The sequence below is a fragment of the Kogia breviceps genome, chromosome X (genome assembly GCF_026419965.1).
Source record: "Kogia breviceps isolate mKogBre1 chromosome X, mKogBre1 haplotype 1, whole genome shotgun sequence".
Classification (NCBI taxonomy): Eukaryota; Metazoa; Chordata; class Mammalia; order Artiodactyla; family Physeteridae; genus Kogia; species Kogia breviceps.
Genome location: NC_081330.1, coordinates 44,500,217 through 44,788,574, shown reverse-complemented (window position 1 = coordinate 44,788,574; position 288,358 = coordinate 44,500,217). Strand labels below are relative to the sequence as shown.

Genomic DNA, 288,358 nt, shown 5'->3' with positions numbered 1-288,358 from the left:
TTAGAGTCTTTTTAAAAATATATATCCACTCACAACAACTTTGAGTCAGAGTCATTTGCCTACAAATGAGATGATTATGTATTTTAGATAGTTTGTCTGATCTAAAGGACAACAGATAAAAGACAAGAAAAAAGAGAAAGAAAGGAATATGAGAAACAGACCAAAACAATGCCCCCTCTTAGAAAAGAAGAAAATAACCTTTAAGTATAGCTGGCTACAGAGAAACCTCTAGAATAGACAGTCCATTCCAGCATTCTCTACACACTTCTCAGCATCACAACTATACAGCTTTGTTAATTGTCCAAGACATGATTTTTCCAATAGCTTGATCCTGCCAGTGCCTAAATCCACAGCTTGATGTAAAATCCATAGTGAGTTCTGGAAATGGAAAATTTTTCCTTGACAGCATAGGGAAATGTTAATAAATTCAACAAAGGAAGGAATATGATACTTTTGAAGGTGTTAAATAGATAGATACAAGAGAGACAACACTATTTTATGTACATCAAATATAAATGCTTATCATCTAAACATCTAAATTCACAGTATCCTTGGGTATAAATAAGTAAAAAGTAAATACAAATAGTAAGTCACTTTTGTTCTAATGATCAAAATCACTGATGATGCAAACATCTCAAAGTGCTGAAGTAGAAGTAATGGAAAAAGGCCCAGGTAACAGTCCTATAGAGTTGACCAGTGGCTGCCCTTAGCAAAGAAACAAGGTTATTCAAGTTATCATTTATCACTTCTGTGCAGCCTGGATTCCTGGAAATTCTCTTGGGAGTTTTAAGGGGCCTGTACATCATCAGCCAATTAGCAAGTGATAGCCAATTAAAGGGAGTTCAGTCAATAACTTTGTTTTAAATCTGACCACAAAATTATTGTCTACTCCCTCCTTTGTAAATGGGAATGATTGAACTCCCTTATCCCACAGGACCAGCATGAGGAACCATTGAAAATCATTCTACTCTTACATTCTACATCAATAGTTGCAAGGATAATGATTGCATTGGTTTATAGTGTGAACATTGAACCTAGTGTTTTCCAAGGAGACTCTCACAAACCACCAAATCTTTTCCCTACCTCACTCTCGCTTAATTTAGAAGTTTCTGTTCTGGGCATTAGAGTAGCCAAAATATTTTAACAATTAATTACCCTAACCTCACAGTGCTGCCTTCCACTCTCTTACAGAAGACACTTCTCTCTCAGGGATCAGGATATATGTTTTTCTCTCTTTCTTCATCACTGTCTTCTCTTACCCCCTACACCACCCACCCACATTCTCCATGGTCTTTGGTACCACAGTCTCAGTGGGTCTTTCTACCTCAACTCTAGCCATTAACCTATGTATCTTAATCACACTGCAAGCCCAACACTGCTGCCCACAGTTCTTTGACCTCTTTTACTACAAGGACTTTCTCCTGCATCCCATTTCAGAAACATACTCCCAGGGCCACATGCTGGACTTCATCTCTCACCAGAACTGCTCCACTTCAGAACACTTAAATGCCAACAGCTCTTTCTTTGAGTACTACCTTTTATTTGATAAATTCACTCAATGACTCCCACTCCTCCTGTTCTTCATTTTCACTGAGTTCCCCAGTCCTGTGAGACTTCTATTTTCATCAGCTTATTGGTCCATTTTGGCTTCACTTTCTTCCCTCCCCAGCCTCAAGTTGTGATTCAATCTTTAAACACTCTTTTGCCAATACCTTTAAATCCATTGCCCCCATAGGCAATTCTACCAAAATTGTCCTGCAAATCTTTACCCTTTAATCAATCCAATCACCTATGTTCTCTATTCCTACATTTGGGCCACTGACCATAACTAGATTTTTAAAAATCGAACAATTGTTCTTGGTGCTCTGAAATATCAGTCTCCAAACTAAGTTAGATCCTAATAAATACCCCCCCACAGGTACACAACAATCCTTCCAAGTGTCTCTGATCAACAACTCCACTCTACTTTTCCCCCTCCTAATTAACCCTTCATCCTGTTACAATCTGACTTTGTCCCCAGAAACAGCTTTTGTCTGTCTCGCTCATCATACTTAAAGAACCAAGGTTTCTTTGTCCCTCAGAGTATAACATAGTAATATCAGTGGGCATCACCGCCATTTTACTAAGTAGTGTATGGAGACCAAGAGAAGAGAGATGACTTTAGCAGAGTATGTGAACCTTCCGTGAGCTTCCGCACACATACCAAGGATTCAGAACAACATACTACAGTAAAGATGGCAAAGTGATGAGAACAAAACACCGAAAAGGGCCTTACACTTCTTAGTTTGTGCTTCAAAAACCTAGTGGGAGTAACCAGACCCTGGATAAAAGAATACAAACATGGCATGGGTACTGAACCCTAGTGAATCAGAGATATATAGGTCTTATCTACTGGAAATAAATTTTGCTTCACTTACTCATGTTACCAAGATCTCAGTAAGGTAACATGACCTTCAGGCTTCCCTTGATTATTTTGTTACAATAGAATTATCTCACTCCATCCATTCACTGATCAAGAATCATGGGAAAGTATCCTGGAACAGCTTACATGAAAGTTCACTTGCCTTCTGCCGAGTCAGTGTAGAGCACTCTGAAGTTATAGCAGTACCTGTTCCATATGTAATTGATAACAACCCCCATAGTCAGGAAATCATACCTGGTAGTGACATGGCATAAGTTTTCTCTCTAAATCTATGTCAAACCAGCTCCTAACTGCGTCTCGGAGGTACAGGGAGGCACTTTGTTTGCAAAGCTAGCTCAGAACTTTCCTCTTTTGCTCTTGGGAAATTTTTCATTCAGAGTCTCATTGCTTCAGCTCAGCACACCATCCATTTAACAGTCAAATGGCACAGGTACACTTTCTTTACACGGGGTAAATTAAGTCCATTGATAAGCTCTTGAGCCAATGAATTTCCCCGTAGGTTGCCACAGAGACATTGAGCTCAAGTCTGTGTAATTGTGATACATTGAGACAATTCTCTACTGAAACACTGGGGTTCAGTACAAAGTGCATGCTGGTGCAGGTGCTGATGTGAGACTTGAAAGACTGGACGGAGCCCAAGTGAAATTCCTACACAGGAAAATGTTTCTCTAAAACTCTGAGTCATCCAAAGTTGGGAAAGTTTCAAAGGAAGCCCAGAGCACCTGAGGAATAAAGAATAACAGAGTTAATTAGGAGGGCTATTACCACTAGAAGCTTCAGGCAGGCAGAAATCCCAGTTAAACAGACTCCCAGACATAAATCACCAGCACTTACCAGCTACATAGGCAAACTGACAGGCTTTAAAAAAGACATGGTTGGCTTCCCAAGTCACACCACTCAGGAATGGAGGAAAATGAGGAGGCACAGTAGCAGCTGAGACAGCCAAACTACTAAAGCAATGGCTCCCAGGAGACTCAGCTATGCAGAGCGGGAAACAAGCGACAGTTAAATCGTTCTCCAGTGGGGGGTTGTGCCTCACGATGTAATGGACTTATAATTGTACATATTTTTATAAATTTTCAATTAAGCAATTAGATTCTTTTCTCCCTAATTTGGTGCTCCCAGTGCTAGTTTCTCCTCTGGAAATTCCTCTGCCCTATGATCATCTGCAGGGGTCATGCTCATAGGCGCTACCTGGAGGCAGACAGGGCTGCAGCAAACTCAAGTTTAGAATTCCAGGCATACCCTTCTAGGCGATTACTTTCAGATTAATTTACAGCTTTCCTCTGATTGATTCCTCTTGGGAAGGTGAGGGTTGCCTCCTGCCCTCAGGGCCTTCCTTGTGACTCAGCTGTAGGAGAGGCTCCCTTGAGAGGGTCTGCATTTGCTCTTATGTCACTAATGGCAGGATTGGATTTCCTCATGCTCAAGAGTCTTCTGGAAAGAAAGATGTTTGGTCTTCCCTCCTCCTCCCCTCAATACACACTATCCTTCCTCCTTAATCCAAGCTTCCTACACAGATTCTATTTCTCATTATCCTTTTCTAACCTCAAGTCCCACATCCTCAATGAAGCCTTCAGCTCACTTACACTTCTCCCTCTCTTGAGCAGTTATGGCACTTAAGAAGTATTGTGGCACAGAGAGAAAAAAATAAAACAAAGTTTTGGGGTTATACAAGCTTGGATATGAATTCCAGCTCCAGAATTTACTACAAGGTAACTTTGAAAAAGTTATTTCATCTCTCCAAGGCTCAGCTGCCTCATCTGTATAGTGAACATCACCATAGTCTCTATTTCATAGAGATTTATAAGAATTAAATAATAAAAATAATAACCATAACTTATATTCGACTTAAAATGTGCCAAACTCTTTTTTAACTATGTTGCATATATTAATTCATTTACTTTTGAGTCACAGAGAGGTTAAGTAACTTGCCCAAAGTCACAGAGCTGGTGGGTGGAGAAAGGAGTTGAACCTAAGCAGTCTATGACCTTAACCTCTATACTACAATGATATGCTATATATAAAAGATTTTTTTTTATCTAAAAGATTTAACAGAGATATAGAAAATAATAAGTGATCAAGAGGGATGAAGAGGTCTCTCTCTGTTTGTCCACAGGAAAGAGCATAGTACATTCTATAGAACAAATACAGATGGTCCCCAACTTAAGATAGTTCGACTTATCAATTTTTGACTTTAAAACGGCATGAAAGCTAGATATGCAATCAGTAGAAACCATACTTCACATTTTGAATTTTTATCTTTCCCTAAGCTAGCAATATGTTGTACAATACTCTCTCATGATGAGGGGCAGTGGCAGTGAGCCACAGCCCCCACTCAGCTATGCGATCACAGGCTAAACAACCAATACGCTTACAACCATTCTGTATCCATGTATTCTGTTTTTCACTTTCTGTACAATATTCAATAAATTACTTGAGAAATTCAATACTCTACTGTAAGATAGGCTTTGTGTTAGAAGATTTTGTCCAACTGTAAGCTAATGTAAGTATTCTGACCACTTTTAAGGTAGGTTGGCTAAGCTATCATGTTCAGTAGAATAGCTGTATTAAATGCATTTTTGATTTACAATATTTTCAACTTACAGTAAGTTTATTGGGACATAACCCCATGGTAAGTCGAGGAAGATCGGTATAGAAATGAGAGCAGGGATCAAAATCTCAGATATGTCACTTATTACCTGTGTGACCAAGACAAAATCACTCTACTACTCTAAAATTTAATTTACTCATCTGTAAAATGGAAATAATCATAGCACCAACCTCTTATGATTGTTGTGAGGAATCAATGGCATGTAGTTGATACTCAGCAAATGCTAACTTACTTCCTAATTTTTTGCATCCATCATTTGACACTTACCTACACTGCCTCATATTGCTGTTTCTCTCTTCATTTGTGGGTCCTGTCTTGCTCCGTTTATAAGCTCTGGGGACTAAGACAATACCCTAAGCCTCTTGATAACCCTTTAGCATAATGCTGTGCTCACACAAAGTCCTTATTAATTGGATTCTTAACCTTTGTTGAGCATGTGCTTGGCCAAGAACTGTGCTAGGTGCTCAAATGCATTACCCCCTTGAAATCTCATAACTATTTTGTTTCTTGATAGATTTTATGCTTCCTGGCATAAAACCTCCACTGAGAAATGGGACATGTCCTTTTCTTTGGGACTAATTTCAAAGGGTGAGGGTAATTTCAGAACCTTCCAAGCCCTTTTGTTGACTGATATAAATAAACCTTCTGTCATTCTTCTTTCTAAATACCCTCGACTTGGTGACATTTTCCAAACAATTGTCAGTGTTTGTGCAGGTGGGAGCCAGGTTCTTCCTCTAGGGCTCAGCTATGTGAATCACCTTGAGATTATTTTTCCTGGGACCTTTACCCTCAACTTCTTTTTCTCTCTCTTTTGTTTTATTCATCATATTCAAACCTCAGAGGACACAGAAGGCAGGGCTGTGTAACAATACTGATTCTTAGCATATGTAGGACCAAAGAGGAAAAATCAAAAATTGTGTGTAAAGAAATTAACCCTGGAGCTTTATTTGAATAGGTCAAAGAGTCATAATGCAGACATGATGGACCATGTATCTGTACTCATTATTTTCATGATTGCGGCTTTATACTTGCTTCTGGTGAAAAGCAGGGGGATGAAAATCCAACATCGAAACATAAATAACCAACAAACTCTGACTATGTGGGAAATGCACTATACAAAAGGATTTACTTTCCCAGACAAAAGAGTGAAAGTAAGTGGGTTTGCTGCTATTGAATTTAAAGCAATTGAACTCAGCTTCTTTCTGTAGTTCAAGTTTCCAACAAATAATTTATAGTGTAAATGTAGCAGAGGATTTTACTGAACAAATGGTTGTGTAGTGTGAATGGGATATAAATTAAGGATACTCTGTTTTTTCTGAACCGACAAGTAACTTCTCATTATGTCTCCCTCTGCACTGCAGTTTGCTTTCCATGTGTGGAATGTGTTGCTTTGAAACAAAGCCAAGGAAACTGGCATCTAGTCAAGCGGTGTGCAATCACAAATGGGTGGAGGAGTGCAGTAATGGAATATGGCGCTTTAATTGAGTTTAGGTTAATACCACAACTTAGGAATATCAATTTCTATTACCTACATTAAGAGTAATCTATTGGATGTAGCAGTTAGAAGTAGGAGAGGTTGGAAGCCACACATTAGTTAGACATGCTTAAAGAGCTACCTGCTGTTGCTGTTTTTATCCCCTCGTCTATGGATAAAGATGTTAAGTGCCCATCACCAGAACATCTGACAACTCAATAATCTAACTGGACCATTTATAATTACTGAGACAGCCGCCATTACTGGGGACCTGTGATTCACCAGGGTCTGTGTTGTTAGACATTTTGCTTATCTTGTTGCATTTAATCCTTACAGCAACCATGCAAAGTAGACATCAGGATCTTTATATTATAGATTTGGCAGCTGACAATTAGAGAGGTTAAATCACTTACCCACATTCACACATTAAGTTATACAGCAAAGCTTGGACCAGGTCTGTTTGAATTCAAAGCCTATGCCCTTTCCAATGTGAAGTGCTTCCTCTCAGCTATGTGAGAGGCAGAGGAAAGAACTGATGACTTTCAGCAGTACTATTGACCTATTGACAACAAGAATGTTCTACACCATCTCAAGATCACCTCTCTCTGGGATTTGGTGATGAGAGGACAACATAACGATTACCAACATGAGTTTTAGCATAGGAAAGACCTGGAAAGACCCCCAATTCAACCACTTACTAGTAGTGGGATCTTGGATAATGTACTTATCTCTAGGCCCTTGTTTTCTCACCTGTAAAATGAGGGTAATAATGCTATGGTAAATACCTCATAGAACTGTAGAATGGATTAAATGAGTTCATATATGTAAAGTATCTGGCATAGTGCCAGGCATATATTAAGCACTTGATAAACCTTCACTATCATTGTTAGTATATTATTTAATACTTTCATGTATAAAGTAAAGGAATTCTCTCTCTTCTTCTTGGAGATATGCCTGACTTAGCATTCTAGCACAAACACAACTGTGACATCTACCCCGTAGTGTCCCACAAGATATGTTCCAGCTATAAGACTTACCAGCTAATATGGCCTCAGATTCTAAAAGACCTTCAAAAGTGCCATGGCAGGGGCAAAGAATCCTCAGAGAAATGAGTCTCAGATTTTTTTAACTGAACATAAGATTTTTCTCCCAAAATCCCAAATACACTTAATCAGTCTTTCAATTTAACTGCCTTAAGCATCTACCCAAATTTCAGAATCATTTCTTATAGCCGTGCTCTCTGAGAACCTCTTCACTGAGTCACATCTCAAACTTTTAAGTCTCCTTCACAGTAGCCTTTAAAAAAGAAAGATCTGTTCCCTTTCAAACACTTTGCAAAGAATCAAATTGTTAGGTTAACTTACCTCATGCCGTATGAAAACCTGAGTTCCTAGCCCTCCCACTGAAATATTTAGTGTGCATGTACTGCAAGTCATACCTATCATTTATTTTTAATTGCAATAAACTTATGTTTGCCATAAAGCAATTGCAAAGTTTTTATTTCAATAAGGTAAGCAGAAGCAGTGCTTATAAAGAATGAGCTTCATCCCCAGGGTCAAACAGCTTAGCAAGATTGAGTCAAATGGCCAATTTATAAAACTATGTTTAAAAAATATCCCATCTGTTAAAGGAAACATTTGAAGAAAAGTATAAAGTACTTGGTACTTGGAAATGCAAGGGAGTTCCTTAATTTTATTACAGCTGCAACCATAGACAGTAAGCCTTTAGGAAAATGGAAGTCATTTTGATGACACCCCTCAAAGCTTTAGCACCGTGCACAAGTAGCAATCTGTCTTTTATAGAAGCTCTCTGGAAATATAAAGGGTCTGTCAAATGACAAGTTAGTACCCCAAACAGTAGGAAGACCAAATCGACATAACAAGCAATCCCCAGCCCCTCACTCTCTGCTCCAGCCTGAGGAACATCTTCGAGTTGTCCCAATGTCCTGTACTCTTTCATTCCTCCAAGCCTTAACCTCAGCTATTCTATCTGCCTAGTTTATTCTTACCTGCTACTTCACTTGTTTTACTCATCTTTCTGGTCTAGTCTAAAAATGTCATTTTTTCAAAAAGTTTTCCTTGACCACTCACTCTCCACAAGTCTGGGTGAGTTGATACTGCTACATGTGATCACAACACCATACACTATTCCTGTCAGAGAACATATCACATCAGAGTGCATTATAATTGCTTATTGCTTACCTAATCATCTGTACTAAATGTAAGCTCAGTAAAGCAGAGACAATGTGTTTCTTTTTCACCATTATATCTTAGTACCTAGCACACTGCCTAGTAAATAAATATTTGTTGAGTTGAATTAAATTGAATATTACTATATTAGAACTTCCATAGATATGAAAGATACCAAAAGAGTAAATTTATGATTTGGAAGTTTAACCTTCTCTGGCAATATAGTGTAGTAGTTATGAGCTGGATTTTACAGTCATCCAACCAAACCGTAGGTTCTTAAGTGCAATTACTATGTCGGTCATGCTCACTACTTTATCCTCAGTACATTGAACAGTGTTGAGGATATGATGGGAGATCAACAAATATTCAATTAATGAATGAATAAATGAATGAGTGAATGAACAAATAGCTCTCATATCAGACTTTCAATCGGGAAAAGTTCATGTCCTTGGAGAGTAAGGGAATTCCCACCAGGACCCTAACCCAAATCTACCTCTTCCATGAAGCATTCTCTAATCCCCACTATCCCTCCCTAAACAGAAAGCTTTATACCACCTGAATGAATACAGAAGGCAAACCTAAATAAATGTGAGCATTACATAAAGCTTAGAAGGAATAGTCAATAGGATGGATAACCAAATCAGGATTCAAAATGATCTCAATAAAGCAGAATAAAATGCCTACACCCAAAAGATTCAATTTAACTCAAATATGCTCTAAGTCCAGCATTCAGGTTCAAAATATCAATTTCCCAAGTACAGGATAGGATGAGACCAGTCTAGACAGCTGTGAAATAGACCTGGGGATTTTAGTTGGCCTCAAGATCAATATGAGCCAGCCGTGAGATGTAACTGCTAAAGATGCAAGTGCAACCTAAAAACTACACTAGGAGAAGTATTTTGTCCAGTTCACTAAACGCAGTGGTCCCACAGTACACTGTTCCAGTCCAACCACATCTGTGGTATTGTTTTCAATATTTTAAGAGAATCATTTACAAACTAGATTAAGTTCAGAATAGATAAACCAGAATGATGAAAGTGTACAATATATGATAGATAGCTGAAGGACCATGGGACATGTGTACTGAGAACAGAAAATCTGGGGTCAGGGAATATAGCAGCTTCTCTGGGCAGGGGGAAAGAAACAAGAGGTAAGGAGTGGTACGGGGCATATATAATTTGAAGAAGTCCCACCAATGAGTCTAATACACACGTAATCCACCATGTCCACCCGCCATAATTGTTGAGAACCACTGTTCTTGAAAAAATAAATTAAACCATCCAGCAGAATATTACATGAGGACAATTCTAGAAATGATATTATAACGTTATTATAGTTGAGGCAGTGGAACAATGCAACAGACTGCCTTATGAGTCAAAGAGCACCCCCCGCATTACTGGAAAAGTTTATACAGAAACTGAACATTCACTGTCGGGGATGTGACAGGGAAAATTAATTTTGGAGTCAGTTGTTGGAGGAGATGGTCTGAATAATGCCTCCATGTTGTAAATATGCTATGATTCTATATCCTTCCATTTCTCTGAATTCCTAAATCATCTAGCTTATCCCGTTCCTCTCGCAATTACTACTCATTTTTTCAGACAGTATTTATATAAGACTTTTGTGAGGGTGCATTCTATGCACAGAATTTTACGCAGAGTAGGTTGTCAAATGTTTAGTGAATAAATGAATCCTTGAATTGTAAAAAGTATTAAGAAGTTTCAGAAAACTGAATGTCCGCAATGTTTACTAGAAAAACACTGGGTTTGGATTTAGAATACCTGGATTCTAGACGCAGTTTGTCTTTTGACCTTAGTCATCTGAAATTAATTAACCTCGGCTTTCTCATCTATAAGAATAATAATGCCTGCCTTAGCTATCACATAAAGTAATAATTAAATTAGATAGTGTATCATAAACTCTAAGGTGTAAAAGTATTTCTCAAACTATTGATATAAAACACCAGCCATCATCCAACCACTGGCTTATGAATAAGAGGTTAACTACTTCTTTGGCAGATTTCTATTGCTATCAATATCAACACTACTCCTCACACCACCCACCTTCACTCTCACTACAAGATCACATAACCCTTCCTATGGCTCAAGACATTTGGTCATTCTGATTAAGTCCTATTCCTCTCCCTGCTTGTAAATATGAGTGAGTACAAGGAACTTCCAGTGTTGAGATAATGGAAACCATTTAGTTAAGATGGATGGTGCCCATAAAGCATTTGTAGCCTCTTTTAAGAACTCTCTCCTTTACCCTCATAACCCCCAGTCAGGGTCCCAATTTCTTCTTCCTATACATATGCTGATGAAGACAGCTATCACAGCATCCTATAGTGTTCCCCTTTCAGGCAATCCCCCCTTGGGCCTCCCTCTCCTTCCTCTACTTTGGTAACTTCTTTGCTACTTTTCCTTGGAAAAGCTATGAAAAAAATCTTCCAGACTGAAGTGCTAAGAGCTGATGCTGTGTCTTTTTCCCTCCCTTCTGGGAGAGAGATCCACTGATAGGGAACAAATACCTTCTTATCCCAAAGGAATGAGCCACTCAGGGACAGAATTACCATAATTTGAGAACATACAACTCTTTCTAGAATCTTTCATATACTATCATATAGGCAACAGACTACTCTGAAAAGAAATGCCTCCCCAAGTCCATCTCTACTCTCTGATCCCAGTCACCTTTTAATCTGTATCTAGGTGTACATGGTTGGCCACATAATCTAGTCTTGGGTTTGAAAATTTTGGATAGCTGAGACCCCAGTGATCTGTAGGTTGTGGTGTGAATACTGATAATAAAGTGAGGGCATGTGCCCCTTCAATTTCTCCTCTTCGTGATTTTCTGAGATAAAGGTGGCACACATAGAGTAACTTGTTATACAATGTAAATATGTGTATTTGAGGCTCCACATAGCAATTGGATTCACTGACTGACTCTAAAGCAACACAAATATTTGAAGCAATGTGAAGAGGCAGCCTGGCCAACAACTGTAGATTTTTAAAAATTGTGCTAAAGTGCCTGGCAAGGTTTCATATTTAGACACTAATACAATTTAAACAATTTTCACAACCTTTCGACTTAATAAGTCATTCTTTGTATTTAACTTCTCCCTCTGCTTACTCTTGTAAAGTCAACTGGATAATGGAAGAATAAATCAAATCAGTGCAACCCGCTATGTATCTCAAATCACCTTCATCTCTTTAAATAGACAGACACAGCCCTAAACTTATGTAAGTTGCTCCAGACAAATTTCTTAAGGTAGAGTTTGCAGTAGCATCTGCTTTAAGAAAATAAAAATGTGTGTTTTTTAATTTTGTCATAATATATGGAGTCTCATAAGGAAAAAAATTCTCCTCACTTCATGTTCTATGCCAGGACTGCAGAGAATAATTGACCAAACTCATAAGATCCATATTCTAACCTCACTCTGTCACTAACCAGCTGTGGGTCCCTAAGCAAATCACTTTCCCTCTCTGGGTCTCACTTTATTCAACTGTGAAATGAATGTAGTTGGACTAAATCACTTGTTCCCAAATGGTAGTCCATAGACAGGTACCAGTCAGTGACAAAATATTTATCAGTCCTGAGCAAAATGTTTATCTCATTCCTGAGTAAAAATGAGATAAAGACAATGTAGTAAGTTTTGCATTAAGCTAATATTTTTAATTTTTGAAACTATGGACTTATTGGTATTAGACAAAAAGGTCATTGTTTTCTGATATGGTGATAATAGAAATGGTAATATTTTTCTTTAACAATATCTCTACTTGACAAAATCTGGTTAGCAAGCCTCTATCAGTTCTCATGTTTTGATTTTTTTAATATTAATGGTAGATTACAATCAAAAGTCAATTACATGGTTTCTAAGATCCCTTCTAGCTCTAAAACTCCTAGGATTATGCATCCTGTAACCCTTTTTTTTGTCCAGGCTTTGCCATGTATCATTAGAACTACATTCAAAGTTTTGTCTTAAGAAACAAGGTATTGAGCAGTCATTTCAGAAGCATCTCCAAGAGATGTTGAAGGAATCTGTTAAAACGTGGGGGGTCTCTTTACCCCCTCATCCAAACTCCAATAAGCTTCAACCTACAATGTCCAAATGTTGGCCACCTCCAAAACTGGAGGATTCAACTATGGCTGATATTTTAAACACACACACACACACACACACACACACACACACACACACACACACACCCCAAGAGGGAGAGAGAGAGAGAGAGCGCAGAGGGAGCAGAACTTCCTTCTACCCAAGGGATTCCTTTGGGAATTCTACCCATTCCTCCTCCCCAAAGCATTTTGGGATCCTAGGATTGTCTGCCTTAAACATCACTACCCTCAACATGAAATCTTGCCTTTCTCAGTACCACACTGAAGAGTTTACCCAGCTTGCCCTTACTGTGGTAGCCACAGATCCCTGTTAATCCACAGTGATAACCACTACCTCACGTAGGTGCAAAGGTTTATGTTTTTAAGAAATCTTTTCTATACTTTGGAGCTACCCTGTATAAGCTGAGTTTACCAACTGAGGAAGATAGGTCATTGGCATGAAATTTATTGCATAAAATTAAAAAAAAAAGTTACCACTAACACAAGAAGGATCTATATTTGCGTGATTTAAAGGAGTCTTCAAAAAATTGCCCCAGTTTACTCTTGGAGGCCCAAAAGAGAAATAAGCTTTTATTGTTTGTTTGGGTTTTGTGTGTCTGCATGCATGTGGGGGGGTGTGAGTGTGACATAGCATATTTTTAACACCTTTATGGGAGTATAATTGCTTTACAATGGTGTGTTAGTTTCTGCTTTATAACAAAGTGAATCAGCTATACGTATACATATATCCTCATATCTGCACCCTCTTGCATCTCCCTCTCACCCTCGCTATCCCACCCCTCTAGGTGGTCACAAAGCACCAAGTTAATCTCCCTGTGCTATGTGGCTGCTTCCCACTAGCTATCTATTTTACATTTGGTAGTGTATATATGTCCATGCCACTCTCTCACTTCGTCCCAGCTTACCCTTCCCCCTCCCTGTGTCCTCAAGTCCATTCTCTACGTTTGCATCTTTATTCCTGTCCTGCCCCTAGGTTCTTCAGAACCTTTTTTTGTTTTTAGATTCCATATATATGTGTTAGCATATGGTATTTGTTTTTCTCTTTCTGACTTACTTCACTCTGTGTGACAGACTCTAGGTCCATCCACCTCACTACAAATAACTAATTTCGTTTCTTTTTATGGCTGAGTAATATTCCATTGTATATATGTGCCACATCTTCTTTATCCATTCATCTGCCAATGGACACTTAGGCTGCTTCCATGTTCTGGGTATTGTAAATAGAGCTGCAATGAACATTGTGGTACATGACTCTTTTTGAATTATGGTTTTCTCAGGGTATATGCCCAGTAGTGGGATTGCTGGGTCATATGGTAGTTCTAGTTTTTAGTTTTTTAAGGAACCTCCATACTGTTCTCCATAGTGGCTGTATCATTTTACATTCCCACCAACAGTGCAAAAGGGTTCCCTTTTCTCCACACGCTCTCCAGCATTTATTGTTTCTAGATTTTTTGATGATGGCCATTCTGACTAGTGTGAGGTGATACCTCATTGTAGTTTTGATTTGCATTTCTCTAATGATTAGTGATGTTGAGCATCCATCCATGTGTTTGTTGGCAATCTATCTTATTTGGAGAAATGTCAGTTTAAGTCTTCTGCCCATTTTTGAATTGGGTTGTTTGTTTTTTTGATATTGAGCTGCATGACCTGCTTGTAAATTTTGGAGATTAATCCTTGTCAGTTACTTCATTTGCAAATATTTTTCCCATTCTGAGGGTTGACTTTTTGTCTTGTTTATGATTTCCTTTGCTGTGCAAAATATTTTAAGTTTCACTAGGTTCCATGTGTTTATTTTTGTTTTCATTTCCATTTCTCTAGGAGGTGGGTCAAAAAGGGTCTTGCTGTGATGTATGTCATAGAGTGTTCTGCCTATGTTTTCCTCTAAGTGTTTGATAGTGTCTGGCCTTACATTTAGGTCTTTAATCCATTCTGAGTTTATTTTTGTGTATGGTGTTAGGGAGTGTTCTAACTTCATTTTTTTACATGTAGCTGTCCAGTTTTCCCAGCACCTCTTATTGAAGAGGCTGTCATTGCTCCATTGTATATTCTTGTCTCCTTTATCAAAAATAAGGTGACCATATGTGTGTGTGTTTATCTCTGGGCTTTCTATCCTGTTCCATTGATCTATATTTCTGCTTTATTGCCAATGCCATACTTTTTTGATTACTGTAGCTTTGTAGTATAGTCTGAAGCCCACAAGCCTGATTCCTCCAGCTGTGTTTTTCTTTCTTAAGATTGCTTTGGCTATTCAGGGTCTTTTATATTTCCATAATAATTGTGAAAATTTTTGTTCTAGTTCTGAGAAAAACATAGCATATTTTTTAAAACAGAGCTTCAAGTCAAGTTTTCCCTGGCTGTATTGGTGACAAATCAAGCCTAGTTTTGCTGTTGTTGAGAATGTTTCTCCTAAAGAGAATCTCTAAAAGGTTGTAGGACATTAGCCTCATGGCTTGTCCAAGGAGTTTTCCAAATGAAAAAAGAACATCAGAAACCTGGAGTGAGGAAGTACTGGGAGTGAAATAGGCAGAAAAGTGGTTCTCTAATGTCATGTTTCAAAGATATATGAGATGATCAGGAGACTCCTTCTCAATGCAGAGCCTCGGAAACCAAAGTTGTACTTCAGGATGTAAGCAATATTAGAACAAATAAAAAGAGATTCCATGAATTACCCTGTTCCAAGGCAGTGAAAATTATCTATAAAGCTAGTGTGTAGTAAAGTTTCTTGCCAGTGACTCTACAACTTGTCAACTTGTCATTCTTTGCTCCTCTCTGCCATGCATTGAAGGAAAGGGTGACCAGAATCAACAGAGTGTTTTGTTATAAAGTGGCCCCATAGAACTGCAGCCAGCTCAGTACTTGACATATGGGGGATATTCAAAATTTGGTTACTTGGTCATGGTCAAAGGATAACCATATAGTTTTTATCATTCAAACTGAGACATTTTAGGGTAAGTGTGGCAGCTATTAATAATTACACTAGAACAGCAGGTAAAACAGTCCTCAGGCAAACCAGCATGTCTGATCACCCTAATCATGAAGAATAGAATTCAGATGGTGGATTTAGTTCCAGACATAGCTGAATAAATAGAGGCTGTGACAGTCTAATTGCTGACAGAGGAGAATCAAGTTGGGCTACTGCTTAACTCAGGAGAAGTCAGGTGATGGTTCAAAGATAGCCAGATGTTCTCCAAAGAGAACACAAGTCTGTCTTAACTTATCTCTAATTTTAGGTTTATGATGTTTTTAATTATGTAAAACTACTGATTAAGAAAGACAACTGTCACTGCACAGAATAAAAAGTATGTAAACATTTGGACTGCATTATCATATTGCCAAGAGTATATATAACAGGCAAAAACTTTCCATTGAAGATCCAGTGATCTCCAGAGGAAAAGGAAATTGTCTCTCCCCCAGGAAGTTTCCCAAACAGCTCACTCCATGGCCAATAAGCTAACTTACACCAAGATGAAAATCATTCCTACTGAATGTCCATGAACCAAGTTTTCAGTCCCAACATGATTGCTAGAGTTGGAGGACAGGCCATCCAACCTTTCTTACAAGAAACTGAAAAGTTCTGTGGATCCATAATGCAGCCTGCATTACATCTGACCCTCTCTCAGCATATATCCAATAGAAATCTTTCTGAATCAAGAGACAACATACCACCCAGTCATGCAGTAGGCATTTTCCTGGTAATCTTTTCAGCATCTTCAGAAAAGAAACTTGCCAGGTTGATCAAAGTACCTACTATTCCAGTAAAGGCCACATGATCAACCAGCAGCCACTTGGCAACAATTCAAGGCTGGCTCCAGAATAGTTGGAAGCAATGCAATTGTCCCAACAGTTCTGACAAAATTGGAGTGGTTATTCTGATCCTTAAGGAAGAAGAAATTACCCCTGTTTGTTAACATTAAGAAATCATGTTGCTCAAAGTCAACGTAACTTTCAGGATATAGAAAAATGCACCTAGATATGTACGACCAGTAAACATCCTCAGTTCTGTGCTGCAAAGAGGATTATTGGCAAAGACGATCTTTAAATTACCCATAGCATGTGTCTCCTTGGAAAAGCACTAAATAGCGCTTTCTTCAATGGCCATGCTAATGGAGAAAATATACCTCCACAGATGGCAACAAGACATGTACTGAGCCAATTATTATAATTTCTCCCACCAATGCTTTTACCATACATCAAGCAGCTATCAAAGTTTCAGTAAGATACCCAGAAGTTAGGCAGCAGAAAGAAGTTGTGGTGTGGCTTGTCAGAAGTCTGGAGAGTTATTCCTGAGTAATTAAGATCTGGCTTAAACATTCTTAGTTCATAACCTTACATGTAATGCAAGCTTCTGACTAACGAAGCAGCTTTCTAATTCTCCCCTTCTAGTCAACCCCTTACCAAGTCACCTGATGCTATACCAAAGATGATAAAAACTTGGTGATTTCTATTAAATGAAATGCTAATATGTTACTTACCTGCTTATTCATATTTTGAAAGAGAATTTAAGCTGACAACTTGCCTTCAAAGATAAACATACCTAGGGGCTTCCCTGGTGGCGCAGTGGTTGAGAGTCCACCTGCCGATGCAGAGGACATGGGTTCGTGCCCCGGTCCAGGAAGATCCCACGTGCCGTGGAGCGACTGGGCCCGTGAGCCACGGCCGCTGAGCTCCACAACCGGAGAGGCCACAACAGTGAGAGGCCCGCGTACCGCAAAAAAAAAAGAAAGAAAGAAAAAAGATAAACATACCTAGAGTGAGGTAGAAGACAGTCTCATCTAAAGCAAATGTCACTGAAATGGAAGCCAAAATTCTAGCTTTTTCAGCAATCCTCTGGTTAATCTTGACAAGATTACTTTATCCTTATATTTTCTCTTCTATGCAATGGAAGCTTTGAACTAGATGACCTGTAACTGCACTTCCAGTATTGACAGTCTACATTAACTTTGGTCAGAAGAAACTTCATCTACAGAGAAGGCTGACCCTGTTCACAAATTTTATTTGTATGGATATCAGGACCACTTTGCCCCATACACACTCAAATCCATATACTTGGGTGACAGTCTCAGACATACCACTGGATCATCTTGGGTAAATCACTTAATTTCTCTGGGTCTTTCTCTTGCTCTGTAAAAATAAATGAATGAAAAGGACCAGTAATTTTCAAATGATGCTCCATGGAGACCTTTGATTTCACATACCTATAAAGCAATGAGTACCTCAAGAACTGCCATGAGAGAAGGCAAGAGGGAAGACCAAGGAGAAAGCCAGTCATGTGAGATGCTTGGACACCTCTCCCTATTACAGACCAATCAGAGCAGCTCCATTTTTATCTATATTAACTTGAGGGATAGGTAATATTTCACTTGAAGAGGGTGTTCAACAAATGAAAGGAAACTTGAAAACCATAGGACTAAGGTGTTTCCTGAGTTCTGCTTCAGGAAGCACCTTAGCATTTATTATTTGTTAAATGACTGATTCTGTGGTTTTAAACCAAGTGTCAGCAAACTTTTTTCTTAGAAAGGCCAGATAGTAAATAGTTTAGGCTTTGTGTGCCATTCAATCTGCGACTACCACTCAAATCTGCCATTGTAGTGTGAAGGCAGCCTCATTAGACAATACATAAATGAATGATGATGGTGGCTCTGTTCCAATAAAAGTTTATTTATGGACCCTACAATTTGAATTTTATGAAGTTTTCATGTGCCACAATATATTCTTCTGAGTTTTTTTTTCAACCATTTTAAAATGTAAAAACCATTTTTAATTTACAGGTCAAATAAAAACAGGTAGTAGGCCAAATTTGGACCATGGACCATAGTTTGCTGATTTCTTTTCTGAACCACATGGTACTAAAGAGAAAAAGCAGATGGAAACAACTATGTTATTAAAGATATCTACTCCCTCTCTCCCAGGCTGTGATTTGGAAGTTCCTATCAGGTGACCCTCTCATAATGAATCTCCTTTTCAGTTTTCAGTAGCACGATTTGTCCCATCAAGTGAAAACTGGTAATCACTTCCTACAGTTGTTAGTCTCAGGGCAATTCACTGTCCCTTGTTAGTTCCCTTAACCCTGTTCACACCTTTGCAAATACTCCCTTCATCAATCTCTCTACAGTTGCCCTTTGAGTGTGCCATTTCTTATTAGAATGCTGACTCACACAAAGATGTTAAGTAAATATTCATTACCCCATCGTTCTGAATACACATTTCTCAATACTCTGCTTTTCTTTTCTTGTTTTAAATCCAGGAATAACCATCCCAAAATGTAATACAGGTCCAACTCAATTTTCTAAACAGAAAGTTCTTTCTCTGCCCAAACCTGAATTATCCTTCATTAAACAACTGCTAAATACAACAAACCTCATAAATTCCTACCTTCGTATTTACAAATGTCTTACAACTCGCCGAAATAAGGACAGAAGAGGTGGGAAACATGTCTAGTAGATTTAACAAGAAGATCTTCGGTGTGAATTGGTTGACTCCTCTAAGGCTAAAAATCGGCTCCCCTTCATCTCTGGGAGTTGCAGCTTTGCTTTCATGAATCTATGGATCAGGCCAATAGAAACCTGTAGTTACATAACGTCTGAGCAAACTTCTAAAAGCAGCTGTTGATAACAGAAAGACTGGTAATATCACACACAAAACGGACAGAGATTTTTGTTTGTTTATAAATCGTGTAATGTGTTGGTAAAAGTATGAGGAAATGGATATACTCATTCTAATTGGTGAGAGCCCACATTGATAAATCCTTTCAGGAAAGTGATTTGAAAATTAGCTTTAGTGTTCAAAATGAGTAAAACAGGGCTTCCCTGGTGGTGCAGTGGTTGAGAGTCCGCCTGCCGATGCAGGGGACACGGGTTCATGCCCCGGTCCGGGAAGATCCCACATGCCGCGGAGCGGCTGGGCCCATGAGCCGTGGCCACTGAGCCTGCGCGTCCGGAGCCTGTGCTCCGCAACGGGAGAGGCTGAGACGGCGAGAGGCTCGTGTACCACAAAAAAAAAAAAGAGTAAAACATTTGACACATTTGATCAAGTAATTCCTGAAGAAATAATGAGAGACTCATATATATAAAAAGATATCCTTGCAGATTTTTTTATTAAAATAATATTAATGTTAAAATAAGGGAATTAATAGAATAGTATATTATAATCCATATAATTGGGCACAATGTAGTCATTAGAAAGTATATTTTCAAATAATATTCAATGTTATAAAAAGTGTTCATTATCAGTTGTTAAATGTAAAAAAATGTATATATACATATAAAGCTGTATGTATATCTATATGTATGTGTGTGGATAGATCTAGATATAGATATGATATAGATATAGATACAGATATAGATATAGATATAAATATATAGTGGTAGGCAGAATAATGGCCTCCCAAAGATGTCCATTTCCTAATTCCTAGAACCTGTAAATATGTTACCTTACATGGTAAAAAACAAACTTTGTAGATGTGATTAAAGCACATGTGATTAAGCAATTTTACATGGAGAGATTATCCTGGATTAACTGGGTGAGTCCAGTTGAATCACATGAGTCCTTGTATAGATGTGACTACAGAAGAATTGTCAGAGAGATGCAACCTTGCTGTCTTAGAAGATGGAGAAAAGGGGTCATGAGCCAAGGAATGCAGGCACCCTCTAAAAGCTGGAAAAACCAAGGAAATGGATTCTTCCCTAGAGCCTCTAAATAGGAACACAGTACTGCTGACACTTTGGTCATAGCCCAATAAGACCCATCTAAGACTTCTGACCTACAGAATTGTAAGATAATAAAATTGTATTAAGTCACTACATTTATGGTAATTTTGTTATTGCAGCTTCACACACACACACACACACACACACACACACACTCCGTCAAGTTTGATTCAAACTGTATTGGAGTTTAGAATGATTTGGGAGGAATTGCCATCTCCTCAATGCAATGCTGTTCCCAATTGATTTTTTGAGTAGTATTATGCTTAGTGAAATAAGTCAGACAGAGAAAGACAAATACTGTATGTTATCACTTATATTTGGAATCTAAAAAATAAAACAAACAAATGTTCCCAGTTGATCTTTGTAACCTTGCTGAACCCTTTAAATCCAATTACCTTGCTCCCATCTTATATGTTACTAATGTCAGTATTTTTAATTCTTACTTCTACATCTCCCAAATTAGTCATGATAAGTATTGATGCTTTATAGAGTAAATGTTTGTTAGATTTACTCATGCTTACTAATTTCTTATTTGCCAGCTCTTCTTACATCTCACTCCCTTTTTCTGAATTCAGTACTGTTCATTATTTTAACCCTCACTTTGAGGACATTATTCTACTTTCTTCTGACTTCTATTGTTGTTATTGAGAATTCTGTTGTCAGACTAATTGTCATTCCTTGCAGATAAATTGTCCTTTCTTTCTGCTGCCTTTTAAGCTCTTCTCTTTGTCCTTGGTGTTCTGTAGTTTCATTGTGATAAAAGTAAGTGTAGATTTATTTCTATTTTTCCTGCAAAGGATACATTGCACTTCCAGAATGTGGATTCAAGTCTTTCATCAATGCTGAAAAATTCATAACCACCATTTCCTTGAATTTGCCTCTCTCTCAGTCTCTCTATTTTCTCTTTGGAAATGCCATTTATTATTTATAATCTGCCTGTTTGCATAGTTTCTTATTACTCTTTGTTTGTTTTGTTTTGTTGTTTTTTTGTGTGTGGTACACGGGCCTCTCACCGTTGTGGCCTCTCCAGTTGCGGAGCACAGGCTCCAGACGCACAGGCTCGGGCTTCCCTGGTGGCGCAGTGGTTGAGAATCTGCCTGCCAATGCAGGGGATACGGGTTCGTGCCCCGGTCCGGGAAGATCCCACATGCCGCGGAGCGGCTGGGCCCGTGAGCCATGGCCGCTGAGCCTGTGCGTCCGGAGCCTGTGCTCCGCAATGGGAGAGGCCACAACAGTGAGAGGCCCACATACCACAAAAAAAAAAAAAAAAAAAAAATGCAGACGCATAGGCTCAGCGGCCATGGCTCACGGGCCCAGCCGCTCCGCGGCATGTGGGATCCTCCCAGACCGGGGCACAAACCCGTGTCCCCTGCATCGGCAGGCGGATTCTCAACCACTGCACCACCAGGGAAGCCCTCTTATTACTCTTTAATGTTTTCAACTCTTTCTCTTATTTCTGTAATGATTTTAAACACTCTAATTTCATGGACTCTATCATATTGTGCTATTTTGTGATGTTTTGGGGATTCTAATCCTGATTTTTGTTGTATTTTCAGTTATTCACGATGATATTTTTTTTCATGTAATTTTGGGTTGTGAGCTCTTCTGCAGCAGGACTTTATATGTGAAAATCTTTTGCAACCTGTTTTTATCACTAGAATCAATTTTACCTGGAACCAATTTTAGGTTAGATCCTTGGCTTGTGAGTTCCTAAACCCTGCAGGTAGTGTAAATAAAATATGAAGGACATCATCCATTGTTACAAATTTTCAGGACAGAACTTTTCCTCACCCAGATCCTGGACAATGATAGGTTTCCTTGTTATTTCTATGTATTATTGCATACAATTTTTTCTACTCCACACTTTCATTGAGGTTGTAGCCCTTCAGATTCCTGGTTTTCTGTGAGAAGCACTTTGCACTGACTCAAGGTTTTATCTCTTTTCCCCATATAGGTGTTATAACACAAGCCTTTAGACTACTGAGTGTGATACTCCCTCCACCTCTCTCTAAGGCATCCATATCATAAAGTATATGCTTACCCTCTGAGTTTCCCTCTTTGTTTCTGAATCCTACCAATATTCTTTACTTTCTTGATAGCTAAGTTATGTACTTAATAGAACACTGTTATAATTTATCTAATATTTCCAGAACCCTCCTAGAGGGTTCTCATGGTATCTAGGTCACATTAAGTCCCTCAATATTACTTTTTAAATAACATTAAAAAAAGTTTTAGAAAAAGGGGTAGATGGAATCATGAAGGAAATTTTGAAATAATGATGAATGAGAAAGACTTTGCAAATAAAAATATAAAACCTGGAATCTGTAAAGAAAATATTTGATAAAGCTACATAAAAATTAAAACCTTCCCTGGTGGCACAGTGGTTGAGAGTCTGCCTGCTGATGCAGGGGACACGGGTTCGTGTCCCAGTCCAGGAAGATCCCACATGCCCCGGAGTGGCAAGGCCCGTGAGCCATGGCCGCTGAGCCTGTGCGTCCGGAGCCTGTGCTCCACAATGGGAGAGGCCACAACAGTGAGAGGCCTGTGTACTGCAAAAAAAAAAAAAAAAAAAAGATTAAAACCTTCTGTATGACAAAAAAATTACCATTAAAAAAACAGAAGACAGGACGGCTTAAAGATGGCGGAAGAGTAAGACGTGGAGATCTCCTTCCTCCTCACAGAGACATCAGAAATACACCTACACGTGGAGCTTCTCCTGTAGAGCACCCACCGAATGCTGGCAGAGGACCTCGGACCTCCAAAAAGGCTAGAAACTCCCCACATATCTGGGTAGGGCAAAAGAAAAAAGAATAAACAGGGACAAAAGAATAGGGACGGGACCTAAGCCAGTGGGAGGGAGCGGTGAAGGAGGAAAGACTCCCACACACTAGAGGCCCCTTCGCGGGCAGAGACTGCGGGCGCCGGAGGGGGAAGCTCCGGAGCCACGGAGGACAGCTCAGCCACAGGGGTGCGGAGGGCAAAGCGGAGATATTCCCGCAGAGGATCGGTGCCGACCGGCACTCACCAGCCCGAGAGGCTTGTCTGCTCACCCGCCGGGGCGGGCGGGACCGGGAACTGAGGCTCGGGCTTCAGTCGGATCCCGGGGAAAGGTCTGGAGTTGGCAGAGTGAAGACAGCTTGAAGGGGGCTAGTGCGCCACGGCTGGCCGGGAGGGAGTTCGGGAGAAGTCTGGAGCTGCCGAAGAGGCAAGAGACCTTTTCCTCCCTCTTTGCTGCCTGGGCGCGAGGAGAGGGGATTAAGTGCGCCGCTTAAAGGAGCCCTAGAAGCGGGCGCGGAGCTGCCGAAGAGACAAGAGACTTTTTCTTGCCTCTTTGCTTCCTCGGGTGTGAGGTGAGGGGACTAAGAGCACCGCGTAGAGGAGCTCCAGAAACGGGTGCGAGCCGCGGCTGTCGGCACGGACAGTAGAGACGGGTGTCGGACGCTAAGGTTGCTGCTGCCACCACCAAGAGGCCTGTGTGTGTGCACAGGTCACTCACCACACCGGCCCTCCCGGGAGCCCGTGCAGTCCGCCACTGCCGGGGTCCCGGGATCCAGGGACAGCTCGCCCGGGAGAACGCACGGCGCGCCTTGGGTCTGTGCAGCGTCACGTCGGCCTCTGATGTCGCGGACTCGCCCCGCCCCCGTGCCACTCCCTCCCCACAGCCTGAGTGAGCTGGAGCCCCCGAATCAACTGCTCCTTTAACATCGTCCTGTCTGAGCGAAGGGCAGTCACCCTCGGACAACCTACATGCAGAGGCGGGACCAAGTCCAAAGCTGAACCCCAGGAGCTGTGCGAACAGAGAGGAGAGGGGGAGGTCTCTCCCAGCAGCCTCAGAAGCGGCGGATTAAAGCTCCACAATCAACTTGAAGTGCCCTGCATCTGTTGAAAACCTGAATAGACAACGAATCATCCCAAGTTGAGGAGGTGGACTTTGGGAGCAAGATATACTATTATTTTCCCCTTTTTTTTCTTTTTATGGGTGTGTATGTGTGTGCTGCTGTGTGAGATTTTGTCTGTATAGCTTTGCTTGCACCATTTGTCCTAGGGTTAGACCGACCCATTTTTCTGTTTTTTTGTTTGTTTGTTTGTTTGTTTTTTGTTTTGTTTTTTGTTTTTTGTTTTTTTTAAGGAAATTTTTCTTTTTAATAATTATTTTTTATTTTAATAACTATACTTTATACTACTCTGTATTCTCCCTTTCTTTCTTCCTTTCTTCTTTCCTTTCTTCCCTCCTTCCCTCCTTTCTTCCTTCCTTCCCCCCTTCTTTCCTCCCTTCCTCTCTTCCTTCCTCCCTTTCTTCCTCTGCACCTTCCTTCCTTCCTTTCTTCCTTCCTTCCCTCCCTCCCTCCTTCCTTCCTTTTCTTTCCTCTCTATTTATTCTACCTTTTATTTTGAGCCGTGTGGATTAAAGGTTCTTGGCGCCCCGGCCAGGCACCAGGGCGGTGTCCCTGAGGTGGGAGAACCAACCTCAAGACACTAGTCCACAAGAGACCTCCGAGCTCCACGTAATATCAGACGGCGAAAATCTCCCAGAGACCTCCATCTCAACACCAAGACCCAGCTTCACTCAAGGACCAGCAAAGAACAGTGCTGGATACCCTATCCCCAACAAAGAGTAAGACAGGTCTACAGCCCCATCCATTAGCAGAGAGGCTGCCTAAAATCATAATAAGGTTACCAACATCCCCAAACACACCACCAGACGAGGACCTGCCCACCAGAAAGACAAGATCCAGCTTCATCCACCAGAACAGAGGCACTAGTCCCCCCAACCAGGGAATCTACCCAACCCACTGAACCAACCTTAGCCACTGGGGACAGCCACCAAAAACAACAGGAACTACGAACCTGCAGCGTGCAAAAGGGAGACCCCAAACACAGTAAGATAAGTGAAATGAGAAGACAGAAAAACACACAACAGATGAAGGAGCAAGATAAAAACACACCAGACCTAACAGATGAAGAGGTAATAGCCAATCTACCTGAAAGAGAATTTAGAATAATGATGGTGAAGATGATGCAAAATCTTGGAAATAGAATAGACAATTTGCAAGAAACAGTTAACAGGGACCTAGAAGAAATAAAGAGGAAGCAAGCAACAATGAGCAACACAATAAATGAAATGAAAAATACTCTAGATGGGATCAATAGCAGAATAACTGAGGCAGAAGGACGGATAAGTGACCTGGAAGATAAAATAGTGGAAATAACTACTGCAGAGCAGAAGAAAGAAAAAAGAATGAAAAGAACTGAAGACAGTCTCAGAGACCTCTGGGACAACATTAAACGCACCAACATTCGAATTATAGGGGTCCCAGAAGAAGAAGAGAAAAAGAAAGGGACTGAGAAAATATTTGAAGAGATTATAGTTGAAAACTTCCCTAATATAGGAAAGGAAATTGTCAATCAAGTCCAGGAAGCACAGAGAGTTCCATACAGGATAAACCCAAAGAGAAACACGCCAAGACACATAATAATCAAACTGTCAAAAATTAAATACAAAGAAAACATATTAAGAGCAGCAAGGGAAAAACAACAAATAACACACAAGGGAATCCCCATAAGATTAACATCTGATCTTTCAGCAGAAACTCTACAAGCCAGAAGGGAGTGGCAGGACATATTTAAAGTGATGAAGGAAAAAAACCTACAACCAAGATTACTCTACCCAGCAAGGATCTCATTCAGATTTGATGGAGAAATTAAAACCTTTACAGACAAGCAAAAGCTGAGAGAGTTCAGCACCACCAAACCAGCTCTACAACAAATCCTAAAGGAACTTCTCTAGGCAAGAAACACAAGAGAAGGAAAAGACCTACAAGAACAACCCAAAACAATTAAGTAAATGGTAATAGGAACATACATATTGATAATTACCTTAAATGTAAATGGATTAAATGCTCCCACCAAAAGACACAGACTGGCTGAATGGATACAAAAACAAGACCCATATATATGCTGTCTACAAGAGACCCACTTCAGACCTAGGGACACATACAGACTGAAAGTAAGGGGATGGAAAAAGATATTCCATGCAAATGGAAATCAGAAGAAAGCTGGAGTAGCAATTCTCATATCAGACAAAATAGACTTTAAAATAAAGACTATTACAAGAGACAAAGAAGGACACTACATAATGATCAAGGGATCGATCCATGAAGAAGATATAACAATTGTAAATATTTATGCACCCAACATAGGAGCACCTCAATACATAAGGCAAATACTAACAGCCTTAAAAGGGGAAATCAACAGTAACACAATTATAATGGGGGACTTTAACACCCCACTTTCACCAATGGACAGATCATCCAAAATGAAAATAAATAAGGAAACACAAGCTTTAAATGGTACATTACACAAGATGGACTTAATTGATATTTATAGGACATTCCATCCAAAAACAACAGAATACACAATTTTCTCAAGTGCTCATGGAACATTCTCCAGGATTGATCATATATTGGGTCACAAATCTAGCCTTGGCAAATTTAAGAAAATTGAAATCGTATCAAGTATCTTTTCCGACCACAACGCTATGAGACTAGATATCAATTATAGGAAAAGATCTGTAAAAAATACAAACACATGGAGGCTAAACAATACACTACTTAATAACGAAGTGATCACTGAAGAAATCAAAGAGGAAATCAAAAAATACGTAGAAACAAATGACAATGGAGACACAACGACCCAAAACCTATGGGATACAGCAAAAGCAGTTCTAAGAGGCAAGTTTATAGCAATACAATCATACCTTAAGGAACAGGAAACATCTCGAATAAACAACCTAACTTTGCACTTAAAGCAATTAGAGAAAGAAGAACAAAAAACCCCGAAATTTAGCAGAAGGAAAGAAATCATAAAGATCAGATCAGAAATAAATCAAAAAGAAGTGAAGGAAACAATAGCAAAGATCAATAAAACTAAAAGCCGGTTCTTTGAGAAGATAAATAAAATTGATAAACCATTAGCCAGACTCATCAAGAATAAAAGGGAGAAGACTCAAATCAATAGAATTAGAAATGAAAAAGGAGATATAACAACTGACACTGCAGAAATACAAGAGATTATTAGAGATTACTACAAGCAACTGTATGTCAATAAAATGGACAACCTGGAAGAAATGGACAAATTCTTAGAAATGCACAACCTGCCGAGACTGAACCAGGAAGAAATAGAAAATATGAACAGACCAATCACAAGCACTGAAATTGAAACTGTGATTAAAAATCTTCCAGCAAACAAAAGCCCAGGACCAGATGGCTTCACAGGCGAATTCTATCAAACATTTAGAGAAGAGCTAACACCTATCCTTCTCAAACTCTTCCAACAGATAGCAGAGGGAGGAACACTCCCAAACTCATTCTATGAGGCCAACATCACCCTGACACCAAAACCAGACAAAGACGTCACAAAGAAAGAAAACTACAGGCCAATATCACTGATGAACATAGATGCAAAAATCCTCAACAAAATATTAGCAAACAGAATCCAACAGCACATTAAAAGGATCATACACCATGATCAAGTGGGGTTTTTCCCAGGAATGCAAGGATTCTTCAATATACGCAAATCAATCAATGTGATACACCATATCAACAAACTGAAGGAGAAAAACCATATGATCATCTCAATAGATGCAGAGAAAGCTTTTGACAATATTCAACACTATTTATGATAAAAACCTTGCAGAAAGTAGGCATACAGGGAACTTTCCTCAACATAATAAAGGCCATATATGACAAACCCACAGCTAGCATCGTTCTCAATGGTGATAAACTGAAACCATTTCCACTAAGATCAGGAACAAGACAAGGTTGCCCACTCTCACCACTCTTATTCAACATAGTTTTGGAAGTTCTAGCCACAGCAATCAGAGAAGAAAAAGAAATAAAAGGAATCCAAATAGGAAAAGAAGAAGTAAAGCTGTCACTGTTTGCAGATGACATGATACTATACATAGAGAATCCTGAAGACTCTACCAGAAAACTACTAGAGCTAATCAATGAATTTGGTAAATTTGCAGGATACAAAATTAATGCACAGAAATCTCTGGCATTCTTATACACTAATGATGAAAAATCTGAGAGTGAAATTAAGAAAACACTCCCATTTACCATTGCAACAAAAAGAATAAAATATCTAGGAATAAACCTACCTAAGGAGACAAAAGACTTGTATGCAGAAAACTATAAGACACTGATGAAAGAAATTAAAGATGATACAAATAGGTGGCGAAATATACCATGTTCTTGGATTGGAAGAATCAACATTGTGAAAATGACTATACTACCCAAAGCAATCTACCGATTCAATGCAATCCCTATCAAATTACCACTGGCATTTTTTACAGAACTAGAACAAAAAATTTCACAATTTGTATGGAAACACAAAAGACCCCGAATAGCCAAAGCAATCTTGAGAATGAGAAATGGAGCTGGAGGAATTAGGCTCCCTGACTTCAGACTCTACTACAAGGCTACAGTAATCAAGACAATATGGTACTGGCACAAAAACAGAAATATAGATCAATGGAACAGGATAGAGAGCCCAGAGATAAACCCACACACATATGGTCACCTTATCTTTGATAAAGGAGGGAAGGATATACAGTGGACAAAAGACAGCCTCTTCAATAAGTGGTGCTGGGAAAACTGGACAGCTACATGTAAAAGTATGAAATTAGAACAATCCCTAACACCACACACAAAAATAAACTCAAAATGGGTTAAAGACCTAAATGTAAGGCCAGACACTATCAAACTCTTAGAGGAAAACATAGGCCGAACACTATACGACATAAATCACAGCAAGATCCTTTTTGACCCATCTCCTAGAGAAATGGAAATAAAAACACAAATAAACAAATGGGACCTAATGAAACTTAAAAGCTTTTGCACAGCAAAGGATACCATAAACAAGACCAAAAGACAACCCTCAGAATGGGAGAAAATATTTGCAAATGAAGCAACTGACAAAGGATTAATTTCCAAAATTTATAAGCAACTCATGCAGCTCAATGACAAAAAAACAAACAACCCAATCGAAAAATGGGCAGAAGAACTAAATAGACATTTCTCCAAAGAAGATATACAGATTGCTAACAAACACATGAAAGAATGCTCAACCTCATTAATCATTAGAGAAATGCAAATCAAAACTACAATGAGATATCATCTCACACCGGTCAGATTGGCCATCATCAAAAACTCTAGAAACAATAAATGCTGGAGAGGGTGTGGAGAAAAGGGAACCCTCTTGCACTGCTGGTGGGAATGTAAATTGATACAGCCGCTATGGAGAACAGTATGGAGGTTCCTTAAAAAACTACAAATAGAACTACCATACGACCCAGCAATCCCACTACTGGGAATATACCCTGAGAAAACCATAATTCAGAAAGACTCATGTACCAAAATGTTCATTGCAGCTCTATTTACAATAGCCAGGACATGGAAGCAACCTAAGTGTCCATCAACAGATGAATGGATAAAGAAGATGTGGCACATATATACAATGGAATATTACTCAGCCATAAAAAGAAATGAAACTGAGTTATTTATAATGAGATGGATGGACCTGGAGTCTGTCAGACAGAGTGAAGTAAGTCAGAAGGATAAAAACAAATACCGTATGCTAACACATATATATGGACTCTAAGGGAAAAAAATGTCATGAAGAGATTAGTGGTAGGACGGGAATAAAACACAGACTTACTCGAGCATGGACTTGAGGATATGGGGAGGGGGAGGGGTGAGCTGTGACGAAGTGGGGGAGTGGCAGGGACATATATACACTATCAAATGTAAATTAGATAGCTGGTGGGAAGCTGCTGCATAGCACAGGGAGATCAGCTCTGTGCTTTGTGACCGCCTGGGGGGGTGGGATAGGGAGGGTGGGAGAGAGGGTGATGCAAGAGGGAGGAGATGTGGGAGCATGTGTGTATGTATAACTGATTCAGTTTGTTGTAGAGGGAAAACTAACACACTATTGTAAAACAATTATACTCCAATAAAGATGTTTAAAAAAAAAAAAAAGAAAAAGAAAGTGAAAGGGCAACCCACAGAAGTGGAGAAAATATTTTCAAATCTTATATCTGATAAGGGATTAATATCCAAATTATATAAATAATGCCTACAACTCAACAAGAAAAATCAAATAACCTATTTTAAAATGGATACATGTATTTGTATGGCTGAGTCACTTTGCTGTGCACATGAAACTATCACAACATTGTTAATCGGCTATACTCCAATATAAAATAAAAAGTTAAAATAAATGAATAAATAAATAAATAAATAAATAAATAAAAGGAAAGGAACTTGGACTTCCCTGGTGGAGCAGTGGTTAAGAATCCTTCTGCCAATGCAGGGGACAGGAGTTTGAGCCCTGGTCCAGGAAGATCCCAGATGCCTCAGGGCAACAAAGCCTGTGCGCCACAACTACTGAGTCCGCGTGCCACAACTACTGAAGCCCGTGCGCCTAGAGCCTGTGCTCCACAACAGAGAAGCCACTGCAATGAGAAGCCTGCACACTGCAACGAGAGTAGCCCCCGCTCCCTGTAACTAGAGAAAGAAGACCCAACACAGCCAAAAATATATAAATAAATAAATAAATTTTTTTTAAAAGGGAAAAAAAAAAAAAAAACAGAAGACAAATGACAAACTAAGAACAAGTATTTGCTATATATGACAGGAAAAAAAAGCTAATTTCTCTCATATTCAAAGAGCTATTAAAATTCAATAAGAAAAAGATAGAAAATGAACGGTTCAGAAAATAAAAAATGCAAATCACAATAAACATACAAATACATATTCAACCTCACTTATAATTAAAGAAATGCAAAACAAAACTAAGATACCATGTTTTCTAGCCATCAAATTGACAAAGGCTATGCTAATATCAACATTTTTAAAAGCTACACATGAGTTTATATATGTGCCTAAATATTATATCTGCATAGAAAGTTTCTGGAAAGATATATGAAAAACTCAAGTGACTACTGACTGCTACAGAGTGTGTAGAGGTGGGGAAGGAAGAGGATTTTATTTTTCGCCTTTTGTTCTTTCTTTACAGTTTGAATTTTTACATGAACAGGAATCATTTTTTCAACAACAACAACAAAAAGTTAGATAATAAGAATGATAGCAACAATAATAAATGCCAAAAGGAATAGGGCTCCATGGCATAAGTACAGGGAAGTGAAGAGGAGAGGAGTGGGGAAGGCTGAGATTCAAGCAAGCACTGAGCTACTGTGTTTTCTGGCTGCTTCTAGAGGTACTGCCCATATAGAGATGAGGGACAAAGTGGCTGCGAGGCTACAGCTTCTTCAATGGGGACCAGTGATGCTTATTTCTATGCTGAATGCATTGCCACATTACATTCTGCACTGTAATACTCTGTGTTAATTGACAATTCTCATTTTCGCGCACATTAATTGTAATTGCATTCTAACTTTCAGTCCTTTTTTGAGGAATACAGGTGGTAGCCATTATCATTAGCTATTTACCAAGTGCACAGACATATGTAAAAGATTTATTAATATAAAAAGGAAGAAAAGATAACAGACATATGTTAGCAAGAATTATGCTTTGAGAAACTCAAACGTACTTAAATCTCTTTCTCTTCCAACTTAACCTGTAAACCCTTAATACAAGATCCAAATGTTCAAGCTCCCCTAAGATATTGCCCTTCTGTTTTCATAAAGCATATAATGCACAGAGGTGAAAGGTCTTTCATTAGACTGGATCCAAATCCTGACCCTACCTCTTCCTAGCTGTGTGCACTTGAGCAAGTTGCTTAAGCTCTGAGTTCGAGCCAGTTTCCTCATTTGTAAAATGGAGACCCTAAAAGTACCTACAGGGGTCGTTAGGAGAATTAAACAAGATGATTAGCATGTAAAACACTTAGTAAAGTGGCTGGCACATGGCAAATAATCCATACATGTTAGCTATGATTATAGTGAAAAATCAATCTATTGTATATTGAGGGCCCAGAACCATACTAAGATGATGTGAGGGATATTCTAACCTCTTATAATGTTGCTGAGTGGAAGAGCATGTAAATTCCAAGATAAAGCTATTGAAACCCTCTATTGCCCACTGCTGGTACCCAATCAGCCTTACTCTTGAAATGAAAAGGTTCCACACTTAAGCCCTAAAGCACAAAGCTTCTCTTGTCAATAGTGGGTCCAACTAAAGCAACATTTTCAAAAGTAGTGGGAGGTAGCACCATGGTCACGGAGAGGAAAGGAAATTCAGTGAGTTGGAAAAACCAGACCTTCAGTGGGGCTGAATAGTCCAAATCCACAACACTGATTATTCTCAAGGTATATGATCTAAAACAAGTCACTAATTGTACCTTAACGTACCTTTATAAAGCCCACCTTAGAACTCTTTGATTTTGTTGATTTTGTGTGGACTAGCCAGCCAGCCCGTCAGCCAGGAAGTATCAGCAGAGGAGGACAGGCCACCCTTTCCACAGGTGTTCCCCAGAAAGAACAATACATCAATCAAGTGGCTTACAAATGAAAGATAACTGTACCTGATGGTGCTGGAGATGGTTGTGGAGTTGATGATAATGACTACACTGACTGCTAATGAATCCCAGAAGTGCTCTTATGCATTATAAATAACAAAATTGGGACTAGTTAAAATCTCATAGAAGCACAAAGTGTTAGAGCTGTAAAGGACATTAAGTCCTTCAAAGCATGGTGCATGGCCTGTGGACATCAAAATTACTTGCAGCTATGTACTTGTTAAAATGCAAGTTCCTGGGCTCATTTGAATTCTTACATCTTCACTTTTATCAACATTCCTATGTGATTCTTTTTTTTTCTTGAATTTATACTTCTTTTCAGATTTTTATTTCTGATGGCTTTTTTGTTTTTAACATCTTTATTGGAGTATAATTGCTTTACAATGGTGTGTTAGTTTCTGCTTTACAACAAAGTGAATCAGTTATACATATACATATGTTCCCATATCTCTTCCCTCTTGTGTCTCCCTCCCTCCCACCCTATGTGATTCTTAATGCAGCCTGAAGTATGAGGGTCATGTCTTTAGAGACCGTAATTTCATTTTACAAAAGATGATCTTCAGTTGTGTTGAGAGTTACCTGCCATAGAATAACCAAGAAATATTATGCTTCTTGGAAGCAGCGTAATGAAAGAGCATGAGTATGAAATCAGACAGACCTATATTCAAATTATACTTGTGCTACTTATAGTTTGGTCTTAGATAAAATACTTAACCTTGTGACCCTCTGTTTTTCTGACAAGAATGTAGATGAGAAGATTTACTTCTTGGGGTTGTTTCAAGAATTGAATAAGATCACAGAACATAGTAGGTATTCAATAAATCTGACTTCTTTAATACCATACTAACTGAGGAGATTTGAAAAGAAAGGAAGTTAATATAGATTGAGTGTTACCTATGTGCTGGTACTTTACATACATGTAAACTCCACAAGGGCAGGGATCTTTTTCTATTTTGTTCACTGATGTATTTTGTTCATTGATGCCTAAGACAGGATCTGGAACAAGGTTAGTGCAAAGTAATAATGTGTGAAATAGATATCCTTGTCCTTTCTCTGGATCTCACTCCACCATTAATTGCCAAATGGATGGGGGTGGGGAGTAAGGTTATGGTAAAATTCAGGAATGGGCTAAAAGTTAGAGAAGGCTGTTGTACATATCATCTGTAAGAAATATGGAGTGTGTGTGTGTGTGTGTGTGTGTGTGTGTGTGTGTGTGTGTGTGTTCTATATATCTGGGGACAGCTGTTTTGATACCTGGACTAACAACGTAAGTCCATAAATTGTTGCCGTCAAGTGTGGAGAAGAGATGAGTGCTGTATAAGGCCTTGTGCAGAAAATGAGAATAGGCCTTGGTCTAAAAACATGGGTCAAATTCGATAGATAGGCAGTAGAATTCATAGATAAGCAGAACTCGGAAAGGGATCTTTGATGTTATCCAACCTCCCACCAACCAATGTAGGAATTCTCTCTACCATATCCCTAACAGTTTACCATCTGACCCTTATTTCAACACTTTCAGGGAAATGAAGGTCATTACCTGGCTAGTCAGCCCATCCTTTCTAAGCAGCTCTGATTTTGACAGAGTACCCATGCTAAACCAAAGTCTGCCTCTTAATAACTTCTGCCCATTAGTCCTAGATTTGTCCCCTGGAGCTCCAAAGAATGTCTACTCACTTTCCCACATAACAACTCTTCACATTTTAGAAGGTAGCTCTTCAGCCCTCCTAAGTCAGGCTGAAGTGAGGAAGACATTCCTTCCTTGTACTCATATACAACATGCCCAGGCCCAGTAGTCTCAGGAACATCCTCAGTCCCAGTGGACCCCACCCAAAAGGGAAAGCATTTCTGAAAAAATGAAATAGATATGTAAATAAGTCTGGTGAAATAATCACTGCTAAAAGCAGCAACTTGCTAGGTGGCCTCCAATTCATAAAAGCAAGCAGCCAGCACAAATGTGTTCAAGTGGGAAACTGGGAAAATGGATCAATTTTCTCTTCAGCAATTGTTCTTCCTGAAATTGAACAATTTCTCACACTGTTCTACATTACCCACTAATTATTCCCTGGTGCTGAGGCCAGTAGAGGCTCCTTGACTGAAAAATCCCCAAAAGAATAAGCCCCTCCCTCTTGACAAGTCATTTCCACTGTCTTTAGGTCAGGCTTTATTTGTCCTTGGAATCTAGGGGAGAACTGGAGTGCCCACAGAACCGATGAGCCTGAAACATGCGTTTTCATGAGATGACAAGGGGATTGATTGCACTTGCAGAATTTCACAGCAAATCCAAGAGAATATTGAAGATATGAAGAATTTTACAAGAAATATGAACATTGTCAAAAGGAGCATATTTCTGTGAAATTCTCTAAAACTCAGCCACAGTTATCTCACAAGGAAATTGGTCATAACCTAATGGAACAGATTTCAATTTCTTACTCTGTCTATGCAGCTTTCATTTGTAGTTTAACAGTTTTAGTGAAGAGCTCGTATTGCACTCTTTTACTGTGCAGATTCATGTTTCCTAGATGATTTTAAGCAGTTTCTCTCCACAGACCAGCCGTTGCCTACATTTCCAATGGTAGCCTCCATTCTATCCCTTCACAGGTCAGTCTATTGGCCATGTTCCCAAAATACTCAGTGCTGCTCTACCTCTACATTTCTTAGTGACTTCCTCCACCAGAAATATCTCATTCTCTTGCCTCCATTCCTCTACATATTGAAACCCTGTTTCTTTCAAGGCCCATCACAAATTATTCTTTCTCCATGAACCTTCCATAATACTCCCATCCTAGCCCCCTCCTCTGAATTCCCAAAGTAATCTATCTATATTGCCCTAAGACGAAAGCATGTTTTAGTCTTAGCGAGAAAAGGGCAACATGATGGTAGAATTCAAGGGGAAAAAAATCAAAGGTTCAAATCCAAATAAACTGCTGCAGCAGGTTGAAAAGGATAGAACTGGGGTTTATAAATATACTTGTTCAGCAAATGTCTATTGAGTACCCACTATGTGTCTGGTACCCTGAGAGATCCAGTAGTTAGTTACATTACATAAATAAAGGAGAGAGATGATACTTAAGAGAGGCAGACATTTACCAACCTACCACACAAATATATTGATAGATCACACAAGGATTTTTTGCTCGAGCAACTGGATGGATGGTGGTGCCATTCACTGAGATGAGGAAAACTGGGAGAGGTACAGGTTGGGGTGGAACACTGGGGACTCATGGATTCAATTTTGGTCCCTGTAAAGTTGGAGTAACCTGTGCAACATCCAAGTGGAGATGTCAAGTCAGGGACTCAGAAGAGAGGCCAGGACTAAAAATGAGAGGAAGTGTTGAAAGTCAACAACCAGGAAGTCAAGAGACAGCTGAAAGCAACTGAAAAGTGGCCAGCCTGCAACCATTTCTGTAAATGTTGAGCGTCTCAAAAGGTACTCCTTTTCTATATTGGTAACAGGCTTTGAAGGGTGAAGAGAAGAATCTTAAAGGCGCCAAGTCACACTTATGGTACTTATCACATTCACCCTTTCTTATAATTATATATGGTCTTGTCTCACAACTCTTATTAGACCTTGGTGGGGGTGGGGAGAGGAGGCCAAATAAATAGCACTCCTTCGAATTCTGAGTCAATCGCCTGCTAGACAATGAATTCAGACTGACGAAAATCAAAATATCACCTTTTTTTTACTGCTGAAGTCTAGAGTTAAGGACATAGCTTGGGTGAATTTCCTAATATCTGAACCCCAGAACCTGATAGAGTTAACCCCATCACAAGTGGCACCGGAAGTCAGCAGTCCTCCGGTGAGGACCTGCACCTATGCGACTTCAGGCATGCAGGAGCAGACCAGAATATGTCTCAAATAAAGACACAAGCTACAGGGCTCTCAAACAAAGCTGGAGGGCTCAGCTGAGCTACACTTGACCAGCAGTTTCTCTCAAACACACCAATCAGAGCAGTCACATCTTCTCCTCAGGAGAGGAGGAGATGAGGGGGCAGAGAGAGGCCAGAATGTTCTCCTAATGGGATGTCACTCCATATGGAAGGAAACATCAGGACTGGGGAAGAAGTGAACCCCCTTAACAGATTTGAAGCTCCTGGGGGAAGGCAGAGCTGGAGCTTTGTACCTCTGTGTATCCCCCAAAGCACCCTACATAGTGCTGTGCTACAACAGATGCCAAATAAATACTGCATAAAGGAATGGCGCCAGGAGCATTCTGTGTGTGTGGTATGGGTTTCCTTCATTCAAAACTCAGTTTAAAATTCTCCTCCTCAGGGAAGATTTTTCTTTTTTCTTTTTTAAAATTGAAGTATAGTTCATTTATAATGTTATGTTAGTTTCAAGTATACAGCAAAGTGATTCAGTTATACATATATATATATATTATTTTACATATTCCTTTCCATTATAGGTTATTACAAGATATTGAGTATAGTTCCCTGTGTTATACAGTAGGTCCTTGTTGTTTAACTGTTTTATATATACTAGTGTGTATATGTTAATCCAAAACTCCTAATTTATCTCTCCTCTCTGCCCCCCAACTATCCCCTTTGGTAACCATAAGTTTGTTTTCTATGAAGCCTTTTCTTTTTAACCCTCCTTCACTGTGATCACCTCTCCATCCTGGGCTTCCACAGCCCATTCCTATTCTAGTTGGGTCATATGAATTTGCATTCATTTGTATGATAATTTGCAAATGTAACTATGAGTCATTTGCTATCAAAAAAAATCTTCCTTTCTTCAGCTGGGTAGCAAGCCCCTTGTAATCATGTGTTCTATCCTTCCCTATCAGCTGTGCCTAGAAGGGGACTGGCATTGCTAATTGTTGAGGCTGTCAATCTCCCATGAGAACCAAGGTGCAGTAACCACTGAGACACAAGAATCTCCACGGCAGCTCTGACTTCTTTACTGGATGCATTTCTCACTGCCTTCTATCCTATGCTCTCAGAACAAGATTCCTTGCCTACTGCCTTTTTCTGTCTATCACAAAGGAGTGCATAAAGAATGACAGGCTCCAAACAAATGGAGTTTCTTCCAGCCCTTTTGCACTAAAGGAACACTCCACAGTGACAGGTTTTTGAAGGAGATGACAAAGAGAAGCCCTAAAATGAAGGCTGATGACATGGAGATTTCTCTGCATGAGGTCGGTCTCACCGTAATTCCTCTGTGAGATGAGTTATGGAGCCATCACGGGTCACACAAATTGATAATGCATTTGATAGGGCATTCAAAATAGCAGATAGGAAAAATTCTAGAAATAAGCTTTCACCCTAATGGAATTCATAGAAGAAGGAGCTAACCCAGCAGATGTTAACTGAAATGCCAGTTCTAAAACTGAGGGTCTTTCAGTTACTAGTCCCATCTTGACCTAATTCACTGCAGAATGATTTGACATATATGGGGGGTAAACTACAAATTAAATCCACAAGGGAGGCAGAGCATCAAGATGAGTTTGAAATGAAAATATTTAGTGGGATCAAAGTTCATGTCTTAGCATGTCTATGCATCATCCTGCCAGCATGTGATATGTATATGTGCTAAGTAGGAGAAGTGGGCATGATCAGGAGTACACTCTGGATATGATTGGGGTTTATTATCCTCATCTAGAAATATATAAAATATCAGACCTGATAAGCCCTAATTCAAAGCCCTCATTCTATAGATGAGGAAATTGAATCAAGAGAGGGAGTAAATTAGGTCTCAAATTGGGCCTCTGATTCCTAGTATGTATCTTTCTGCTCACCGTAGGATGGGGATTACTATAGTGTAGGCTATTTAATGGCAGTTCTCAACTGATTTGCCCTTTTAATTGTATAAACTATAGTAATAATATATTTTGGCCATTTTACGTCCATGTAACTCCAGAACCACTATTCATATTATTATGTGCCATGACTCTGCAAATTAAACACCCAGTTTCATCTTGCATATGGCACCACTAAGGGACAATGACTAAAGGACTTTTCCAAATTCACAGAGGTCATTATAAACCCCAGTATTCCATCTTTACTCCCTGGGCTATTTAAAAGACTGGACTTTAGGATAAAAATGAACTCATCTCTACTGCTCCCTGAATATGCCATGTGTTTTCTTCAGAGTATACCTTGACTCATGCTCTTCCTTTTCCTGGAGCATCTTCTTACCAGCTTAGCCATCCTCATCACAGTCTGTCAAAATTCTATGTTTCATGGCACATATAAAGTATTACCTCCTTTATGAAGCTTTCTCTAAACCCAAGCTCTCAAGCAAAATGTCTTCTTTTCTTTGAAGCTACAGAGTCCTCTGTTTATACTGCCCCAAAATACATGTCACATTCTTCCTTTACGATGGTCATTTTTTAATGGCAAACACTGTTGCCTTCTCAACAAATATTTCCTCTACTTTCTTGCCAAAAGAAACCCGGGTCGGTGGAGCAATGTGCCTAGCCCCAGGGAATGAATTCTAATTTACCTAAGCCAAATATGATTATTCCACTTTCCTTTGCCATATAATCTCTAGCTTTGCTTCTCTCACAGCTAGGAGTGCCCATATGAAAAAAAAATCTGACCAATGAGACTGTCAAGAACAGGGAAGGATCTGAGATTTTACCCTATTTACAAGCTAACAAGTTAAGCTGCCAGTGTTATGGATGCTGGCAGAAGACACACAACTCCTGAGCCAGAGACAAAGACTGCATAACTCACAACAGCATTAGTGATCAGAGTCCCCATTTTACACAGGATGATAAAAAGAGAGCTGCACAATGACTGCAGACTCAGTGGGTTAGGTTACAGGAGAAGAACCCTGAGTTCAGGAAGCACAGATCATTTATAATGGTCAGTACGCAGGCCTGCCCTTTGCCCTGAAAAAAGACATTATCTCTATCTTCCAAGCTATTTACTACACAAACGTCCTTGAAAGAAATAATCCAGAACAAAGGTAGTTATTGTCTTTGCACACAAGACATGCTGAAATGCAAATGACCGCTGGAGAATTATCTTCCAACAGAGAGGTACGTAGAAATTTGATGTAGAGGTTTTGTGAAAGATTTCTCCATAATAGAAAGAAAACTCTGCAAAAAGTTAGAGCCCCTTCCATTTCTCCCTGCCTAGAATACCTGCATGTGAGGACATGATCTTTAATACTTCTGTAGCCATCTTCAAACTCTGAGAAGATGCCAGAAGAATTCCAGGGATGGTTACCCAGTGTCCATGGATCCTCTTGTTCAGAAACACCCCTGAAATCACCTACTTCCATGCTTTGATGGTAAGTAACCATATAGTGACTTTACGGCTTAAACCAGTGTCAGTAGAGCTTTCTGTATCTTCAGGCAAAAGTGTCCAACCTGAAACATTTTTCATAGTTCTTATTATTCACCCACTTTCTGAAACTAAGAACTGTGTCATATATAATAATTAAGACAGATATGGGTTTGAATTCTTAGTCTTCTGTTGACTAGCTGTATGTTTTAGATTGTTACCTAAGCTCTCTAAGCCTTCATGTCTGTAAAATGAGTATAATAATAACATAAACTACCTTAGAGAGTTTTTGTGAAGATTAAATGAAATTATAAATGTCAAGAGCTCAGCCTAATGTCCAGTATATAATAAGCATCCAATAAAGGACAGCTATCAGTATTTTTTTCTCCCATATAAAGCCTAAGACAAAGCCACTTACAGAGTCAGAAGAATGTGTAAAATGAACTGTACAGGGTCACATAGCCTGAGACTTAAATATAACTACTCCTCAACTCTCTGAGCTAAACAGAAATAGGGAGAACACGGCTAAATAGTACCCTTGGATAATCTCTCAAATTCATTTTTGTTAGTATTTTCAATTCCCACCCCAACCTCCACTGAATATTTTTTGAACAAAAATTTCCCAATATAACAGTAGAGCATATATGTATAGCTGATTCACTTTGTTATAAAGCAGAAACTAACACATCATTGTAAAGCAATTATACTCCAATAAAGATGTTAAAAAAAAACAGTAGAGCATGTTCAGTGTACAAAATTTGAAAAAATGCAAAAAATAAAATAAAATAAAATCAGGAAAAAAATCATTTATAGCACCACCATCCAAACTCAACCATTCTTACTGTTCAGTTGCATTTCCTTCCATCGTTTTTACTGTGCATTTACATGCATATTTTAAAATATAGTTGTGTTCACTCTCTAAATAAAGTCTTGTGTTTTTTTCTCCAGTTAACTTTACAACATAAGTATTTCCCCATGTTATTAAAAGCTCCTTGTAAGCACATCTTTAAATGACTGCCTAATAGCACATCGTGTGGATATGCCATAATGTACTTAAATATATTCCCACATTCTCATACATTTTGGTTGTATCCTATATTTGGCCAAAAAGAAATAAGCCACAATGAGCATATCTGTGCTTAAAACTTCACCTACTTAATATCATTTACTTAGGTTATAGAGATTCCCAGAAGTTAAATTATTGCATCAAAAATATAAACTCTGTCAAATCGTTTTCCAAAAGAGTTGTATCAATTTCTATTCCCACTAGTACCATTTGAATGTGCCTATTTCATTATACCTTCCTTGGCTCTAGTATTTTCATTTCTCTTCCTTTCCTATTTTGATGGGGGGAAAGTCTTAGTGTTCTAATTTGCATTTCTTTGATTATCAGTGAAGCCAAACATTTTTTTTTCCATATGTTCCCACTAAACCTTTTGATCAATGATGCTGACATATTACAGATCTTACTGATTCACACTTCCCTTATTCCTACCCTGGAAGCAATCCCCAGAAGACAGGAAGAGGCAAAAAACAATAAACTAGAAAATCCTCAAAAGTCTAAAATGGCTCCTAAATAATCTGATATGATTGTAGAAATAGTTGACTAGAAGTTCTCCTTCCCATGGTATTTCCTGCCTCTGGGTCTGTACCCCACAACATTCCAATCACTGAGCTACATCTGAGGTGGGCAAGAAGTGAGGTACTTTCCCACTGCCTCTGGGTTTCATAAACATAAGATGTAAGAGGCTTATTAAAGAACAAGCAAGAGATGCCTGCTTTGGAAACCTCAGCTTAGAAGATCTTGCTTAATAGACCATTAAATCAGTCATCATGCCTGCTTTTAACTTTCCTTACTACTAAGGTGCCTCTCAATTTACAAAGAGTGTAGTACATGCTATAAATCTTTGTGCATCAAGATCTGACATATTTCTCACACTTGCCTCTCACCCCACCTCCCTCACATCCACGCAGTTGTCAGTGGCATGTCCCAAAGTGTGATTTAGGCTGACCTCACTGGCTCACCACTCTATGTCAGAAGAGTTTGCCAGGAGGGAAAGATGTGCAGCTCTGCCATGAGTGCTTCTCTCAGGTGACCACCTGTGTTTTGAGGACCAGGAAAGTGTCCTGGAAACCCCCTCCACTAGTTCTGCCCGCATACTGTGAGAAATACTTTGCAGGTCCCTATGAAATTTTAGTTGCCTACTTGCCAGTATTGTCACAGTGGCTATCCATCCGGGCCTAGCTACATGACTTTCCTGCCTGAAGGAGATGACTTTGCCTCAAGTCTCTGTACTTGAGGGTATTTGACTTCTGAGAACCAGTCCGAGAAAAAATTTAAAGCTGTTAGGTATGTGATGTAGAAGTTCACTTCTGCTTGATCTGAATTCCTTTATCAGCTTCCAAAGTTTAACTGGATCCAAGAACTAGCTCGCATCATTTTCCAAAGCAAGGCCACTGTTGTGTTATCCAGGCAACACAATAGATCAACCTGACAGGAGGAGTCACTGAAGGTGTTTTAAGATTCAAACCCATTTGCATTTACCCAGCTTGACATAAAGTCGGCACAAGCTTGCATCTCTTTTAAAACATAATGGGCATTCTGTGATGCAGCTCAGTGAAATCAAGAGTGTGAGGCTTGTAATGGAGGCATCAACCTACAAGCATTTTCAGGAATAAATCCCAATAATAGATGTTTTCTCTGGGGCTGAATGTACCATTATCATACTATCTTGGTCTGACTATCATGTCCCAGCCCACTTCTCTCAGCAGCCCTCTGATCCACTGCTAACATGTCAGACAAGGCAAAGCCAAGAAATTATGGACTCATCCTCCAGGGAGCATGTTGCAGTTTGACTCAAGGAGATGTGAGTTCCATTCAGAAATATCTCTGTCATCCTCAGTTGATAACCTAGCTGCCTTTTGTCTTTTTTTTTTTAAAGATGACTTTCTGTCCTGGTGAGAGTGGAGTGACCGACTTGGGTGTCAGTACCATGTCACAGAAATGATTCTGTATTGGCTTAAGCCACACATTCAGCACCAGAGCTCAATGCCTGGCATTTGCTTGGCATGCAATAAATGTTGAATTGAATCTAATTGAACTGAACCACATATAATCAAATTGAATTAAACAGAATTCAATTGGTTGGGTGTATTAAATGGGGTCTTTCCTTTCACATATATGGCAGCCTTCCAAGTGTCCTATTTCAAACTTCCTCAAACAAAACTGAGAATAGCCAAATCATCACTAGAACATACAGCATAGAAAGAACAAAGACAGAGCTAGGTTTTTGTTTTGCTTTTGCTTTTGTTTTCTGTGGGTTTTTTTTTTTTTTTGGTAATATCATAACTTATTTACTTATTTATTTTCTTCCAGTTTTATTGAGATATATTTGACATAGGGCACTGTATAGGTTTAAGGTATACAGCATAATGATTTGATTCATATACATCATAAAAATGATTAGCACAATAAGTTTAGTCAAAAGCTATCATCTCTGAGGCTTCCCTGGTGGCGCAGTGGTTGAGAGTCCGCCTGCCGATGCAGGTGACGCGGGTTCGTGCCCCGGTCCGGGAAGATCCCACGTGCCGCGGAGTGGCTGGGCCCGTGAGCCATGGCCGCTGAGCCTGTGCATCCGGAGCCTGCGCTCCGCAACGGGAGAGGCCACAACTGTGAGAGGCCCGCGTACATCTATCATCTCTTATACATACAAAATTAAAGAAACAGAAAAAAATATTTTTTCTTGTGATGAGAACTCTTAGGATTTACTCTCAACAACTTCCATATATAGCATACAGCAGTGTTCATTATATTTATCATGTTGTACATTACATCCCTAGTATTTATCTTATAACTGGAAGTTTCTGCCTTTTGACTTGTTTTTGTTTTGTTTTTATAATGATAATCATCTAACTAAAGGAGGAGGATAATTGTGCAGTTGGCTCAGAAAGCTGAGAGGCTAAGGAGAAGTCAGCTTTAGAAAGCACTATAATCAGAGCCAAGTTTGTCCTCAGAAACCTTGACCTCTCCATTCTGGGCCTTTTTCTGGCTCTCTCAAGTTTCTAGTGCCCAGCACATTCATAAGCTTTCCCCCATAAAAATCCATCCTTGAGAAATGGTGAAATGTACAGACTCATACTAAGATGTAAAGTATCAAAAAGTTGAAAGCATCAGCCCTCCTGAAGATGCCTGCATGTTATAGGGACTTAAAAGCTTATGCTAAAGGGATGAAGTGGTGTATCAGTAGTCATCTACTGGGGAGAAACATTAGAGGCTGGGGACACCTAGGTGCACTCAAATCATACCACTTCACCAGGAAGTAATTTTTCCTTGAACTGTCACTTGACCCAATTAGAAAGTTAGAAGGTTTTTTGTTTTGTTTTGTTTTGCTCTGCTTTGTTTTTTAATTAGGCTAATGGTTTAACCCCTGTGGTCTTCAGCTTCCCCATAATAGAAAAAACAAACAAACAAAAAAACACAGAGGCAGTAATCAGACAACTCTTCTTGGTGATGCCTGTGGGCTGAGATGTTTGGGAGTACGTTTCTAAAGAGTTAGTAGTAAAGCAAACCAAATATATACTTCAATTGCCTCATTCTCTTCCCCAAGGAAAACCTAAGTTGTGCACCTGGCAATCCCCCAGTGTAAACTGCTTCCTCTGTCCATTCCCAGAAGGTACTAGCTCCATTCAGACTAGCCAATCTGGGGTTAGGAAAAGTTGCTGATGAGTACACTTTTGAATGGAATGAGAATGACATAAGAAAAAGGATGGACAAAATAAAGAGAGGACTTTTTTTTCTTAAAAAACAGTGAAGGAGAAATCACTCTTCCTGCTGTTAAGGCCTACTACATAGCTACAACAATCAAGACAGCTACATATGTGATGAAATTGCATAAAACTATACACACACACACACACACACACACACGAACACACACAAATGAGTACAACTGATGAAATCTGAAAGAGTTCTGTGGATTGTACCAATGTCAATTTCATGGTTTAGCAAGATTATAACATTGGGGAAGGAGGAGTGAACACTTCATGGGACCTCCCTGTATATTTTTTGCAGCTTCTTGAGAATCTATACATATTTCAAAATTTTTAATGTAAGGTGAAACCCCAATTTCAATACAGGGTGGTGCTGCCTTCCACTGTAGTATCCTGACTTCTAAGCTCCAAGAAGTATAAGGCTGGCTACAGCAAGCATTAAGAAGACAAGTCCCTTTGCAGAGACCTGACCCTGGCCTCTCCCTAGGGGCTAGATGCTAACAGCAGGAGCTAGTCCTGGCCTTGGACTTTTTTCATGCCTCTGCTAATGTTTTAGATCAGGGCCTAAAGCAATTGGATATAGGGGATTGAGCCTGATTTCCTTGGAGTCCTTGAAACAGGGAACCTGGCAGTGAGAGGAAAAATAGCAGATCTCCCAGAATACTGTGAGTGCTAAGAGAGCAGAGTGAAAATGGATCTTGGGGGCAGGCAACAGGATGCCTCCCTGAAGAGAATCATAGCGTTTGGCCATTGCCCTTTTCAAAGACCAAATTAAGAAAGGGGACAGAAGGAGCCTATCTTACTAAGTTGCTTTTAGACTGCAAAATTTTATGCCTGGTTGTTCTACTTGCTAGTTTCCTCTCCTGTGATGTGAAGAAGGAATGAGTTTTTGCTTCACTGAAGATTCTACTTCTAAGTTGTGTCCTTACGGTATTACATGTTAACAAAATGTTGACAGATCAGACAGCATTTTTAAATGCTTCTTTTTTTTAACTAAGATTTTTTTCTTAAGCAGAAGTACTGCTAGCAGCACCTTCAGTGTTCATTTCATCAAATGACTCTCTAAACATATCGTATATTTATTGCATCTTTGGGAGTAATAATTTTCTTTCCAGCTTTCAAATTACTACATATTTGTTACTGCACTGCTGAGGGAGGAGATCATTTGTTATTAGCTCCTTGTCTGATGTGAAACATTTAATTTGAACTGAAACTACCACACAAGAAAATAAACAGTGCATTTCATACGCAAAGTGTCTGCTTCCCTCACTAGGAAGCATTTTGACCATATGGTGGGTATTTATCATCTGATGGCTCATGAGCAGCTCTGCTGTCTGCCTCCCTTTTTCCCTCAGACCTGGGTGCTGGCTCTTTTTCAAGAGCAAATGAGGTCAACTTGCTCTTAGACAGAGATTCTAAACCCTGGAAGCTCATCAGAATCCTCAGGGGAGATTTATTTTTAAATACCGATGACCAGGCCACATCGCTCTCAGGTGTGTTGCAAGGGTGGGAGAGGTTAGTGAAGTGGTTACTCTCTCGGATTCTAAAGCCAGATTGCTTAAGTACGACACCTTTGCCACTTAAGACTGTGAGTTGGTAGGCAAGTTATTTAGTCTCTCTGGGCCTCAGTTGCCTCAAATGAAAATGGAGGTAATAATATTACCTCCGTCACAGAGTTACAGTGAGAGAATTCATGTAAAGAGATTAAAACAAAGCCTGGTTCACAGGAAGTACCTGATAATGTTGGCTATGTCCTTTACTGATGAGCATCATGATTCTTTTTTTTTAATTGAAGTATAGTTGATTTACAATGTTGTGTTTAATTTCTGCTGTACAGCAAAGGGAGTCAGTTATACATATATATATATTCTTTTTCATATTCTTTTCTATTATGGTTCATCACAGGATATTGAATATAGTTTCCTGTGCTATACAGTAGGACCTTGTTGTTTATCTATCTTGTATATACTAGTTTGCATCTGCTAATCCCAAACCCCCAGTCCTTCCCTCCCCCACCAACCTCCCCCTTGGCAACCACCAGTCTGTTATCTATGTCCGTGATTCCATTTCTGTTTCATAGATAGGTTCATTTGTGTCATATTTTAGATTCCACATATAAGTGATATCATATGGTATTTGTCTTTCTGACTTACTTCACTTAGTATGATAATATCTAGGTCCATCCATGTTGCTGCAAATGGCATTATTTCATTCTTTTTTATGGCTGAGTAGTATTCCATTGTGTATATGTACCACATCTTCTTTATCCATTCATCTGTCGATGGACATTTAGGTTGCTTCCATGTCCTAGCTATTGTAAATAGTGCTTCAGTGAACATTGGGATGCATATATCTTTTCGGTTTAGAGTTTTGTCTGGGTATATGCCCAGGAGTGGAATTGCTGGATCATATGGCAACCCTATTTTTAGTTTGTTGAGGAACCTTCATACAGTTTTCCATAGTGGTTGCACCAAATTACATGCCCACCAACAGTGTAAGAGAGTTCCCTCTCCAGCATTTACTATTTGTAGACTTTTTAATGACGGCAATTCTAACTGAACACCACCATTCTTAACCTATAATAAGAAAGTTAGGATTTATCCTCCTAGAGTTGTTCTTACACACTGAGTTTCTCCCCATCCTTTATTAATTGATCCCCAGATGCTTCACACACAAACATGCATGCGCACGTATGTGGACGCACACACACACACACACACACACACACATTCTACACAAGTAAAGGAAAAGCCCAGAGCCAGTTTCAAAGTAGGCCCAGTGCAAGGCAGATTGGATCCTTTGCTTTGCTTACAATCAGAAATGTCAAAAATGAGTGAAAAGAATCCCTTGAAGAAACCTGATGCTTTCTATTCAAAAAAATTTAATACACACACATACACACACACGCACAATGCCAAAAAGCTTTGATATTCCAAACTTTATGTCTAAATATCTTTTACCATCTACACATTACTAAAATATCATGTACCAAGTGGGATAAAAAAGACTCTATCACACAAACGATTAGAGCATTAAGTTATGAGACCACAGACACCTGACAGAATACAGCAAACACCATAGCATCCCTTTTTATACTCAAACTCAGATCTGATAACTCTGGTTATTACACATCTGGAAACTCACACACATTGCATTTTTGATGTCTTCTAGTGTTAGCCCTACAGGATGAGTCAGTCATAGGAGTGCTATTGCCTTGAAACATGTCCTTTGGGCTTCATAATTACATGCAGAGTTATGTGGCTCTTTAGGTTAAAATGTTTCTGTAAAGCAGTCTCTTTAGTCTTCCTTGATATTGCAGACTGCCACATGTTAATGAATTGTCAAAAATATAAAATATAAAGAGGATGTGAAGAAGAAGCATATTGGACATGACTCTAAAGGCTGTCATTTTACGTGTAAGTTAATTATAAACATATTTTTTCTTCCCATAGCACCTAGCAGTGCCTTCCACAGAGTAGGTGGTCAATCAAGATTTTGTGACTTTTGAGTAATATAAAATTTTTTGTACCTCCGGGAGGGCTTACACATATTTAAGGTACAATTGTAGTATTATTTTCCATCCCCTTGTTTTAATTTTTATTGCTTAAAAAATAAAAGAGTTAAAAATGTCTTCTTTCCAGAGACACGAAATGGGGAGTGATGAAATATCTTTTACTTACAGTAAGTTTGGATCTCTTCTGGTTATTGCTTATTTTTTTTCACCACTCATATTCATCTTCTTTTATTGATGCTCAGCCTACAAATCATAGCACTGTATTTATCATGGCTTATTCATAACTCTGAATGAACCAGCATTTGATAAGCGGGCATGAATCACTAGCCTCTCTTATCTAAGCCTATCCCTCTACATATTTCTAGTGTCCATTAGCCCATCAGCCATAGGTACAAAGCTAAATATATTAAATATATTACCCTTTCCTGTTACAGATAAGAATGACACTTTGGCACAAAGTTTAAGAACCCCCAAATCACATTTTGACTGTCATTTTCAGAATATGAATATATTGTATTAAATTTAACCCTCAGAATACATGTCTTCGAGTGAAGCTGTTAAAGAAACTAGTTGTATTGTTAAAAGGCTCTGCTTTTTCCACTTCTGGGCACAATAGGAAGTTAACATAATGGAAAGTTACTAACACACAATATTCTTTTAGCACCACCCTCATATTATAATAAGGTTTTACTTTTAGGTCTTTAAGCAATTTAACACATTATGGATCTTATTATCTTAAGAGAACTATTGACCAAAAAAAAGGTGGGGAGAGGAAAGAAAAAAAAGCATATTACAATCAGGAGGCTAATGGCCTTATGTGAAAGGGAATTTTGCAAATGCTTTTCCTTTAAAGTGAAATTGGACAAAGGCCAGAATGATTGTTGAAGGAACAGTGCTACCATGGTTAGGAGGAAGTGAGCTAATTGACCTGATAGTTTCTTTCCATATGTGATAGCCATGATTCTATCATTCAATTCTTATGAATGCATCCACATACAAATGAACTGTGGTCTTTCCATGTGTACAGTACAAGGAAACATGTAACTATCTGAGCCTTGGGTCTTTCAACGAAAGAATCATGCTGAAGTTGCTGAAATTGACATATAGGAAGGTTTGGGTTTTTTTTTTTTTTTTTTTTTTTTTTTTTTTTTGGTGTGTGTGTGTGGTACACGGGCCTCTCACTGCTGTGGCCTCTCCCGTTGCGGAGCACTGGCTCCGGACGCGCAGGCTCAGCGGCCATGGCTCACGGGCCTAGCCGCTCCGCGGCATGTGGGATCTTCCTGGACCGGGGCACGAACACGTGTCCCCTTCATCGGCAGGAGGACTCTCAACCACTGCACCACCAGGGAAGCCCTGTTACACTTTTTGTGCCAACAGATTGTGAGGCACCAAACATTTTAAGCAAAACTCTGTAAAATTGCTAATATCTAGCAATAAATATTAATGCCTAACTGATACATGATAACTAGAGGTGGATATAAAGTTGGCTAACATTTGACAATAGTGGCAAATCATTATTTGATATTCACTTTAACAAATGTGATCAAGAGTGAACTCATTACTAGGATGGGCATGAAATACAGTTTTATGAGTGATTCTATTATACTTTCTAAAGGGAAAATTATAAAAGATGGCTGAATGAATGGCAAAGATACTTTATTATATAGTAGTTAGTTGGGCTGGAGAGATTGGGAACAGGGAGACTGAGTCTATACTTTCACACTCACAGGCACACACAAACACATAGGGCCCTGAAAAAATAAGTATTTCTCCTAATCCTTCAATATAGACTTTTCCCTCCTCTTACAGCCTCTAGAAGAATTTGCTTTCAGTGCCAGGAAACTAAGGTACAGAAAGATTAAGTAACTTGCCAAGCCTGAAAGAGGCAGTAGACTGGATTTAAACTCTAGGCTGCATGAATCTAAAGATGACAGATTTAGCCACTATACCATGCTGTTTCTTCCACTAGAACAGAGTACCAGTTTTGAAAGGCCCTACAAAATGCTACTATGAAATTAGCCTGCAGCACCAGCCCAAACTTAGCAGACCTTCTAGAGACATCAGGACAGCAATATCTAAGAAATTGAGCAGCTAACTTAGGTGGCTTTCAGAGACCCTCAAAGAGAAGCATATAGGTCCTACAGTATGAACAAGCTACCAAAGATCATAAAATGATATTAGCTGCTTGAAAGTAGCAAAACAAAGGCTGTGAGAGGGAAGGTTACAACTTTGTTATTCTGTAAGATGGACTGTGTTCGTGTACTTGGGTAATGTACTTTAAATACTTATTTGGAGAGCACTACATTACTGTAGCTAAGGACATGGAATGTGGAATCCTACAGTTGTTTCATCTGTAAGATGGGGTTCATAATGTAATCTATCCTTTAGGGTTGTTAGAAAGGTGAAATGAAAGAAAATAAGTCAAACTCTTAACACAAAGACTGGAACAGAGTAAGCACTCAATAACTGTCAGCTCCTGCTGTTTTTGTTGTCTTACAGTTGATAATTTTCCTGCCTGTGCCTCCAGATAGTCCATGAGTCCCTTGAATACAAAGACTCTTATTCCTCTTTGAAAGATAGTAGAATGCAATAATTGAAAGCAGTCTTAGGAACCATACTACCTGGGTGTAAACCTGTCTCTGCACTTCCTGCCAATGAAATCTTGAACAGGTTATTAATCTCTCTGTGTCTTGGCTTCCTTATCTATAAAATGGGCTTAAAGATAGAATTAACCTCATAAATGTGTCAGAAGGATAGAGTATAAGTTCCATGAGGACATTAATCTTTGTCTGTTTTCTTCAACCATGTAAGCCCAGTGCCCAGAACATACCTGCCACACAGTAAGTGCTCAGTACAAATATGCTGAAAGGTTAGATAAAAATCACCTCGAACAGATCCTGTACAGATATATAAAGGTTAGCTATTATTTACATCTCTACCATTGGAGCCTAGTATAGTGCTTTGCACAGGTTAAGCCTTCAAGATGTATTAGCAGAGTGAATGAATGAATGATGTCCTTCTAGTCTAGGCCAGCCCTCTCTCATTAGAAACTGTGAAGTTATTGAAGTTTGACCTTTCATACCCCTGGCCTCCTTCACCTATGTCATATACATACATGTGTAAATACCTATAGTAATTAAGAAAAGTTTCTGTGGAGCAAATGAAATAGAACGTTAGACATGTAAGAGAACTCAGATCTATAATTCAAGCCTTCCCTTTTGCTGATTTATTCTATATTCAGTCAATATTATTTTATTGAGTGCCTACAATTGTAAGCAAACTTAAGATCCCTGCCCTCGTAGAGCTATGGATCGTATAGCTTCATCATTTCCCTTCTCTGCAGTTCATTTTCCTCATCTGTAAAATTAGGGAGTTGAATGATCACTAAGGTACCTTTCAGCTAGGAAATAAAATGTAACATGCTGGTTAAAATCACAGGTTTTCAGATAAGGTTACTGGTATTTGAATCTCACTTCTGGTACTTGATAGCTGTTTGAACATGAATCAAGTAAATGCTCTCCAAGCCTCGGTTTCCTCATCTGCAAAATGGGATTGATGATAATAGGAACTATCTTGCTATCATGTAAGATGGACTAAATGAGAATAAATATATTTCATTTTGATGGTGCCCAGCACATACTAAATACTCAACAAATGGTGGTTAATATTATTCTATAATGTGCAATCTCTGAGGCCTCATGTGGGAAGCTGCTCCCTGTAAGGCCAGCTGTGTCTATAGAGGTCAGATAGGGCCAATTTGCATATAAAGACTCTTTTTCTGAGACCTCTTTGGATTTCACCTCCTTTTGATTATCAGATAAAACAATGAAAGCCCTCAGCCCCTGCAATGCTTTCTTACTTGTGTCACATTACTAGGCATCATCTGTATAATGTGTCAGATTGTGATAAATTATAAGAAAAATCAGGCAGGGAACGGGGATAGTAAATGTCTAGGATGTTACTGAAATTTTAGTTAGGGCAGCCAGGGAATGCCTCACTGGGAAGTGCCACCACCACAACTAAGTGGCAACCCAAGAATGTGTGTTTATTTCCTTGAGGTTTCCAAATGTGGGATTCTCATTCTTAAAGTGTCCCGGATAGGAAGGTCTTCTGGTGCTCACTGCCTTCTGACTGATGCTGCTTTTCTAATCACGTTACTCTTTGGTTTATCAAAGCCAGATGCAGCTCCCTGACAAAGTGTTGGGAGAGATTTAAAACATCTTCAGCTGCCTTTGGAAACTTCAGAAGGGATTGATCCAGGCCAAATATTTGACCTGTCATCTAAAAACAGTAAGTGAAAAACTACCATATGCTCAAATCAAGCAGCACCCAGGTGCCGTTTCTGGAGCCCAGCCCAGTCCTCAACATCACTCCCCACAGGGCCAGACTGTGGCCAATGAGCATGACCCTCCCATATAGAACCACACTAGTGAGTACTTTGTGTCAAACTGGCTATTTTTTTTTCTATTTAAAATAACTTTTTTGTAACCATATTTATTGGAATATAAATGCTTTACAACAAAGTGAATCACTACACATATATGTAAATCTTGATATCTCCTCCCTCTTGCATCTCCCTCCCACCCTCCCTATCCCACCCCACTAGGTGGTCACAAAGCACTGAGCTGATCTCCCTGTGCTATGCAGCTGCTTCCCACTAGCTACCTATTTTACATTTGGTAGTGTATATAAGTCCATGCAACTCTCTCACTTCATCCCAGCTTACCCTTCCCCCTCCCATGTCCTCAAGTCCATTCTCTACGTCTACATCTTTATTCCTGTCCTGCCCCTAGGTTCTTCAGAAACATTTTTTTTAGATTCCATATATATGTGTCAGCATACGGTATTTGTTTTTCTCTTTCTGACGTACTTCACTCTGTATGACAGACTATAGGTCCATCTGCCTCAATACAAATAACTCACTCTCATTTCTTTTTATGGCTGAGTAATACTCCATCGTATATATGTACCACATGTTCTTAATCCATTCATCTGCCGATGGACAATTAGGTTGCTTCAATGTACTGGCTATTGTAAATAGAGCTGCAATGAACATTGGAGTACACGACTCTTTTTGAATTATGGTTTTCTCAGGTTATATGCCCAGTAGTGGGAATGCTGGGTTGTATGGTAGTTCTCTTTTTAGTTTTTAAAGGAAACTCCAGGGGGGAGCGAGAAGATGGCGGAAGAGTAAGACGCGGGGATCACCTTCCTCCTCACAGATACATCAGAAATACATCTAGAACTTCTCCTATAGAACACCCACCGAACGCTGGCAGAAGACCTGAGACCTCCCAAAAGCCAGGTGTCAAGGCTGTGTCTCTGAGGTGGGAGAACTAACCTCAGGACACTGGTCCACAAGAGAGCTCTCAGCTCCACGTAATATCAAATGGCGAAAATCTCCAGAGACCTCCATCTCCACACCAAGACCCAGCTTCACTCAAGGACCAGCAACGAACAGTGCTGGACACCCTATACCCAACAAAGAGCGAGACAGGTCTACAGACCCATCCATTAGCAGAGAGGCTGCCTAGAATCACAGTAAGGCTACCGACATCCCCATACATGCCCCCAGACATGGACCTGCCCACCAGGGAGACGGGATCCAGCCTCATCCACCAGAACAGGGGCACTGGTCCCCCCAACCAGGAAACCTGCTCAACCCACTAAACCAACCTCAGCCACTGGGGACAGCCACCAAGAATAGATAGAACTACGAACCTGCAGCCTACAAAAGGGAGACCGCAAACACAGTAAGATAAGCAAAATGAGAAGACAGAAAAACACAGCAGATGAAGGAGCAAGATAAAAACACACCAGACCTAACAAATGAGGAGGTAATAGCCACTCTACCTGAAAGAGAATTCAGAATAACAATGGTGAAGATGATTCAAAATCTTGGAAATAGAATGGACAAATTGCAAGAAACAGTTAACGAGGACCTAGAAGAAATAAAGAGGAAGCAAGTAACGATGAGCAACACAATAAATGAAATGAAAAATACTCTAGACGGGATCAGTAGCAGAATAACTGAGGCAGAAGGACGGATAAGTGACCTGGAAGATAAAATAGTGGAAATAACTACTACAGAGCAGAAGAAAGAAAAAAGAATGAAAAGAACTGAGGACAGTCTCAGCGATCTCTCGGACAACATTATACACACCAACATTTGAATCATAGGCGTCCCAGAAGAAGAGAAAAAGAAAGGGACTGAGAAAATATTTCAAGAGATTATAGTTGAAAACTTCCCTAATATAGGAAAGGAAATAGTCAACCAAGTCCAGGAAGCACAGAGAGTCCCATACAGGATAAACCCAAGGATAAACACGCCGAGACACATAATAATCAAACTGTCAAAAATTAAATACAAAGAAAACATATTAAAAGCAGCAAGGGAAAAACAACAAATAACACACAAGGGAATCCCCATAAGGCTAACATCTGATCTTTCAGCAGAAACTCTACAAACCAGAAGGGAGTGGCAGGACATATTTAAAGTGATGAAGGAAAAAAATCTACAAGCAAGATTACTCTACCCAGCAAGGATCTCATTCAGATTTGATGGAGAAATTAAAACCTTTACAGATAAGCAAAAGCTGAGAGAGTTCAGCACCACCAAACCAGCTTTACAACAAATGCTAAAGGAACTTCTCTAAGCAAGAAACATAAGAGAAGGAAAAGACCTACAAGAACAACCCGAAACAATTAGGTAAATGTTAATAGGAACGCACATATCGATAATTACCTTAAATATAAATGGATTAAATGCTCCCACCAAAAGACAAAGACTGGCTGAATGGATACAAAAACAGGACCCATATATATGCTGTGTACAAGAGACCCACTTCAGACCTAGGGACACTTACAGGCTGAAAATGAGGGGATGGAAAAAGATATTCCATGCAAATGGAAATCAGAAGAAAACTGGAGTAGCAATTCTCATATCAGACAAAATAGACTTTAAAATAAAAACTATTACAAGAGACAATGAAGGACACTACATAATGATCAAGGGATCGACCCTTGAAGAAGATATAACAATTGTAAATATTTATGCACCCAACATAGGCGCACCTCAATACATAAGGCAAATACTAACAGCCATAAAAGGGGAAATCGACAGTAACACAATCATAGTAGGGGACTTTAACACCCCACTGTCACCAATGGACAGATCATCCAAAATAAAAATAAATAAGGAAACACAAGCTTTAAATGATACATTGTACAAGATGGATTTACTTGATATTTATAGGACATTCCATCCAAAAACAACAGAATACATATTTTTCTCAAGTTCTCATGGAACATTCTCCAGGATAGATCATATCTTGGGTCACAAATCTAGCCTTGGCAAATTTAAGAAAATTGAAATCATATCAAGTATCTTTTCTGACCACAACACTATGAGACTAGATATCAACTACAGGAAAAGATCTGTAAAAAATACAAACACATGGAGGCTAAACAATACACTACTTAATAACGAAGTGATCACTGAAGAAATCAAAGAGGAAATCAAAAAGTACTTAGAAAGAAATGACAATGGAGACACGACGACCCAAAACCTATGGGATACAGCAAAAGCAGTTCTAAGAGGGAAGTTTATAGCAATACAATCATACCTTAAGAAACAGGAAGCATCTCGAATAAACAACTTAACTTTGCACCTAAAGCAATTAGAGAAGGAAGAACAAAAAAACCCCAAATTTAGCAGAAGAAAAGAAATCATAAATATCACATCAGAAATAAATGAAAAAGAAATGAAGGAAACAATAGCAAAGATCAATAAAAGTAAAAGCTGGTTCTTTGAGAAGATAAATAAAATTGATAAACCATTAGCCAGACTCATCAAGAAAAAAAGGGAGAAGACTCAAATCAATAGAATTAGAAATGAAAAAGGAGATGTAACAACTGACTCTGCAGAAATACAAAAGATTATTAGAGATTACTACAAGCAACTCTATGCCAATAAAATGGACAACCTGGAAGAAATGGACAAATTCTTAGAAATGCACAATTGCCAAGACTGAACCAGGAAGAAACAGAAAATATGAACAGACCAATCACAAGCACTGAAATTGAAACTGTGATTAAAAATCTTCCAACAAACAAAAGCCCAGGACCAGATGGCTTCACAGGCGAATTCTATCAAACATGTAGAGAAGAGCTAAGACCTATCCTTCTCAAACTCTTCCAAAAAATAGCCGAGGGAGGAACACTCACAAACTCATTCTATGAGGCCACCATCACCCTGATACCAAAACCAGACAAAGACGTCACAAAGAAAGAAAACTATAGGCCAATATCACTGATGAACATAGATGCAAAAATCCTCAACAAAATACTAGCAAACAGAATCCAACAGCACATTAAAAGGATCATACACCATGATCAAGTGGGGTTTTTCCAGGAATTCAAGGATTCTTCAATATACGCAAATCAATCAACGTGATACACCATATCAACCAACTGAAGGAGAAAAACCATATGATCATCTCAATAGATGCAGAGAAAGCTCTTGACAAAATTCAACACCCATTTATGATAAAAACCCTGCAGAAAGTAGGCATAGAGGGAACTTTCCTCAATACAATAAAGGCAATATATGACAAACCCACAGCCAGCATTGTTCTCAATGGTGAAAAACTGAAACCATTTCCACTAAGATCAGGAACAAGACAAGGTTGCTCACTCTCACCACTCTTATTCAACATAGTTTTGGAAGTTCTAGCCACAGCAATCAGAGAAAATAAAGAAATAAAAGGAATCCAAATAGGAAAAGAAGAAGTAAAGCTGTCACGGTTTGCAGATGACATGATACTATACATAGAGAATACTAAGGATGCTACCAGAAAACTACTAGAACTAATCAATGAATTTGGTAAAGTAGCAGGATACAAAATTAATGCACAGAAATCTCTCGCATTCTTATACACTAATGATGAAAAATGTGAGAATGAAATTAAGAAAACACTCCCATTTACCATTGCAAGAAAAAGAATAAAATATCTAGGAATAAACCTACCTAAGGAGACAAAAGACTTGTATGCAGAAAACTATAAGACACTGATGAAAGAAATTAAAGATGATACAAATAGGTGGAGAAATATACCATGTTCTTGGATTAGAAGAATCAACATAGTGAAAATGACTCTATTACCCAAAGCAATCTACAGATTCAATGCAATCCCTATCAAATGACCACTGGCATTTTTTACAGAACTAGAACAAAGAATTTCACAATTTGTATGGAAACACAAAAGACCCCGAATAGCCAAAGCAATCTTGAGAACGAAAAGTGGAGCTGGAGGAATCAGGCTCCCTGACTTCAGACTATACTACAAGGCCACAGTAATCAAGACAGTATGGTACTGGCACAAAAAAAGAAATATAGATCAATGGAACAGGATAGAAAGCCCAGAGGTAAACCCACACACATATGGTCACCTTATCTTTGATAAAGGAGGGAAGGAAGCACAGTGGAGAAAAGACAGCCTCTTCAATAAGTGGTGCTGGGAAAACTGGACAGCTACCTGTAGAAGTATGAAATTGGAACACTCCCTAACACCATACACAAAAATAAGCTCAAAATGGGTTAAAGACCTAAATGTAAGGCCAGACACTATCAAACTCTTATTGGAAAACATAGGCAGAACATTCTATGACATAAATCACAGCAAGATCCTTTTTGACCCATCTCCTAGAGAATTGGAAATAAAAACAAAAATAAACAAATGGGATCTAATGAAACTTAAAAGCTTTTGCACAGCAAAGGATACCATAAACAAGACCAAAAGGCAACCCTCAGAATGGGAGAAAATATTTGCAAATGAAGCAACTGACAAAGGATTAATATCCAAAATTTATAAGCAACTCATGCAGCTCAATAACAAAAAAACAAACAACCCAATCGAAAAATGGGCAGAAGATCTAAATAGACATTTTTCCAAAGAAGATATACAGATAGCCAACAAACACATGAAAGAATGCTCAACATCATTAATCATTAGAGAAATGCAAATCAAATCTACAATGAGATATCCTCTCACACCGGCCAGATTGGCCATCATCAAAAACTCTAGAAACAATAAATGCTGGAGAGGGTGTGGAGAAAAGGGAATCCTCTTTCACTGTTGGTGGGAATGTAAAATGATACAGCCACTATGGAGAACAGTATGGAGGTTCCTTAAAAAACTACAAATAGAACTACCATATGACCCAGCAATCCCACTACTGGACATATACACTGAGAAAACCACAATTCAAAAAGAGTCATGTACCACAATGTTTATTGCAGCTCTATTTACAATTGGCAGGATATGGAATCAGCCTAAGTGTCCATCATCGGATGAATGGATAAAGAAGATGTGGCACATATATACAATGGAATATTACTCAGCCATAAAAAGAAACGAAATTGAGTTATTTGTAGTGAGGTGGATGGACCTAGAGTCTGTCATACTGAGTGAAGTAAGTCAGAAAGAGAAAGATAAATACCGTATGCTAACACATATATATGGAATCTAAGAAAAAAATATCATGAGGAACCTAAGGGTAAGACGGGAATAAAGACACAGACCTAGTAGAGAATAGACTTGAGGATATGCAGAGGGGGAAGGGTAAGCTGTGAATAAGTGAGAGAGTGACATGGACATATATACACTACCAAACATAAAATAGATAGCTAGTGGGAAGCAGCTACATAGCACAGGGAGTTCACCTTTGTGCTTTGTGACCACCTAGAGGGGTGGGATAGGGAGGGTGGGAGGGAGGGTGACACAAGAGGGAAGAGTTATGGGAACATATGTATATGTATAACTGATTCACTTTGTTGTAAAGGAGAAACTAACACACTATTGTAAAACAGTTATACTCAAATAAAGATGTTAAAAATAAAATAAAATAAAATAAAATAAAGGAAACTCCATACTGTTCTGAATAGTGGCTGTATCAATTTACATTCCCACCAGCAGTGCAAGAGGGTTCCCTTTTCTCCACATCCTCTTCAGCATTTATCATTTGCAGATTTTTTGATGATGGCCATTCTGACTGGAGTGAGGTGATACCTCATTGTAGATTTCATTTGCACTTCTCTAATGATTAGTGATGTGGAGTATCCTTTCATGTGTTTGTTGGAACTCTGTATATCTTCTTTGGAGAAAAGTCTATTTAGGTCTTCTGCCCATTTTTGGATGGGGTTGTCTAATTTTTGATATTGAGCTGCATGAGCTGCTTGTAAATTTTGGAAATAATCCTTTATCAGTTGCTTCATTTGCAAATATATTCTCCCATTATGACGGTGGCCTTTTCATCTTGTTTATGGTGTCCTTTGCTCTGCAAAAGCTTTTAAGTTTCATTAGGTCCCATTTGTTTATATTTGTTTTCATTTCCCTTTCTCTAGGAGGAGTGTCAAGAAGGATCTTGCTGTGATTTATATCATAGAGTGTTCTGCCCATATTTTCCTCTACGAGTTTATAGGGTCTGGTATTATATTTAGGTCTTTAATCCATTTGAAGTTTATTTTTGTGTATGGTGTTACGAAGTGTTCTAATTTCATTCTTGTACATGTAGCTCTCCAATTTTCCCAGCACTGCTGATTCAAGAGGCTATTCTCCTTTGTGTATTCTTGCCTCCCTTATCAAAAATAAGGTGACCAGATGTGCATGGGTTTATCCCTGGTCTTTCTATCCTTTTCCACTGATCTATATTTCTGTTTTTGTGCCAGTACCATACTGTCTTGATTACTGTAGCTTTGTAGTATAGTCTGAAGTCAGGGAGCCTGATTCCTCCAGCTCCATTTTTCATTCTCAAGATTGCTTTGGCTATTCGGGGTCTTTTGTGTTTCCATACAAATTGTGAAATTCTTTGTTCTAGTTCTGTAAAAAATGCCAGTGGTCATTTGATAGGGATTGCATTGAATCTGTAGATTGCTTTGGATAATAGAGTCATTTTCACAATGTTGATTCTTCCAATCCAAGAACATGGTATATTTCTCCACCTATTTGTATCATCTTTAATTTCTTTCATCAGTGTCTTATAGTTTTCTGCATAGAAGTCTTTTGTCTCCTTAGGTAGGTTTATTCCTAGATATTTTATTCTTTTTGTTGCAATGGTAAATGGGAGTGTTTTCTTAATTTCCCTCTCAGATTTTTCATCATTAGTGTATAAGAATGACAGAGATTTCTGTGCATTAATTTTGTATCCTGCTACTTTACCAAATTCATTGATTAGTTCCAGTAGTTTTCTGCTAGCATCCTTAGTATTCTCTATGTAGAGTATCATGTCATCTGCAAAGAGTGACAGCTTTACTTCTTTTTTGATTTGGATTAATTTTATTTACTTTTCTTCTTTGATTGCTGTCGCTAAAACTTCCAAAACTATGTTGAATAATAGTGGTGAGAGTGGGCAACCTTGTCTTGCTCCTGATCTTAGTAGAGATGGTTTCAGTTTTTCACCATTGAGGACGATGTTGGCTGTGGGTTTGTCATATATTGCCTTTATTGTATTGAGGAAAGTTCCCTCTATGCCTACTTTCTGCAGAGTTTTTAATATAAATGGTGCTGAATTTTTGTCAAAAGCTTTTTCTGCATCTACTGAGATGATCATATTGTTTTTCTCCTTCAATTTCTTAATACAGTTTATCACATTGATTGATTTGCGTATATTAAAGAATCCTTGAATTCCTGGGATAAACACATGGTCAGGGTGTATGATCCTTTTAATGTGTTGTTGGATTCTGTTTGCTAATATTTTGTTGAGGATTTTTGCATCTATGTTCATCAGTGATATTGGTCTGTAGTTTTCTTTCTTTGTGACATCCTTGTCTGGGTTTTGTATCAGGGTGATGGTGGTCCCGTAGAATGAGTTTGGGAGTGTTCCTCCCTCTGCTATATTTTGGAAGAGTTTGAGAAGGATAGGTGTTAGGTCTTCTCTAAATGTTTGATGGAATTCTCCTGGGTAGCCATCTGGTCTTGGGCTCTTGTTTGTAGGAAGATTTTTAATCACACTCTCAATTTCAGTGCTTGTGATTGGTCGGTTCATATTTTCCATTTCTTCCTGGTTCAGTCACGGTAGGCTGTGCTTTTCTAAGAATGTGTCCATTTCTTCCAGGTTGTCCATTTTATTGGCATAGAGTTGCTTGTAGTAATCTCTCATAATCCTTTGTATTTCTGCAGAGTCAGTTGTTACTTCTCCTTTTTCATTTCTAATTCTATTGATTTGAGTCTTCTCCCTTTTTTTCTTGATGAGTCTAGCTAATGGCTTATCAATTTTATCTCCTCAAAGAATCAACTTTTAGCTTACTGATCTTTAGCTTATTGATCTTTGCTATCATTTCCTTCATTTCTTTTTCATTTATTTCTGATCTGATGTTTATGATTTCTTTCCTTCTGCTAACTTTGGGGTTTTTTGTTCTTCTTTCTCCAATTGCTTTAAATGTAAGGTTAGGTTTTTTACTTGAGATGTTTCTTCTTTCTTGAGGTAGTATTGTATTGCTATAAAATTCCCTCTTAGAACTGCTTTTGGTGCATCCCATAGGTTTTGGGTCATCGTGTTTTAATTGTCATTTGTTTCTAGGTAATTTTTGATTTCCTCTTTGATTTCTTCAGTGATCTCTTGGTTATTTAGCAGTGTATTGTTTAGTCTTCATGTGTTTGTATTTTTTACAGATGTTTTCTTGTAATTGATACCTTGTCTCATAGCATTGTGGTCAGAAAAGATACTTGATACAATTTCAATTTTCTTAAATTTACCAAGGCTTTATTTGTGATCCAAGATATGATCTATCCTAGAGAGTATTCCATGAGCACTTGAGAAGAAAGTTTATTTTGTTGTTTTGAGATGGAATATCCTATAAATATCAATTAGGTCCATCTTGTTTAATGTAACATTTAAAGCCCATGTTTCCTTATTTATTTTGATTTTTGATGATCTGTCCATTGGTGAAAGTGGGATGTTAAAGTCCCCTACTATGATTGTATTACTGTAGATTTCCCATTTATGGCTGTTAGCATTTGCCTTATGTATTGAGGTACTCCTAAGTTGGGTGCATAAATATTTACAATTGTTATATCTTCTTCTTGGATTGATCCCTTGATCATTTTGTCTTGTCTTCTTTGTCACTTGTAATAGTCTTTATTTAAAAGTTTATTTTGTCTGATATGAGAACTGTTACGTCAGCTTTCTTTTCATTTCCATTTGCATGGAATGTCTTTTTCCATTCCCTCACTTTCAGTCTGCATTCATCCCTAGTTCTGAAGTGGGTCTTTTGTAGAGAGCATATATATGGGTCTTGTTTTTGTATCCATTCAGCCTTTCTATGTCTTTTGTTAGGAGCATTTAATCCATTTACATTTAAGGTAGTTATGATATATATGTTCCTATTACCATTTTCTTAATGGTTTGGGGTTTGTTATTGTAGGTCTTTTCCTTCTCTTGTGTTTCCTGCCTAGAGTAATTCCTTTAGCATTTGTTGTAAAGCTGGTTTGATGGTGCTGAATTCTCTTAGCTTTTGATTGTCTGTAATGGTTTCAATTTCTCCATCGAATCTGAATGAGATCCTCGCTGGGTAGAGTAATCTTGGTTGTAGGTTTTTCTCTTTCGTCACTTAAATATGTCCTGCCACTCCCTTCTGGCTTGCAGAGTTTCTGCTGAAAAATCAGCGGTTATCCTTATGGGGATTCCCTTGTATATTATTTGCTGTTTTTCCCTTGCTGCTTTTTATATTTTTCCTTTGTATTTAATTTTTTATAGTTTGATTAATATGTGTCTTGCTGTGTTTCTCCTTGTATTTATCCTCTGTGGGACTCTCTGTGCTTCTGGGACTTGACTGACTCTTTCCTTTCCCATATTAAAGACGTTTTCAACTATAATCTCTTCAAATACTTTCTCAGTCCCTTTGTTTTTCTCTTCTTCTTCTGAGATGCCCATAATTCCAATGTTGGTGAGTTTAATGTTGTCCCAGAGGTCTAGGAGACTGTCCTCAGTTCTTTTCATTCTTTTTTCTTTCTTCTGCTCTGCAGTAGTTATTTCCACTATTTTATCTTCAGGTCACTTATCTGTTCTTCTGCCTCAGTTATTCTGCTATTGATTCCTTCTAGAGAATTTTAAATTTCATTTATTGTGTTGTTCATCATTGCTTTTTACTCTTTAGTTCTTCTATGTCCTTGTTAAATGTTTCTTGTATTTTCTGCATTCTATTTCCAAGATTTTGGATCATCTTTACTATCATTACTCTGAATTCTTTTTCAGGTAGACTGCCTATTTCCTCTTCATTTGTTTGGTCTGGTGGGTTTTTACCTTTCTCCTTCATCTGCTGTGTATTTCTCTTTCTTCTCATTTTTCTTAACTTAACTGTGTTTGGGGTCTCCTTTTCCCAGGCTTCAGGTTCATAGTTCCTGTTGCTTTTGATGTCTGCCCTCAGTGGATAAACTTGGTTCAGTGGGTTGTGTAGGCTTCCTGGTGGAGGGGACTGGTGCTTGTGTTCTGGTGGATGAGGCTGGATCTTGTCTTTCTGGTGGGCAGGACCCCATCCCCTGGTTTGTTTTGGGTGTATGTTACCTTATTATGATTTTAGGCAGCTTTTCTGCTAATGGGTGAGGTTGTGTTCCTGTCTTGCTAGTTGCTTGGCATAGGTTGTTCAGCACTGTAGCTTGCTGGTCATTGAGCAGAGCTGGGTCTTAGTGTTGACATGGAGATCTCTGGGAGAGATTTTGCCTTTTGATACTATGTGGAGACGGGAGGCCTCTGGTGAATCAATATCCTGAGCTCAGCTCTCCCACCTCAGAGGTACAGGCCTGCAACCCAGCCAGAGCACCAAGACCCTGTCAGCCACACAGCTCAGCAGAAAAGGGAGAAAAAAAGAAAGAATGAATGAAAAGAGAAAGAAAGAAGGAAAAGAAAAGAAAGTTATTAAAATAAAATATTTTTAAAATTATTAAAAATAAAAAATCAACAGGTAATAAAAAAAAGCAAGAAAGAAGGGAGCAACAAAACCCAAAAACAAATCCACCAATGATAACAAGCACTACAAAATATACAAAAAAAGAAACGGGCAGACAGAGCCCAGGACAAATGGTAAAAGCAGAGCTATCCAGACAAAATCACACAAAGAAGCATACACATACACACTCATAAAAAGAGAAAAAGGAAATATATATATGTGTGTATATAAAAACAAAAGGAAGAGACCAATGAAATCAATAAAGAAGTCTACCAATGGTAATAAGCTATAAATACTAAACTAAGATAAACATAAAACCAGGAACAAATTAGATGCAGAAAGCAAACTCCAAGTCTACAATTGCTCCCAAAGTTCACCACCTCAATTTTGGGATGATTCCTTGCCTATTCAGGTATTCAAGAGATGCAGGGTACATCAAGTTCATTGTGAAGATTTAATCCGCTGCTCCTGAGGCTGCTGGGAGAGATTTCCCTTTCTCTTCTTTGTTCTCACAGCTCCTGGGGTTGAGCTTTGGATTTGGCCCCACCTCTGCGTGTAAGTCACCTGAGGGCATCTGTTCTTCACTCAGACAGGACGGGGTTAAAGGAGCAGCTGATTAATGGGCTCTGTCTCACTCAAGCCAGGGGGAGGGAGGGGTACAGAATGTGGGGCGAGCCTGTGGTGGCAGAGGCTGGTGTGATGTTGCATGCCGCGTATTCTCCCGGGGAAGTTGTCCCTGGATCACGGGACCCTGGCAGTGGCAGGCTGCACAGGCTCCTGAGAGGGGAGGTGTGGACAGTGACCTTTGCTTTCACACAGGTTTCTTGGTGGCTGCAGCTGCATTCTTAGCATTTCATTCCTACCTCTGGTGTCCACACTGATAGCTGTGGCTCGCACCCGTCTCTGGAGCTCATTTAGGCGGTTCTCTGAATCCCCTCTCCTTGCACTTCCCAAAACAATGGTCTCTTGCCTCTTCGGCAGGTCCAGACTTTTTCTCGGACTCCCTCCCGGCTAGCCGTGGCACGCTAGCCCGCTTCAGGCTGGGTTCATGCAGCCAACCCCTGTCCTCTCCCTGAGATCTGACTGAAGCCCGAGCCTCAGCTCTCAGCCCCCGCCCATCCCAGCGGGTGAGCAGGCAAGCCTCTCGGCCTGGTGAATGCTGGTTGGCACCGATCCTCTGTGCAGGAATCTTTCTGTTTGCCCTCTGCACCCCTGTTGCTGCGCTCTCCTCCACGGCTCTGAAGGTTTCCCCTCTGCCACCCGCAGTCTCCGTCCACGAAGGGCCTTCCTAGTGTGTGGAAATCTTTCCTCCTTCACAGCTCCCTCCCACTGGTGCAGGTCCCATCCCTATTCTTTTGTCTCTGTTTTTTCTTTTGCCCTACCCAGGTGTGTGGGGAGTTTCTTGCTTTTTGGGAAGTCTGAGGTCTTCTGCCAGCATTCAGTAGGTGTTCTGTATGAGTTGTTCCACATGTAGATGTATTTCTGATGTATTTGTGGGATGGAAGGTCCTCTCCACATCTTACTCCTCCTCCATCTTGAAGGTCTCTAAACTGGCTATTTTGTAAGCCAAAGTATAACAGTGTTATCAGTTGGATCACTTATTGGCAACAATTACTGGTCAAAAGAAAGTAAACTTTTATAGGTACCCCCCCCCACTTACCCCATCCTAGAACCATCTAAGCACCCTTCTCCAAACACACACACTCACATAACTACACTCACACCCAAACACACAAATACACATACACACAGCTTTTTTGTCTCCAATGCAATCAAGTTTCAGGGATGAGAAAACTGAAGATGGTGCAAAGTTAAGTGTGACATTTTTTCCTATGAGAAAACACTACAGTAAACTGTAAAGACCTTACATCTTTCAACAAAAAAAGAGCTTGAACTTTTAAAAGTCAACATGCTGCAAAAAAAAAATGTGGTGAGTGAAAAACAACTACTTGCAAAGTAAATTACTTTTCCTGTGGATTTTTAATGCTGAAATATAACAATGAGCTCATGCTTTGTCAAAAGAAAAGGAGGAAACACCCCAAGTAGAATGAGTAAACTGAGCTGAAAACTTTGGGGAGAGAAAAGTTAACCATTAGATGCCAACCTCATAACCTCTAGAGGGTTGCACTCCACCAGCAGCTCAGGGCATTGTACTTTTCCTTAGTAGATTTTTCCTAATTCTAAAAGTTATCATTTTCCTTCTATCTGCCCCTGGATGTCCTTCAGTCTGCAAAACTTGGAGATGTCTCCTATTTCTGGACCAGACTATACTCTGAATCTTCTGATTGCAGGGAAATAAAAATGTCAGCATTCCAAAAGACACAGTCTACCCAGGGTTCCAATTCTCCTTTATTCTCTGTGAAATATAAAGCCCAAGTGTACTGACAATTATTAAAGCTGTATGATGTGGATATCAAATTAATTATACTATTCTCTCAACCACTATGTATGTTTGAAGTTTTTCATAATAGAATTAAAAAATTCAAGGCCCAAATAATTTTCAGGTATTTCTTACTCTGCTTCCAGGCTTCTACCAACAGGAAGGAATTCTAAGTTGTCTAGATGGTCCTGAACTCCAGAAGTAGCATCATACATTTGATGATTGGAGAGCAGAGAAGAGAGGGGATTTTGCCTATATCCATTCATGCAGGGAATACTGGTCAAATAAAAACAAATGGATGGGACTGTTCTGACCCATTAATTACTTTTCCCAGGGCCAATTAGAATTTTCTTTTACCTCATTTATCTTAGAGAAGAACAAGCATCTCCCTAATCTATACATATAAAAAAAGAAGTTTCATTATTTCAAAATGCTGCAAATCACGTTACCTTAGAAGGTGATAGACACTGCAAAAGGCCTGGTTACTGTGCAGTCTGTATAATCAGAAACATCTGATATTGAAAACTGATTTTAAACACATTCTAACTGCCTGCTTTTTCTCTCCCACATGGCCCTAATTTTATTTCTCACAATTATCTTTCCTCCACTCCCCGTTGCCTATTCTGTCTCACCTACCAGGACCTCTTACCTCCCCAGCATTTTACAATTGTTCTTGCCTCTCTCCAGCCGTTATTATTTATTTATATTGATATCCTCATTTTTGGCTACAAAGAGTCAGTGAAGAATGTATCCAGGTTGGATCACTTCTCACCCTCTCCATGGCCATCACCTTGATTCAAGCTACCATTTTATCAGGCCTGGATTATTGTAGTAGCCCCCTAATTGGTCCCTCTGCCTCTGACTTTGACCCTCTGCAGTCCATCAGTCAGAGTGATATTGTTACATTTCTGAGCCAGATTACTTCTCTGCTCAAACCTGAATATGCTGCCTATCTCTGGACCAGATACACATGTGGCTACTAATTAAGTTTCTTTAGGTCTTTATTCAAAAATTACTTTCTCAGTGAGGCCTTCTCTGGCTGCCCTAACTAAAGTTTCAGTAACACCCAAGAGTATCTTATTTCCCTGATTGATTGTTTTCCTCTCCTTAGCATTTATCGCAATCTGACATAACATATATTGCACTCATTTATCTTATTTATTGTCTGTATTCCTCACAGTATGTAAACTCCATAAGGGCAAAGATTTTTGTTTATGTTATTCATTAGTATATCCCTAGCACCTAACAGACTACCTATCATATAGTAAGTGCTCGATTAGTATTTGTCGGCTAAATGAATGAATCAGAAACCACAGTAGGTACATATATATCTCTGTGGGTGTGTGTTGGTGTTGGTGGGACTGTAGGTTGAAGGATAGGGTAGGAAGTAGTATTATATCATCATTTTCCTATAATCAGACCATTATAAATTCTCCCGTTTAACAACTCTTTTTTTTCTCATTCTTGCCCTTTAACCACCAATCACATAATAAGATCTGCCAAGTTTTCTTTCTAGTATCACTGCCACTGTCCTAATTCAGGTCCTCATACCTCATGCCTAAATTGTAGCAAGAGTCTTCCACTTATTCTCCCCAATGTCCATCCCACTGTCAAACCACTCTTCAAGAAGTCTGGTACTCAGCTAGCACTCAGAGGTAACGCTTTCTGAGGCCCCTCAAAGCTTGTGCTATGTGCAATGGGCCTAGGGTTGCAGAAGTAGAGTTATGGTACATGAGGCTCAGAGAGAAGGAGGGTAGACACAGCTAGATTTCTTATGAAGTTCAGAGATGGATTAATCCTTGAAGAAAGAAGAAAGACAGAGACAGGCTGAAGAGGAAAACAGCTAGCTCAATTTCTCAGACACATGATAAGCACTAAAATGAGAGAAAAAAATGTAGGAAAAAACTATACAGCTAACTATAAGATTCAAGCTTCAATATTCTCCTCAAAACTTGTGAAGTGTGTAGGTAACATCATCTGAAAATTCAAGCTAATGTGCAATGAAACAAGAGTGTCTCTTTCTTCCTCTGAGTTGTATTCTTTGAAAAGATTCATTTTGTGAAGTTGGCTTAGAGATTGAATTTATGTTAAACTGTGCTTTACTTGTCATGTATATGTATGTACTTATTTGCATACATAGATGTGACCATTGTATATATTGAGAAAGAAAAAGAGAAAAGAGATAGAATTTGTTTTGATTGGGGTTTTTTTCTCTCTTTAGTGATCATGAAAATTATTTTCTAACTCATTGCCTGCTAATTGAGGTTAGATAAACACTTCATTTGTACTACGAGGGGAGGAAATATAGAAAATAAGAAATATGACATATAAAGGGGACACAGGTATGGAGCTTCTCAAGATCTGGGCCTATGAGTAAGGCACTGTATGATACTGAAATATCTCTAGTTAGAGCACTTACTACTCGGGATTGGGTGTGAGTTGCTCTGCATGTGAAAACTGGGGGATCTTTGGGGAATGCACAAAGTCCTGGGAATTGTAAACAAAAGTACTTGTACACACCACTACAACAGTAAAGTTTAGTAGTTGCAACAGAGATCATCCAGCCTACAAAGGCTAAAATATATACCATATGATCCTTTACGGAAGTTTGCTGATCATTGGCATACAGAGTTGAATAGAAAATATCTGAGTGTATTGCAGGTAACAAGCATAATTGTTTGTGAAATGCTTGTTTTAGTTATGTGTGCATGTGATACTGAGTCATCATGCAAAATGCATTTTTTACTATGGGGTGCAATCCCCCCAAATTGAAAAGCACTCTTGTCCATATTAAGCAGTTTGGACTTCATCCTAAGAAAACCATTGACAGGTTTTATGCAGAGTTGTGATTTAACCAGCATTTTGTTTTAGCACTATCTTTCTGGCTACAGTGTGAAGAATGTGATAAATAGAGGCAGGGTGGATGAGAGGAGGCAAATTAGGAGACTATTTCAGTCATTCAGATGAGGGATGCTGTGGCCTGGATCACAGAGGTGGTAGAGGAAAGCTTATCCGATATTTGGGGAAAAGCTCCCCTGTATTAATTTGGGGACAGAAAATGCCTCTGTCTTGGTCTCTGACACTCCATATTTTTCTGCTAAAAGGAAAAAAAAATGAATGCTAGAACAGTGTTGGTAAAACATCTCAATGCATAGCATTCCCTGTAACTCAATTCTGACATACAAAATCCTAAAGAACTATATCCCAGACTAAGTTCTGGACCACTGAGGCGAACTGGACAAGATCATTTCAATAACAGGAATTTTAAAATGGGTTTGTCTTTAAATTCTTTACATCAAGGCCTCCTTTTGGGGAACCTGGTATATTCATTACCAAAAACTTCATGCATGTAATTGGGATCATTCCTCTCCTCCCTTCCCATTTTTCTTTGTCTGACTTCACTTCCTAGTTTAGCTCCGTGTTAAGGCCCTTGCTGACTAAGAGGGACCAGATAAAGGGCCTTTGGGGGCCTATCAACACCTCTTCAACCCCACTTGAACAATGAGGCAGGCATAGGAACAAATTCCTAGGCCTCTGGTATCCAAGTGTCCACAACTGATGCAGCCACTTTTCTCAGCTAATTTTTTTGACTCCTTGATATCTTTCTTTGCAATAGCCTGGGTTTCAATTTCTTTTCAAGTATGCCACCCATCCCCACCCTCACTACCACCCGGTTTTAGCCTTCAACCTACCTCACTTTCAACCAACTTTTTAGACCTAAAAAAGTCACCAAGGCCTGTTGTGAACATATATTGGGATCAACTCCAGCTGTGCTGACCTGTAACACACATGAATACATCCTTGACAGATTGCTTGAAATCCAGAGGGACAGATGAACATAGGGTTACCAGACCTTCATTTCAAGGGCTATTGACTAGCTAGTGCGCACAGACTCTTAAAGGAGCCATAGTTGTGTCGTGCATGACTAATGCGACTTGAAAGGCAGGTACTGGATATAGAAGGAGTAGGGAGTTGCCTGTGAGGCTGATCAAAAGCCCCCTGGGTTAAAAATCCCACTGCTGCAATCACTTCTTTGGACCGTAACACTGAGTTCACAAAAATCTCAGTTAAAATGTCAATATTTCAGATGGATAAATACCTTAAGATATTAGCATCCATTGTTAATACTCTTGTAAGGAAGAACTTACCAAGTTGATTATTTGTCCCTTAAGAGTAGTTGAGGTCTTCCCTGGTGGCGCAATGGTTAAGAATCCGCCTGCCAATTCAGAGGACACAGGTTCGAGCCCGGGTCCTGGAAGATCCCACACACTGAGAGCAGCTAAGCCTGTGTGCTACAACTACTGAGCCCACATGCCACAACTACTGAAGCCTGTGTGCCTAGGGCCTGTGCTCCGCAAGAAGAAAAGCCACCGCAATGAGAAGCCCATGCACCACAACGAAGAGTAGCCCCTGCTCATCGCAACTAGAGAAAGCCCGTGTGCAGCAACAAAGGCACAATGCAGCCAAAATTAAATAAATTAATTTTTTTTAAAAATAGTAGTTGAGAAGAGTAATAATTTCTAAGTAGATAGACATGGTTTTGAATTGTAGCTCTGCTACTTAGTAGTTGTGTGACCTTGGGCAAGTCTCCTAAGCTCTCTAAGCCTCAATTTACTTGTGTATAAAATGGAGATAGCATCATCTACTACATAAAGTCACTGTGAGGATAAAATGAGATGATGTTTGCAAAACATCTAGTACATAATAGGTGCTCAATAAATGTTTGACTCCCTTAAACCCTAGCAGAGAAAAAACATAGAAGAGATGGGATTCAGCTAAATTTAAGAGATAAAGTGGAAAGGGAAGTAGGGAAACCCTTACAAGAGAGATGAGACCTCTGGTTGGGGAGATGGGGTATACTGGAAAACCTAGACAGCTAAAAGAAATTCAGGCTTTGGGCACCTGAGGAAAGTCAAGACACAAAAACACACAGAAAAGGAAAGTAGGGAAGTGTTGAGACCATTAGCCCAGCTCCCGCCTCACTTCCAGGCAGAAACAGTAGGTGTTCCTAACAGGGCCCAATGGACTCCCTGCAGTGCACTGATCCTTGAGGGAGTGGGATGGGGTTACAGCCAGTGAGCCAGGAATTGCATGTAATGGAGAGAATCTTGTATCACTTTCTGCCTATCCTCCTTCTCCACCTCAAAAGCAGTACAAGAATGCAATGTCAGACATGTGCAACTAGGTCATTTGCCAACATGAAGGAAGGTTAAGGACCCAAAACTCTAAGAGGACACCTCTCTGCTTCCATCCTGGAGAATTTTGTTTTGGGGGTTAAGGGTCTCATCCCCTTACAAGCCATGGCAGTGCATCCAAGATGCTCCTCTCTCAGGCATATCTCTACCCCCAAACCAAAACAGTAAAAATGGTTAGTGCTATCTTTGTTCCTGGAGCAGCTGTCACCTCCTATCAGAAAACACCCTCTTAGGCATCAATTCCCAACATGGTTTCTTGACTCCCAGCACAGCAAACCAGTGACACATTTGAGGTAAGTCAAAAACACTCTGTTAACCAAACTGAAGAGGGGATTATTTTAATGATTTGTTTTATTGTGTTTTATACATTTGAATAGTTTTGAAGTTATGCCTCTAATCTGGTCACTCTCCCATGTTAGGTAGAGGTACACAGTACTGGTCCATGACCTTGGATATACCTATGTTGCATATGTGAATGCCCTTCATTACATGAGAATTTATTTATTTATTTATTTATTGCTCATTCTTTGAAGGATCTAATTTTAAAGGAGGAGTTTCCATTTCTTTGGGGACCAAAAAACAAAAGGTAGATGGAAGAGAGTCAAAAAACTTTTCTTTGCCCTCTTAGTGTGGACTAACCCGGAAGCACTCATAATGGCCTTCTAAGACATAATGCCCTCCAAGCAAGTGACAGACCAGCCTCCCTCCAATACACCTTTATGAACATCTGTGAGTCTGTGTGAACATCTGCACCTATACCAGTGTATGTGACTTGTGTGTCCCCCCATGTCTATGTTTGCTTTCTGATGTAACACCTGCTAAACTGCAGCACCAAATAGCTGGCTATTGCGGCTTTAGGGCTAATTCTGGGAAATAAGATGCAATCTCAATTTAATACATGTTGGTAGCAATAACAGGAAGATGGAGGTCCAGGGAAGCAGTGGATTTCCTTGAGATCATTTTTTTTTAATTGTCCAGAGAGAGTAGGTCATGCTGAAGCAACTTAGCCTTTAACCACTAAAGGCAGTATTTGGAAATGGTCTGCCATGCTCCCTTTTTTCCCTCTACTCTGATTTTTTTTTTTTTTCCTGCCAGTTGCAGCCAGAATGAATACTTACAGCGCAAGTGCTAAGTCTCAGAGAATAATAGTTTGGATAAAGAAAGCTTGTCAGGGCTTTCACTGCAGCCTTGTTATGTGCAAAGTCAGAGCCTCTTCTGTTGCTTCTTTCAAACCTGAAGGCATCAAAGGGACAGCCAGGTCATCTTTGTTTTAAACTCTCTTTTCCCCTGCTGTCAGCCTCTACTATTTCTCACCTTTTTAAAAATTAATTCTTCAGAGAAGACCCACTGTGAAGTTGGCCTGCAATGGTTTATTTTAAAGAACGGTTTTAGTGCTCTTGTGTAAAGTACCACCCAGGAAAGTCGTTTACCACTCCGGATATGAATGGGTCTCCCTCCTCAGAAAACGGTATTGACTGGGGTGGGAAGGACAGAGGTACTGAGGAAATGACTGGAGCCTGGCTGAAGGAAGAATCCCCTCTTAGTTGGAGAGTTGGTGATTGTGTGAAATGAAAAAGGTGAAAGAAATCCTTTGGGTCTGAACATCAGTGAGCCCACCAAGGGCTGGCTCCCTCCTGAGCCTTACAGTCACCCTCACTCCCCAGCCAACCAACACGCTCCGAGACACATTTCACCAAACAATCATTTTTCCATAATAGCCTTTAATACTAAAATGCATTAAATTTTTGAAGCAGAGAAAACACATTAAGGGGAAAACAGAGAACCACCAGATAAAAGGAAACAATGTGGCAGATAACACCGTCTAAAACATAACTGTAATAATTTAATAAAGCTGCTTTATCATCTTCATAAAATAGAGTGGTGATTCTTTTTTGTCTTTTTATTTTTACAATGATTCAATCACTGTGAAAATGTACATAACATACAGATCAGCATATACAACAATTTCATCTTCATATAGTCAGCAACAGAGACTGCTTAATGAGACATACTGTACTTGCATCCCTCTAAATTTCCACCCTGGTTTGACACGTAAACAGTAATAGTGTCATCAGGCTCATTCCCCTCACTAGAGGAGCGAAGGCGTAAGCCTTTTGCAACTAATACCTTAGCATTCAAATAGCACAAGGAGGTATTTGTTGCTGAATTTCTAGCTCGAGCTAGTCTGGCTCTTGGTCATTAAAGTCTGTATCCTAGCCTTCCTCAGCTGAACGCCAGCCAGTGCCAGTAAAAATACTTAACCAGTGCTGTAATGGTGTTAGCTGGTTTGTTTGCTAAGGTTGACAGCAACTTTCAGTTAGTAACAAGGTCATCTTTAATTGCCAACACAGCTGGAGCAACAATCAGCATCATCAGTTTTCCCTAATGACCTACGGTGCTTTCCAATCAAGATCAAGTTTTTGTGGGTTGTTCTTTACCAAGAGCGCCTTACGATATATATTTCAGACAAGGTGGTTGATTTTCTTTGTTTTACAAAAGCAATATGAGTTCTATTGGAAATTAATTCACTTTGCACAACATGTGACCCACAGGCCAATTCCAGCCTCACAAGAAAACAAAGAGAGCTGCAATAACTTCATTAGGACAATGTGTTTTGCTCTGGAATATTCCATATCAATATAAAGCCACCCAGTCCCAGCCCCACCCCCACACATCCCCTTTGAATATTACTTTGTTACATACTTAAACTAAAGAACAACATCTCAATACACTTCAGTGTCAGCAGATACAATTTGACTCATGAAATGACATCCTTAAATGTAATTTTACCAAGAAGGCAAACACTAGGACTGTATACAATGGACTTCTTAAGCTCATTTATGCCAGTTTTTCAAAGGCAGGGTCTTATTACCCTGGGTAAAGAGCCAAGTGGACCAGACTTGTCAGGATGCTTTGGGGGAACATTCAACATCAAAATGATCCCCATAAAGTGAATTGGAATCCCAGCCAGAACTTCTGTTATGTACAATAATAATCCTTTTCCCACCCTGAATGCACAGTCAAGCTATCGCTACACCCTTGCCTCTCCCAGAACTGCCCTTTATCCTTGCTGCTTCAAGTGAACTGCTTTTGTTTTGCTTGTTAATACGATAGAGATATACGAAAAGTTCAACTGAATTCCCTTCAGACAATCAGTTGTATGCTGAAGTAACACTTTTGGGATGACACTCTGGGTGGTTCCAATTTTCAGAGTTCTAAGTTGTATTCCTTTAATATTTTTGATTAGTTGTCAGCGGGTCACCAACTAATCAGTTTACATGGGCCCCTTAGGTGCAATTAGCTCTATTAGGCAGGTTTACACTGGAGCAGTGATACTCAAAGTGTGGTCCCTGGACCAGCTGCATCAGCATCACCTGGGAATTTTGAAATCAGCAAAGACTCAGGCCCCATTCCAGACCTACTGAACCAGAAACTCTAAGTGCATGGCCCATCAACCCGTGCTTTAACTAGTCCTCAACCTTTAATGGGCATCTGATCCATATGGATTGCTAGGTCCCACCTCCAGAGGTTCTGCTTCAGTTGTTCTGCATGAGGATGGAGAGTTACCATTTCTAACAAGTTCCCATGTTATGTTGCTGTTGCTGGTCCAGGGACTACACTTTGAAAATCAGGAACTGCAGGGTCCCTTGGCCCATTACCTATTTGGGCAATAAGGTGGGCCATAATTTACTCTACTGGCTTTGAGAGAATCAAAGGGATGGTAAGTTTCCTTCTGAACAGGTTCATAGATTAGTCAGTATAGAGAAAAGAAAAAAGAGACTCCACACAGCATGGCTCCCTTCTTCCTATTCCTTGTATGTAGTGTATTCCCATATTGGGGGAAAAGCAATCAATCAATGCAAACTAAAACCTTTATATTGCATGAAAACATTCAACTGCTCAGGGACGTGCCCAAAACAGTTATTAGTAAAGCAAGTCACGTCTCAACACCAACTCCTCCCCAAAAGGGACATCAGAATAAATGGAATAGAACTCCCTACAATTTAGGAACTGAAATTGCTGCCTCATATTTAAATGTGTAACATGTTTAGAGAGGAAAAGAAGAGAATATTTGGCCCTCTGGCCTTTGTGGCTTTTCATCAGACATGCTCAAAAGAAGGGGAGAAAAACATGAGCCAAAAGAGAAATTTAGGATCCTTGCACAAAATTCCTATTTGCAGCCACAGCCTGCCTATAAAACCAGCTTACAAAGCCCTCCTAGGATGCACTTGTGCTTCTGGGAGGATGTACACATCAAACAACTGTAGAAGGAAAAAAAAGATATTTTCTTAATGAAGGGAATTCTCTGAACATGCTCAATAAAGGATTTGGAAGCCAAAAAAAATGTCTGGCTGCCCATTGCGAACAAAAGTATTTTGAGAAGGAAAAAGGATTGGTCTATCACTTACAACTGAATTCTGGAAAAAAATTGGACGAAAAAAACACAAGAGAAAAGCATAATCAATGTCACTGCTATACTAACCATTTTAAACTTGACTGGTTTAAAATGGTTAGTGTAGAGACATGGCAGCCAGTGGCCCCTCTGGCTCAATAGCCACATAACACTGAATGTTCCCACTTGCCACAATCTTTTCAGCTCCCTCATTCTGACTGAGCATAATAAGAAATACACCCATACAAAAACTGTCAAATCTGACTTGAAAGCGACCTTGAGGTGGTAGCTAACAACATGGTATCAGGATGGATCAGGTGAGGAAGAGTCTAAATTCTACAGGCAGCCATCATAACTTAAATGGAAAAAAATTAATTTTTAATGTGTTAATCAAATAGTCTATTCATTTGCAAACAGAAATAAATACCTAATTCAAAATCTACTACTAAAATGAAATGAATCAAAGGGGAAAAAAGCAATAGAATAAAATGAGCCAAAATGAAGATGCTATGGTAATTTATTTCTAATTGTGTCAGTTTCAGAGGGAAATTTGCAGCCACACCAATATTTTGCATGAGGTAGTATTCAGCACTGAATAAGAAATAAGGATGAATTTGTAGCTTCATTATAACTTCTTTTTCAGAAATATTCTCCCGTACGTAACCCCATCCCCACTGCCTTACCCACCCTCCCCAAAACCCTCCCTCCTGCAAAAGAAAATATTCTTAGTAATGTATAAAGCCAGGAACTCAGGCAAAAATAACTAAAACATTTAAAAGAGCAGACTTATCTACCTAAATTTAAGAAAATAAATCCTCTTTTGCATTCTTAGTGCTCTAACCTCTAAGCCTTTTTTTGCTGGATATTCTTGAATTTCAAAAAATGAAACAAATGAGAACATAAGCACAAAACTTGTTTCTCTAGAAACAACTCTTTTAAGACCAAGGCAGAGCAAAGGTGACATATTTGTTTATTTTTAAATAATGAACTCTTAGGCTGCAAGAATACTATGTTGGCTAGTGAATATTAATAGACAGTTAATAAACAGGGGAGTTCAAGGAATGTTAAACAAACAAAAAAAGAATGTGTGTAACAAACTTGTTAATAAAAAGGTGTATTCCTAGCCTACAGCAAAGAGTTAGCTAAACGTAAAGCATTTTTAATAGTTTCCTGTTCACATTTTTAATTTAAAAAAAAGTGTTAGTCATAAAAAGACGAGTTCAAGTGTCCAAGTGTCTCCATTTAGAAGGCACAGTAATTGAATTAATGATGCTGTTACCTGTCTTTTCCTAAATGTACACTTTGTACTGCTTACTCTACCCCTATTTATAATCCTACAATACAGAGCAACATGGAGTTCTCAATTCTAGCCCATGACATGCTTCGCAGTCTAATTCTAATTGTGACAGGGAAACACTGAATCAGGAAGTGTGTGTCTGAAAAGATGCTTATTTAGAAGTCAAAATAGATTCAGTCTTTTTGAGTTTTAGATGATTGGAGATAAGGAATTTTAAGCCTGGAAACTGATAACTTCAGGAGCAACTTTCCTGTTCAGGGCCTGAAAATTAGAAAAATTGATCTCATAAAACTTTCAGCACAGTATTTCTGACAGCTGCAAATTAGATAGCAGAATATCCAAAAATGTCTTTCTGCAATGATCTATCATGGATCTGGGCAGAAGACTGAAAGTCAGGAAAAATACCCTGCAACGTGGTGAGCAACCACTCCGTGGGTAGACTCTGTGAGTGAGTATCCTCCAAGTACTCAATCTATATGTGTGGTGTTACTCATTCACTTGTTGTCTCAGTTGTTTGCACTTTGTTTTTATCTGTAGTTTTATTTTAGTTTTTTAAGAAGAAAATACCAACTTCTAAAAGCCTTTTGCCATCACCACACACATAGCAATTTGCAACATCAAATATGACAATAGCACAGCTAGCAAAAGGGTTCTTAAAGCAGGGATGTCCACAGCAAAGTAGCGGCATCGGAAAGTACTCGAGCTTCAGAAACAACCATTTGGGGGCTTGATTTCACATCACTGAATCAATGAATAGTACACAGTAAATGACCATTAACTTGTCTACACTACAAAACAGTTGCGAGCCTATTAAAGGTGTCCAGAGCTTTTTTTTTTTTTTTTGCTTTTTTTAAATGTAATCCTCCACAAACAATGGTAATTTTTATCATAATTTTGACATACAAAAATATATAAATCCAAACACTTAATACATAATACTTTTCACAACTGAATTTGTCTCTGTTTCCCCAACATCAAGGCCCCATGAACAACTCAAGCCAAAGCTAACTTGCTTCAATGGAACACCCCTGCTGCCTGTTGAAACTAGAAGGATTGTCACAAAATGATAGTCACTTATAAACAATACATTTAGGGAAAGCTCTGAAATACAGCCACTCAAGAACCAACCATTGGTGAGCAATTAAAACGATCAGCTCCTGCTTCTTTGCTAGCCAGCATGGTTTCTCTCTCTTCTTCCCCAAGACTGATTTAGAGAACGATATCCTTCAGACGCTTCACGCCAGGAGACTCTTTGTCTCGACCTTCCTTCAGAATAGGGTTGACCTCATGCACGACTTTCTCGCCATCAGCTCCACGGGGTTCAGCTTCAGAGGGACGAGAAGGGCCATTGTTGACATACTGCTCCAGATCGCGGGCCGGAGGCGCCAGGGCAACGGTGTAAGACACAGAAGGCTTAGTAGGCAGAGGGCTCTTGAGGTGCAGAGGGGAGGTGACAGGGCTAATAGCCTCACAGCCATTGCCTGCCTCCCGGATAGCGCCGTTGACTTTGGGGCTGCAGATGGTCACATCAACAGTCCTCCTGCCTTTCAGCGTGGGCCTCTCCTCAACTGGGTGATCGCTGACATCCTTTCCAAAGGTTGCAAAAGTCCGCTTGGTGGGGCCGCAGTCATCATAAGCTTCAACATCGGCAGCAGTAGCTTCAATGGACAGTGCAATGATGTTCCTCACATGCTCAGGGGACTTGGAGCGGGTGGGCATGGGGTTCCGGGGCATCCAGCACCTGTCAGAGTGGCCAAGAATCCGGCATTCTTCCCTGCAATGAAATCCTTCATTCTGATCTGTTTGGAGAAAATAAAATGTCAATTTCATCAGCTTTTCCCAGCAATCATTGTTAGTCCCCAGTGTTCTGGTTTCTTAGGTACCCACAGGCCCTTTTGGGAAAAGATACTTTTAGATAGTCCTTTATTGCCTTTTGGGACAAGTGTGAAGAATTGGATTTTTTTAAAGCTGCAGATCTCCCCCTCAATACTCTCCCCTCCTTTTTTATTTGTATTTTTGTTGCTGTTTCCACTGCTGACAAAACTAAAAACCTAAAGGGAAACACACTGTGATGAAAAAATATATTTTTAAGAAGTTTATCCTGACTGTAAAGGTGCTGAGAGTCAGCATTTTTATCAACAACTCTTGTTAAAAATCAACTGTGTTTGAAACTGGTTCCAGCAGAAGAGGGAGTAGAGGCAGAGCAGGGAATCCAACAGTCATTATATCTGAGAAGTCTTGGCCATGTTTTTCAGCAATTGCACTGTCAACCACATTCCCACCCTACCTGTTAATGATATGCAATGCTTAATTTTAGATTAGTAACATGCTTTCTTTGAAAACCCAATCACGTCACTTCTTTTTGACCACCAGTCCCACCAGCCAATCTCCTCACTAAACCATCTACATAATTTCATTTCCCATCAGAAGGAATATATTGAGATCTCTTCCTTATATGTGACCCAGAAGGTTCAATTGGCCTTATGCACACATCACTCATAGATTGAACATCATTTAATTGTACTCAACTAGCCATCCCTCCTTATCTTTCTTATCTGCAGTTTCATTAGGGTCATATTTCTTAAAATAATTCTTTCATGGATTACTTTAACCCTATCACAGAAGATCTCAGCAAATAGAATTCATAATTATTGTCAAGACATGCTTTGCTCTTTTCATATCGGTTCATTTAGAGTTACGGTTTTGTTTTTTTTTTTTTCTTTTTTGTTTATTTTTTGCGGTATGCGGGCCTCCCACTGTTGTGGCCTCTCCCATTGCGGAGCACAGGCTCCGGACGCGCAGGCTCAGCGGCCATGGCTCACAGGCCCAGCCGCTCCGCGGCATGTGGGATCTTCCCGGACCGGGGCACGAACCAGTGTCTCCTGCATCGGCAGGCGGACTCTCAACCACTGCGCCACCAGGGAAGCCCAGAGTTAAGGTTTTAATTTGGCTCTCAGAAAGGCTTTCTACAGGGGCTTCACTAAAGCATGGACCCAGGGTTAACGTCTACCTGTCCACTGTGAAACTGTTAATGTCTGGTTTACAGATCTAGTTTTCCAGATCAATTTATATTTGTTACATTCTTGCATGAGGATGACCTAATGAAAATTTTCATCACATTGCACAATACATCAAAATATTAGCAGCTTAACATTTATAGTAATCCTTGGGGCAGGACTGGAGGAGGTGTGGAGACCACAAGAGATCACAAGGACAAAAAAGTACATGTCAAAAAAAGTTATAAATATGCGCTATGACTGCTTTTTTTTTGCAAGAAGAAGTCTGCAATTCAGGGTCTTGCCTGATATTAGTCTATATATAACACACTTCCTTATACAATTGTATTTCTGTGTTTTAGTCTATTTCTTGATTTTTTTAAAGAGTAAATGACGGAGCAAAGAGGCACTGCTTTGCCTCAATCATCGAAAGTTATTTTGGTAAAGGGGCACTTGGGAGGGGGCTCAAGAAATAATGGTTGAATTGGGTGTATACTTCATCATTTGGAGAAAAAGTGTTAGAAGCAGCTAAACGTTAGGGCCTAATCCAGGCTGAGTCCGGATTTCAACACAACTCTGGAAATGGCCTTTAACCTAGTCTAAAGTATGGAAAGGCCAACCAAAGGTAAGACCTCCTTCAATGTACCTGGACACAATTTGCCAACTTATCTTTAAGATGGCCAGTTTAAGCCCCCTTTCAGTACTGAAGAATGAAACTTTCAGAATTTTGCAGAGGTACAACCAAATAGCAAATGAGCATTATCACCAAGAAGATAAGTGCCTTCCCCATACACAGGACAATGCTTCTGCAATCTCCAGCAGTTCCATGTCAGGGTTGCCTGGCCACCTCTGCAAAATGAGGGTTTGTCAAAAGCCCTTTCTCTGCCTCTTCCCTGAAAACTCTCAGTGTTGCCATCTGATAACTTATCATTATTCAAAACACATATGTTCTTAGAGAGTGAAGTAAGTCAGAAAGAGAAAAACAAGTATTGTATATTAACGCATATATGTGGAATCTGAAAAAATTGGTATAGATGATCTTATTTACAAAGCAGAAATAGAGACACAGAGGTAGAGAACACACATATGGATACCAAGGGTGAAAGGGTGGGGTGGGACAAATTGGGAGATTTGGACTGACATGTAAACATTATTGATACTATGTATAAAATAGATAACCTAATGAGAACCTACTGTATAGCACAGGGAACTCTACTCAATGCTCTGTGGTGACCTAAATGGGAAGGAAATCCAAAAACGAGGGGATATATGTATACATATAGCTGATTCACTTTGCTGTACAGAAGAAACTAACACAACATTGTAAAGCAACTATACTCCAACAAATTTTTTTTTTAAAAAAAAATACACATATGTTCCTGGAAGGCAGAAAGTATGAAAGTATGGGAAACATGTTGGGATATACTTGGGAAACACTTTGTGTAGACCCAAACATTATGAGTGGAAGAGTCTATAGCTGATCCACCCACATTCAATTTCATCCAAATCTAGTGCTTTCCCCAGGAGACCCCGATATCCCTCCAGTAGGACAGAATTCACACCTTCAGAGTTTCCCCAAAAGATGCGACTTCCTCAACATTTCCTCTGAGGCTTATCTCATAACTATCCAAGTAATAGCTCTAAAGAATTAGTTTGAGTGTTTGTTTGGAGGTGGGGAGTAAGGAGGTGCAAGTGGGGGAACAGTTCAATAACTAACTTCCATTTCTATAACTCTGAGTGAGCTCCCTGGAAGTCAGAAAAAAAAGAAAAGAAAAAAATGTCTGGAAGGCTGTGGGATCCCTGTCCTTTTTGTCCACAATTTAGGGCACAGAGGCCTAGAGGCCTTAACCTTTGAGCCATGGAACCACAGCCATGTGACCAGCTATGCAGAGGAAATCCCAGCTGACCTTCAGACTGATATTACAGGTCACTTGCTCATACTCCCAGAGCAAAACAGTGATGAATGACAATCTAGTAGAATCTTCTCAATAGGCTCAACATAAAGTTCTCTTAAGTTTCTTTTAAGTTTTTAGTTTCAAGTAGCTCTCTTAAAATTTGAAGAGGCAGTTCTTTTCTTAACACAATTCATTAAGAGAATGGCCATTCATGTGTCACCCCAAATCCACATACAGTGCTCCTTCCCTATGGTAGGCTGCTTCAAATGAACAACATAAGGAGACCTGGATCCCCAGCATACACAGAGGGCAGAGACCCCAGAGGTAGATACCTCTAAGATCTTATGAATTGAGAAAGACCAGATCAGGGAACTCAGTCATCTCAGAAGCTTCTCTGCAAAGACAGTGCTTGCTTTCAGGTTACCCACTGCCTAAATGAATAGATCACTCTCTGGGAAGAGAAAAAGGTAAACTCACTCAGCACCCCCAAGAACGCAATCGGTCTAAGCCTACACACCAATCTCACTAAGCCCACCTCAGCCCTTTGGGAGCTAGAATAATATGCAATTTTCTTTGGTTAATTATGTGTACATATTAGGTACACTGCTCTTACCCAATGCAAGTGAAGACTTGAATCTGAAAGACTCATTTACTCACAATGTCTCACTCCTGGTTTAGATCTGGATCTCTTTATTTACTTAAATCCTTACCAACGGCAGTGACTTGCTGCTTATCATTTTAGTATCAAACAACACTCAGTGACATTTGTGTCCATATTATTGATCAAGTGGGGTGTATCCCAGGAACGCAAGGATTCTTCAATATATGAAAATCAATGTCATACACCATATCAACAAATTGAAGGAGAAAAAAACATACGATCATCTCAAAAATGCACAGAGAACTTTCGACAAAATTCAACACCCACTTATGATTAAAAAAAACCTCCAGAAAGTAGGCATAGAGGGAACTTTCCTCAACATAATAAAGGCCATATATGACAAACCCACAGCCAACATCGTGCTCAATGGTGAAAAACTGAAACCATTTCCACTAAGATCAGGAACAAGACAAGGTTGCCCACTCTCACCACTATTATTCAACATTGTTTTGGAAGTTTTAGCCACAGTAATCAGAGAAGAAAAAGAAAGAAAAGAATCCAAATCAGAAAAGAAGTAAAGCTGTCACTGTTTGCAGATGACATGATACTGTACATAGAATCCTAAAGATGCTACCAGAAAACTACTAGAGCTAATCAATGAATTTCGTAAAGTAGCAGGATACAAAATTAATGCACAATAATCTCTTGCATTCTTAGACACTAATGATAAGAAATCTGAAAGTGAAGTTAAGAAAACACTCCCATTTACTACTGCAAGAAAAAAGAATCAGATATCTAGGAAAAAACCTATCTAAGGAGACAAAAGACCTGTATACAGAAAATTATGAGACACTGAAGAAAGAAATTAAAGATGATACAAATAGATGGAGAGATACACCATCTTCTTGGATTGGAAGAATCAACATTGTGAAAATGACTAGACAAACCAATCTAGAGATTCAATGCAATCCCTATCAAACTACCACTGGAACTTTTCACAGAACTAGAGCAAAAATTCTCACAATTTGTATGGAAACACAAAAGACTCCGAATAACCAAAGCAATCTTGAGAAAGAAAAATGGAGCTGGAGATATCAGGCTCCCCGACTTCAGACTAGGCTACAAAGCTACAGTACTCAAAACAGTATTGTACTGGCACAAAACAGAAATATAGATCAATGGAACAGGATAGAAAGCCCAGAGATAAACCCACACACATATGGTCACCTTATCTTTGATAAAGGAGGCAAGAATATACAGTGGAGAAAAGAAAGCCTCTTCAATAAGTGGTGCTGGGACAACTGGACAGCTACATGTAAAATAATGAAATTAGAGCACTCCCTAACACCACACACAAAGATAAACTCAAAATGGATTAAAGACCTAAATGTAAGCCCAGACACTATCAAACCCTTAGAGTAAAACATAGGCAGAACACTCTATGACATCAATCACAGCAAGATCCTTTTTGACCCACCTCCTAGAGAAATGGAAATAAAAATGAAAATAACAAATGGGACCTAATGAAACCAAAAAGCTTTTGCACAGCAAAGGAAACCATAAACAAGAACAAAAGACAACCCTCAGAATGGGAGAAAATATTTGCAAATGAAGCAATTGACAAAGGATTAATCTCCAAAATTTACAAGCAGCTCATGCAGTTCAATATCAAAAAATCCAATCCAAACATGGGCAGAAGACCTAAATAGACATTTCTCCAAAGAAGATAGACAGATTGCCAACAAACACATGAAAGAGTGCTCAACATCATTAATCATTAGAGAAATGCAAATCAAAATGACAATGAGATACCATCTCACACCGGTCAGAATGGCCATCATCAAAAAATCTACAAACAATAAATGCTGGAGAGGATGTGGAAAAGGGAACCCTCTTGCACTGTTGGTAGGAATGTAAATTGATATAGCCACTATAGGGAACAATATGGAGGTTCTTTAAAAAACTAAAAGTAGAACTACCATACAACACAGCAATCACACTAATGGGCATATACCCTGAGAAAACCATATTTCAAAAAGAGTCATGTACCACAATGTTCATTGCAGCTCTATTTACAATAGCCAGGACACGGAAGCAACCTAAGTATCCATCAAGAGATGAATGGATAAGGAAGATGGGGCACATATATACACTGGAATATTACTCAGCCATAAGAAGAAATGAAATTGAGTTATTTGTAGTGAGGTGGATAGACCTAGAGTCTGTCATACACAGTGAAGTAAGTCTGAAAGAGAAAAATAAAAACTGTGTGCTTACACATATATATGGAATCTAAAAACAAAAAAAGGTCATGAAGAACCTAGGGGTAAGAAGGGAATAAAGACGCAGACCTACTAGAGAGTGGACTTGAGGATATGGGGAGGCAGAAGGGTAAGCTGGCACAAAGTGACAGAGGGGCATGGACATATATACACTATCAAACATAAATAGAGAGCTAGTGGGAAGCAGCCGCATAAGACAGGGAGATCAGTTTGGTGGTTTGTGACCCCACCTAGAGGGGTGGGATAGGGAGGGTGGGAGGGAGGGAGACACAAGAGGGAAGAGATATGGGGACATATGTATATGTATAACTGATTCACTTTGTTATAAAGCAGAAAATAACACACCATTGTAAAGCAATTATACTCTAATAAAGATGTTTTAAAAAAAAGACACTGATGAAAGAAATTAAAGATGATGCAAACAGATGGAGAGATACACCATGTTCTTGGATTGGAAGAATCAACATTGTGAAAATGACTCTACTACCCAAAGCAATCTACAGATTCAATGCAATCGCTACCAAACTACCAATGGCATTTTTCACAGAGCTAGAACAAAAAATTTCACAATTGTATGGAAATGCGAAAGACCCTGAATAGTGAAAGCAATCTTGAGAATAAAAAACAGAGCTGGAGGAATCAGGCTCCCTGACTTCAGACTATACTGCAAAGCTACAGTAATCAAGGCAGTATGGTACTGGCACAAAAAAACAGAAATATAGATCAATGGAACAGGATAGAAAGCCCAGAGATAAACCCATACACATATGGTCACCTTATCTTTGATAAAGGAGGCAAGAATATACAATGGAGAAAAGAAAGCCTCTTCAATAAGTGGTGCTGGGAAAACTGGACAGCTACATGTAAAAGAATAAAATTAGAACAATCCCTAACACCACACACAAAAATAAACTCAAAATGGATTAAAGTCCTAAATGTAAGGCCAGACACTATAAATTTCTTAGAGGAAAACATAGGCAGAACACTCTATGACATAAATCAAAGCAAGATACTTCTTGACCCACCTCCTAGAGAAAGGGAAATAAAAACAAATATAAACAAATGGGACCTAATGAAACTTAAAGCTTTTGTACAGCAAAGGAAACCATAAACAAGAACAAAAGACAACCCTCAGAATGGGAGAAAATATTTGCAAACGAAGCAACTGACAAAGGATTAATCTCCAAAATATACAAGCAGTTCATGCAGCTCAATATAATAAAAACAAACAACCCAATCCAAAATGGGCAGAAGAACTAAATAGACATTTCTCCAAAGAAGACAGACAGATTGCCAACAAACACATGAAAGAATGCTCAACATCACTAATCATTAGAGAAATGCAAATCAAAACTACAATGAGATATCATCTCACACCAGTCAGATTGGCCATCATCAAAAACTCTAGAAATAATAAATGCTGGAGAGGATGTGGAGAAAAGGGAACACTCTTGCACTGCTGGTGGGAATGTAAATTGATACAGCCACTATGGAGAACAGTATGGAGGTTCCTTAAAAAACTACAAATAGAACTACCATATGACACAACAATCCCACTCCTGGGCATATACCCTGAGAAAACCATAATTCAAAAAGAGTCATGTACCAAGATGTTTATTGCAGCTCTATTTACGATAGCCAGGACATGGAAGCAACCTAAGTGTCCATCAACAGATGAATGGACAAAGAAGATGTGGCACATATATACAATGGAATATTACTCAGCCATAAAAAGAAATGAAACTGAGTTATTTGTAATGAGGTGGATAGACCTGGAGTCTGTCATACAGAGTGAAGTAAGTCAGAAGGAGAAAAACAAATACCGTATGCTAACACATATATATGAATCTTTTAAAAAAAGGTTCTGAAGAACCTAGGGGCAGGACGGGAATAAAGATGCAGATGTAGAGAATGGACTTGAGGACATGGGGAGTGGGAAGGGTAAGCTGGGACAAAGTGAGAGAGTGGCATGGACCTATATACACTACCAAATGTAAAATAGATAGCTAGTGGGAAGCAGCTGCATAGCACAGGAAGATCAGCTCAGTGCTTTGTGACCACCTAGAGAGGTGGGATAGGGAGGGTGGGAGGGAGGTTCAAGAGGGAGGGTATATTGGGATATATGTGTACATAAAACTGATTCACTTTGTTATACAGTAGAAACTAACACAACACTGTAAAGCAATTATACTTCAATAAAGATGTTAAAAAAAACAAAAGTTAGAAAGTCACAACACAAAGTCCCTTAAGAATAGCAATGATGACAAACCAGATGTAAAAAAGCAAATAGATGACTTCTGGAATTGCCTAGAACTGTTAGAGATTATGTGCCTGCCATCATGTAGTACTGCGGCTGGGAATGCAGCTATGCGACTAGACAGGAAACATTTTGTACTGTCACAAATTCACTGTCAAGATGCTGGCTCCAGCTGAAATAGAGGTAAGCTAACAATTCACTAATTCCCGGCTAGGATTCCTCTTATGAGCCTATTTGTGACTCTATACCTTGCTACCTCTTTCTCTGAAAGTTTTACCCTGAGCCTAGGCAAAGCAAAATGTTAAGACTAAATCCACACAGAGTTGTGGAAATTTAAACACACTAACATGTACAGATGAATAAAAGCAGGTGTCTTTAATTCATATACACACATGATTAGGGGTGAATGATGAATTTGCAAATTGGTTTTCCCTGCTTCTGAACTTGTTCCTAGGATTTGCAAATAAATGAATAAATAAATGAAGAGAGTGCATATGTTTGGAAGAGGACACTAATCTTGAGTCCATGGAACTCCTTAGTTCAAAACAGATCAGATTATTTTAGGCAAAAAAATAAATAAACAATATATAGAGAAAAAATAAAGCTTCTTCAATCTAGGTAGTAATAAATATATTTTTGGTCACAATCTGTCATTAGAGACTTTGGTAAGAGACTCCCAAAACCTCTGGCCAAAAGAAAAAGTAAATAAATCTTAAAGCATCAGTCTTATGAGAACATGGGAGGCATAAGAGGCCACAACGCCTAAGTCATGATGGATAAGGAAGTAATTCAAATAGAAAAAGAACAGAATATGTTACTTTGTGCAGATAATAGCAAAACTTTTTGCAGCAATTACTACCCTCCTCAGGACGTGAAACTGCTATCTCTTCAGATGTGGGCAAACAATATGCTTCCACACACTAGAAACAGCCTACCCAAGGTCCCAACCAAAGTAAAAAAAGAAAATGATGAAAACACCATCTCAGACTTTGCTAAAACTTTCAAAGTCTTGGTGGAATAGAAGGGTTGAGAGGCTCTGTTGGGTTTTTATAGATGGATGTTCAGCCACAATGGATGTGTTCAATAATGCTGGCAGCTCTTTACCATGATTCAGAGTTTGGTGTATTAACTCAAAGATCCCAATGATCAGAGACAAAACTCCAACCCAAAAGTAGTTCAAGGTAAGAATTACAGGAGCAATGTGTTACCTCCTCAGAAGTGATCTGCAATCAATGAGGCAGAAATGGAAAGTTAAAATGAGTTCCAGTTCCTGAGAGCTCAAGTAGTTAGCTACTTCTAAGTAGCAGCAGTAACATAACTAGGAAGCAAGTGATGTGTAAATCAGAAAAGCTTCCTGGATTGTACTCATATATATCCACTTAGCTTACCCTGCATCACCCCATAAACAAAATAATCTAAGACCAAAGTGGGGCCATTTTTTGTAAGATACAATAGAAGGGATCGTGGCAAAGATTATGAAGAGGTTAAATGCTGTTAAAATTGATCACATGCACCTAATCAATAAAACATAACTGTTGAGAAGTGTCCCCTCTTGACTTAGCTAACTCCTACTCATCTGAAGCAGACATAACAAACTGCCTACCAAACATCCATATCTACTTTTATAACATCTTTATTGGAGCATAAGTGCTTTACAATGGTGTATTAGTTTCTGCTTTATAATAAAGTGAATCATTTAGAAACAGAACCCCACTTCTGTTAGGACTGGCAATGTGCCAGCTAAAAAACTACATTTTCTAGTCTTCTTTATAGATAGGAGTGGCCATGTAACTAAGAGTGGGTCAATGTTATGGAGGCAGGATGTCAAGAAATCTCCTTAAAAGAGGTGAGCTGACTTAACTGGGGGACGTTTGTCCTTATTTCTCCCTGCTTTGTCCTGTCTGGAATGGAGACATAATAGATGGAGCCACAGCATCCATCTTATTACCATGAGGCAACTCTAAGGATGGAAGCCATGTGCCTATGAATAGTAGAGTAAAAACATATAAGGACTTTGGGATACTGAAGATATTGTAAACCTACCTCACTAGACATGAACTTTTTTTAAATAAGAGGAAAACTAAGCCTCTCTCTTATTTCATTCACTGATTTCTTTCCCTTAGTGAGGGAAGGGGATGTTTATTACCAGCAGTTGAACACTATTCATATCTGATACATTACCCCTAAAGTTTCAACTTAAATGTAACTTCCTCAGGGAATCCTTGCCTGATTCCTTAGATTAAGGTAGGTCCCATACCACCTCCTATATAGCACTCATCATACTTGTAGTTACTTGTTTAATATCTCTATTCAATGCCAGCTTGTAAACTCTAAATGAGCAAATATTATATCTGTTTTGTTCCCTCCCATGCCCACAGAACCTAGCAAAGGGCCCAGCAGAAAGCAGGTACTCAATAACAGTTTAATTTAACTGAATGAAAAAGATACCCAAAAAAGTGATGGCAACAGAACAAAGAATCTTGGTCAACACACCAGATACTGTGCCACTAATACAACTCCTAAAAGTGGAAATAACCAGTATATTCTATTTAGTAGAAACACTAAGGAAACCTGCAAAGAAAACTATGTAGCTTTGCTGAAGGCAATAAAGTAAATGAACACTTGAGAAACATTGAAGTCAAACGTCATCTTGGCCTCTGAGTGGTTTCCTGCACACTATATACAGATCTTAAAGAGATCTATTATGCTCTAATGTCCAGTTGAAAATACATTTGCCATGTACCTTGGAGTTTTTAATTCTAACAATAGTTAATGGGGCCTGTACTCATAAGTTAACAACACAATAAGCAGAAGCTTCTATTTTATGAAATTAATCTGTTGTCCAAATACCCACCGCAGATGCTGACTCTTCCTGGCAAAACTAATTTAAATACCCATCGAGAGACTACTGCTCAAGTCAAATATGCCTGGGAATTACCAAAGGAAAGACTTATCCTGGAAATAATTCTTAAAAGCATTTTAAGGTCTGCAAAGAGTCAGGAGAAAGAACATCCATCCGTTATCTGTAACTTAACAATGCAAATGAGTAGCAACGGGCTCAGTGGAAAAGGGAGGGAGGGAAGGAAGAGGGAAGAAAGGAAAGAGAGCAGGAAGCACTATCTAGGCTTCAGATATTCCATCTTAGTTTTGATATGATTGACATATTAAGGGCTAAGCTTCTTTTGGGTATTTAGATACCATTTGAGCATCTAGCAAAAATTCAATAAGGGCTCTGGACTTTGCAAAATCACAACTTTCCAAAGCCTTCCCCTCTTCCAGCTGTAATTCCGGGAGGAGTTTACACTCACTTCCTAAAGGACCCAAAGTTTCAGCAAGTAAAGATGGAGCTCCATTTGTAAAATATTCAAGGGCACACCAGTAAAGGCTGGGGCAGTTCTAGAGACTTGTGAACCAATGACACCAAGCTATCCTGCAGCCATTCCAGTGTGACAAGAAGTAAATCACAAATTATGTACACTATAAACAGCTCCTTGTCTCTCACTCTCTTCTCTTTCTTTCAGCATCTTCTGCCATTTTGGTTTCTCCCTAATGCCTTCTTTCTGTTCTCCTGTTCCCTAGCCTCCTGCTAGTTAGCAGCCCTACCTACAGCACTATGGCCAGGCAGATAACATGCAGAAGGGGTAGGATGCCAAAATTGTGATTGGCATTCAAAATGCTTATGTGGTATTATTTGACAGATGCCAAAGAAGTATACAAAAACCAGCCCTTGTAACATGGAGAGAAATTCCCACATTTTTCATTCATCTGGATACAGGTATTAAAAGTCTCTGTTAAAATAAGAGGATCCACTATCAAACTGATATCATCAGATTTCCTTTGGTCATAGAGCAAAGCCCTGGGTAAAGGGTACCAGGAGAGGAGAGTTTGATGGGGGTAAGAAAGACTAGAAATGTCTGGAGGCAGAGATACCTCAGGAAAGGCAAGGTGGGGGATAGCATATAGGAACAGCATTCCTGAGACTGGCAAAGGTATGTTGCCAAAAGAGAGGAGACAGAGAGAAAAGTCAGCCCTGATCAGCATAGGTTGGCATTTTCAGGATGGCTAATTAGTTAAACGGCAAGAATTCTGTGAAGTTTAGTTGTAGCTTGCAATAAAGAGGATGGCTGAAAAGACTGATGAATCCCAACCTTGTCCTAGACCACACCATTTGACAGATCAGCATCAGTTAGCAAGTACCACCCGATATTTGGCCTCTGTGATGCCAAATGGCACAAAGGTCTCTCCCCTCATTCACGGTCTATGCACCTGAAATTCACTTACTCCTGGTGCAACATGCAAATAGATTAAAAAGATGCCCCTTCCAGAATGCAAAGCAATTGAATTATCTTCAATGGAATCTTCAGAGCTGAGCTGGTCGAAGAGACAAAGTTAAAACATATTAAAGTATAAGTGGTTGAGAATTTAGTTTTTATGATAGATGAGAGTATAGCATGTACAGTCATACAATCTAAGTTGCAATTTGGGCAATCACAATAGTTCCTGGAGTTTTCATTTTTGTACTGGGGCTCAATTCAATTCAATCCATAAAGAAGAAATTTCAAGATGTGTATAAGTATAAATCATTTGTGTTGATGCATGGGGAGTAAAGAAATGAAGCTGGGGCTGCCTGGAAAATTGAGACTGAGAAATAAGAGGGGCTGACAGTGACTGAGATAAGCAAAGATTGGCTATACTAGAATCTTTGTATTTTGGCTTCTATGGTGGAGCAAATTATCTGACAAAGTTCTGGACTTCACAGAGGTGCTTCGAAACCATTTGAAAAAGCTTTACAAGTAAATTATGAGGTGTCACAGAAGGCCACTGAACTATTCCCCCAAAGGAGGAACATTGAGATACTGCAACTCTGAGAAAAGAGAGTTTCATTTTACAATGTCCACGGAATTAAGTCCTTTAGCCTACATCCATTGGACACCTACAACACCTCATCACTTCTGTGAAGAGTTCAAACCAGCCATTTAATTTTGTGTAGATGAAAAACAGACAGACCGTTTCACACATTCTACAGGTAGTTAAGCCACCGTGAAGACAGAGCCTTTAGATGATGCTTGTAAGTAGCACTGAACTTAATGTTATGGCCAACTTAGTTTCACTCTTTCCTTGAAACTAAGGAAATTGCTGACACATCATTAGCATGAGAGAAAAAGCCACTTTTATGCTGGTCGTAAGTTTCTGGGTATTGGACATAATACGTAGTGAGGATGTCACAAATAAGGCTGGTACGGAAAGCAGGAGGGGCAGGCCATGTTAGCCAAGAAAAAAACCTTCCCTTTTTGAGTGAAAATTTAATGTTGGTGGGGAAAAAATGGCCCCCAGCAGCTGGTGTTCTTCTTAACAGGAACTGACACTTCCTTCAGTCAAGTCCCAGGACATTCAGTTTTGTGGAACAGGCAATGCTAGACATGAGTCAATGAAAACTTTTGCAGCTGTAACTTCTAAATTCTTTAAAGATTCTCAACTGCCAAAATGTTCTTGTTACTGGGTGGGGAAGCTAAGAAACAACATTAGTAATTCTCCAATCACTTCCTTCCCATTTGAAAAATAAAGTGTTCAGTAAACCAATCACTGTTTCTTGCAATGATTCAAAAAGATAGTGCGTGTCATGTCATCAGATAGGTAAGAATCACTAGAAATAGTCACTGGAAGCAAATAAGTGTCAGAGGGATTAATATCTATTAACTACCCAGGTTGGACTATTCATTGCCAACAAAAGCCTCATAGAAAAGTCTAGCCTTATCTTGATATTTCAGCATAACTTCAGCAACCATCTGGAATACTGTAATTGCAGTGATACTGCTTCTGGGTACAGCAAACAGCACAATCATTAAAAAATATTCATTTCAAATATCTTCCTGGAAGCTAATAAATTTTACAGCAGTTTCAATCCTTCCACATAGCAACAAAGAAAAGCTTCATTCCAGACAAATTAAAAGTAAATTGATTGCCTTAGGGGAATCTATTCAAATGTCACTTTTCCATGTTAGAAATTTTTTTTTTTCCTAAAACATTAGAGAGAGAGAGAGAGAGGCAGAGAGAGAGAATGAATCTTGGACGGGGGAGTGAGATGGAGGATGGAGATAGTGTGAAAGGGATAGAAGCCAGTATGTGAAAAAGACAAAATAGCAGCAGAGGGAGAGTGAGAAATAACCAAAATCATGAAATCCTTGTTTGCAAAACCAGGTAGAAATCAACTTAAAATAAATGCAAATATGTCACAGAGGTGCATGCCTAACATTTGTGCTGGAATTTATGAATTATAACTAAGAATAATGAATACCAAAATTGAAGGGATCAAACGCCACCTTCTATGTTTACTTGTCATTATCCAGCTTTCACGGACAATGCTCATTTTTATTCTTTTGCTCTTTTCCTTAGAATTACTTAGAATTATTCTTTTTCCAGTTGTCCACTTAATCATACTAGTATGAAAAAACAAGCTGTATTTTTCAGGGTGCTGCCTCAAAAGCAATTAGACAAATTCAGAAGCAAGGCCAATTAATATATTCTTTGAGGAAGCTTGATCATTTGAAAGCATGAGACGCTAGTCCTGCTGCTCATTTTAGGAAGAAAAACTCCTTTACACCTTTAGCACATGGTGGTTCCAGCATGACTCCTTGACCTTCAGCTTGTCTAACTCTCCTTGGAAAGAAAGAATGGCTGCTCCATCTGAAGCATTGAGGAAGTCTTAGAAACTCTTTGGGCCACAGCTGTGAGGGCTTTTTCTGAGTTGGCTTGAACTCTGAATACAGAAGTAGCAGAAGCTTTTCGGTTGAGATGACCTGAGTTCAGACATTCTGACATGGCTCTAGAAAAATCTGTGTAAGAGCTGATGCATAGTAATCCTAAATTATGGCCATAAAAATTCTATCATGGACACACACACACTTACCAGCACCCCTACCAGTCCTCATCATCCTGAATACTCATCTCCATTCACAAGTTAAAACAATGCAGCATTATATATCAATCATATCTCAATAAAGCTGGAAAAAATCAAATGGAACAAATCAAAAGATTACTAAAAACCAGTCTGGTAAATTTAAATGCTCTGTCCATTTAGTACAGATCATGTATCTTTACACCCTTGGAATAATCTGTTTTTCCAAAACATTGACTCTTCTGAACTCCAATTTTATTTCATTTGCCCCTTGTTGGTTAAAATACCCATCTTTCATGACTGGGTCTGTGAAACATGGGGCTAATGAAGGAATGTCATGCTGTGGCTTAAGAAGCCCTGAGGAGTCTAATTCTATGTTCAGAAAACAAGACAGCACTGGGAGTAGAGAATTTGATGCTTCATTCAAGCCTGCATGATTTATATTCTCTGAGATTCCAATTTGGCAGTTATAGAGAAGGAGGGTGTAGACTTGTTTAATATAAGATGTTGGACTCTAGCATAAAAATATTCTAAGAGTAAATTGAAATAATGAAAGAAAAAGACTTCTTTGGCCCTAGAGCTTTCTTATCCCCTTAATTCCACTTTGCAATCTTTTTTTCTTCGCTTCCCTCAGTTAGTGAAAAGCAAATAATCTAGCTGTTATTAAAACTTCAGATAAAATAATCAGCTTTGGCAAAATGCAAATGGTGACTAGCTGAAGAGCTAAGGATCATCATCTGCTCACATATGAAGACGTGACACAATTCTTTTAACTATCCTAATGCTCCTGGATTGGGGGCAGGGTTTAGAAAAGGGTTGGAAAGGAGTAAAGAACGGGGCAGATGCAGAATTATATTTTAAAACCTCCTGCTGGCAATCAATGAGCTCTCTGCTGTTACTAATCACACACACAACACAGAATTGTAATGCTGACATTAGCTTCCTGGATGAGATACTTATAGGACAGTAACAAAGACATTGACGCATGGTTTTGTTCTCCTGAGGAATCTTTGTCCCCCTTCTTCCAGAGTTTATGCAAACTGAAAGGTTTATATGTTTAACACCCTGTTATCCATTCCAATATGGGAGGTCAGCGGTATTTCAACAAAGAAACCACTCATGAGTAATGATTTTACGGAGACAAGAGTGGGAAAACGAACGGTTTGAAATGAGTCTAATTCCTTGTGTGATGGCTAATAAAAAGAAACATGTGAACACGGTGCTTGAGAAGCATTTTTGTACTGTTCAACAGACTGAAAATAATAGCCATTTTTCTGGTCTGCATTACCATTAATAACAGCCTTCCCTTCTGGTCATCTGTGTTTACAGAGGGAATAAAGATTGATACAAGAGCTCGCCTTTCTTCTGCACCACCCAACTAGACACAGACTGTCCAGATGATTTTTTTAAAACACAAACCAAGTTTTATTTTCAAAAGTAAAACTAATCAGGGTACCTAAGTGTTTCAGAAATTACTTAGGAACTGTGCGGAAGCCAGAGAATTGCCAAGATGGTTCTCAGAAAGGTTGTTTGGAGAGTAAAAGGGGATGTTGACATCTCGCCTTTGTTTAAGGAAGCTCTGGAACTGTCCTGAGAGGAAATCTTTCATCTGTTCTATTTACTTTCTTCTGACCACACCCCAAAGACTGTCCAAGGCAGGGAAAGAGTAGATTGATTATGCACCAGATAGAATATTCCAAGGTAGGTTGTCGGTTCCCCCATTGCATTTAAGATGGAATTGCCTTCACAAAATGTTTAACATATTCACAGGCATTGCATAAAGGAAGGTTCCCCTGGAGTTCAATGGACTTTTTATTCCCACCTATAAATAATAAGTGCTCTCATGAATTAATTCTCATTCCTCTTTTCTCATCTCATTTCCCTTGTCTCCATTCCATAGTATTCAACACATCTCTGCCCTGCCCAAAATATCTTCTTGTCTTACCATTCTGCTCAGACTTCATTTCTCTTCCTTTAGCTTTGTAGCCTTTCCTCATCACATCAAATCTTTCTGCCTAGAAACTCACACCTCCAGGGAAGCTACAGGGAGGCAATCAGAAATAACAGCAGTGGTCAAATCTCTGACAGAAAATCCACCAATATGAAAAAGGCCTGTTCCCTGGGACATTACCCACTTCCCACCAAGGAATCTTCAGAGTAAGCCTGATGGTTCTGTGGGGGCCCCTCCGAATATTAGAAACAACTGTGTCTGGAAATTCCTTAGCCAGATATGTTACCAGAACCCCTTACAAGAAAAACTTGAGGAGAGGAATATTATCTGTACAACTACATAGTCTGCACACCCTATAAAAGAGCCCACATTTCCCTATTAGGAGAGTGAATGGTTAACATTTATTGTAAAGTAAAATGTTAAGACTTACAATTCCCTCAAATTCTAAAAAAGTTGCTGTGAATTTTATGTCTGCCAAAAAAAATCAGAAAGGTATTCAGTGAACCACTCCAGTGAGCAAATGCTCACTGGAAACGCAGTCTAATTTAACACTGGCCCTCTCCTGTCCTTCACGTTGGTATCATTGGGCCATCAGCCAAGGCCTAGAGAAGTGGTAAGCTTCATCTTGGTGAGTTGGAACCTCTAATGTCAGATATAGTCAGCCTGACTAAGGGGAACTACAGTTTGCCAAAATCTACAGTCTCCCTGTCTGTTCCACCCATCAAATATGCTTAGAAGCCCCAAGGTACAAGCCCAGCAGTCTACAGATCCCAATCAACTATCAATAACTTAAGTGTAAGTGACTATAGGTGAAGTACAAGCCAAATGTGTTTCCTTTTTAGCTTCAGGAATTCCAGTGCTATTATAGCACCCATAATTCTCATACCTAATGATTCAGACAAGTATCCAGGAGCTAAGTTTTATGGGATGCTCTGCCCATGCTACAATTACAGCATTCAGCATAACACTAATAGGCATCCCTGTCTCGAGTTCCAAGGGCACCACATGCACAGTATTGACAGGATTACCCCTCCCATCCCTGGTTAAATATGATGGAAGATGTAGGGGTTCTCATATGCCCTGCTGCTAGTCTGGAGGCCTGTTTCTGCCTCTTCAGACTCCCACAGCTAGTGAACAAAGGAATGCATGTGTATACGTTATAGCCTAGAACTCTCTAGTGGGTCTCTTATTTCCCTAACATCCTAATATTGCATCAAATGTTAATTTATTGAATTTTCCTTCCCTTTCTATTCTTGAACACTTCCCATATGATTCAAACTCAGTGCTCTATCAAATTATCTTTTCTTCTCAAACCAGAGGCTTCCCATCCTATAAAAGAATATTCCATCTCAGAGATACTACTTTGAAGTGAGCTGCTCAGGAAAACAGTTTTTCAATAGCTAGTTGTATCAGGAATGAATCTAACTGAGTTATCCCTAAATGCAACAGCATCCCAGTGCATTTAAAGGGTAGTGAACATAGGAACATATCCTGACATTCATATCCAGAGGAAAGCCAACTGCCTTGTGTTAACTATCATTGACCCTCCTCCAAGAATAACCTGGAAAATCCAAGGCATGGAAACCTGGCATCTCTTCAGAAAGCCCATACCTTGGGGCTCAGGAATATGCATGTACATGTGCCTCTTTAGAGGGATAGAACAATTACTAGATCCCAGACTCTATTGAACTGAGCAGAGCCAACTTTGTACATAATTGTGGGTGGAGGGTGGGGATGGAAAAATTGGATAATCCATAATATTTGTATTTGCGATGGGGAAACCACAGCTCCTTTCTCAATAATAGTGATCATATATTAAAAGCCTTTAGCATTATTGAGCTAGTCATTATTTAAACAAATCTCAGGAGTAAAACTGAGTCCAGATATCAGAACAAATCAGTTCTTTCCAAAGGCAATATTCTTCTGCCTTTGCTTCCAGTGAACATGGAGAGAATCAAACTGAATATAAATGCAGCTACAATTTCACTAGACATTTTCTTTTCACTGTCATATTTAATCTTTGAGCGTTCCTTATTTTGTCCAACATCTTCCATTTCTTTGTTTCCTAGCACCATAACTGGAACATATTTGAGGATGTGTCTTTAGATTTTCCTAACCTTTGCCTAGTTTTCATCCCCTACTGATAAGAAGCTATAAGACAATATAATTAACACCAGCTGCCCCATCTTCACTTCTGACTCTAGGAGCTGAGCAAGCCAACCTCACAGGGTGTGGACTAGAGTGGGTAGAAGAATGTCTGGCTCCAGCCCAGCCATGGTGGGCCTCTCCCAAATTGCAATCCTCCTCTATTAGATAATACCTAAGTTCTTCAATCATGTTTACACAGCTGGAACTGTGCAGACCCTGAAAATCATACAAAATGCAGACTGCTTAAGATTGCTCTCTGCTTCATTCTAGATTTAATCCTGTTTATCTAAAGAAGAATAAATGCATGTATTAAATTCCCAGCACTGGGGTAATGTCTACCAGGAAAGAAAACTCCCCTTCCTGCCGCATCCCACAGGTGTGAGGCTTTATGTCTGCTAGTAAGTAAGCAGCAGCCAATACAAGTTCAGCCCAGTAGGAAAAGCAGTAATAACAGGAAACACAACCATTCATGTCAGAAAACAATTCACTGTGTGACTACACTGAAAAACTACTTCTAGTGGAGAGACTGGCATTACCTTAGTGAGGCACAGTTTCTAGCCATTCCGGCCCTTGAGAGTATGAGTGAGTCTGCTCTCCCCTTCACAGAGCCTCCACCCTGAGTTTGTCATGTTCCTGCTGGCCAACACCAAGGAAAACCCTCCACACAGCTCCATCAGCTCCAAAAGTAGAGAACAGATAGAGTGTAAGTTTGGTCCTGGGCATTTGACAACCATTCCTGTTGAGGACCTAAAGTCATAGGGACTGGTGAAGAAAATGTTTAGCATTGCTAATTTTGGGGATACAGAAAAGCAAAGGCAAACCATTCTGATGCAGCACTGTGTCCAAAGGCAAGCTTCTCTCCAGATAGAATGAGGTGTATGTAAGTCAGATCTACTGGAGCAACTCAAGACTTAATCTGCTCCTTGCCAAAGGGAAGCTTACCACCCTGCAGCACACCTGAAGCCAGCTTCTCTCAGTGAAGTGTGCATTTGAAAAAGGCACCATCCCTCTCTCCCAGAGGCAGTGTAGCATAGAGTGTAGACTGTAGACTCTGGAGCAAGACTGCCTGGTTCAAGTCCCAGCTCTACCACTTAATAGCCCTATCGGGAAATTACTTAAAATTATTCTCTGTGCCTTAGGTTTTTTTCTTCTATCTGTAAAATAGGAATAACCCCCACTGACCTCCTGGGGTTGTTGGGATGGTTAAAAGTAAAAATGCACGTAAACCAAGCTAAAGAGTACCTGGCACAAAGGAAGAACTCCATACATGTTTAGGTCAAGAAGCTCTAAATCTTTGGGATAGATGGAATCCAAGCGGGCCTTATCCTTAGACCATGTAGCCAACTACTGGTGGGATATAAAGGAAGGGATGCTGGGAAAGATCCCATGTTAAAGAGATCACCCTCATCAGGCTGCCTTGGTGGCCCAAATGCCACCATTAATTATTCCCTTGTATTATCATCACATTAAGATATCAAATGCTATTTGGAAAGAGAGACCAATAAGTTTAGCAGATCCCTTGGAATAATTAGGACCTTGGGGAAATGGAACGTGAAACAGATAAGTTCATATGTGGGAAGTAGGAAACAAAGCCTGAGAATGCAGGGCCCTGAGTGGTGACAGAAACTAAGAAAACCCAAGGGGAGTATTAGATGCCAGTGTTCCCAAATGGAGGGGAAGGAGAAGACAGATATAGTGGCACAATAGACACAGTTTTGCCAAGGGCTCGCCCTTGCATACTCCTTCTGAGAATGTGAGCAATGCTCTTTCCCTCTGTGCTTTTTTTCCTCCTAGGCACAGAGCTAATTCTGACTCTCTGCTGCAGTAGAGCTCATCACTTAAGGGGGAAAAAAAAAAAAACCACACACGCAGAATGCATTCAAATTTTAAAAAATAGACCTCAGAAAGGAAATATTGACAAGATGCCTAATATGCTAAGTATGAGGAATTAAATTGAATGAGGCACTTGGGGCGGGAAAGCAAAAACAGGCTGCACCACACACATTTGGAACGACAGTACTAAACTGACAATACAAAACGCTTTCAGTTGATTAACAGGGAACATAATGTGAGAGGTAAGATGGAGTGGAGTGGAGAAACTGACTTGATATCTTAGATGTAAGGGCAAGCTATGATAAGTGCAATTCCCAACAGTTAACAGTGGAAGTGAGTCATCATAAAATTAAAGGCCAGAGGGGCAGATAACATCAAAGCACCTAGGGAAAAACAGCAATCTCTTTCTAAAATACAGGCGTACATAAAAGTAAAACAAACAAAAAAAAAACCAATGGGCAAGAAGGTTTCTTAGGAATTGAAGTGGAGAATCTGTGAAATGGACAAATGAGAGCCATTTAATTCAGGGACAAAGTATATTTAGGATCTTTCTTATCCTCTGTTTCTCCATCAAAACCACATTAGAGACATTGGCCTAGGTTCTCCTCATAGATGAATCAGCGTCTCAAAAGGCTGAACAACAGAATCACTGGAGATAATGAGGCAAGTGGAGCTCTGAAAGATTGCTAAAATCCCCATTTCATGTGAATTAAGACCCCCAAAGATTGAAAGGCACCAAAGGGGACAACTCTGGTCATCAGATTTGGGAGTTCCATCACCAGGAGATGGGCTAGTAGTCCTGAACTAATGAACAGCTAAGAAATTGAAAGAAAGAGCTAATCATTCCATTTTGGGAAAGGCAGAGGCAGCTTCCAAAACATCAGAGAGGGAACAGCTGTGTTCTTCACTTAGGGGAAAGACCTAATTAAGTTGAAAATTGCAAACTATTCAGAAATCGATGATTCAGTAAGGGAGAAGGAAGATGAGAACATGAATCGGTTGTAAAAGGAAAGGAGGACCATTTTCACAAAAATGCACGCACTTGAAAGCAGAGTTAAGCTAAACACATGCAAACAAAAGTCAAAGACAAGGAAGAAACTCAGAATGTTTAATACAAGCTATCTTCACCAATGTTTCACCCTAATTTCACTTGCCACGATGGAAGGATTTTTACAACCCAAAGTCCCATGACTGAGTCATATTTCCCATTCTGGCTTGGTCTTTAGAAATACAAAGGAAAATCCAGCCAACATGCCTTCTACTTCCCCAATAATCCTTTCATACTAAATGAAAATTGAAGAGTCATAAAGTGTCAGCAATAATGAGCCCTACAAATCATTCCAGTCCAAACTCTTCATTTACAGATGAGGAAACTGGGGCTCAAAATGAGGAAGTCAGTCGCTTAAGATCACAAATGGAGTTAGTAACAGATCCAGGACTTGAATCCAGATGCCTGAATCAGGGCTTTTCCCCAAACAACAAAAACCACAATAAAAAGGAAAAAAATAGAAAACACCTTAATAAATACTGGGAAGTCCTCAAGTCCATTCTCTACTGTCTGCATCTTTATTCCTGTCCTGCCCCTAGGTTCATCAGAACCTTTTTTTTTTTTAAGATTCCATATATATGTGTTAGCATATGGTATTTGCTTTTCTCTTTCTGACTTACTTCACTCTGTATGACAGACTCTAGTGAAGAATGATCACAGGGTGTTTTAACAATGTGGAAAATATTTTTTAGGTCATCTTTGAGAAAAGACTATCACCAAAATGCCCATACAGTACCACAAAGAACAAGCCAATCTAGAATGATTGGGTCTCAGCAAGCTTGCAGTCCAATAAGTGAAAAAGAATGAAACCATATGATAAAACTTAGGACATTTATCTTAATGAAAACATTTGACCCAAAATAGCCCAAATCAGAGGAAATGATGAGGGGAACAGAAGCTAAAGATTTGAATTTTATCAGGCATTTTCTCAAGCCCCAACATGAGCAAGAAATCATCAAGGTTAGAGGGAAGGAAACTTCAAGAAGACTCAAGCTGTGATTCAACTGAAGTGTTGTGATCAATGGAATTGCCAGTGACACAGATTACACAGCAGACCAACTCAAAGAGCAAAATGTAAGAAACAAAGTGAAAGGCCAATATCTATACAGATATACTGTAGACACACCCAGGTACTATCAAACATGCCCCCTGGGCTAGTTAGGCACAACATTTCTTTCCTTCAACCTCATAGTAATGCTTCTGACTCCCTGATCTTTCTGGTTTCACTGCCATATTCTGCTGCAATTTCCCTAAGCAACATCTCTTCTAAACTGGAGGAGGTAGCCCTTTCATAACAGGAATGAAAACTTCCTGCCAGCCCAATAGCCTTTGAGATTTCAAATGGAAAAACAGAACAATGCCCTGGAGTCACATAACAAATCCAGGAAACACAAACTCTCTTCTGATCCTTGCCCTGTCTTAGAGTAAATCATTTCACCTCTGGCATCTGTAGAATGGGGTGGATGAGAACTGCCCCGGGGATCAAACATTGGTGGCTGGCATCTGTTGTTTGGTAGTGTTCAGAACAATGAACTAAGCAACATTTGTTCCTACAGGTCTTCTCTAGTCATAGGAGTGTGCTATGAGCTGTGTGGGAGGAGGGGAAAAGTAATTAAGAAGGCAACTCTACTAAATGAACAGAAGCCATAAAAATCTCCCACAAAGGAACACTGAACCACTACAACCAAAACAATTCTTACTCGATGTCATTGAAAATATCTCTGTTTTTCATAAAAATATAATGGTGAAAGAGAAGCTGTGCCTAGAAGAAAAGAGGATGGAATTAGGCTGAGTTTAAAAGGGGGAGGGTTGGAGAAAGAACTAAATAAGAAACATCAAGGGAAAAAGGTGGGGGAGGGAAGAGGAGGAGGGGGAGGGAAAGGCTATAGTAAAGTGAGCAGTTTACAACTGATCCCATAGAAGAAAGGACACTGGATTTGGCTTAGAGTATTATATTTTAAGAAGAACAGATTGACTGTGAGAGGTGTGACATGGTAGCCAAGGAGGAGGAGTCTTAAACATTGTTTAAGGAAAATGAAGACAGTTATCAACTAGGTATAGCCAACTTGCTTAGGAAAAGAGGAATGAACAGACATTCTAAGTTCATTGTGTCCTTAGACTTATTTGGCCTTTAATACTAGGGTGAAAAGCCCCTCCCTTGGTAGAGCTAAACTGATCCTTACTTTTTAACTGTAATTTTTCCTGAAATAGACAAGTGACCTGCTACTTCAGTTTGATTTTCACCCCATGCTTCATGACATTGCCATTGAGCAGTTTCCTAGAAAGGAACGCCAAAGGGAGAAAATTAAGATGAAAGAGCAATTACCCCTCAAAGCAAGCACACCATACCGTCTGTTAACTTGAGTATGGCACTCATTACAGATCCATTGGCAAATGGCTGTGTGCTCAGGAATCTAAAAAGATTGTGCCCAGAACCCAAAATGCAGAATAAAAAGAGCTTGGAAGTTGAAAGGTCCTAACAATTACCAACCCTCTCATTTTACATTAAAAAAAAATAGGTAAAATGCAAATTAATGTGATAATAAACTGTGTATATAGTTGTTGAAGAGGTACCAAATAAAGGAGAGATCAGTCAAGAATGGCTTCTTATAGGACTTAAATTTTGCCCAAGAGGATTTTAAAGTAAGAAAGAGACATGGATAAGTGAAGAGGGGAAGTAAGCCAAGAAGGAGAATGATTTCATTAGCTTCATCTTACCACAATGATTCTTTGTGTGTCTACTATAAAAAAGGTACTTATCTAAGTGTTTTACGTGCATTATCTCATTTAATCCTTACAATCACCCTATAAGGTAGGTACTACCAATAGCCTCTGTTCTACAGATGAGAAACCCAAAGACTGGACAGGACAAGTAACTTGCATACAGTTGCACAGCTATGAATTTGTGGAATATAATGAGAACCCAAATCCCCTGACTCTCAGGTCAGTGTTTATCTGCTAAACTAGATTGTGTTGATAGTAAAGTGCTCAGGTCAAAAGGTCAAACAGGAAAAGGGCAGAGAAAAAAAATAGCTGACTCACAATTATATTGTACCAAGAAAAAGTATTATACACATATAAATAGCACTTTGGTTATTGATCCTAGCAATATTATTGCAACATTGCTCATCAGCCTCTCTATAAATATATGAATTAAGATTTTGAGAGGTTAGTGACTTACCCAGGGCTCTGTGATGAATAAATAATAGAGTGAAAACTATAATTCTCTTTCCCCTGGGCAACATGGTATTAAATCATTTTAGGGCTATAATCATCTTTTTAGCATTTTGCAATATCATGTGGATTTGGATTTTTAGAAAGGCAAAAATTATGCCCTTCCAGTTACACTGATCATAGAATGTTATGTTCAAGCTAGGGAAGTTTGGTTTTGTTTTTCAGAATCTGCCTTTTTTAAACACAGTGTGTGTTCCTGTGTTATAAATCTTTTTTGCATATCCCTAATTCCACACTAGTCTCTGTACGTGTTCTCACTCTCTCCCTCTCTCATTCTTTCTTTCTCTCTCTCTCCATCTCCATTTATTGGCAAACACAAACATAAGGTCCCTTACAAGCCAAAGCATTTTATGCCACAAAACCACAGCCTGCTAGCTAAATTCAACACACTATAACCAGTGAAGATGAGCTACCTGACTTACCTTAATATAAGACAAACAGCTCTAAGCAAGGCATGAGTAAAAAGAAAAAGAAAAAGAAAATTCATTTATCAACTGTGTATTTGAACGGCTCTCTCCTGGCATTTATATAGAGAGGATTTTATAAGGGGCTTTGGCTGAGTTTTTTTCTATCATTAACAAATTCACTTTTTTCATTATGAAAAAGAGGCAGAAATCCAAAGGCACATAAATTCCCATCATTGCTCAGATGACATTGTCCCCATGAACCTGCTGTGAGCTCATTCATATGACAAGGAGATATGACCTTTCAGGTAGGAGCTGGGCATTTTTCAGTCCATTGGCAGAAAAAAAGAACAGAAATGATCCTTTGCAGGGTGACTTCTAGAGGAGAACTAGAAATGAAAAATGTATCTCCTCATTTATTTTTTAATGAAAGTCTGGGCATGAGGTAGAAACAAACAAACAAACAAACAAAAAGAATCAAAATGATGTCCAATTAGCTATTTAAGAGCAGTGAGGCAAGAGAAGGAGAGCAGGGAAGGATAGAGCCCCTGGGGGTTGGAACATGCACATTTTTGCAGAGGGAAAGCAAAGCAGAGTCAATGCCAACAGAAAAGAACTAGAACTTTGCTTGCCTCACCACAGGTGTTCAAGAATATGTGCATTTTGTAATGTAGATTAACATGGACCTCTCTTTCAAATTCCACAATGAAACCAAGCAGGACACTGTGGGGCTCCTGGGCACAGAAGCCTTTCCATGTCCCCCATTTCTTGTTTGTAGGGAATAGACTCCAGCCTCCATGACCTTCCCTGAGTTCCAAAGGGCAGATTCAAACAGTTGCTAATCAGGGAAGGGAGGGGATGCAGAGACAAAGGAGGAGCAGCCAAGAAACAATAGTGCAGCCTTACAGCAGGGTCCTGGTTCCGCCTCAAGGATACACATAACAATATCTTTGAGCTCTGCAAAGAACTAAAACCCCCAACGAATAGAAGATTATAGCATTCTTCATTCCAGAGAAGATCACAGTGTGAATAATCTAGAGAAACTCATCAGGAGACCACCTGAAACCAGATTAAAGGAGTGCAGGCCCTGCACGCACCCTGATCCTCATCAGCAACCCCATTGTTGAACCATTGCTATAAAACTCCTCACCAAATCCTCCCGGGTTGGGACACACAGTTTTTGAGGCATGAGCCTGCTGTGTCCCCCTTTGCCTGGCAAAGCAACAAAGCTATTCTTTTCTACTTCACCCAAAACTCTGTCTCGAAGATTCTATTTGGCACCTGTGCACAGAGGCCAAGTTTTCAGCATTGATAAGAACCTTTAGTGGACATCTTTTAATTTCTCAAACCAAAGTCTGGGCTAATTCAGAAACATGATGTAATAGTGAAGGCAGCCTTTCAGCATTCAGATATTTCACAGCAAGTAAATCAAATAATTATCCAGCATTCATTTGGACATTGATAGATCTGGGTGAACTCATGAGGTTGTCATCTTTGGCACTCGTTTTCTGTGCTTCCCCCCACCTGCTGAGACTCAGTCTTCAATATTCTAGAAACCACCCACACACACACACCAAATTCCAAACTTAGAAACAATCTAATAGCAGTCATTTACAACTTAGTGTGAATTTGAATAAATGCATTCCCTCTTCCCATGGGCTGCTTGAAATTTGAGCTATAATTGTAAAATGAAATGCCTGACCCTCTGTTAAAGGTATCATAGATAGCAGCAAGCAGATGAGAGGCTCTGGACAGTGGTATCCCTGAAATCATGGAAAGTAGATATTTCACTGATTGAATCTCTGTAGTAATAATAGCAAGTTTTATTTTTGAGCACTTACTATGTTCCAGGAAGTAACACTAAGTGCTTTACCTGGATCATCTCACAACCACCCTGATAAGTAATTTCTATGTTTACTCCTATTTCATAGATGAGAATATTGAGGGTTCCAAAGAATAAGTAATTTGAGTAAGGTTAATAGCTATTAAGAAGCAAAGATAAGCATGGAACTTAGATCTGTCTTATTCCAAAATCTGTAGTCACTATGATGCTATGCTTGCCTTCAAATTTACAGGCAGACTGGTGGTGTCGATCTTGAGGAAAATGGAACAGGGTAGAAGCTGGACTTGCTTATATTAGTTGGAGCTTGAATTGATAGGGCACTGTCTGTCTGGAAAACTCTAATGACAATTAGAATTCTCCAGTTTACCTATGAGGATTAGCTAGATAGTCTGTCTGGATTATGCCTCTCCTGTCCCTGCCAACCTTACTTTCAACCACAGATATTTGTATCTTATTTCATTTCTCTCAACTCTTCATTCTAACCTTGTCTACCTTTCTTAATCAGCTAGGGTTTTTTTTTTGAGTCTCATTTTAAATGGCTGTCACTCATCTGTTAACTTTTTAAAATTCTACACTTGTCTCCCTCTCAGGGTTGCTGTAATAGATAAATGATATAACATGAACTCCCTTTCATGATGATTTGGGGGACTTTTCAGGACTTCAAACATTCTATGTTAAGTGGAATATTAAGATACCAAAGGGGGCTCTAAGTAATGCTGCAGGTAGAATATTAGGTTCTGTGTCTGCATTTCTGGTATAGGTATTTTAATCTCTAAAGGATTCTACATAATTAACATTAGGCTTCTAGAAAAAGTATCACTTTTCTAAATTAAATAAAACAATGTCTAACTTTGCAAATCTCACTTATTTCATAGACAGCCAATTCCTCATCTAAAGGTTCTGTTCCCTAGGATCATGTAAGTTGTTCATTTTAGATAATTTTTCTTTACAACAATAAGAGAGAAATGAGGCAGTTAAAGGTGCTGTAGATGGATAAACAAAAGCACAGGATGAAGACATGAGTCCAACAGGTTTTGAACACTTATCTCACAATGCTCTTTCCTCAGTGACACTTATTTCTGGGTGTGGAAACTATCAACGAGGGAGTGGGATAGGGGACAATAGCAGAAAGGAATGCTGCTCCTTCATCTTCATCATGCAAATGTAATCATTTGAATGTTGGGTAGGCCCAGTTGATAACCTATCATTTTGACTTAAACAGCTCTTTAAATATAGAAGACTCCCCCCCCCCCCCGCAACACTACAATGCTCATTCCTTGGCTCATCATCCTACAGAAAAGAAGCAAAACACACCTCTAATGCCCTTAGTCAATCAAGAGGAATTTAGCTCAACACAGAAGGCAGACAGGGAGTCTGGCAGACAGGGCTACAGCCTGGGAATGGGTACCTTCAGACCATCAACCTATAATGTTGGTAGAAACATCTGCCACCCACTTCAATACCACAGGAATCTGGAGAGCATTATAAATTATACCAACTACAGAAGCAACTTTTTCTGGCATTTTAATTGCTGGAACATTAGAGATTAATTAAGCAAACCTTACTTAAACGGGCAAGTCAGTCATTTTCCTCCATGAGGGGCACCATACTAATGGAAGCCTTAAAGTAGACTGTGTTTCTTTGAAAACTGGATTTTAAACCAAAGATCCAAAGCAGATGGTTTTATGAGTCTCTAATTAGCATCACACAGGAAACACCAAAAGGTTAATAAGAGATGGTTAGTTTGGAATGGTGGTTTCCTGGTGCCAGCTCCAGCAGCTCAGTCTGCTTGCAAACTCATTAGCTGCCTAGATTGATTATCAGCTGAATTCACGAAGTGCTCACTTGCTGTGTTAGCAGAAGGCTAGTGTGATTCGATACACCTACCCTACAGCTAACTAGAGCCCAACAGTAAGGTAACATTTTCTGCAGTCAAATAAGGCAGGTTTTCTTTGCCTTCAACTTCAGTTGACATCAATTATAAACCTGAAAGTGTTTGGTGAAGCTCTGAAAGGCATAATGAAACCTTCTAAGTTGACAGTTGGCACAAACAAAGGCCTGGCTCCAGGTCTTTAAGATCCAATTTGTGCATAGACACCATATTTCTGAATTCTCATTTTGCCGCTAAGCAAAATCACCCAGTGTAAGAAAACCCAAACTTAATAGAGTACTCACAGATAATCACTCAACTTCTAAAATGTACAGTCTGATGGGCAGTGAGTCAAGCAAAATAATTTGCACTTTGGGTTTCACTCTGGACTTTGCCATTGATTTGTGTTCTGACGTGAATAAAGTTTTCAAATTCTTGGTGCATCAGTTTTTCTTCCAGAAAAAAAAAAATGGAACAGATATTTATATGAAGCATGTCTCTGAAATAAAATGGGTCCTTGAATTAAAAGGACCAAATTTTCTAGCCAGTGATGATAATAATAATAGTTCCCCAAATTTAAAATAGTTCACATTTGCATATGAATCATGGTTCTGCTTCTGCATCTGACTTACTTTAGTTTATCAACAGTGGGCAACCTGACTCTTACAAACTGGAGGCATTTTTTTTCCAATAAGCTGATTTTTAAATTAAATTAAAATCAAAACCATTCTTTTGGTTCACCTCCCAGATTAGAGCAACTGACAGCCGCATTAATGATTAAAAACAGCAGGTGGTGATGTGTTAGAACAGTTTGACCAGTCTGAGTATCTTGGAACCTCTACCATTCCTCTTTTCCCCCTTTTACACCTATTAAAAAGGAAAGATTCTATTGTTCACACAGGTTGGAAATTCCACAGGGTGAAAGAGGAGGGAAGAAAGTAAGTGGCCAAACATCTATTATTATGCAACCTAAGGACAGAAAGGAGAGACTATATGAGCTTAGAAGTGGCGAAAGCATCCACACATTGGAAAAATGTATCTCTGACACTGGATTTAAATTTGCAAACTCATGGCTGGGAAGCTGTCTTGCTGTAATCAACTAAGGTTACCAAGTTTCTCCAGGTGATTATAGTAGTGTTTATTTACAGATATCTATTAAAAGGGAAGCAGTATAATAGGTTATGCTTTTATTTTAAAGTAGATTACAGTTGCACTCCTGCATGACTTAGAGTCTAGTTACTAAACCACAAATTAGAAAGAATCTAAGGTTTAGCTAGCTGAGGTAGGGGGAGATGAATGTGTTTTTAAGGTTTTAACTTCTTCCGAACTGAATATCTCCCTGTTCAACTAAGACAGGAACATAAAGAGTCTCATTTGCCATGAAAATGGATATTATTAAGATTTAAAAGAACTAACAATAAGATGGTGTTGTCTATTATTTCAGATTTAACAGTTTACAAGTTTGTTGTCTACACCATTGTGAAGAATAATGGAGTAAAATTATTATTTCTGATAACAAGGAACCCACAAAAGACAAAGTGTCTTTCATGAGGCCACCTCAATGAGACAAAACTTTGAATTCACCCAGAGTTCATTTTATGACAAACTCCTTTGGCCCCTTCTGAATTCAGTGCCTTTCAAATCACCTCTGCTACCTACCATCTCACCTATTCCTCTAACTACAAGAGTAGATCTTTGGGGTGCACATTTTGGGGTGAAGTCCAGTGTTCGCCATAAAACCTAAAATCCCACAACACCCTTCTGACTTTGTCACTTGCACACAAATGTCTAGTCCCAAAGGATTTGCTCCAAAACAACTCTAGAGACTGGTATCTCACTGATAATCTCTTTATGAGAAGCCGTGGGGAACTGCTTAGTATTATCTCTTCATGGCAGAATAACTAGTTGGCAGGGAGGGGTTTCCATTCTGCCCAATTGCAAAAGCATCTGTTTTGTCTACCCACTTTAAGCTATGTGTAAGTGTCTAAAAAGTAACTTTTCTGATGGCTCTAAAGGCCAGTTCAAACCTTTTCCAATTTGGTGCCTGGTGATTTTTCCATGGCTGAAGTTTTGTTGGCGGTAAGCCTTGGGGTAGGAATAGAAATTGAAAAGACTTTCTTGTCAAGACACATTTCAAAAGTGGATGTGTCAAATTAGCTTTCCTTGGCCCAAAATGAACAAACAGGCAATGAGCCATCTGGTGAAGACAGAGACCAAAAATACCTGGGGCAAAGACCTGATCCTGGATGACAAAAAGCATCTACAGTAAGAAAGGAAAGCCATCTCACAAGTATTTTGCCTACAATGCAATACAAGAATAATACATGATTTTGGTATTCCTGAAATTGCTTTTTAAATTATGACTCAATTCTTCATATTTATTTCATAATAAAAGGGTTAAAGGGAAGATGACAGAAAAAATACTTCATAAATATTTAAACAGAAAGTTCAGATTCATGTTTTCCCATCCTGATGGAGTTTATTTATGGTCCTTAACCATCTTATGACAGGAGAGAAATAATGTCAAATAGATTGAGAGACCCGAAGAAAATAATGATCTTGATATTTCAATGGACTTTTTGAGTATGTGAATCAACCATATGATCTAGCCCTTTACAACAATTTGATTTGCTTCTCATCTGTTGTCCTATTGGCAGTGTCCCTACTTATCATGGCCTACAGAACTTGCTTCATCATGAAGCAATTGGAAAAAAATTCACCTAGCAAATCACCCACGTAGAGCATAATTTTATCTTGCATACTATGTCGGGGCCTGGCTTCCACTATTCCTACAAAGGGATCCCATTACACCAAACTGTCTTTTGAAATGCACTTTGCTTTCCAGCTCAAATAATCTTAATTAATTTCCACTGATCCTATGCAGTCTATTCCATACTGGACCATTTGTGCTATTGGGTCATAAACTCCTAGAGAATGAAACTCCTAATTGTTCAGTGTGCTCCCTTTATATAGCCCCCATCCTCCAATGCTTTCCGAGTGCTCAGAAATATAGAAATTCTTAGTGTCAACCAGTAGAGAAAGCCCTTGGCATTTATTCTCGTGATGAGTAATGAATCTCCTACTACAGGTAATTATTAATAGTAATAATTTTTAAAATAGACAATGACTATGAGACAACTAAAAGTTCCAAGTGGATCAGGAAAACATTATTATATTAAGAAAAGGAATAGTGCTTTTATTTCAAAGCAGATGAACAGAGCTGTCCTAAAAGAATTCTCTGACCAAAAGGCCCAGGCCAAAATAATGCTAGTAAACAACTGCTAAGAGCATGGATGTTTCCATTAGTTAAAGACAACGTTTTATTCTAGCAGCTACCTTGCCAATAAAATGTAAATAATGCTTTGGAAGGAGTTCAATTATCTGGTGCAGCAATGTAGTTGAAATAAACAAAAGCATCCACCTGTCACTTCTCTTCCCACCTACCCAGGCATTGCTGAGACTGAGAATGGATAAAGGTCCTGGATGTCAGAATGAAAGGGAGACTGGGTATTGAGTATCACTGAGTACCTCTTAACCAGCAAGGTAACTGGGCATGTCAGAGATTAAACCAACCATCTTACAATGACAGTAACTAAATGTAAGCAGGAAGTTCAATCTCAGAGTAGATGGATTTAAAAAGAAAATGTTTAACATTGTGACACTGTTCAAATTAGAACGTCAAGGAAGAATCTTTCGTGATACTCTTACTAAAAATAAGATCTTGAGTGTAACAGTCTTCTTTTATTGTTTCTTTTACTTTATTGGCACAATATTAATAAGGTTTTTATTAGTTCCAGGCTCTATTCTTATTTCTAAAATCAGAAAGAATTATTCATTTCATCATTGAACTGACCTTGGTCACCCCAGTAAAACCCAGATAAGCAAAGCTAAAAAGATAACTTTCACAGTCAATAACAGAAGTAGTTGACACATTCCCAGAGCCAGACATATAGTAGGCACTCAAAAATATTGCTGAATGAATGAATAATATATATCTATGCATGGATTGTTCCTGTCTGGTTAGAATGCTGTATACCTGAGGCAAGATGAAAAATACCTGCAAGTCATATATATAGAAACACTGTATACATATACATTACTGTGTTCAAGTAATTAAACATTTTACCTGGTATATTTTCAAGAGGCTAAAGACACCTTTAAAAGATTCTATATGGCAAAACCAGGAGAGAAACAACCCCATGAATTGCAAAACAGTATATCTAGCCTGAAAGATGCTAATTCGGGTCCAGGGGGAGCTAATCAACCTCTTTGTTGAAGTAAAGATAAAACTTTTTGACAGCAAATGCTATTCTGATAAAATGGAATTTTCAATTACTCTATGAACATCTGGTTCATGCTACCATTTCTGGAGCCCAGTAGCACACTGCTTTGCAATGTCACAAAATATTCTCCATTGAGAACTCACTATTTTGCTAAGAGATTAATTGAAATGAGTGTTTGGAAATTTAGTGAGGTGAGAGGTGAGTCGGGGGATAGGTAAGAGGATAAGGAAAGGATGCTCAGTCAATGAATCATAATTTCGTTAAAAGCCTAGAGGAAATTAAATTACACATTGTTGGTAGAGTGTTGAAATTGTAAACGTCTTAATACACCTGTGGTTCAAACTAGAATATGCATAGTATGCAGTCTACAGAACATTTTCAATGCTAATTTGCAACAGTGGTTACATTAGACACAGATCAAGTTCTTCAAATCCATGTTTTACACAACAAACATGTTAAATGATATTCAGGAGATGAAACTAGCAAATAAACAAGTTTAGGAACATGCAGAAGAACCTACACTCCCAGAAATAAAGCAATCATTATATTGCATTTTGGTGATTTTAGATGTCAAAATCAGCTAGATGTTATCACAAATTCCTGTATGTTGCTTCCATTTGGTATCAATTAGCATGGGAGGGGAAACCAATTCAGTGTTGTAGTGAACTCCAAATTAGGTGCATATTAGAGCAATTAGAGTCATCTTTTCAGCTGATGAATTTATAATCAATAATTAAAATCATAAGGTAAGAGATTGAGTGTGATTTGAAACAAATTAGTTGGGCTTGGGACTAGTATGTACGGTTCTAAGACATGAACCTATAAACTCTAATTTCATATCAGGACTACACATTTGAGTATACATAATGGGATATCCAAGTCATCACAAATGGGCATGCAAAGAAGTAAGGAGACAAAAGCCTCTTAACCCAGCACTATTCAATCCAAAAATAACCCTGACAGGAAGCGATTCAAGCCCAGTGAAACCCCCAAATGTGCAACAAACCCATGAGCCTCTGGCATCTCTGACCACCCTACTTTTTGGCTATTCTTCTTAGAGATTGTCTGCAGAAATTGCATAGGGAGAAATTTTTGTCCCTGCCAGAAGGTGGTAATTTTACCAAATAACTCAAATTCAGGGAGGGAAAACAATGGTTAAAAGATTTGAGTGCGACTCCCCAGCTCAGCACCAAATCACATCAGGAACCAGATCAGGTGGTAAAATCTGCTGAGTGATAACACTTACTTGTTCTCAAGGCACTCTGAGAGCTATAGAGAGATAGCATTGCAAAAAAGTGCCATATACCAGTAGAAGTACAGGATAAAGAATGTTCCATCACCTTCTTTTCTGGGAAGCCATGACAAGAGCTACAGCATGGGGGACAAGCTGAGACATATTAATTCAAAGGCACTGCGGATGATAAATGTAATTCAGTCACCTGGCAACCAGGAAATTCATCTCAGCCAGTTCATCAACCCACTGACCTGGTTTTAGGCTTGTCGAGAGTGATACCAGGATTGATAATAATCCAGACAGAAGAGATTTCTGCCATTCCATAATAGCTCCCCCCGACCCAGCTCACAGATGTGTTTGGTTGGGGCAATCAAAATGCAATCAGTCAGTGATTGTCTTTCAACCACTGTGCCTTAGGATAAAATGAAAAACATTTATTATATGAATCCAAGTTTGAGAAAATGCTAGAAAACGTTAATTTTTGAATCATTGCTATTGTTTGAGGTAGCAATATTCAACCCAAGTAAACTGGTGACACCACCTATGTGGTTAGCCTAGAGTTGATTGGGGATACAATTAAGTACCATTATGGAAAGCTCAGTAGTACTGGGATATCATAAGGTAGAGCCAGAGATGTAAACAAGGCCTGAATTCCCTTTGTAACTAAACTTTAATGACTCAACCAAATTGAAAAGAACAAACCCGAGGGTTGGTTCAAGGTTTAGCCACTGCTAGAATAATGGAAAAATGAAGATACATAGATAAGAATAGAATATTGGGAAACAAAATGTAAAAGTGTTGCCAAAACAGAAGAGCAAAAAATTGTGTGTGTGTGCGTGTGTGTTTGTGTGTGTGTGTGTGTGTGTAATCCCCATCTTAAACATAGGAGAGTCTTGGGATAATGCCACACATTCGCTTTAGAATCTCATTATTACAAATCTACAGTATCTATACACAATATATCCCTTTTGTAAGAAACACTCCCTCAGAAAAATTAGCTGCAGTCCACTGGTACTATTGTCCTAGAGACATGTGACAAAAAACTAAAACAGATGTTGTTCTAGCCGGGCACAAAGTGAGAATCAATTATGACTATTTCTTTTCCTGGGGTCATTTCATTTTTAGAGAGCATCTAACTAAAACCCTTTCTGATACAAATGAAAAAGCATTTCTTTGAGACACAAGACTAGTAAATGATACATATCAGTCTGTATCCTGTGACACGTTGCTAATCCTCTGAGAATCAAATAGCCTCTGTTTCAGTTATATAAATGTTTAATTTTTTCATCTTTAGTCTTAGTAAGGTTACCCAGAAAGTATATTATCTCTGAGGATGGCACCACTCACCAATGAGAGAAGGCAGCAGTGCACAATCGGTAGTGACTTATATATATTATAGACTTTGACACTTGGATCTGCTGGGGAGGGGATGTATTAAACAATTTAATAGAATCTACACTAACTTTTTCTCCATAGAAAACATTTTATTTTGTGGATCATACATTTTTCTTTTCCTTTGGATTCATTTACAAGACCAAAACAAAAGCATTTAATGATGTTTACAGTGAAATGAAACAGCTGAAGACCAGCACACAATCACCATATTTTGTTTTCTCATCTTTAAGACTTTTAGCAGTGGGGCTTCCAGCTGAGCTTGCGTCTAGCTTCTCTCAAGACATAGCCAAGCATTCTGAACCTTCACTGAGCCTAAACACCAAGCTGAATTCATAGTTCTTAATTGAAAAAGACAGGCTGTTTGCCTAGCATGTTTGCATCAGTAGAACATTGAAAATGACATTTGTGCCCAAGTCCATCTGAACACTCTGCCTTAGCTGAACTCTGCTAATGTTTTTATACCCTGGTTTATGCTTGGCTCCTCTTGCTAAAGCATGTGTGGCTGAGTTCCCCAAAAGATTCTTCTTCATACATGAGGATGCCATTCCTGACATGTGCTTTGAAGCATTTTTGACATGCACAGAATGTTACATTAAGTCAGCCATGTTTTCTTACCCTGGTCTCTCCTATGGACAATGGCACACATTTACATGGTAGCTAGAGGGATTTGGCATCACAGCCCCATATACAAAATGGGAAGTTTTGTACTCTTTTCTCAGTAAAGAGTATGCAATCCGTGTTCAGAGAATGGAGTCTCTTTCTGGGTAAAGTTAACCAACTTGATATGGAAATAAAACTCACTCCTTTGGTGTCATAAGTGCTGTGTTCTCTGCAACTCAACTGATCAGTCCAATTCATGTACTAAAGCAAAAAGAGGCATTTATTCCTAGTGAGAAGGCATCTGCTAATTTCCTATGTGTGCAGTGCAGTTATGATTGATGAGTATGTATGCAATATGTATAGGTAGTTGGCTTTTTAAATGCCTGAATATTATATGATCATAGGGGATCCACTCAGGGAGGGTGAAGAAGAGTCTGGACAGGTGTCAGGACATCTCAAAACCCTGTAGGAAAATACACTCATTACAGTAAAGTAATGCAGTGAGCCTCCAAACATCCTGGGCTCTTTGGAATCTATGGTTGCAACTTACAGCCGATCAGCCCTTACCATGGTCAGGCATCTGAGATCCCATGGAGGTCACACTGGTGTTCAGCACATCATTGACAGCAGTGTCACAATACAGGCTTCGCTGGACATCATGCTCACTGTCGGTCTGGTCACTCTCCTCATGGCCACTATCCTTCAGGCTGTTGCCCTCTAAGTCCTTGAAGGTGGAGCTGCTGGGTTAAAGAAAGAATAATAATTTATAACTGTGATAGATCTGATTTTTAAAAATCTTTCAGAGCCAGGATGATGTCAGTTCTGTGGTGAGGCCAACAGCAACTGGATTGTCCAACAGGGCAGGAGGAAGAGAAATTTCTGTTTAAAGATCATGGAACTTAACATTGTAGAGAGATTCCCACTACTGGATGCTGATGCAGCTAATACTTTCATTCACTTATCTTCATTGCATCGCTATGGGCCAGGTGGAAGAAGCTACAACTCTGAAACAACCACCTGCAAAAAATATCATCATTTCAGAAGGTTTTTTTCTCTTCTTATATAATCAAATTAAAATAATAACAGCTAATGTTTACTGAGGGATTACTGTGCATGAGGCACTGTTCTAAGTGCTTGACATGCGTTAACTATTTTAATAATCACAACTCTATGAGACAGGTGCTATTAATATTCACATTTACAGGTGAAAAAAAGAGAGGCACACGGAAGTTAAATAACTTGTCCAAGGTCACACAGCTGGTTAAAATGTAGCGGATCTAAGACCAAACCCAGGCAGTCTAGCTGCAGAGCCTGGACCCTTAAACACTATGTATACTACCTCTCCAAAGATATCTACTAACCAACTGTGAAAATGAAAGTGGCAGAAATTGAGGTAATGTAATTCAAATAGAAAGGGTTATCAGGATCAGAGAACTCAGGTCAGTTTTAACTAAGAAAGGTTGAGGGACAGAGTCAAAGAAAAAGAGGAGAGGTAGGAGCTGAGAAGAAGAGAGCCTTCGTGCATGGAAAGTAAGACAAAAGTGAGAATCAGAGAGTGAACTCTAAGGAAACTGTGAGTGTAGCTATGCTAAGAACATGGCAACTTGCAGCTCAAGACTTTGTGTGTAAATTTTTCTTGCACCTATTAAATCAATCCACCATTCAATGCACTAAGCATACTACCCAAAAACCCCACACCATTTCTCACGAAATAGAGAACAATACATTAGGTACATCCATAGAGGCCCCATCTGCTATTTCTAATACTTTGTATGTCCTGACAGAATCTGCAGCTATGCTCCACCATGGACCATAAATTATGCATCTGAAATACCTAGTGAATGGGGAATCCATTCCCTAGTCAGTGAGGAAGCTGCAAAGGCATACTCAAGAAAATGTGTTGTCTCAACAAGGGAGAGTGGCACACTTGTGAATTAGGACAAGTCCCAACAGACCTACTCTACCTCTGAAAAGGGAGCCCTGTGGAGATGACACTGCAAACTCGCTTGATCTGCTCAACCCTGAACATCCACAGGCCTGGCTCTCTGAAGCTTTGATAAGAACATTCAGTACCTATGATGAAGAGCTATGCCATGGACACAATGGCTACATTGTCATTCTCCACACTTGGTCAAAAGGAAATCACAGCAGATTTTTAACATATGACCAACCTAGATGTAGAATACTTGCTGCCCTGAATATGAAAAGGAAAAGATCAAAAGGGCAGTAACTGGAAAGCCATAATTGTCAGAAAATGAAGGGCAGAAGGGGGTGAAGCATTGACCTGTTTGCTAATTATTTTCAGAAAGAATAACTGAGTATCAACTGTATTAAAACTAAAATCACTCAATAAGCCAACTCACTCAGCTCCTCCAAATTATGTCATGCAGCTACTCAGCCCTGTGGACCCACCAGGATGCAGTTCTATTCAAAAATCAATCATCTTATGAGTCTTTTATGGTCATTAAGACCAAATGGAAACACATGCTTTAAAGTGTGTCACCACCTCTAGTTTTATGGCACAGATTTGGAGGCTTCCTGTAAATACTAATCGCACAGCATGAACAGATTCAAAGTTTGTTTTTTAGAAAAAAATCTGGTCCTGCCCACATGCACCCCTGCACCTCAGGAGAAAGGAAACCTGCCTGGATGGTATTACTGGTTCCTACATTTTTATAACAAATAATTTTTTGACCTGCATTTCTGCTATCTGAAGCATGTGAAAATTTCTTTAATCCACAATGCAAAATTATTACCTTAAACCACAGAATTCAACCCTGAACTGACTGCATTTCAGCAGTTGCTAAAATTTGCTTGAGATATACGATGGTGAGGGGTGAAGAATAAGGACAACACAATTAACCATTCCTTAGAGCAAGGTTCTCAACCTTGGCACCATTGATATTTTGGGCTGCATAATTCTTTGTTGTGGGTTGCGGAGGGGGGGTGTCCTGTGCATTGTAGGATATTTAGCAGCACCCCTGGCCTCTACCCACTAGATGCCAGTAGTGCCCCTCTCAGAAGTTACAACCAAAAATGTCTCCAGACATTGCCAAATCACTCCCGGGTGAGAACCACTGCTGTAGGTTCTTTAAACTCTATTCCTATAGCATATTAGATTTCCTGACTGTTGTGGAAAGAGCACTGAACTTGGAATCATTAGAACAAGTGATAATCCATAATCTGCCACTTCATCTATGAGAACCTGGGCCTTTAGCTAATGACTTTGTGCCTAGACTTCCTTGTCTATAAAATGCATTTGCTGGGAATTCCCTGGCAGTCCAGTGGTTAGGATTCTATGCTTTCACTGCCAAGGACCCAGGTTCAATTCCTTGTCAGGGAACTAAGTACATGATTGTTAATCAACTATACTCCAATAAAGAAAAAAAAGAAAGAAAAAGAAAAAAACCTAAACAAATAAAATAATAAAATACATTTGCTAAAACCTCTTTCAAGAGGCCATTCTGAGGACTCAATGAGATAGTTCACATGAAGTACCAGGTATACACAAATGCTCAGTAAATGGTTATTGTTTAATATGATCATTACTCCCATATATGGTAATGCTTTCATTGAGTTACAATTAAATATTATGTCCATAGTCTTTTTATAGGATTGATATAGGAAATGTATATATAAAGAATGTTTCTATATCTTCTATAAACTATAGTCAGACATTGTCCACTATGTTAATTTCTTCTAAAATTCAGGGACAGGAAAAACATTCTCCTGTTAAATGTGTATCCTTCCTTTATTAAAAAATGAGAATGACATGCTCTGGTATACTTACCTTTCTGTCTTGGCTTCTCAAAAGCTTCAAAGAAAATATAATGTTTAACTGCAGTGAGTTACATGCCAGGGATCTCTATTTAGCTTCTTGTAATTGGTTTTGGATCTGTCTTTTAAATTTTTGATCATCATGGCTTCCCTGGTGGTGCAGTGGTTGGGAGCCCGCCTGCCGATGCAGAGGACATGGGTTCGTGCCCCAGTCCGGGAAGATCCCACATACCGCGGAGCGGCTGGGTCCGTGAGCCATGGCTGCTGAGCCTGTGCGTCCGGAGCCTGTGCTCCGCAACGGGAGAGGCCACAACAGTGAGAGGCCCGCGCACCGCAAAAAAAAAAATAATAATAAATAAATTTTAAAAATAAATTTTTGATCATCGTTTTTATATGCATCTAAATATTATAAACCACCTCGGAGCTTTTGGGGTTTTAGGTAGAAAGAGAGAAATAATAAAATAGTGAAGAATTGGCTACTAGGACTTAAGGGACTGGTAAGGTGAGAATAAGTCATATATTCTCTAAAGAAAAAGCAAGGAGTATTAACCCCCTCCCACAAACCTTAGAATAGTTAACTTGTTTAAAGCTCAGTTTGCCCATCTGACAAACTAAGTATCACTTACTCTCTAAGTACCACTTTCTCTCTCTCATCCTGTAAAGACATTTAGTGGCTTAATGAATGGATTTCTGTAAGGCAGTTTAAGACAGTAAGCAAGATGCTGCAAATTGTAAAACAGCCTGGTAAATGGCCAGTCACCCAAAACAAATAACAATTTATGCCAGGCATAAAAAATGCTGATTCCACTTGCTTTATTACCTGTGTACTTCTTGGGAGATGAACGACTTATAAACCAACTTTTGTGGGACAATAAATTAGGGTTCTTTTTGCAATGGTATTGTAAATAGAAATGTTTCTATTACTTGCTCTGGTGGCCAACAGAGGGACAAGTTTGTCTGAGAAAACTTAGAACAAGATTCTGCACACAATAATTACTCAGAAAATTCTTGATGAATGAATGTTAATAACATTCTGACCCATATTTACCCTTTAAAATATTAGAAATCTTTCCAAAAGACAGAAAAATCTGAAAGGAAACAGGTCTTATCTTCCTAGTAGGTCACACCACATACCCAGGAAATATCTTCTGAGAATGAGAAAAGAGTGAAAGTCAAAAGAGAAGGGAAACTATATTTAAGAAACATAAGGAAGATCTCAGAGTGGTTCCTGGACCACCTGTATCACAATCACCTTGGGAACCTCTGAAAACTGGAGATTCTCCAGGGATGGAGCTAGAGACTCTGCATTTAACAAGCCTCCCAGGAGATTCTAATGCACATAAAAGGCCAGAAATTGCAGGTTTAAAGGAACATTTAATGCTAGTTTTCAATGGAAAAATGCTGAGGCGTTTTTTTCAACTTTTTTCCTCCATTCCTTCAATAAACATGTACCAGCATTTGTTATAGACAAGGCACCATACCAGGTGCTGCAAAACCCCAGGACAATTTAAGTGGAAAAGGAAAGCGCTATGCATGGTTTAGGAGCCAATGCTCATTTTTTTTCCCCACACTGCTTCAGTACCATGTTCATTTCCTGTTTTATTTTCTTTGCGCTATAGCCACATGCACTGCTTGATATTGCTCAAAAAGCACTGCAGAAGTGCATATCAGACAGCAGCACAGAAAACTGGCATGAGGAAAAAGTGTTGCAGCAGGGGCAAAGTAGCACTGCTGGCTTTCCTTGCTCTGAGACGACAGTAAGGAAACATAGCAGGAAGGAAATCCATCCAGAAAAAATCCTAACTGTCTTGGCTTGTTAATCTGGACTCTGACATAAGCCTTGGGTATACCTGCAGGTTACAGGTGACATTCTGGAAAAAAGAAAAAAAAACTACAGAAATATATTGCTAGATTACTCAGTGCAGAAGATTATGGGCGAATGTGCCATATATCTTCCGTTACCCTTCCAGATCTACTCTTCACCCTTCTCAAATTTGATTTGTGCTAGGAGAACCCCCTTGCCCCCTGGCTTTCCTTTGGTTTACCCTAGGTAGACAGATGAGAGAGAGAAAAAGAAGTCTGAGTGTAGGACAGTTAACATCTGCTGGAGAATGTCAAAAAGAAGGGTCCAAGAAGCATCCTTGGATGGGTAGAAAGTGAATAGAGGAAGAAAAAATGGATAGAAAAAAAGTTCTCAAAGTTGGCCTGAAATTAGATTGGCATTTAAAGAAACAAGGACTTGATAATAAAATTAAAACTGATAATCATATTCAGAATGTCCTGGCCAGGATCTTTTTCCACGCATGTAAATGGATCCTCAAGAAACCACATACAGCAAAACGCCTTTCAAACATCACTGTGAGCTATTTGAACATGGTTTGTGTGGTTTTATCACCTAGTCACTACTCTCTTAACATTTTCCACACATTTTACATTTAAAATCGTTAGTCCCCCCAAAAAGCATAGCACACAAGATTCCCTGTGTCTTTCCAGGTATTGTGCTTTGTCTAAATTCAACTGATCCTATAAATTCCAAGGACTTTGTGGTTTTCTAAAGCCCTCAGGGTTCCAAAAACAGAACCTGGCAAAAATGCATGTGTCCCTGAGCTTTCAGATGTTTCCTCTTAATCAAGGTTGTCCCTGGTAAAAAGCCACTATCTTTGATTTCAGGCAACATCAGGAGATTTTTCCACCGAGATCCTATTGAGTCCAGGTTGTGCCTTTTGTGTGTCTGTGTGTGCAAACAAAAACATATAAAATAATTAATCTAAATCAGAAGTTCGAGTGAGTCCCAAAACTACTGTGGAAATACGTGTGTCCCAAAAGCTAAATGTTCGAACATAAGTTTTCATCTCATCAGTTTGCCTTGTTCATTGGATATTCAGGTCTGACCTAAGATGGTGAGGGTCCCCGGGAGTCTTAGCTTTCTGCCATGCTATGAAAATCTGGCTTATGCTATGAGTTTAACCTGGTTGTAGAATTCCCAAGTACCCAGAGCTAGCCCAAGGGATCTATGATGATAAGGTAAGTTACTGTTTTTACCAGAAGTTTAAAAAAGGAGCTATGAAATAACAGTTCTGAAGCAGAGAGAAAGCAAATTTCTGCTGTGGTTACTCTAATAAGTGCACAAAAATGAGGGCTTTTGCCCTCCTAATAAATCAGTCAGATAATTTTGAATTCCTTCCCTTTTGTTTGTATTCTGTGGGCCAAGAAAATATTCAAAATGGATTCCTCCCAACCCCTCAAAAATTTCCAAACAATTCTATGACTGTTAATACTGGACTATCCATTTTCAGATAATTAACGATCGACACTTAAGGTCACAAGCGATTCCAGACCGATACAGATAAACCTAGCATGTTTTCAGGGGTTACTGCAGCATTGTGAATTAAATTAGATCTGAATTAAAGTTGTTTGTACAACAAACTAGTTTATTCCTCAAATCCTACACTTCTGGTGATGTAAATTTATGGAATTAGAGCCAGCAAATAATAGAATTTTCAGATCTTCTCTACTGCAGCTCTAATATACCCTGCTTGCTTCTCTATTTCATTTCTATTATTTTAACAATCACACACGGAGTTCAATTTTAGCTGCAGAATAACCACTGGACCATTCAAGAGGATATTTGCATCAAACAGTAATAAAGGCATCATCTGAATGGTCAGTACCAAATTTTCTGCACAAGTTCTCTCCATAGAGGACTCCCTGAACCCCTTGTCTTGCCTGCCTTGGGCACCTCGGTGCCCACGGCACCAGATAGAAATCTTCCTTGGCAGTATTCAGCTCTGTATTCACATACATCGTGGCTCCATGGATAACTGAGTTATGACCAACCATTCACAGAAATCTCAACTTTGAACGCTTCATCTGAATTACTTCTATTTCAAGATTTATTGAATTAGGCAAATATCTTTTCTTTCCCTCTCTCATCTATAAAGTTTTTTAAAGATAAGGAATTAGTTTATCTGTCATTAAAATAGCCTTAAAATGATTTCAAAGTTGTCAAAATAATAGCCATGCTGAAATTCACTAGAAGTTCCACAGGAGAAAATTTTAATATTAGATTTCTTAATCATCACATAAAACTGTATTTTAATATGACCCCAATTTTATTTTGTTAATTATTTCTGTATACAGTTATGTAAAGAAACATGATAAAATGCCAACAGTGAGTCTGGGTGGCAGAATTACCAATGATTTTTACTTAGTTTTTTTTAATGCTTTTCTGAATTTTCCTAATTTTCTACAATAAACAGATAGACATTTTCATTTCAAAATCTGAAAACAGCACCATTAAAAATATTTAATCTTTTTGCTTTTTATATTAAATCAAGCTTAGTTGTAGAAATAGGCAAGCAAACCAACATACCTTTTGATTAAATGGGCTCGGCTGTTCACGTAGTTGGAGTCAAAAGAATAGTTTTCAGTCTGCAGTGGGGGAAAAAAAAGATTTAAAAGGTTACAGAGATGATTCATGAAAAGAGCTAAACTCTCCTACTTAGGAGGAATTTTTCTACTGGGCAAGAGGCAATGAATGAGTCAAAAACCAAGGCCATAGTGGTGCAACAGCCTAATGAATGCCTGCCACCTCCTTGGGGCCCTGGGGGCTCTGTGGAGGCAGCTCTCCCAGGCAGATGAAGATGAACTTGACACAAACATCCCCTAGAATATGCCTGGCTACCGACCTTGCAACCACTTAGGGAAGTTACAGCATGACCCAAAATCTTTACAGAAACTAATTGCTTCCCATTCCTCAGTGGACACAATTCTGTGCCCATCAAATTGATTGGAAGTTCAAAGGTATTTTTATTAGTAGTAGATAATTAACATGTTAAAATATGTATTCCATAGATATGGAAATGCAAGCAAGGTAATCACTGTGGATTTAAACTGCACTTCCCTTTGTTTTAAGACATTTTGCCCAGCACTGGTTATACAGGAAGGCCTTCGTTTTATCACAGACATAAAGGCAAACAAGTATTATGCCTAAAACAGAATGAAGGGCAGTCCACAGGGGGTGCCAAAGCCTTTCATGTGAAACATGAAGTTTGCAAGCAAACCTATCATAGCAAGTTCCTATCATTAAAATACTACTGTCTAATCTGGTTACAGCAGACTGCCTGAGCAATGGTTTTACAAAAGCAAATGCAGAATACCTGCCAGATGAAAGAGATGGGCTAACAGCTGATGAGCATCCAGAAGTTGGGGGGTGGATTGAAGGGGGGCAGCCTTAGAAGGGGGAACACAGGGAAAAGTCAATACTGAAGTAACTGAAAGTCCAGTAAAGTGGTTCTTACCTCCAACACTGAAGTACTACTCTCCTTGAACCATTGTATAAACTGAAAAATGCCTAAACACATCTCCTCCACTCTCCTGCCAATCTACCAGAAATTCTCACCATTCTCACCATTCCTTAGGGCCTTCTGAAATCACTTCAACTGAAAGTGCCTGAGAAAGGAAACACAATAGCTGTCGAGCTAACAAAATAGTACATTCCTTTCTGATGACTAGGTGTCGCACTTTAGCTGCGCTAGGCTCTTAGATGCAGCTTTATGTTTCAAGGAGCTCAGAATTTGGTAGAGGGGAAAACAGGACAAGTGATAGCAGATCTAACTACCACATGAGCACCAAACAGCCAATAGTCAGGATAGGGACCCTAAGTATCTAGAGTAAATGGGGATGGGGGTGGCGAGTAGGTGAGAGAAAGAAGGAAGAATGTATGGAGAAGAAAACTAAATCCCATCATTGCCTTGTACTTACTGAGTCATGCCCATGCCCTCCACATGCCCCTTATTTGAAGATGAGCTGTATAATATCCACCCACACTGCTTTTATCTAGAGGATAAAATCCCCTTTAATGAAAACCACAAGTAAGTTTTTGCGCTGTTGGAAGGAATGGATTGGGAGAGTGAAAATCAAAAGGGTCAGTTCATTTCTAATTTGGTCGTAAGAAAATGGAGGCTGAAATTGTTGGAAACATAATTACAGAAGGAGGAAGCAAACTTGAAGGTGCGTGGGGAATACAATGCTGGAAGAGGTTGTCCATCAGTCAGTCAACCAACAAGCACTTCTTGAACTGATTTTTATACCAACGTAAAATGCAAAAATGGTGTTGGGTAAATGTGCTCTTCTATGATATTCAGTACAATATATAATTTAATAAGTGGAAATCTCCTAACCGCCCCCCCCCAAAAGCGTTCTATCCAAATAAAACAGGGAATTGATTAAGCACTCAGGAGTTTAATTATTAGTTTGTACAACCCGGGACAAATTACTTAATTTCTACATGTCTCATTTTCCTCCTCTATAAAATAGACATAATAGAACACAAATCCAAAGGGGAATTTCAAGTGCATTTATCATGACTCATGGTGGGAATGATGGAAACCCTTATCCTCTGCTTTCTACAGAACCTGGATCCCTGAGTAGGATCGGGGATTTGACCACATTCGGCAATAAAAGAGTAACATGCATACATTCCATCTCAGCCTCCAAACTTCCTAAATCATTTTTTCAAGAAAGTTAATAAACAGATATAAAAGAAAAGAGGATACTGGCTTTGCAGGGAAAGCATGAGCAACATCCCAAGATACTGTCACGTTAAAGAAGCCAGTTTTCAAGTAGAATATTTTACATAGACTTGCATATGAGGGTGTCCAATCTGTGTGCACTGTGCATCAAATATGGAGCCCTGTGGAGATGTGACCTCCAGGCATGGTGCCAGAACTCTGGGCAAATAAGCAAAACCATACAAATTTATCCCTGGTGACTGTACTACTTCTTGGTCCTAATGGAATAATATATCTCACCTTGAGGATTCCCACTCACAGGCACTGAGTTAAAAGAGGACACAGGTCTAAAAGCCTTGCTTATGGAAACCTTAACAATTCTCTTTCCCTGGCTGTGATATACAGATGGGTTAACCTGGGCAGAAAAGCCAGCCATGATCTGTCACTGTAGGTACAAGAGTATCATTGAAGCTTATCACCTTCCTATCTTTCTCCTTTTTCGTAGTCTAAAAGAGTAAACCCCCCTCCCATTCTCATGGGTCCTGGCCTTCAGATGTAAATATTCCATTCCCCAAACCAGCACCAACCATAATGGACAGATGGCCCATGCTGCACCCTCATGCAATTAGAAGTACTGTTCATGAGGCAGGTTACTAGAACTGATTTTCCCATAATGGATGGAACTATGCTGAGTCATCCATTGTCTTTTGCCTCTTTAATCAGTCTCAGGTTTCTTTGTGAGGCAGCTTGGTTAGCGTTAGGGAAACAACGTATGCAACAGAATTATTCTAATTGGGTAGGATACACTATTCTGGCCTCATTAGAACTATAATCCAAACAACTGAGCTAACTGGCCATAGATGGCCTTTTATGGGTCAGGGTATACTAACATCAAGTGTTCTTGCTCGTACTGATTCAAGGCGTATGCTCAAACCCAACTCCTGTTCATTGAAAGAGTAAATCTTTTTCACACTTCAGGTAGAGCAGACAATGAGACTCAGACCACCCTGAAGAAGGAAATAATCTTTTCTTAATGAATAGTTTGCATGCCTTAATCCGGTGATTCTCAGCCCTAACTGCACATTAGAATCAACCAGGGAATTTTTTTTTTTAAATACTGTTGTGAAGGTCCTACTCCAAGAGATTCTGAGGTAATTGGCATGGAATGGGACCCAGGCATTGGTATTTTTTTAAAAAGCTTCCCAGGTAATTCTAAAAGACATCCAGAGGGGAGAACTCTCCTGAGCAAAAGACGGGCCACAGGCTTTGACCTGATGTGCTGTGTTTTCTAAGGCAAGCCCAGCTGTTTAGAAGATGGATCTCTTTTGTCAGATTATCTGTCAAGGTGATCTCAATAGAAGATAAAGAATGACAACAGAAATACACTTTTTAAGAAATAATAGAAGAGCTTTTCTTTTTTGCATGAATGTATTGGCTCCTGGTTAGCCTTATTTAATCAAAATTTGCTTGACATTATTCCAATCCCCTCTCTAAGTATTCTAAATGGCAAATAACATGAAACATTTGAGAGGGGAAATTTTCTCTAAATGTCACATTAATTTCACTAGGAAATGTCCCCATCTCTAATGAGACAGCCAAGTTAACACAAGAACACAACAAAGAGACAAGAATATTTGTTTCTGAAAAACCTAAATTTTGACATTAGAAAAAAAAATGGGTCTAGAGCAAACTTTTATTTTCTGTCTCAGTGGTAAATAAGAGTCACTTTCCTATCATTTAATATATTTCTCCCAAATCCCTTCTCTAATTAGAATTCCTTATCCAAGGATTCACTGAGAGCAGACTCCTCACTTTGTTTAGGTTTAATAAAATCTTAATTTTCTGAAAACCTAAAGAATAAACACTTCTGGATAGCAAGAGTTTTTTAGATAGCTTAGTGCTTTCTCCTCTAAGAACTAAAACTTTGATTTAAAATCCTACCCATTCTGCCTTCTTTTTGAAAGTTATCACACAGTTCCTTACTGGTTCCTTAGAAGAACCTTTCTAAACATAAATCACTGTACCATGCAGGTTTTGCCTGTACACTCACTGACCCCAAAGCACTGTGTTTTTTGAGTTCTTGCCTTTAATTTTTAACACATGTCTCCCACCAACTTGCTATAGAACACTCAATATTGTTACTTCTCAGTACTATTAGTATATCAAAAGCAGCTCCTCTTCTGTTTCAAGTTTGATATTTCCACTCTGCTGTCTTGGAAACTATATAATTATATTTGTTAGAACAGTCTAGAAAATGAGAGTTAAGTTCTGGGTAGAGAGCTGAGATTTTTTTTCTGAGAGGGAAATGACGTGATCTTTACTATAGGGACTTCTGTGTAATGTTTTGGGTTTTGTTGTTGTTTGTTTTTTTTACCTGCTTAGGAGCCCTCTTTGCTAACTACTTTCTACTCGCAGCTCCTTTCTGGATATGGGAGGTTTCTAGAGAGACTTTGTGGTGGGTAGTATGTTATTATGTTAATGAGTCTGGCACATCTGAAGTCAAATACTTCCACTTTGTCAGGCCCCCAAGGTACCAGAATGCCCTACTTTAATTGTCATTTTGCATTACTTTCACAGTTCACTGAGTTGTGCCCTAGTCTCTGGAAGAGTGACTGCAACTATCTCAGCACCACATTTATCACCAGGAGAGACTTCAGCCCTAAGGAAAAACAAGCCCAATAAATGCAGATATCCAGGACTAGAATATTTGCCCAGTGGCACAAATCCCCAGGTCATGCTACAAAGTTAAAAAAGGTTACAGATGCTGAGATGAAAACAAAGATTCATCAAACCTTAAGGTTTTCATTTGAAAATGAACAGCCATTTTAAATTACACTTTAAAAATCCCATCAAACTGAAAATCATTATAACTGCGATCTGCCAACTAATTTTTTTAAATTTTTCACTCAGTCATCTTATCAATACAAATAGGAAAACTGGAATCCTAAATCAGATGCACAGCAAAATGATTTTTAAATGCTGGTTCTTGATCAATAATGATAAGATGCATAACCTTTTTCTAAAAGCGATTGCTGCTTTAGATGTTCAAATGTCATCTCACAAAGGCGTTTTTAGAAAATGAATTGACAAATTTTTTTTCCTCACTATCCTCAACACATAAAAATTAAAATGTAAATTCTATATAAAAATAAAGCCAACATGCCTCCAGTTAGAATGTATATTCAAAGACATCAATCCAGACAACAAAAGCTGGAGGAGGAATTAGTAAAGATGGAATAAAAGGCACCATCTCCAGAGCTGCCATCACTAGAAAGCTCATATTTACCCTGAACTGGAAAACAAGCTAAATAAACTTCCACTAGCCATGTCTATGAACACACCAACACTAATTCTCATGCACACACATGCACACACACGTGAGCACACACACACGCAGTTTGACTATAGTAAGCAAGGTGGTGTAGTGGGGTGACCTGAATTCCCTCCTCATGTTTGTCACTGACTCATTGATGGCCTTGAATAAATCACTTGATCCCTCTTGAAGCCTTAATTTATCTATCTAGGAAATGAAGAGAATAACCCAAATGATGCCAATGTTCCCGTCGAGCCCCCTCAAATTGTAGGATTCTAAAACAAAATGGGTCTTGTTCATGCACTGATTCATTTATTCATTCATCCATTCAAAACACATGCACCAAACCCTTAGGATGAAAAAAGAGATATAGGCTGTACCGGTAAGGAGGTCACAAGTTGATAGACCACTTGCTGGGGATGGTTAAAACATCAGCCATTCAGAAAAACATGAAACACACACACACAGAGGCACACACACATGCAGACACATGCATATACTTGTATACAGGTTATGGAGTGCAACTTTGAGAATTACACTGCAACTCTATGGAACTAAGTAGCATCCTAATGGCTTGATGGTAGTAGGTGATGTACATAGGAGGATTTGGCCTTTATATTTGTTACATGTACAAACCCATATCACAAATACAAACCACATCCCTCTCCTATCAAATGAGTTATAAAACTTATGAAGTTCTTAGAAATAGCATGTGTATATGACCTTTTGGCTCTACTTCAACAGCTTTCATCACCTTGTGTCACTACTTCTTCAATTCCATTTGCCTTTTCCTCTAGCCCATTTTGCAAAATGTTATGTGGATAATCTTCCTCGCCCACTATTTTCATCACAGCATTTCTCTTTTCAAGGCCTCAAAGAACCCTTTCAGTCGTTCCCTGTTACATTTAGCACTAAATCTAAATTAAATCTTTAGCTAAGCAGTTATCCAACACAAGTCCTCTACTTTCCTCATATCTCATTTCCTTCATTTCTAATATGTCTACATTCCTGATCATCCCACATAGCTTAGCATGTTCTCAGCATTTAGTGTACAGACTGTGTGATGTAGTTATGCATTTCCTCAGGTTCTATGATTACTTCAGTGTGTAGCATGTCAGTTCATCCTCCAACTGGATTGGAAGCTTTCATTTGAAGTGTCACTGCCACAATGCTGGACACTTAGCAAGTACTCATGTAATGAATCCATCAATGAAAGACCAGAGAAGAAACGGAAGAGGTTTAGAATGAAGCTTCTTATTGCAGTTAAAGCAGGTGACCAATTCTTTTAGGTCAAGGTGGTCTTGTTTCTTCAGAAAGTATCCATTCTGCCCACTGTCTTCTGTAGTTACAGTTTGTTCTCTGTCCTCACTCTCAACTATGACCTTATAAAAACACAGTAGTCTGGATATAACTGCCAAGGATAAGATGCCACAGTTAGGTGCTTCCTGCCCATCATCCATCAGTCCTGCCATATCTCTGGGAATGGCAGTAGTGACACATGATACTGTTTCCAAACCAGGGGTAGATAAAATTTCTGTAATAAGGTAAGGCTTTGCCTTATCTGTAGACTTCTGAGCCACAGACTTGACAGCGTGGCAGCTACTTTTCTGCATGTGGAAGGGAACTCTAGGATTCCAATGGCTTTCAGGACAGGACTATCAGTGGGAAACACAGCCCATTTAGTTAACATCTAAGTCAAGTTGAAAGAGTTCCCCTCTTGGTGGCCTTTTGTCATCACTGCTAAAATTCCACTGGCACCATTGATGTGGTCAGACTACCTAGAGGTGACAAAGGCAGCTTAGGGAAATCACTTTTCTCCACCCTCATCTTTTATTGGGTCAAAGTTGTGACTTTAGAAGAGCAACCCAGTGCAAATTTTACTACAAAGGCCTCCTTGAGAAACCTAGCAGCTTTCTTCGGGAATCCACGCAATTCAGAGGCAAAGAGCCTACTGAATGACCAGGCTAAGCACCATCCCATTATAGATAAGAACAGGCTTCTGAATAAGGCTCTGGGACCCTTTTCTAAGTCCTCTGTGGGGCACAGTGCACTTTAAAATAATATCTGCTTGGGCTTCCCTGGTGGCACAGTGGTTGAGAATCCGCCTGCTGATGCAGGGGTCACGGGTTCGTGCCCCGGTCCGGGAAGATCCCACATGCCGCAGAGTGGCTGGGCCCGTGAGCCATGGCCGCTGAGGCTGCGCGTCCGGAGCCTGTGCTCCACAACGGGAGAGGCCACGACAGTGAGAGGCCCGCGTACCACAAAAAAAAAAAAAAAAAAAAAAAAAAAAAATTAAAATAATATCTGCTTATAAAAAGCTCTGAGGAACCAGTTAATGCATATTCTACACAGGAATGCAAAATCAACAAGACTTCGGTGTGGATACAAGTAGTTTAAATAAAATGACTAACCCAATCACATGAGTCATACTATCTCATCCCACATAAACAAAATTCAACCTGAGAAGTAAATAGCCATCAACCACATTCACCAATGGAACAAACCCTGAAGTCCAATCACCATCCCCAAATATGTAACTACAACACATTAAAGCTATTTTGCAGGCTCAGAGTGCCTTTCATCTCCAAATATTAGAGTACTTTACAAGCAGGTGCCAATTGTTACTCCCCCCCATTAAACAGCCAAGAAAACAAACACACAGGTTAAGTGCTGCAGCAACATTAAATACTGACTCAGCTAGAACAAGTCACAAAAACAAGAAAAATCCCCAGGAACACTGTTCTTGGCATTACCTACTACTGAGATGGAAAGCAAACACAAGATGGAAACATCAGGGAAGTGATTAGCCTGCTTTATACTTATTTTTCTCTGAATGACTTTCTTGGCTACTTTCAGTGAGTGGGTCAGGAGAGTATAGTGTAGCAGATAGACAAAAGAAAAATTTGCCACACACTAACTGGAGATAGTTCTCCAGACCTAGATGGAGGACCCAGTCACGTAGCCTGAAGGATCCAGGGATGAGCCACTTTCTTCCCTACAACCTTGGTAACCATTTCAATTGTCCTTTAGAGGCATTTACAACCATCTTTACAAGGTGACCTAAGATGACTCGTGATGACTTAAGGGGTAGCTTCAACTTCAGAAGCTATGATTTGGTAAAGCTGGTCTAACTGACAGTAAGAAACCAATATAAGATGTCCCACAAGCAATGGCCCATGGATCCACAGTATGAGCTCTCCTGAATCCAGCCTATCTTTGAGCCCTCCTGGCTTAGAGAAGTTCCAGCACTCTGAGCTGGTCCATTTCTGCTAAATTCTATTTCATTGGTCTCAATTCTCTACTACTTAGCAGCTACAGAGCCTTGACTGCCTGCAGAGTACAATTTCTATTGAGCAAGCCTTGCCAGCTGAAAAACTTTCAGAATATTTGGAGGGAAAGCAGTGGGTGGCCCTGTGCCTGTGGGCCAAAACAACACCCCCAAATCCAGTTCCAGCCCCAATCTCATTATTTATATTATACATCACTTAAAACCCAGTTGTCTCCACAAGCTTATTTAAGAGTGAAGGAGTAACAGCCTTTGGCATACCATTCTAAATTCATTTCCCTTGTACCGTCTTGTTGCTCAAGCAATGTGTGATCATGCTGACAAAAAACAACCGAGTTATATACCATCTTAGAAATAGTGAATGTGTTAGCTTCCAATATTAATGTTTTCTAATTAGATGCAACTCAATAGATCATTTTCTTGTTTGTCGTCAATGAAATCCTCCATAGTTCTCTTTTGGTGTAGCTATTTTGATTACCACCATGGCAAACACAGGGGTGTCTCAGTTCACTGGGATGCATAGAGGAAAGGGTGTGCACACAGAGCATCCACTACCAAAATGTAAACAGATTATTTACTTCTGATCTTAAATACTAATTTCAAATTTAATGAGGCACAATAAACATTTCTCAAAATCAGACTCCATCGGTTGCTTAACATTGGCAACCCTCTAATTATGACTGGAGTTTAAATAAAGGGCATTTGGTTTTGTTGAAATTATTAGGCACTGAAGGAAATCCACAGTAACCTCCAATTTCTAGTGACTTAAACAAGCATTGCAGCAAATCAGTGTTGGAGACAAGACAAAGCTTACACTTCGGCATCACCTTATGAAGCATCAATGAGAAGCAATAGGAAGAGGAATGATTGAAGGAAGTAACGGAAATGTTTACTCATTCTTTCAAAATGCCTACCCGTCCTCCCAAATCCTTACAGACCTTCTTGTTTTATGCCAGGGTGGGGGTGGTGAGGGTAGGCTGGAATTTGACCTGATTTTGTGAACAGAGATCAATCAAAAGGCTACTATCTGACGTAAGAGTGCTGACAACCATGCACAGTAAATCCGTAATTACACCTTGAAAAGTGGCTAATACTATGAGCAGTTTGAAATTGTCAGAGTATCAGAAATCTGTAATGTAGTTATGCAATGCACCAACAGAACAACAATTACTAAAGCACCTTGCATGTATATGGAACCTTTTATCACAAAGAATTTCAGAAAGTTTAAAAAGGGTTTCAGGAGAGAGAAAAAAATGTACTTAACCTTTGAGAAACCATAAGATAGAGGAATACTCTTAGATGGGCAGAAAACAGACACCCAGGTTAGAAGCTGGGCCTGAAGGTAGCTACAGAGCTACAGAGCTCTACAGAGCTCATGGCACAGAATTTTCCTTCTCATCCATCCAGCAAGACTTCCAGGAGGTGCTTGATAAGTGAAACGGAGCAGGTGCCTCCTGTCAATATCATCCTGAAAGAATTAGCATTTGGAAATGAACCCGATACACAACAACTTGCCCTTTTGTCTTTTTTTTTTCTTTTTTTCCCTTTTAACCAACATTAACTAGTTAATTCTGCTACTATAAGCTAAATAAATATTAGTAACCCCATTAACAGCAGGACAAAACAAGTTAAGAGACTTGCCCTCTGCTAGAAAGGAGCACTGTCACATCTGCAACTACAATTCAAGATTTCTCACTGCAGGTCCTGTGCTCACACCACTAGGTCACACCTCATTAGGATTCTGGGAAATGCAATGAAATAGAAGTAATTAAGACTGGCTGACTGGATGTACTATTTGGGAGAAAAAAAAATACCCTAGCTTGCTTGAACATGACAGGTTCAAGGGCAGTGAACACAACTAGAGCAATTTCCTCCTGCATTAAGATTAAGAAATAATGAGGGGGAACACCTCACCCTCCCTCTCCCATCATACTCCCAGCAGCAAAAACCAGGAACAATTCCAAACTTAGCTGTCAAAAAAAAGAAAAAACCTTAATGCTGTCAGAAACATAACACTGTACCGTGCCTGGGAGTCCTACCACTCAACCTGTACAAGTAACTTCTATGTTGCTTTCTCCACACAGTTCTTAGTGTCCTCCCTCCCCAGCTTTCTCCTGGCCAGTCTTTCAAATACTCTTTTTTAAAAAAATAAATTTATTTATTTATTTATTTATTTTGGCTGCATTGGTTTCTTTTTTTTAACATCTTTATTGGAGTATAATTGCTTTACAATGGTGTGTTAGTTTCTGCTGTATAACAAAGTGTATCAATTATACATATACATATGTCCCCATATCTCTTCCCTCTTGCGTCTCCCTCCCTCCCACCCTCTCTATCCCACCCCTCTAGGTGGTCACAAACCACCGAGCTGATCTCCCTGTGCTATGCGGCTGCTCCCCACTCACTATCTGTTTTACACTTGGTAGTGTATATATGTCCATATATACACTACCACTCTCTCACTTCGTCCCAGCTTACCCTTCCCCCTCCCCGTGTCCTCAAGTCCATTCTCTAGTAGGTTTGCGTCTTTATTCCCGTCCTGCCCCTAGGTTCTTCATGACCATTTTTTTTTTTAGATCCCATATATATGTGTGAGTATTTGTTTTTCTCTTTCTGGCTTACTTCACTCTGTATGACAGACTCTAGATCCATCCACCTGACTACAAATAACTCAATTTCGTTTCTTTTTATGGCTAAGTAATATTCCATTGTATATATGTGCCACATCTTCTTTATCCATTCATCTGTCGGTGGACACTTAGGTTGCTTCCAAGTCCTGGATATTGTAAATAGAGCTGCAATGAACATTGTGGTACATGACTCTTTTTGAATTATGGTTTTCTCAGCTCTTTCTCCATTTCTGGTACACTCACTCCTCATCCTGGTCTGCCCAATACTTCTGTCTACTTGATAACAAAGAAAGATTTTGTTTGGGGTTCAACCAGTACAAATAGGTGCGGGCAGTCATATCTTCATTCATAACACACACACAGGTACACGCAGATTACATATAATTTTTGTGAGGGAAAGAGTGTTGTGTTTTTGTGTCTCCATATTAAAAATTGCTTGTTCCTGGTTGACACAGCTTCAGTTAGGGCCATAAGTCACCCTGGTGATTGTTTCTGCAGGTTGTTTTAAGCTTAGACAAGAACACAGACTATTCAAAGAAAAGTCCTAGAAACCCTCCAAATACAGAGCCTTCAAGGTGAAAATTGCTGTGTGACCTTGCAGAAATCACTGAACCTCTCTGACCTGAAATTTCCTAATCTATAAAATGGAAATAGCACCTGTCCTAACTATCTTACAGAGTTGTTATAAGGATCAAATAAAATAATAAATGTGCAGGTGCTTTCTAAAAGTGAACTGCCCGACAAATGACAGGTCATCTGATTATCTGGTTATAAACTTGATTTCTCTTGAATACTCATTTCTATTTGCAACTAAATTTCCAATATTTTTCTGAGGTTTCCTACTAGGATATTTTATCTCATTCTCCCCCTATCTGTACTATCAGGAAAAGAAATAATGCAGTGAACAGTCTTGTTTTCTGGCATGAGAGATAAATATATATATATACATGGACCCAACTTCTCTAATTGCTGATTCAACACCTTAGCTGGAGTGTGTGTATGTGTGTGTGTGTGTGTGTGTGTGTGTGTGTGTGTGTGTGTGTGTGTGTGGAGAGAGAGAGAGAGAGAAAGACAACTCATCTAAAGAGAGTTGAAACAACCTCATAACATCTGAAATTATGTGAAAGGCAAGATTTGAGACATATTAAAATCCTTTATAAACTAGTTTTCCTTCGCCCCATTTGCTTCCTCTGTTACGATTGAACTGTCATGGAATCTCTTTTTAAAAAGAAGGAAGGGGCTTCCCTGGTGGCGCAGTGGTTGAGGGCCCACCTGCCGATGCAGGGGACACGGGTTCATGCCCCAGTCCGGGAGGATCCCACGTGCCACGGAGTGGCTGGGCCCGTGAGCCGTGGCCACTGGGCCTGCGCGTCAGGAGCCTGTGCTCTGCAGTGGGAGAGGCCACAACAGTGAGAGGCCCACATACTGCAAAAATAAATAAATAAATAAAAATTAAAAATAAAAAAAAGAAGGAAGGAAGAAAGAAAGCAAGAAAGGAAGGAAGGAAGATAGAAAGGGAGGGAGGGAAAGGGAAGATGAAAGAAAGGAAGAAAGAAAGGAAGGAAGAGAGAGAGAGGGAGGGAGGGAGAGGGAGGGAGGGAGGAAGGAAGGAAGGAAGGAAGGAAGAAAGAAAACCTCATCCCAGGGTTAAGTAAAGCACATTAGCATGCATAATTCAGAGCAGTCAGCTGGAAAGGAGCCATTCAAAGCCTAGTGTAGTGTGTGGATAGAAAAACATGGTTAAAGGGCTGGAACAGCTTGACCAGGGCCTTCTAAGTTCCAAAGAAATGAAAGTTCAACTCAGAACCACCCTGGAGCCTACTGTGGGCTCATTCTACCATTCCTTAGAGCTGTGCTGTCCAATGGCATAGATACTATGTCCAATAGCACAGATATATGTAGTAATTTAATTTAAATTAGCAAAAATCAAGTTAAATTTTTAGTTCCTCAATCACAGTAGCCATCTTTCAAGTGCTCAGTAGGCAAATGTGGCTAAGCATATTAAACAGCACAGATATAGAATATTTCCATCATCCCATAAAGTTCTATTGAACAGTGCTGCCTTAGACAGACTGTTGGCCTGTGACTCAGGACTCTCCAGTTCTGAAATGTGATGCCCTTGGTGACCTAAGGAAATATAAGGAGTAGACTTACCTCTATCACATCATGTAACACATTTTATTACCTATATGTCAGCCCCATGAGACTGGAAACTCCTTGAAGGCAAGGACCACGTCTTTAGTGTCTGTATCTTCAGTGCCTGTCACCATTCCTGGCACAGAGCAGGTACTCACCCAATACTTGCTAGTCAGCTAACAGCTGATGTTAGACCTGTCCATCAGATAGGAAGAGCTCATTTGTCTCTTCCATAGATGAAATGTAAGGATTTGCAAAACTCTTTTAAGAATGGCTACTGTGCTTCCTAGACTTGTATTTCTTTCAACATTTCTCAAGAATTTAGATTGTAGGGAGGACTGGCTTAAGTTAAAACTACCCTTCTGTCTCCTACCCCTGTAAACCCATCTCTTTCATTCATCCAAAGAATCACTTGTGAACCTAAAAAATTAGAATGGTATGTTTATTAACATTAAGATGCCAGTGTATAATACACGTCATGATGAACATGATACAATCTACACGTTTAAAGAAAGTTTTTACAATCTAATACAGTGAGAAACACCTGCAGGGCTGTGTCTCTCAATGGCCCAATTTAAAAAATTATTTTCTTAAATAGCACCTTGTTTCAGTATGGTGACTGTTTTTCACACAGCCTTGCTCTATGCTCTTTTCCAATAACCACAACAATCTTAAGAAGTACATAGGCAAGGTATTATCTTCCCTTTTTAACAGATGGAAAATATGAGGCCCAGAGAGTTTTTGAATTCAAAATCAATAGCCAATTTTTGGCAGAGTCAGAGCAAGAACCTGAGACTCTTGCTTCCCAGACCAGGGGAACTTCCACCCAGTCTAACTTTATAGACAGTAGGAAATGGAAACCCAGTTGGCCAACACTGCTTTTGCTTTCAATCTATAGTCTCTTCTGAGTTCTATCTTTCATAAATTACAAAGAAATACATCCTTTTATGCAATATTAATTATTTCTTCAGATCATAATAGAGCCCTCAGTTGCTTTTCTGCCAAATGTGGTCATTTGCAAAGGTTCTTGAAATCATTATTGCAGTCTGACCATGCTATGCCCTAGGCTTTGAAAAATTCCCTTTTGGCCTCATGACCGTCACAGAATCAGATACTCAGAGAGCATTAAAGCACAAAAAGATCTTAGAGAGTATCTAATCTCTCTGTGTCTCTCTTCCCTCGCTGTCTCTCTGTTTCTCTGTCTTTGTCTCTCTCTCTCTCTCTCTCTCTCACACACACACACATGCACACACACGCACACACAGTCAATATTTTTAAGACAAAGAAATGGGCCCAGGGAACCTCACCACCACCCTCAAAGCATCACAGCTGGTTATTAGAAACCCAGACATAAGTTTAAAACTCATCTCTTCAGGTACCCAGGCCAGGGCTCATCTCTTTCCACCTGCCCAGCTCCTTCCTGTTATTTCTTCTAAGAGGTCCCCAAAGAATAACACCTAATGCTGTAAATTCTGTCAACAAAATTTCTAAAGGGAGGGAAACGTAAAATTTAGTGCAAATGATGTCTGTAAATCATTTTTTGTCAATATCCTATCATTAAGAAAAGTAATTGTTCCTCAGGGTACTGCAGAAAGAAGATGTATGATCCACCCAAGGAAACAGACTGTTTTTAGCTGAGTGATCCGAAAAAAGTCTAATGATAAAGCTCGGTGAAATACAGCCTCATTCTAGCAAATGACTTGCTTTGTTGCCACTTAAATTGCTCATCTATAATTGCTAGAGATAAACTGCAATCAAAATACAGTATCTTCTATTAGTCTTGCCCACTGGAGATTGTTTGATCATACTGAAATTATTGAAAAGGTAAATTTGCTCATTTTTACTGCCTCAGTGGAAACAGGCATTAGACCACTGAGGGGGTCTAGACTGATAGCAAGTGTTGCTTCCTGGTGAGGGAGCTTTTCTCTTCTCTGAATAGGACTGAGGTCCTGCCTCTGTGACTAACAACTAAGCAGGAAAGGAGGAATCTGATCTGCCCACTTCCTCAAAGCATCATTCTCAGGCTTACTTGCTTCACCTGTGTTGGAGTCATACCTTTGTAGTTCAGATGTCACTAATTTACATTTGGTGATCATTCTGATAGAGCTAGGCTGCTGTATCTATTTTTAAAAACGTTTGCTGGGCAAATTATGGTGTAAATAAGATTACAAGGGAAGTGTTTAAACTACTCAAGAGAATTGTTTTTAAGCACTTTAGAAGCAATTTACAAACAATAAATATGTTAATTGCACATCATTCTTATTTATTCATTAAAGCAGATCCAAGGACTTCTACTTGGCAAAACTTCCTGGCAAGGGCTTTGTTAGTCTACTTCTTATTGCTCTATGAACTTGAAAGTAATAAAATTGCATTTCTTTTCTATCTATAATTCCGATTGGCCTTCCCTCAAGTTAGTCTCAATTAATCAGATTTGACTGTACTAAATAAAGGCTGAGTAAACTGACAAAGCCAACAGCCCAAGGTCGAAAGATGTAAAAGTCACAGAGAATCCAGCGCTATGTTTAAGACTTTTCTTTGCACAAACTATAAGCACCCAGCAGTGAAAAATGGTAGATGGGAGTAATGGGGGAGGGGAGATAGAGGAAAAGCAAAAAGATCATTCAGAGCCTTCCCCACAACTGAAAAGAGTTGCCTCATGCTTCCTGGCTGTCCTTGACTGCTGTTTAGAACAAATGGAAGCAATACACAGCTTAGGCCCGAAATAATTTAATTCAATTCAACAAATACTATTAAAACTATGTGCCAGGCCCCATAGTAGATGCTAAGGGTATGGAGATGTATCAGATTCCACTCCTGCCCTCAAGGAATCCACATTTCTAGTGTTGGGGACATGTAAGTAAAGAGAATTATAATGCCATGTTGTAAGTGCTATGACAAGGGTATATATGTGTGGGAGCACAGAGGAGAGAGCAACAGAGAAGAAGTTTCCTCTAGGTGACACTTGACATCAGAACTGCTTTCAGATACATGCAATCTAAGGTGGGGGATGGAACTAGGGAAATCATTTGTTTGGGGGAAAGAGTTTTCTTCTCTCTAGCTCTAATTCTTGATTTTGCAAGCTACGTGTTAGTGTCAGGTGTGAGAGAAAGAGAGCATAAGCCGTGCTTAATAAAAGCAAGCAACTTCCCTACAGCCACAAATCCAACTGGATTTGGGCTGGCTCTTCTGTAAAGTTTGAAAGACAAGTTACATTCAGTACAAGTGCTCAAAAAATCAATGTCTAAAGGGGTAGCTATTTAAACCACAGAGACTTACTTCTGAGCCAGGAAAGGTTTTCACCAGTGGTCAGATGTTCATGACCTTCAAATTCTGTTTTGCAGCCTTTGCATAAAGACGAGTCCAGAGACAAGTCGCCCCTAGCTTGGATAGTCTCTTAAAAGGTGCCTTACTTAGTCCACTTGTCAGAGGTAAGAAAGAAGATGGAGCTCTTTCCTACAGCAGCCTGCAGGTGGAGACCTTCACTTTCCTTGCCTGGCTGACCCACTTGCTCTCAGCCTTACAAGAGGTTACCATAAAACTTGCACATTTGGTGACGAGCAGAGTGAGCACTTTCTTTTCTCCTTTTATGGAGTCTAAGAATGTGGATTTTATGCTTTTTCCCTTCCTCTTCTGATTGCCTGACATTGTGCGTTTTTTTCCAGAAGAAGCTGAAAGTTCTTGGGTCACCCTCTTGCCTTCCAGATACCGCTGGAACCGTAGTTCCTCCCTATCACCAGGTAACTGAGTGCCATCCCTGGAGCCCTGATCCCATCCAGTACCTCAAAGTGAGGGAAGGTCACAAGAGGAAACAAGGGAAATTTTGGCTTGTTCACAAACACTGTCTCTGCTCTGGATGACTCTCAAGCCAGACTTTCTGTCTACTACAGGCCTTAAGCCAACAATGTACACGTTGTGTTTCTGTGCAAACAAAAGATTACTTTTATCTCTTCCCTCACAAGTTTTCTCCCCTGTGCTTTAAAAAATAAATGAATAAGGCATGAGAAGATAGACAATTAATAAATAAAGGTATGAGTGACCTCTCCCTACGTGTTCTAAAGATAATGAGGCTCCTATGGAGGTCAACCATTTCATAAAATTTGACTTTTGAACATTTGTTTTCATAAGTTAATATTTATCTGTCATTTGCAATGATGATGATGATGATTAGAAGTGTTTTTTAGAAAAAGAGCCTATAAACCAGAAAATCTCAAAATTTCCCACTACATGCTCACCTTCTCAATATTCCTAAGAGGAAAACAAACAACATTCAAGGTTATTCCAAGATACTAACTCCTTCCTAACTCCACTAAAAGCACACCACTACAAAGCTGCAAAGGATGTCGAGAAGATGGAAAACAGCATAGTAGCAATCAGTCCATCCTTTCTAGGACCTTGCCTCTGCCTGTGGTGTTTTTTTAATGATGAGAAGATTAAATATAGCACTCCACAAGCGGAAGGGAAATCCCCATGATCACCCAAGGATCCATAAGGTTTTAGCCTTATACCTGAGACTGATCTTCCAGGCTGAGTATGTAAAGGCTGTTGTGCTGGTCAAACAATTAGCTAGTACTGGGTTCAAACAGTATATATTTTTACTCAAAGTAACTAATTCAAAGTTCAAACATTAGGAAGAAGAATGTTTTATACTTTTGGGACATTTTGGTTTCAGTATTTTCATTTCAACACATTTTCCCAGTGCAGACCAATGATAATGTTGGCTTCATGCAATTGACTTTTTGCCTCCATCATAATGAAGCAATAGAAATGTTGTTCCACAAATGACGTGGTCTCCTTGATCAGTTTCTTAACCTTCTTTGAAGCTTACTCTAGTCTGTCAGTGTCCTGCTTAAAATAAGGCGATGCAGGATTGAACGTAATACTCCAGATGTAATCTGAGCAGCAAAGAGTTCAGAGGAGCTAATCCTTTCCATAATCGGCAAACTCTACTTTATTAATGAGGCCTAAGATCCTATCTGTTTTAGCAATCCACTTAACCCCAACTTGCTCTCCTCATAACATCTCTATCCTTCCTGAAGACTCCTTCCATTTTGGCATTACCAGTCCCACTCCAGATTGACATTGGGTTGGAACTTTCAAAAAAACCACCAGATAGGCAAGCAGAGCCACTGAAGAGTAGACCAAAAAGGAAAGTAACAGAATTCCCAAACAAAAGAAATTCTCCTGAAAAGGAAAGCGAACAGGCCAGCTAATAGAGTTACCAGCTAATAGGTTACCTAGATAGAGAGGACAATTGGAGACTGCCAGAGTTAAGGATATGGAGAAGAATGTCATAGCCTTGCCTGTTGCACTCTTTACTTGAAAACAGCTAATTACTCCTGCTCACCAAAGTTACACCACATGGACATAGAGATTATCATACTAAGTGAAGTAAGCCAGAGAGAGAAAGACAAATATCACATGATATCGCTTATATGTGGAATCTAAAATGTGATACAAATCAACTTATTTACAAAACAGAAACAGACTCAGACACAGAAAACAAACTTATGGTAACCAAAGGGGAAGGGGGAAGGGATAAATTAAGAGTTTGGGATTAACATATACACACTACTATATATAAAATATTAGATAGCCAACAAGGACCTACTGTAGAGTACAGGGAACTATACTCAATATTTTGTAATAACCTATAAGGGAAAAGAATCTGAAAAGAATACATATATATTATATATGTATAACTGAATCACTTTGCTGTACCTGTACACCTGAAACTAACACAACATTGTAAATCAACTATGCTTCAATTTTTAAAAAATGAATTGGGGACTTCCCTGGTGGTCCAGTGGGTAACACTCTGCGCTCCCAATACAGGGGACCTGGGTTCAATCCCTGGTCTGGAAACTAGATCCCACATGCCACAATTAAAGATCCCACATATCGCAAATGAAGATCCCGCATGCAGCAGTGAAGATCCTACATGCCATAAGTAAGACCCAGTGCAGCCAAATAAATAAATAAATATTTTTTTAAAAAAGAATTGTACCAACAATGCAGGGAACATAAAAAAAAAAGTAACACCACATAGCACATAAGGGCAGAAATCAGCATAAATAACCAAACTGTTGTCTACTTGAAGAATAAATGGAAAGAAAAAAAGTTAGCTAAACTATATTCCACAGATGTCAATTTAAAAGTCATAACTTTATAATAAGTCATGCTCTCCTGGACACACATTCCCCTCACCTCTTCTTTTGCTCTTCTATTCTCCACCCACTAGCCTTTCTACACTATTAAGAATTTGGTAAATATAGTCAATTATTCTAAAGGTGCCCAAACTCTCATTTCAACTTGTTTCCCAGTTAATGTACCATAGCAGACAATGAATCGCTATTACAAGGAACTAAAAATAAAAATGTTTCAGAGTCTGTAATTGGCTTGTCTTGTTGGTCTTTTTAGGGAGCCAAAGTACCAGTTCCAGGATATTAGCCCTTGGTTCATAGGAGAATAAAATATTTCATGAAAATACTTTGCTCTCCATGGTTTAAAAATAAAAAGGATGCATTTTATCCTACAGTCTTTCATTTTAGGGGGTTTTGAATCTTTGCAGGCACAATGAAAGGAGAAGAAAAAACAAATAGGCACTCTGCTCTGAAAGTCAGCCATTACTTCATTTAAGCTTTTCCTCCTTTTAAGTTAGTTCTTCTAGTAGCCCCACAAATTCACAACATCAAACAGTCATTAATTTGTTTTCCAGAAAAATACAGTCGTATATATGTGTGTGTGTTTAAAATCAAATGCCAGTAATTAGCTAGGATGGAGGCTGAAGGTATCTATATGCAATTATGGCAATCAGACATTTGAAATCACAAATTCATGGATCCCTAGATACAACCAAAACCAAATGAGACTTGCTGTTTTGTAATCATGTCACCATGGTCCTTCCTACTATAATCCAGTGAGACCAAATGTTCAGTGGTTTGTCGGTGTGGCCTTTAGCCTCACAGAGTTGGTAGCTGTGTCCTGGCCTCCATGTGTGGTACATGTTAGTACCCTGTACTGCTTTCCATCACACTTATCATGATTGCAAGTAATTATCTGCGTAACCATTTTTTACTGTCTCATGTACTATACTCTGGGCTCCATAAGGGTAGGAGAAATATCTGTTTCGTTCTTAAATGCATATCCCATGTAGGATACAAAGGTAGTAGGTAGGGTAGGTACTAATGAATGAATGACCTATGGGCCTGGCTGGAGAAGAGTCTGTGTGTGAAGTGAAAAGGAATAAAAATAGGTTTCACTGAAGTCTTACCTAACCACCCTATTTAAATTTGCAAAATTTCTCCAATACTCACAGTCCCTCTTTTCTGTCTTTCTCCATAACACCCATCTTCTAAAATATCATATATTTAACTTATTTATTTTGTTTATTATCTCTTTCCCCCTAATAGAATGTAAATTCCATGATGTTAGGAATTTTTGTCTGTTTTGTTCACCGCTCTTCCTGGAACCCTGAAAACACTGCCTTGCGTGAAGTAGGTATTCAATAGCTACTTGTTGAATGAATTACTGTTCTTTATGGGCTAGGCAAATGGCTACACATACCAAAAAAATTTAATAGTAAATGTGTGATACTCATTCTAAATTTTGTAAGGGCACACCAGAGAAATGGGGCCTACACTGGCCCCCTTTGTCAGTTTTTCGGCTTCCTAAGATGTCAGAACATGGTCCTGTTTTACTAGAGGACCCCACCCACCTCCATTTCCCATGTGTCCTATGTCCTCCAAGCGTCACCAAGCCACTTCAGGCAACACAAAGCCTTTCTTTCCTAACAGGGCAGCTGTAGGTAAAATAGAGAAGGAAACTGCCTTTTCCTGGTAATGAGATTCCGTTGCGACATGGGAAGAAAGTGCTGTGGTCATTTCTAAAGTATTAGCCTAATGCCCTCTACTAAAAGCTTTTCCTAGAATTGTCTCCCAACTCAAATTTTATGGGTCAGCCAGAATGCTGCCCCCTGACCTAGAAGTCTCAATTGCCAAAGAGGCAGAGAAGCAAATTCCAGATGCCAAAGAAGCATCTGGAATTTGTACTAGAACTACTAGAAGCCTCTCGCTTTTCTGGAAAACTCTGCTAGCTTTCTGTGGAAGAAAGGACTTTGGATCAGAGATACTTGGGTTCAAGCCCTGATTTATATGTGACCTCAGGAAAATTACTTAACCTTTAAATACTTCAGTTTCTTCATCTGTAGAAATAGGATAATACTGCTTCCAGTCTCAAAGGGCTGTTGTGACTATCGTTAGTTAATATAAGAAGGATCAAGCCCAAGAACTGATGTAGATTCAGTGTCCAATTAATGTCCTCAGATCCCTTCCCTCCTTGGATCCCTTCTCCTTGTTTTATGGGAAAAACAGGGGGAAATCGATTTGCTATTCAAAAGCACAATAAAAAATCTTGAATTCTTGTTGCGAACAATGGTATCCTCTGAAAGGATGATCTCATTGGGGAAAACTGGTTTCATTTTTAACGTCTCCCTTAGTCTTTTCTTTGCACTATAATAAGGAAAACAACTTAATATGCTGAGATTCACAGAGAAGAAACTTGGACTTTTTCCCCTTACTCTTCCAGGAGAAAGCTCTTCAGAGCTAGCCCCTTTTCCTTTCTTTGAAAAAAGAGCAAAACCACCACCAGGCAATGTTAGAGAGTCCCCAAGGCATTAAATTTTTAAAAGGCCTCCAACAAAATTAAAACTTGGAAAACCTCAGAGGGGCAACTTCCTTGTGAGGGAAAAATAAGAAAACCAATACAATGAACAGGCTAGAAAGCAAGGCAAGAAAGTTCTAGATGAGAAAAAAAACAAAGCAGGGCTCTGCCAAAAGTGGAAGCCAGAGGGACGGTCCTTTGGGGGCTCTCACATGTGACTAAAAGGAAAAACAGCAGCCTCAGGGAAGTGACGATTTAGCTCCTCTTTTTAACTACATTTTTTTCCAGTGTGGCTTGTGCTTGCTGGCTCTGAAACCTCCAAAAGTAGGAGAAGATTCCCTAAAATAAGGGTTTCTCTAGGGGAGTCACCTTTGGAGGCTGGGTGGTTTTCATTGATTTAAAAAGTAGCTTTCTTAGAAGAAAGCTTTATGGAAGAAACGGGAAAATCGATTTTGCCTTCCAGAAAGCAAACTTTTTTTAAAATTTTACCTCTCCCCTTTTGATAATGCATAGGCAATACCTTGGGAAAAGGGGGCCAAATAACAGTTATTAATTACCCTAATTAACCCAATTCATGAGACATATTTGTATGGCTGTCATGACAACTGCTTTGACTAACTTGCCAAGAATAGCTTAGCTGTCCATTCAAATAAATCCCTGATAATTACCAGTCTAGTTTACTGGGCTTCTGTGATAATAATAATTAGTGTTACTGTGCAAAAGGTCACATTAAACAATTTATGAATGATGCATTTTGCATGGTAATTATGTGAGTCACAGGCAATGTACAGAATGTTCACCATTGTGCTATTAATGTGGAAGGAGGTGGTCAAATTTGAGGCAGTGACTGACTCTATGGTCTTTATCGCTAAAAAGGAGCAACAGGGGGAAAGTGGTAACTGTACTATGAACTAAGACCTGTCCGAAGAATAGCAGGGTACACTGTAACCGACTCTTCCTCTGAAGCCATAATCCATAAGTGATGGTCACAGTCTTGGATTCAAAAGGGGATGAAATATGAAATAGTTGAGTTAGGGAAGTACATACCCTGGTAAGAGTATTTGAGAGGGTAGGTATGCTGCGTTACACATAGTAGGATCTCAGTAAAGCCTCAGGAACAGTGTTCAGGAATAATAAAGTCTGCGTCCAGATGTGCATGTTAAGCCCTGTGCGGTAAGGACAAACCTCAGAAAAGTCCCCTTGACAACTGGTGATGACCTTGGTCAAGTAAGGAGGTAAGGCATTTCAGTTGAAAGATCAATGTTTTATTATTCTAATGAAACACTGTTATGGTCCACATCTTTGAAAAGTAACACATCTTTGAAAAATGAGTTCTGAATGTCACTGTCACTTTTCCATACTAGTAAAACGTCTTTACACTCCACAATTAGAATAGGAAATACAGATATCATACTCTGGGTTTTAGATGCACTATAAATTTGACTAGTTAGAAAAGATTGAGTCAGTTGCAAAAACATTGGTCCTGCCTCCTCTTTCTACTTTGCCTTACTTTTGGTTCCCTCTCTTCCAGGGATTTTTTTAAATGGCACAATATTTTGGTGTCAAAGAAAAAAAAATTAGACCAAAGTTTTGTTTTTTGTTTCACTCCTATATCAAATAATTGTATTTGTTGGCTAGGTCTTTTTCTAAACTGCATTCCTTCTGAGATCACTATTTGTCATTTCAGGCTTCAGACTGTGCTCTAAGTACTGTTCACATCAAATTCGAAATTTGGCGTTAATGAAGCGCTCTGGTTGAGTTGGCAGAGATACAAAACACATCCCTTTGTTGCCAGTAAACTTGGATTTTTTTTATCGACAGCAAATGCAGAGAAGGTACATTTATGGTGAGCAATTACTAAGATGCTACAATGAAGCACTTGGAACCGTGCCTGGCATGTGGTGAGTGTTCAAAGAATGAGGAGCTACACAAAGAAGGAATTAGGTAATATTTACACTAATGTGGGACACATATTGTGATTTTGCCACCAGGTTGAGACTCTTGAACATTAAGATCACAACTGGTAACACCTGTTCCCTTGCTGTTGCTTGTGGGAAACCATGACTGACTCCATTTTCCATTCCTTTTGGTTCCCTCCCTTCCAGGGATAAATTAAATTGTACATATTTTGATGTCAAAAGAAAAAGACACAGACCCTAGTCTGTATGTAATGTCAAGGCCTGTTAGAAAGTAATCTACATATGAATTTTTATTACTCTATGCCTGATGGGAATCTCTTAGAATCACATGAGTTCTAATATCATACTAGGTACATATGGAAGCAGGATTGAGTGTGTTAAGAGACCCCAGAGTTTTATCGCAATTCTGCCAATATCTGCAGTGGAGCCCAGTAAAATGTCCATTTTTCACTCAATTGTGCTTCATAATTTTTTTTTCATTATGGAACAGAGTGGTGGCAATAATGGCATTATAAGTAACAAGTTGCCTTCTAAGGTGCTTTAATTAGGCCAAATATAAACTGTTACTAGGGAAGTGGTAAAACCAACACTTACTCTTCATGCACATAGTTTTTCATCTTATGTACTGCCCTGTCCTAGCCTCGCCCAGTAGACTGTAAACTTCTGGAAGGCAAGAATTATTCTCCACTCACTTTTGTAAACTCTGCAGCCTCTTGCACAGACTCTGATGCACAGGTGTTCAATACCACACAGCTGAATTGAACCGAACCTGTGAGCAGATAGGGCTGCCTGAGGCACTGAAGTGTGCGGTCAGACCTCATGGAGAGCTGTACATTAGAGAAGGTTCAAGAGAAATGAATCTGCAAGTGTGTAATTAACAACCCAGTGACTGCTGATGGGAAAGAGAATTCAATACTACGCAGCACCAAACACAACTTAACAAGCAGCGACCCATGTAAGGGAACCTAATACTCTCCACATTGTGGAGAGGAAAATCCTGCTAGGCAGTGAGGTGTAAGGGAATCTAATCTACTATGAATGGATGGCAGCCTAATAGGGTTTGATGTGATTGGAAATCCAATGTACTGGAGTAGAAGGAAACCAATACGGAATAGCAGGGAAGAGGCAATAAGCACAGTGATTAACCAAGCTGCTCACTGGAAGTTTCTCTTGTTCCAAAGACACAAAACCAAGCCAGATAAGTATTCAGCCCAGGATTGCAAGTCTATTGAGAAAGGGCAGGAATGACCCTGACTATACAAACACTTTTTTTAAGTTGTTCATTTATAGCACACAAACCAAGGAGTAGTAGCCTGGGCCTGACTCCCAATCTTGCTCCCATCGTACAGAAGCCATCCAAGAGAGAGCAAGCTGGCAGCGCCACTCACTCCATCAGAAACAGTTACTGTGTTAAATGCCCTTTGTGTTTAAAGTATTAGTGATATGCTGGCATAGAAAAGAAGAATACTTCTACTGGGCTCATAAGCTAACATGCAATCTGCCCACGTGGATCTTGGAGACAAGGGGGCAGCCCAGAGCCCCAAGGGGAAAAGCTGAAAAGCATTTTATTGGGAAATCATTCTGCTTTTTAAATAACCTGTTCTTCAACACAGCTCTTTTCCAAACTCGCTAACAGTCAGGAAATTTACATGGAAAATGGCCTTTCAGAGCTATCACTATTATTTATGAGAAAGCTATAACTGTGCCTGATGCTTCACAATAGGCAGAATATGCTAAACTAAACCTTGTTCATTCCTCGTGTGGAGTTATTACAAAAGTAGTTAGTTATAAAGCTCCCTGCATTTGTATCAATGTGCTAGCCAGTATAACTACCCCTAGCCAAGCAATTCTTTGTGACACCAGAACCATTTGAGCAAAGCAGAACAAAAGTCAGGTTAAGACATCAGAAGGAGATTGGCACTAGGGGCAGATGAATGTGAAGTGCGTGGGCTTTTGTCAGAAGTCGGTACTAAGCTGCACACCTCCTCACTCCCTGCAGCTGGGCTCTGGATGTCTTCTGCGATTATGTCATTGACACAAACAAGTCTCCACCTTCATCAGCACTGCCATGCCAAGACATCTTCGGAGGAGCTTAAACTAGCTATCCTCTGCCTCTCACACATCACGCACAGAACTGCCACAGGCATATGTGGTTCACTTTCTACAGCCAGTGATGTTGGAGGCAGACAGGCTCCAGCTGGATTCTCTGACGTTGGGCAGAGTGAACAGAGCACACGGTTAAAAGGAGACAATCCTCCTTGGACTTCAGCGAGAAGCAAATTCAATGAAGAGGTCATATTTGGGGAAGAAGGTGAATCTCCCCCTGGCCACATCATCCTCATTATTAAGACATGTCAGGAAGCAGGGCAGCTGCTATGAGGACAACCCAGGGAAAGCAAAGAAGAGGAGCCCAGACTTTCTGCCTTGTTATTGGCAAAATGAGTCCTTCCCAAATGAGTCACAGAGGGTACCAGCAACTCTGAGATCTGTCACAGTCGCACACACGCGCGCGCGCGCGCACACACACACACACACACACACACACACACACACACACACAATTTGCTCCCAGATCTCAGGAAAACAATCCAGTTCTCTCTCTCTCTTTTTTTTAAATGTAGACAGTAGCTTTTTCCCACCTTTACAAAATAGGTGGGGAAATGGTTACCCTTGATGAAAATATTAAAAGAGAAAAGGCCAAGATGCATCCCTATCTCTGAGGAATGTAAAGATGAAGAGATAAAGACAATGAAATTACTGTGGCCAGAGGAAAAAAGGCTGCATTTTAGTGCATTTGTGCGCCCTCTACTGGCTATTGGGCAGAACTTCACAGAAAAAAAAAAAAAAAAAAGAAGGAACAGAAAGGGAAGAGAGAAAAAGAAGCCTAGACATAGGGGAAGAAAGAGTTCTTTCTTCTCTGGGGCCTGATGTCTATTTATCCAGAGGGAAGATGAAAAGGAGGAATTCCTTACCTTCTTCTCTATCAAGAGCAGCCTAGAAAGAAGATAAAATTATAAATAATGCCTCAACACTACTGATTCATGTCGTAACTGTAACTTGATAAGCCTGGAGTGTGTCACAAACACTATGTCACAGAGCTCATCAGTACACCACTCACTAATGTGTGTGGATGCAGCATGAACACAAAAGGCCATCGAGCAGAATGGGCTTGAACTACAAACCATCCATCTAAATCTATCTGCAGGCTGCTTCTTTCCTTACTTTAAAATCAATCCTTTCCATGGCTACTTCTCTGAAATGAATTTCTTCTCTGCAGAATGCACAGTAGACTCTGTGCACCACCCTCCTGCCTCAACCCCTTTTCCCTTTTTCAACCAACGGCTATGTGTGGGATTCCAGACATCAGCAGTCAGATTCAAACCACCTGGGGGGAAAGAACAACTCCCTGAAATTCAGCCAAGGGTTTCATTCCAGATCCATATCTCACCAGCCACAGCATGTGATGTTTTCCCACTCACCCACCTGCTCTGATTCCCCTGGCCCTCTCATTCTGGCTCCACCAAGCTCTTTCCCACCTAAGGGTCTTCATACAAGCTACTCCTTTTCTCAGCTTTCAACCATCACCCCATCTCCACACCTTTTTGCATCACCAACTCTTGTTCATCTTTTAAGTGTCAACTCAAATATTACTTCCCTAATCCCCCAGACTAGGTCAGGTTCTCCCATTTTCTTTCATAATAACATGATCCTTCTTTGATAGCACTATGATCTTATATTCGTGGTTTTGTCTCCCAACTCCACAAAGGCAGGGATTATGTCAGTTTTGGTCACTGCTCTTTAACCAGTATCTAGAACACTAAGAAAACACTGGGAAAAAAGTATAGAATAAAATAAATGAATATATCCATAGCAAAGCAAGCTAAACTATTCAAGAAAAGGATTTTCTAATATTGCCATAAGCCTTAAAAAGCATTTTGGAACACCTCCCCCAAAATCTCTGTTCTTTGGTTCTTATTCCTCCCAAACACCCAGATATACTTAGTTACATCAAAAAATGCTGGCAGAAATCTTATGCCACAGCCTGCTTTCTGCTTCAATTACCTTTAATTCTGTTTTCAAATTCCAAATCAAAATCCTGTTCCCTGCTACAACTTACCACTCCAAGTGCTTATGCTATGTTTATTTAATTTTGCAAACCAAGAAATCAATAAAACATATTGATAACATAATTTCATTGTATCCTGCAAACAGGCCATCAGCTGATGCTTAACCAATTAATATTGAACTCTATGTATTCTCATTTGATCTAATAGTCACATACTATATTTACATAGTCCATTATTCAGCAATAAAAAGGCCTAGAATCATTTGATCTATTTTTTTTTTTTTTTTTTTTTTTTTTTTTTTTTTTTGCAGTACGCGGGCCTCTCACCGTTGTGGCCTCTCCCGTTGCGGAGCACAGGCTCCGGACGCGCAGGCTCAGCAGCCACGGCTCACGGGCCCAGCCGTTCCGCGTCATGTGGGATCTTCCCGGACCGGGGCACGAACCCCCGTCCCCTGCATCGGCAGGCGGACTCTCAACCACTGCGCCACCAGGGAAACCCCATTTGATCTATTTCTGACTTTTAGGTTCTAAGAAATCTTTTTTTTCCACTTTGAAATATTATCTATAAGGCCTTTCACCAAATTATACTCTGTATGCAGTATATAAAGTCCATGGCCAAAGAGAAATGTTATTTTTTAAAAAAACCCTTCCTACTAATAGATGAGTATACATGACCTATTACCTAGTCTGCAAATGTTTAACATTGGTAAGAAAATGCCAGAAGGTCTTAGCTTAGTGGAATTTCACCTACCTGACTTAAAGATGGGTTAATGCAATCCACCAACAGAGACATTTTAAAGTCTTCTGTATGGCACACATTTACCATCACAAAAGACAGCATAATCTGACAAACTGAAACCCCGGAAAAACCAGTGAGTGATTTGTAACCAAGCTTCCTGTGGTCATTGAAAGCAGATTTTTTTTTCCTCTGCCACTCAGCCATAGGGAAATTAAATTTCATTTGGGGTTCATGCTTACTTGATTTGATGTAGAGGGAATTTTTCTCCCCCTTGGTTCTTGCACCAAGAGAAACTACATCCCATACAATGTTTTAGGTAGACTGTCAAGGTTATGGAGCACAATGTATATAATACACTTCTCTCTGCTACATTGTTATCAGTCATTAAATTACATTGTGCCTAAACAAGAAAGCAAGAGCAAAGGGGGGAATCTGCTTTGTGCAGGGAACCACTTCTAAAATTACATTAAAAGGAACTATCCACCTGAAATGAATCATCAGATAAGCTTTGTATTTTGCACATTTCACAATGGTTAGGATGATGTAATATGGGCAATTACACACAAGCAACTAGAAACTTGTCGTCCAAAATAGCTACAGCACAGCTGAGGTTTACTCTGGGTCTGTGGTTTACAGCAAAGCAACAACCTTCCTTACACACAAAAGCCGCTACAAATTCGCAGGAAACCCTGAGCTGTATGTGGATATCATTTTAATTGTACGCACATGGATTACAACTCTATAAGCTAGAAAGGAAAAAAAAAAAAGAAAAAAAGATCAGCCTGTACTTAAATAAACAGAAAGTGATTGATTCTCAACTGCTGACTCTATAGGGAACAATATCTAGTCATTTAAAAAAGCAAACTAGTGTATCAGGGCTATGTACAACCTGATTAGGAAATAGTGGCACCCGGCTACCTATTGTTTTGTTGGCAGCAATGAATGAGTGAGACCATACTTGCCATGGTTCACACTTTCCATTCAGATTAAATATATTCACTCATAGTAGAGCCATGTTTGCCAGGTTCACACTTTTCATTCACATTAAATATTATACTAGAGAATCAAGCTTTGTTCTCCCTTCCTACCCCCACCCCCACTAACTTCCTGGCATTTCCCTGAAACTCCCAAAAGTATAAAATGGTCCCCAAGTGGCCAAAGTGGAATTGGAGCCCCTGTCCTAGGCCCTTATCTTCCTTCCCCAAAATTGAGAAAAGAGTATAAAATATCCCTCAAAAAGAGACACCAGTAACTGGTTTCCTGGGTGGAAGGAAGGCCTGTCTGGCACAGAGCACAGTCCTGGGAACGTGACCTCAAAATTTCCTCACCATGAACTGGCTATTTAAAATTCATTTGTAAGTCACTTGCATGAAAGAGAGAAGAAAAAACAGTGGCCCTGAAACAGAGCCCAGGTCTGCGGAAGCAGCAGGTCACAGGAGAAAAATGGCTTGGGGCAGTATTTATTGAAGTGCAAGTCACAACCCCAAGCCAGTGGTCCATGAAATTGCCATCTCCAGAGCTTCCTAGCTAATGGAGATGCCCAGCACAGAGTCACGCAGGAGAAAGGTTGAAAAATGCCAGATTAAGGCCTAAATTGATACCCACTGACTCTGGAAAGAAAATACAAGGAGATAACATCAGAGAAGAGCTTTTTGCTCTCCTGCCAGCACATCTAGCTAACTCTGATACATGTAGGACCTCCTCCAACTTCACAGTTGAACTAGAGATAAGTATCATAGTAAAGAGCAATGAGAAACCTTGAAGGAGCCGCTGATGAAAAAACTAAATATTGTCATGCAAAAGGGACTTCATGTAACTAATAGCAAAAAATGTATGCTGGGGTGGAATTTATTTGTAATAATTAAATAGAGGCAAATGGAAGTTTTCCTTAATTTCAAAATTGGATTGTGTTGCCCTCTACAGTACATGGTTAGGGACATGAGAATCTGATTGCTTCCTTCCAAATAGAGAGGTACAAATTAGATGCCTTCTTAGGCATAAAGAGATGATGATAATAATAATAGCTACTTAATATTTATGAAAGGCTTACTATGTGTCAGGTACTTGAATACTCACATTGAATGCTCACAAAAATCTATCAAGTAGGTTGTATTATTCTCATTTTCAACTGAGGAAGCTGAGGCTCAGAGAGTAACTTCCCTTAAAGTCACTGGCTAAAGACTAGCGTAGTTAGAATTCTCATAGTCTGCATCCAGAATCCAAGCTCTTTCCATTATTCTGCCTATTCTATGCCTAGATGTATAAGTCCAAGCCCTGCCTTTTTGTCTCCCCAAAAGGAACTTTTCACCCAAGTGAAAACCATGTCTAAAAAAAGAAGCTAGATATAAAATATAGCTGCAAAATAGCTACAAATGTCAAGAGCTCTCCTACATACTCTACCAGCTTTCCAATTAGAAAATGTAATGGGGAAAAGAGCCCCATCAAAATAACAGCAAAACTATAAAGTAGCTGGAAATAAGGTTAACAAGAAATGTAAGGAGAACTATATAAATTTAATGATGACAATGGAATGAAACAAGACTAAATGAAACTATATCATGTTCCTATAAAAAGGTATTAAACATTATATGTACATCAGTTCTTCCTAAATTTATTTCCAATCAAAATCCCAACATAATCATTTTTAAATTTAACATGATTCCAAAGTTTATCTGAAAAAATACAGAAAAACTAAGTATTTTTTGAAAAGATAAATAAGGAGAAACAAATCCTACTATTTATTAAAATCTATTATAAAGTATCAGTGATTAAATCAGTGTGGTATTAGTACAAAAGTAGACAAACAGGTCAATGGGAAAAAATGAAAAACTCAGGTAAGTTCCTAGTATATATAAAAACTTAATATATGATGTTTTTAAGAAGCAACAGAAAGCAGTGGGGAAGGAGGAGAAATAAACAATAAATGATATAAAGTCAAACAACTAACCATCTAGAAAAATATTTTTGTACAGTCACCTCCAACCACATGCCACAATAAATCCCTAATGAATTTAAAATGTAATGAAAAAATGAATTCATAAGAATATTGGAAAATGTGATATATATATGCAGATTTGACCAACCACAGATGAAAAATATTTGAAAAAATTTCCAGAAATTTCCAAAAAGCAAAGCTTGAATTTGCCACATGTTGGCAACTACTTACATAGCATTTACTTGTATTAGGTATTATAAATAACCTAGAGATGATTTAAAGTATACAGGAGGATGTGTAGGTTATATGCAAATACTATGACATATAAAGAGACTTGAGCATCCACGGAAACAATCTCCCACAGATACTGAGGGACGACTGTATATATATATATATAATCTCGGGGTTGGAAGAAAGTTTCATAGCTTAAAAGGAACAAAAGATATCACAGACTAAAAGGCTGATATACTTTTCTATATAATGATTCCAAAACACTGTAAATAAAAAATAAGCATAAACAGAATTAAAAGTCATACAATGCACTGAAAAAGAAGCCTTTGCAACAAATGATATAAAGGAGATTTTTTTTTGAAAAATCAAAGAAATACAAATTTAAACTAAAATTAGATACCCATTTTCATCTATGGAACTAATAATTTTCCCTCCCATTCCTGTGCCCTATACTCTCATTTGCCATTTTCCCAACAGGTACCTATTCTAATTAATTTCCTGTTTATTGTTTCATACAATTTCATGCATATATAAAACAATAAAATGTAAAATGTACATTTTTTCTCTCCTTTTTCACACAAATGATAGTGTGCTTACATATTTTCCTGAATCTTCCTTTTGTTAACAATATATTTAGAGATCTTTCGCTATCAATACATAAAACATTCATTTTTGAAAGGGTTATATTGCTTGACATACATATTGTTTTAATTTTTGCTATATCAAATAATACATCAACGAATAATCTTGTATTTACATAATTTTGCACATGGTCAAGCATATCTATAGGATGAATACCCTAAAAACATAATTGCTGGGTCAAAATATATCATTTGCAAGTTTGTAGAACGCTGTCATATTGTCCTCCATGGAATTGGTACCAATTTATACAACAATGTATGAGACTGCCTGTTTCCCTATGGTTTCATCAGATTGGTGATGATGTTTTATAATAACGCTTTGTGAGTACAGTGAAATGGGTTCTTATACTCTGTTGGTGGGACTGTACATTGGTACTTTTCTGGGAGAAATATATATATCAAAAGTCTTAAAAATATATAAGCCTTCAGATAAAACATTTTCACCTCTAGGGAATTTATTCTAAGGAAACAATCAGAGATAACAATGAGATTTATACATAAAGATATCTATTACAGTGCTATTTATAATATGACAAAAATTTAAATAACTTAAAAGATCCACATTAAAAGTTGTTTGAGTAAAATAAATCCTATCTATAGAACAGAATACAGTTCAACCACTAAAAGAAAATCTTGCTTATAAATATTTTCTACTGATATAGAAAAAAACTCCTATGATATAATGTAAAGATGGGAAAAGAAACAGAATGATCTCAACTAAAGTGATTCCAATTTTAAAACAGTAAAACCATGGAAGATTTTTTTCATTAATTCACTAACTTACATTGAGCATTTATTTTGTGTCAGGCACTGAACAGAAAGTTAATGGTGGTTGCCCCTGAGTGGTGGAATTATGGATGATTTTCCAACTTCCTCAAATATTTGTTATTTTCCATTGTTTTCGCAATGAAAATGAATTGATTTTGTAATGCATAACTAATAAGAACAATAAACTGGGGGAATTCCCTGGCAGTCCAGTGGTTGGGACTCTGCGCCTCCACTGCAGGGGGTGTGGGTTTGATCCTTCGTCGGGGAACAAAGGTCGCACAAGCCTTGTGGCCCCAGACTACTTTTTCCCCAAGTCAGCTAGTATACTACATTCACTCAGGACATTAACAGATGTGTCTTTAAAGATACTAACCCGTGAGATTACCATTTGTGGCAGGGAGCTTTTGTGTGTCTATATCTCCCTAGGTGGCTCAATCTCCCTCATAATGGCACTGGTAAACAAGAACTTCTCAGCCACAAAGTCTAATCAATTCTCTTCTTGGGCTCTAGGCAACAACAGCCGTGGAAAGTGGAGGGTAGGGAGAACTTCAAGGTCTTTAGACCTATCCGTGGCCCATAGGCAAGTTCAGAATCAGAACTTCACACACATACCAGGCAGCAGCATGTGTTTAGTAGGGCCTTCTTCAGAGCCAGTACCAAACCCCCACCTATAGGCAACCGCCAATAGGATCAGAATTCAGTAAACAAAATTCCTTGCTTTCAATCTTCTTATCACCTTCTGGAGATTTATACTCACTTTAGTGGTGATACAAATTTACATAGTATTACATTTTATTTTTTCAGGAAGAACACTCTGCTTTATCACTTTAACTTCTTTCAAATCCTGGCTTAAAATCAATTAAATAGTTTAATTTCCTGGGAATTCTTTTATAATCCAAACAACCTCATCTTCAAGCCATATGAAGGAAAAATGTGAATCTTTTTAGAATTGCCTCATAATTGTTTCAAGCATTCTCAGTATTTCTTTAAATGAGGACTTTTTCATTAAAGATCTAAGGTAGAAAAGAGGAGGGCTGGGAGAAGGTAATTGTGTTTCCTTTAATTGCCCTTAATTTTTAGTCCCTTCTTCCTGTGACCACACTCACAAAAAAGAAACAGCTATTTATTTCTATCAAATAATCCATGTTATAACATGAAAAACACAATTTGAATAGAAACTCATCTAGTTAAATGACTGCACATATAAGAAATACAGTTCTACTGAAGTCCATAGTCTCCATTTATCCAAGGGACAGACTACAGAATTAGGCCACAGATGCTTTCCCGTAGTTGGCAAACACTTCATCTACAATCAGGGTAACATTGTACAGATGACATTCTCATCTATTAGCTATGGTGGTGGATGGTGGGGGGACCATCTGTTTGTTTGTTTGTTTGTAATGAGAATTTTCTTTACAATATCTAAATAGTTCTGATATCTACACAGGGTCACTGAATAGTCATTTTATATACTAAGTGCAGCACTTAGTATGTGAGAAGTTTACATAGCCATCATTTAAAAGGTGTCCCAATGGATACTGGGTTTTGTAGTATTTATGCTGTTTAAAGTTAGGCTACTAGATGGGGAGGCAATCAAATAAATGAGCATTTCTTTAGAAGGATTGAACTCATTCGATTTTTTTTGGAAAAAGAACAGTGCATTTAGTCAAGGCTGAAATTTGAAATTTTGAGTATCTCAGTGACCACCAACTCATCAACTCCCTCCTTTTTATTGTTTCAAATTGTCAGGGCTATCCTATGTCTCAGAGGCAACAAGCCCAAACATGAAATCAAATACTGAGGAGTATAAAAAAGTTCTCCTTCGAATTGGCTATTTGGTCCTGAAAAGGGTACTGAAAAATATATTTTGTGAAAACTGGCCCTTAGAAAAAGTCTACATCATTTTTATAGTATTAAAAATCTGTACGGATTAAAGTTAAATGTTACTATTTCAAAATCCTTCATTCTAAAAATAAATTTTGTGAACCAGATGTCTAACACTGGTGAAATAAATCTACTTTTGCAAGAGTATACATATGGGCAAGAAGAATGAAGGAGGAAAAATATTTTTCATAACATTATTTCTCACACTTAAAATGTAAACTGTAAAGAAAAGGGTTATTTTAAAATATAAACCTTCATACCTGTTATCGTCTGAGAGAGACCTCCAAAAAGGAAAAATAAGAAGAAAAATTCAGAAGGTATAATCTGACTGAAAAATGAAATTGAAAAGCATAATTGATCTGTCCCTCTTCATAATAACTTACAATCCTGTTTATGCCACCTCTTTGTTCCTTAATAGTTACTGTGCAATATAGTAGTTAACTTTTTTTTTTTTTTGGTACGCGGGCCTCGCACTGTTGTGGCCTCTCCCGTTGCGGAGCACAGGCTCCGGGCGCGCAAGCTCAGCGGCCATGGCTCACGGGCCCAGCAGCTCTGCGGCATGTGGGATCTTCCCGGACCGGGGCACGAACCCGTATCCCCTGCATTGGCAGGCGGATTCTCAACCACTGCGCCACCACGGAAGCCCAGTAGTTAACTTTTTAAAGTAATTGCTTTCCGATGTCAAAGATAATATATGTTCAATGTAGAAAAATAGGGAAATTAGAAAAGTATATTTAAAAAGTTAAAAAAGTTAAAAAATCACCTGATTTCCTGAACTTGAGATAACTATTAACACTTTGGTAATTTACCTTCCAGTGTATTTTCTCTGCATATGTATTTTTAAACAACTGGAATCAATCTATAGATGTTTTGTTTGCTATTTTTTTCAATTAGTGTATAACATGAGCATTTTCCTGTGTCACTAAATATTCCTCAAAATATTATTTTAATGGCTTCATAGTATTCTAGCAATATATGCACCATGATATATTTAGTCATTCACATATTGATGATATTTAGGATATTTCCTATATTCTATTTCTATAAACTATGCTGAGATTGACACCCTTGAACATAAATTTCTAAGCAAATCTAAAGTTATTTCCTTAGGATAACTTCCAGAAGAAGAAACACTACATATTCAAGGACAGTTAAATATTGAAAAATTGCACCCCAAGAAAGATTATATTAATTTCAGTTCTATCAATTATACTCCACATATGATAACCACATTCTTGCCAATGCTCAGTATAATTTTTTTTAATATTTCCTAATTTGATAAGTAATAAATGACATCTTGCACATCAAATTATTGTCTGTGGCTCCCCTGAGGTAATGGATGGGTGAAAAGAGAGTTGTGAAGACTTCAGTTCTATTTTGTACACTCCTGTACTGCTTGACTTTTTAATAAGTATATATAGTGTCCATAATTAAAAGTTAATAATGGCATTACATTGTTATTATTTGGTTATTAAGATTGAAATATTTTCATATACTGGTCATTTGTACAGCTTCTTTATGAATTACCTATTTGTGTCCTTTGCATAATTTTTAAATTTATTTATTTATTTATTTTTGGCTGCATTGGGTCTTTGTTGCTGTGCACGGGCTTTCTCTAGTTGCAACAAGTGGGGGCTACTCTTCGTTGCAGTGCACTGGCTTCTCATTGAGATGGCTTCTCCTGTTGCAGAGCACAGGCTCTAGGCACGTGGGCTTCAGTAGTTGTGGCACGTGGGCTCAGTAGTTGTGTCACACAGTCTCTAGAGCACAGGCTCAGTAGTTGTGGCACATGGGCTTCACTGCTCTGCGGCATGTGGGATCTTCCCACACCAGGGCTCGAACCCGTGTCCCCTGCATTGGCAGGCAGCTTCTTAACCACTGCACCACCAGGGAAGTCCCATAATTTTTATATTGTAGTATTTGTCTTATTGATTTGTAAGAGCTCTTTATATTTGAAGGGCATTGCTTAAATGTCCCCTTATCCAAAATGTCTTCCCTGACCTCCCTAGAGAACCTTCATTCCTGGCAGAGCATGTGCCCTTTACCATTCCTTATTTTTCTACATATCACCACCTAACATACTATATATTTATTTGTTTATTATTTGTACCCATAAAAATATAAACTCAATGGGGACAGGGACTTTGTTTTGTTCACTGTTGTATCCCCAGCACTTTGAATAGTGACAAGCATACAGTAAGCACTCTATAAATATTTGTAGAAATAATAAATATAGGTTCTTTGCTATATAAATTGAAAATATTTCCTGGCTTATAGTTTATTTTTTTATTTAGCTTTTGATATTTTGGGACATGCAGACATTTCTAAATTTTACTTAGCCAGAGCTGCTGGTATTTTTCTTTGCATTCATTTACACTGCTTTTATGCTTCTGAAGTCCTATTCAGTTTCAAGGTTAGATGGATATTTGTTTTCTTTTAATAATTGTATTATTTGAATTTTCATCTTAAAGTTTTAACTCTTTAAGCCATGTGGAATTTATTTTGACATATAGTGGGAAATTAAAACTTTTTTTAAATTTTTAATCAATTACATGTTACCACTTAGTGAATAATCCTTAGTTTCCCCATTGACTTTTTAAAGTGTGTTTAACTTCTCATTTTGTCTCCTCAATGACAATATAAGCTACGTGGGTAGGCACTGCTTATACTTGCCCTATATCCCTCAGAGCTGAGTACTGGCTAGTCAATAAAGGATGTTCTACAAATATTTGGTGGATGGATGAATCAGTGAATATTTTCAAGCCAAAATATCTTTTTGAAAAAAAGTCTAACTAACTAAACAGTAAGTCCATTCACTAAAGTCTGGAAGTAATCCACATAGAGGGCCAGGCTTTACCTAGAATAAATGAATCCCCTTTAAGATCAGGGCACAATAACAACCACAGAAACTATATAACTCACGAGTAACAAAACAGAATAACACCTGACACTGTACAGAAGGAATTGCACAGAATTGGCCCTGCCTTCAAGGAGCCCCTGAAAAATATTCTTTAGGGGGCTTAAAAGTAAAACAGAGCTTCCCAAAAGCTCCCCTACTGACCTCTCCTTCCCCTGAAATAGCAGTTTTCTCTCTGAAAGAAGTAGATTGCTTTGTTACAGATAGTGCCCCAAATCCTGCTAAATGCAATCCTCCAGCCTCCAACATGCATTGCATTTAATAATTCTGGAATCAAATATACTTTAAAAGAAAATCTACCTCATTTTTGATTCTCAAGAAAAACCCCAAATGCCCCCTATATATTGATTCTCTAGGGCTCAGTTAGCCTCCTATGGCCTGAAATTTAAAAATAACAACAACAACAAAAATACATGTTTTTATTGAATTCTGGCTCTTTGCTGATTATCTATAGCAAACAGCAAAATAAGCAAAGCCATGGTGAACTGCCTCTCATGCCAACAAATGCCACCCAAAAAATGACAATCACGGAAATATATTGTTAAGCATGAATAGTAGCTAAAAAATATTTATCTTTGTTGCAAGGTATTAAAATGAGAAAAGTTGAAGCTTTAAGCAATTGCATTAGAAGTTGCATAATTTAGTTAGACTGACCTTAGAATGGAATAAAAAGCTGCTTATTTCCATAATGTTGGCCTTCAAAAGTTTGAAAGGTTAGATAATTTATCATGATATACAAAACAGTTCTCAAGAATATCTAACTTAAAAAGGAGGTGTTGGTGACTTACAGCTCTGTGAATTTTTTGGCAGCGTGATAATCAACATAATTTATACTTAAGCGAATTTGTGTTCTCCTGAAAGGTCTAGCTGGCCAGGCAAGAGAAGTGTATCTCCTACTCATCCCTAGAGCAAGTACAGACTAACTGAAGCCAGGTTAATGTACTCATTGTTGCCTTTATGACAGAACTCACATTGAACAAGGAGACCCATTTGAATAGGGATGCTACTTACTTTTGATGTACATACAACTCACATTAGACACAGAATATCTTGCCCTCATGTAAAAGCTAAAGGGCCGTATCTATTGTGTTACCTGTCATAGCTAAGTCCCTTAGTCTCAATACCACCATTGTGGTAGCCATTGTAGCAGCCATTGTCATCATAGACTCAAACCTTACTGCAGTTATATGAAACCCTTCAAACCAATACTGCAAAATTCAAATTACACTCAGAACTGCAAAAGAACTTGGAGATCCCCTGATCCAGTCTCCTTATATGTTTGTTCCAGGATTGGTGCCGTTTGGCATCTGTTTGGATTTTTCAGAATTCTCAATGTCTTGGAGTCTGGTTTCCTAAGTATAGATTTCAATAAACTAAATCTCCTCTTTTATGAGGTTTTTAATTCTGTTTCACCTGTTTTGCTAGTGACCTCCTCCTCCCCTATCCCAGAATTACAGATTTCTAGATTATCTTTGGGAATACAGTGACTAGGGGTGACACACATATTAGGGATAACTGTCCCAATGGAGCTTGCTAGGCTCAAAGGGTGAGGAAAGCAAGGTATTGCAAGTGTCACACACATATTTGACTCCAAATATGACACCATGCACAGCCACAAACCTTTGCAGTTCCAGATGAACCCTTGCAGTTCAGTTTTTCTCCACCTTCCATGATCACTTCTTGAGGGCACTAGATGATCAGATGTGCAAACACCAAGCTTTACCAGTTTTATAAGATTTTGCTCTATCAGGCCCCTACATAGAGTTTGTGCAAAAGTAGTTTAACTTTCTTTCCATTTCAGACATTTCCTTATTGTATTTCTTGCTGCAACAAAGCACACACCTTTTTCCGTTTCTAAAGAATTACCAGTAGAGGCAAAATTAGAAAGAGTGACCTAGAGATATAAGGACACACATCCCATTAGCAGGCTCACAAGCCACACAGAAAATTGGTGTTTCATATATAGCATTTGAGATTTGTTTCTAAAGAGTCATAACTATCATAAATTGTTTAGCAATTTAAAAATCAGGCAAAATCTCACTATGAAAAAGACATTATTTAATACAAATGCCATCATGTTCTCTCCCCTAAGGTCTTAGGAACAAATGTTGCCATTAGCATACTCCATCACTCGAAAGTCTATACTTGAGAAAATGGAAATGCACTAATTAAAGAAATGACCAGGATGGCAAGATCAGAGTCAGTGACAGTCTTCTGAGGGCAGCGTGCCTGTGTCCTCACCATGGCCTCTGTGCCTGGCAGCACGGAGAAGGGAATCAGTCTTCCAAGTCATTCAACATTACCTACAGCCAGATGCCTCTGCTTGTCCCTGCATTTCCAGAGTCCTGTATCCCTCAAGCATGTCAAGCTTCAAATATGAATGTTAGATTACAGGCATCTTTATTTATAAAAAAAAAAGTTGCTTAAAGGTTAAGTCAATCCCTATGAGTGCAGTCTGATCTAGTCTCCCTACTCATGCATCTCACTCAGAAAAGATATGGTTTTATAGCAAAGTACCTGTACACATAGGCAGCCCAAGCCAGATTTCCTTGAGCCAAGTGAATTAAAGAGGAAGACTTTAAACAGAATTATGCCCCCAAAAAAACAGAAAGAGAAGCTGAGACTCAGAAAATCATTTCCAAGGAACTGAGATTCCCTGTAAGGTTTTCTTAAGCTAGGTTGTATGCACAGCAATGTTTATTTGGCTGCTTCCTACTCAGAGCTCTCAATTAAAAATAGTCCCCAGGATGTCTGTCCCTGGGCTATATCAAATTGGGGTGCCCTGGCCTCACATTTGGGGGTCACACCCTGCTGTGATGAGGCTTATAAGCATTTCCTCAGGGCAATAACCAACAGAGTGTCACAGTGGGGAGGGGAGCTCTGAGAAGCTAAGCTCATAGATATGTATACAATCAGGCCAGCTCATAAAGGCTCCATCACCTCAGAGGCAGAATAAGTGGGTGAGACAAGTAGATATGTTCTCTCTCTCTCTCTCCCTCCCTCCCTCCCTCCCTCTCCCTCCCTCCCTCCCTCCCTCCCTCCCTCCCTCCCTCCCTCCTCTCTCTCTCTCTCTCTCTCTCTCTCTCTCTCTCTCTCTCTCTCTCTCACACACACACACACACACACACACACACACACACACACTCCCCTAAAGGGAGAGTCTGGTCTTTGGATTTAACATATCTTCCCACCAGCTTACACAGGGAATCCATTTTGTTCAGAAGAGCAAACTACACGATCTGAGATGAAGTGCCCTTCATGCTCTGGAAATCAAATTTATGAGCAAAAATAATCCAGAAAGCAGAGACTGCCAAGACCAGTGCTGGTGGCAGTGAGGGAGTTCAGCTTGCCACAGAACAGTGGCCAGATGTGGCCCGGTGGGAGAAGCTGAAAACTGGCCACCCTGGCATTCAGAGACTTAATGGAGCATCCGAAGACTATGCACATCAAGGCAGTGCTTAAGCATCTGACATGAAGAAGCCCCAGTGCTAGTCCATGAACACTGAGCTCAAGGAGAATGCAGGCTTCACACCAAGCCTGCTTCAATCCCAAATGGTCTGCTCAAAACTCAAGATAGCTGCCCCTGACTCCTGTCTGTCTGTCAATCTATCTGACTCTCACTCTCATTTATTTTCTTTCCAAAAAAGTAATTTTCTCCCTCCCCAAAGGCTGAAGTTTTTAACATCTTTATATACTACCAAAGGCTGAATTTAAAGCAAGTTTAAGAGAGCCTTTTCATTTTCCAAAGTAATTCCCAGGCTCTACTCAATCCAGGAAACCCATATTGACTTGGGGAGTTTTTAGGACCTGGGGCTGCAAAATGAGAGCCATCTCTTTCAGAAGCGAGCTCATGAGGCTAAGACAGAACTCACCAAAAACATTCCTGATGGGTTTCTGTTCTTCCAGCTACAGACTTACAAAGAATGGATAGAGGGAGAGGAATAGGATGGGAAGAGGACAGCTGTAACCTTTAATTTTTTAAAATCTGGAGCAAATATGAAATGTTAACATTTGTTAAATCTGGGAGATATTATGTGTCTTCTATGGACACCATGTATTTTAGATATTGCATAATTACATTTTTTAATTAAGTGAGATTCATCCAGGAAGGCTAAACAGTGAGAAGTCAAGGGAATTATGAATTGGCCCACCTTTCAAAGGCTTTGTAAATTTTGCCAATGTGAGGAATTGCACTTTAAGCAAACAAGATATGTGAAAAATCCAGATTTACAAAGGAAATCGGTAAGGAGTTGATTATTCACAGTACACAAGGGCTCTTTCCTTTATGAAAGAATCCACCACTGTGTTTCTATACGGAATGCCACTGTGGTTAACATGGGGTCTAATTTACAAAACAAACACTTTCCTGCTGCACAACTTTTCAGGAACACAACTACCGGCCAAAGGTATAGCCACAGGTCTTCTTGTGGAATCCAATCAAGTTTTCTGTTACGTGACAGAAAGCACTTGGAAACTGCAACAGAGGAACTGCTATCGATCCAAAGGGACCCAGTTTGGCCCCAAATGATGTGTGCCTGGGCGACTCATCTGCCTTCTCTGCAACTCCATTTTCATGATTATAGAGTAGAAATACTGGTTCCTTCTGACACCTCTTCCAGGAGCGCTGTGGCACTGTGTGGTCCTAACCAGTATCCTGAAGCAAAATCCTGAATGCTGCTGAATGATGGCAAATGAGATTTCCTCATGGGACCCCAAGTTCCTAGAGCTGGCAGAGCTGTTCTCCAGTTTCAGGCTGCAGTACTTTCCTCCTGGTTCCCTGGGGGGACATAGGAAGGCACTAGCAGCCTGGGTACACCCACTGGAAGCAGAGTGACCCTCCCCATGCAGCCCACACAAAAACCACTCCTAACTACACAACAGCCAAAGAGGAAATGTAACTTGAAGAGCATTTCCCTCTACAAAGAACTGATCCTCTGGGACTTTCACTTCAAGCCTATCAATTGTTCGAAGTAAATGAGGCTCACATTAAAGGCCAGCCAGTCACACATCAAGAAATCAAGCTTCCTCTCAGTGGGGGAAAATGGCTGCTCCAGAGCCAGCCTCCCGTCTCTTATACACAGGCCTCTTGTACAAATGGCTTCATTTACCCACATCTGAGACACTTGATCCAGCCAAGCTTGGCCTCCCCTAAGCCCTAGAAGCTGAGATACACATGCAGAGGGGTCAACATCTCAAACTCCAAGCAGACTCCTCAGATCCACTGCAGCACCATAATTGAAAGACTCCAGCTTTGCCAGGAGGTGACTTCATTCTCTTTCAGTCTTCCAATTCCAAACAAGCAATCCCCCAACCCCACTGCTTCAGCCTCAGAGTATGGTATACCAAAGCCACAGCAAAAACTAGCGCAAGGTTAGGGGAGGAGAGGTCTGCAGCTCCTCCCACCTTATAAATCTGACTGACAGAGAAAAACCAGCTAGGGTTACTGGGACCCAAAACAAGTGGTCCTCTGAAAAGAGGAATTCCAAAGCCTCAGAACCCTCTATGGAAAATGTCCTGCCTCCAGTCCCCTAGGGAGAGAAATCTCAGGATCATTAGCAAGCTCTCTGGCTGAGCTCAAATTTAGTGAAGGTGTATGGGGAGAGAGGTGATCTCTAAGGTAACCAGTTAATTGCCAATAAGGAATGATAATAATAAATTAGCAAATACTAATGTAAACTAACTCAGTTCTGCAGCAGTTGCATGGAGATGACAGAGGAACAGTTTATTCTGGAACACATCTTGCAAGTGGATCCCCATGGGAAACGCACTGCTTAGACTCGATGTGAAACGGGCCAATAAGATGCAATGTAGGCAATGGGTGGCCCTAGACTGTCTCTCAGTAAAAATGGAGCCTTTTATTTTTAAGAAAACTGGAGTGAGCCTTGAAAAGATGTGGGCTGCACTGTTTTCCATTGCTTCCTTCTGCAGCCGGAGGGATACTTTTGACCCTTAGGGATAAGACTCAGATGGTTCCAAGACCCTGTCAAAACAAGGAAAGTACAATAAAATTGCTTGCTGAAGCGTTTGTTGGTTTGTTTTCATTGGAGGGGGTGATTTGTGTCATTACCTTGCTATCCTAACCAGCCTCATTGTACCTATTAATTTTCTAGTGACTTCTGAATCTGACACCTGATAGGTTTGTGGCTGCTTTTCTAGCTCCTTAGCTCAGAGTTTCACTCAGATCACTGCAAATCCCTAACTTTTTAAAAACTCTTTTTAGGGACCAAAGCATGCTATTTCTTTCTTATTTTTCTTCAAAGCCTAACTGATGTTTTAGTTTCATTATTTGCACTAAGATAACATGCACTGAGACTTTCGGTAGGATAATTGGAAGCATTCAATTTGGTCTGCCACATACATCCTTGTCCTGCAAACTCATCCACTGCTACCACACTGCTACTTATGAAAGTGCTCTGTGAGTGACCACAGCAGACCACGCACACACCCTGAGGATGTCTTATATCAAAGATGTTACAGTTTGCTAGTGAAAGAAGGAAAAATAAGAAGAGAGAGCTCAAGATGGAGTTTGAAACCAGAATTAAATCCCTATGCACCCTATGACTAGAATTCTGGAAGCTCTTGCCCACTATCACTCTCTTAGAATTGTCAACTCTGAAACATTCAATATTTAAAAACTCAAATTAAAAAAAATCTTACCAAAGAGACTGGATGTTTGGCCATTTCACCCCTCCTGAAGGCAGGAAGAGGTCCCACCCAAGTCCCCATTACCAGCAGAAGAAATGAGTTTCATTTTCTTCCTTTAACAATGACCATGGCCTGGGTGACAAAAAAGGTAATGCAGGAATGCTGATGTACAAAGGAGTAATACTTTGTGGCATACAGAGACACCCAGGAGGCATGCCATCATTCCATAAGATTGGAAGAAAAATTATTTGCCGTACTGAGGAGTCTCTAAAAAAACTGGACTAAGTTTAGAAAAATCTTAGCAAACTGACAAAACTACTTACTTTCTTCTCCATTATCTATTTTTTCAACCTCCTTTCCCCTCTCTTCACTCTCCCCCCACCCCATACACCCATATGCATGTGCACACACACACACACACATTCACTTACATATACACTAAGTCTATGGACTAAATAAACCAGGATGCCAAAGAATGCAAACCTCACCTTCAATTTAAAATATTTAAGAGATACCTGACATCACTAATTCTACAAAGGTCTTCTGTAAACAGCAAAAGCATCCTCCACGTTCCCTCCTCAAATTTGTGTACAAAACCACAAAATCCACACAGCTGATCTCCTGACCAACATCAGAGAACAGGTAAATGAAGACAAAGAATTCCAGGCAAGATGGTCTCCATAATTCTAAAGCTGAGTTCCAATGCAACTCATTTCTTCTGCTGGTAATAGAGACTTGGGTGGGGCCTCTTCCTGTCTTCAGGAGGGGTGAAATGGTCAAACATCCAGTCTCTTTGGTGAGGCATTTTTTAATTTGAGTTTTTTAATATTGAATGTTTCGGTGCTCCATTCCCTTTGCCTTTTCCTACCTAACTGCCTTTAAAGTCATGTTCCCTTCAGTTTCTAGAGCCAACAATGTTCAAATGTGGCTAGGTCTGCACACTGATGCAAAAGTTACCCTCACATCAGCACCAAACTTGAGAGCTCAACAGTAAATCTACATATAAATGATGGCTGCGCTGCCAGGGAAGGAGGAGCTGGAGAGTACTAAGCAGGCTGCAAAGTGACTGGAGGTTAGAAACCCTTTTGTGTTGCTTACAGGGAAATCATGTGGGTGATCTTAGCTCCCCAACCAGACTATGAACTCTGAAGGCAGATGCTACATCTTATATTTATTTGGGATCCCCATGGTACCTGCCACACAGCTGAGCACACAGTGGACACTCAAACAATGCTTAGTGATTGATTTAATGCCATGGTGATAAACTTCAAAGTGTGATGCAGCGCTGTGAGGGAAGCAGTTCTCACTCCTCTGTAATGCCATTGCCAGTAAGCCCTGTAACCGACACTGCAGCTAATGAAGGGAGTGAGTTTGTCCACAAGGTAGCCCAGCAAAGGAACCTAATGCGTAGTGACCTTTGGTCCCAGTCTGGTGAGGAAGAATGTAACATGCTCAGTAAAGAGATGTTCTCCTGAACTGAAATGACCTGTTTACTTGTCTGTCTCCCTGTAAGCTCCCTGGGGTCAAGGATCAAGTGTTTTATTTTTGTATCCTCAGCAAGTTATACAGTGTCTGGCATGTTCTAAGTGTGCAATAAATGCTCCTGGGTTGAGTTAATGAACAAATAAAAATGGTTTAATGAAATAATATAGAGAAAAATGTACATGACATAATAAGATTTAATACAGAAATTTCCACAGAATCTTATATGTATCACATGGTAGCACTTAACACTCTGTGCTACAATTGCTTAATAATTGTTGGTTTCTTAGATGGATTAATTAATTAATTAGGAAAAATATAAAGAAAAGGTAGGAAATACATTATGATATTATTATCCTAGTAATGGAGACTATCCCATTGTACCTGATAGTAGCATTTATCACTCCATACCACAAATCACCTATTTGCTTATCTCCCCCATTAGAATGTGCATTCTTTGAGATCAGAGGACATCTTTTTCATTTCTCTAACACCAGAGCCCACAACAGAACCTTACAAAGAATAGACACACAACAAATATTAGTTGAATGTATGAATCAATCATCCCTACTCCTCTACAGATTTCACTGTACCTAAGTATTCTACCTAGTCCATGCTCAAGGGCCTCTGGTATGGGAAGAAAAGAAGTGTCATTTTCCCCATGCAGGACTTTGTGACAGATGCAGGTTTAAATGGCCTGATTCATGCTCTGCTGTGAGTGGGTCTCTCTCCTTTCTGAATGGGTTTGTCAGTTGAACTCTCCAGGACTGCATATTGGAAATACACAACCTCACCGTGCCTAATATATGCTGTCTTGGCCCTGACTAGCCCTAGATGCTAGGTCTGCATGACTTTGTTACATAAGAGAATATCTTGTTTTGTGAGTCAGAGATAGGATCAGAATTCAGACTTTCAATGGCTTTTCTAAATAACTGAAGCAATACTTTGTTTCATTTTGTCCACAGGAGAATCTCAGAAAGAACACCAAGATCTCAAGTAAACCATGCAGACATAGTCATATATCTCTAGCCCCCTCAAAACATCCCATAGACACCAGGGCTTATGTTTCTCTACTACTTTGAATTGATTGCATAGTCACCAAGCCCTCAGGATTCAATTCTTTTGTCCATCTCCACAGGCAGCAGTAGTCAGCACCTAACCCAAAACCTTGGCATTTTTTTACCTCCATTGTTTAAAAGTCCAGTATGAAAAAAAAAAGTCCAGTATGAATACGCTAACCTCACCACTTTGTAAATCTTTTATATACAGAACCAGCCTAAATTCCTCTTTGGTTATAAGTGCCTAGGGAGTTACACTCAGGTATGCAGGCCATTACAATAGTCACTCTCCAATTGTCTGGTGAAGAGACCTACGATTTAGGGGGTACCTATGTGTCAGACCCCTTACATTACATAATGTCATATTATTCCTTGGACCAACCTTGCATGACAGATGTACCCATTTTGTAGATGAGGAAACAGAGATTCAGAGGGATACCATTGCAGGACATGCCCCCCAGATTCAAAATCATGGTCTATCTGATTCCACTACATAGCACTACCTCCCCCTCTCCATTGTTGAACTCTTGGTGGTCCATGAGTAGTCCTCCAGAAAGTCTATGGTCTAGTCCCTAGTAGTATCCACTGACAATCATAATAATAACTGAGCCTACCTAGCATAATACTGGATTTTCAATAAATCTTTATTTATAGATTTATAGATTCACAATATTGGTGTCTCTGTTGCTAGAAGAAAATCATCAGTTTCTCATGAAAAGCACTGCTTTTTTGGCCCCATTAATTCTGATGAGAAATATTTTTCAGGTACTAGGAGGAGCAGTCGATAAAAGTGGTCCTAAAACCCTTTGCCCTATGAAATTGACATAAATACTATCAGGCCATTTTATATGCATCCCAGCCCAGGTATGTCAGGCTGAATTATTTCTGAGGCAGGGAAGTGTCAGTGAAGCAGCACTCGCCAGAGTTATAGAGCCCTGCAATCTAGTCCTTCCTCTCTCTCCCTCTTGATATCCCTGCCCTGTGAGTCTGAACAAGTCCCTTAGCATCTCTGGACCTCCATTCATCATCTACTGAAGGGCAACCTATTAAGATACCTGACTGTAAGGATCAAAGAAGACAATGGTTGTGAAGTGCTCTCCAAGTATGTAATATTCCTTTCATTAGTGGCCTGGAAGAGCGAATATGCCTCCCAGTGCATTAAATTTCCAACCAAAGAGGGACTTAAGCAATTCAAGGAAAAATGAAATTAACTTAAGAGCTGTTATTTATAGCCTTCCACCCAGCCACCAACCTACCATCATCCACATTACTACCCTACTACCCTGAAATATTTCAATAGACAGCAAACACCGGACCACGTAGTGTCTAAAAAAAAAATGCTTCCATTTGAAAACATTCATTCCTGGTAAAGAGAAACAGAGCTAACTCATAGTTAATTCCTGAAATTTTCATTATTAGTGACAGTTTCAACCTCCTCATTTGTCAAATGTCACCATAAGAGCTATTAAGAAATAGCAATGTGGCTTTTTTATATTTTTGTTTGCCTCTCTTTAACCGGCCCATCCATATTCTCAGCAAAGCACGTATATGATCAAAGAAAAAGCAAAAGGGGGCTTCAGGAGGCTGAATCACTCTCACACTAGGAAACTGGCCCCCGAGCATTCTAGGGCTCATCTATCTTTAAGACTACTTGTTGATTCTTAGCCACTTTAACTGTTGTACTCTATTTGCAACAGGTGGTACAATTTGTATTACGCCAGAATACCATACAGGTATTTCAAAGGCTCAGACCTTGAGCTCTCACTCCCAACATCCACCCCTACAAAGGCTCAATATTTGGGGTTACCCTCTGCCCCAAGAAGCACTGGTAGCAAGCCCTGACTTCGGAAATGGGCTTAGGCAGAGAAGTTCTCCTACCCCTGCCAGGGAATGTGCCACCATAGAGGCTGATGGGGTCCAGCGAGCAGCATGGGAAAGAGGCCTGGGAGGACCTCACAGAGCCGCTTAGCTGCACTCACCTCGGGCAGAGGCACACCATTGATGATCAGGTCTGGTTGCTGGGGGCCCTGGCTGTTGAAAGAGTGATGGTAGATGTGGTTGGCGCTGGTATTGCGGGTATTCTGGTTCTCCACATTCAAGAAAGTGCTCTCAGAGCGGCGGCAGCCCAGAGGAAGGGTCTGCTGGTGGTAGTCGAAATAGTTGAGGGACGAGGTCAGGGAGGAGCAACTGACAACGTTCATCTTGTCTGTCTCCTCCACATCCCGGGGTACCAGGCGGATGTCATTCTTATTGATTTTTTTCTTCTTGCTTGATTTCTTTTGATGCCCATAGGAGTACTCAGCGATTCTATGTGACAGAAAAGGCAGCATGTATCGCTAACGCCCTCCCAAACCATGCATCGATTAATAAACATTAAGCACCCCAGAGGGTTGCACCCCATCTCCGCTCCAGCTTCTTATTCTGGTGCATTACATCATCAGGTTTCTCCCTGTGCTTTCTACATGTGAAAACAAGCTGAGGGCTGTAAAGTTTTTATATTAAACATAGTAACCTCCCACTACACCCCCCACGAAGTTTCTATACTTTAGATTTGGAATTTCTCATTGTGAGTGGCCATTTAACAAGGGTATGGGGACGGGGAAAGTTGAGCCTATGGGAGAGAAAGCATGAAAATGCTCAAATCTGGAGCTTTTTTGGAAGCCAAAGGAACTCCTGGGTGAAATAAGAAGCTAGTCCTAACTTAACAGAAGCGGAGATAAAAAGAAATAAAAAATAATCCCCTTTCCAGTTCCTCCAAGCAATTGCCATGTGATGAACACCCTCAATCAGGTTCCTTGGTGACTGAACTGATCAGTTTTGAACTGGAGCAAATCAGACCCTGTCCTTTGACAAATCCTCAGCTCCTCTCCTCCACACCCTCCTTCCCCCGCCCTAGCCCTGCTCCCTTCTACTCCCCACCCCACCCGCCACCTCTCCTCAAGAAATCTGATAGCCATACCCATTTGAACGAGGGGGAAATACTTTTTACCTCTTTCCCCTTAGGCTCACTTTCTCCTCAGCCTTTTTGTCTTGCTCCTCGCTAATGGGAGAAACCAAGATGAAATGCAGACACTTGCTGTTTTGTCCTTTTTTAAAACAGCCAAGGAGACAAGTGATAGTTAAACAATTACTGCAAAGGAATTTAAAGGTTAGTGCATTCAGCATCCTTCTCCATTCAGGTGTACCTACAAGCAGCTGTGCTGGAACATAAAGAGCTCAATTTAATTAACAATGACACAGACCCAGCAACGTGCACCAGAGACACCAAGCATTAAGAGACTTGTCAAAAGAAATACATTTAAATGTAGCCAGATTCTCAAAGTCATTTATTACTTTGCACATAATGATTCAGCTTATTGTCTGGAAATTCCATTTCTCAGCAATAATCAGCAAAACAATAGGGTTAATAAATAATACAGGTTGATCTTTACAAGGCAAAGACTGTGCCTGTATTCTCCCTCGACAAAGCTAATTGTCTGAATACAGAAAGGGAGCCCAATTCAAACAGCAAGTGCAGATCATCTCGCAAGTATCATAAATGAATGCATTTCAGGAAGAGGCTCTGCAGAGGCTGAGAACAAGAAACCTCTGCTTAATACACAGAAAGACAAGCTCTTAAACTTTAGGTTTCTAAAAAGTGAGCAGACCAGGAGATTGCATATCTCCAGAGGCACATTCTTGCTCTGCCCCAGGGATCTTCCTAGAGCTGAGCAGTTGCGTTCCCTTCACTCTTTCGCTCTGTGCTCAGGCAGACTTGCAGTGAGGGCAAGCTGATGCTGTTGGGGCTTGGGAGCAGATAAAATCCCAAAGACCACAGGACTGGGGTTGATTTTCTTTTCTAACCGTTTAGAATCAATGGGAAGTTCTAATCATTTTGTTTACCCACGATGGGTAAGTTTGGCAATGCCCCGTCCAATTATTCAGCTGAGGCATTAATTGCACAGCCCTTTCTGTATCAAGCAATTATTTAATTAAACTGTACTTCATTAATCCCAAACCAGCGCAGGAAACAGAACTCTTTATAAAATACACTATGAGTGAAGTTGAAGAGCACTGAGATTCACTTTTTTTGTTTTTTTTTCTTTTCATTTCAAATGCTCTCCTCCCTGTTTAATGATCTCCCTGTTAAGCTCCCAGAAAGAGCTCTCACTTTGAGCCATACATCACCAAGAGGTGGCAAAGCCTTCAATATCTTTATTTCAACCTGATTTCTTTTCATCAAGGAAAGGGTCTTATGCATTTACTTTATGCTGAGGAAATGGCTTAAAAGAGTCCCCTCTATCATTATCTCCATATAAATAAAATTTTATAGACCCCTCATTTTTCTCCTATAAAAATTGCCACTGGCAGTCACAGGTTTCAAAGGTAAGAGTAATATTAATTTCCATTTCTCCCGTCTGAAATGACTCGGAGCTGAAGGAAAGAAAAGTCATGGCCATTTCACTAGCAACAGGATTAAAGCATTTATGAGGCATTGCAGCTGCTCTTTTATGGCACCTGATTGATATTCATGTGTGGTTAGCATTTGTCTACTAACTTGTGTAACGCAGAGAATAGTAAAAGGGAAACAATAATTGCATGGCTGTTACATATTCAGGGGGCTCTGATTCACAGAAGTGTGCATTTCAGTTGATGTCAAATACAAATCGGACCTACAGGAACATATTTTGACTGATTAACATGCAAGCACAGATGGCACAAAAGACACACTGGATGTGTAGGTGTGTTGAAAGCACACACACACCTTGGTTGGAAATAGCATCATTCATTTTCAGCAAACTAAAGAAACAACTTTTTTTTCAACCATTTCAATGAGACACTGCTGAAAAAAAATTACATGTTTTATCCTAAATTGGATATTGTAAGGAAGGGCTTCAGCAAGACCCTCCAAAGTGCTTATCAGGAAATATTTTTTTTTAAATTACTACGTGTCATTCCAGTTTCCACATTTCTATTCCCCCTCCCTCCCTCCCTCCCTCCCCCCCCTCTCTCTCCCTCCCTCCCTCCTTCCCCCACCTCCCTCTCTCTCAGGCATACCACACACATATTCTGCACACATTTCAAGGGAAACTGTAACACCATAGCCCATAGTGACATCCACTGGTAAGGACCAGCTCTTAGGGCCACAGCAGAGTTCCACATTAGAGGAAAGAACCATCAACTCCAGGAGATTGCTACTTTTAGTGAAACATCTGGATGCAAAAGTCCTGTTCCTCATTGGGATGTTTGGTCTCTACCCAATAACCAGATATTTGAAAACATATAGATGACTGGTAGAATTTCACTTCACATAGCCAGATGTTTGGGGACTGGATACAAAATAAGCCAAGAACACACTAAAAACTCTAATCACCTGCTTCCCCACACAATCCTGTTCTCTCTTCCCCCAACTCTGTTTCCTACCTTAGACTCCCACTCACAGGTTTTCTTCAGAGTTTCTCTCTACAACAGGACAGGGCAGCTGCCAGTACTCCCTTTCCTTTCAGTACCTGTCCCCAAAACACTACAGCCCCCAAATCAAGTTGTGCTACTTCAAGGTTCTGCTAAAAAATCAATCAGTCTTTCTCTCTCTCTCATATTAATTTTTTTCTGCCATAACTCCATGGAGACAGCTGTGCAAATTTTAAAATGATAATTGCTTTTCTGCTCATCATCATTATGTGGCAGAATCCATTCGAACAGTAAATGATTGTCTTCCAGAAAACTGTCAGTTCAAAAGAATTGATCAATTTGGGCTGACATAAACTCCCCCCTCCCTCCAAAAAGAAGCGCTGTAAGTAGGGTGTATGCATTTAAATAGGAAACAAAAGCACTGGGATTTTCACACAGAGACACAGATACACATTATTTACCCAAGACAAAGAAGGAAAGAAAGAAAAGTTGGCTCTACCTGCAGTTGTAGGTCCGGATTTCTTTGTTGTCTCTCTTGCACTTGATCGCCACAAAGATCATAGTGACAAAGAGGATGCCAGCAATGGAGCCCAGGGCGATAATGAAAATCAAGGACAAGTTCACCGAGCCCATCGACTCTTGGGCGTCGAGAGCAGGGGATAGGTAGATTAGGACGAGTGCAGAGGCGGAGAGAGACGTCTTGCCATGGTCGTGGGCCACCACAATAAGCTCGTAGGAAGCTTTGGAGCTCTCGCTGAAGGTTCGAGTGGTTCTGACCTCGCCATTGACCTGGTCTATTTCAAAGAAGCCGCGGTCGCCCTCTGTCATGTCATAGGTGACCCGGCCATTCTCGCCCTCATCGTAGTCGTCTGCTTTGACAACGGTCACCAGGTAGCCTATGCCCGAGTTGCGGGGTATGTAGACTTCAGCGGTGCCGTTGATCAGGGGTGGGGCAGTGATGACTGGGGTATTGTCATTGACGTCGAGGATGATGACCCGAACAGTGGCGTTGCTCTGCAGCGAGGGCAGGCCGCCGTCTTTGGCCAGCACCTTGAATTCAAATGCCTTGGTCTGCTCGTGGTTGAAGGATCGCAGTGCATAGATGTCACCCGAGTTGGGGTTGATGGAGACATAGGTGAAGACAGGCATGTCCCGCACCTGCGACGGCACAATCTGGTAGGAAACACTGCCATTGAGACCCAGGTCGGGGTCTCGGGCCGACACAGAGAGCAGATAGGCACCGGGAGTGTTGTTCTCCTGCACAATGACCTGGTAGTAGGGCTTGGAGAAGTGCGGGTGGTTGTCGTTCTCGTCGGTGATGCGCACGGTAAAGGACTTGGAACTCTGCAGCATGGGCACGCCGCCGTCGCGCGCTTGGATCGTGAGATTGTACTGGTCGTGCTGCTCGCGGTCCAGCCGTCCGTCCACCAGGATAGTGGAGAAGCTTTCATACTCCTGCAGCCGAAAGGGCACGTTGCCCAGCAAACGGCACTGCACGCGCCCATTGAGACCGGAATCTCGATCAGACACCCGCACCAGTGCAATCACGTAGCCCGGGGGGGCGCTCTCGCTCACCTCCACCAGCTCGCTGTTGACCGACAGCAGGTTGATGACCGGCGGGTTGTCATTGGTGTCCAGAACGCTGACGGTGACCTTGCAGTGTGCTGGGATGGAGTTGGGCCCCAGGTCCTTGGCCTGCACATCCAGTTCGTACACATGGCCCTCTTCATAGTCTAGGGCACCAGTGACCGTGACCAGGCCGCTGTGCGGGTCGATCTGGAAGAGTTCTCGAGTGCGGTCGTTGACGTAGCCATAGAAAGAGTAGACCACCTGGCCATTGGTGCCTTCGTCTGGGTCACTGGCGTTGAGACGGATGACAGGCGTGTTGGGAGGTGAGTTCTCTGGCACGGTCACTGAATAAGTGGACTCGCCAAACACAGGGTTGTTGTCATTGGAGTCGGTCACCTTGATGCTGAGGCCAACAGTGCCCAGGTGCGGCGGGTCGCCGCCGTCGAGCGCAGTGATGCGAAAGATGTAGTGCGACTGCGTCTCCCGGTCCAGACTCTTCTCCACCACGAGTTCTGCAAAGCGTGAACCGTCGCCGCGCGTCTTGATCTCCAGGCCAAATAGCTCGTTAGGCGTGAGCTCGTACGTCTGCACGCCGAAGCTGCCCGAGTCCGGGTCATAGGCGCTGTCCAGTGGGATGCGCGTCCCGGGGCTGGCCGCCTCTGAGATCTCCAGCTCAATCTGTGCCGCCGGGAAGCTGGGCGCGTTGTCATTCAGGTCCTTGATCTCCACCTTAATCACGCAGATCTCCATTGAGCTGGACATGACCTCGAGCGAGATGATGCACTTGGGGCTCTGGCGACACAACAGGTCACGGTCGATCTTCTGCTTGGTGACCAACAGGCCCGAGCTGGGGTTGATGTCCACCAGGTGCGGAGCGGAGTTGGACACCACACGAAAGGCAGAGGCCTGCCGCGGGTCCAGTGCGAAGCCCGCCTCGCGGGCGTCCTTTGCCACGTTGGCGATCACCGTCCCGGCGCGCTGCTCCTCTTCTACCGAGTACTTGAGGTTAATGAGGGCAGCCGCCTGTGTCCACAGTACAGCCAACAGCAGCAGCACCGGCAGCAGGAGCGACTCCATGGCTGCGCGGGGCTCTGCCTGGCCTCGCCTCTCCACACCCCTCCGAGGCCGACGCCGCCGGCGCTCCAGCTTCCCGCCGACTCGGGCCGCCTGTTGCGCGCGCCCCGGGGCCCCGGAGGCCGCGGGAGGAGTCCCGCCCAGGGCGGCCCGGCGGCGCGGGGGGGACACCCGCGCCGGCTCCAATGCTGAGGTTGCGGTGGACCGGGCGAGGGCTCGCGGGGGGCCCGGGGGATCCGGGGGGCCGAGGGAGCGCCGCGCGGCCCCGAGCCCCCTCCCTCCAGCCCGGCTACTCAGTTTTCCCCCTTCAAAGTTAGCCGGGCTCGACTGGCCGCAGCAGCGCAGGGCTGCGGGTCGGACGGCGTCTGAGCGGCTGGGTTGACGCGCTGCTGAGTCCTGACCGCGCTTGAGGCGAAGGCGGGGAGTGCAGTGAGGGTACAGCCTCTCAGGCACTTCCCGGCCCGCCGCGGCGCACCTGCACTGGGGCTGGCTATCGCGTAGTCTGTGCACCTGGCATGCGCAAGGACCTCCCCCCAGTGCTCCTAGATCACTGCGGAGACAGGACCCGCCTGGAACGCGCCCTCCTGGGTCCGGGGGGGTCACGCTGGCCTTTTCGAGGCCTGTTGGGGAGAAAGGGGGGTCGCAGGAGAGAGTTTGAGTTGCTGTCAAGCGACGCAGCCGCCAGAGTATCCGGCTGAGCGGGATGGCTCTCCCCGGGCCGGCAGAAGAAGGGGGAGGGGAGAGAGGCTGCCAAAATGAGAGCGCGCTCCCTTGCACTGTGGTTGGCTTCAGAAGGCTTGAGGGGCGCGTGTGTCCAGGATCGGAGGTGGGCACGGAGCCACCCCCACAGAGCAGTTGGACTGCGGGCGTTTTCGTCTCGAATATCACAGTTACCAACGCAGCCCAAGCCTCCACGTCAAGTTTGTGAAAGCGGGCCGATAGCAATTTGTCCAAGAAAATAGAAGTCCGGGTCTTTCCAATGGCCCGGGGGGCGGGGAATGGGGAGGAGGGGAGGCAAAGCGACAACAGTACCGGCCAGGAGAGGCGGGGCCGACGCCGCAGGTACCAGGGGCTTCTCCTCCTCCCTCAGTCTGGGCTGGGGTGTCGCTCCGAGGGCCGCCGCCGCCGCCGCCGCCGCCGCCGCCGCGGTAGGAAGCCCTCCTAGCTCAGTTGCATGTCGCTGGGGTCCGCCTCAGCAGCTGCCACGGTCGACGGTTATGTCGCCGCCAAAGTTTACTTGCGGAAGCGTCTTGATTCCATCCTCCTGGAGAGGCGCTGGCCGCGCTGCGTTGGGCTCACTCCCTCCCGGGCGCTTGAGCACTCGGGAGGTCTATCTCGCTGTCTCTTTCTGTCTTGGGCTGTGGGTGAATGTGTGAGAGAAAGGAAGAGTGAGTGTGTGGTGTGGGGAGTGTGAGTGGGGAGTGTGAGCAAGCAGGGGTGGGAGGTTTCGGATCGCCGATAAATCCGCTCAGCCGGAACGCCGAGGAGCGTAACGCGCGCGCCAAGGGCCCGCGCCAGGCTAGGGACGCGGGTGCCAGTGTCCCCCGGGCAACCGGGGCATGGCGCGCGGGAGCCGTGCTACCGTCTGTGCCCGCTCATCCGTCTACCCACTGCGCCCGCCGCCGCCGCTACTGCTGCTGCTGCTCCTGCCGATGCCGCAAACTACTGGCCGTGGAGTCTGGAGAGAGCCGGAGAAAGCCCGAGCTGCCGAGCCCGGCTACGCCAGGCGTTAGCCAATCAGCGCGCAGCCCAGCGGGCTCCGGGCTTGGGGAGGGGCTAATGCGCGGGAGGGGGCGGGGCGGGGCCAGCCGGAAACTTACACACTGGCGGGACCAAGTGGTACCCCAGCCCGCGGAGCCGCAGCAGGAGTCAGGGGAGGCCAGGCGGGCAGGCCCAGCGGGGGCAAGAAGGCAGGGTGGAGCAAGGAGAGGGGCGTGCTGGCGCTGCAACTGAGCCTCCCCAGGAACTGCGCGCCTCTCATGTTTGTAGAGATTGCAGGATTTGATTCTCTCGGCGTGTTTATCTCCCTCACATATCTTCATATCTTGAATATAATATTCATATTCATATTCTTTTTTCTCCTCCTCCCCCCTCCCTCTTTGTCTCTTCGCCCTGGGTTTGTCAGTCAGTTTCTCTGTCTTTCTCTCTTCTCCTTCTCGGGTGGTGGAAGGAAGAACGGAAAGGAGAAAGCGCCCCAGAGGTGGTCATTCATCTGGCTCTTGGCCGCTGACTCTTCACTTCAGCTAAGAACCACGGCAGCCATCCTCCTGGACCGTCACCCCTAGCCCTCCTTCCCCGGCAGACGCAGCACTACGCTCACCGTCCACCCCCGGCCCAAGCAGTGCCCCTGACCCGGTTCGGTTCCCTCTTGTCTGTTCCTTGTTAATCAAATGAGATCTGTGGCGCAGGGAGTGAGCCGCCGAGAGGGCTGGACACATTTTGTTGCCCCTCACCCCACCCCGTTGGAGAATTTAGCTCCCTATAAATAAACTGTACGTTTAAGAAGAGCTGGTGGAGTGGACGCCGCCGCGCCGTGCCGCGCCGCGCCGCGCCAAGCCGGGAGAGCCCCGAGTCCAGCAGGAGCTGCGGAGCTGGCGCGCAGTCCACATAAGTCGCTGGCAGCTGGAGCCGGCGCCGGTGTGCTGGGCGCCCCAGCCTTCCTTCGGGGCCTCGGTCCTAGGGGGCTGGCAGCTTCGCTCGGGCGGTGGTGGCGACAGTGGCTGGCGTGTGCCAGTGCTGAAAAGCCAGCGTGGCTGGGGCTATCAAACTCGGCTTGCCTTCTGGACTGAAGGCGCCCTGGGGACAGAGGGGACTCCTCCCCGCCCCGTTCTGAGGCTCTTAATTAAGGTCACTGGCGGGAAGAATAAAAAGCACTTCGCCGAACAAGTTGAGGTGTTTTATCATCACAGATTGTGGGTGGAGGGGACCGGCTTCTGAATTCACAATTCCTGGAAGAGTAAACCTCCCTTCTGAGTGAGTCGTCTCGGATATTTGGGAATCTTGGGTGAGCAAAGTCATAATTAGCCCAGCGACGTTGGCCGAGTCTGTGTGCTTAAAAAGAGACTCACTTTTGCCCTTTAAAAACCATTAAACAAGAAAAGGGAAAAAGACATTTGAACACATAATAGGTTTTCTCAAAACTGCCATCTTCTTGCAGAGAGCAACCCAGCTGCTTTAAAAAAATATTTCTCTTTCCAAAAGGAGCAAGTTTAGCAGCCTTTACCTTGGCAGGGGAAGAAGAAGACAGCTTCCTCCTATAGAAAGGAATTATTTCGGGAGTGAGGTTGAGACCCCCTAAACGTGCATCTGAGACCAAGCGGAGGGCGTGGAGAGATTGATCCGCTTTCCGCGTGGGGGTCGTTTCACTCTCTCACATTAGGATGCAATTCAGCCCAGAAAATGTAGGAGAAAATCGAAGCATCTGCAATGAGTATCATTTAATTTGGTCGTTTAGAGGTGCGGATGAACAGCAGAGTTGTGGCTCGAGGGAGCCCCGCGGCCCGCCCGGTTTTCTGCAGACCCTTCTGGAGGAGAGTGACAACATGGCAGGCGACGCGGGCGCACCTCACGCGCTCCGTAAAGAGAAGGGCTCCATTTGATTTATCACAGTTGTTTACCTTTGATGTCAGCGAGTGGGAATGAAGTGCATCTTGGTCTAATTAAATGGCCTAAAAAGGCATTTGAAATGGGTTTGCTATCTGATCACGGGATATGAGTTCGGCGTTTGGCAGCTTTCTAAAATATTGCTTGGACTATTTACACAGAACAATTAGCAGCATACTAAAATGTTTGCATGCTCTGCTTAGAAGCTTTTAGCTGTAAACTTTAAGGCGATCTGTTCTCCTTTAAGTTAAAAAAGGATGATGCTGCTTCCTTGTGGCAAAGGCTGTCAGGAACCCACTGATCAATAAAAGTAAACTGGCGCCTCCACGGCTTGATTGAGCGGGAGCAAAGAGTCTGAGAAGTAGTCTCGGCCATTAACAATCCCCCAGGTAACGAGAAATGGAAGAATTACTCAGGTAAAATGATTAACATTGCCGTGGCATCTGAAAAGTTGCACACAACAAGATAAGAGGGCTGAGGACCTCTTACCTTGGGGAGTGCTAATAGAATGTCTATATTCTGCTGTCTTTTAAAGATAAATAGGAGAATTCAATTCATGTACAATGTCATTACCTTTGTAAGTGCAATCACATTGTAAAGACCTGTTCTGCATTTGCAAAGACAAATGCACTCTTAGCTAAGGAGATCACACGTGGTTCCCTGGGTCCTGTTCACACTCAATGCACCCCTCCTTTACAAGTAGAGCACCCCAAGTACTCCCAGCTATACTAAACCACTTTTGTGGAAGCCAGGTATGGAAAGAGGCAGGGACGGGTGCCTCTGCTTTCCTACCTTCCCATCACCCCCAAGCTCAAAGTAATAGTAACACCTCCCGTCCAAAAAAATAGTTCTTCCATCCCCCTCAATCAACTTCTACAGATAACCCTAAGGCTGCCCTTTGCTCTCAGAATGTATGTTTTGCGAATAGTCACACTTTATCATTATACTCCACCAATGTGTTTGCTCATAGACACACTTGATCATTGTACTGCAACAATGTTATTGACTAAGTGAGTAGCCGAAAACACCTTCATGATCAGGAATTTATTAATTAATTGAATAAAACCATTCTGGGTGTAGTTAATAAAAACAAAAAGAAAGTTCCCTCAGTCTTAGCTTCCCTTTACTTCAATCCTGAAGGGAGCCCCCACCTCCTCAGCCTCTTTAGAGACACAAGAGGGACATCTAGTGACCATCCTCAGTATTTTTGATCCAACTTTGCTGAGAAATACTAGGCCCCCCTAAGTATCAACTACAGCGCTGTGCAGCCCGGGCCAGCTCTCTGGACCAAGACAGCTCTTGGTTCTGAGGCCAGAATCAAATTGTTAAGATATTTTTATCTTTAAAATTTCAGCCATGCCACTGAAATAATGCTGAATGGCAATGGAAGAACTAGGATGAGGTATATTCTATCCCTTCTGCCCAAAGTGATTGCCCAATTTCTAGTTAACAACCCCCAGCACACACGCGCACGTGCACGCGCGCACGCGCACACACACACACACACACACACACACACACAGGCACACACACAGGCTCACATACTCCCAGGCATCACAAGGAAAGGCCTTAAGAGAAGCAGCCATGGATGTAGGCCTGCTGGGCAGGGGTGGGGTGCTTTTCCACCATGCTGGATGATGTTTATGACACTTTTGAAATACCAGAAAGATAAGGGAAGGGGGGCAAGGAAAGTCTTTGAGTCTCTTTTACTTTTTCCTCTCTTCCTCCCAAGCCCCACCCCCAAGCCCACCCTGTGACAAAGGATAATAATGACAGCCAGAGAGCTGTAGCAGGAAAAACAAAGAGTAGAGAAAGTGTTCCTTACATGCTAAAGTTGTCTATCATGACCCTGATGCTTGCCTTTTCCAAGAAACACAGAGAGGTAGGGAACAGTGGTGAAAAAGAGACGGAAAGCTATTAATCAGTCCAAGTCTTCCCATTTTGATGAGACCAGCATTCCTGAATAGATTATGCCCAAGTCCTTTCTATGCTTAACCCCTCTCATTAGGAATGGCACTTCCCAAAGGGCCAAACCCCTGCTGCTACAAAACTCATAACTGGTCCCTACATAAACACACGTCATGGGGACTATTTAATTAGCAAAAGCTAAATCAGCAGATACATTTCAATAAATGACACTGCTCTCTAACACCTTCTGTACTACCCTGCAGTGACTACCTGTGATGTTTTGACAGCACCATTTGAGCTCACAGCATTATTGCCTGAACCTTTTCATGTGAATTCTCTCCAAGTAGATCCCAAACGCTATTTTCCTAGGTGCAAACTCATACCAACTGTTATTGTTCCCCACCACCAGCACTTCTGAAAACAGAAAGCTCTCCTTTCAAAGGCACTCTGATCAGATCATGCCCATCCTTCCCACTGCTGCCTCTTTCATCCCAAGGAGGAGGGTAAGAGTGACATTCCACACCCCCACTACCACCAGAAGAAATGCTTTCTTGACAACTTGAAAAAAAATCATCACCAAATAAGACCTCAAAAGCCAACTGAAATATAAACTGAATGCTAAAAAGAAGAGACAATTGAAAATGTACAGACTAGGGATATTCTCTTTTAGGCCAAGTCATTATTTTGCACTGCTATCCCACATTTTAGTACTGCAACCTAGTAAGTAGATTCTAAGGGTCCCTATACCATGTGTAACTGCCTAGATTAGAGCTCCAGACATGGCTGGCTTTTGAATCCCAGCCTAGACTTCTCTCAAAGTCTCTTCTGCTATTTCTGGAGTGGTTCAAGTGGAGCAGGAAAAGATGCAGAAATATCATTGAAAGGAATGGTTGATGGTGCTGAAAGACCCCTTATCAAAATATCAGCCTTACAGGATGGACCTTGAAGATCAGCTTTCTAAACTAAAAAAAAATCTATCTGGTTGCCTGGTTTTATAGGAGGTTGGATTCTTTTTGGAGATGTCCACAGGACTGGAAAAAACAAATCAGATCCTTCAAGGCTTTGAGATATATAGTGATGGAGCTGGGGTAAGTGTGTGAACTCCACGCTAGAGCAGCCCTTTGCCTTAAGTCCAAATAGACAATAAGAGCCAAAGAGCTGGTGAAAAGAGGAACACAAAAGTCAATCTGATGAGCCAGCTTCCTGGGCTTCTCTAGATATCTTGGGCAAAAGATGATTTCAGTGAGGACCCCCGACCTGTTGTATACTCTTTCATCCTAGGTGACCAGGCTGGGCCTAGGTTTGCTCTTGGTTCCTCCAAAGCTTCTCCCAAAACTCAGGAGAGGCCTTGTGTAGCTCCCTGGGAGTTCCAGCTGCTCCACTGACTGATTTGTCACTGAACTAGGAAACTTACTAGTTGGTTTAATGTCAACTTAAGAGGAAAGAAAGAAAACTAATAAACATGAAGAACTACCAGTTTGACAGCTACAGTTATATACCTGAGCTAGCAATGTAAGTACCAAAGGCATGTCACGTATGCCACTAACAGCACAATGCACCATATCTGTTCAGGTTGACAAGCCCTGGGGCAGTGGAGAATAAACTGAAAGAGGGAGATCCCAGAAGTAGACAGAGAGAGCACCATAAAGGGGACAGATAGAGCAGAAGTGACAGAAAAATCATCTTAGCGGCAGAGAAATTATGCACCTTTTTTGAATGAGAAGAAAATAATGGCTTGCCAGCTGGGAAAACATCCCGATTTGGGGTCCGAGAGTTTGCATATTGGTGTACTGGACGTGGGGAGGGAAAGCATATTAAATTGTGTCTGTTGCCTGCAGCTGAGGCCAGAATGGCCAGAGAGAACCAAAGACCTTTCTTCCAAAAGCTGTCACTTGGGAGGAGTAAAGAGGGTGTCCTGAATCACAGGAGAAACCAGCTGGGCTGAGCGTGTCTGGTCTCTTTCAGCAAAGATCACAAAATGCAATGACATCAGTACCAGGCAATATCTACTCAGGGATACCAGGCTAGGCAGCAGTGATCAAATTAAGTCTTGTGCCTAATGATAGGCTGGTAAGAGAACCAACAGTCTTAGAGGAGAGCTGGCCCAGCTTGAGGCCCAGGCAGCTCTGCGTGTTCTCTGCCCTGGGAAACAGTAGAACTTGAAAAAGCCTTGCTATTTGGCTGTGCAGTTTCATTTGGGGGAAGAGGCAATCAGTTCTGGAAGACTGACCAAAAAGAGTGGACAGGAGATAGCTCAAAATGAGATCCATCAATGACATCGTTGCAGCCCCAGCCAAACAATCAAAAGCAAATAGTCAGCTTCTAAAATCAATGTTTTATGAAATGATGAGCCAGCCAGTGGAGTTCATGTGGGGATGGGGTAGCAAGGAGGTTGGGGAGGGAGCGTAGAAAAATTCCCTCTCTCAAGTCACCCACCAAAGCGAGCAGCTGCATTTCCTTGAAACAGCAGATTTTGGTCCCTAGCAAAATCGGAACTGCAGTCTCCCAGCAGAGCAAAACAAAGGAGCAGGGGGCAAGACACTTTTGAAAACAGGAAGGCGTTTTGGCAACAATCACAGAAGGGCTGGTAAGCCATTGTGCTCTTGGGATCCATCTGCTGAGCTCCAGAACATCCTCCCCACACTCCACCCCCATGCAGCTCTCAGATTGCATGCCCAGGGTCAAGAACAGGGTCATTCAGAAAGAAACCATAAAGTGAAAAAGACAGGCTCAGCCTGACGATGAGAAGTGAGAAAATCCGCATCTGATTTCTTCCATCCATGGAGGTGTGGTGGGAGAGACAGGAAAGCCCTTCTGATTCTTGGTGCCATTGCAGAAGAGCAAGAGTGGGCTCAATTAAATTAATGGAAAATACATTTAAAATTAAAATCAGTGTGCAACTTCTTGTCAGCTTAGAATTTGCTGCTGTGAGAGACCACTGAGAGAAGCATAGCGACTGCATCTTTAAGGACCTGAATAATTTTATAGCTATTAATAATTTTGTTAGTCATGCAATATAAGTGAGCTAATCAAATTGCATGCTCCATAACAGAGATCAGGGCTATCTGGGGGGAAAAATTTAGATAGAGTTTCTCTCTTCAGTGTCAATGTATATGAAGACATCTTCCACAGACTCTTCTTCCTAATGTAAAGAGAATAGAAAGTTATGTCATTATATACATATATATGTATGTATTTTTTTAATGGAGTACCATACTTGACTTCATAGTCTGTGAAATCACCAGATTAAAACCCCAGCAGATGTAATCACCTACAAGAGTCAGAAGAAAATTTACAACTCTGAATTTCACATATTTTCTTATACATTAGAGAAGATTCACGCATGGGCCTCTCTTCCTTTATAACTCAGGGCTCTGAATATTACTTAGTGGACCATTAACCTGTTCCAATATAGCATTACATTTTTCTAGCCAAGGAGAGTAAAATAAAGATGCTTAATTTAGTTCCCTTTTCCCTGAGAAATAAATAGCTGTCACACATCCAGAGCAGCAGCGTTCATGAACAGCTTTGGAACATAGAGATCAATGAAATCTGATCCTCTCTTGAGAAAAAGAGATCTACATAGAGTTTAACCAAAGATTTCCTACCATAGGCAGTCCCTGGTCATCAGGAAGCCTTTGAAGTTCCTCCCAGGTTTCCTGTTCAGTCTTGTTTGATCTCCTGTGAACACTGTAATTATTATAAAGCAGTTTCATAAATGTAAATTACTCCATAAATGCAAAATAATTATGTCCAGCCTAAGCAACTAATTTCTGATTTCTGGAAGTTCCCATAGATTGGTCTAAGATAGGTGGTAGGATATTTCAACCTCCGAAGCAGATTTACTTGTAAGGATGATGGATATGATGATGACTATTTAACTATTTCTTCCCTGTTTCTTCACTTTCTCATCCCAGTAACTAATATTTGCACATGAAAGGACTTTCATGTTTTGATACATCCTTATGTAATGTAGGTCTCTTGCCAACTGTAATTAATCATGAGCCTTACTTCAATTTATTTTTTCATCCCCACTTAAGCCATCACCAACAGAAAATATTACTTAATTGATCTAAGTTCCTATACTTGATGCTTTAGACTGACAATACGTAACAGTGTAAGACGTGAATTCTCCCCTCCAAGGGCTTAGGGGCTAGCTATGTCATAAAAGTAGAACTACAAATACAAGGAAGTATTTATCATGCATCCAAACAGCAGTACTCAGTATTGAAATAACCTAAGTCCAAAGGAGTGGCTAAAGACCTAGAAGCCATGGGAAAATATTTCAGGTGAGGGAAAGGGTGTTTGTAGAGGCACATAAGCTGCAGTAAGTTCATTGTGTTAGGCAAACAATTAAGAGTATAGTTTGGCTCAAGTATTTTTTCTACAGACACCATCGAAGTAATATGATGTAGTTATTAATGGCACAAGCTTTGTGGCTAAACAGATCTGGGTTCAACTCTTGGTTCTAACATTTTCCTAGCTGGGTGACCTTGGGCAAATTAGTGTAGTACATATTTCATAAAGTTGGGGGGATTACATGAGATGATGCCTGTAAAGTGAGGTGATATCTGTAAAGTACTTCATGTTTTACATGCCTAGCACAGAGTAAAGAACTCAATAATTTTTAGCTTTTATAGTGTACTAAAAGATACAATTTAAAGTGCCAGGCTACTAGTAAAAAAGAGAAAGCTTCTGCCCTCTAGGATCTCACAGAAGCTTTGTATGGAGTAATGGGAGATGAGGTTAGAAAAGTAAGTAGAGGCTATTGTGCAAGGCCTTGATTGCTAGAATGAAGAATTAGAACCTTATACTAGAGGTCAGTGGAGTCATCAAAGGTTTTGAATGAGGTAGTAACTAAATATCATTTATATGATATGTGATTCACTTGGAAATAAATCAGGTTGGCTTCCTCTTCTTCCCTCTAGTTTACCGGCATTTTAGGTAAACTCACTAATTCTTACACAAGTCAAATTCCAGTACAACATATACCAAGGCAGTATAACTAGAGCGAGCTCAGGATTGAGGCTGAGAATGGGTGGCAACACTGAGACCAGAGGTATTGCAGTTCAGAGGAGGCTGGTATCAGCAATGGCAGATGGATGTCTAAGGCATTGTGTCCAAGGAATTCATGAAGTCCCAAAATATTTCAGGGAAGAAGAGGACAGGATACATCCATCCATCAGCAGATGATTCCAGGTAAAATGCACAGGTGGAGTCTTTAGTTGGTTCCAGGAGATCTGGCTGTGACAGAAGGTACAGTGAGTAGGATCTATGACTTGGAGGCTACACAGACATCTAGAGTACATCTCGAATACAGTTCATGTTAGGGTAAAGGTGTCTTTACAGTTTGCACAGCACATTTAAATTATTTAATTATGTGAACCTTCAAAATTTCCATACCCTAGACTAAATCCTCAACCACTTTGCCTTAGTTACGGTTCGAATGATTTAAGTGAGCTCTGGGTCTGGACCTAGAGGTGGGTCTCATTAGTAGATCTAGTTGTAAATAGCTGGATAAGGCAAAGGCAATAATAAAAAGGAAGAGGCTGACATAGAAGACTGGAACGTGTTGCCCTGGCATTTTGTTTGTAGCAAATGTTCCTTGAAATAAAATATTCTATTGATTGAGATCTGGGAGTCTTCTTGTTATAAAGAGATTTTATGATAATAAGAGCTTGGAGGAAATAGATATTTGAGCAGTTTAAAAATACTCCTTAAATTATCATTAATTTACTTGGCAAATATTTATTGAGCTCCTACTATGTGCTGGGCACTGAGGAAAGGGGAATGAACAAGCAAAAACAAACATGGTTTCTATCCTCATACAACTTTCAAAACAGTGGGAGAGAGAGACTGAAAAATAAAAAAGACAAACTGACACCTACAACAATTTAAAGTTATAATAAGTGATATGAAAGATACAAACATGGACTGAAATGATAATGAGAATGATGATGATGACAGCCAGGCACTGTTCTAAATGCTTTATGTACCATAACTAATCCTCACAGTAACCCTATGAAGTATGTACTATTATTATGCCTATTTTACTAGGAAACTGGGATGCAGAGAGGCCAAGTAACTTGCCTTGGGTAACACAGTTAGTGGTGGGCAGAGCCAAGGAATGGATCTATCTGGCTCTAGAGCATGTTTTCTTACTATACCAAATAAGAGGTTGGAGAAACTAACTTTAAAACAGAGGGTCAGGAAAGGCCTCTCTGCAAAAGTAACATTTAATATGAGACCTAATAACCAACTAAGGCAGTCTACATTGATAAGAATTCACAAAATGCCAAGAGATGGCCTGTTGAGCAAGCCTGATTTTCTTCAAGATGTTTTCTAGCGCTTAGACCAGGAAAGTTTCAGTAAAAGCAGTAAGAAGTTTGTCAAAAGATCACACAGTAAAAGGAAAACACCAGGCAGCAGAGGTTAGTATAAGACCTAGTGGTAGAAGTGAAAATCATTAATTCTGGGAACCCTGACAGTATATCTGTAAAACCATGTATTGCTATGTTTTGCATACTCTTGGGGACAGAAGGTCCTGGAACTCTCCTGTGTACTCCCACAGTTTCAACCTCTGTCAGAGCTCATGAGTACACCAGAAGTATGGTGTGTTCCAAGCCTATGACATCTTTCTTTAAGCCTTGCCTTGGCATAATGAAAATTAAATGTGTCTAAGATGAACAATACTAAGAACCAACCTCTTCCATGTGAACATAAAGCAAGTCTGACTTTGAGAGTGGATCCAGCAAATGATAGCTCTCGTGGTGCTACCCATGCAATTGCTTTAGGCCTGACATGTGGACCAACTCCAAAGTTCAGAAGACAACTCCTTTCTATAAGACATCCCCATTTTGCACTAGGTTTCACTTATCAATAAAAAGGTAACCCCTCCTCTCTCCTTGACAACAAAGAACGTAGCAGATCAAGCACTTAAGTTCATCTTTATTTTCTGCCAAGGCTCACATGAGGATGGACTATGGTGACACCCAAATAACAGTGTAGATGGAACCAAAGAGATAAGTGGCAAGGCTCTCAGTATAAGTTGATGATAAGAAGATAGAGCAGCCAACGAGCTTTTCCATACTTCCCAGGGCTTATAAAGCACTGACTGTGGGCTCCTAGTGTAATTGACAAGGAGGCGCTTAGTCTCTCTTGATACCTATACATCCTCAGGCAAGAGGTTAACAAAAAGAGTTGAAGAGCAGTTGGGCCACAAGATTAATCATGCCTTAGCACTGGTCAGACCCAGGTTACTAATGCACTGTTTCATTAATCATAATGGATAACTATGGATGGTGAAGAGTATAAGAAGCCTGTTTAAAGATTCATTACTGGGCTTCCCTGGTGGCGCAGTGGTAGAGAGTCCGCCTGCCGATGCAGGGGACGCGGGTTCGTGCCCCGGTCCGGGAAGATCCCACATGCCGCGGAGCGGCTGGGCCCGTGAGCCATGGCCGCTGAGCCTGCGCGTCCGGAGCCTGTGCTCCACAACTGGAGAGGCCACAACAGTGAGAGGCCCACAAACCACAAAAAAAAAAAAAAAAAAAAAAAGATTCATTACTTCCAAACTTATAAATTTCATTCAATAGTTTAGAAACAAAACACCATTCCATAATCGAGCACCTCCTAAAGAATGAAGAAGCTTCCAGGGAAAATGATTTTTTCTTAGACGAGAGCAGATTGAACATTCTGCCTGTAGATGACTGGCTGCTGGGAGTGAGGTAAGAATTGCTGTTGAAATACCCCCCAACTCCAGGTGGTGGCAGCACAGCTCTAGCTCCAGAAACGGAGGCAAACCTTTTCATGCTAAGCCTGGGAGCATCTCAGCAGTTACAAATGACTAGGCTCAAAGGGGAAATGGAAAGTCACAGCAATGACCAAGTCATACTAAAACAGATTCATGGTGGTAACTGAGGTTCCTTCAAGCTTGTCCCTGCTCTCATCTAGACACAACTTCACCAGGGCCTTTGGATTCACCAGTGGCCCTTGGCTGGCCACTTCACAGTGGTTTGTGTACTCAGTAGACCTGAAAATATTTTCATGTCACTCAGAAAGGCCAGATATGGATCTAGCCTGTTCTTTTGGAATTATGCTTCAATAAATAGTGCACCCAAAAGAGATTAGAAAGCTAGGAAAGGAGAGACATAGGAGAGAGAGACAGAGTCGTTCCTCCTCTCTTTGGCTGGGCTTCACTCTTCCAACCCTAGTTCTCAGCCTAGAAAAAATGATGTAGGGTATCCCAGAATAACTTTGACCTACTCAAAGAAGAAGGGCAAAGTCAAACCACAGAAGAGCTGGAATGCCATCTTCTTTTCCTCTCTGCCACATAAAATTTTCATCTCACAGAAGTTATTTGAGGCATGACTAGAAAGTGGAGTTAGCTCATGCCAGAGATGGATATTATTTTCTTGGAATTTGACCTGTTCCCCAGCTTAGCATTACAATAGTGACAAAAGTTTTTAAAATTAAAAGGTATACAGAAAGACCACAGGAAAAGTGGAGATAAAGAAGTGTCCAGGGCCAAACTTGATCCCTTGAGTGTAACAGAGGAATAACAATGATCTCATTATGTACCTAGAGAACTCTATTTTTTATAAAAGACTTTCACGTACACTATTAAAGCTGACACTCCCAACAATATTCTGAGATAACTTATAGAATACCACTTTACAGGTGAGGAAAATGAAGCGAAGATAGTTAAGGGACTTGCCCAAGGTCACTCAGCCAGGAAGAAAACAGAAGCAAGACTCACACCTAGTTCCACCTGACTCGAAGTTCAGCGCTCTTTCTACTAAACTGTGGTTCATAATCTTCTTCATGAATATAAGAACTCCTTCCCAGATCAAAATATTTCAGACTCCCCCAAAAGAGCATTGTTCTTTTAGAAGTCACTGATTTAATAAAATGAATCATGACAAGAAGCCATGCTTTTTTTTCAACATCTTTATTGGAGTATAATTGCTCTACAATGGTGTGTTAGCTTCTGCTTTATAATAAAGTAAATCAGCCATACTTATACACCTATCCCCCTATCCCCTCTCTCTTGCGTCTCCCTCCCACCCTCCCTATTCCACCCCTCTAGGTGGTCACAAAGCACCGAGCTGATCTCCCTGTGCTATGCAGCTGTTTCCCACCAGCCATCCATTCTACATTGGTAGTGTATATATGTCTATGCCACTCTCTCACTTTGTCCCAGCTTACCCTTCCCCCTCCCCATGTCCTCAAGTCCATGCTCTAGTAGGTCTATGTCTTTCTTCCCATCTTGCCTCTAGGTTCTTAATGACTTCTTTTTTTTAGATGCCATATATATGTGTGAGTATTTGTTTTTCTCTTTCTGGCTTACTTCACATTGTATGACAGACTCTAGGTCCATCCACCTCACTACAAATAACTCAATTTCGTTTCTTTTTATGGCTAAGTAATATTCCATTGTATATATGTGCCACATCTTCTTTATCCATTCATTTGCTGGTGGACACTTAGGTTGCTTCCATGTCCTGGCTATTGTAAATAGAGCTGCAATGAACATTGTGGTACATGACTCATTTTGAATTATGGTTTCCTCAGGGTATATGCCCAGTAGTGGGATTGCTGGGTCATATGGTAGTTCTATTTGTAGTTTTTTAAGGAACCTCCGTACTGTTCTCCATAGTGGCTGTATCAATTTACATTCCCACCAGCAGTGCAAAAGTGTTCCTTTTTCTCCACACCCGCTCCAGCATTTATTGTTTCTAGAGTTTTTGATGATGGCCATTCTAACCGGTGTGAGATGATATCTCGTTGTAGTTTTGATTTGCATTTCTCTAATGATTAGTTATGTTGAGCATCCTTTCATGTGTTTGTTGGCAATCTGTATATCTTCTTTGGAGAAATGTCTCTTTAGGTCTTCTGCCCATTTTTGGATTGGGTTGTTTGTTTTGTTGATATTGAGCTTCATGAGCTGCTTATATATTTTGGAGATTAATCCTTTCTCAGTTGCTTTGTTTGCAAGTATTGTCTCCCAATCTGAGGGTTACCTTTTCGTCTTATTCATGGTTTCCTTTGCTGTGCAAAAGCTTTAAGTTTCATTAGGTCACATTTGTTTATTTCTGTTTTCATTTCCCTTTCTCTAGGAGGTGGGTTAAAAAGGACCTTGCTGTGATCTATGTCATAGAGTGTTCTGCCTATGTTTTCCTCTAAGAGTTTGATAGTGTCTGACATTACATTTAGGTCTTTAATCCATTTGGAGTTTATTTTTGTGTATGGTGTTAGGGAGTGTTCTAATTTCATTCTTTTGCATGTAGCTGTCCAGTTTTCCCAGCACCACGTATTGAAGAGGCTGTCTTTTCTCCATTGTATATTCTTGCCCCCTTTATCAAAGATAGGGTGACCATATGTGCATGGGTTTGTCTCTGAGCTTTCTATCCTGTTCCATTGATCTGCATGTCTGTTTTTGTGCCAGTACCATACAATCTTGATTACTGTAACTTTGTAGTATAGTCTGAAGTCAGGGAGTCTGATTCCTCCAGCTCTATTTTTTATTCACAAGATTGCTTTGGCTATTCGGGGTCTTTTGTGTTTCCATACAAAATGTGAAATTTTTTGTTCTAGTTCTGTGAAAAATGACATTGGTAGTTTGATAGGGATTGTATTGAATATGTAAATTGCTTTGGGTAGTATAGTCATTTTCACAATGTTGATTCTTCCAATCCAAGAACATGCATATCTCTCCATCTGTTTGTATCATCTTTAATTTCTTTCATCAGTGTCTTATAGCTTCCTGAATACAGATCTTTTGCCTCCTTAGGTAGGTTTATTCCCAGGTATTTTGTTGGTGGTGGTGCAGTGGTAAATGGGGGTGTTTCCTTAATTTGTCTTTCAGATTTTTCATCGTTAGTGTATAAGAATGCAAGAGATTTCTGTGCATGAATTTTGTATCCTGCTACTTTACCAAATTCATTGATTAGTTCTAGTAGTCTTCTGGTAGCATCTTTAGGATTCTCTATGTATAGTATTTTGTCATCTGCAAACAGTGACAGTTTTACTTCTTTTCCGATTTGGATTCCATTTCTTTCTTTTTTTTCTCTGATTGCTGTGGCTAAGACTTCCAAAACTATGTTGAATAATAGTGGTGAGAGTGGGCAGCCTTGACTTATTCCTAATCTTAGTGGAAGTGGTTTCAGTTTTTCACCATTGAGAACGATGTTGGCTGTGGGTTTGTCATATGTGACCTTTATTATGTTGAGGTAAGTTCCCTCTATGCCTACTTTCTGCAGGATTTTTATCATAAATGGGTGTTGAATTTTTTCAAAAGCTTTCTCTGCATCTATTGAGATGATCATATGGTTTTTCTCCTTAAATTTGTTAATATGGTTTATCGCATTGATTGATTTGCATATATTGAAGAATCCTTGCATTCTGGGATAAACCCCACTTGATCATGCTGCATGATCCATTTAATGTGCTGTTGGATTCTGTTTGCTAGTATTTTGTTGAGGATTTTTGCATCTATGTTCATCAGTGATATTTGCCTGTACTTTTCTTTTTTTGTGACATCAGTGTCTGGTTTTGGTATCAGGGTGATGGTGGCCTCGTAGAATGAGTTTGGAAGTGTTCCTCCCTCTGCTGGATTTTGGAAGAGTTTGAGAAGGACAGGTGTTAGGTCTTCTCTAAATGTTTGATAGAATTTGCCTGTGAAGCCATCTGGTCCTGGGCTTTTGTGTTTTGGAAGATTTTTAATTACAGTTTCCATTTCAGTTCTGTGATTGGCCTGTTTATATTTTCTATTTCTTCCTGGTTCAGTCTCGGAAGGCTGTGCTTTTCTAAGAATTTGTTCATTTCTTCCAGGTTGTCCATTTTATTGGCTTGTAGTAATCTCTAATAAACTTTTGTATTTCTGCAGTGTCAGTTGTTACCTCTCCTTTTTCATTTCAATTTTATTGATTTGAGTCTTCTCCCTTTTTTTCTTGATAAGTCTAATGGCTTATCAATTTTGTTTATCTTCTCAAAGAACCAGCTTTTAGTTTTATTGATCTTTGCTATTGTTTCCTTCATTTCTTTTTCATTATTTCTGACCTGATCTTTATGATTTCTTTCCTTCTGCTAAATTTGGGGTTTTTTTTGTTCTTTCTCTAATTGCTTTAGGTGTAAGGTTAGGTTGTTTATTTGAGATATTTCTTGTTTCTTGAGGTAGGATCTTATTGCTATAAGCTTCCCTCTTAGAAATGTTTTTGCTGCATCCCATAGGTTTTACGTCATTGTGTTTTCTTTGTCATTTCTTTCTAGGTAATTTTTGACTTCCTCTTTGATTTCTTCAGTGAGTGATCTCTTGGTTATTTGGTAGTTTACTGTTTAGCCTCCATGTGTTTATAATATTTACAGTTTAGGGCTTCCCTGGTGGCATAGTGGTTGAGAGTCCTCCTGCTGATGCAGGAGACATGGGTTCGTGCCCCGTCCGGGAAGATCCCACATGCTGCGGAGCAGCTAGGCCCGTGAGCCATGGCCGCTGAGCCTGTGCGTCCGGAGCCTGTGCTCTGCAGCAGGAGAGGCCACAACAGTGAGAGGCCTGCATACCACCAAAAAAAATAAATAAAAATAAAATAAATATATATATATATATATTTACAGTTTTTTTTTCCTGTAATTGATATCTAGTCTTATAGCATTGTGGTTGAAAAGATACTTGATATGATTTCAGTTTTCTTAAATTTACCAAGGTCTGATTTGTGACCCAAGATATGACCTCTCCTGGAGAATGTTCCATGAGCACTTGAGAAGAAAGTGTATTCTGTTGTCTTTGGATGGAATGGCCTATAAATATCAAGTAGGTCCATCTTGTTTAATGTATCATTTAAAGCTTGTGTTTCCTTATTTATTTTCATTTTGGATGATCTGGCCATTGGTGAAAGTGGGGTGCTAAAGTCCCCTACGATGATTGTGTTACTGTCAATTTCCCCTTTTATGGCTGTCAGCATTTGCCTTATTTATGAGGTGCTCCTCTGTTGGGTGCATGAATATTTACAATTGGTATATCTTCTTCTTGGATTGATCCCTTGATCATTATATAGTGTCCTTTGTCTCTTGTAATAATCTTTATGTTAATGCCTATTTTGTCTAATATGAGAATTGCTACTCCAGCTTTCTGTTGATTTCCATTTGCATGGAATATCTTTTTGCATCCCCATACTTTCAATCTGTATGTGCCCCTAGGTCTGAAGTGGATCTTTTGTAGAGAGCATATATATGGGTTTTGTTTTTGTATCCATTCAGCTTGTCTATGTCTTTTGGTTGGAGCAATTAATCCATTTACATTTAAGATAGTTATCGATATGTACATTCCTCTTACCATTTTCTTAATTGTTTTGGGTTTGTTATTGTAGGTCTTTTCCTCCTCTTGTGTTTCCTGCCTAGAGAAGTTCCTTTAGCATTTGTTGTAAAGCTGGTTTGGTCATACTGAATTCTCTTAGCTTTTGCTTGTCTGTCAAGTTTTTAATTTCTCCGTTGAATCTAAATGAGATCCTTGCTGGGTAGAGTAATCTTGGCTGTAGGTTTTTCCCTTTCATCACTTTAAATATGTCCTGCCACTTCCTTCTGGCTTGCAGAGTTTCTGCTGAAAGATCAGCTGTTAACCTATGGGGATTCCCTTGTATATTATTTGTTGTTTTTCCCTTGCTGCTTTCAATATATTTTCTTTGTATTTAATTTTTGATAGTTTGATTAATATGTGTCTTGGCGTGTTTCTCCTTGGATTTATCCTGTATGGGACTCTGTGCTTCCTGGACTTGATTGACTATTTCCTTTCCCATATTAGGGAAGTTTTCAACTATAATCTCTTGAAATATTTTCTCAGTCCATTTATTTTTCTCTTCTTCTTCTGACACCCGTATAATTCAAATGTTGGTGCATTTAATGTTGTCCCATAGTTCTCTGAGGCTGTCCTCAATTCTTTTCATTCTTTTTTCTTTATCCTGCTCTGTGGTAGTTATTTCCACTATTTTATCTTCCAGGTCACTTATCTGTTCTTCTGCCTCAGTTATTCTGCTATTGATTCCTTGTAGAGAATTTTAAATTTCATTTATTGTTTGTTTATTTAGTGTTTAATTTGATCATTTTTTGTTTGCTCTTTAGTTCTTCTAGGTCCTTGTTAAATGTTTCTTGTATTTTCCCCATTCTATTTCCAAGATTTTGGATCATATTTACTATCATTACTCTGAATTCTTTTTCAGGTAGACTACCTATTTCCTCTTCATTTGTTTGGTCTGATGAGTTTGTACCTTGCTCCTTCATCTGCTGTGTACTTCTCTGTCTTCCCATTTTGCTTAACTTACTGTGTTTGGGGTCTCCTTTTCCCAGGCTGCAGGTTCATAGTTCCTGTTGTTTTTGGTGTCTGCCCCCAGTGGTAAGGTTGGTTCAGTGGGTTGTGTAGGCTTCCTGGTGGAGGGGACTGTTGCCTGTGTCCTGGTGGATCAGATTGGATCTTGTCTTTTTGGTGGTCAGGACCGCTCTGGTGGTGTGTTTTGGGGTGTCTGTGAACTTACTATGATTTTAGGCAGCCTCTCTGATAATGGGTGGGGTTGTGTTCCTGTCTTGCTAGTTGTTTGTTATGGGGCATCCAGCTTTGGAGCTTGGTGATTGATGAGTGGAGCTGGGTCTTAGCCTTGAGACGGAGATCTCTGGGAGAGTTCTCGCCGATTGCTATTACATGTGGCTGGGAAGTATCTTGTGGACTAGTGTCCTAAATTCAGCTCTCCCACCTCAGAGGCTCAGGCCTGACAACTGGCCGGAGCACCAAGACCCTGTCAGCCACATGACTGAAGAAGATGGGCTATGAGTTCGATGTCAGCCACTGCCCTGTTGTAGCTCTGTCTCAGCTGTCTCCAAAGGTCACCCAGATACATTGGGTTATTCCACCATTCCTCAGAACTTGCACATACCAGTCTCAGATTTGTAGATGTCCTTCTGATACTCTTCATTGAAATACCTAGTATTCATGGTGGTGAGAAATATGGTAATAGTGTTGGTTCTCTTTAGTTCAGAGACTGGGACAGTCTGAGCCTTCATTTGGCCAAGTCAGGAGCAGCTGGCCAAAGGTCCCAAAATGATAACATGTCAAATTCCAAGAAGTCTTTCTGCATCACCTGAGCACTAGTCCCAAACAGCTGCTCCACTCAGCTGCAGCATTCTGACCAGGGAACTTGGTGGGACCCTCAAACGAGGATTTCTGCTGGCCCTAGAGCCTGACTTGCCCACCCAGCCAAGGAGCTGAGAAGAGCTCCTTGCCCTGTCACACTAGAGGAGCAGACACCTGGCAGCTGCCAAAGCCATTCTTAATTCAATAATGCTTTTAAGTGAATGTACAGTATATCCAAACAAGATCAATATTAATTTAAAAACATTCAATGATCACATTTTTTTAGTCTACAGATAATGCTTGAAGTATATACAGATTCACAGACCCTGCACAATGGTTGGGAACCACTTCACTAAACCACCAAGGCAAGAGGACCTGGTTCTCTCTGATCATTAAACAGTATAACATGGTGATTAAATGCATAGGCTCTGGAATCAGACTTTCTGGGGTCACAGTGGTACCCACACCATGTATATTCAGATACCTGATTCTGATACTTATTAGCAGTACTGCCCTGGTCAAGTTACTTAATCTTTCTGTGTCTTGGTTTTCTCTTCTTTAAAATGAGATACCTCATAAGATTATTGTGGAAATTAAACGAGGCTGTGCATGTAAAATCCTTAGCCCAATGCCTGACACATATAAAGTACTCAAAAATGTTGGATATTATCTGCTACTAACCAAATGTGTTATCTTTATCAGGTCACTGAAATTCTCTTCAATTACTTCTTCTGTAAAATGGAAACAATGATAGATTAGTCACCCTAAAGCAGGTGGTTCACAGTGGTATCTTGAGGTCCCTTCCAACGCTAATATATGTGGTTCTGAGACCATCACCAGCTGCTCCTCATAACAGGACTGCTGCTAGCTTAAATGAGCCATAACAAGGAAATCTAGAATCAATGAAACCTATAAAACTCCAATAATTCAGAACAACCAAAGCAACATACCTAATCTGGTATGACCTCATCTTAACTTGATTACACCTGTAAACATCCTATTTCCAAATAAGGTGACATTCAAATGTTCCAGGTAGACGTGAATTTGAGGGAAGGAGCACCATTCAGCCCACCACTCCTGGGAATGTCACTTAATCTGCCCACTCCTCAGTTTCCCCATCAGTAAATTGGTGAGAAAAGTGGGCTCAAATAATTTGATGATTAAGGCAATGCCAAATTTTCCAGAATCTATAATGTTTATGGTCTCCAAGCACAGTGGCCTTATGAGGGCATGAGACAGCAGAAGAACTCACAACATAAATTTGGAAGTGTGAAGGATTGTGATCTGTTGCTCAAGTGCATCAGCATAAAGCATTAACTGACCACAAAATACCAACTCCCACACTGTGCCAATACTATGATAAACACTATGACAGTGGGGACCAGGGCTTTTATGAGTTTTGAGCAAGTAACACCTTGCACTGTGGGCGCTTAATAAGTGTTTATCATTATCATTATCATAATTGTATCATAGGTCACCAGCAGAGATAGATAGTACTCATTACAACTCTGTTTTGAGATAGTCTCAGTGGGGAAAACCAGAAAGGAGGAACATGTTCTCTACACGATGTGGATTGCCCAATATAGCAAGTTTTGCCTCTGGACAGCATCTATGGGATTTTTATACTGCAGTCCTCTTAAAATTCAAATCTGTTACCTACCTCCCCATAATTACAACACCATGAAACACAAAATGCCATAAATCTTAAAGATAATGATTTCCCTAACTTATTTTTACTGAGGATAATGAGAGTGGATGGAGAAGAGGCACTCACAGGGAGGCACTGAGGCGTCTTGGAAAAACTGCACTAGAGTTCAGAAAAGCCTAACCACATCCATGGACCTACTATACACTACCTATGCAACCCTGGCTTATTAAGTTTTGTAGGGATGTTGTAACAAATTACCACTGGCTGGGACTTAAAACAACAGAAATTTATTCTCTCACAGTTCAGGAAGCTAGAAGTCTGAAATCAAGGTGTCGGCAGAGCCATGCTCCCTCTGAAGGCTCTAGAGAAGAATCTACTCCATGCTTCTCTTCTACCTTCTGGTGGTTGTTGGCAATCCTTTGAGTTCTTTGTCTTGTAGCTGTATCACTCCAATCTCTGCCTCTGCCATCACTTGTTCTTCTTCCCTTTGGTCTCTATGTCTCTGTGTCTCCAAACGGCCCTCTCCTTATAAAGACATCAGCTGTTGGACTTAGAGACCATCTTAATCCAATATGACTTCATCTTAACTTGATTATGTCTGAAAAGACCCTATTTCCAAATAAGGTCACAGTCACTAGTTCCAGGTGAAAATTAATTGGAGAGGGGGGCAGTACCCTGGGAATGTCACTTAATCTTCCCATGCCTCAGTTTCCTTATCAGTAAATTAGTGATCATTTTTCCCACCATGTCTATCACACAGTTATAAGATATTCCTTTTAGGGAAACAGTGTGTACTTGTGGAAGTATGCATCCACATTTGTGATTCCAGAACCAGTTTGGAAGATGGCAAGGTAGTTTGTTGCCCCTTTCAAACTACGAGTCAAACTCATTAATAGTTATTGTTGGCTGCTTGCTGCAGGAGGGATAGTTATAAGAAAGCAAAAGATTGCATGCTACAAAACTACAGTCTGGGTTTCTATAAACCAATCCAACATATACATTGCATTATTTAATATAAATAATAGATGTTTCAGAGGTAATCACTTTTGAAAAGTAAAATATTCTGTCCTTTAAATAGAAATAACCCTACTGAGCCATAATCAGTGAAACAGAGAGTTTGTAGTGTTTTTCCAGAATAAGAATTCATCCAAACACTCCCCCTAGGTCCCCACTGAGTAAACATAAACCCAAGGCCAGGGTAATGAGATCAGTCTCTGGCTACTTCAAGTAGCTCCCTGTGTATTCAAAACCATTTAGCAAGTAAATACATGGTACAGTGAGCCCTGTTGAATTTCTCTGAACCCTACATATATGGAAGTATACCAATAAGTTTATCATTATTTACAGCTAATGAGCAATACGCTTTAAGGTTAAGTTAAATAAACAGAGTGTTCTTGGTTGTATCTTCCTTCTGCTGGAGGCTTTTTTATCTCTCTACGTGGTTCAGTGAAGTTGGTTGTTGGTGTTCCATGTGCTCCTGTGTGAAAAGGTGTACCTCCCATTTACAATACTTTTACTTCCACTAAAATGAAAAAAAAAGCAACACAGAGAACAAATCAAGGAATACCCCTTTGGGCTAACCCTTTAGTAGTTTCCTTTGGGCCATCTTTGTACTTAATGATGGATTGTTCTGCCACACTACAAGCCTGAGAAAATCCATCCTTTCTTTCAGCCTAAACCACTTACACCTCAGCAATAGTTTTACTCAAAGGAAAGAGAGAATTGTTTTATATGAAAATTAGGCACCAAAGTAAAAATTCTGCTATAAGTTCTTCCAAACAACAGCTGGGTGCCAAGCCACACCTTCAAGGAAAGATGTGAATTTGAAGATTTAAGGGTGCCAAAGTGATCCTCTTCTTTGATTAACCAGATTGATTTTTCTAATCAAGCATTAAGAGAGAACCAGTTAGCTCAGATGACTCAAACCAGTCTGTGCAGTTGGGATTTCTTTGGTACTTTCCAGAAGAGAAACACGGCCAATTTGAGTAAGGATGTAGGCTCACTAGGATCAGTCTGGAGCACGTTGCAAGGAGATATTTGTTTGGAACAGTCTCTAAAATGAGATGGAAAAGGAGGTTGTGAGCTTTGAAAAATGGAATCTCTGCATATAGAGTTCAAGTAGACTCTGCAGAAGTAGCCTGTCTCCCCTAAGTCTGTTAGAGACATCTTGGGGCCAATGCCAGATTATCTAAATTTACCACAAAAAATTTTAAATAATATTATATTTGCTATTTAGAAAACAGGATGATCATTATTCAAAATCAAAATAATTTTGGACTTTTTACATTTATTTTACAGTTTCGCATATTTTCACTTTTGAATTACATATGGGGAAAATCATAAGCTTTTTAGCACTTAGAGCCACTAAGTGTTAATCTGGCCAGGACTGAAGCACATAGGTAAGAAATTGTTTATCATGTTGACAATGGGAACACTGTTAAAAAATATTTGAGGAAGAGGATATGACCTCCAAAATCTGGGTGTCTGGAGTTGAATGATTCTTTCCACAAAGGCCTTTACCCATAGGTCCTACCAGAAGCCTCCTGTCTGTCTGCATCAGGTTAGTTGGGGTCCTGAGGGGAGACTTTCAGACCAGTTTCCAGAGAGCAGATTCTAGCTGGTAAGCCCTATTTACCAGGCCATAGCAGGTCTGCCAAGCAGAAGGACTCTGTGGAGAGGCTGTGGCTTGGAGACTCATGGCTGTAGTTGTTCTGAGATGGTCCAGGGATCCAGAGCTGCCAAGCAGGCACGGCTCCCAGCATTGAGATTAGGAGAAAAACCAAGCAAGCAAACAGTCGCATCAACCAGTATTTAACCTCTTGTTGCTGGGAGCTGAGATTTCTTGATTCACTGCGAATGATGGAAAAAAGTACTGGAGCAGTAAGGCATGAGGTCTATGCAGGTTAGTGCCAAAAAGGTTAAAGTTTCCCCTCTGAAACCAGCCAGTACAAAATGCACTCAGCCTCACAGTGTGATTAGGGGTCACATTTCAGCCGCTCAGTCATGGAAATGAAACTCCTTGAAATTCTGCATGCCTCGTTAAACAAACAGAGGCTTCAATCTTCATCCTGGGCTCTTGCCTGAGTCTGTATTAGACAAGTATGGAAATCCAGTTCAGGATTTTACTTCCACTGTCGTGGGCTGAAGCATTAGCTCAAACATTTGGCCCAGACAGACAACTAGATCTCTGCTTGAGCTCTGTATTCACTTGAAATAATTTAGTAGCAGGGGCTTTCACCTCCAGCAAGCATAGGTAAACCCTAGATTAGCGGTCCTTGTCATTCGTAAATGGACTGCGCATCTCCTGCTGCTAGGCTTTCATTAACAAACTGAATAAACTGAAGGGGAAATAAGCAAGCCTATTGTCATGCACACATGTACTCAAAGCCTCCTCCACTTTCGTCTTTTGGCTCCTGGGATTCTCACTTCACCCTGGGTTCTTTGAACAGTTTTTTCCTTAGTGTCTTTTTATTCCAACAACATGTTCACTTATTTCAGCTCTACTCTCTTCAACTCCTCTTTCTTTTCTTCCTAACTGTACGGTGTCGTCAACTCCCACAGATTTCTTTTTGTTTCCTCTGTCTACAGTGACAATTCATGCTCAAAAATAGAGGTCTCCCATTCCCTACTTTTGCATTCCCCTCCCAACATGAACAACCCTAAATAACAACCCATGTCATCATAGATGAGGAGATCAAAGTATGAGTGATTCACAATGCCATATCCAGACTCAAAGGACTAGACAGATCCATTTCAAAAAGGACCATAAAGAAGGAATAGACATGGTCATGTGGGCTAGAAGGAGTCCTGAGTTTGGTGCTGGCTGGGTGACGTTGACATAGGTCCCTACACTTTTGTGTTCCCATCTGCTAAAAAAAAAAATACAGACATAATAGAAATGCCAGCTACCTGTGCATTTCATGGAAAACTCACAAATCAGTTACACAAAAGAAAAATTTTACAAAAGGCATAAAGAACCCCATAAATCCCTCTCTGGAAAAGTAGAAAGAGTATTGAACATTGGAGGATGAGGCTGCCAAATTGTGCCCCATGAATCTGTCTTTCTTTGACTCTCTTCCTTTCTCAGTCCATTCTCTCTTCATGAAATATGTCATAGCTAAAATTTCAATCTACGTGCTGATAATTTCCAAATCTGGATCTCTGGGCCTGACCTCTCCACTGAGCTCTGCACTTATGTATCCAATCACATACTGACTGGACATCTCATGGACACTTGGATGTCTCACAGACATTTCATATTTAATTTATTCTAAATCCCCCCTTCTCTTATTCCCTAATTCATAACGAGAGCCATTATCCATCCAATTATCATAGTCAGAAACATGGAGGTTAGCATCTCCGTCACTCCCACATCCACCTGTTCTACCTCTGCAATGTAAGCACATGTCCCTTCCTCTCCATCCCCATTGCCACCACTGTAGTCTTGGAACTCATTATTTCTCACTTGTATTACTGCAACAGTCTCCTAACTGGCCATGAATGCTCAACTTTGTTCACGATCTTCCATGCACTTGTCACTGTGCTTTCCTCCACCTCTATTCCACTCCTCTTTCCCACTGCCATCAAGTACCTACCAGTGTCAGGAACTGAGTCAGACCTCTATATGCATATTCTCATTTCATTCTGGCAACAAGCCTTTTAGGTATATATTATCATTGTCACCATTTTACAGAGGAAAAAACTAAGGCTCAAAGAAAAGCATCAATAATTTGTTCAAGAACAAACAACAGCTCATTTAACGTCAATTGCAGACTTACCAGACTCCAAAGTCCATGTCTTTCCCACTGCACTGCACTGTGTCCATTTTTATATCATTACATCTATGTTTTTTCATTAAACTCATTTGGTCCTTCTCTCCCTACCAAATTGTGTTTTAGCACCATGTCATTCTGGTTCGCTAATATATCTGTAGTACTAAACACCATGCCTGGCATCTAGCATGTATTCAATATATAACCACTGAATAACAAGTAATGACTGATTGAAATCCGCTAAAGAATGTTCTCCACCAGTTCACACATCTCAATTTTTCTCACCTCACATCCTCACTGGGGCACTACTTCACATATTTTGCCCATATGAAGCTTGGTTTGGAGCTATAACCTGGGAGAATGTGTCAGACTAATTCCAGTGATCCTTTCCCCACTTCTCTTATTATGGCTCAAGATAATTTTCAACCTGCTGGGTTTTCATGCCTAATAAAACCTTTTCTCAGTCCCGGCATAGCCAGGAATGCAGCTGAGATGGCAGGAATCCCAGCCACCAATAAGATTGGGGTGAGGCTGTGTGAAGGCTGATCTGCTTCTACTCTCTCCAGCTTAAGAGGGCACAACACTGTGCCCCTCAGAGCTGGGCAGAGAAAATCAGGCTAACCAAATATACATTTTTGACCCATAGAATTTGGCCAAGAGCCGCCCATTTTGTTTAATGACACAGCACATCTCTTGCCACTTGATCTCTAATAAGGACCATACAGGCACTTGGCAGCACAGTTCTATCAAAAGGTTTTGACAACTAGAAAGCAAACAAAAGGACACTTTAAATGTAATATCACATCCACTCAGGCTGTCACTCAAGTGCCTACCAGTGATCTGATACCAAATCAATAGTATTATGGTTCATTGAAGTCATATCAATGGCTTCACAAAGTTTCAAGCAGCAGCAGCACAATAGCAAACTTCATGTCTCCTGTCTCTTATATGGAGGAGGTAATCATTGTCTTCGCTCAGTGCCAAAGCCTCAGCGCACTGCTGCCTGAAGACTCTGGGACTCTAATAGAGATGACTGGGCACACCATGCCATTTTCTTCTTACCCACCTCCTCCAGCTATCTTGACTCCTCTTGCTCCATTGTCCATGAAAAAAAAAAAAAAAAAAAACAGGAACTAGCTTGAAAAGGATTCCCCCATCCCCACACAAGAACCAGAGAGAGTCCATCTTAACAGACTCTCTGTGAGGAGCCACCACAAGAGTGTAAGTTCCCAGGAAAAAGACTACTTTTGAAGCTAGCTCTAGCTTGGAGGATTTAAAATGCCTCCTGGTCAACTTACTCTCTGTGTATTCAAGTTGACTTGACCTTGAATAACTGTGAGAGGCTTATCTTTTCAACTAGCAGAAGACTCTCCCTGAATTGCCACTTCCTGCTCTTTTCCACTTCTCCATGACCCTGAAAGCTAATTTTGGAGAGTGTCAATTTTCCAGAAGTTCCTACAGAAGAGTATAATCATATGAGTAGCTTAATAGGGACTGTACAAATATAAATCTCAAACAAAATTAAATGAGGAGGGAGCACAATCTCCAAATGCTCCCAGTAAGAGGGAAACTTACTAGGAGCCTAGTAAGGTTGAAAGGCTCTAGTCACTGGGACAAGCAGCGTTAGATGGGTGGGTCAGACAGGGGATACAGCAATTTCAGCGCTCAAATGAATTTCTCCCTCGTGCCAGAGCACCTATTGTACTCACCAACCTAGCCAAAGGCTTGCACATCAATGAGATGAGGATGAATTATTGAAAAGCTTCTGTATAAAATGCTGCCCTCTGCCATTTCCTACAAATCAAATTATTGAGAGAGATATTTGATTGTAAACATATTTAGAAAATGATTTCATTGTTGTTAAGTTGGTTTTGCTTGCTCCTCCACCCCTTAAATTTCATCTGCATTAAAGTGCTAGAAAGTTAAAAAGGTCATACACACATACCCCCTCCCAACTGGGAGCTTGCACAACAGCCACGATGTAAATAAATTCAATCAGCAAAAAATGAAAACCTATTATAAGTAGTAGAAAACCCTTTAAATCATGCCTAACATCCTTAAACAGAATTGCCTCCTCCTCACCCAGGCCACTAACACATAGTTATCCTGACAACAAAAGGCTTTTTTTTTTAGATGGAGGGAGCCAAATTCTATTTATAGTTTTCAAGCCACAGACCTAATGGGGTTAACCATGTTCCACTGTTAGTTCAAGGAAGATCTCAATTTCCATCACAACACACTTTCAGGGCCTACTGTCTCAGGAGGTAGAAGTGGAGCCCCACCCTGCTGGATCTCTAGGAGGCTGCACCCACAGGCACAAAAGCCCACTCAGCCAAGGCTGAGCAGATTCTGTTTCCTGCTGCCTTGGGCAGAACAATAGTGGGAAAATGAAACATCAGATGACCCACAGGTCAAATAGCTTTTGTTGAGGAACTTGCCTAATGGCATTCAACTAAGATGTCATTGCCCAAGGGAGCCTCTAAGCAATGCCTTTGGCTCTAAGCACTTGAAAAACAAAGAAATGAATATTGTGGACTTCCCTGCTAAGACATATGGTAACAAAGAGAAGCATCTAGTGGTAAGAGTGAAGGATGCATTAATTCAATATTCATTCAAGTTTTTCAACAACTCTGTGTTGAGTTCCTGCTATATGCCCAGTATCAAATTTAAACCAGCATCATAAAGTTCCATCATCAAATTTCCAGAGCCCTCAGACTCAGTTTCCCCTTCGAACAATGACAGTAATGCAGGTGTGACTCATTGAGGTATCATGGAATTTGATCTATTAGAAATGAGCCTCTAGACAATGTGAATTGGTAATTTATTCAACATATATTTATTGATTGCTCATGTTGTACAAAGAATTGGACTAAGCACAGTGACCAATGGGAATGGGGTGGGAGTAGGACACAAAGGAAAGGGAAGGCATGGTTTCTCCTCTCAGGTAGGTTCAAATGACAGGGGGATATAGTCAGAGACAAAGTCCAGTATTAACTCATTTGGCTCTGTTTTAGCTGTAACTGAACAAGACCACTTTGTGTTTTAAATTCATTTATTCATTCACTCACTCGATATTATTTGAACACCTGTGTACCCAGCACAATGCTAGGCAACCAAGGAATATAGAAATAATGGCTTATAGGGCTTCCCTGGTGGCGCAGTGGTTGAGAATCTGCCTGCCAATGCAGGGGACATGGGTTCGTGCCCCGGTTCGGGAAGATCCCACATGCCGCGGAGCGGCTGGGCCCATGAGCCATGGCCGCTGAGCCTGCGCGTCCGGAGCCTGTGCTCCGCAACGGCAGAGGCCACAACAGTGAGAGGCCTGCGTACCACCAAAAAAAAAAAAAAAAAGAAAAAAAGAAATAATGGCTTATAAATAACAGCAACCACTAATTAAAAGATTAAAGGGCTACTATATACCAGGCCCTGTGATAAATTTCCAGGTTCTTTTGTATCACTCTCACAAAATCACTGCAACTCAAGTGATCTGGTGTGTAATAATGTATGGAGGTTTTTTTAGGTACAAGGAAGAATACCACCCAATAGCTAATAGTGCCATATCTGTAGCATAAGTGGATAAATAGCTCCCTGAGAAGTATGATCTTAGGAAAAATTATTATTTTACCAATGTTTATTATAATTGTGTTGTTATATTCATTGTAATGATAACAACATGTGGGACCATTTATTAATGTGCCAAATGCTCTACCAGTGACTTTCCATGCATTATCATTTTCATTCTGCACAACCAACTCATGAGGTATTATTATCCCTATTTTACAAAGAAGGAAACTGAGGCACAAGGGGTAAAAAAACTTGCCCAAGACTCTACAGTAAGAGGCAGAGTCACATTCGAACTCTCATCTGGCTGCATCCAGAGTTCTTTCCATTATCCTCAATTCAAGGTCCCTGACTTGTTTCCATTGTGTGGGGGAAAATGAGACACACCCAATAAACAGTTAAATGTAGGATTGTGGTCAAGTCATCTGACCACTGTTTCCTCATAAAAAATGGGGGTAATAATACCCAACTTACCAAACTTGAAGGGTGATTGTGATAATCAAGTGAAACGTTTTGGAAACCTGTTTGTACAACATTTTGCAATTTATAAAGCAAACAAAAGAAAGAATGTATGCAGCAATCACTGTAAGGTTCAGCTATTCCAATAGTTAGATGCCTTGGTGGCCTACTTTATGTGCTTTTCTTTATAAACCCTTTAGTAGTAAGACTCCATATTCTAACCAAAATCAGGAGGCTTGGTACCTTAAACATCTACTGTTCCCTCTGCCTGAAATACTCTTTCCCTAGAGCATTCCATGCCTGCAATAGTAACTATGGAAACACCTTAATTCACTGTTTTATTTTTCATGGTACTTATCACTACCTGAAATTATCTCATTTATTCCTTTGTTTATTATCTGTCAATCTCCACCCACTGGAATATATTCCCCTTGAGAGTAACAACTTGCCTGTCTTTGTTCATTTTGTATCCTCAGTTCCTTGAACAGGGCCAGGAACATAGAAGATGCTCAATAAATATTGCATCATAAATGTAATAACAATACATGGCAATGAAAAAAGAGGCATGAAAAGGCTTTATAAAGTGAGTAGTTCTGAGCATAAGAACTAGAAATTCAAAAGAGGGAGCAATTACTCTGAGCAAGAATAGACCAGTACAACATCAAATGGACATACACTTGAGTTCCTCCTTGGGAATGGGGAGCATTTGAATGTAAGAAGGGCAGCCAGGAGGGCAGGATGGATGGCATCAGGAAAGGGTGAATATAGGAATGAATATACCTTGTTCCAGTAACAGTGGTGAGCTCTGTCTGCTGAAGGTTGGTGGGATACAGAAGTTGGAAAGGTGCATAGGTAAGTTGTGGGCACATTATAGAGATCCTTGAGTTGCAGGTTAAGAAACTTGGCATTTAAGGAGACTTTTCCTAGGAAGAGCAATGAAAATCATCATAATAATATTAATAATAATAAAGAAAGTGAAATGGGGATTAGAAGGGGAACACACTCTGGTTTTATTTTCTTCCTTGCTATTATCATAGGCATGTGAGACTCTAGGAAAAGAGCATTTTAGGCAAAGGGAAGAGCAAATGTTAAGGCCCCAAGTCCCTTTTTCTTGATTAGAATATGGTGTCTCACTATACACTATAAAGTGTTTAAGAGGAAAAATACACAGATAAAGCTGGCCAGGTATCAGTGAAATAGCTACTGTAAATCATAACACTTATACAGATGAACATTTATAATGACAGCTACTTTTCTGTGGTAGACACAGAGGTTTCCCTACTAAATCCTGCTCCAAGGCCTTGCTAACCAGCTACAGGGAGTGGTCAAAGCAGAGTTATAAGGCCCGACCATTTTGGACTAACAGGGGACTCTGGGGCCCTCAGATGGGCAACGGTCTTTCTTTATTTACCTGAAGTGTTGGCCAAAGTTTTGCTGCCTTGCTGTAATTTAACATCTAACTTGAATTCTTCCCCTGCCTGATTCTGTTCCCTCTCCCTTCCTTTTACAGGAGTTGACCCCTAATAAACATCTTGAACCCCAAACTCTGTCTCCAGTTGCTTTACACTATAACAGACTCCTTTACATACTTTCCTCAAAACTACCCTACAAGATAAGGATTTTTATCATCTTCACTGCATGAGAGAGGAAACTGAGGCTTAGAGAGGACAGGCAACTTAACCACATTTACACACTTAGGAAGAGTCATGTCTAGAGAAAGCAATTCTTGGCAGGAAAATTGTTCCCCCATTTATCATTCCCTTCCCCAGACTATCTTCATGCATTTGATTACCAAAATTCATGTTACCATTGGCGAAGACTCCTAACCAAAAATTACCTCTGTAAGATTCACAAGATCCAGAGAATTATTACCACTGTTACTTTCTCAGAGTTACAAGTCAAATACATTCACCTTATATAATTTTTCCATTTTGATTTAGACTGGTTACATCCCTCAGCAAACCAAGTTCCTAATACAATGATCAAATCCATCTTTAAAACCCTTGAACTTTGTCATTTAACAAACCCTGGCCTGGAGGTACTGCATGTGCAACTCCTTATAAGGCAGCTAATTAACATTACCAGTTGCAGAACGTGGAACCCTCTATTAACAGAAGCTGCAACTTAGCAACCACTGCCAAATAAGGAAGAGACATTGCAGTCCCTCCCGGTGGACAGTATGATTTTCTCTCAATCAAGAATATCATAATTAACTGTATAGGTGTCACCATAAACTATCTGGAAAGAGGCCTATAAATTCAAGTGATGTGAAAGGTGCCAGAAATAATAATAGAATCATCTTGGATATATATTTAGAAATGCTGAGGATGTTCAAGTCTTGTGAGAAACAGCATATGTGTTAAAGTTTTAGGGATTGATAGTCCTACAGCAAGAACAATGTATGAAGCAAAGGAGGCTAGAGGAGACCTAAAGTTGTTCTTGGTTGTAAATTACTTCCACCAATGGGTTTGTTGTTGTAGTTGTTTATAAAATGGAATTGAGTTTAGGTACAGCTAATAGAAGCATTAACATGGTGTGGGAGGAGTAGTAATTCTTGGCATAGGTTTACCCCACTCTTACTATATTAGGGATGAGGGTCCATTTTTTTTCAGTCAAAATGCATATATTTCACCTTTTTGCTACAAGAGGTCAATGGAACATAGGATTCCTTTAATAAAACTTTAAGAAAATTTTGCTGAAACACAACTCTTCTAAGATGTGAAGAATACCAGGTTGTATGAAAGGAAAGCTAGAGGAAGAGGAACACACCCTGAAATTCTCTTGCCTACAGCATCACAGAATATGCTTCTGTTTCACATGGGACCATCCCCCAGGTGACTTCCACAGTTTCCCTAAGATGAATTAGACCACTTAGTGTTCCAGTTACATCTTAAGCCTTTAAAACCTCAACAAAAGCATAATCAGTATTGTGCATATAAGATATACATTAAAACTAAAAGGGCAAACTTTAATAAATTAGTTGCAAATAGCCCCCAAATGAGTTCTTTTGGAATGGGAACTTAATCTCATTCATAATTGCGTCTACCATAGAGATTAACATAATGCCTGGCACATAGTAGGGACTTGACTGAGTTTCATAAAATTGAATTGAAAGGGAGTATAGACCAAGTTGAAAGGAACTAATGGAGACAATCCATTGTAAAGATACTTAACCAAGCAAGTTATATCCTGATTATACATAGGGCACCAAGCTATTCACCTCATGTGGCTCTCCTAATTTGAGAGCTAATACTCCCATTTTTTCCTATTAATAGAAAGGGCAACTACTCTAAGCCTACTCTTCCTCCATCACAGGGATTCATATCAAAAGGTTCTTAATGCAAATTTTTCTAGAAAGCAGAAATCTGTTTTCTGTCAACAGCTGACTCATTTTAAATGATCAAATTCTGTGTGTAGACCAGATTGGTTCAAGATGGCAGAGTAGAAGGACTTGTGCTCACTCCCTCTTGTGAGAGCACCGGAATGACAACTAACTGCTGAACAATCATCAACAGGAAGACACTGGAACTCACCAAAAAAGATACCCCACATCCAAAGACAAAGGAGAAGCCACAATGAGATGGTAGGAGGGGCACAATCACAATAAAATCAAATCCCATAACTGCTGGGTGGGTGACTCACAAAATGGAGAACAGTTATACCACAGAAGTCCACCCACTGGAGTGAAGGTTCTTAGCTCCACATCAGGCTTCCCACCCTGAGGGTCTGACAATGGGAGGAGAAATTCCCAGAGAATCATACTTTGGAGGCTAGTGGGATCTGATTGTAGGACTTTGACAAGACTGGGAGAAACAGAGACTCCACTGTTGGAGGGCACACACAAAGTACAGTGCACATCAGGGCCTGGGGGAATGAGTAGTGACCCCATAGGAGGCTGGACTAGCTCTACCTGCTAGTGTTGGTGGGTCTCCTGCAGAGGTGGGGGTGGCTGTGGTTCACAGTGGGGACAAGGACACTGACAGCAGATGTTCTGGGAAATACTCCCTGATGTGAGCCCTCTTGGAGTCCACCATTAGCTCCACCAAAGAGCCTGTAGCCTCTGGTGCTGGGTTGCCTCAGGTCAAACAACAAACAGGGAGGGAACTCAGTGGATTAAAGTTTTATTGAGTTCTGCCCACCAGAGCAACACCCAGCTCTACCCACCACCAGTTCCTCCCATCAGGAAGCTTAAACAAGCCCCTTAGATAGCCTCATCCACCAGAGGGCAGACAGCAGAAGCAAGAAGAACTACAATCCTGCAGCCTGTGGAATGAAAACAACATTCACAGAAAGACAGACAAAATGAAAAGGCAGAGGACTATGTACCAGATGAAGGAACAAGATAAAACCCCAGAAAAAACATTAAATGAAGTGAAGATAGGCAACGTTCCAGAAAAAGAATTCAGAAAAATGATAGTGAAGATGATCCAGGACCCCAGAAAAAGAAAGGAGACAAAGATTGAGAAGATGCAAGAAATGTTTAACAAAGACCTAGAAGAATTAAAGAAAACACACGTAGAAGACTTAAAGAACAAACAAACAGACATGAACAATACAATAACTGAAATGAAAAATACACTAGAAGGAAACAATAGCAGAATAACTGAGGCAGAAGAAAGGAAAAGTGACCTGGAAGACAAGATGGTGGAATTCACTGCTGTGGAACAGAATAAAGAAAAAAGATTGAAAAGAAATGAAGACAGCTTAATCGACCTCTGGGACAACATTAAACACACCAACATTCACATTATAGGGGTCCCAGAAGGAGAAGAGAGAGAAAGGACCGGATAAAATATTTGAAGAGATTATAGTTGAAAACTTCCCTAACATGGGAAAGGAAATAGCCACCCAAGTCCAGGAAGCAAAGAGAGTCCCAGGCAGGATAAACCCAAGGAGAAACATGCTGAGACACATAGTAATCAAATTGACAAAAATCAAAGACAAAGAAAAATTATTAAAAGCAACAAGGGAAAAATGACAAATAATATACAAGGGAACTCCCATAAGGTTAACAGCTGATTTCTCAGCAGAAACAATACAAGCCAGAAAGGAGTGGCACAATATATTTAAAGTTATGAAAGGGAAGAAACTACAACCAAGATTAATCTACCTGTCAAGGATCTCATTCAGATTCAAGAGAGAAATCAAGAGTTTTACTGACAAGCAAAAGCTAAGAGAATTCAGCACCACCAAACCAGCTCTACAACAAATGCTAAAGGAACTTCTCTAAGTGGGAAACACAAGAGAGAAAAGGACCTACAAAGACAAACCCAAAACAATTAAGAAAATGGTCACAGGAACATACATATCAATAATTACCTTAAACGGGAATGGATTAAATGCTCCAACCGAAACACACAGGCTTGCTGAATGGATACAAAAACAAGACCAGTATATATGCTGTCTACAAGAGACCCACTTCAGACCTAGGGACACATACAGACTGAAAGTGAGGGGATGGAAAAAGATATTCCATGCAAATGGAAATCAAAAGAAAGCTGGAGTAACAATACTCATGTCAGGTAAAATAGACTTTAAAATAAAGAATGTTACAAGAGACATGGAAAGTCACTACATAATGATCAAGGGATCTTTCCAAGAAGAAGATATAACAATTATAAATATATATGTACCCAACATAGGAGCACCTCAATACATAAGGCAAATGCTAGCAGCTATAAAAGAGGAAATAAAAAGTAACACAATAATAGTAGGGACTTTAACACCTCACTTACACCAATGGACAGATCATCCAGACAGAAAATTAATAAAGGAACACAAGCTTTAAATGACACAATAGACCAGATAGTTTTAATTGATATTTATAGGACATTCCATCCAAAACCAGCAGATTACACCTTCTTCTCAACTGCACCTAGAACATTCTCCAGTATAGATCACACCTTGGGCCACAAATCAAGCCTCAGTTAATTTAAGAAAACTGAAATCATATCAATCATCTTTTCCGACCACAACGCTATGAGATCAGAAATAAATTACAGGGAAAAAAAAGTAAAAAAAACCAAACACGTGGAGGTTAAACAATACATTACTAAATAACCAAGAGATCACTGAAGAAATCAAAGAGGAAATCAAAAAATGCTTAGAGACAAATGACAACTAAAAAATGATGATCCAAAACCTATGGGATGCAGCAAAAGCTGTTCTAAGAAGGAAGTTTATAGCAATAAGATCTTACCTCAAGAAACAAGAAACAAGAAACATCTCAAATAAACAACTTAACCTTACACCTAAAGCAATTAGAGAAAGAAGAACAAAAATCCCCTAAAGTTAGCAGAAGGAAAGAAATCATAAAGATCAGGTCAGAAATAAATGAAAAAGAAATGAAGGAAACAATAGCAAAGATCAACAAAACTAAAAGCTGGTTCACTGAAGATAAACAAAACTGATAAACCTTTTGCCAGAATCATCAAGAAAAAGAGGGAGAGGACTCAAATCAATAAAATTAGAAATGAAAAAGGAGAAGTTACACCTGACAACACAGAAATACAAAGGATCATAAGAGACTATTACAAGCAAATATATGCCAATTAAATGGACAACCTGGAAGAAATGGACACATTATTAAAAAGGTATAACCTTCCAAGACTGAAGCAGGAAGAAATAGAAAATATGAACATATCAATCACAGTAGTGAAATTGAAACTGTGATTAAAAACCTCCCAGCAAACACAAGTCCAGGACCAGATGGCTTCACAGGTGAATTCGATCAAACATTTAGAGAAGAGCTAACACCCATCCTTCTCAAACTCCTCCAAAATTTTCAGAGGAAGAAACACTCCCAAAGTCATTCTCTGAGGCCACCATCACCCTGACACCAAAACCAGACAAAGATGTCACAAAGAAAGAAAACTACAAGCCAATATTACTGATGAACATAGATGCAAAAATCCTCCACAAAATACTAGCAAACAGAATCCAACAGCACATTAAGAGGGTCATACACCATGATCAAGTGGGATTTATCCCAGGGATGCAAGGATTCTTCAATATACACAAATCAATCAATGTGATACACCGTATTAACAAACTGAAGAATAAAAACCATATGATCATCTAAATAGATGCAGAAAAAGTTTTTGACAAAATTCAACACCCATTTATGATTAAAACTCGCCAGAAAGTGGGCATAGAGGGAACCTACCTCAACATAATAAAGGCCATATATGACAAACACACACCAAACATCATTCTCAATGGTGAAAAACTGAAAGCATTTCCTCTAAGATCAGGAACAGGACAAGGATGTCCACTCTAACCACTCTTATTCAACATAGATTTGGAAGTCCTAGCCACAGCAGTCAGAGAAGAAAAAGAAATAAAAGGAACCCAAATGGGAAAAGAAGAAGCAAAGCTGTCACTGTTTGCAGATGACATGATACTATATGTAGATCATCCTAAAGATGTTACCAGAAAACTACTAGAGCTAACCAATGAATTTGGTAAAGTTGCAAGATACAAAAGTAATGCACAGAAATCCCTTGCATTCCTATACATTAACAATGAAAGATCAGAAAGAAAAATTAAGGAAACAATCACATTCACCATTGCAACAAAAAGAATAAAATACCTAGGAATAAAACTACCTAGGGAGATAAAAAAAACCTGTACTCAGAAAACTATAAGACACTGATGACAGAAATCAAAGATGACACAAACAGATGGAGAGATATACAACGTTCTTGGATTGGAAGAATCAATATTGTGAAAATGACTATATAACACAAAGCAATCTACAGATTCATTGCAATCCCTATCAAATTACCAATGGCAGTTTTTGTAGAACTAAAACAAACATTTTCACAATTTGTATGGAGACACAAAAGAACCCAAATAGCCAAAGCATCTTGAGGGAAAAAAACAGAGCTGGAGGAACCAGGCTCCCTGACTTCAGACTGTACTACAAAGCTACAGTAACCAAGAAAATATGGTACTGGCACAAAAACAGAAATATAGATCAATGCAACAGGATAGAAAGCCCAGAGGTAAACCCATACACCTATGGTCATCTATGACAAAGGAGGCAAGGATATACAATGGAGAAAAAGACAGTCCCTTCGATAAGTGGTGCTGGGAAAACTGAACAACTATATGTAAAAGAATGAAATTAGAACACTCCCTAATACCATATACCAAAATAAACTCAAAATGGATTAAAGACCCAACTGTAAGGCCAGACACTATAAAACCCTTAGAGGAAGCCATAGGCAGAACACACTTTGACATAAATCACAGCAAGATCCTTTTTGACCCACCTCCTAGAGTAATGGAAATAAAAACAAAATAAACAAATGGGACCTAATGCAACTTAAAAGCTTTTGCACAGCCAAGGAAACCATAAACAAAATGAAGAGACAACCATCAGAATGGGAGAAAATATTTGCAAATGAATCAATAGACAAAGGACTAATCTCCAAAATATATAAACAGCTCATGCACCTCAATATTAAAAAAAAACAACCCAATCAATAAACGGGCAGAAGATCTAAAAAGACATTTCTCCAAAGAAGACATACAGATGGCCAAGAGGCACATGAAAAGCTGCTCATCATCACTAATTATTAGAGAAATGCAAATCAAAACTACAATGAGGTATCACCTCACACCAGTCAGAATGGCCATCATCAGAAAATCTTCAGACAACAAATGCTGGAGAGGGTGTGGAGAAAATAAAACCCTCTTGCAATGTTGGTAGGAATGTAGATTGATACAGACACTACGGAGAACAGTATGGAGGTTCCTTAAAAAACTAAAAATAGAATTACCACATGACCCAGCAATCCCTCTACTGGACATATACTCAGAGAAAACCATAATTCAAAAAGACACATGCACCCCAATGTTCATTGCAGCACTATTTACAGTAGCCAGGTAATTCAAGCAACCTAAATGCCCATCGACAGACAAATGGATAAAGAAGATATGGTACATATATACAATGGTATATTACTCAGCCATAAAAAGGAATGAAATTGGGTTATTTGTAGAGACATGAATGGACCTAGAGTGTGTCATAGAGAGTGAAGTAAGTCAGAAGGAGAAAAACAAATATCGTATATTAACACATATTTGTGGATTCTAGAAAAATGGTACAGATGAACTGGTTTACAGGGCAGAAATTGAGACCCAGATGTAGAGAACAAACATATGGACACCAAGGGGGGAAAGCAGGGGGTGGTGGGTTTGGTGGTGGTGGGATGAATTGGGAGATTGGGGTTGACATATATACACTAATATGTATAAAATAGATAACTAATAAGAACCTGCTGTATCAAAAAATAAAATAAAATTCAAAAAAAGATGATAAAAAAATTCTGTGTGTAGTTACATAGTCTAATACTGTTCAAGTCTTTTTTTGTAACCCAGAATTGGCTTTAGAGATTTTTATCATATAGCAAACTGTTCTGCCAAACTCTTTTTTAAGAAAATGCAATTTATCAAAAATTGGTTACCAACAAATACCAGCAAGGTTGTCTCTCTGATCTTTCTTACTTTAATCTTGAGAACTCTGCTTTTACTGAAATGTTCACATGCAATAAATTTTACCTTGAAACATGTTTCATGAGAACATAAATTTGCCCATCTGGATGCATTAGAAAAAAACCCCAAAGAACAAAAGGAGTTATTTCCTAAAAGGTGGCCCAATGAAACAGTAAAAAATTCTAATGTAGAGGAGGGTTTGCATATAATTAGGTGCTATTGATAGCACTAAATATGCATTTCCTTTCTGCTGCACTTGCATGAATAATGAAACTCAAACTGTCTACATCAATGAAAAAGCTAGGTTTTACTAATGCAGACTTTCTTAAAGATTTTATTATTGTAAAATAAAGCACATGACTTAAAAAGTTGATGTACCCAATGCCTTAAATTGAAAAGTAAGTTCCCTTCCCTTACCATGTTTCAGATCACTATCAACATACACTAGTCCCACTCTCAACACCATGTTAACAATTTCCTAGGTGTACTTCCAGAAATATTCTATGCATATACAAGCATATATGTAATAATTGAATTTTACACAAATAATATCATACATATTGATTTAGAGCTTGCTTTTACAACTTAATATGTCTTGGATATCTTTCTCAATAAAAATATATATAGTATAGCATCTTTTTAACAACTGCATAGTACTCCATAACTTAAATGTACCATAATTGACTTAACTGGTCCCCTATTTACGGATATCTGGTTGTTTCTATTTTTTGCTATTACACATGATCATCTTTGTACATATTTATTAGGCACATGTAAGAATTGTTGGATGAAAGGTAACATATGGGAATATAAAATGGTACAATTGCTTTGGAAAATAGTTTGGTAGTTCCTCAAAATATTAATCATAGAGTTACCATATGACTTAGCCATTCCACTCCTAGTTATATACCCAAGAGAAATGAAAACATATTTTTATGCAAAACCTTGTACACAAGTGTTCACAGTAGCATTATTCATAATAGCCACAAACTGGAAACAACTCAAATGTCTATCAACAGATGAATGGATAAACAAAATATGATATACCCATACAATTAAATGTTATTCAGCCATATAAAGAATAAAGTACTGGGCTTCCCTGGTGGAGCAGTGGTTGGGAATCCACCTGCTAATGCAGGGGACATGGGTCCGAGCCCTGGTCCGGGAGGATCCCACATGCCATGGAGCAACCTAGCTTGTGTGCCACAACTACTGAGCCCACGTTCCACAACTGTTGAAGCCCACGCACCTAGAGCCCGTGCTCCACAACAAGAGTAGCCACCGCAATAAGCCCACACACCACAACGAAGAGTAGTCTCTGCTCGCCACAACCGGAGAAAGCCCACATGCAGCAACGAAGAACCAACACAGCCAAAAAATAAAATAAATTAAATAATATTTTTTTTAAAAAGTAGACTTTCATGAGTAGTGGACTTGCATTTAAAAAAAAGAATAAAGTACTGATTCATGCTAAAACATGGATGAACCTTGTAAGCGTTATACTGAGAGCTCACAAAACTTCACATCTTGTGTGATTTCATTTATACAAAATATCCACAATAGGCAAACTCATAGAGCCAAGAAAATAGATTAGTGGTTACCTGTTGTTGAGGAGAGGGAGGGGTGGGGAGTGAGTGACTGCTATGGTATTAATTTTCTTTTTAGAGTGATAAAAACGTTTTGGAATTAGATGGTGATGGCTACACAATCCTGTCAATATACTAAAAAACATTGAACTGTATACTTTAAATGGGTGAATTTTATGGTATGTGAATTATATCTTGATAAAACAGTTTTAAAAAGTAACATAAAGCCTTTCAAAGAAGGGCCAGTCTGGAACACATACACTGCACTGGAATACTTTTATCTTGGGATATTTCCCACATACCCCAGGGGGGAAAAACTGCCTTTATATAATTTCTCTCACCAGACAGTTAAAATGATTTTCCTCATTTCTGAAAGGAAACAACTGTGTTTAAATTAGAAGAGAAAATTTAAATCAAAGATTAGCTTTCAGAGACAAACTTAAATCTCTTTTTTAATACAGTTTCTGTTGTTGTTTTTTCTAATTATAAAAGTAGTACATACACACTGTATGAAATTTGGAAAAGACATAAAAGCCTAAAAAGAAGAAAGTAAAGATTATCTGTCATCCCACCACCCAGAGATAATCATTGTTAACATTTAAGTGTATTTTCTTCTAGTCTTTTAATATAGTTTTGTTTATGAAATTGGGATCATACTTTGCATACACAGCTTCATATCTTATTTTCTTATTTTAATATTATGATATCATGAGCATTTTCTCATTTCAAAATCATGATTTTTAATGGCTGCATAATTTTCTATTCTATGCTTATACCATAATTTATTTAACCAGTTTCTAACTTTTGAATATTTAGTTGCTTCCAATTTTTGCTGCCACAGTTTTTGTAGCTAAATCTTTTTTTAACATTTTCAATTATTTCCTTATGATAAATACCTAACAGTGAAAATGGTGAGTCAAAAGATATGCACATATTAAAGATTTTGGTATGTATTCTCAAATTGCCCTTAGAAAGGTCAGAGCAATTTATACCTCCATTAGCACTGTTTCTCCCTTAAGCTATCCAACACTGGCTATGACAATTTGTTTTTAATTTTTAATTGTTGTCAATGTGTTAGGTATTAATAGAGAATATGAGTTCACTGTCCTTTATATTGTGTCTATTGGCCATTTTTTTGTTGTTTTTAATATATACTTTATTTATTTATTTATGGCTGTGTTGGGTCTTCGTTTCTGTGTGAGGGCTTTCTCCAGTTGCGGCGAGCGGGGGCCACTCTTCATCACGGTGTGCGGGCCTCTCACTATCGCATCCTCTCCTTGCAGAGCACAGTCTCCAGACCCGCAGGCGCAGTAGTTGTGGCTCACGGGCCCAGTTGCTCCATGGCATGTGGGATCTTCCCAGACCAGGGCTCAGAACCTGTGTCCCCTGCATCGGCAGGCAGACTCTCAACCACTGCGCCACCAGGAAAGCCCAATTGGCCATTTTTATTTCATTTCTTTCTGTCTTTGTATGCATGGGTGTGCAAACAGTCTGTTCATCTCATTTGTCTTTTTGTCTGTTGTGATGTTTGTATTTTTCTTATGAATCTATAAGAACTCTTTACATATGAATAACATCAAGTATTTGTCTATCACTTACACTTACCCATTAAAGGGCCTTTCCGTACCTACAGGACTATTGTACTTCTCTAGAGTCTTTATGTCTCCATCAGGGCAGTTTTCCAAAATCCAAGGAGGAAAAAGGAGAGAAATATTCCTTTTCCTTTCTTTCTCCCACAAACTAGAAGATATAAGAAACCCACAAATGATCTTAATAATAAATGGACCACGTTATTAGAGAAATAATTCAGTCTCCCCTATGGATTCATTAATGGCCCCTATAAACACCTTTTCATCTAATGTCTGTTCTAAATCAACAGCCCTAGAGGCTGAGGGCCTGCCCAAACTTCTCTTTCAACCAGCAACTCAAACTGCAGCTTTCTTCACAGTCCCAGACATTTTAACACTTGCTAGTACTTAAAGAGCAAAGTCTAGAGATTCTAATCACTAGGTCTAATTACAATGAAGGGAAATTTTTCACTGAAAAGTTAACAAAAAAAACCAATTACTAAGCCAAATGGGATCCCATTCTCTTGACAGACTGATAATGTGGATTAGGCTGTGTTTCTAAAACCTGACTCCTGGATCACATTTACGAACAAGGGGGGAAATCTCTCCTTCTTACTATCCAAGAAAAAAGGGTCCTTGGGAACTTTATAGAATATGTGCAGTCTGAACCATGTGCAGGCCTGGGGTAAGGAAGGACTTGCATTACTGATAATTTGCTATCATTTGAGGGGCACCTGAAGGCCCTGAGGTTCAAATAATCATTTTGTGCCCACAGATTAATGCCTGAAATACCACCATGAGTTTAGATGAACCATCTAGTGCTGAGTTCAAAAGCACTAGTCAGAGTTTTACTAGTCAGAGACACCTCACTGGAAGTGAAGGGTATTTGGTTCCCTCCAAGTCAAAAGTATGAATGAGGCATGGTGGGGAGGAAGAGAGTAAGTTATATAGAGTGCCTGAGGAAGCAAACATGTTTGGCCCATGAATCTGCTCAAGGCCATAACTGACAAGGAATAGCTGCAAATACACCCCATGTTGCTCTAACGGGTGCAAGTGAATAACAGTTCTTTTCTAGTAGACAAAAGTCTTGCCATTCCTAGTGCTCCCTTTGACCTGGATAAGACTCATCTTCACCCAAGGAAACAACAAAGTATCTACTGTTGAGATGATCATGTGCCTTTTGTCTTCTGTTGCTGTTGTGTAACACATTGATTTGCATATGTTGAACCATCTTAGTGACCCTGAGATGAATCCAACCTGATCATAGTGTGTGATCATTATGTGTTGTTGGATTCAGTTTGCTAATATTTTGTTGAGGATTTTTTGCATCTATAGTCATCAAAGATATTGGCCTGTAGTTTTCATTTTTGGTCATGTCTCAAAGTTTCTAGATTTCTCTTATATCTTCATAACAGAACTTTGTCACATAATTCTGTCTATAGACTAGGGAGAGCTCTAAATGCTTTACATGTATTAACTCATTTATATTTCAGAACCACACTATCAAGGTAGCTGCTATTATCACCTTAATTTTACAGATAAGGAAACCAAGGGGTAAAGAAGAGGCAGAACTGAGATATGACTCAAATTTGGGAGACTCTAAAGTTTATATTTCAAACCATGTTTGGAAGCTTCTTGTCCATTGTCAAAAAGATAGCATTCATACCAAAAAGTCATTGTCACTATTCCATTTCAACCTTCGTGTTATATTTTCAGTGTTCTTTTAGGAGTTCTTTAAATGGGGGGAAGCTTTTTGAGAAGGTTATAATGAGTAAGAGCACAGGCTGTAAAATCAGACAGACTTGGAATCATGTCCAAACTCTGTCACACACTAGCATTGTGAATTTCAGCAAGTTACTCAACATTGCTGAGCATCAATTTCTTCATCTGTAACTGATTTGATAATCATAATCTCTACTTCCTAGGGCTCTTGTGAAGATTACATGGGTTAATATTTATAAAAAGCTTACTACAGAACAGTACTTAGAACCTAGCAAACACTCCAAAAATTTATCTTATACATATTATAAAGCTTCAGAAGAAGACGTTAGGGATGCTCTAGAGTTTAGCGTCTGTTTGAAATAATTCTGAAGGGCAAGAAAAATACACAAGCACTAGCTCCACCAAGGGTTCCACCATTCAAGACGAAGCCTCCCCTTGAGCAAAGGGGCCAGGCAGCATTAACCTACAGAGCCAGCCTCAACAAAAGATAGCAGCAGTCAAAGCCCAACAGCAGAGTTTGTGTGCTGATGGCAGTGATGGGGAGCAGAATGTACAAATGGACAGTAACTCAGTCTTCTCAGTCATACGTGAGGAGTCTTCCCTTCAACACCCAGGTAAAAAGCTATCAGACATTCTTCACCTCCAATTTGTTTTTCTTATTCACCGGAAGTTTGTTTATCAAGCTTGGGAAACTCAAGATGTTAAGCCTAGTTTCCTCATCTCCAGTGGATCAAGAGGAGATAGCCACACACAAAAAAAAAAACAACAAAAAACACAATCCAAAAATGGGCAGAAGACCTAAATAGACATTTCTCCAAAGAAGATATTAAGATTGCCAACAAACACATGAAAGAATGCTCAACATCATTAATCATTAGAGAAATGCAAATCAAAACTACAATGAGATATCATCTCACACCAGTCAGAATAGCCATCATCAAAAACTCTAGAAACAATAAATGCTGGAGAAGGTGTGGAGAAAAGGGAACACTCTTGCACTGTTGGTGGGAATGTAAATTGATACAGCCACTATGGAGATCAGTATGGAGGTTCCTCAAGAAACTACAAATAGAACTACCATATGACCCAGCAATCCCACTACTGGGCATATACCCTGAGAAAACCATAATTCAAAAAGAGTCATGTACCAAAATGTTCATTGAAGCTCTATTTACAATAGCCAGGACATGGAATCAACCTAAGTGTCCATCAACAGATGAATGTATAAGGAAGAATTGGCACATATATACAATGGAATATTACTCAGCCATAAAAAGAAATGAAACTGAGTTATTTGTAATGAGGTGGATAGACCTGGAGTCTGTCATACAGAGTGAAGTAAGTCAGAAGGAGAAAAACAAACACTGTATGCTAACACATATATATGGAATCTAAGAAAAAAAAAGTCATGAAGAGACTATGGGTAGGACGGTAATAAAACATAGACCTACTAGAGCATGGACTTGAGGATATGGGGAGGAGGAAGGGTAAGCTTTGATGAAGTGAGAGAGTGGCATGGACATGTGTACACTGCCAAACGTAGTGGGGATAGCTAGTGGGAAGCAGCCGCATAGCACAGGGAGATGAGCTCAGTGCTTTGTGACCACCTAGAGGGGTGGAATAGGGAGGTTGGAGGGAGAGAGATGCAAGAGAGAAGAGATATGGGAACATATGTATATGTATAACTGATTCACTTTGTTATAAAGCAGAAACTAACACACCATTGTAAAGCAATTATCCTCCAATAAAGATGTTAAAAAAAGAGGAGATAGCCAAAATCATGTTTATATTTTCAAGCTGAAAAAATCAAATTAAATCATAGAGCCAAAGGACCACAGATTGTAATATAATTGCCGACGAAAATAGATCCAAGTAGTTCTTGAGTTTAAGCATGGCTCTGTAACTTACAGGCTATGTGACCTTAGGCAAGTAACTTACCATTCTTAAGACTCATTTTCTGTAAAATCAAGGACAGCAGTTGTTGCTGCAACTAGTAAATGAAATGTTGCACTTTAAAGTGCTTTGCAAACACTAACAGATATACAAGTGGTGGGTATGTTAATGTAGTCAAACATATGGCAAGAAAAATACTAAAAATCAAAATTATTACAGGACTGGTTTTTGGGGTTTTTTTTAGATTCCATATATATGTGTTAGCATATGGTATTTGTTTTTCTCTTTCTGACTTACTTCGCTCTGTATGACAGACTCTAGGTCCATCCACCTCACTAAAATAACTCAGTTTCATTTCTTTTTATGGCTGAGTAATATTCCATTGTATATATGTGCCACATCTTCTTTCTCCATTGATAAAAGATATACATTTTTTACACCCCTCCTGAAACTTTTGTGTTTTTAATGTCATATTTTACATCTTCATGTTTATCCCTTAACTGTTTATTGTAGTTATAGTTGCTTTTACACTTTTCTTGTCTTTTAATATTTGTACTGGCTCATTTAAGTGGTAGATCCTTAGTCCTTAGTATATATTTGCCTTTCCTTTTTGGATTTTCCATTTCCTATAGATTCTTACTTTTTTCCATTTAGAGAAGACCCTTTAACATTCCCTTTATGGTAGGTTTAATATTGATGAGCTCTTTTAGTTTTTGTGTTTCCAAGAAGTTTTTACCTCTCCTTGGATTCTAAATGACAGTCTTACTGGGTAGTATCCTAGGTTGCAGGTTTTTCCCTTTCAGCACTTTGAATATATCATGCCACTCCCTTCTGACATGCAAAATTTCTGCAGAAAAATCTGCTGATAGCTGATTTCTCTCCTTCTGCTAACTTTGGGGGGGTTTTTTGTTCTTCTTTCTCTAATTGCTTTAGGTGCAAGGTTAGGTTGTTTATTTCAGATGTTTCTTGGTTCTTGAGATAGGATTGCACTACTATAAAATTCCCTCGTAGAACTGCTTTTCCTGCATCCCATAGGTTTTGGGTCGTTGTGTTTTCATTGTCATTTGTGTCTAAGTATTTTTTGATTTCCTCTTTGATTTCTTCAGTGACCTCTTGGTTATTAAGTAGTGTGTTGTTTAGCCTCTATGTGTTTGTATTTCATACAGATTTTTTCCTGTAATTGATACCTAGTCTCATAGCATTGTGGTCAGAAAAGATACTTGATATGATTTCAATTTTCTTAAATTTACCGAGGCCTGATTTGTGACCCCAGATACGATCTATCCTGGAGAATGTTCCATGAGCACTTGAGAAAAATGTGTATTCTGTTGTTTTTGGATGGAATGTCCTATAAATATCAGTTAAGTCCATCTTGTTTAATGTATCATTTAAAGCTTGTGTTTCCTTATTTATTTTCATTTTGGATGATCTGTCCTTTGGTGAAAGTGGGGTGCTAAAGACCCCTACTATGATTGTGCTACTGTCGCTTTCCCCTTTTATGGCTGTTAGTATTTGCCTTATGTATTGAGGTGCTCCTATGTTGGGTGCATAAATATTTACAATTGTTATATCTTCTTCTTGGATCGATACTTTGATCATTATGTAGTGTCCTTCTTTGTCTCTTGTAATAGTCTTTGTTTTAAAGTCCATTTTGTCTGATATGAGAATTGCTACTCCAGCCTTCTTTTGATTTCCATTTGTATGGAATATCTTTTTCCATCCCCTCACTTTCATTCTGTATGTGTCCCTAGGTCTGAAGTGGGTCTCCTGTAGACAGCATATATACGGGTCTTGTTTATGTATCCATTCAACCAATCTATGTCTTTTGGTTGGAGCATTTAATCCTTTTACTTTTAAGGTAATTATCTATATGTATGTTCCTATTCCCATTTTCTTAATTGTTTTGGGTTTATTATCGTAGGTCTTTTCCTTCTCTTGTGTTTCCTGCCTAGAGAAGTTCCTTTAGCATTTGTTGTAAAGCTGGTTTGGTCATACTGAATTCTCTTAGCTTTTGCTTGTCTGTAAAGGTTTTAATTTCTCTGTCAAATCTGAATGAGATCCTTGCTGGGTAGAGTAATCTTGGTTGTAGGTTTTTTTCCTTCATCACTTTAAATATGTCCTGACACTCCCTTCTGGCTTTCAGAGTTTCTGCTGAAAGATCAGCTGTTAACCTTATGGGGATTCCCCTATGTGTTACTTGTTGTTTTTCCCTTGCTGCTTTTAATATTATTTCTTTGTACTTAATTTTTGATAGTTTGATTAATATGTGTCTTGGTGTGTTTCTCCTTGGATTTATCCTGTATGGGACTCTCTGTGCTTCCTGGACCTGATTAACTATTTCCTTTCCCATATTAGGGAAGTTTTCAACTGTAATCTCTTCAAATATTTTCCCAGTCTCTTTCTTTTTCTCTTCTTCTTCTGAGACCCCAATAATTCAAATGTTGGTGCATTTAATGTTGTCCCATAGGTCTCTGAGGCTGTCCTCAATTCTTTTCATTCTTTTTTCTTTGTCCTGCTCTGTGGTAGTTATTTCCACTATTTTATCTTCCAGGTCACTTATCCGTTCTTCTGCCTCAGTTATTCTGCTATTGATTCCTTCTAGAGAATTTTTAATTTCATTTATTGTGTTGTTCATCATTGTTTGTTTGCTCTTTACTTCTTCTAGGTCCTTGTTAAACATTTCTTGTATTTTCCCCATTTTATTTCCAAGATTTTGGATCATCTTTACTATCATTACTCTGAATTCTTTTTCAGGTAGACTGCCTATTTCCACTTCTTTTGTTTTGTCTGGTGGGTTTTTACCTTGCTCCTTCATCTGCTGTGTACTTCTCTGTCCTCTCATTTAGCTTAACTTACTGTGTTTGGGGTCTTCTTTTCATAGCCTGCAGGTTCATAGTTCCCATTGTTTTTGGTGTCTTCCCCCAGTGGCTAAAGTTGGTTCAGTGGGTTTTCTAGGCTCCTGGTAGAGGGGACTGGTGCCTGTTTTCTGGTGGATGAGGCTGGATCTTGTCTTCTGATAGGCAGGACCACAGCTGGTGCTGTGTTTTGGGGTGTCTGTGACCTTATTATGATTTTAGGTAGCCTCTCTGCTAATGGGTGGGGTTGTGTTCCTGTCTTGCTAGTTGTTTGGCATAGGGTGTCCAGCAATGTAGCTTGCTCGTTGTTGAGTGGATCTGGGTCTTCACATTGAGATGGATATCTCTGGGAGAGTTTTCACTGTTTGATATTACGTGGAGCTGGGAGGTCTCTGGTGGACCAATGTCCTGAACTCAGCTCTCCCACCTGTGAGGTACAGGCCCGACACCCGGCCAGAACACCAAGACCCTGTCAGTCACACGGCTCAGAAGAAATGGGAGAAAAAAAGAAAGAAAGAAAGAAAGAAAATAAAAGGAAATAAAGTTATTAAAATTCTTTTCAATTATTAAGAATTAAAAAGTTAAAAAGAAAAAAATAGTGAAAAAAGAAAGAAAGAAGAGAGCAACTAAACTAAAAAACTATACAAAAAAAAATCAGACAGACAGAATCCTAGGACAAATGGTTAAGGGAAACCTATACAGACAAAATCACACAAAGAAGCATACACATACACACTCACAAAAAGAGAAAAAGGAAAAATATATATCTATATATAAAAACAAATGGAAGAGAGCAACCAAATCAATAAACAGATATAACAATGATAATAAGCTCTAAATACTAAACTAAGATAAACATAAAACCTGAAACCAGTCAGTCACATACAGCAAACCCCAAGTCTACTGTTGCTCCCAAAGTCCACCGCCTCAATTTTCAGATGAGGGGCTTCCCTGGTGGCGCAGTGGTTGAGAATCCGCCTGCTGATGCAGGGGACACGGGTTCGTGCCCCGGTCCGGGAAGATCCCACATGCCGCGGAGCGGCTGGGCCCGTGAGCCATGGCCACTGAGCCTGCGCGTCCGGAGCCTGTGCTCCACAACGGGAAAGGCCACAACAGTGAGAGGCCCACATACCACAAAAAAAAAAAAAAAAAAAAAAATTTCAGATGATTCATTGTCTATTCAGGTATTCCACAGATGCAGGGTACATCAAGTTAATTGTGGAGATTTAATTCAATGCTCCTGAGGCTGCTGGGAGTAATTTCTTTCTCTTCTTCGTTCGCACAGCTCCTGGGGTTCAGGTTTGGATTTGGCCCTGCCTCTGCATGTAGGTCACCTGAGGGCTTCTGTTCTTTGTTCAGACAGGACAGCATTAAAGTAGCAGCAGATTAGGGGCTCTGGTTCACTCAGGCAGGGGGGAAGGAGGGGTATGGAATGCGGGGTGAGCCTGCGGCGGCAGAGGCCAGTGTGACGTTGCAACAGCCTGAGGTGCACTGTGTATTCTCACGGGGAGGTTTTCCCTGGATCGTGGAACCCTGGCAGTTGCAGGCTGCACAGGCTCCCAGGAGGGGAGGTGTAGAGTGTGGCCTGTGCTTGCACACAGGCTTCTTGGTGGCTGCAGCAGCAGCCTTAGTGTTTCTTGCCCATCTATGGTGTCAGCGCTGATAGCCACGGCTAACACCCATCTCTGGAGCTGGTTTAGGCGGTGCTCTGAATACCCTCTCCTCGTGCACCCAAAAACAATGGTATCTTGTCTCTTACGCATTTCCAGACCTTTTCCTGGTCTCCCTCCCAGCTAGCTGTGGTGCACTAGCCCCCTTCAGGCCGTATTCAAGCAGCCAACCCCAGTCCTCTCCCTGGGGTCTGAACTCCGAAGCCCGAGCCTCAGCTCCCAGCCCCCACCCACCCTGGCAGTTGAGCAGACAGCCTCTCAGGCTGGTGAGTGCTGGTTGGCACCGATCCTCTGTGCAGGAATCTCTCCGCTTTTCCCTCTGCACCCCTGTTGCTGCGCTCTCCTCCATGGCTTCAATGCTTCCCCCCCAGCCCACTCTCCTGGCTTTGCCAGTGAAGGGGCTTCCTAGTGTGTGGAAACTTTTTATCCTTCACAGCTCCCTCCCAGAGGTACAGGTCCCGTCCCTATTCTTTTGTCTCTGTTTTTTCTTTTTTCTTTTGTCTACCCAGGTACATGGGGAGTTTCTTGCTTTTTGGGAAGTCTGAGGTCTTCTGCCACTGTTCAGTATGTGTTCTTCAAGAGTTTTTCCACATGTAGATGTATTTCTGATGTATTTCTTGGTAGGAAGGTGATATCCACGTCTTACTCCTCCTCTATCTTGAAGGTCCCCCCTCACTGGCTTTTAAAACCAAATGGAAAATAGCTAAAGGGAAGCAGCCACATAGCACAGGGAGATCAGCTCTGTGCTTTGTGACCACCTAGAGGGGTGGGATAGGGAGGGTGGGAGGGAGGGAGATGCAAGAGAGAAGAGATGATATGGGAACATATGTATATGTATAACTGATTCACTTTGTTGTAAAGCAGAAACTAACACACCATTGTAAAACAGTTATACTCCAATAAAGATGTTATATATATATATATATATATATATATATATATATATATGTTGCCAGGGTACTTCGAAATATTTCACCTTGCCTTATTCTCACTTCCTATATTTCTTGTCTCATCCGTTCACACTTTCACATCTCCCAATGGGAAGGAACATTAAAAGCTTTCAAATCCATTCTCTTACCTTTACTTTTTTAAATTTTTTAAGTTACTTAAGTAATACACAAATACATTCTCATCATAAAGTGTCAGCAACGTATGTCTCATTAAAAAATTCAGAATGTCAACCATACAGATGTATATAAACTTGAAAGCCTCTCTTCACCATCACTCTCCATACTATACCACTCTCCAGAGATAACTTCAATGGTAACGATTTTGTGTATATCATTCCAGAATTTTTCCTATACATGTGCAAACACAAGCATAAAATTTGGGTTGTTGTTTTTTTTTCACAAAAATTTGATCATACTAATATATTTTTATGCTACCTACTCTTTTCATCTAAAAATATGCCTTAGAGATCTCTCTATGTCAGTATAGATAGGTCTACCTTATTTTGTTTACAGCTGTAGAATAGTATTTCATAGCAAGAAGGTACAATAATTTATTCAATATTTAAGTTTTCCAATACAGATGGACCATTAGGTTGTTTACAATCTTCTAGAACTGTAAACTGTAAACATCCTTCTGTAAGTCTCCTTGTGCAGATGTGCAAATGTTTCTATAAGTGAATATGCTGCAACAAATTATATTTACATTTTAAATTTGATATAATAGTGCCAAATTACCCAACAGAATAGCTATATGGATTTACATTCCCACCAATCATGTGTGAGAATATGTTTCCCTCATCCTGATCAACACAACATATTATCAATCCTTTTTAATGTTTTGCCAACATATTGGGCAAAAATTCTGATTTTAGTTTCATTTTTTATTTCTCCTGGTTACTAGTGAAAAAGAGCATTTTTTCATATGCTTATTGGCCATTAGTACTTCTTCAATGAATTACCTATTCATAGCTTTGCTCATATTTCTAATGAGTTGTTTGTCACTTTCGTACTGATTTGTAGAGCAGTTGGTATGTTACGGATGTTAATAATTTGTTTTTTGCATATGTTGTAAATACCTTTTCCAGTCTCAAACTCAAAGAGTTACAAGGGCCAGGAAGGTAATGTGATTGTATGATGCTTACCAAGTGCAAGACACTAAGGAATAAGGCAATAATGCCCAACTAAGGCTATTAACATTTTCCCCAAATATTTAAAGCTCCATGCAGGACAAAGTATTTGCATGTACAGTCCACTAGCTTGAGACCTAGCTTTCAGTGAGTTCTTGTCGTTGATGATATGTTCAAAAGTTTTTGTTTTTATTTTGCTTTTTAATTTATTTTGTGTTGTTGAATTTGTCAGTGCTTTCCATTTTGGCTTCTAGGTTTACTTTAGTATCTTGCTTATGAAGGCTTTATCCTCTTGTATTTTAGTCTAAGACTTATATAGATAATTTTATCTTCATTTCTTCAATCCATCTGGAATTCAGATTATGGTAGAAAAGTAACTGTATTAAATTTTAATTTTGTCCTCCAAAATCTTTTAAGAAACAGTCCATCATGTTCCACTGATTTTAAATGTCACATTTATCACATGCTAAATTCCAACTTTTAAAAATATTCTAGGGCTTCCCTGGTGGCACAGTGGTTGAGAGTCCACCTGTCGATGCAGGGGACACGGGTTCATGCCCCAGTCCAGGAAGATCCCACATGCCGTGGAACCACTAGGCCCGTGAGCCATGGCCGCTGAGCCTGCACATCTGTAGCCTGTGCTCTGCAACGGGAGAGGCCACAACAGTGAGAGGCCCACGTACTGAAAAAAAAAAAAAAAAAAAAAAAAAAAGTCTATTTTTGAATTATATTCTGTTAGTCTGTTATTATATTCCTAAACTATATCCACACTATTTTGTTATAAATTTATGCAATATTTTGATATTGAGTAAGGAGAGTCATCATTCATTTTTCTCTTCTTTTCAAAATGTCCTTGGCAATCCCTGACCATTTTATTTTCCAAATGAATTTCAGTCAAGTTTCTTGTAGTATCCTTTTGGAATTTTGTTTGAATTGCATTGAATTTATAGATTAATTTGAAGAATATTTACATCTTTCAGATTCTGTGCCTTCCAATCCAATGGCATTCTCCGTCATTTATTTTTATGCTATTATGTCATTTGGTAACCTTTAATAGATATCATCATGTAAAATTATTACATGTTTCATTAGGTTTATTCTGAGCTCTTTTATAGTCTTGTTGCTAGTGTGAATTAGACCCTTTATACATGTTATTTTCTAATTGGTTTTTACTGGAAAGATATTAATGTTTGTATATTGATTTAGATCTAGCCACTGTGCTAAATTGTCTTATTAGTTCTAATAGTTTGCCAGTTGATTCTTATGGATTTTCTAGATATATAATTTTATCATCAGTGATTAATAACAGTTCATTCCATTCTTTCTAATATTAGTACTTTCTAATTATCTTTCTTTCCTTTCTCTGTTCCTCTTCCTCCTTCTCATTCTTCTTCAAATTGTATTGGCTAGGTCCTCCAGAATAATGTTGGATAGTAGGGTTGAAAGTAAGCAACTCTGGCTTCTTCCTGACTTTAATAAGAATGTGTCAAATATTTCATTATTAAGTATCATATATGTGCTATATATTTCTAGTAGAAACCCTTTAAGAAAGTTAAGGAAGTCTCCTTCTTCCCCTAGTTTAAGAGTTGTTGTTTTTTTCATTTAGACTAAGTATTGAATTTTATCTAAAGCTTTTCTAGCACCTGTTACAATTACGTTTTTCTTTTAATATGTTAATGTTATAAATTACATTTATAGAGATGGCAATGCTGAACTATTCTTGCCTTCCCAGAGTAAAATTTACTTCGTAATGATGTTTTCTTATTTTAATACACTGCAGCATTTAATTTGTTAATACTTCATTTGGGATTTTTGTATCTGTGTTCATAAGTGAAATTGACCTATGTCATCACTCTTTGCTTGAATAACTTCTTCATATCAAATTGTTTCTTTAAATAAGTCCCTGGCCCAAGTAGTTCTTTCGACCAACCTTGAGAAGTGTGTTTTCTGAGCCCGGAGGTGAAATACCCAAGTCATATTTTGTCCATCCAAGGGATTCCTATGACATCAGAGAAGGGAACAGTTGTTCTGAACTAGAAGGATCCCAGTAAATTATGTCATTTTTCCTTCCAGGCTATTCCAGTAGTCAGTATCCTTAGGGGAAAAAAAACAATGTATATGGTTACCTGCTGTTGCAGCAACATTCCAAATGTTAAAGACTTCAATTCCACTCCCACATGGCTTACCTTGACCCATCTCAGCCATACAGAATTAATAACAATAATTTCTGAATGCTTAATACATGTCAGGTACTCCTTAAATCCTCAATGCAAACCCCAATTTTACAGATAAGAAAACTTAGAGACAAAGAGATTAAGTAAATATCCCAAGATTATAGGACTAGCAGGTAGCAAAGCCAGATTTCTAATTCCTATCAGTATGATTAAAAAGCTTCTGCTATTAACCAGTATACTGCCTTCCAACAACACAATGAGAGCCATCATGATCTAGAAAGATCCACAACATAGTTTACCTGCACTCTTGCAGCTTCTTCTCAAAGCTGGGTCTAGGCAAATTCAACTATTTTGTTTAGGAATGGGAACTGCTATAGATTGAGGCCAGCTTTGAGTGGTAGAAATACTACATTGAGAAGATCAGCAACTCAATTATCACTTCCCAGCTGTGGGACCTTGCATAAATTACTTAAACTCCCTGAAAACCAGTTTCTCAACCTGTGAAATAAGAAAAATAATAGTGCCTAGTTCATGAGGGTTTTGTGAGCATTAAATAAGCCAATATATATAAAGCAGTTACCAAAGTCCTTGGCTCTTAAGTGTTCAAAAATGTTCACAATTGATATCCTTATACCAGACATCAGAAAAACATTCTGCTACCACAGACAATCCCACTTCCTGATCTCTGGCCACTGACTCCAGTTCATACTCTAATTCTAAAAAGTACTCCTTAAAACTCTCCACATCTGAATATACCTATCTAATTGTCCAACAGGCTGAATTAAAAAACAAAAAATTAAAAAATCAGCTTTAAAAAAAGTTTACTGCATTTGAGGGACCCTCACTTCAAATTTTAGTAAAGCCTTAGCAAAGTTTTAATTTCAAGAAAAAAGAAATCACATAAGAATCAAAGCAAGAAAAAATGGGCTAATTTCAAAAGACCAAATCTCAGACTTAACCACATTAAATGCAAGTATTAACCCATTTTGATTGATAGTTTCCATGTGTCCCCCCAGATCCATCTCCTGCCTTCCCTACACTGCCCTGGGAAAATGACCTATACAGACTGCACCACCTGAGCTTCCTTGATTTCTAGTTTCCAGCTGAGTTTGGAAAATGGGAAGAAATGGCTGGACATCTGAAAGTAGGAGGAGAGTAAGGCCAGAGTACTTACTCCCCTCCAAGTCTCCTCTCCCCAGCCAGCCTATCATTTGTGTAATGTTTGTGTTTTTCTACCTATGATGACAGTACCTATCTGGCAGCCCCTCTCTCATAGTTTTAGGTCTTACCTGGCCCTAGTAACCCTCTCTCTCTTGTGCATTCAGGCCTACCAGTAGTAACAGCTTCCTGCTCTTGCTACACTTGATTGTCTCACTATCCTTCGTGGGTTCCTTAACCCTGTCCATAATTCTGTAAATAGTCCCATCATTAAACTATCCTTAGTTAAACCTTTTGAGTATTCCACCTCTTTCCTGCTGTGCCCCTGATCATTACACCCATGGCAGGATCAGGGAAAAGAGCAGAAATAGCTCCAGATTATTTCAGTGAGAAAAGTGGAACTGTAGAAGAGAGGCCTCCTGGAAGGAGCTATATTTCTAGAGAGATGTAGCTATTGTCAGAGAGGAAGTACAGAAGCAGGAAGGGAACAAATAAGAAATGCCCCAGCTTCTCTAGCCTCCTGCCCTCTATTCCCCTCCCAGTGCCCCCCATCGAAGAAAAAAAATGGAAACTAGCCAACAAAGGAGCCTGGGTAAAGCAGTCCACAGGGGGTCAGTCTTTCAAGGCCCATAGCAGGATGATAATGGCTCAGGGTTGGGAGAAAATAGGTAAAACCCAGTATAACCCACTTGTCCGTCTGTAAGAGCAACACATTTGTCTGTTTTGTCTACAGCTATATTCTTATCTGTAGCAATCTTTGGCATATGCAGATGCTCAATAAATATTTTGAATTATACAAGGGAATGCTATTCAGCCATAAAAAGAAGGAAATTCTGTCATTTGGGCCAACATGGATGGATCTTGATGGCACTATGCTAAGTGAAATAAGTCAGGAAGAGAAAGACAAATACTGTATAATCTCATTTATATATGGAATCAAACAAACAAAAAAAACAAACAAACTCATGGAAACAGAAATCAGATTTGTGGTTGCCAGAGGTAAGTGGGGGGGGCAGTGGGGGAAATAGGTGAAAGTGGTCACCTTCCAGTTATAAGATAAATAAGTTCTGGGATGTAATGTACAGCATGGTGACTATAGTTAACAATACTGGATTGTATATTTGAAAGTTGCTGAGAGTAAATTTTAAAAGTTCTCACCACGGGGGGTGGTGTAGGAAACCTTTGTAACTATGTAAGGTGCTAGGTGTTAAACTTGTGCTAATCATTTCACAGTATATACATATATCAACTCATTATGCTGTACATTCTAAATTTATACAATGTTGTATGTCAAGTATATATCAATAAAACTGGAAAAATTTTTCAAATATTTTGAATGAATGAATGAATGCTGAAAAACAATGCTGAAAAACAGCTATGAAGTATTAAGGGGAAATTTTTTTAACATCTTTATTGGAGTATAATTGCTTTAATTGTTGTGTTAGTTGCTGCTGTATAACAAAGTGAATCATCTATATGTATACCTATATCCCCGTGTCCTTTAAGGGGAAATTTTTATAACCCAAGAATTCTATACTTAGAGAAGCTGCCTTTCATATACGAAAGCATTAAAAAATTCTCAGATATGCAACAGCTCAGGAAATACATCACTCATGGATCCTTCTTGAAAGAAACTAGGACATTCAGGTTGTCCAGGAGATGCATTAAAAATAAGAGAGCAAGAGTGAAGTAGCTGTGGCTTCAAAGGAGTAATATTTAGTCTCTCTTTCTAAGAATATGTCTTAATGAAAACATTCTGAAATGCAAATAAACATATGTGCACAAATATGTTTGTGGCAGGCTGCTGTCTCCCAAAATCTCTTTTCTGTTTCCTCCATAGTAATAGATGTGCCAGGCACATGATTGCCCAGCTATGCTTCATTTTCAAGCTTCACTTGATTGTGAATGGCTGTATGACGAAGAAACACAAGCAAACGTGTGTGCTACATCTTCTGGCCCAGAGCTCTTAAGAAGTAGGCATACCTCCTCCCTGCTCTATGTCCTCTTCCTATGAGTCTGAGCATGGATGTTCAAGTGACAGAGTTAATGAAAAAGACAGAAGAAATCTGCATTCCTGAATGATTGCACTAAGTAGAACCATGACCTGACTCAGAACTCATTCCGTTCCTTGAAACATTTCTTTGATTTGAGCCACTGCATGTTAGGCAGTCTATTCGTTACAGCAGTTTGCATTATCCTAACTAATACAATGCTCATTGTAGCATCACTGATATTTGAGAAACATCAAAACAATATAACATAAGGAAACTTCCAAACAATGGAAAATGATGCAGTCCTCACAAAGTATGTTTATAAAAACTCATAAGACTTAGGGGGGTTCCCCTGGGGTTCCCCTGGTGGCGCAGTAGTTAAGAATCCACCTGCCAATTCAGGGGACATGGGTTCGAGCCCTGGTCCGGGAAGATCCCACATGCCACAGAGCAACTAAGCCCTTGCACCACAACTACTGAGCCTGCGCTCTAGAGCCCGTGTGCCACAACTACTGAAGCCCTTGCGCCTAGAGCCTGAGCTCCACAACAAGAGAAGCCACTGCAATGAGAAGCCTGTACACTGCAAGGAAGAGTAGCCCCTGCTCGCTGCAACTAGAGAAAGCCCACTTGAAACAACAAAGACCCAACACAGGCAAAAATAAAATAAATTTAAAAAAAAACTTAGGGAAATGCTATTATATAACATTAATAAAACAAAGCAGGATACATATATATATATATATATATATATATATATATATATACACACACACAGTATAATTTCAATTATGTAAAGTACATTGATCTTAAAAAGACTAGAAGGAAATAGGCCAATATGTTTTTAGTAGTTGCCTTTTGATAGTGAAATTGTGGGTGCTCTTTTCCAGATTCATTCTTTGTCGTACTCTCCAAATTTTCTACAGTCATCATTCATCACCCTTATAATCACAAAAATTAAAATGCAAATTTGATAAAGACTGTGAAAATTAGGTGGAGACATTGCAAATGTTTAAGATATGATGCTATAAGAAAACAGCAGAACACAAAATCTATGTTCATTTGGGTTGCAACTATGAAAAAAATGTGTTTGCAGGTTGCAGTTATGGAGGGTGAATAAGTCAATTGAGATCTAAGTACAGCAAGATGACTATAGTTAATAATACTGTACTGAATACTGGAAATTTGCTGAGAGAGTACATTTCAGTTGCTCTCATCACAGAAAAAAGTGGTAACTATGTGAGGAGATGATATATTAACAAGTTTGACTGTAGTAATCATTTCACCATGTACATGTATATTAAACCATGTGCATCTTCAATATAGAATTTTTATTAAAATTAAAATTTAAAAAATAGTTAATTAAAATGCCTATTCAGGGGCTTCCCTGGTGGCGCAGTGGTTGAGAGTCCGCCTGCCGATGCAGGGGACACGGGTTCTTGCCCCGGTCCGGGAAGATCCCACATGCCGCGGAGCGGCTGGGCCCGTGAGCCATGGCCACTGAGCCTGTGCGTCTGGAGCCTGTGCTTCGCAACGGGAGAGGCCACAACAGTGAGAGGCCCGCGCACCGCAAAAAAAAAAAAAAAAAAATGCCTATTCATTTGGTTGCAGACTAGAAAGAGAAATGCAAAAGTGAAAATAGCTGCTGTGTTACAGGGCTTGTGGATGATTTGTTTGCTTTAAAACTTTTCCTTCAATGTAATCATAACATTGTTTTATTCCAATAAAAACATGACATAATTTTTAACCTAGTTCCTTAGCCCCAAACATTTACACTCCCTAGTGTTTATTAAACTAATCACTGCGATTTGAGCCTCAGCAGTGTGTGAGGTTTTTCTGGATCAGCTACCTCATGGGCTTCAATCTAGAATGCTTTGAGTTCACTCCTCAACTCAATTTATCCTTGAACCAATCATTCCACCAGATTAAAAGAAGAGTTACCTGAAGGACAGGAAGAAGCATTGCTGGTGATGTGTGTGTATTTAATCTAATATTCTCCTATTTGCCTCTGTGTCCTTTTCTTACTGCTACTACAGTTCAGCTAATGGTTCAGGCCTGTTTACAAGTTAATAAAAGAGATGATACCGGATTGCCAGGTGTCCTCTGGGAGCTGGTGATGGGCTTTTGGCTTCAGCACACCCCCCTGCAATGCTGGTGGCTTAAAGCTTATTAGTGGGATGCCCCATGGGCTGAGAATGTTTTACTTGGAAAGGAATACATAAGTCTCACTCTTTTTTTCATGTTCTTCCACACAAGCACTCCATACAGTGTAAAAATGCTGCCGTACAGTGTAAAAGTGCTGCAAACACATCCCAGTTTCCCCTGCACCCATTTGAACTCTGACCAGGCATCTGCTACTACTCTGCCTCTGGTTACACCCCAGCTCAGCTGAAATGAAAATCAACAAAACCTTTTTATGTGAAACAAGCTGGAAAGATAATAATGGAGTTGTCTATGGTGTCTGCTAGAACAAGGAGAAACTTCAGACATCTTGCTTGCTTGCATCTTCATTGTGTGACTGCTGTTCTGCAGCAGAGCAAGAGCACTGCCCAGCTGCCACAATAAATCCTCTCTACAGAGGCAGAAGAGCTCAGATGAATGGCACCCCAAGAGATCCAGCCTGGAGCTGGAGATCAGTTGTCCTTTGCTGCAATCCTTTTCCCCCTCAAATGAAAAGCATAGGTATCTCCTTAATTGGAAAGTATTTTTGTGTACATCCCTAGCAATGTCTCCACTCTGCCCAAGAGAATTTACCCCCAACAGATTGTTTTCTTAGAAAAATCTATGGATAATTTTAAGTAACCCAATAATTTGGAAAAAAGAAACATCTGATCAAAGCAGACTAATGAGAAATGGACACTTTCGAAAGAAGAAAAATATTCTAGGGTTCATCAAGCTTGCAGGGAAGGTCAAAAGAACTGCTAAGTCAGAAACACTCTAACTCGCAGGCGAAAATATCTGCAGCACTTCTAGTACTTTCCAAAGGCACAGTGCTGACATGGCAAATAGCTGAGAGCGTTCGCTGCTTGAAGAAGAATCTTACCATAGCCTTGGTGTGAATTTTCCTAAAGTCCTTACTTGAAGCTAGTCATCCTTCACAAAACTGTAAAGTCAGTAATTTGGCTTTCACATTTCCAGCCTTTCCTTTCTCACTTCCCCAGTGCCCACCACTCCTACTTTCAAGCAGGCAATACTCTTGTGCTCTAGCCTTCATTTCCGCTAAGAAAATCTGGCTTCTCTGGTGGCGCAGTGGTTGAGGGTCTGCCTGCTGATGCAGGGGACACGGGTTCGCGCCCCGATCCGAGAAGATCCCACGTGCCGCGGAGTGGCTGGGCCCGTGAGCCATGGCCGCTGAGCCTGCGCATCTGGAGCCTGTGCTCCGCAAAGGCAGAGGCCAAGGATCTAACACCTCTGTGTAACTGTGGCCCTGGACCCTGTTAGGAAGATTGAGAGAGTCAAAGAAGGATTATGAAATGCAAGGCTCTGTCACCTTTTAAAATAATTTTAGCCATCTGCCAGTAGGTGGGAGAAGTGATATATTATTAGGAATGTGACCCCTGAAATCCTACCCCTTGGGCTTCTACTCTTCTGTCTAAAGCTAATTTTGAGATTCAAGCTAATTCTTGAGGCACAAAGCCCCTGAGCCCAGACAAACTATTCCAGCAGTATTTCATATTCCACTTCCTTTTGGGTGAGGCTCAACTCACTGATGAAGTTCTGGAAAATTATGGTCGATTACCCCTTGTGTTCATCAGTCTGAAACTGTTACATTGGCTAATCCATTGGTTATGAGTTGGGTCTAACTTTGGCCAATAAACTGTCCTTATTGTAAAGAATCTAACTCTAAACTTAAATTCCAGGGAAAGACCCATAAAAACTGATTGCTTGGCATTAAAAAGATACTCTCCCTGGAAACTCAAAAGAAGGTAAAGTCATCATTGAAAGGGTGGGACTTGGTAGAGGTGAAGAACAGACCTCGAGACAGGTTTCACCATGATCACAAATTTCCAGCGAGTCTGAAGTAGTTTGCAGAAAAAAAAAAAAAAAGCATTATTCCATCCTCAACCCCCACATATGAAAGAAACTTTTAATGGTCACGTTTCTCTCCTGGGACTGCAAGCTCTTCCAAGCACACCAAACCCTTGCATTATGCAGGCCAATAAGAGTTAAACTGAGATTCTTCTAAGGTCTCATGAGGGTCTGATCCTGCCAAGTTTTTCCAGTGGAAAGTTTCAGATGTTTCTATTTCTGATCTAATGGCAAGGCCCCTTTGCCTTCCCTTCTGTTCCCTTCATGTACTCCTTTGCTTTTAGTTTAGGGTAGAATAAATGTAGATCCATAGGAGGGATAGGAGTGGAGAGTGGGTATCTTACTTGTTCTTATGTTCTTACTCATGTGGTCCTTCATCATCTCACAGGCCATCTCTTGCCTCATCTCTATTCCTAGAAGGTACTTGTGCCCCACATCTCCTCTTACCATTCTAATTTCCCTTTCTCTGATTGCCTTCAGGATCTCTCCCTCCCCAGCCTCTTTAGTCTCCCACCAGTCTGCAGATCAATTCCACTATTCGAGGATCACATTCTCTCTCATAACTCATTCTTTTTCTCTGGTGTCTTTAACGCCAGTGTTGACCCTTCCTCTATCTACACTCTGGGGTTTCCATTATTTTGAAGGATTAAAGAAGTACAAAGAAATTTAAATAGTCAAAGTACAAAGCAAATGAAATACCCTAATGTGTTGTGGTAGCTATTTAGCCTGAATCATTTCTACAGGAAGAAGACACTTTTGTGAGGAGAAGCGAAGGGCCTTGACTTCTTGACCCCTAAGAGCTCCAAATCCATGTGGAATGACAGATGGAAGCCAGGAACTCAGCTCCGTGCATGCTCTCTTTTAAAGCAATGCTTTTACTGAGATCTTCAGGGAAGGCCAATATTGACATGTTTTGAGAAATTTAGTGAGAAGCAGTGAGAAGCATTTGTCAAGCCCCTGCTGTGCTCCTGCCATCTGCTCTCCTCAGCTTAAGGGAGAAATCACAGGCTTATGACATCTTATCCAGGGCATTGCTTTTCCTCATCAGAGAGCAATGGGAAGGTCCCTCTCCATGTGCCTTTTCCTATGGAGGCTGAGGTGTGGCATTGCCCACCCACCCCAGGCAGCACTGTTCAAGAGGACTCCATCTGAAACTGAGTTTCCTTTTGATGTACTCAAATGTGTTCACACACACTGGTAGAAATGAATCACACCCTATCTAAGTACCACTGTGCCCTGAATAAGGAATCTAGACTGGAGTTTGCCAAGGGGTTAATTAGAGGCACTACTCATGTGACCTGTTCTTACGCTAAACCATCTAGCAGGAATCATTATCCTTGCTGGAGGGAGCTTTAGCCTTCAGATACTGTCCCTCAATTACTCAAGCGCGGGGAAGGAGTTCTGTACATTAGAATTGCCTAGTGACATAGCTCTTGAGTTTGCCATTCAGAAACAGCCAGGAATCTTGTCCCCTTTGCACTCTGAGTCAACCAGCTGAGGAAGTGAGAAAAGTAGGACTAAGGAACGAGCCCCTTATGTACTTCTTTGATGACATAGGAAAATAACTCCAGAAGAAATAAGACCCCCCCACACACACACACAAAAGTAAAGGAAACTAGACTGTGGCACCCTAAGAATAAGACAGTGGGATAAAAGTCCAAATATAAAATGCTACTCAGAATACATCCCATAGGAAATGAAGTGATCTGATTGCACATAACTAGTGGCAGATGAAATTCATGGCCAAAGCGGTAAATGACAGTACTAAAGGGTATCACCAAGCTTGAGAAAAGAAGGTAGTGACTGAAGAGCGGACTCTTTCAGAAAATGGTAAATACTATTAAGGAAGGAACTGTTCTTGCCAGTGACCTCCATATTGATGAATCCAATGGAAACATCTCTAATCCTCTTCTTACTTAACTGCTCAAAAATATTCAATATGGTTAAACATTTCCTTCTAATTGATAATCTTTATTCCCTTTGCTTCTGTGACATCACACTCTTCTACTTACTCCTCATCAGTCTCCTTTTCTGGGTCCTCCTCTTCCTACCAGCTAAATGTGATAGAGCTCCGGGGGCTGAATTCTGGTTCTCTTCTCTTAAGAGGAAATAAGAACATAGTGAAGAGAATGGACTCAGAAGCCAAACTTTCCGGTTTTGAATCCTATCTGCTACTTACTTAGTGTGAAATTGGGCAATTTGCCTAATCTATAAATGCCTCAGTTTCTTCATCTGTAAAATAGGGATAGTAATTGCACCTACCTTGCAGTGTTGTTGTAAAGATTAAATAAGTTAATGTATATAAAGCACTTTGAACAGTACCTAGCATATAATAAACACTATCTACATGTTTACTATTATTATTATCATCATTGCTATTATTATTATCATTACTATTATCATTATTATTATTCTCTTCTCTACCTATACACTTCTTCACTAATCTGATCCACTTGCATAATATTAAATACCAACCATAGTCAAATGACTCATAAATTTATATCCCCCGCCTCTGACCTCTCCCATGACATCCAAAATAATACATCTGTTTGTTTCACATATCCTCTGACATCTAATTGGCATTTCAAATTTAACATCTTAGTCTGCTCAGGCTGCTATAACAAAATACCATAGACTGGGTGGCTTAAACAACACAGTGATTTATTTCTCACAGTTCTGGAGAAATCCACACACTGGGAAGTCCAACATCAAGGTGCCACCAGATTTGGTTCCTGACAAACACCTTCTTCCTAGCTTGCAGATGTCTGCCTTCTCACTGTGTTATCACATGACAGAGTGAGAAACAGAGAGAGAACAAGCTGTGGTCTCTTCCCTCTTCTTATGCCCCACTCTCATGACCTCAGCTAAATTAACCACATCCCAAAGGCCCCACCTCCAAATACTATCGCCCTGGGTGTTTGGGCTTCAACATACAAATTTGGTGGTGGTGGGTGGGGGTAGACACAGACATTCAGTCCATAATAACATGTCTTAAATGTAACTCTTGTTTTCCCTCCCAAGTCTGCTCCTTCACCAGACATCCCTATTTCAATAAACATACCACTATCCACTCAGCTGTTCAAACCCAAAGCTAGGAATCATCCTTAATTCCTCCAGTCTCATCATCCCCAATATCCAATCCATTCACCAGTTATGATTGTTCTACCTCTAAAAGGTATTTCAAATATGACCATTTATCTTAATTTTCATTGCTTCCACTCTAGTTGCAGCTACTGGAACTTCTCACCTAGACTATTTCAATATGCTGTTAACGGGTTTCCCTTCTTCTTGTCCCCTTAAAATCCACACATCACACAACAGCCAAAGTGGGCTGTTAAAAATATAAATCACACTATGCCACTCCTTCACTTACAGCCTAGTAATAGCTTATTGCATTTATGTTAATCCAAAATCCCTAACAAGGAGTGCAAGACCCCTAATGATCTGGTCTCTGCCTGTCTCTCCAACCTCATTTCCTGCCCCTCTCTCTACTCATTTACTAGGTGCCAGCCATCTTGGTCTCCTTTTCTTCTTTGAACACTTTTACCTCTGTCTAAACTCAAGGCCTGTATATTGACTATTCCTTCCTCATGAAATGATCATTCCCAGGCTCTTCATGTGGCTAGCCTCTTCATCCTTCAAACCTCAATGTCAGCATCACTCCTCAGAGGCCTTTTGTAACCATCCTTTCTAAATAAAGCAGCCCTCCAGTTATTCTCTATTTATGTACTTTATAAATATTTTATATTTATTTTTAACTTGTTTACTCATTCATTTTTTCCCCTCCCCTACTAGAATGTAACTTCACAAGGTGGGAAGTCTGTTTTGTTCACTGTGAATACCTCACAAATATTGTAGTGCCTGGCACATATCAGGTGCTCAGTAATTATTTGTTGAATGAATGAATAGATATGAATGAATGAAACCATGTACTGAACACCTTTACTGTTCTAGGTGTTTCACTAACATCAGCTTATTTAATTCTCAGGATAAGACTTTGAAATATCTTTTAGTTTTCGCTGCACAAAAGAAGAAACTGAGGCTCAAAGAACTATATAATTTACCAGGATCATACAGCTAGCATACAAATCCAAGTCTTCTGATTCTAAAAGTCTTCTACTTTCTGCTTCAACAAAATTTATTCATTCATTCATTGATTTATTCATTAAACAGTTATTAAACATCTATTTTGCACCTCTGTGCCAGGCCCTGGGGATAGAGAAATGAAAAAGACACCACCTCTGCTCTGCACAGAGTTTTCAACCTAATTGTGGATACAGATAAGTAATTGGATAATTACACTAGTGGCAATAAATGCTACATTAGCTATCCTAGGGAAGGGAGAGGCAGTAGAGTGTAGGATTTAGAGCCTGAATTCCTGGGTTTAAATTCCACTTAATTTAACATAAATGCACTTCCTAACTCTGTAATGTTTGGCAAGTTGCTTAACCTATACCTTAACCAATGCCTCAGTTTCTTTATCTGTAAAATGAGAAATAAAATAGAATGCCAATATTACAGCATGATTGTGAGGATTAAATGAGTTAATACATGTAAAGTGCCTGACACATAAGAAGTATGCAATAAAATGTTACCTGTTTTTAGAGGTGTTTAAGAGAGGAGACAAGACAAGAGCAGTGTCCACTGATACCTTCCTGGAACAAGTAAAGATGTCTGAGCTGAGCTTTGCATAAATAGTAGATACAGTGGTCAGCTGGGTTTAGAAGGCTAGGAATGGCATTCCAGATAGAGGAAAACATTAAAAGGCCCTTTTCTTGCCAGCCTATTTCAGGTTCATCAGCCCAATCACAATTTATTCAGAAATCTGACACTGTGAACCCTGTTCTTTCTTTAAGCTAAAATGGCTTTCACATATATCATGTGATTTTAGTGATGCTTCCAGAATCCCAAAGATATATAAAATGAGGCTGAAGAGAGAGGCAGAAGCAACAAGAGCTCTGAAAAAGTTGGTGGGGATGGAGAAAGGCAGGACATAAAGAAGTATACTCTCTACACACTGCTCTCTGTCCAAGTGCCTTGCAGCTGGGAAGATGGCCGAGGAGGACAGGGATACAGCCAAAGAGGAAACCAGGATCTCAAGGGAGAGGACTGCTGCTCAATTAGAACAATTCGGCTTGGTGAAGAAAAGAGAGGTGGAAGCGGAACAAATATAAAGTGAATTTAAAAACCACAAAGAATGGACTTCCCTGGTGGCAGTAGTTAAGGGTTCGAGCCCTGGTCTGGGAAGATCCCACATGCTGCGGAGCAACTAAGCCCGTGCACCGCAACTACTGAGCTTATGCTCTAGAGCCCGCAAACCATAACTACTGAGCCCACGCGCTGCAACTACTGAAGCCCTCGCACCTAGAGCCCGTGCTCTTCAACAAGAGAAGCCACCGCAAAGAGAAGCCTGTACACCGCAACGAAGAGTAGCCCCTGCTCGCCGCAGCTAGAGAAAGCCCGCGCACAGCAACGAAGACCCAACACAGCCAAAAATAAATGAGTTTATTAAAAAAAAAGACTCCACAAAGGATGCACTCCCAATTAAACCAGCTTAATGCAGTTTCACAGGCAAAGTCCTAGCAATCATTTAAAGAGTTCCTTTCAGTCACATTTGCTGTGCAGGCAGCCCACTGAGAAGAGCAAGCTGCTGCTGCTGCTGTGTTGTGGTTGTAACTTTTGTAGAGACATTTCTGGAAGAGCTCCGTGGATGGGCCAAATGAAAGACTGCTGGTGAACCAAGGATCCCTGCCCTTGGCTTCAGCTCACATCAGAGAGTTGAAGGGGAAAAGGAAGGGACCAGACTGCAGCCCAGTTTGTCACTCTGAAGAGAGGCAAACCTGATGTTTGGCATTCTAAGCTCACAAAGAGAATTTTTAACGTCTCCTGATGTCTCTTGCTTGACAACATCTGCAAGAATTGGCCAACACAATGTGACATTTTGGTATCTAGAATCAGGACACAATTCCTTCCTGGAGTCCTTGTTCTGTTTCCCTGGGATGTGTCAGGGTTTGATGATGATGATCAGTGGTATTTGGAGCCTGCCTTGCTTTTTATGCATTCATGATTACAGTCTGTATGCAAATTTTATAGCATTCCCCTCACCTTCTGAAAGCAGCAGGAGGAGTTGTGAGACATGGTGGGGAGAAAGGAGGTAAGTATACAAGCTTACCGAGCACTAAAGACTTGGAAATCCAGAACAGGATCTTAGAAGCCATCTGTTTTCTAGGAAAGAAAGTTACACCTGGATTGGGCATGTGAGTTTGCAAGATCACACGGTGAGAGACAAAGCTCTGATCCAGTTTCGACCAGTGTTTTTTCAACCTGAGGGAAACATTGGGCCAAATGTGGTTTCTTTAATACAGATAAGCACAGTTTTAAAAATAGAAGCTATGTGATTCATGTTAATTCTCTTGATTTTGCTGCAATATATTATTATTCTGTCAGGAGGGTCCAGAAAAAAGAATGTAATTTCTCATGCCAACAGGTTACTGACCTGCATGATTTCTATGTGGCACAGACATTTTGAAGGCTGCTGAGAGTAAAATTCAAAAGATGTAAAATAACCTCCTTAACTGCAAAATAAACCAGTCCTTTTTTCATTGCCTTCCTAAGCCTTTCAACATGAGAACTCCAAAGGCCTTTGAACAGTTCTTACACTCCTCAACAAGTCAGCCAAATTGACTTGCTTCTTCCACCCCTGTGTACCTCGTTCTCTTTCCCCCTCCTTTCCAACATTCCCCAAGCCAACCACTGGCTCATTGCCCCCGCCTTCCTCCAAAGTACTCTCCCTAACCAGTACCCCATGCCCTTAACTTTTATTAAGCACTTTCTGCATGCCAGGTACTGTGCTTGGTAATTTGCACATGTTATATCACTTAATCCCCAAAATTCCCTCCAGGCCTCCTGCCCTTACTCTCAGTATCCAGGCAAAATTTTCCTATCCCATGTCCCATGCTGTCAGGGCCTTGCTTGAATTGCCAAGGTAACAGCTAGTTATCTGACAAATTAATCAGTGCTAAGATGTTAATGACACCCTTCAAAGCACACTATGTAGACATCTGTAAACACCTGTATTGGCCTTATTGGAAGCCTATGGTCTGCCCAAGGGTCTAATTCAATACTCTTTATAATAATAATACCCTCTCTTTCTAAAGCTTGTAAAAGCCCTTTCACAGTAATTACTGAATATTATCCCTTAGCTGTGTTGAGGTGTTAATGAGGAAGTTATCCACTGCCTCATAGTACAAAGGCATGCTTAAGGTGTTCCTTAACTGCTCCAAGTTGCAGCCTTAACCTGCTGTTTCTTCTGAGGTCTTGGTCTTGCTCTGACAAATCTTGTCTCACTGACATAGGAAGTCAGAATACCCAGGCCATCTAGGGGTTAGGGGAAGAGCAGAGGCAGTAAGAAAAAGTCCAGGAAAGTCAGAAGTGCTGAGAACACAATCTCCTGTGTCCCACAATCTAATTCTGTAGGGGTCCGAACCTCAGGCCACACCTCTAGCCCAACCACTCCTGGCAGCTGCTGCCACCCACACCAACTCCCACCTCAGGCTAAGGGGCTCGCCTTTAATCTCTATCCCCTCATCTGTCACCAGCACAGTCTGGGTTAGGGAGGCAGATCTAACTAAAGCCCTACTTCCAGGCCTTCCCATGACATTAAAATAGTGTCTCCTCCAGTGGGTGGATACCTGACAAGAAGAAAGGGTAACAGGAAACACTGAAGTTAGAAGTCAGAATGGCAGAGCTAGAAGAAAATTTTGAGATCATCTAGATCAGTGGATCCTAAACTTTAGCAAAACAGAATTACCTGGAGAACCCATTAAAACACAGATTTCTGGACCCCTCCCTAGAGTTTCTAATTCAGTACCATTATCACTTTTGACAAGTTTCCTGATGATGCTGAAGTTTCTGGTCCAGGGATCACACTTTAAGAACCACTGTGCTAGTCTACTGTATACATTTCACAGATAAGGAAAAGGAGTCCCAGAGAAGGAAAATATATCTCCATTTTACTGATGTGGAAACTAACAAATGGTTTAGTAGGTTGCCCAAGGCCACACAACTAGTAAGTGGTACTGACTTTCATATCATGGAGCCCAATGCTAGAACCTCTACTCTTTACCTTGCTACCTCTGCCTCTAAGGGTATGGCTTTTGGAGTCCTGGCTCCACCATTTCCCAGCTGTGTGACCTTTGGGTAGGTTACTCCATCTATAAAATGGAGGTAATAATGATACCTACTTCCTGGGGTTATTGTGAGAACACAGTTAGAAAATATATGTAAAAACACATATTGATAAACCATTAGCCCTGTATCTCACCGTCATAAGTGCTCAGTAAATGGCAGTTACTATCATCATCATGGCTGGGATTGTTTCCGTTGTTAGTTGCGGAAAGCTGGGGACACCCTTTCTCTTGGCTTCATGTTCCCAAGTGGAGAAACATCAATTAGCCTAAGACTGTTGACTTTTCTACATCCTCTCATTTCCTCCTCCTCAAGAGAAGGAATTCTGATTGGTAGATTTGGGAGCAGGAACAGACCACATGTGGCCTATCTACTTTTAGAGGGAAGGAGCTATGTTCTACCCACTGACATAAAATCCCTCTTGTGGGCAAGACCTACAGTTTTCTTGCATTTCTTGGGTCTAGATGGGTATCTCTGCCTAATTCTGAAGGTTAGAATTAAGAAACCCACTTGGCAAACACATCTAAGCCACCTTCTCTAGCGCTTCCATTAGAAATAAAGTTCTTTTGATCTCTACCTGCTTTACCTCTTTGTCTCTCTCAATCAGTTCACAACTGGAGGAAGAAAAGAATGGATGTCATTTATTCAGCCACCTCAAACCTCCACATTCTGATTGCTTATTTATGTGAGTCAGTGAAAGAGTTTTAACTGAAGCTAAGTCTGCAAACTCCTTCGTCAGGGCTTATTAACTATCCTGGTTTTATTATATTGAAAATGGCTTCAGGGCTGTATTTCATTTACTTCATATTTTGTAGCATTTTACTGAGTTATAACATATACATAAAAGTGCACAAATCACAAGTGTACAGCTCATTGAATTTTCACAAACTGAACACATCCTTGTAACCAGCAACCAGATCAATAACCAGCATATCAGAAACCTCTCATGCCTCCCTCCAGGCACTACCCCCCCTTATTCCATTCTTTTTTTAATAGAAAGATAAAACCTTCCATCAGTGAGCAAATTATTTACATGCCATACCACCACATAGTCTTGGGTTGAGTTAGGAAATCAAATCAGCCCTCTCAATCTTCATTTGAATAAACAATCTCCTCTCCACAGCTATGCAATTTGAGCATCATGTAAATGCTTCCAGCATCATGTAAATACATCCTGTGCATTCACTGGACTTGCCAATGCAAGATTCAAAGGCATGCAACAATCTTCCCTTCATTTTCATTGGAATCTGCAGTTCATTCAAGAGTGACTCCAGCAGATGGACCAGGAAATAGCCTCAAGCACAAAGGAAAATGATTAAGGTTCCTGAAGTTGGAGAGGAGATGGGCTGAGGACTGCCATCCACCTCCTAGACATTCCAGATCTTGTAATCATGCATACTACCCCTACCTCCACACTCTACACACTTACACACAGTCACACACACACACACACACACACACACACGGGATGGCAACTGCTGAACTAGAACCTTGTGCCATGTACAAATTGGCATTTAATAAGTGTTTTGTCATGAAGAATATTGATTATTTAAACTCCATCCTTCTCAGAGGTAGCTAAGATTCACATTTGGGATCCGAAATCATCAAGGTTATTCTCAGAAAATTCTCCCATTAAGATCTGGGTGGAGAAAGTAGTTGAGGGCACTGGTGGCTCACCTTTATCCTCAGAATAAAAGCCAGATCCTTCATTATGACCTGCAGGGATCTACATGATATGCTCATTTTCTCTCTCTCTCTCTCCCTCCATCCCCAGTTATACAGGCTTCCCTCCTTTTCCCTGCTGTACCTCTGTCAGAAATGCCCTTTATTCCTGATCTTTGCAGGCCAACTCCTAAGTCATTCTAGATTCAGCTTCAATGTCACTTTCTCAGAGAAATCACTTGTGACCACTTCCCAATCAATTTCTCCCCAGTTTATTTTCTTCAAAAGATTTATGACTACCAGAAAATTACATTTTGTTACTTGTGTATGTGTTGATTGTCCCATTCACTAGGAGATAAGCTCCTAGGAGGCATGAGCAGGGATTTCATCTGACTGGTTCACAAGTCACTTTATCCCAGTATACAGAACATTGCTTGGTACATAGTAGATACACAATAAATATTTCTTGAATGAGTGCATGAATGAATTATTCTAAACTCTCTGTATGCTCTGAAATCACCAGATGTAATTCATGGCTTCACCCCTTATCAGTCTCTGGAAAGTGTAGACTTTTAAACCTATAGCCTAGGTTCAAATGCTGGGTTTTCCCCTTACTAATAAAGCTGGGTGAAGTTGGGCAAGTTTCTCAGCCTCTCTGAGCTTATTTCCTCTTCTTTAAAATTATTACAATCTTTGCTTCAGATAGTTGTTGTGATGATCAAATCCTATAACGTAATTAAACACACAACACAGTGGGCTAGAACATAGATCACAATACACAGTCTCACACCTTCCTCCCAAACCATCCCCTTGCTATCATATTCCTTTCTATATGCCTTCATTGTTCTTTTTGTCCAGATGTGCATAAATATTCCCCTCACTCTCTACTCTTCCTATGCTCACAAACTGTTCAAACCAAACAACTATAGCTACAACCAAACCTTTTGACGCCTGCTAAGGCCACGTGGAAGAATCACCATTTAAGCTCCTGGTCTGTCACTTCCTGCCTATCATCTGTCTCCTTCCACTGTCTCCTGCTGTTGTGACGAAATCAAGCTGAAGTGCTATAAGTATGGACTTAAAGTCATAATAAAGCATTCAGATGTCAACAGTCCTGATCTGCCAATCTGAGAGCAGAGGGATTGATTAGAAGGTTTAAAAACTTCTTTTTTTTTTTTTTTTTTTTTTTTGCGGTACGCGGACCTCTCACTGTTGTAGCCTCTCCCGTTGTGGAGCACAGGCTCCGGACGCGCAGGCTCAGCAGCCATGGCTCACGGGCCCAGCCGCTCCGCGGCATGTGGGACCTTCCCGGACTGGGGCACGAACCCGTGTCCCTTGCATCGGCAGGCGGACTCCCAACCACTGCGCCACCAGGGAAGCCCATCACTTATCATTTTTAAGAGTTTGTTTTTTCTTTCTTTCTTTCTTAAGAATGATCAGGAGATGCATCATTCTCCTTTCTTGTATGGAAAGCTAAGTGAGTTAACATCAAAGGAATGTCTGCTACAACTCCACTAGGGAGAACTTTAGTCACTGCGGAGTAAGCACTAGAAGCTACTGTGGAAGTCATCTAATTCAATCCCTTCATTTTACTGAAGAATCAAGACCCACAGAGGAGCCGTGTCACTTGCTCCAGCTCACAGGGAGTTAATGACAGAACCAGAGAGAAATCCCAAGTCTTCTGACCATTAGTTTGGTGTTATTTTCACTCAGCATCTCAAAGAAAAGATCAGGGCTGCTGACTCAAGCCTTGACAGCGAGACTGAATGCATGTATCTTCCTTCTGTTTGTTATAGGTACTTAGAAATGGTGAGAAAATGTACCAGTCAAGGTCTCGGCAAGAAATAAAGATGCACACTCAAATTGAGTAATTTGAGGAGAGTTTAATAAAGGAACTATTTACAAAGGTGAGGTAAACTACAAGAAGAGATAATGAAGTACTGGGAGGGATGAGGGGAGGTTATCACCTCAGGCCTGAAAGGGCAACAGGAGGAATCTGCTCCCAGAAGGGGAGAGAGGGTTCCATGGAGAGAGCTTCCTGTGACCTTTCCTTGAGGGACCTCATCAGCTTACAGCATCCTCCCGGGAAGAAGCTGGGACAATAAATATCCCAACGAAGATCCCACTTCACTTTCCTCCCTCTGGCTCTCCCACTAGTGTTCTCCATTAGTCTAATTCACACAGAAATCAGAGGGAAAAGTAAGCCTAGTGAAGGAGTCGAAGACAAGTCAGTCTTCCAAAATACAGAGGAGGATAGAAAAGGGTGGGGAATGGATCTGGAGAGGCAAAGGGAAGATGTCCAGCACAGCTGACAAGGAACAAGCATTACCTATCATATCTCAGATATTAAAGGTTTTCAGATTGTATTTATCCCTCACAACAAATCTTTGCCATACAAAGGATTTTCCCCATTTTACAGATTAGAAAACTGAAGCTAAAATGGGGAGGTCACTTGTTCAAGGTCACACAGCTAGTATTTGAACCCAGGCTTATCTGACTCCAAAGTCCGTGCTCTTAACTACCTCACAATATTGCCCTGATGATAACCAGAAGTATAGAGCAGACCTCTCCTGTGTCCCAGCAGGTTAAGAAAAAGGGAAAAGAACCACGGGATAAATACTATCCAAGCAACCTCAAATATGTTAAGAAAACTACACCTACTACTTAATTCTTCCTTAGCTGTCTTCTCCAAAGTACCTAGTCTTTATCCCCCTCCCCTTTCTATAAACCCCTACTGAGATGTTGTTAATGGAAACTATTTTGTTAACTAATAATTTAGTATTAACTGATACAATCATAAGGTGTAACTACTTCCAGAGAAATCTGCCATTTAATAGAGAACTCCTCTCTTGTCATCTCATTCCCTTTCATACATTTCTCAGAGTAAATATATGAAAAGGAAGACAAATTCACAGAAGCAGACTGCAGAATGTTGGTTGCCAGGGCTGGGGGTGTGTGAGAAATACTAAGATGTTCGTGAAGGGTACAAAATTTCAGGTACAAAGTGAATAAGTTCTGGGGATCTAATGTACAGCTTGGTGACTATATATGTACACAGCATGGTTAATAATATTGTATTGGATACTGGAAATTTTCTAAGAGAGTAGATCCTAAGTGTTCTCACAAGAAAAAAAAGGTAACTATGGGATATGAGGAATGTGTTAATTAGCTTGAGTGTGGTAATCATTTTGCAATGTATATAAATATCAAACCACATAGTACACCTTAAATATATACAATTTTATTTGTCACTTATACATCAATAAAGCTGGAAAAAATAAATAAAATAAAAAGGAAGACTTGGGAAAAATTAATAAAAGGGAAGACTTGCTGCTGAGTTAGAAGGGCAGATGAGCCTCGCCTTAGTCTATAAAGTAATGGGGGATGCATTTGTTAGAGGAAGTACAAATTTACACACTCCGACCCAGTTATAAAAAAAAAAAAAAACTTAATTTTCTATATCTGATTTCATCTTGCTCTAGAGCCTCAATTTCCCCAGTATCTTTCAGGTTAACATTCAATCAATCAAAGTTCAAACTTCCTATTAGGGCTGCCTATATCTTCTCAAAATATCTTCTCTTCTCCTTCCCCAAGATGGCATCAAGGTGCAGAGGGAAGCTTATATAGCCTCATTGCACTTGAGAAGGAACTTCTGTGCTTCACTTTGGTATCTGGTTTCTTTCTGACCTCTGCTGAGATGGCCCTAACCACGCTTGGTCATCATGAGTCTTGCAAAGGTATCCACTACACAGTATCTCAGGGCCACCTGGCCTTTGAAGAATCATGCTTGGACCCTGTGCTAATGACCATGAGCCTTGCCATTACTCTGATGGTGAGGTTCCTGCACTCAGTTCCCTCCTCTTCCTGACCCCAGGCCTCTTCTAATCCACCTACCCTTTCTTCACTCTTGCATCTCCCACCAGGTTATGTGAGAATTTAAAAACTCCTTTACAGCCCTCCAGGACCAGGTACACCATATCCCCACTATATCCACGGTGCCATTTCTACTCAACTGTGGCTACCCTGTGTTGATATGGGGCACCACTTGATCCCCTCCAAGAGTTATAAACAAGAAAGGCAATACCAGCACTTTTTGTGGCCCAGAATGTGAGGTCAGCATCTTAAACCCAAGCACATTATTTCTCAAATATCTCTAAGCTCCTCTGAGCACCAAAACAGCTTTCAGTTTCCTGAGTGGCAGTAACTTCCCTTATGTTGGTATCATCCATCATCTCTACACAATGGCTTATAGTGAAGTACTATTTTCAGACCATCACGTTTTGCTCTTGGTATGTAAAAGGAATCTACTCTCATCAAAGCCTGGCTTTTGAAACTATTATCTCACAATGCACTCAAAAAATTACAGTTTGAAACTCAGAGTTGAGCAATGATACATTTGTTCCAGATCATATTCGTCTTCCCCTGAAACAATAAGCCCAATGACTCAATGAGTAGGAGGAGTACAAGACAAGAATGAAACAGATTATCAGGAGCAATTGGCAACAAATATTGGTTTGATATTTTTTAAAATGTACAGGGTGCACATTCTTTCTTCTATTTAGACAAAAAAAAATTTTAAAGAACCTACCGGGTTAAAGCCACCCACTGTTCTGGATGACTATATATAATGAATAACAACAAACACCCCAGATCAGTTTCTAGTACCACAAATTTACTATAAAACAAAAATTATTTCCAAACTGTGGGCAATCATCTTGGGCTATTTCCAATCCAATGACACATCAGTATGGCCAATCCTTTCTTCATTGAGTCTGAGAATAGAATATTGTGGTTAATTGTTTTTTGTCTGGGTAACTGGGGGTTAACCTGAAACCCTATTATTTTTCAAAATTTATGGTTGGAAATCCTATGAGTCTAATTTCCTGCCTTAGTGAGTACAGTAGAGTAAGTTATATCAGTGAACAAAATTTAATATTTGAAGATTGAAGATATTGCTGGGCCTTGGAGTCATCTTTCCAACCATAGATGGCATCAGCTCAGACTAGTGATGTAGTTGTAAAAAGCTTAAGAGATTGTGCTTAACCCATAGTGAAACCACAATACACTGGAAGTGCTGTTTAAAAAAAAAACTGGAACATGGTTATCTTTTAATTTTTTTTAATTTTTTTTTTTTAATTTTTTTTTCAGTACGCGGGCCTCTCACTGTTGTGGCCTCTCCCGTTGCGGAGCACAGGCTCCGGACGCGCAGGCTCAGCGGCCATGGCTCACGGGCCCAGCCGCTCCGCGGCATGTGGGATCTTCCCGGACCGGGGCACGAACCCGTGTCCCCTGCATCGGCAGGCGGATTCTCAACCACTGCGCCACCAGGGAAGCCCATGGTTATCTTTTGATAGGTGTCTTTCTGCAAAAATACAATTCAGAAAAGAGTTTGGTTAATTAAGAGTCTTTATTAAAGAAAGTTGTATTACTAGTTTGAAACTCACTGAAATGAGATTTTGAACCACATTAAATAAAATTTTATTTCCACTGATGCTGCACATTTCTTGGACATTCCAGTAAGCCTTCTTCTTATTGAAAGATCTTTAAGATTGTTCGCCATTATCATTTTGCTTTATTGAGCCTAGAATGCAATGGTTTTTATATTTCCAAATGCCTTTAATAAACTGCCTACAAGCTTTTCACAGCAGAAAACTACTTATTAGGGCAGTGATGTTATTCTTAAATTTTTTCTGATTTTATTGTCCTGCCCTCATATTGTTCAGAATCAGTATAACTCTTGCTCTAATTTGAGAGAAGCTGTCATTAGTTAAAGGGATTCTTTACACAGGTCACTGGGAGTGTTTTGCCCTTCCTCTCTAAGAGAATAATTACATTTTCTACCTAATGAAAAGCTTGTGGTTAAAAAGCATCTCAAGTTATAGCCAGGCAAAAACATGAAAGGAAGAGCCACTTACATGAATATATGAGATTTCATATCTCTTTTATTTTAATTGCTAAACAAATTTTGCAGACTTGAAAAGGGCTAGTTTGACAGGCCCAGAGCTTATTAACAACTGTAGCCCTAACCTATTGAAAAAAAATATATGAGGCTAAAAAGGAGAGGAACTCTGGGGTTTCTTAGGAATGAGAGTATAAGAGGTGGGGGATGAAATATTACCAAGTGGTTAAGGTAATTACCTTTGTCAAGGGGAGAGCAAAGTACTCCTATTTTTCTTCCCATTTCCTCCCCCAAAGTTGGTAGACATTGTCCTTATATCAAACAAATAGACATGGAGATTAGAGAAATATTCTCATCTGAGCTCAACCACCACTTCCTCATCCCAGGATTTCTTGGGAAAAATGACAATAATTGATTTATGTGCATAAAGGGTGGGCCACTCCCAGATGACAATGAAGGAGAGTTCGAGAATGTACTCGAGAATGTCAGAACAGTAGCAAGGACATTTCTAGCAGTAGCAGAAGCAGAGAAGGCTGAGTGGTGTATGGATAAACGCCAGCTAGCAAAAAGCCAAGAGGCCCAGCACAGCGCTTGTCTGCTAATGACATTCAAACCTACATCTTCCCGGAAAGCCACATCCCAAACTCTCCAAATAATGCTTGCTTCAGGGGTCAAGTTTTCCAAGAGCTTTCCGTGAAAAGATTTTAAATGGAAATATAAGCTTCATGTGAGCAATAAGGGAAAAAAATGTAAATCTCTTCTCCACCTTGCACTCACTTTTCCTGCTGTGATTTAGGCAAAAGAAAAACACATCAGAAATGACTCCAAAGCCCAGACTCTGACCTCCTTAGATCCTGCTCCCTCTAATCAGGACACAGTTGACTGACAGTCAGGAAATAAACTCTTCTTTGAAGGTACAGTGGAGCAGGTTTATAGCAAATGACTAATATGATCTAATCTTCCAGCAATTTCAACAGTTTTCAATTCTGGAAGATTCATATATGTCTGTTTAACTTTCTGATTCTGTCCTGTGACTGCTCATTGACGTATCCCTCAAGATTCAATCTTCTCAAATATTGCAACCTTTTTCATTATCAAACTTTAGTGTAATATCAGGATCCACAATGTGCCCAAGTCCTACAATATCCATCTGGGCAACATTGAAAGCCAAAGAAAAAACCTAACAGACAAAGCCTTATTGGTAGGAGGAGTAAATAACCACTTAATCCAATTAGCAAATCCTCAATGAACTGCTACTAGGTGTGCCAGCCACTGTGTTAAGTATTGTGGGTGATACAATCATCCGTCAATTTCTGAGATGCCTAAGGTCAGCTTGGCCAAAAATCTAACTTCCCACAAACTCAGTGATGCCTGAAATCCCTTTAAGAAGGGAAACTGTCTTTAATTCCATAATTGGAGATAAAGTTTAGAGGGACGTTCCCTGTGAGAAGGAAGGAAGTTGATTTAAATCCATACTGAGTCGTAAATGACTGATATTAGAGCGACTTCTCAGAGCACATTTTAATAGGAAGGAAGAAAGAGAATTGGCAGTACTAGAAGTCTGAAGGGTGGGGGCGGGGGGAGGCTGGGAAACACTGGGGGTGGGGCAGACAACACAAGGAGAAAAGGGAACAGAGTACAGAAATTGGGGACTCCAGAAACCAACTTTTTCAGCTACACCATCTTACCAAAAGCAATCCAGCCTGTAACTCAAGTAAGTAACCATGGAGTTTACAAAAGGATGATGCCAAATGCAGCGGGTGCCAGCCAGACTCTGCAAAAGTTTTACATTTTCTTTTTTAATTCCAGTAATACATTATATACCCAAAGGGTCCTGATTGAAATTAAAAAAACACTGCTTCAAGTGTAAAACAGAATAAAATTCAAATCTTAAAATTGCAGAGAGTATTAACATATAAATTAGCTATTCCTAAGAGATTTTCAGGCTCACTTCTACCTATTGTTCATTCTCTCTGGCCCACTTCAACCATCTTTTACACTTGGAGCTCCAGTTTAGACTTTACTATCAGATCAGGTTTTGTATTTGGTTTATTTACAATTTTGATGTGTGGGGCTCTGAAATTTCCTAGCATACAGTTCAAGCTCCATGCATCCTTTTCTTTTAATTTTCAGTGGGCTGTGCAAGGGCTTGTGCTCTCATAGCATGAAGGTTCTGCTAGAGAAGGAATGTGTGTGTGTGTGTGTGTGTGTGTGTGTGTGTGTGTGTGTGTGTGTGTGTGTGTGTTGGAGACAGGGCTTTCCGGATTCTCACAGAGTATGTTTTTCAGATGGAGACACAAACAAAAGTATAATCACAAAGCAGGAGACCACATTCCCATTGATAGGACAGGTTCTCTGAAGCTCATCACTCCACCAAAGAGAAGACTAGCCATGGGGTTGACACACTGCTGCATTCATGATTCTATTCCCCTCTAATTAGGAAGATGTTGGCACTCTAGCATTCAGCCAGTTTCTTAGAATTATTATGCTCTTTTTGTTCCTTCACTGGGGCTTTAAGAACCTCAGGGTAGTTGGTAAAAAGAATGCTTATGTATAGCTGACAACAAGAAGAGCCTTTATTAGCTCCATGGGAAAGAGACACTTCATATTTAGAGAGGGAAAAATTAAAGAAGGTGTTTCTTCCTCTCTGTCATTTCTCTGACAGACAGTAATGTCTCTCCTGCTGGTGGCTTTCAGGACAAGGAGATTTGTGTGAGTTGCCATGAAATTCATTAACATACATTTATGCTCTAAAAATGCAATTGGAGCCACTCTTCATGTGTGCCACATTTACAATAATTATCCCAATAAAACCTATTCACATAAATGACTAACAAGAACTCCAACAGGGAAAAGAGATTATTTTTCATTATTGGATCATATCTCAGAACTAAGGACAATCATGGTACATAAGCCAAACACAACAGAACACAGCCTTCTCATGGGTGGCACAGTTACCTTTTCACTTGAGAATGCCTACCCCCAAGGTCCATTTGAGAAATCAATTCACAATCCACCCAACTCACCTGAGGTTTCATGCTCCTTCACTATGCTGAAAAACAAGAGAAATAAGTGTGCTAGATACTTAGAAGTCTGGGTCTGCCTCTGGCTCTGTCAATGATCAATGGCATGACTTTAATGGGTCTCAGCTTTCTCATCTATACAATGGAGCAAACAACACCACCTGAACACAACGACACAAATGTTCAAATGTGGCAATGAATATTAAAGCAATTGAAATGTACAAAACATAATACAAACGCAAGATGGAATTATTCTTTCTGATTCCAGAAGAGAAAGGTGATCCAGTGTGGGAAAATCATGCCTAATATTCTGCCCTGGAAGATATGCACATAGCCTTTTGTACCATTAAACAATGGCTGTAGAGGCTCTTGATCAACTACCAATTCAGTACTTCTGGTTTCCCCTCCCTCCCAGGCTTTTTCCCTGTGAAGCTCTCCTATTCATCTCCTCAAGGATACTCTATTTTCTTCATGTATCTAACGTTGCTATTGAGAAGTCTGAGATCAACCTAATTCTTGTTCCTTTGTAGCTGTACTGCTTGTTCTTTCAGGATTCTTTTAGAATTTTGTTTTTGATGCTCGTAATGTTCACTATAGTGTATCTAGCATAGATTTTCCTTCTCTCTCCTGTTTGGCACTCTATGACTTTTTAACATGAAGTCTTTTATCATTTTTCAATTCTAGAATATTTATTTCTGTTATTTCTCAAAGCAGTTGCTTCTCTCCATTTTTTATTTTCTCTATTTCTTGGACTCCTTTTATTTGATGTTGGAAGTTTTACTTCCATCTTCCATATTCCTAAGCTTTTCTTTTACATTTTCTATCTCGTAATCCTTCCCTGTTGCCTTCTGGGAAAGATCCTCTATTTTATCTTTAACTCACGAATTTGTTCTTTAGCTACATTCCTCCTGCTGTTGACTCCATCAGTCATATTTTTAATTTCAACTATTACATTTTTATGAGTAGAATTTCCACTTCCATCCATGACAGAGTAAGTAGCACTAGACTTGCCCTCCTACCATAAATAACTAGAAAACTGGAAAAAATGTAAGAAACAATTGTTTTCAGACAGTAGACAACAGGCAATACAGGACTATGATCTTTGAAGGAAGGGAAATAAATGAAGCAGTCACTATGATTGTCCCAGTTTGCTGCCTGGAGGTAATTTCTGGACCACAGTATAGGTATGAAAAATCCGAGCAGAACACAGTGATCTTGCTGGTTTGAGGAGACAGAGATCAGAGTTCACAGACACTGAAGCAGTTGTAATTAGTGGAGCAGATTACCGAAGAGAAGGGAGCTATGCAAAGAAAGAACTCTAGAAATTGGCACAGAGATTCCTTTGAGTCTTTGAAACATACTGAGCTATGCATGCATAGAGTGAAACTCCAAGGATGGGCAAAGAACTGCTGGGGAGCTGTAAGGTGAACAATTCCCAGAGCTTATCCAAGGCTAGGAAATGTTGAGTTCCAACCATCCAGAGGGGAGAAACATTCTTGAGTATCCAGGAGTTTAAGTAGAGATCCCAGAATGATCACACCTTAGTTATAGGGGTAACCTAGCCCTACAGTAAAGGCTACCCTACACCTACCATAACAAAGCTTATAAACAAGGCTTGAAAGTTTCAAGCTGATCTGCAAGTGACTTAACTGCCTGCCAAAACAAAATTCAACATTCTTTAAAGTAAGACAGCAAAATCCAGGCACTCAACAACAAAACATTAACAATATCCTGCATCCTTTTAAGGAACTACTAGACAAGTGAAGAAGCAGGAAAATACGACCCATAAGCAATAGAAATATCAACAGCAGAAAAAGACACAGAAATGACAGAGAAAATAGAGTTAGCAGATAAAAACTTTAGAATAGCTATTAAAATATGTTCATGGATTTAAAGGAAAACATTGACATAATAAGGAAAGAAATAGAAACTATACGAAAGAATCAAATGAAAGTGCTAGAGCTGAAAAATATATTTGAAATGGAAATTGCACTGGATGGTATTGACAGCAAATTAGACACTGCAGAAAATGAGTAAATTTGAAGACATAGTGATGGAAACTATACAAATCCAAAACAAACAAACAAAAAAGATGAGCAGAGCCTCAGTGACATGTAGGTTAACACAAGTGGTCTCACCTATATGTAATTGGAGTCCCACAATGGAGGTTCAGAGAAAGTATTTGAAGAAATAATGGCTGAAAGATTTTCAGTTTGATGATAACTATGAATTCACAGATCAAAAAGTCTCCACAAACCTAAGGCAGTATAAACACAAAGAAAAACACAATTGGCACATCATAATCAAAGTGCTGAAAACTAACGATACAGAAGGAAATCCTCAATGCAACCAGAGGAAGAAAAAGAATAGCTTAAATAAGGGAATAAAGGTAAAGATGAATACTGACTTCTTGTCAGAAAGAATATAAGCTGGAAAAGAATTCTATATCCAAAGCGGGGCAGAGGGGACTTCAAAAATAACTACTAAATAAATGCTTTGTCAGGCAAACCAACGCTGAGCGAATTTGTCACCAGAAAACTTGCATAAAAAGAAATGTTATATTCAGTGCCTAGATCTTGATTTCTAATATAATTCTGCAATAAAAGGAACCAGGGCTCCTTGGAGAAATGATTAACTCTCTAGGGATGGAGCTGGGAATGCAAAAGATGAGCCTGGAACATCCTGTAGTACCAGAAAGTAAGGAAGGACTAGGAAAAAAAAAAGATGGAGCCATGTCAAAGGGACACAGCAATCACCTCAAGGTCCAGATGGCCAAAGTTGGAATGATTTGAAAAAGAAAATAGTGTTGGATTATAACTCAAAGTATAAAATAAGTCCACACAGGTATAAATAAATGATTTAGTAAACAAGTAAATGGAGGATAATATATAAACCTCCCATATAAAAGAATTCCAAATAATTTATTTAGATAGTCTCCCCTCAAGGAGGTGGAGCCTAACTCCTCACTCCTCAAATGTGGGCTGCACATAATAACTTCCTTCCAAAGAGTACGATGTGAAAAAGGGGGACAAATATTAACTTTATAATGGAGAAACCTGACAAGTACTACCTCAGCTAGATGATCAAGGTTAACATAACAGTGATAAATCATGCTGATAATATGTACCCATGATACGACGTGATGAGAAGGGCACTTTACCTCTGTGGTCTTCCTCCCGAGAACACATAAACCAGTCTCATCATAAGAAAAAAAAATTACATGAACCCAAATGGGATACGATGTATAAAATAGCTGACCAGTACTCCTCAAAACTCTCAAGGTTATCAAAAACAGAGAAAGTCTAAGAAACTGCCAAAATCAAGAGAAGGCTAAGGAGACATGAATACTAAATGTAAGGTGGTATCTTGGATAGATTTCTGGGAATGAAAAAAGGCATTAGGTGAAACCTAAGGAAATCAAAATAAAGAATGGACTTTAGTTAATAATAATGTATCTATATTCGTTCGTTAGTTGTGACAAATCATACTAATGTAAGAGGTTAACAGTAGGGGAAACGCAGTGCAGGGTCTATGGAAACTCTCTGTACTATTTTTGAAATGTTTGTAAATCTAAATCTATTCTAAAATAAAAGTATATTTAAGAAGAAATGATAAAGGAATTTTTTCAGGCTGAAGTAAAATGACATGAGATGGAAACAGGTCTACACAAAGGAATGAAGAGTGTCAGAAATAACAAACATATAGGTAAATATATATTTTGTGCCTAATATTTTCCATTTGATCCTTTTAAAGTTACTTTATTTTATTTCATATTACTAGCCTATTACCATAACTCTTTATATATATTTAACTTATATATTTTAAATTATTAGTCAATCTATTCCAATAATTCTGCATTGGATGGTATATGTTGTCCAATTTGTTGTCTTTTTCTTCAATAGTCATCCATCCTTCAGAAGTCTAGGTATGTCAATTCCTGCTTCCTGGGGGTATCAGCTACTGCATCTAATAAATGTATATCAAGGAAGGGACAAAAACCAGGCTTAGTCTAGTCCTAGTGCAGAGCCCCAGACATGACAGAACTACTGTTACTCCTCTATCTCGACACCCCATGAGGCAACTCCTCTGGTCAGTCACCTTGTGTTGCAATCCATTATATCTAAGAGTTTGGAGGGGGCGAGGCACAGCAATGAATGCCAGAAGGCAACTGGTTAGTCTATCCCTATGCTACTCAACTCCTCCCTGCAGCAGGACTTTTGCATTGCCCATCTACTCATGAGCCTGTTAACACAGGCAGTTTGTGCTATTGCAGCTGATTTCTGCAATGAATAAGGCAAGCAGTAATTATACTAAGGGTACACAGGGGAAAGGAAGGAGTAGAGCTCTAAAAGTTTTCTTCTGCCCTATCCTATCACTGATGCCATACAACTGCTACACACACCAGTTCAAGGCAACTTTCAGTATCCCCAGGTGTTTCTCACAGTGTTGCTGTTGTTATGGTTGCTGTTGTTGTTCCTGGAATCTGTTTCCCTCTGTCTTCCATCGTTTCGCCAGAGTTAATCTTGGGGAGGAAGCAGCAACTCATTTGTCAAGAATTGCAAATATAACTTCTGTTAGGTGCTTAACTCTGTGCATAGGACTTTACTTGAATTATCTCAGTTAATCCTCTCAACATCCCTATGCAGTACATATTATTATTATACCCATTTTACAGAGGAGAAAATTGCAGCACAAAGACATTAAGCAGCTTCTACAAGATCACACAGCTGTAAGAGATGGAACCAAAATTTAAACTAGTTTAATTTCAGAGACTAGGATCTTCATTCACCACTGGATACTCAGTGATTAGCACATTGTACGTGCTCAAAAATACTTGTTGAATAATGAACAAATGGATGGATGGTTAGAATTACACTGCTAGCTTCCCCAGCAGTCTTATTCCTCTATGTTTTCCTCTGTTTAATTGCCTTAGTGTCTATGAAATATACTACAGAGCGAGTCTATGTAATCTTTACAGAATGACACATTCTACTTTCCTTTAGCGTTTGCCATTTAAAGAAGCATATTTGTACTTCTAATAAAAAGAAATACTTGTCTTTTGATTTTTCTGAGTAAGTATAGGTTGAAACACCTTTCTCATTACCAGAGCTCTGTCATGAAACCTGGCTTGTTTGCCCTCTGCAAATTCCTGGTGGAAGTAGATCCTTCAAAAGAAAGAACATAAATGGCCATCAAATATATGGAAAGATGCGCAGCCTCATCAACTATGAATGAAATATATATTAAAACAACACCAAAATGCCAGTTTTCAAACTGACAGAAAAAATAAAGGATTGAAATACCCAGTATTAGTAAGGGTTCTAGAAAACAAGTTCTCTTATACATTGGCAGTAGGAGTTTAAGTTGATACAGCCTTTTTAAAAGGAAATTTAACAAAATCGGTCAACATTTAAATATGTAGACATTTTGACCTAAGATTTCCATTTCTGAGAATTTATGCTGCAAAATCAACTTGCATTGTGCAAGCACACTTGTTGTAGCATAATTCATATAGAAAAAAAATGAATGAAATTTCTGTCAATGGGGAAATGATTAACTAGATTATGACAATGGAATACTATGGAGCAATGTAATAAGGGAAATCTATTCATATTTACATGGGAAAGTATCCCTGATAAATTGCTAAATGAAGAACATGGAAGAGTATAGAAAATATCATCCAAATTTGTAAACCGAAATAATTTAAATACCTTAATATATACGAACATTAAAAGTGAATTTACACCAATCTGTTCATAATTGTTACTCTGCAGAGTCAGATTAAACAGAGGACAGACTGGTGGCTGCCAAAGGTGGAGAGTGGGGGAATCGGGTAAAGGTTGTCAAAAGGTACAAACTTTCAGTTATAAGTTCTGGAGAATGTCATGTACAGAATGGTGACTATAGTTAACAATACAGTATTGTATACTTGAAAGTTGCTGAGAGAATAGATCTTGAAAGTGCTCAGGGCAAGAAAAAAATTGTAACTGTGAGGTGATGGATATTAACTAAATTAATTGTGGTAATCCCCAAACGGGGCAGGATGGTGAACCTTCACTTCTGTAGTATTTGAACTTCTCTTCAACATAGTAGCTCTTTTGTGATTTTAAACATGTATATCAGGAAGAAAAGAAAGAAAAGAAGGAAGGAGGGTTAACGTTCACTTGGAATCCTCATTCAAATCAAATAGAATTGCATTTGAAAAATAGCCAGGAATCAGAAGGCTTGTTTTATCTGGCCTCCTCTAGACTTGAATTTTATAGGGAAAGCGCTCCAGGACATTGAGCAGGAAGCTTCTCATGAAGAAGCTTATGAAGAGTCCAGTCCCTCCTCACAAAAAACAAGTGTGTTTTTAGGTTGCTGCGCTGTCGTTAGTACAGCCCACACCCTTTGGGTGTGTAGAGCACAACAACTGCTCTAGTCCTTGAAAGAAAAATTGATTTAAATTCAAAACCAGGGACTTCCCTGGTGGTCCAGTGGTTAAGATTCTGCACTCCCAATGCAGGGGACCCGGGTTTGATCCCTGGTCAGGGAACTAGATCCCGCATGCTGCAACTAAGATCCCACATGCTGCAACTAAAAAAGATCCTGCATGCCTCAGCGAAGATCTCCCACGCAGCAACGAAGATCCCGTGTGTCGTAACTAAGACCTGATGCAGCCAAATAAACAAATATTTTTTAAAAATAAATGCAAAAGCAAAATTCCCTCAATTCCTTTTGCTTTCTTGATTCTAATATATACTTTTACATATTTGTTTATATCAGCAGAAAACCTCTTCCTTCAGCTACACTTAAAAGTGGACCCCCAGGTGGTCAGAAATTGCTGACCAGAACTTGCTATAACCAGCAGCTGAAATTAGGCGGATGAGGGGCCTTGCAAAGTCAAACTGAGAATCTGAGCAGATGGGTATCCCAAACACTGAGAAAAGAGAAGAGACAAGGGTTCAGGTGGAGGGCCAAGTAGGCAGCCTCTCTTTGTCTCCAGACTCCAGACTCTGTGACTATCTCATTGTTAGGCCTGTTTCCCATAAATATATCTGGAAAAACAAAAACAAAAAACCCCTCTGATCTTGTCCTAAAGATGGGCATCTTTCTTGATAAGAATATAATCTTCAGGACCCCAGTCTTTCTCCCTGTAGGGCAGCTGAAATGTGGCCAGATGGCATTGTGAAATTCATCAGAAGCCAACTAATATATGCAACAATTTACCATCACTTTCCTTTTCATTGTGGAGACCACTCCTACTAATACAGACCCTCACAGCCATATAACAATAATCATTTTCGGAATATCAGTGATGAGAGTTTGCCCCTTGTGTGAGCTATCAGCCTGAGATGCACAGGCTTGTAATCATTGAGGAAACAGGCATGGAATTTAGACAGAAGGGATGTCCAATCAATAGATTAAGTCTATATTTGGAGATTCGAGCCTTAGCCTTTTAAAAAATACACTAGATTACATTCTGAGTCCCACCAGGTAGAACAATACTCACCTAACTAAGAAAAGTAGAAAAAAGAAAAAAGATGAAATAGATTGGATGCCGTCAGTCCAAATGTACCTCAGCAATTCTAGTGGCAGAATATCTTCATGAGATACTTTAAATTTGAGCTTTTTCATCAGCTATACTGAGTAAAGAACCATTAGTTGTGCTCAATCATTGAGGAGTCTGGAGTCTGTGAAGTTCAAGGAGTAGGGGGTTGGGGGGCCTTTAAATCCTTGCTACTCAATGTTTGTCCCCAGACTAGCAACATAGGCATCACTTGAGAGGTTGTTAAAAATGCAAACTCCCAGGCCCCACCCCAGTCAGCCATATGGAATCAGAATAGTCATGTTAACAAGATCCCCAGGTGATTAAAACTAAAGTCTGAGAAGTGCTGCTCTGGATGTTAGCTGCGAGTTGGACTTGCCTGATTTCAAGCACCAGCATCACGCCTGTAGTAGCTAAATCCAAGCATCCACTCTCATTCCTCATTCTACTGTCCAAACGCTAGGAGATATAAGTGCACAATGGTATTAGCTAATGGTCTAATTCACCAAAATTTATTCAGCACCTACTGTATGCCCAGCCAAGTATTAGGCCCTTAGAGAGGAACAAAAGACAAGCCCCCCCTACTCTCAAAAGTGAACCTCTGCCTGGAGGAAGACAGGAATATAGATGCCAATCTACCTTTCCCACCTTCTTTCCCACTCTTTCTCCTAGTGAATTTCATACTCTAGCCATATGGGGCTGGATCCATATTCTCCAAACAGGCCCTGTGCTTTTCTCCCTTTGTTCTCAATGATCCCTCTGTCTGGAACTTTTGCTGTCCACCCTCATCTTCAACTGTTGAAATCCTACATATCCATCAAGCTCCAACTCTTGCTTACCCTAAATTACTCTGTCTACCCTTCCCCGACAGGGCATTCCCGTATGTGCACCTCCACCATTATCCAGTAACACTTGGCTTCAGGTTAATGAAAAAGATTGATAAAGCTTTCTGAAGCAAAAAATAAACTTCAAGCATAATTTCACCTTTCTCCCAGCTAAGCAGAATAACCCCCTTAATTCGTGTACTTAAGGTTGTCTTTGACCTCCTCTTCTCCTTCTAAATGTTTCTGTTTCATTTCCAAAGCACTATTGAGGTAAAGCATTGCCAAAATGGCTTTCTTAGTTTGAAATCAAATTTTAGGACTTCATGGAAATTTAAAATATTTCATTCTGGGGTAAAAATACTGGTACCCAAACACTGGGCTTCACCAAGGATATTGCTTACCCTCCTACATGGCTTGCACAAAGCAACAAACACAGAAACCCAAAGGCCCTAACCTAGTCTCTGAGCAAGTCTCCTGAATTGATGTCAAACACAGGGTGTAATTTTCAGCAAATACTCTAGATGGTAGCATTGTGCATATTATTATTTTATTTCTTTTTATTGGTTTCCTAATTCATCCTTTTATACATCAGGAAAGCCGTATGTGTGGAGGGGAGATAGAAGGTCAAATATTAATTTTATATTAATAGGAATCCATAATGAGGTGAAAATAACAATATAAAGTTTCCAAAATTCTAATGCTTCTTAAGCCAATTTCCCATCTCTCTTTTCCCCATTGTTCATATCCTCAGAATTGCATTGACTTGACTGCCTCACCTCCCACTGACTTGCCAACCATTTGCAATCTGATTTTTCCCCCCTCCTTCCATGATCCTTCTGAAATCAACATTTTTTTTAGAGTTCCAGTGGTCTCCTGCTCCCTAGGGCTCATCCTAATTTATTTCTCCAAAACATTTGCAAGCTGATTACCCCCTTCTTTTTTTTTACAATTTTCCCAAATTCTTTATTTTGAAAACTTTCAAGCCTATAAAAAGTTGAAAGAATACTACAGTGAGCCATATACCCTTCACTTAGCTTCACTGGTTAACATTTCACCACATTTCCTCCATTCTCCAGCCCTCACCCTCCCTCTCTCTCCTCCCCTTTCTCCCTCTCCCCGCTCCCTTCTCTCTCCCCAGACTTCATGAAACTCTAAATACTTCAGCATACATTTCCTAAATTTCAGATACCATTACACTTGAACACTAAGTTTTTCAGCATGCATCTTCTAAGAATAAGGTTGCCCTCCTACAACAATCTTCTTGATACCCTTGGCTCTCCCTGCCTTCCCTTGGTTCTCCTTCTACCTCTGACCACACCTGTGTAGATGTGCAAGGCAGAGGGCAGGAGAGCATGAAGACTCTTGTCCTGGTTTGGCCACAAACTAGCTCTGTTCTTTGAAAGAAAAGATTTCCTTAATTAAGTAATATATGCTCATTATAGAAAACAGGGAAAGTACAAAGTTTAAAGAACATTAAAGTATCTAAAACTACAATTTTTTTAGTATTTCCTAATTTATAAGATATTTTACAGAATGGAGCAGGTAGAAAAGATACAGTATTCTATTCTGTTTTTTTAATTTAACATTGAAAATAAGCATCAAAAATTTTTCATAAAACCTTTTTATTGTCTGCATATTATTCTACTGGATATAGTCTTGAAGGAAAAGATAATATTTGCATGTTTTAAATGACCAAAGGGTTTAAGCAAGCAATTCATAAAGGAATGTAAACAGCCAAAAGTCCATGAAAAAAGTGTTCAACTTAACTAATAATCAAAAATAGTTTTAAATTAAAATAAGACACCATTTTCACCTACCAAACTAGAAAAGATGTTTTAAGAAAAATAATAATAACCAGGGTTGGAAAAAGAGAAGGGAGAACAGCTACTCCACAAACACTGTTGATTAGAGTACAAATTAGTATATTTTTTTGATAAAATTTAGCAGTGTATAATTCTAAAGCTAAAAATATACATACACTTTAACCAGCAAATACACTTATGGGAATTTATTTTAACAAGATAGTTGGGCAATTGCACCACAATGTATGCACAGAGATGCTCATAGTAGGGGGATTTATTAGAGATTGTTTCCCATTTAGAAAATAATACGGAATTAACAGTAAATTATGGTACAGCCTTACAACAGAATACTAAGCAGCCATTAAATATATCATTGTATCTACTATTAATAGAATTCTGAGGAAATAACAAGATTATGTGAAAACTTTGATATTCTATGTTAGACATTTTTATATTATTTGAGATTTTTGCCCAATGAACATGCATTACTTCTGTAATTAATAGCAAATAAATATTTTTAAATGTATAAATATATCTATTAGCAGGAAATATATTAATAATAAATTGATAATCAAATAAAGTGATTTATAGAAAACATGTATTTTATGATGCCATTGTTAACAGCTGTAATGAGATATAATTTACACACCATAAAATTCACCCATTTAAAGTGTACAATTCCATGTTTTTTGGTATATTTAGAGAGTTGTGCAACCATCACCACAATCTAATTTTAGTACATTTTTTCATCAGTAAGTTATTCCATTTATGACTAAATAATATTCCATTGCATGGATATACCACATATTGTTTATCCATTTGTCAGTTGATGGACATTTGGCTTCTTTCCATTTCTTGGCTATTATAAATAATACTGCTATAAATAGTCATGTGCAAGTTTTTGTGTGGACATGTTTTCATTTCTCTTGAGTAGCTATGTAGGAGTGGAATTTCTGGATCCTATGGTTAAACTATGTTTAATTTTTTGAGACACTGTCAAAACATTTTTCATAAGGTTGTGCCATTCTACATACATACCAACAATGTATGAGAGTCCCAATTTCTCCACATCCTCACCAATACTTGTTGTTATATATCTTTTTATTATCACACCTAATAGCCATTCTACTGAATATGAAGTGGTATCACTTTGTAGTTTTGATTTGCATTATTTTATGCCTAATGATGTTGAGCATCTTTTCATGTGTTCGTTAGCCATTTGTAGATCTTCTTTGGAGAAATGTTTATTCAAAATCTGTGCACATTAAAAAAAATTCTGTTGTTTGTTTTTCTATCATTGAGTCTCATGAGTTCTTTATATGTTCTGGATACAAGTTCCTTGTCATAGACAGATGACCCTCAAACAAAATGAATTTGAACTGTGCAGGTCTATTTATATGCATATTTTTTCAACAGTAAATACTATAGTATTACATGATCCACAGTTGGTTGAATCCATGAATATGGAATCACCGATACTGAGGAACTGCATAAACAGAGGACCAACTCTAAGAAGTTAGTCATGGATTTTCGACTACAGAGAAGGTGGGCACACCTAACCCTCACTTTGTTCAAGGGTCAACTGCCTATGACTTTGCAAATATTTTCTTCCAATCTGTGGATTGTCTTTTTCTTTCATGGCTGGTGTTCTTGATGTCATATCTAAGAAAACACTGCCTAACACAAGGTCATGAAGATTTACTCCTATGTCTCCTTGTAAGAGTTTTATATTTTTAGCTTTTATTACATTTAGGTCTATGATCCATTATGAGTTAATTTTTGTATGTGGCATAATATAAGGGATTCCAATTCATTCTTTTGTATGTGGATAGCCAGTTGCCTCAGCACTATTTGTTGAAAAGACTATTCGCTGAGCAGACCCAGTGAATTGTCACTGCTCATTTGTCAAAATCAATTAATTACAAATATTAGGGCATATTTCTGGACTTTCACTTCTATTCCCTTGATCTATACCTCTATCCTATACCAGCACAACACTGAGTTACTATTTTTAACCATATATACATACAAAGAGAAAAATAATACAAAAATAAATACATCAAATTATTAAAAATAAAATATTCTATTGTATGGCTTACCATATGTATTTAACTACTTCCCTCTTGTTGGGTATTTTAAGCTGCCTCCACATTTCACTAAGTAACATTGTGATGAGCAACCCTCCACAAAAACTAATCTATTTCAAATTATTCCTTAGGGTCGATTCCTATCAGTGGACTCACTGGATCAAAAGTAAGAATATTTTTAAGATAGATATAGACAGATAGATTGACAGATGATAGATAGATAGATAGATAGATAGATAGATAGATAGATAGATAGATAATGGAAAAAGGAAGGAGGGAAGGGAGGAGGAAGAAAGGAAAAGCGGAAGGAAGGAAAGGTACCAGTTGAAATTACTTTACATAAAAACCTGTATCGATTTACATTCCCAACAACACGTATTACTTAGAGCAAGTCACTTATCTCATGTTTCAGGTTTCTCATCTGTCAAATGAGGTTAACAAAGCAAACCCTCCTTTGTTTACAAGGATACTGCAAGCATCAAATGAAATCCTTGATATAACAGAGCTTTAATAAGTTTTAAAAGCACTACAAACATATAGGGTATTGTTATTTCCATTTATTTTGTCCAATTATATCAACAAGCATTTATTGAGCACTCCTTTATATAGAGAACTATTAGAGACACAAAAATAAAAGAAAAAGAAAAAGAAATTTTAAAAGTAAAGAAAAAATCCATTTGAAAATGAAAAAAGGTCATGAAGAACCTAGGGGTAAGACGGGAATGGAGATGCAGACCTACTAGAGAATGGACTTGAGGATGTGGGGAGGGGGAAGGGTAGGCTGTGACAAAGTGAGAGAGTGGCATGGACATATATACACTACAAAACGTAGAATAGATAGCTAGTGGGAAGCAGGCACATAGCACAGGGAGATCAGCTCGGTGCTTCGTGACCACCTAGAGGGTTGGGATAGGGAGAGTGGGAGGGAGGGAGACACAAGAGGGAAGAGATATGGGAACATATGTATATGTATAACTGATTCACTTTGTTATAAAGCAGAAACTAACACACCATTGTAAAGCAATTGTTAAAAAAAAGAGAATGAGAGACAAACCATAGACTAAGACTAAATATTTGCAAAATATGTATATGATATAGTTCTGTTATCCAAAATACACGAAGACTCTTAAAACACAACAATAAGAAAACAAACAAGATTTTAAAATGGGCCAAGGGGCTACCATGGTGGCGCAGTTGTTAAGAATCCACCTGCCAATGCAGGGGACACAGGTTTGAGCCCTGGTCCGGGGTGATCCCACACACCACGGATCATCTAAGTCCGTCCACCACAACTACTGAGCCTGCACTCTAGAGCCCACATGCTACAACTATTGAAGCCTGCATGCCTAGAGCCCGTGCTCTGCAACAAGAGAAGCCGCTGCAATGAGAAGTCTGCGCACCGTAATGAAGAATAGCCCCTGCTCACCACAACTAGAGAAAGCCCACGTGCAGTAAAGAAGACCCAATGCAGCCAAAATAAATAAATAAAATAAATACATTTTTTAAAAAAATGGGTCAAGGACCTTAATAGACACCTTACCAAAAAAGATATACAGATGAGAAGTAAGTATATGAAAAGATGCTCCACATAATATGCAACCAGGGAAATGCAAATTAAAACAACAATGAAATACCACTACACACCTATTAGAATGGCCAAAATCCAGAGCACTGACAACACCAAATGTTGACCGGGATGTACAGCAACAGAAGCTCTCATCCATCGCTGGTGGGAATGCAAAATGGCACAGCCACTTTGGAAGACAGTTTTGTACTTTCTTACAAAAGTGAGCATACTCTTACCATATAACCCAGCAATTGCACTGCTAGGTATTTACTCAAAGGAGTTGAAAACTTATGTCCACACAAAAACCTGCACACAGATGTTTATAGCAGCTTTATTCAAAATTGCCAAAACTTGGAAGCAATTAAGATGTCCGTAAGTAGGTGAATGTATAAATAAACCATGGTACATCCAAACAAAGGAATATTATTCAGCACTAAATAGAAATGAGCCATGAATCCATGAAACGACATGGAGGAATCTTAAATGCATGTTATTAAGTGAAATAAGCCAATCTGAAAATGCTACATATTATATGATTCCAACTATATGACATTCTGGAAAAAGCAAAACTATAGAGACAGTGAAAGGTGGCTGCCAGGAGTTAGTGAAGAGGGGGGGATGAACAGGGACAGCAGAGAGAATTTTTAGGGTAGTGAAACTACTCTGTTCAATACTATAATGGTGGGTACATGTCATTTACATTTGTCAAAACCCAAAGTATATAAAACACAAAGCGTGAACCCTAATGTAAAGTATGGACTTCAGGTGATTATGATGTGCCCATGTAGGTTCATCAATTGTAACAAATGTACCACTCTGGTGGGGGATTTTGAGAGTGGGAGAGTCTATGCATATGCGAAGGCTGGGGGCACAAGGGTAATCTCTGTACCTTCCATTCACTTATGCTGTTACCCTAAAACTGCTCTAAAAAATAAAGTGTATTTTTTTAAAAAAGTAAAACCAAAAGGTAAAGATATAAAAAAAAGAAGAGAAACGATAATAAAATTTGAGGGCCAACCTGGGGGTATAATAGCTACCTAATTAGAGTTCAGAAAGAGGGAAAATGAAGGAGATGAAATTATCTAATAGCGCAAGAAAATTTTCCAAAATTGAGGGGTACAAGTCCCTAGAGTACTTGGTAAGTACTTGCTGAGCCCACCAAATGCCCAGCAACATGCACGAAAAGAGCCTGACCACTCGGAAGTGATTTGCTTATCATCAATTGGAACTGGTTTATAGTAAGTTTATGTTATAAAATATATTGTTCTTTTTCAGTAGCTTTAATTTAAGGCTTGTGAATCCATTACAGCCCCTTCAATGGAGTTTTCATTAGAATCAGTTGGCATGGGTCCAAACCCTGGGTGGGCCATTCAATTTTTTTCTGTTCTGTGGCCAGCCTCTTAGCATTGAACAGGAGGGAGCCAGGGTGAGAAAGTACAGATGTGTCAATTCAAAAACCACCCCCGGTATGAGAAAAAGCACTCCAAGTACCTGTTCTAGTGGAAGTTCTGTATCTTCATGTATAAAAGGCAGACTCCTCATTTTGGATAACTGAAATTTACTAATTATTTAATATAGTCAATTACTATCCACACACTAGGCTGGATCTGGGCCTTGAAATGTTCTCTGGAGAAGGAAATAGTTGGGTTCTCTGTGTTTTTGGTGGTTTCCCAGTTTTCTTTATTCACGTAAAAATTCAAGCAAGAGCCCAAAAGTAATTTTTCAGGCTAGTATTTCCAGGCACACGAATTTTATATGCCAGTCAGATTTATTGTAATAGGAATAGAATGAATTAAGTCAGCTGTTTCTAGATGATGTTTGTGATTTATTTTCCAGAGCACCTTGGAGACTGCCCGTTTATCTCCTACTGTTCTCAGTTAAAAAAAAAATTAGCTCTTTGGTCAGGCACATGCTATTTTCCATCTATCCTCCCTGGCACTTACTACTGTATAGCACCACATGTTCTTTTCACCCAAATTGCTTGACTTTACCACGTCTCTCTGAGGTGTTTTTTTTCTCCCTACGGTCATTGCTCTTTTGTCAAATTCTCTTTGAATGATCTCTTTCCTTTCCTGTCTCTCTACTTCATGCTCACTTTCTAATGACACTATTGGTAATATCCAAAAGGCTTATTTAGAAAGAAAAAAGATCAGTAAGAAGAAAAACATCTTCTATTACTCCAGATTTTTCTCCCATTTTAAAATGTGGTATTCTATTTATCTTGGAGATTTTTTAAAAGTTTTCAAAAGTGAATATTAATCAAGCTACAGTATGAGGCAGTGAGGAGTCCTTTTACCTTTCTATGCCTCAATCTTATCCTTTGTAAAAGACAGTCGCTAAGTTGCCCAGAGTTGATACCCCTTGAATATAAGTAACTTCTTTCTTTTTTTGTCACTGCTTTCTCATTGGTCTCTGCCTAAGTACTCTGAGTAGAGTCCGCCCTGTAAAATGAAGAAACTGAGGGACTTAGATTCATTGTGATTTCAAGAGGGTCACATGGCTTGCCTGTGGCATTCAGAAATAGCTTGGTAAACCCAGTACCCCAGACAGTCTTCCCACTCAATTGTAAATCATTTAAACTCAGATTTAAGTATAATACCTTGCTTTGCTCTCAGTGCCACAGCAGTCATTTTATTGTTTCTGGCAGAGAAGGGGGGAAAAAATGAAAACTAATATAGTGGCTGAAAGCTAAATCTCTTTAACAGGCTAAGCTTTAAAAGAAACTCACTATTTTCCTTCAGTTCTTCCTTTTGCACCCCAGATTTGCTCCTGCTTGAAGAACATATGAAAAATTATTCGTTTGTCTTCTGTGGAGATAACTATCCCTGCTACAATAAGAAGAGCCCTGAAAAGGAATCAGGAGACCCAGGTGCTTGTTCTAGGTGGATCACGAACTAGCTGTGTTACCTTGGGCAAGTTGTTTCATGACTGACCTTCAGTTTTCCTATCTTAAAAATAATGATTGGAGTAGAAAATTGCTAAGGTCATTTTATTTTTTTAAACTAATTAATTAATTAATTTTATTTTTGGCTGCATTGTATCTTCCTTGCTGCGTGCGGGCTTTCTCTAGTTGCGTGAACGGGGGATACTCTTCATTGTGGTGTGCGGGCTTCTCATTGTGTTAGCTTCTCTTTGTTGCAGACCATGGGGTCTAGGCATGTGGGCTTCAGCAGTGTGGCACATGGGCTCGGTAGTTGTGGCTCGCAGGCTCTTGAGGGCAGGCTTAGTAGTTGTTGCACACAGACTTATTTGCTCCGTGGCTTGTGGGATCTTCCCGGACCAGGGCTCGAACCCGTGTCCCCTGCATTGGCAGGCGGATTCTTAACCACTGCGCCACCAGGGAAGTCCTGCTAAGGTCATTTTAGTCCCAGCTTTCCTGGATGCTATAATCAATAAAAGATCACACTGTGAGTGATCACACGAAGTAAACAGGGAAGAAATAAAAGAGACTAACTGGTTGGTCAGGACAGAAGATAATGCACAAAGAAAAATACAAAGAGGTATGAAGCTGAAAAGTATGAGAAGCTGTTAGCAGCCTAAAAATTTAGATATCATTTGATATAGGCTCGTCATTTTACAGAGAACCTGAAGACTTGATTAGATGGTCAGTTTCCACCCCTAAGCTGTCCTTTTTTGTTGGTTGATGTAGTTACCAATCAAAGGGGATATAGATTGGGCTGAAAGCAAGCACCTTAAGAGGTGAAGAGTATAGAAAGACAGAATCTGACCAGTGAAAGATTCAATAATCTACAGAGAATGGACACCACTATTTCAGCCAAACATCAATGACATCATTGGTAACATAACAGAATGTTTTGATGCTTGGCAAACATTCTATGAGGCTGCAAACCCATGTACACAAAGGCAACCAAATAAACTCATGTCTCTATAATCAGTGTCGCTTTTGGGTAGGTGGGTCTCTTCTCTGTTACATTGGAGTAAATGAGTCAGCATAACTAACTGGAAGAAGGTGATTCTTCCAGAGCCATGTTTCTCCAATTTAGGTATGCATGAGAATGATCTGAGGAAAGTTGTTAAAATACAGATTCCAGGGTACAACTTCTTGGATTGTTATTCAGTAGGTCTGTAATTACACCCACCAATCCGTATCTTTAAAAAGTATTGCTGGTGATTCTAATGCAAGTCAGAGTATACTTTGAGAAACTCTGGGGTAGAGAGAATAGATCAGGTTGCTTCTACCTGGCACCTGTTCATATATGACCCATTAGAACAAGGTCTTCCAAGCAAAGAGTTCTCTACAGCGAGTTTTCCACCACATCAAAAAGGAATAAGCAATACACAGAAAATTCAGGTATAATCCAAATCCAAGGATACTGTTTACTGACTGAAATAAATATAGGATGCTGATTATTCCCCCTGTCTTTAGCATCTTCACCATCACCTTTACCAATTTTCGTTCCTTGAACATTTTAACATGCTCTAATCTATCCTAGACATCATTTTATTAAACTTTTCGGTAGCATTTGAAATATTTCATATCCCCCAAAGTAATGACCATGCCCACTTTTTTGAAACTCTTGCTTCCCTTGACTTCCATGACATCAGGTTCTCAAGATTTAACTCTTAATTTTCTGGCAGTTACTACTTAGTTTCCTTTGTGATATCCTCTTCCTATCTCCATTCCTTATGGGATATTGATTTCGGTTCCGGCCCTCTTCTCATTCTAAACATTCTTCCTGGGCAAGGGACTTTTCAAGGGGCTTCATTTAACATCTCTAAGTTAACATCTACTAAATTTGAATCTCTAGACCAGATCTCTCTCCTGACCTGAATAGTGAATCATCTCCTTGACTTCTCTACTTGAATGATGCTCAAGCACCTCTAACACAGCCTGTCCAAAACTGAATTTACAAAATCCAATAGATCTACCAAAGGATCTAGCCATGAAAATTAGGCAAAGGAAAGAAATAAAAGGAATCAGAATTGGAAGGGAAGAATTAAAACTATCTATTGGCAGATGCCATGATCCTATAGTGGAAAAAAAACTAACTAATCCACTAAAAACTATTGGACTTAATAAACAAGTTCAGCAAGGTTTCAGAACACAAGATCAATATACAAAAACTACTTAAAAAAAATACTTGTATTTCTATACACTAGCAATGAATGATACAAAATTAAATTAAGAAAATAATTCCATTTACAATAGTATCATAAAGAAAATCTTAGGATGAAATTTAACACAAGAAATGTAAAACTTGTACACTGGAAACTAGAAAACATAATTGAAAGACATTAAAGAAGACTTAAATAAATGAAAAGACATCATCCTATGTTCATTGATTGGAAGACAATACCGTTAAGAAGGCAATATTCTTTCACATTGCTCTACAGAGTCAAAGAAATCCCCATCAAAGTTCCAACTGCCTTTCTTGCAGAGATTAAAAGCACTGATCTTAAAATTTATATGGAAATGCAAGGAACCCATAATAGCCAAAACAATATTGAAAAACAAGAACAAAGTTGAAGGAGTCACAATTTCTGATTTAAAAACTTCTTACAGAAACCACAGTAAGCAGGACTTCTCTGGTGGTCCAGTGGCTAAGACTCCGTGCTCCCAATGAAAGGGGTCCAGGTTCGATCCCTGGGCAGGGAACTACATCCCACATGCTGCAACTAAGAGTTCGCATGCCGCAACTAAGGATCCCGCATGCTGCAAGGATCATGCACGCGGCAACGAAGATCCTGTGAGCTGCAACTAAGACCCAGTGCAGCCAAATAAATAAATAAATATAAAAGAAACTACAGTAATCAAAACAATGTGATACTGGCATAAGGATAGACATAGACCAATGGAATAGAATTGAGAGCCCAGCAATAAAAACAAACATCTTTGGTCAATTTTTTTTTTTAGATTTTTTTTATGTTGGGGGTAAGAGTTTATTAATTTACTTATTTATTTTTGGCTGTGTTGGGTCTTCGTTTCTGTGCGAGGGCTTTCTCTAGTTGTGGCGAGCAGGGGCCACTCTTCATCGCAGTGTGCAGGCCTCTCAACTATCGCGGCCTCTCCTGTTGTGGAACACAGGCTCCAGACGTGCAGGCTCAGTAGTTGTGGCTCACGGGCCTAGTTGCTCTGCGGCATGTGGGATCTTCCCAGACAGGGCTCGAACCCGTGTCCCCTGCATTAGCAGGCAGATTCTCAACCACTGTGCCACCAGGGAAGCCCCTGGTCAATTGATTTTTGACAAGGGTGCCAGGATATTCAATGGGAAAGAGAGTCTTTTCAATGAATGGTGCTGTAAAAACTGGATATCCATGTGCAAAAGAATAAATTTAGATCTCTACCTCACACCACATACACAAACTAACTCAAAATGAATCAAAGACCTAAACATAAGAGCTAAAACTATAAAACTCTTAGGAAAAACACATAGAGATAAATCTTCTTGACCTTGGATTTGGCAATGGAGTTTTAGACATGACACCAAAAGCACAAGCAACAAAAGAAAAAATACATAAGTTGGAATTCATCAAAATTAAAACTTTTGTGCATCAAAGGACATGATCAATAAATAATAAAGTCAACCATAGAATGGGAGAAAATATTTGCAAATCATATGCCTAACAAAGGATTGGTATCTAGAATATATTTTTAAATCTCTTATAACTCAATGATAAAAAGACAAATAATCCAATTTAAAAATGGGCATAGGATTTGAATAGACATTTAAAAGGATATACAAATGGCTAATAAACACATGAAAAAATGCTCAACATTATTAGTGATTAGGGAAATGCAAATCGAAACCACAATGAAATACCACTTCACACCCAGTAAGATAGCTGCAATTTTTTTAAAAAAGACAATAACAATTCTTGGTAAGGATGTGGCAATATTGGAAGCCTCAAATATTGTTTGTGGGAATGTAAATGGTGTAGCCACTGCCCAAAAACGTTAGGTAGTTCCTCAAAAAGTTAAACGTAGAGTTACCAGATGACCCAGCAATTCTACTCCTAGGGATATACTCAAGAGAATTTAAAAACATATGTTCACACAAAAACTTGTACATGAATGTTCACAGCAACATCATTCAAAATAACCAAAAAGTGGAAACAAGTCAAATTTCCATCTACTGATGAATGATTAAATAAAATGTAGTAAGTTTATGCAATGGAATATCGTGAGGCAATAAAGAAGAATGAAATGCTTCTACATGCTACAACATGGATAAACCTTGAAAACATTATGCTAAATGAAAGAAATCAAACACAAAAGGTCAGATACAGATAATCTCATTTATATGAAACATCTGGAATAGACAGATCGATAGAGACAAAAAGTAGATTAGTAGTTGTCAGGAGCTAGGGAAAGGGATAAACAGGAAATGATTGGTAATGGATACAGGGTTTCTTTTAGGAGTGATAAACATGTTCTGGAATTAGATAGTGATAATGGTTGCACAACTCTTGAATATACTAAAAACTACTGAATTGTACAATTTTTTTAAACATCGTTATTGGAGTATAATTGCTTTACAATGGTGTGTTATTTTCTGCTTTAAGACAAAGTAAATCAGTTATACATATACATATGTCCCCATATCTCTTCCCCTTTGCATCTCCCTCCCTCCCACCCTCCCAATCACACCACTCTAGTTGGTCACAAAGCACCAAGCTGATCTCCCTGTGCTATGCAGTTGCTTCCCACTAGCTATCTCTTTTACATTTGGTAGTGTATATATGTCCATGCCACTCTCTCACTTTGTCTCAGCTTACCCTTCCCCCTCCCCATATCCTCAAGTCCATTCCCTAGTAGGTCTGCATCTTTATTCCCGTCTTGCCCCTAGGTTCTTCATAACCTTTTTTTTTTTTTAGATTATATATATATGTGCTAGCATACAGTATTTGTTTTTCTATTTCTGACTTACTTGACTCTGTATGACAGTCTCTAGGTCCATCCACCTCACTAAAAATAACTCAGTTTTGTTCCTTTTTAAGGCTGAGTCATATTCCATTGTAAATATGTGCCACATCTTCTTTATCCATTCATCTGTTGATGGACACTTAGGTTGTTTCCATGTCCTGGCTATTGTAAATAGAGCTGCAATGAACATTTTGGTACATGACTCTTTTTGAATTATGGTTTTCTCAGGGTATATGCCTAGTAGTGGGTTTGCTGGGTCGTATGGTAGTTCTATTTTTAGTTTTTTAAGGAACCTCCATACTGTTCTCCATAGTGGCCGTATCAATTTACATTCCCACCAGCAGTGCAAGAGGGTTCCCTTTTCTCCACACCCTCTCCAGTATTTATTGTTTGTAGATTTTTTAATGATGGCCATTCTGACCAGTATGAGGCGATAACCTCATTGTAGTTTCGATTTGCATTTCTCTAATGATTAATGATGTTGAGCATTCTTTCATATGTTTGTTGGCAATCTGTATATCTTCTTTGGAGATATGTCTATTTAGGTCTTCTGCCCATTTTTGGATTGGGTTCTTTGTTTTTTTGATATTGAGCTGCATGAGTTGCTTGTATGTTTTGGAGATTAATCCTTTGTCAATTGCTTCATTTGCAAATATTTTCTCCCATTCTGAGGGTTGTCTTTTTGTCTTGGTTATGGTTTCCTTTGCTGTGCTAAAGCTTTTAAGTTTCATTGGGTCCTATTTGTTTATTTTTGTTTTAATTTCTATTTCTCTAGGAGGTGGGTCAAAAAGGATCTTGCTGTGATTTATGTCATAGAGTGTTCTGCCTATGTTTTCCTCTAAGACTTTGATGGTGTCTGGCCTTACATTTAGGTCTTTAATCCACTTTGAGTTTATCTTTGTGTGTGGTGTTAGGGAGTGTTCTAATTTCATTCTTTTACATGTAGCTGTCCAGTTTTCCCAGCACCACTTACTGAAGAGGCTGTATTTTCTCCACTGTATATTCTTGCCTCCTTTATCAAAGATAAGGTGACCATATGTGTGTGGGTTTATCTCTGGGCTTTCTATCCTGTTCCATTTATCTATATTTCTGTTTCTGTGCCAGTACCATACTGTCTTGATTACTGTAGCTTTGTTGAAAAACTGAAACCATTTCCACTAAGATCAGGAGCAAGACAAGGTTGCCCACTCTCACCACTATCATTCAGCATAGTTTTGGAAGTTTTAGCCACAGCAATCAGAGAAGAAACGGAAATAAAAGGAATCCAAACCGGAAAAGAAGAAGTAAAGCTGTCACTGTTTGCAGATGACATGATACTATACATAGAGAATCCTAAAGATGCTACCAGAAAACTACTAGAGCTAATCAATGAATTTGGTAAAGTAGCAGGATACAAAATTAATGCACAGAAATCTCTTGCATTCCTAGACACTAATGATGAAAAATCTGAAAGTGAAATTAAGAAAACACTCCTATTTACCATTGCAACAAAAAGGATAAAATATCTAGGAATAAACCTACCTAAGGAAGCAAAAGACCTGTATGCAGAAAATTATAAGACACTGATGAAAGAAATTAAAGATGATACAAATGGATGGAGAGATATACCATGTTCTTGGATTGGAAGAATCAACATTGTGAAAATGACTCTACTACCCAATGAATTGTACAATTTTAAATGGTGCATTTTTATGGTACATGAATTATAACTCAATAAAATGGTCCAATTTTTTAAAAAATAGTAGAATAGGACAAGAGATATTAACAAGCAATCTACAGAAGAAATACTAACAGGACTGCAATTAAAATGAGAGGTAATATTTTCGGCCTAAATCCAATGACTGTCATCCTTATTAGGAAAAGGAGATTTGGAGATATGCGAATCCACACACAGAAGGAAGAAGGTCATGTGAGGACAGAGGTAGATTGTAGTGATGTAGCTGCAAGCCAAGGAATGCCAAGGATTGCCCAGAGCCATGAGAAGCCAGGAAAAGACTTGTGACAGAATAATTTTTTGTTGTTTTAAGCCACCGAGTTTGTGGTTATGTACGGCAGCCCTGGGAAACTAAAACACCCTACTAAGAATCTATCCCACAGAAGTGCTTGTAGAAGTGGGCAAAGATATTTATAATGTACTAGTGGGCTTACTGCAGCATTCTTAATAATCTCAAAAAGCTAGAAGTAACCTAAATGTCTCTCAATAGGTAACTATTAAATAAATTACAGTACATTTCTTTGTATATGGAATATTATTCAGCTATTAATAGAGTTCTTGTATTGACAAGGAAGGATATCTGTGATATATTTCTAAGTGGCAAAATCAAGTAGCAGACAAATATGAATGTTTTTGTAAGATGATATATATTTTACATTTATTAATACTGTATACATACACACATACATGTATATGTGAGTGTGAATTTTCACTTGAAGAGTAAGGGACATAACATAATGCTCATTAAAGTGTTCATGGTTAATTCTGAGGACTTGCAGAGATGGAGAAAAACTTTGATTTTTTTACTTCCTACTTTTGATAGATTATTTGCCAGCAAGGATGTACTTCTTTGTAATGGAAAAAAATTTAAACACTCCTTCCACACTAAAATTCTTTCAGTTGCTCAAACATTCCATTCTCTTTCACATTTTCAAGGTTTTGTCCATGATTTCCCTCTGCCTGGAACACTGTCTCTGTCGACATCTTCGCCTGGCTATTCATCTGGCAAGTCTTGATTTCTTTGTCACTTTATCCTGGAAGCCTGCCCTGAGTACCCTTCCCCTCCCTGTAACCTTGCAAAGCCGGGTTATAGACCTATATGACTTTGCTAATGTTATTCTTGCAGCCCAAGATGCTCTTCCCCACTCCACCCACTCACCCAAACCCTATTTTTAACAGCCTTTTGACCTTGCAGAGGCTTTTGACAGAGTTCACCACTGCCATCTTTGTTAGACCTACAGTTCTCTTAGCTTTTCTGATACCTCAGTGTCCTCCGCCATTATTTAACTTCTAATACTGGAATTTCTACAATGAAATCCATCCAGATAAAGGATGAATGGAAGAGACCATGGTGAAAAGACCAGTGTAACCCACAATGCCATAGACAATGGAGCAATATCGACAAACTCCTGAGGGAACAAGAGTGTGCAAGAATTTTCTGTCCTATCTGTTTGCCCTTCAACAGACAGATATTCTCAAACATGCCAAAATTCAAGAAATGCAACACTCATGAGGGCTGCTTTAAAAAAAAAAAAGAACTAGTAGCTGATAAAATCTAGACAACCAAGAGATATATCAAAACAAAGAACTCAGAAATAAAGTAGCTGTGATAAAACGAGTAGTGGTAAGCACTGAATTCATTTAAACACAGAAGCAAGACCAAACAACTTAGAGAATTCTAGGTGGAGAACAGAATGTAAATGTTATAAACTATGAGAAGGTAAAAATAATAATATAGCTAACAAAAATCATGAGTTGGGAAGGGAAGTGCATTTCATCATATTTCATAATGATAACTCATTTCCTCATATTTATAATAATAGTTTATTATATATCAGGCACTGTGCCAAGTATTTTATATGTATTAACTCTTTTATTCCTCACAACCCAATGAAGTAGGCACTTTTTAATCCCCATTCTAAAAATGAGAAATATGAGGCACATAGAGATTAAATAATTTTCCCACCTTATAGCTAGTAAGTGGCAGAACTAATCTTAATCCAAACAGGCTGTCTTCAGAACCCATGTTCTTAACCAACTACCCAAGAAATCAGTCTAACACTATCAAAAATTGAAACATGGAGATAAAAATATAACTATAACCTCTTTATATTTTCCAAATCTTTGATTTTAACTTTAAAATAACCTTTTAGAGACTACTATTTCTTGAGGGGGGGAGAAGCATTTATCTGAAGTTTATCAATTTCTTTACTTTCACTTTGATTTATTTTTCTTCTGTTCAATTTCATACTTCTTAAAAGAGCATGTATATTATTTCTATTAAAATTTTATATCTATCCATTTCTCAATCCTTTATAATAAAAGTGATATCCAGAATAATATTCATTAATCTTAGTAATTAATGTTTATGAGCAATTAATATCAGCAAGATTGCAAAGTAAGCACTTTAAATGGATTATCTCAGTAAGTTATCACAGCAATCTTATAGTTACTATTTTTATCCTCCTTTATTCAGATAAGGAAATTAAGGCCCAATAAAGGTTATTTCTGGTTAGTGCAGGTTTGGAGGTATTTTCTCCCACTTTTTTGCACTTCTCTATATTGCTTGCTTATTTTATAATGAGTATGTATTTTTTTAATAAAAATGTGAAAACCATTCTAAAAGTATATTTTTAAATAAATAATTCTTGAAGATTCCCCAGTGGTCAGTCTTGAGATGTTTTCTCCTTCTATTCTGCACTCATTCTCT

At 39.6% G+C, this 288,358-nt stretch overlaps 1 protein-coding gene across 2 annotated transcripts; it reads right to left on the bottom strand.

The window, feature by feature from the left end:
• Nucleotides 1-78,340: 78,340 nt before the first annotated feature.
• PCDH19 (protocadherin 19) lies at nt 78,341-181,269 on the bottom strand. 2 transcript variants are annotated; one of them, XM_059051028.2, is made up of 5 exons: nt 178,043-181,269; nt 174,132-174,459; nt 124,705-124,763; nt 117,123-117,295; nt 78,341-79,585 (listed from the first exon to the last, which is right to left on the bottom strand). In XM_059051028.2, exons 1-5 carry the CDS (start codon nt 180,187-180,189, stop codon nt 78,996-78,998), a joined length of 3,297 nt encoding a protein of 1,098 aa, XP_058907011.1. In that variant the 5' UTR covers nt 180,190-181,269; the 3' UTR covers nt 78,341-78,995. The 2 variants fall into 2 exon arrangements, with proteins under 2 accessions (XP_058907011.1, XP_058907012.1); XM_059051029.2 differs by having other exon boundaries at nt 78,639-79,585; nt 117,123-117,292.
• Between the last annotated feature and the right edge of the window lie 107,089 nt (nt 181,270-288,358).

Coding starts and splice junctions, on each gene's coding strand:
- PCDH19 (XM_059051028.2), bottom strand. CDS start 180,189: ATGGAGTCGCTCCTGCTGCCGGTGCTGCTGCTGTTGGCTGTACTGTGG. Junction 174,460..178,042: donor ATCCGGACCTACAACTGCAG/GTAGAGCCAACT, acceptor TCTGTCACATAG/AATCGCTGAGTACTCCTATG. Junction 124,764..174,131: donor ATGGTGTGCCTCTGCCCGAG/GTGAGTGCAGCT, acceptor CCCCCACTGCAG/ACTGAAAACTATTCTTTTGA.